At 49.1% G+C, this 288,358-nt stretch overlaps 3 protein-coding genes across 7 annotated transcripts in view; 2 read left to right on the top strand and 1 right to left on the bottom strand.

Moving 5' to 3' along the window:
• Nucleotides 1-17,353: 17,353 nt before the first annotated feature.
• EFR3B (EFR3 homolog B) lies at nt 17,354-177,845 on the bottom strand. 4 transcript variants are annotated; one of them, XM_083178813.1, is made up of 25 exons: nt 105,821-105,973; nt 104,863-104,954; nt 97,880-97,956; nt 94,949-95,076; nt 79,053-79,203; nt 70,583-70,704; nt 68,460-68,609; nt 67,937-68,089; nt 63,703-63,837; nt 63,021-63,099; nt 58,604-58,739; nt 54,801-54,965; nt 49,282-49,393; nt 46,324-46,375; nt 41,671-41,843; nt 41,225-41,300; nt 39,385-39,546; nt 36,367-36,498; nt 35,839-35,906; nt 24,608-24,735; nt 23,769-23,860; nt 22,749-22,797; nt 21,473-21,579; nt 20,100-20,149; nt 17,354-19,694 (listed from the first exon to the last, which is right to left on the bottom strand). In XM_083178813.1, the coding sequence occupies exons 2-25, from the start codon at nt 104,873-104,875 to the stop codon at nt 19,589-19,591; spliced, it is 2,616 nt and encodes an 871-aa protein (XP_083034939.1). In that variant the 5' UTR covers nt 104,876-104,954; nt 105,821-105,973; the 3' UTR covers nt 17,354-19,588. The 4 variants fall into 4 exon arrangements, with proteins under 4 accessions (XP_083034939.1, XP_083034938.1, XP_083034940.1 ...); XM_083178812.1 differs by lacking the exons at nt 104,863-104,954; nt 105,821-105,973 and adding an exon at nt 177,457-177,845; XM_083178814.1 differs by lacking the exons at nt 104,863-104,954; nt 105,821-105,973 and adding an exon at nt 133,958-134,129.
• A 47,947-nt stretch (nt 177,846-225,792) lies between these two features.
• Nucleotides 225,793-244,653, top strand: DNAJC27 (DnaJ heat shock protein family (Hsp40) member C27). Its single transcript, XM_083178825.1, has 8 exons — nt 225,793-225,963; nt 232,304-232,415; nt 235,750-235,832; nt 236,859-236,928; nt 238,323-238,487; nt 239,038-239,160; nt 239,248-239,408; nt 240,182-244,653. Exons 2-8 carry the CDS (start codon nt 232,329-232,331, stop codon nt 240,312-240,314), a joined length of 822 nt encoding a protein of 273 aa, XP_083034951.1. The 5' UTR covers nt 225,793-225,963; nt 232,304-232,328; the 3' UTR covers nt 240,315-244,653.
• Nucleotides 244,654-274,783: 30,130 nt separating this feature from the next.
• ADCY3 (adenylate cyclase 3) overlaps nt 274,784-288,358 on the top strand; it is a 137,115-nt gene continuing 123,540 nt past the window's right edge. The window contains exon 1 of one of the 2 annotated variants that reach the window (XM_083178817.1): nt 274,784-276,724. In XM_083178817.1, the coding sequence (XP_083034943.1) occupies nt 276,050-276,724 (675 nt within the window). In that variant the 5' untranslated portion in view covers nt 274,784-276,049. The remainder of the gene's footprint in view (nt 276,725-288,358) is intronic. The other variant, XM_083178816.1, reaches the window with a different exon arrangement.

Raw genomic sequence — 288,358 nt, forward strand, 5'->3', positions numbered from 1 at the left:
CTCACGGGTAGTTATATATCACATCCCCACACAGGCCGTAAAATACCCATTAGGTCAGTGGTCACCTGCTCAACCCGCTTCGTGGTTTATGTTCTGTCTTGCCCATGTGGTCTTTACTACGTGGGCAAGACAGAATGTCAATTCAAAGAAAGAATGGCTAACCATCGCCATGCAATACGGCAAGCTATCTCTAGTGGAACTAGTGATCAGCCGGTGGCCCGGCACTGTGTAACCTATGGTCATAGTGTAGCAAGTCTACGCTCTAAAATTGTACACCATGTGCCCCCCCCTTCAAGGGGAGGCAATAGGGGTAAATTATTGTTACAGGCAGAGGCAAGGTGGATCCACGTACTGGACACCATTGCCCCTAGAGGGCTTAATGAGCAGCATGGTTTACAAAGTTTTTTGTAGCACATAAAGGTCTGTATCACAGACACACATATTGGTACGCTAAAAATGTTTTCAGTGCTAGTAACTTACTGCTCACACGGGAAGTCTGCAGTTAAGTAGAGGATGGTCAGCGCAAATTATATAATATTATAATTCATTGTTAAAATTAAATAATTTATCTATATTTAAAAGATAATAATGCGCTAGTCTTTTGACACAGCTGGTATTCCTCTTTTTAACATTTTTTATATTTTTTCTCTTATAGTTTCACATATTTATTCACGTATTATTGATTTTGTAACTTTATGTATCATATGTTTAATTATATGCTAACTTTTATGTATGTATCGTATATACAGGTGTCTCCCAGGTACATATTGGCTGTGCGTGTCATGAGGCGGAAATCTCCTAGTCTCTGAAGTTTCCCTGCGTGTCACAGACCAGATGCGTCATTGATGACGCATCCAGGAAGTGCAGCGGGGGATAGGAGACGGAAGGATGAGACGCTGGAGGCGCCACGCTGATACCTGTGCCAGGTGAGTAACCCTGCTGATTACAATGGGGGGAGTGACCTTTTGGGGTATATAACATGGTGTGTGTGCAGTGAGGGGTTGTACCCTGAGGACGAGCCTGCGGCTCGAAACGCTGGTGTTGGTTATTACCTTGTGCTTAATAAAGCAGTGAAGATTTGAATTCACCTGTCTCCGAGTGACGCCTTGCTTTTCTACCTATATATGTATATATATATATATATATATATATATATGCCACCCTGCATACCCCCTCCCACCCTGCTTCCTCCGCCACCCTGCTTCCCCCTTCCCTACCTGAATCCTCCGCCACCCCACATCCTATGCCACGGTGCGTCCACAGTGGCGAAAATGGGGGAGTGGTCTCGTTGAAATAGGCCACACCCCCATATTGCAAGGCCACGCCCCCCCCAAAAAAACCGGACGCGCCTGCGGCGCGCAGCAGGCCCCCCCCCCCCCCACAGGGCTGCTGTAATAAACTTTCCCGGGCTGCTTTTAATTCCCAATCCGCCCCTGACACTGTGACTGACTATACAGGAGCAGACTCAGCAGAGGCAGGCCCCAGCACAAAGGAGAGACAGAACACAGCACCAGTCATCCTTGCAATGGTGATGTCTTGATCACTGAGCAGAGACACAGTACACAGCAGCACGGGCCCCAGCAGAGACCACACACAGCAGCAGCACACCCTTCCCTACCCTTCTCCGAGATTGGAGTGAAGATGGCGGCGCAAGGTTGCGGAATTTAAGGGTTCCGTGATCTTGCGAGAATCCGACGCCGGGCGATGACGTTTTGCCCGTGCGCCTGGATTCGAGTCAGGCGGTAAGCGCTGAGCGCTGCTCGTATCCGGGCCCGGATTGATGACGTCCGTGTTGGCTCGGATTTAAGGAATCCGAGCCCGCACATCTCTAATGTCCACGGTGACACCAGAGGGCTCTACTACTTCAGGAGTGGCCTCTGGGGAGGTGCTGTCCATGTAATGTGGATCATCACTGACATTGGTTGCAGCTGTGGTAGAAACTGGTGAGTCAGGCTGTGTAGAGCTTTCTTCAGGTACACTCACATGTATTCCGTGTCCCCTCGCGAGGTTTGCTGCACTCGCCGTGCTTAGGGCTCGGTGGTTCGCTGCGCTCGCCACACTATATAAAATCAACTCCACGCCGACGTGGATAGTGGGGGTATGAAAAGGTCGGAGGACGCGTACCGCCGCCCCTCGCGGGCTCGCTGCGCTTGCCCTGCTTCGGGTTGGCGTCAATAGTGGGGTGGCGTTAACAATGGGGGGGCCATTTCACCCATGAGGGGGGGTTAGCAATTAAAATTGGGGTTTTGGGGGCTTTTTACATTGATTCCAATGTAAAAAATCTCGTCGATCGCGTCGATTGCATCATCTCATGCATCTTATGCCGCACAAACACATAAGATGCATGAGATGCTTGAGATATCAGCCCCACACATACAATCTAGATCGTGGGGGCCGTGCTAGGAAAGCAGTACACAGGAATGTCATGGAGCAGCATGGGCACAAAGCAAAACAGCACGGTCAATGTCACCATATATGGAGGGCCAGAACGCGGTCTCATGGGCCCTACGCTTGGTGGCCTCCAGGCCGGCATGGCCCTGGTGCATCTGCTGGGTGTAGGACGTTTGAAGGGCAGCCAGGATCACAAAGTGGTGACCCGCAGGATGATACCATAAGACACAGTGAGCTCATCTCTCATCCAGAAGGGGAGAAGTTCCTTAGAAGAGGATGGACAGCCATTGAGGATCACAGCAGAGAGACGCTGGGAAACATCATCCGCAAGCAGCTCTTCCAGCCACTTGGTAGCGAGCACCTCCACAGCCATGACCTCATAGTCATCCTCTGCATTGTCCATGTCACTAGTCGAAAGGAAGGCTCTAGATAGAGCATCAGCAACGTACATTTCCTTGTGTCACGACCACCATGGCTGCTACCCATGCCTCCCATACTATGGTTACCTCTGGGGTCCCTAATAGGGCAGTACATGCTCTGGTGCTTACCTCCGCTGGCAGTCCCCAGGTTGCTGGGCTGTGTACTGTCGCGCTGTCACCTGCTGGTGACATGCGGGTACTGCGCGGCGTGGGGCCTGAGGCTCCATGATGCTCTGTGCCTCTGTTTGGGCCTTGCTGGACACACAGCCTGGAGTGTGCTGCACATGCTTCCTGCAGGCTGGGAACTGTTGCCGCCCCTAGGCGGCGGCCATCTGCTTTCTCCAATGGGACTGCACTGCCAATCAGCTCCAACCAATTGCAGTGCAGCCCTCCTGATAAATACTGACTGACTAGGTCTAGGAGTCAGTCAGTACAATGATGTCCTTCCCTAGACATCTGACTCCCTTCTGCTGACAGCGCTGCTGCCTGCCAGGTATCTCCAAGATGAATCCTTCTGCTTGCCTGCTGTACTCGAGCATCCATCTGCAGGACCCTGCTGCCGCCTCTACGGTCCAGACAAGGTTAGCCCCCCAAAGGGGATCACCCTTTTCCTCACCTGACGGTCACTTCACCTGCAACCCTCCTGGTCACAGCCATTCAGGCCTGCTATTATTCCTTCCGGATTCCAATCGTCCAATCGTCCAATCTTTCATTCAATTCTTCAATCATCAATCCAATCATCTTTCCAAGTATATTCTTCAGTTCGATTATTCAAGTTTACGTTTATTATCCAATCTACACTTCAAGCCATCTTCAGATATCAACCTCCTTATCCATCCACTACGAACTTTACAATTACTTTTATATATCATTGACTTTGGTTATCGCATATCGTCAGTATTACCTTTGTGCCACTATTCATCTCCTGTATTACAGTATCTTTATTAAAACTGGTTTTCTTTTATCCAATTGCATCACTCCCTTCTGTCGTCTATGCAAAAACCTTACATCAAGGCACCTAGCCTCCATTACACTCCAGCTGGTGCCACTGGTGACATCCAGGTTGTATTGCTGCAGCTTCAGCATCATGCCCTGAATACGGGAGGAGGTGTAGTGGATGGGCATCTTCAGTATAGTGATGAGGGGCTGATGGTCAGTTTCCACTGTGACAGGACGACCATAGATGAAGTCATGGAAACGGATGCAGGCGAACACCAGTGCCAACAATCCTTTCTCAATTTGTGCATACCTGGTTTGAGTATCGGTGAGGGCCCTGGAAGCAAAAGCCACTGGCCTGTGGTGTTGGAGGCACGCGGCCCCTAGACCACTCTGTGAAGCGTTAGCGGAGAGGACAACCGGGTCACACATGTTGAAGTATTGCAGGACCGGTGAATTTGTCAGCATGGTCTTCAATTGATCAACAGCAGCCGTGTGTGTGTCCAGCCAACACCATTCTGGGTCCTGGTGGAGCAGCTGGCGCAGAGGCGCAGTGGTTTCACTGTATTGTGGTACATTCCTGGACAAGTAGTTGGTCATCCCCAGGAAGCGCTGTAGTGCCTGTTGGTCAGCTGGAAGCAGCATTTGCAGGATGGCAGTGACCTTATTCGGGTCTGGCTTGACGCCTTGACTGGTGAGCACATGGCCTACGTACACCACTTCTGTAACTCTGAACTTACATTTGTCTGGGTTGAGCTTGAGGTTCAAAGCACTGGCCCATTCCAGAACCTGGCGCAGTTGCTGGTCGTGTTCTTCCATAGTACGGCCCCGTATCAGGATGTCGTCGACGTTGATGTCACAGGGATAGCCTGCTAACAGTTGCTCCATACAACGCTGGAAGACCTCACTGCCCGTAGTGATTCCATAGGGCATGCGGAGGAAGACGTGCCACCCTATCGGGGTCATGAAAGTAGTGAGCAGGGACAAAGCTCTGTCCAAAGGGATTTGCGAGAAGCCGCACTTTGCATCCAGAGTGCTGAAGACTGTGGCACCTGGCATGTCAGCAATCACTTGCTCGATGGTGCAGAGAGGGTGATATGGACGCAGAAGTGCTTTGTTCAAGTGTACTGGATCAATGCAAAGACGTACAGTCCCATCTTTTTTTGATGCGGCCACCATGGCGGACGCCTACTGTGTTGCTTCCTCTATGGGGCAATGACACCCAATTGAGTTATTCTATGGATCTCTTGGATAATTTTGTCTTTCATTGCAATAGGGACCCTTCGGGGGCACAGACAGTAGGTACAATGGAGTCATCCAGCCTCATATTGTACATGACAGGAAGCTTGCCAAGTGTGCTACAATCAAATAAGTCCTGAAAGTCTTTCATTTCCGGAACGGTCACCTGTATTGCATGTACATCAGGTCCCAATTTGAGAAGGCCTAGCTTCATACTGTCAGGGAGGCCCAACAGTGATTTAACCTGCTGATCCACAATGTGAAATAGCAAATCAGCACAGATAAACTGTATCTGTGCGGTGCCCAGTGTGGTGATGATCTGCCACCATATGCTATCAAGTTGATCTTTGTCTTGTGGGTTTATCTGTGCAGTTGGATCTATTTCACGCAGTTGTTTGTAGGACATGACATTGCACTTTGCCTGTTTTGACTGTGGCCACCTTGTTTGTATGCTTTGCTTTTAGCTTAATAAATATTTCGCCCTTCTCATCCAAGTAGTCCACACTGTCACAGACTGTCATACGAGTCATGTCACACCCTGGCTCCGCTCCAACCTGGTTAATCGGCTGGGATGGGCGGCTATAGCGTGACTCAGACTGTCGCTTTATGGAAGTTTGATCTTTGGAGCGGCAGCACCTTGCAAAATGATTCCACTTGCCACATGCATTACACCGTTTATCATATGCGGGGCAGCTTTACCTGCCAGGAGGGTGCTGTGCTGCGCAGTTCCCACATGTGGAGGATCGGTGTGGAATGGCCGCCATGACACAAGCCTCAGCATCCTTTTTTAGTTCCCCTGTGCCCTTCTCAGACTGTTCATGTAGCATACAGATGCTTATGGCAGTTTCTAATGTGAGGCCCTTCTCCTGCAGCAGCTGTGAGTGTACCTTGTCGCTGCGTATGCCGCATACGATTCTGTCACGGATGAGCTCGTCTGTGAGGATACCGAAATTGCACTTCTTTGCCAGCAGCTTTAGCGGGGAAACGCAGGACTGTATAGTGTCATCACCCTTTTGGGTGTGCCATGTCAATCCCTCTTCTGACACCATGTAGATGTGTATGGTAACTGAATCATGAGCACACCTGAGGCATAGATGTGACACAGGTCTTTACTCACCATGAGGCAGACACTAAGTGAAAGTAAATGAGACTAACCAGGAAGTAAGTCCCCTCCGCATGACATCATCTCCCAGGATGCACAGCATGCATTTACAACATTCATCAGTGGGAGGGAGAAGCTCAGGGAGGCGGAGTTACAAGCTGCAACACAGACTGAACAGCAGGCGCTGTATCTTAGCAATGGCTGCCACTTATATGTGTCTAAAAATGTAGTGGCCCAGGGGGCAGGTGGTACCCTTCCCCCCCAGTCCAGTCTGCCTTTGTGTATGTCTGACCCTTTCCATATCCGGTATGACCCCCTTATGTAGCAATAACGGCATCTACATGTTTACGGTAATTGCTGATTAGTCCTCAGTGTCGTCTTCGAATAATTTGACCCCATTCCTCTGTACAAAGCAGCTTCAGGACTTTAGTTGGGGTGTGGTATAGGGGTCCGACAGTCGTGATGTGTACAGTCATTAGCCCGACATCGGGATTCCGACTGTCAGGACTCAGCCAGCATGGTGAACGCAACTAAGTTCCTTGCGGGCTCGCTGCGCTCGCCATGCTGTGGGCACATTGTATTCTATTCTCTCTCTATGGGGGTCGTGGACACCCACAAGGGAAAATAGCAGGTGCCCATCGGGAACCCAGCTGTCGGTATTTTGACAGTTGGGATCTCGACGTCGGGTAAATGCCTGTAGGGATCCCAACTGTTGGGACACCGTCCGGCACCCCTTTAGTTGGGACATTCCATTTATTCTTCTTGAAGCATTCTTTGTATGGAATGACTTGTGTGATTCCCGAGATGCAGCTCATTGACAGATGTCCTGACATTTTCCTTTAGAATATTCTGGTATAATTCAGAATTCATTGTCCCATCAATGACCGCGAGTCATCATCATGGGCCAGATGCAGCAACACAGGCCCAAACCATGCTACCACCACCACCACCACCACCACTTCCCAGATAGTATGTGTTAGATAGCTATGGGTCATTGGGTTGACACTACAGATGGATTGCCTCTCAGCCAGGGCCGGGGCTCGCCAGAATGGGAGACATGCAAGCGTCTCCCATGCACGCGCGTCCCAGTATCCGGGCGGCGGGGAACGTGAATCCTGCCTGTCTCTGCTTCAAGGAGATGGGCAGGGTTATGGGGGGTTGTGGGGGTGATCATAAGAGATCGGTGGAGACATGGCAGAGACCGGCGGGGACCTCCGTTGGAAGGGGACACGCATCCCCTGCTGGCGGTTGGCGGTTCATAGTGTCTACCTTTGACCGTATACCGTGTTCGATATTGGAATGTCAGATTCACATTGCTGTACATTTCTCTTTCATGTTTGCTTTATGTTCGCATGTGGTTCAGTAAAGTTGAAAGCAGCTGATCTCAGCTCCTGGTCCCCATGTCTGTTTGTGCCAATGAGCTTCTACACAGACACTACAGTATGAGGGTTCAATGCATACTTGCCTGCCTCTCCGGGAGAAGCCTTCCAAGGGGTGGGGCTTGCCGTCAATAATTACTGTACATGCTGTGATTTGCAGCTCTTCGGGGAAGGGGTGGTTTTGAATGATGCCATTTGTGTCATTTTAGCCCCTCCCCCTCCCCAAATCATACCTCCCAACATGACCCTCTCCAGGAGGACACACTGCTCTGTTTCTGTGCTTCCCTGGTAATGTATGATTACCACCTTTGGTGAAACAGAAACACCCTTCTTATCAATCAACCTGTCTAAAACAGGCGATGGCAATCATACATTAAGATGGAAGTCCAGAAATCCTGGAATGGGTCATGTTGGGAGGTATGCCCAGGGGCGGATGGGTCCGCCGGGAATTCGGGCCAGTTCACGGTGTGATGGCCCAAAACTCATTAAAAACTAGCCGGCCGCGCACCCCCCTGGGCTGGCTGGGCCGCGGCCACAGCACTTTGCCCAAATCCAAAATGGCATGCGCGCACCGCACCTCCCAGGGCCTTCAAGAGGGCTCCCAGCTCCCGGTCCCCCTCCGCCTGGCCAGCAGAGGGGCATGGACACCGAAACGTACCACTGTGTCTCCTCGCATGGCTCACTGCGCTTGCCATGCTTCGGGCACGGTGGCTCGCTATGCTCGGCACCTTATTTTATTCTCCCACCATGCCCTAGTAGATGGTAGAGCATGAAAGACCGCCTGTCGGCACATGTCGACTAAAAAAATGTGAAAAACCCCATGTTGACCTTTTGACTGTCGACCTTCCCCATGTCAACCTAACACATGTTGACCTACAGTCATGTCGACCTTCCTGTTCCTATTTAACAAATAGCAGGTGGGCAGAAATGTTCTTTTTTAAGAAGAACAGCAGCTGTCTCCTTGAAATCCTGCCATGCACACCATGGTTGTTCAGTGTCCTCCTGATGGTGGACTCATGAATATTAACATTAGCTTATGTGAAAAAGACCTGCCATTTCTTAGAGATCACCTTGGGATCCTTTGTGACTTTGCAAACTACCCATGGGCCAGTCATTCAAATAACGGGGATGACCGACGCTTGGTGAAACCGTAGACAGTCATTCATTACATCATTTGCAATCATCAATGGCCATTTGTCATTTCACCGCTAATGGTAACCATCAATGGTGAACTCAACGATGGCCAATACTACGGTAGCATTTGACCCTCTACTGCCGGAATGGTCCCAGTAGGACTGGCATGAATGTACCATGCGGTTATGATTAATATTCCCGGCCTTCGTACGGATTTATGTTTTGTGAATCATCCACAATTATGATTAAAATTCCTCTAAAACATTTTACGCTATCATTTCCTTACAAAATACATGATTGCTGTATCATAGCCAAGTACAACTGCCTGCGGACCTCTTACCTCTGGCTGCCGCTGGTTAGATTTAATGGCATCGTCAGTGGTATAATTTGTCAGCAATTCACAGAAGTGGGTCAAGTTATACTTCCAGGGATTATCTAGATTTTATTATGAAAGTTTCTCGGTTCATAAGCGAGGTTGCGCCATGGTTACAGGCTGACGGCATTGTGTGATCTTCTCCCGAGCAGCGATACAGCATGCTGGGAAGTTTTACAACAGAACAGTATTCTGTGCACAGTTGTGCCGAAAGGACGGGGGGTACCTACCTGCTCCTATCTCCAATTTCTGTCTTCTCAGCTCCTTCTCTCCATATCCAGTTATTTGAAAACAGATCAGTGTCCCTGCAAATATTGCTTTGACTTTCTGTTATGACAGCTGTTAGCACACAATGGGTCCATCGAGCAGTCACAGGGGGTACTTCACTGCATACAGGTGAGGAGTAGCTCGTAAGATTTCACAGGTCGGCGACAGAAGATAAAGAAGTTGAGGACAAGTTGTGGGTTAACGTTTCGGGCACATAGCCCTTTATCAAGACAGAAGTTGAGGACACAAGAAGTTGTGGGTCAACGTTTCGGGCGCATAGCCTTTTATCAAGACATGTCTTGATAAAGGGCTATGCGCCTGAAATGTTGACCCACCACTTCTTGTGTCCTCAACTTCTTTATCTTCTGCCGCCGTGCAGACCTGCGAAATCTTACAAGTGCCCTCACTTTGGGTGACATTTATTAGAGATCGATGTTGGGTTTTTGGCGATTTTTATCTGGTCTCCCTTCTGCAGAGCCCGTTACCCCTGCACTGACAGCGGGGACAACCGGCTTTCTCCGATGGAGCTAACAGCTTCTGTCGCGCTGTCCCAGCGTGACACAGGCTGAGAGCGTGATTGGGCGAGGCGTCTCCATGGAGACGCATAGCTGAGCCCTGATTGGCTGCGCTATGCGTCTCCATGGAGATGCATCGCCCAATCACGCTCTCAGCCTGTGTCACGCTGGGACAGCGCAACAGAAGCTGTTAGCTCCACCGGAGAAAGCCGGTTCAGCCCGCTGACAGTGCGGGGGGAGCCGGCTCTGCTGCAGAAGGGAGACCAGCGCTGGATCCTGGATCGGTAAGTATGTGGGTTTAAAAGTGAGGTGTGTGGGTATGTGTATGTAATAAAGTTATACTTCTCTGTGTGTGTGTTTTCTTTTAACATTCTTTTTACAGGTGGACTACCAGTCCCAGCGGGCCCATTAATACCCCGCATGCTGGGACTTGTGGTTTGCCAAGTCCCAGCCTGCACGGGAGGACTGCTGGTACTTGTAGTTCTCCTGTATAAAGCAATGTTAGGATCAATAGATTTAACCCTATCAGGCCGGCGTCCACTGGCCAGGGACGCCAGTGACAGCCCCGGGCTTCAGCCCTGGAGGGGTAAAGTCTGGGGGGGACCCCTTTATTGGGGGGGGGTCCCCACTCCTCCAGGTACCCCATCCAAGGCTGACCAGCCACGGTGCTCATGGTACAGCCCGGGGGACCCTATGTAAAAAGTGTCCCCCGGCTGTGGCATGACACTGGGGGCTGTTGGAGCCCAGTGCTGGTTTCAAAATACGGGGGACCCCCAGATTTTTTGTTCCCCGTATTTTTGGAACCAGGTCCGGCCCAATGAGCCTGGGGCTGGTTATCTACAGGAGGGGGGACCTCACGCCTTTTTTTTTTTTAATCAAATCGCCCTATAGCGCACTTTTCATGCCGGAATACACACCTCATTAAATATGCAAATTTGTGGCAAAAATGCGATTTAAAAAAAACGGCGATATAGGGCGATTTGAGAAAAAAATCTCATTTTCTCAAAAACGGTCAACCCACTAAATCTCGCCCTTTGTGTTATATATATTGATCCTATCCTGGATTGTGCGGCACCAAAGTGATTACTTATAGTGAGTGCTGGGAATACCTCTCTCTCTCCCTCGTGGCAGGGAGAAACCTCCACCTGAGGGTAATGTGGAAGATCCAGTCCAGGTTTTAGAGCAGCAGCAAGGAAATTAGATCAAGGAAATTAGATCCAGTCCAGGTTTCCTAAACTGATGTGATCAAGGTTTGGCTGATTGCAGCACCTGTGGCTTCCTGTTATATGTGTGTGTACAGGGCAGGAGGTCATTGCTCCCAATGCTGGAAAGCAGCTCGGTGATAGGCCGGTTCTGTACTATTACGTTAGGTGATTTGGAGTGTACTCTGACTGTGGGAAAACCTTGTTTGCCGAGCTGTTAACCTGGTATGCTGTTTACCTGCTGCAAGATAAAGAGCCAGACTTCATCTATATCCAGTGTATGTGATTCCTTGTCACTATATATATATATATATATATATATATATATATCGCATATAAGCCATATGTCATTTTTCATGGTGCAGAGAAGAGATGGAATGGAGCATTATTACAGGTGCCCTGCGCGGTCGGAAGGCGTGCTAATAACGTATGGGCGGCAGGGAGACAGCGGGGTTATGTTAAGAAATAAGGTCATAAATAAATCACCCAGAATTTATGAACACAATAAACAGCCCAAGTACCTGCCTGACAGGTAAATGTTAAACAGGCGCAGGCGGCCTTAACCTGCGTTGTAAAGCAGCGCAATTTGCATTAAACACGAATCAAACCACATGTGACAACTTTAACATTTACAATGAAAAGGGCACTTTCCGGCACAAGCCATTTATAAGGAAACAGACGCCGGACCTTTCCGCCACGCCGGGTGTCTCTGATTTAATGAGACTTGCACAGATATCCGCTCTGTAATGAGGACAGGAGATATGGCGGAACGCGGGCTGCTGCGGCACCTCGCTAAATGTTTCCAACAAGGCGATGGGAACAGAAATCAGAGGAATTTTCTGAGCATTTATTTCATGTCTCTCAATAGTAACAGCAGGAGGATGACTTCTATGAGTGACATATTTCTGTGACGTCACAGGGCACGCCATATACCGAACAGGGCCATCTTAACAGCGTTATGGGCCCCGGGCAAGGCAGTGCAGTGGGGTCCCTACCTACACAACATTGTGAGTGCCGCTTTCCTCTGCTATAGTGTATTTTCTTTCTGTGTGCTGGGCAGCGGTGACCACCTGCAGCACTCTCTCAGACGTTGCGCCAACCTCCAGCTGTGCTCCGCGTTACGTGGCATGGGTGGTCCTTAGCCGGACTGTGGGCAGCCACGGGAGAGGAGCCAAGCGCACAAGCGGAGTCTAATGCGTGGATGGTTCGAGAACGGGGGTGCGGAGAGATCTAAGGGGAAGACTGAGAGACGAGGGAAACGAGAGAGAAAAAGCAGAGGGACCGAATGGAGTGCAGACATTGAGTCCTACTGATGCTACCTGGCAGGAGGGGTAGTGCAGGGTTCTGGTCAACAGTAATAGGCACTTGGTACTGTGGGTTATTGATAGGCAGTGCTGGACACTGAATACTGCACGGTATTGGTAAGCAGTACTGGTCACTAGGTACAACAGGGTATTGGTAGGCAGTGCTGGTCACTGGGTACTGTACAGTATTGGTAAGCAGTACTGGTGACTAGGTAATAGAGTATTAGTAGGCAGTGCTGGTCACTGTAATCTGCTGAGAGTTGGTAGTACTGGTCACTGCAGGCTGTTGCTAGGCAGCGCTGGACACTGGGTACTGCAGTGTGTTGGCAGGCAGCGCTGGACACTGGGTACTGCAGTGTGTTGGTAGGCAGCGCTGGACACTGGGTACTGCAGGCTGTTGGCAGGCAGCGCTGGACACTGGGTATGGCAGGGTGTTGGTAGGCAGCGCTGGACACTGGGTGCTGCAGGATGTTGGCAGGCAGCGCTGGACACTGGGTGCTGCAGGGTGTTGGTAGGCAGCGCTGGACACTGGGTGCTGCAGGGTGTTGGCAGGCAGCGCTGGACACTGGGTGCTGCAGGGTGTTGGTAGGCAGAGCTGGACACTGGGTGCTGCAGGATGTTGGCAGGCAGCGCTGGACACTGGGTGCTGCAGGGTGTTGGTAGGCAGCGCTGGACACTGGGTGCTGCAGGGTGTTAGCAGGCAGTATTACTGTACCTGTGACTTGTGTACTAAAGCTACTTTTCCGTCTCTGTCTTTGTGGCGACTTAGGGGCCTGTGACGCAGGTATAGGAAACATCATTGCTGTAGTTTTATACTCCAGCAGCAGCTGGACAACATGAAATAAACTGGATGATTTTGCTGAAACGGCCGTCGCTATATAACATGACACAGCACAAGGCCAGACTTCCGCCAGGAGGCCGAAACAAGAGTTTATTCATCACTACATACAGACAATGTACAGTCGTGTGCTAGGTACATCAGCCTGTGCTCCTGTGACAGAGGACATGGCAATAAGAATGATAAACAGCGTACACTGGACTGTATCTACATCACAAGGACACAATGTGCGTTATCTGCGTCACACAGCGGGAACATTGTGTGTTGAAGACACACCGATAATGGATATGTGGTATTCCCTAACAGGCGGAGTCAGCTGACCGTTTCCACAGAAAGGGGCGGAGCTGACAACCACACCATGGAGACAGTTGTCATTGGAAGTAATGCCCACAAGTACGGGACATCAGCAGCAGGTTGGCTGTCTCTTTGAGACACCTGTCTTTGGATAAACTCTTGATAGCTTTTATAGAGAAATTTGTTTGATCATTTACGCTTCCAAAATATCTTTATATTGCCACAGTATATGAGTACAGTATACATATAATATCCGCTTAATATATGCTGTAAAGGTAACTCTGTCATTGACATCACATCCCTTCGCAACCCCAGCTTTGGTTTGCTCTGAGCTGCCGTACCGGCACTGTGCTGTGTATACTGCATACACTCAGTGTTCTAGAAAGCATTACGTGTATACATGATAAAGGTGGTGTACAACATACACTACTGCTATAAGGGCTTTCACTATGGTCCCGGGATAGACACTCACAGTAATATGGTAACAAACAGCAAATAACATACAACCGATTTTATGAGCAAACATTGTACTTTTTGAATTTCATGGGAAAGAGTGAACAGTTTACCCTGTATGAGAACATGGGCTTACCCCCAGGCTCAGACACTGAGTCCTGCCCATCAGCTGAGTACCGGGGGTATTATATAAGGGGTTTACAATAAACACATAACAGGCCGTCAAGCTGTTGGATTCTCCGGACATCATTGGCCAATGGTCTTTTGTCTGAAACAATGGACAAAGAAACACTTTTACAGACCTCAGGGTTCTAAGGGGTAAATTCACTAATGCGGGACTTCTATTGAAGATGGGATGTTGCCCGTAGCAACTGATCAGACTCTATTTCTTATCTTGTAGAAGGTAAATAAATTAGAAGCAGAATCTGATTGGTTATAAATTTACCCCTTAAAAGCCCTCATAGGATTTGTCCCGAAATATGCAGTTGAAGACTCTGACATGGCCGTTCCTGATATTTGTGACTGTAACATATTGCTCTGCAAAGTAGCCATAGAATAATGTCAATGCAGTCCACGTGCTATAAGATGTAGCTCAGGAGTGTTGGATATACACAATATGGGAGGCAATTGTCAGTCACGTCTGGGTCTTTCAACTGCTGATTTCAGGCAGAAGCCATATTGCAAGTATCAGGAACAGACAGCTGGGAAATTTCTAACTTTTGATAGTTATTCGGATTTCAGCAGCTCAATAACTGCAACCCTGTTCGCCCACTGATCCCGATCCAAGCACAAATGCATGTCCAAACAGATATTTCTATTTGAAACACAATTGAGATAATAGCTTTCAATGGTAATAACAGGCTTGACCATGGTTATCTGTCTAGAATTTAGCACATTTTTTCTTAGCATTGCATCGAAATTCTATGAATTGATTTGAGAAACGAAATGTGGACAATCCCAGCATTGCTAATGAAAACTTTTCCCTGGAAAATGTGTATACTGCCTTCACTATTTTTATTAGGCAAAATATATTTTTTTATTATTTTTAACGCGCATACTTTTTTTTTTTTTAATAGAAAGTTAGGTAGTTTTTAGCATGCACCTCTATGTCCTTTCCTCAACGGTTCTCCTGCAAATCATTATCTCTATTTCAAAATCTCTCTGGCGGGTTGCCATATATGGCTGTCATACTTCCAGACCATCAGCACCACAGATAGTTCCTAACATTTAACGAACTGTCCTATTCAGAGAAATCATGAAATATTCCGATTCTTTACACCTTTATTCAGTCACGTTCACTTTTTAAACATAACCTTATATACCTATAATTGGAAAGTAGACTATGGCGGATTTTTTCTCTTCGATTTGATAGCTGCCGTCTGCCCTAGTTAGTTTTAGCAGTTAATATCTAAAAATAATTTTAAAAATGCCATCATAATAATGCTTACAGATGGGGGTTGTCGTGTGTCCTCTTCCTAGACTACTTTCCCAGTGGTGGTCTTAGATGCATGGGCCTAGCAGAAAGGTGTAACTGAAAGTGGTCTTTAACCCTTTGAGGGATCCTCAAAATATCTTCAAAAATGCCGGCACCATTTACAGCGACTGTTCTTTTAGTATCAATAACTACAAATGCAGCCGAGTCAACGAGTTGACGTTTAGTTAAATATTGCACCCCAAAAAAAAGAACAGTCGCTGTGATTGGTGCCGGCATTTTATTTTGAGGATCTCTTACAGCAACGTTGGCCCTCAAAGGGTTAAAATGTTGGCAACAATGTGTATAAACAGCACCTTTTTATATATATCTATATGTTCTATTTTATATGTATATTTTATCTAATATGTAAGATTTTCACCCGGCATCCAAAGAATTTGGCCCCTGGGACGTGCAGCCCTGCCCAGTGGCGTAAGTTCGTCCCAGTTGCCCGGAGGCAAGATAAATATTGGTCCCCCCCCCCCAACACACACACCATCTTATATAAATATATGTATGCGCAGGGCTATTTTTGTGCAGGCTCCAGCAGGAACTGTGGCCCTTATTCTAGTTCACTCTTTCTGACAAAATATTTCTTAGATGGACAAAACCATGTGCACTGCAGGTGAGGCAGGTGTTACTTGTGCAGAGATAATTAGATTTGGGTGGGGTTTTACACCTGCCTCACCTGCAGTGCACATGGTTTTGTCCATCTAAGAAATATTTTGTCAGAAAGAGTGAACTAGAATAAGGGCCACAGTTCCTGCTGGAGCCTGCACAAAAATAGCCCTGTGTATGCGTGTATGTATGTTATGGATATTATGTTTAGAATAAAGAGTGTGACATCTATGGTCCTTCTAGGAGAAGTCAGCCACAGAAGCCATATCAACGGCTTTCAATTAGCTAATTCAAACTCACAGGGGAGGAGAGGTGCCCCCTTGGTAGCAGGAGCCCGGCGGCAGATGACTCCATTGCCTCCCAGAGTTCTGCCTCTGGCCCTGCCACTGAAACCTTGGCGCTCTATAAAGAAGCCTGATAGGTTAGGATCCATAGGTATGAATCATTGGGTGGACAATTTAAGGTTGACATGTCTTGGGTCGAACACTGAAAGTTGACACCTGAAATAGGTCGACACTGTTGGAAGGTGGACACAAGCATTAGGTCGGCAATTTCCAAGGTTGATAGTCAAAAGGTCAACATGAGTTTTCTCTGTGCTTTATCCCCGAATGTCGACAGGTTCGACATGGACACGTCTAAGTGTTCTGCTGCTCTCACCACGCTGTGCTTGGCGCGCTATTATATTCTCCCTCCATGCCATGGCTGGTAGGGTATGAAATACCGCCTGTCGGCACGTGTCGGCTCAAAAAAAGTGAAAAACTGAAATCGACCTTTTGACTGTCGACCTTGCCATTGTCAACCTGATGCTTGTGTCAACCTTCCAACCCTTTTGACCTTCAGTAGTCGACCCAATACATGTTGACATTAATAGGACTGTAATCCAGATCCATTATACTGGCACAAACATTAGTACAAGGATCGGCATAATCCTCACTGCTGGGTTTATACGGACATAGGGGGTTATTCTGGTTCACTCCTTCTGGCAAACTCCTTCTCAAATGGACAAAACCATGTGCACTGCAGGTGGGGAAGATGTAACATGTGCAGAGAGAATTAGATTTGGGTGGGGTTTTTCTTCAAAGTGAGATCTATATTGCAGTGTAGAAATAAAGCAGTCAGTATTTTCCCTGCACAGAAACAAAATAACTCACCCAAATCTAATTCTCTCTGCACATGTTACATCTGCCCCACCTGCAGTACAGCATGGTTTTGTCCACCTAAGAAGGAATTTGTCAGAAGGAGTGAACCAGAATAACCCCCTTAGTGTACTCGATTGCGCCATTTCCGCACACTTGCAGCTGGTACTGATGTGGGCCAAGGTATATCTTTGTTAAAAGGTGGTTAATGGATGAACGAAAGCCAATACCTCGACACTAAACAGTCAACATTCACCAGGTGGGCGTGGCAATGGTCGACACAATATTTTTTCCGCTTACTCAGGTGTCAATGCTGACACACAAACCCAATCCCCCACCCGGAAAAACCCATGTCGAACCTGTGTCCACATTTTGCCAGTGTCGAGCTTGTGCGTGTTGACATTTTGGTGCCAACATATTGACTCTTGACCTAGACCCTGCCGATCCTATGATGCATGCCGAGGGAAATGTTCGGCCTTCTTACGTCGGGAATCCCGGCTTTATTTTCATTGGCTGAAATCTCTGCCATATTACTGGTTTCTGACTGGTAAACCCACCAATAGTTAATGATTCCATTTAATGAACCCATAGGTCTGTGTACGGGATCTCTGTGACCCTGTATCAGCAGAATGAGGGTAAAATAATGAACGTTGGTATATTTCATGGTATCGTACAGGGGGCCTGTTACTGTCCATCTCGCTAAGAGTGAGCACCGGGCGATTGTGAAGAAATGTTTTCCCATTCATACACTACTTTGGATTGAGTAGATCAGAGCAGCCGTGTCATGGATTACATATCTGCATTACACATTTGCTGCAAACTACATAACACAAAGTCTTCCCTGTAATACAGTCTCCACGGATATTAATCCCTATCAGTATCCTTTATGTTAGTTCATCATAAACCCCCTAACTCTGCGATTCCATCACTAATCCCCTCCCAAAATGTGTGTGTGTTATATCATACACAACATTCTTCCTGCATCGCTGTGACAGGGGATTCACATCACTACTCCGTGCTATTGGGAAGCCTGCACTACCTATTATATATCTCTGAGTCAGTGATACATCACTCACCTCCTGATATACTCTGTGCTGCTGGAGACCCTGCTCCTCCCACTATATAACCCTCAGTCTGTGGCTTCCTGCTGCCTCACATCACTCATCTCCTGATATACTCTGTGCTGCTGGGATCCCTGCTCCTCCCACTACATAACTCTTAGTCTGTGGATTTCTGCTGCCCCCATTCCCCTCCTCACATCATGTCACTGCCCCTGTCACATGCAGCCCTGTCCTCACTGACACATCACTCATCTCCTGAAATACTCTGTGCTGCTGGGGACCCTGCTCCTCCCACTATATAACTCTCAGTCTGTGGCTTCCTGCTTCCCCCATTCCCCTCCTCACATCATGTCACTGCCCCTGTCACATGCAGTCCTGTCCTCACTGACACATCACTCATCTCCTGATATACTCTGTGCTGCTGGGGACCCTGCTCCTCCCACTATATAACTCTCAGTCTGTGGCTTCCTGCTGCCCCCATTCCCCTCCTCACATCATGTCACTTCTCCTGTCACATGCAGCCCTGTCCTCACTGACACATCACTCATCTCCTGATATACTCTGTGCTGCTGGGGACCCTGCTCCTTCCACTATATAACTCTCAGTCTGTGGCTTCCTGCTGCCTCCATTCCCCTCCTCACATCATGTCACTGCCCCTGTCACATGCAGCCCTGTCCTCACTGACGCTCTGTGCTGCTGGGGACCCTGCTCCTCCCACTATATAACTCTCAGTCTGTGGCTTCCTGCTGCCTCCATCCCCCTCCTCACATCATGTCACTTCCCCTGTCACATGCAGCCCTGTCCTCACTTACACATCACTCATCTCCTGATATACTCTGTGCTGCTGGGGATCCTGCTCCTCCCACTATATAACTCTCAGTCTGTGGCTTCCTGCTACCCCATTCCCCTCCTCACATTATGTCGCTGCAGCCCTGTCCTTGCAGGATATATGACATCATGGAATCCTCTGCTTCCTCAGGATACAGACATTGATGATGGCACAGACACTGGCACCGCGTCCTGGTGAACATGGCACAGTAGTGACCTCACACTCACATGCTGCGTATTTGGCATCCTATAGATATCTAGGTTTTGCACTATTGTTGTAAAGGGCCCATGGGAAGCCTGGCACCAAGTCCTAAGAACACATATAAATATACAGTGCAGGTTTGACTGGACTCTCATTAATAAATATATATATCTCTTTCTGGCTGTACAATCTCACTTGCAAGAACAGTGCAGCATAATGCATGGAGGTGACACCCATAGGTTTTAGTGCAAACAGAACAAGGTCTGGGCCTCATAGACAGTGAGCTGGCACAAGGTACTGCTGGAAGATAAAGGGAGGGTACCCTGCCCCCAGTGGAGAGTCTCAGTAGTGCAGGTCTCTCGGACAGAGGAGCGTGCGGACAAGAGGGTAGTATGTGGCTGTGCATTGCCAGGGTTTGCTCTTCCATCAGTACACACACAGATCAGGAAACTTCATCTCGTATACGGGGATGGAGTGGTTCTGCGGCTGGCCGTACGCAGCAGTGATAGTGCCGGAGGGGCTCGGAGGTGGCCTGGAAAACAGCAATATACAATATATGCGTTACAGTTCCCGTCTCAGCAGTGGGCCAGCTTGCGGCATTACCCCGGTTATTCCGATTCGCCGGTAAGCCACTGTCAGTGAGAAGCTGTTGCCAGTTCCCTTTAATAACCAGCCTGTGTGCTGTCAGTGCTGGATTTACCAATAAGCAGGTGTCTAGGGTCTCCACAAGCTGCAGCTATTTGTACATGCTGGTCATACACCCCCCCACCCCCCAACACACACACACACATATACATACTGTACACTCTGGTCATTCCCACCCCCAATCGTATACTCTGGCCCGACACCCCCTGACCGTTTCCTCTGGTCCTCCATGACTCATCCTCTGCATTTACCTTATAAAGGGAGGGGTGTAAATATTGGAGCGATCACTCACCGTATCGTCAGCTCAAAGATTTGGTTCAGTTTGCTCTGTAACAACGATGCCTTGATAAAGAGACAGAGAGAGGTGTATAAGAGCAGGAGATGGGGGATAATGTATCAGCACATTCAGCAGTAACAGACTCAGGTCATATGACCAATAGAGATGTTTGCTGGGCAATGTTCACACCTCTTCCGACAGATTCACTTGGCACTCAAAGGGTTAAGCATAGGATGAGAGAATGCAAGCGGTAACGCCAAACATAGTCATAATCTAACCGTGGCCTGTGTTCTCTCACCAGATCGCTCAGCACACATCGCGGGTGCATAGCTGTGTGCTGAGCGATCTGTGCTGAGCGCTCTGTGCTAAACAGTATCGCTCAGCACGGAGGCTCAGTCGCCCTGTGTGTATGGGCCTTTACATTGCAATTCAGATTTCAGTTTTAACACCCCCCCCCCCTACCCAAATATAACTGTCTCTGCACATGTTCCATCTGCCCCACCTGCAGCGCAGCATGTTTTTGACCAGGTGCACAGTTACTTGATTTAATGTTTTGCTTTACTTCTAAAGCCCACTGCTGAAACGTTACCATGTCGACAGTAATATATTATATATGATATTTTTAAAAGGATTCAGTATGAAATACCCATGGTCAAAATCCCGACAAGGTTAAAATCCCAACATTTAAAATCCCGACAAGGTCAAAATACCGACATTTAAAATCAAGACAAGGTCAAAATACCGACATGTAGACAGTAGACAGGTGAAAAAGTCAACATGACTTTCGGTCGACATGGGGTTTTTTTACTGTTTTTTTTACCCGAATGTCGACACAGTCGACATGGACACAGTTGGAAGTCAACCGCAGCCCCTCGCTATGCTTCGGGCACGGTGCCTCACTGCGCTCGGCACACTATTTTATTCTCCCACCATGCCCTAGTGGATGGTAGGGCATGAAATACCACCTGTCGGCACATGTCGGCTCAAAAAACAGTGAAAAAAACCATGTCAACCTTGCGATCTGTCGACCGAAAGTCATGTTGACTTTTTCACCTGTCTAAATTCTATATATCGGTATTTTGACCTTTCTCAGGATTTTAAATGTCAGTATTTTGACCTTGTTGGTATTTTAAATGTCGGTACTTCGACTATGTTGGTATTTAGACCATCGTGATTATGACTACATAGATCTGGGGCCTGGGTAATCACTGGCCACATCTCGCCACCCCAAGGTTAAAGGTTAGCTATGGGGCCCAGAGATGCCCGGTTATGTAAGAATAACACAGGCCACGTCTCGTGGATCGTTTATGTGTGTTCCCTGGCAGAGTACTAAAGCAAAACATGTCAGGATATCATCAAAGGCATTTATTTAACACCCTGATTCTCACCCTGGCGCCACAATGAGCCGCGATCTCCTCAAATGGAGCCTTCTGGAACTTCTCCACCACCTGCCGCCTTCGCTCCCGCTCTTGTTCCTCCACCGCCACACTGTCCACTGCGCAAAATAACCGCAGGAAAAAAAATGCTGAATGCTTGTGTATAACCCGCAGTGTAATGCTCCCCGACATTTACACTAATGCACCCCGTATTTACTAATAAGTGTCTGGCTTAAGGGAGGATACTGCAAAGGTGGAAGATGTAAACACATCTTGGAGAGAGATAAAGCTTCAACCAGCCAGCTCCCAACTGTACTTTTTTATTCAAAATCTGAAGTGACAGTTAGGGGCTGATTTGCTGGTTCTTCATCTCTCTTTGGGCTTTTGATGTCGCACATGCGCACAGCACTGGACATCGGGTACCCTGCACTATGTGCAGCACCTCCAAACATACCTGAATCAGACCCCTTGTGTGTTTTTGCACTGCGCAAATTGTATAGCCGTGCCTATGCGTGTAATACCCCTTTCTCGTTGCACCTTGGACCCGGGTTTCTGGGTTGGTGACTTATGGACCCGGGTCGAGGTGTGGTGTGAAAGCATCACAGCTTATAACCCGGGTCCACCAACTCAGCAGTTCGACCCGGGCTATAAAAAAGTTTAAACCTGGGTCACTTTCTGACTACCCCGGTTTAATGTGAAAGTGCCGCACCCAGGTCGGATCCGGCTATGTGATGTTAAAGGAGTATAAGGGTGATGAGGCACATATAATCTCCACCGGCAACGAGGAGGGGGTAACACTTGGGGTGTCTAGGGGTTACACTTGGGGTGCAGATCTACTAAAGCGTCTAAACATGAACATTGATTTTTAGCTGACTTCAGCTCTCGTTTCTCTATTGCATCCTATAAAATGATAGACAGCATCTTATTGGTTGGTGTTGGCATCGCCGCCACTTCTCATGTTTAAAGCTTTATTAAATCTATTCCCTGAACACTACCAATACCAATAGACAATGCATGATTGTCATAGACAGTGACAGCACAGTAAGGAGATCCTTGCAATAACACAGGTATTGGCATTGGGGTGGCCAATCCCGGGATCGTGATCATTCTCGGGATTTCGGGAAGGTTTAGTGCATGGTATGGGGGAGAGGCATAGATAAGTACTGTGCCTGCCACTGCCACCATTAGGAGTAGAAGGAATGGCCCAGGTTGGAATGACCTTAGGAGACGGGTGAGATGGTAAGTAGTCCACACCCATGAACATGTGGACTGGTAACTGATCACTTACCTATTGCTTTCTTCAGAGTTTCAAACGTTATTTCCTCTGCTGGGGCTTTCTGGTAACAGAGAGAGACAAAAACCATTAAGATTTTATTCTGGGTTCCCCAACTGTGCTTTTGTACTGAACCCCCAACTGTCAGTGTGCTTTTGTACTGAACCCCCAACTGTCAGTGTGCTTTTGTACTGAACCCCCAACTGTCAGTGTGCTTTTGTATTGGGACCCCCCCAACTGTCAGTGTGCTTTTGTACTGGGACCCCCCAACTGTCAGTGTGCTCTGGGATTTTAATTTTTGGGACCTTTAACAGCTACTTATATAGCGCCAACATATTCTGTTGCGCTGTACAATTGTGAACAAACCAGCAGTAAAAGAGGACTGAGTAATAAGAGACAGACAGAGAGGTAGCAGGGTCCCATGTCACTGATTAAGCGCCTGTGTACTTTCAACTACGGGTGCCGGATGGGGTCCTGACAGTTGGGATCCCGACTGGCATTCACCCGACGTCGGGATCCCGACTGTCAAAACACAGACAGCTGGGTTCCCGACGGCCGTCGGCTATTTTCCCTCGTGGGGGTCCACGACCCCCATAGAGGGAGAATAGAATAGGTGACTCGTGTAGCGAGCCACCGTGCCCCCAGCGAGCCCGAAGGGGGCTTTGTTGCGCTCGCCATGCTGTCTGGGTCCGTCCAGTCGGGATCCCGACGTCGGGATAATGACTGTCGGGATCCCGACTGTCAGACCCCTATACCACACCCCTCAACTACACCTAACATCTCCTTAGCGTGCGACTGTGAACCAGATCCTGGAGCAGATGCACTCAGCCTTGAAGATACATCTCCCCCCTCCCTGTATGTTTAGAACATCTTACAATTGCTCAGTTGTAGGTCTATATGATACATTCACGTCTCCTGCGCTGTGTACCCTCCCGTCCTCTATTCATCATGTCCCCTAGAACAGCACTTCAAACCAGCTTCTATGGATCTGGGATGACAATGCGTTACGTCAATCGCTCAGCGCCAACACATCACCTCCTCCTTCTCCGGGCTGTTCCTGGACTCCACCTCCACCTGCAGAGATATTGTCTCCCCGATACTCTTCCTCTTAGACAAGCGGTCTTCATCTGCAAGACAAAGGAGCGCTGGTAACTGGTGTCCTTGGTTCTAGCACAAAGGGAGCGGGATTCAATGTGAGCACAGTGTATTCAGCCCTTCAGCTCAGCCTCCGCCTGCCAGTGATTACCGGGGATCAAGCAGGGGATAGAGATGATGCGGATAATGGACCGACTCACCCACATGACAGGAGAGGAGAGGTTCATTCTTACATAGCTGTGACCGTGATCCCCTGTATACATAAGGCAAGACGCCGGGACTGCGCACAAGTAAATGGGTGTTTATCTGGATTTCCAATAAAGGCCACTGTAATGTTCATCGTCATAATGTTGCTCCTATTGATCTGTTACCCTAAGTCCAATGTTATCATGTATGTGATATTTGTGCTTGATCAATCCCCCGGGGATTGCATTGCACGCCAGGGAATCAGCATAAACCATTTCACACTGTTAGGCCCGCCCCACCAAAATCCAGGGTCATACAAAGGATCTTTGACCTGAAATTTTGGCTGCGAAACTAGCCAATAGGAGTACGCGGCGGGCCATGTGATCAGGTGTCGACATTGCGAGCAGTGTAATAAAATGCAATATGTGAAGGATATGTGTTTCAATTTTTATTTAAGACCGAGAATACATTTCGGGTACGGGTACACTCTGACTTCCAGCTTGGCTATACCACATGCTTGCTGGTCATCTCAGCGCCCATCACCAGTCATGGCTCCCTGGCACGTAAGAGGAGATGGCAGCGCTGTTACCCACCTGTGAGCTGGGGAACGTACGGCGTGCTCAGCCTGTCCGAATTATACCCGCTGCCCCCGAGCACTTCGCTGACCTTGCTCTGCAGGAACAGCACCTCCGTCTCTATCTGATCCACATTCTTTGACCACCTGCGTGAAAATAGAAAGCAGCCATTACTCTACAATGCAGGACACGAAGGTAAATGTGCACTGGGTCCACACCTAAAAATGACTCCCATTGGGAAGGGTAACCTGGCCCAAAGTATGGCGGGGGTGAGTGTACTCTGTACACTAATTAGGGGTCGACGTGCTCAGGTGTTGACCATAACACAAAAAACCCCTGAAAAACTCATGTCAACCTTTTCATGGTAGCCTGAATACGTCCCATCTTATTACTGTACTCAGACTCGGGGCTGTAGATCGTAGTGGGAGACAGACAGAGCATCGGAGTTCAGCGGACGGGTCAAGCAGAAGACTGCAATGGTGTCCGCTTTCTACAATGCAGTACTTAGTATTGATTTGATATAGGGAACACAAGATCGCTCAGTCCTAAGTTATGGGCAAAAATAATGATACAACATTAGAAGAAGAGGAGGAGGAGGAGGAGGACGGAGCCATCTCTGCTCTTAAGATTTCGAAACTAAGTGGCGCAATGGTATACAAAGAGGGCGAGTGGGAAGGAGCCTAAGTGCATTTAGACATTAGTGCGGAGGAGTAGGATGAATGGATGAGTCAGTGTTTATCAGGTTCCCAAACCGACCATTGCCCGTCACTGACATGTACGCTCTGTCCTAGTACACCGCCATTGTCCATCACTGACATGTACGCTCTCTCCTAGTACACCGCCATTGTCCATCACTGACATGTACGCTCTGTCCTAGTACACCGCCATTGTCCATCACTGACATGTACGCTCTCTCCTAGTACACCGCCATTGTCCGTCACTGACATGTACGCTCTCTCCTAGTACACCGCCATTGTCCATCACTGACCTGTACGCTCTGTCCTAGTACACCGCCATTGTCCATCACTGACACGTACGCTCTCTCCTAGTACACGGCCATTGTCCATCACTGACATGTACGCTCTCTCCTAGTACACCGCCATTGTCCATCACTGACATCTACGCTCTGTCCTAGTACACCGCCATTGTCCATCACTGACATGTACGCTCTCTCCTAGTACACCGCCATTGTCCATTACTGACATGTACGCTCTCTCCTAGTACACCGCCATTGTCCATTACTGACATGTACGCTCTCTCCTAGTACACCGCCATTGTCCATCACTGACATCTACGCTCTCTCCTAGTACACCGCCATTGTCCATCACTGACACGTACGCTCTGTCCTAGTACACCGCCATTGTCCATCACTGACACGTACGCTCTCTCCTAGTACACCGCCACTGTCCGTCACTGACACGTACGCTCTCTCCTAGTACACCGCCATTGTCCATCACTGACATCTACGCTCTGTCCTAGTACACCGCCATTGTCCATCACTGACACGTACGCTCTCTCCTAGTACACCGCCATTGTCCATCACTGACATGTACACTCTCTCTCTCCTAGTACACCGCCATTGTCCGTCACTGACATGTACGCTCTCTCCTAGTACACCGCCATTGTCCATCACTGACCTGTACGCTCTCTCCTAGTACACCGCCATTGTCCATCACTGACATCTACGCTCTCTCCTAGTACACCGCCATTGTCCATCACTGACCTGTACGCTCTCTCCTAGTACACCGCCATTGTCCATCACTGACACGTACGCTCTCTCCTAGTACACCGCCATTGTCCATCACTGACATCTACGCTCTGTCCTAGTACACGGCCATTGTCCGTCACTGACATGCACGCTCTCTCCTAGTACACCGCCATTGTCCGTCACTAACATGTACGCTCTCTCCTAGTACACCGCCATTGTCCATCACTGACATGTACGCTCTCTCCTAGTACACCGCCATTGTCCATCACTGACATGTACGCTCTGTCCTAGTACACCACCATTTTCCATCACTGACATCTACGATATCTCCTAGTACACCGCCATTGTCCATCACTGACATGTACGCTCTCTCCTAGTACACCGCCATTGTCCATCACTGACATGTACGCTCTGTCCTAGTACACCACCATTGTCCATCACTGACATGTACGCTCTCTCCTAGTACACCGCCATTGTCCATCACTGACATCTACGCTCTCTCCTAGTACACTGCCATTGTCCGTCACTGACACGTACGCTCTGTCCTAGTACACCGCCATTGTCCATCACTGACATGTACACTCTCTCCTAGTACACCGCCATTGTCCATCACTGACATGTACTCTCTGTCCTAGTACACGGCCATTGTCCATCACTGACATCTACGCTCTGTCCTAGTACACCGCCATTGTCCATCACTGACATGTACGCTCTGTCCTAGTACACCGCCATTGTCCATCACTGACATCTACAATATCTCCTAGTACACCACCATTGTCCATCACTGACATGTACGCTCTGTCCTAGTACACCGCCATTGTCCATCACTGACATCTACGCTCTCTCCTAGTACACCGCCATTGTCCATCACTGACATGTACGCTCTGTCCTAGTACACCACCATTTTCCATCACTGACATCTACGATATCTCCTAGTACACTGCCATTGTCCATCACTGACATGTACGCTCTCTCCTAGTACACCGCCATTGTCCATCACTGACATGTACGCTCTGTCCTAGTACACCACCATTGTCCATCACTGACATGTACGCTCTCTCCTAGTACACCGCCATTGTCCATCACTGACATGTACGCTCTGTCCTAGTACACCGCCATTGTCCATCACTGACATCTACAATATCTCCTAGTACACCACCATTGTCCATCACTGACATGTACGCTCTGTCCTAGTACACCGCCATTGTCCATCACTGACATCTACGCTCTCTCCTAGTACACCACCATTGTCCATCACTGACATCTACACTCTCTCCTAGTACACCACCATTGTCCATCACTGACATGTACGCTCTCTCCTAGTACACCGCCATTGTCCATCACTGACATGTACGCTCTCTCCTAGTACACGGCCATTGTCCATCACGGACATGTACGCTCTCTCCTAGTACACCGCCATTGTCCATCACTGACATGTACGCTCTCTCCTAGTACACCGCCATTGTCCATCACTGACATGTACGCTCTGTCCTAGTACACCACCATTGTCCATCACTGACATCTACGATATCTCCTAGTACACCGCCATTGTCCATCACTGACATGTACGCTCTCTCCTAGTACACCGCCATTGTCCATCACTGACATGTACGCTCTGTCCTAGTACACCACCATTGTCCATCACTGACATGTACGCTCTCTCCTAGTACACCGCCATTGTCCATCACTGACATGTACGCTCTGTCCTAGTACACGGCCATTATCCGTCACTGACATGTACGCTCTCTCCTAGTACACCGCCATTGTCCATCACTGACATGTACGCTCTCTCCTAGTACACCGCCATTGTCCATCACTGATATGTACGCTCTGTCCTAGTACACCGCCATTGTCCATCACTGACATCTACGCTCTCTCCTAGTACACCACCATTGTCCATCACTGACATCTACGATATCTCCTAGTACACCACCATTGTCCATCACTGATATGTACGCTCTGTCCTAGTACACCGCCATTGTCCATCACTGACATCTACGCTCTCTCCTAGTACACCACCATTGTCCATCACTGACATCTACGATATCTCCTAGTACACCACCATTGTCCATCACTGACATGTACTCTCTGTCCTAGTACACCGCCATTGTCCATCACTGACAACTACGCTCTCTCCTAGTACACCACCATTGTCCATCACTGACATGTACGCTCTCTCCTAGTACACTGCCATTGTCCATCACTGACATGTACGCTCTCTCCTAGTACACCGCCATTGTCCATCACTGACATGTACGCTCTCTCCTAGTACACCGCCATTGTCCGTCACTGACATGTACGCTCTCTCCTAGTACACCGCCATTGTCCATCACTGACATGTACGCTCTGTCCTAGTACATTGCCATTGTCCATCACTGACATGCACGCTCTCTCCTAGTACACCGCCATTGTCCATCACTGACATGTACGCTCTCTCCTAGTACACCGCCATTGTCCATCACTGACATGTACGCTCTGTCCTAGTACATTGCCATTGTCCATCACTGACATGTACGCTCTGTCCTAGTACACCGCCATTGTCCATCACTGACATGTACGCTCTCTCCTAGTACACCGCCATTGTCCATCACTGACATGTACACTCTCTCCTAGTACACCGCCATTGTCCATCACTGACATGTACGCTCTGTCCTAGTACACCGCCATTGTCCATCACTGACATCTACGCTCTCTCCTAGTACACCGCCATTGTCCATCACTGACATGTACGCTCTCTCCTAGTACACCGCCATTGTCCATCACTGACATGTACGCTCTCTCCTAGTACACCGCCATTGTCCATCACTGACATGTACACTCTCTCCTAGTACACCGCCATTGTCCATCACTGACATGTACGCTCTGTCCTAGTACATTGCCATTGTCCATCACTGACATGCACGCTCTCTCCTAGTACACCGCCATTGTCCATCACTGACATGTACACTCTCTCCTAGTACACCGCCATTGTCCATCACTGACATGTACGCTCTGTCCTAGTACATCGCCATTGTCCATCACTGACATGTCTGCTCTCTCCTAGTACATCGCCATTGTCCATCACTGACACGTACGCTCTCTCCTAGTACACCGTCATTGTCCATCACTGACATGTACGCTCTCTCCTAGTACACCGCCATTGTCCGTCACTGACATCTACGCTCTGTCCTAGTACACCGCCATTGTCCATCACTGACATGTACACTCTCTCCTAGTACACCGTCATTGTCCATCACTGACATGTACACTCTCTCCTAGTACACCGCCATTGTCCGTCACTGACATGTACGCTCTCTCCTAGTACACGGCCATTGTCCATCACTGACATGTACTCTCTCTCCTAGTACACGGCCATTGTCCATCACTGACATGTACGCTCTCTCCTAGTACACCGCCATTGTCCGTCACTGACATGTACGCTCTCTCCTAGTACACCGCCATTGTCCATCACTGACATGCACGCTCTCTCCTAGTACACCGCCATTGTCCGTCACTGACATGTACGCTCTCTCCTAGTACACCGCCATTGTCCATCACTGACATGTACGCTCTCTCCTAGTACACCGCCATTGTCCGTCACTGACATGTACGCTCTCTCCTAGTACACCACCATTGTCCATCACTGACATGTACGCTCTCTCCTAGTACACGGCCATTGTCCATCACTGACATGTACTCTCTCTCCTAGTACACCGCCATTGTCCATCACTGACATGTACGCTCTCTCCTAGTACACCGCCATTGTCCGTCACTGACATGTACGCTCTCTCCTAGTACACCACCATTGTCCATCACTGACATGTACGCTCTCTCCTAGTACACCGCCATTGTCCGTCACTGACATGTACGCTCTCTCCTAGTACACGGCCATTGTCCATCACTGACATGTACGCTCTCTCCTAGTACACCACCATTGTCCATCACTGACATGTACGCTCTGTCCTAGTACACCGCCATTGTCCATCACTGACATCTACAATATCTCCTAGTACACCACCATTGTCCATCACTGACATGTACGCTCTGTCCTAGTACACCGCCATTGTCCATCACTGACATCTACGCTCTCTCCTAGTACACCGCCATTGTCCATCACTGACATCTCCGCTCTCTCCTAGTACACCGCCATTGTCCATCACTGACATCTCCGCTCTCTCCTAGTACACCGCCATTGTCCATCACACATGTATGCTCTCTCCTAGTACACCGCCATTGTCCATCACTGGCATCTACGCTCTCTCCTAGTACACCGCCATTGTCCGTCACTGACATGTACGCTCTCTCCTAGTACACCGCCATTGTCCGTCACTGACATGTACGCTCTGTCCTAGTACACGGCCATTGTCCGTCACTGACATGTACGCTCTCTCCTAGTACACCGCCATTGTCCGTCACTGACATGTACGCTCTGTCCTAGTACACCGCCATTGTCCGTCACTGACATGTACGCTCTCTCCTAGTACACCGCCATTGTCCATCACTGACATCTCCGCTCTCTCCTAGTACACCGCCATTGTCCATCACTGACATGTACGCTCTCTCCTAGTACACCGCCATTGTCCATCACTGACATGTACGCTCTGTCCTAGTACACGGCCATTATCCGTCACTGACATGTACGCTCTCTCCTAGTACACCGCCATTGTCCATCACTGACATGTACGCTCTCTCCTAGTACACCGCCATTGTCCATCACTGATATGTACGCTCTGTCCTAGTACACCGCCATTGTCCATCACTGACATCTACGCTCTCTCCTAGTACACCACCATTGTCCATCACTGACATCTACGATATCTCCTAGTACACCACCATTGTCCATCACTGATATGTACGCTCTGTCCTAGTACACCGCCATTGTCCATCACTGACATCTACGCTCTCTCCTAGTACACCACCATTGTCCATCACTGACATCTACGATATCTCCTAGTACACCACCATTGTCCATCACTGACATGTACTCTCTGTCCTAGTACACCGCCATTGTCCATCACTGACAACTACGCTCTCTCCTAGTACACCACCATTGTCCATCACTGACATGTACGCTCTCTCCTAGTACACTGCCATTGTCCATCACTGACATGTACGCTCTCTCCTAGTACACCGCCATTGTCCATCACTGACATGTACGCTCTCTCCTAGTACACCGCCATTGTCCGTCACTGACATGTACGCTCTCTCCTAGTACACCGCCATTGTCCATCACTGACATGTACGCTCTGTCCTAGTACATTGCCATTGTCCATCACTGACATGCACGCTCTCTCCTAGTACACCGCCATTGTCCATCACTGACATGTACGCTCTCTCCTAGTACACCGCCATTGTCCATCACTGACATGTACGCTCTGTCCTAGTACATTGCCATTGTCCATCACTGACATGTACGCTCTGTCCTAGTACACCGCCATTGTCCATCACTGACATGTACGCTCTCTCCTAGTACACCGCCATTGTCCATCACTGACATGTACACTCTCTCCTAGTACACCGCCATTGTCCATCACTGACATGTACGCTCTGTCCTAGTACACCGCCATTGTCCATCACTGACATCTACGCTCTCTCCTAGTACACCGCCATTGTCCATCACTGACATGTACGCTCTCTCCTAGTACACCGCCATTGTCCATCACTGACATGTACGCTCTCTCCTAGTACACCGCCATTGTCCATCACTGACATGTACACTCTCTCCTAGTACACCGCCATTGTCCATCACTGACATGTACGCTCTGTCCTAGTACATTGCCATTGTCCATCACTGACATGCACGCTCTCTCCTAGTACACCGCCATTGTCCATCACTGACATGTACACTCTCTCCTAGTACACCGCCATTGTCCATCACTGACATGTACGCTCTGTCCTAGTACATCGCCATTGTCCATCACTGACATGTCTGCTCTCTCCTAGTACATCGCCATTGTCCATCACTGACACGTACGCTCTCTCCTAGTACACCGTCATTGTCCATCACTGACATGTACGCTCTCTCCTAGTACACCGCCATTGTCCGTCACTGACATCTACGCTCTGTCCTAGTACACCGCCATTGTCCATCACTGACATGTACACTCTCTCCTAGTACACCGTCATTGTCCATCACTGACATGTACACTCTCTCCTAGTACACCGCCATTGTCCGTCACTGACATGTACGCTCTCTCCTAGTACACGGCCATTGTCCATCACTGACATGTACTCTCTCTCCTAGTACACGGCCATTGTCCATCACTGACATGTACGCTCTCTCCTAGTACACCGCCATTGTCCGTCACTGACATGTACGCTCTCTCCTAGTACACCGCCATTGTCCATCACTGACATGCACGCTCTCTCCTAGTACACCGCCATTGTCCGTCACTGACATGTACGCTCTCTCCTAGTACACCGCCATTGTCCATCACTGACATGTACGCTCTCTCCTAGTACACCGCCATTGTCCGTCACTGACATGTACGCTCTCTCCTAGTACACCACCATTGTCCATCACTGACATGTACGCTCTCTCCTAGTACACGGCCATTGTCCATCACTGACATGTACTCTCTCTCCTAGTACACCGCCATTGTCCATCACTGACATGTACGCTCTCTCCTAGTACACCGCCATTGTCCGTCACTGACATGTACGCTCTCTCCTAGTACACCACCATTGTCCATCACTGACATGTACGCTCTCTCCTAGTACACCGCCATTGTCCGTCACTGACATGTACGCTCTCTCCTAGTACACGGCCATTGTCCATCACTGACATGTACGCTCTCTCCTAGTACACCACCATTGTCCATCACTGACATGTACGCTCTGTCCTAGTACACCGCCATTGTCCATCACTGACATCTACAATATCTCCTAGTACACCACCATTGTCCATCACTGACATGTACGCTCTGTCCTAGTACACCGCCATTGTCCATCACTGACATCTACGCTCTCTCCTAGTACACCGCCATTGTCCATCACTGACATCTCCGCTCTCTCCTAGTACACCGCCATTGTCCATCACTGACATCTCCGCTCTCTCCTAGTACACCGCCATTGTCCATCACACATGTATGCTCTCTCCTAGTACACCGCCATTGTCCATCACTGGCATCTACGCTCTCTCCTAGTACACCGCCATTGTCCGTCACTGACATGTACGCTCTCTCCTAGTACACCGCCATTGTCCGTCACTGACATGTACGCTCTGTCCTAGTACACCGCCATTGTCCGTCACTGACATGTACGCTCTCTCCTAGTACACCGCCATTGTCCGTCACTGACATGTACGCTCTGTCCTAGTACACCGCCATTGTCCGTCACTGACATGTACGCTCTCTCCTAGTACACCGCCATTGTCCATCACTGACATCTCCGCTCTCTCCTAGTACACCGCCATTGTCCATCACTGACATGTACGCTCTCTCCTAGTACACCGCCATTGTCCATCACTGACATGTACGCTCTCTCCTAGTACACCGCCATTGTCCATCACTGACATGTACGCTCTGTCCTAGTACACCGCCATTGTCCGTCACTGACATGTACGCTCTGTCCTAGTACACCGCCATTGTCCGTCACTGACCTGTACGCTCTATCCTAGTAAACCGCCATTGTCCATCACTGACATGTACGCTCTCTCCTAGTACACCGCCATTGTCCATCACTGACATGTACGCTCTGTCCTAGTACACCGCCATTGTCCGTCACTGACATGTACACTCTCTCCTAGTACACCGCCATTGTCCATCACTGACATGTACACTCTCTCCTAGTACACCGCCATTGTCCATCACTGACCTGTACGCTCTATCCTAGTACACCGCCATTGTCCATCACTGACATGTACGCTCTCTCCTAATACACCGCCATTGTCCATCACTGACATGTACGCTCTCTCCTAGTACACCGCCATTGTCCATCACTGACATGTACGCTCTCTCTTAGTACACGGCCATTGTCCATCACTGACCTGTACGCTCTATCCTAGTACACCGCCATTGTCCATCACTGACATGTACGCTCTCTCCTAATACACCGCCATTGTCCATCACTGACATGTACGCTCTCTCCTAGTACACCGCCATTGTCCATCACTGACATGTACGCTCTGTCCTAGTACACGGCCATTGTCCGTCACTGACATGTACGCTCTCTCCTAGTACACCGCCATTGTCCATCACTGACATGTACACTCTCTCCTAGTACACCACCATTGCCCATCACTGACATGTACGCTCTCTCCTAGTACACCGCCATTGTCCATCACTGACATGTACGCTCTCTCTTAGTACACCGCCATTGTCCATCACTGACATGTACGCTCTGTCCTAGTACACGGCCATTGTCCGTCACTGACATGTACGCTCTCTCCTAATACACCGCCATTGTCCGTCACTGACATGTACGCTCTACCTAGTACACCGCCATTGTCCATCACTGACATGTACGCTCTCTCCTAGTACACGGCCATTGTCCATCACTGACATGTACGCTCTCTCCTAGTACACCGCCATTGTCCATCACTGACATGTACGCTCTCTCCTAGTACACCGCCATTGTCCGTCACTGACATGTACGCTCTACCTAGTACACCGCCATTGTCCATCACTGACATGTACGCTCTCTCCTAGTACACCGCCATTGTCCATCACTGACATGTACGCTCTCTCCTAGTACACCGCCATTGTCCGTCACTGACATGTACGCTCTACCTAGTACACCGCCATTGTCCATCACTGACATGTACGCTCTCTCCTAGTACACCACCATTGTCCATCACTGACATCTACGCTCTCTCCTAGTACACCACCATTGTCCATCACTGACATGTACGCTCTGTCCTAGTACACCGCCATTGTCCATCACTGACATGTACGCTCTCTCCTAGTACACCGCCATTGTCCGTCACTGACATCTACGCTCTCTCCTAGTACACCGCCATTGTCCATCACTGACATCTACGCTCTCTCCTAGTACACCGCCATTGTCCATCACTGACATCTCCGCTCTCTCCTAGTACACCGCCATTGTCCATCACTGACATGTACGCTCTCTCCTAGTACACCGCCATTGTCCATCACTGACACGTACGCTCTCTCCTAGTACACCGCCATTGTCCATCACTGACATGTACACTCTCTCCTAGTACACCGCCATTGTCCGTCACTGACATGTACGCTTTGTCCTAGTACACCGCCATTGTCCATCACTGACATCTCCGCTCTCTCCTAGTACACCGCCATTGTTCTGACTCTTGAATGTGAGCTTACAGTATAGTAAAACAAAGTACAGATGGAAACAATAAAAAAGGCAGCGATACTAAGCTGAGATACAGCAATCGAATAACAATCTAAAACCCTTGTCTCTACCCGGCGGCCACAATATGGCCGACACCCCTGTGTATGGCAGACTTTAGTCGTCTCCGTGGAGACGGGCTCATTGAGGAACAGTAAACGTGATCTTTAGTGACTGCTGACTGATGTCACATTGGGGAAAGTCTTTACAGTGTAAAGGTAAACGTGCAGTAATTATTAGGTCTTCTCACCTGGGCTTTTCCTGGAAGACGTCCTCTGGAAGTAAATAAGAGGCCTCCTTCTTCCTCATATCTATCACCTAACATGGAAGAGACAGAGCCGAGAGTCACACACCGCTCATCAGTAATCGTATACCTTCCCCTGGACAGACAAAAGTAGCTAATACAGAGTCTGTGAATTCCATTTCTACCCCTGAAACCACATTCTATTACATTTTGCGAATTGGGCAAAAAAAATGCGATTTTCAAACATGTGATTTAGTGCGATTTTGGAACCTTACCAAAAATCTCATCCTATCACATGTCACCCCAAGGGGGAGATTTATCACTGCTTGGACAGAGATAAACTGGAGAAACATAAAGTACCGGCCAATCAGCTTGTAACACGGCAGTTAGGAGCTGATTGGTTGGTACTTTTTGGGTCCTCAGATTGGGTCCCAGGCTGATGTACAGAGAAGTCACATAGTGGCATTTATAAGTGAACAGACAGGCAGCACCACATCATAGTAACTGTAAGGATGGCACCAGCTCAAGTCTGACCTCGTGGATGTGTTGGCAGAAGGCGGGCACCGTGGTGAGCTGGCTGATCAGGTTCAGGTAGGCTGCGCAGAGCGCGTGCAGGGCACAGCGGCTGTATGCCGGAAGGTTGTCCTCGTTATTCAGCGCCATGTCCTGGAAATAAAAGCATCTGTGAAACACAATCAGGGATGTACTAAACTGCCCTGACCAAAGTCACTAACGATTTACTATCGGCTAAATCCAAAGGCCTCTTCTCTATCCTCATCCAGCTTGATCTGTCGGCTGCCTTTGACACTGTTGACCACCCTCTCCTGCTCAACACCCTCCGCTCCTTTGGTATCTCCTGGTTCACCTCATACCTCTCCGATCGCTCCTTCTCCGTCTCCACTCCGAGCTCCTCCTCTCCTACTACCCCGCAGCCAGTCGGTGTTCCCCAAGGGTCAGTCCTTGGCCCTCTTCTCCCTCTACACCACCTCTCTGGGCACCCTCATCAGCTCCTATGGCTTCCATTACCACCTTTATGCTGATGATACCCTAATCTATCTCTCCTCCCCCGACCTATCCCCATCACTCCTGTATAAGGTCTCCGAATGCCTCACGGCCATCTCAGCCTGGATGACCCAACGCTTCCTGAAACTAAACATGGCTAAAACTGAACTTCTAATCTTCCATCCCCCGAACATCCCCTCTTCTCCCACTATCTCCATCAGCATTGGTGAAACCGAGATCACCTCCACCGACCAAACACGCTGCCTCTGTGTCATCATGACTCCTCCCTCTCTTTCACCCCCCACATTCGTGCTCTCTCACAGTCTTGCCGCTTTCACCTACGCAACATCTCACGCATCAGACCATTCCTCTCCACTGACGTGACCAAAATTCTCATTCACTCTCTTGTCATCTTCCGCCTTGACTACTGCAACATCCTTCTCTCTGGCTTACCTCTCACCCGCCTCGCACCTCTCCAAACCATTCTTAACGCTGCTGCTAGGCTCATCTTCCTCTCCCGCCACTCTACCTCCGCCTCCCCCCTCTGTCTATCTCTTCACTGGCTCCCCATTCCTTTCCGAGTTCTCTTTAAACTACTTACCACCACCTACAAGTCTCTCTCCTCCTCCACCGCTCCTTACCTCTCTTCACTGATCTCTATCCACACTCCCTCCCGCCCTCTTCGCTCCATCGCTGAACGCCGACTGACCTCTCACCTAATCAACTCCTCCCACTCCCGCGTCCAAGACTTCTCTCGCGCTGCCCCCCTGCACTGGAACAACCTCCCGCCACCCATCAGGCTTTCTGATTCCCTTACCTCCTTCAAGCGCTCCTTCAAAACCCACTTTTTTCAACTAGCCTATCCGTCCTCCTAACCTCTTTTGATCCTCCTATCCTGCCTCCGTTCCTACTTATCCTATTGTTTTTCGTTCGTCCACCCACCTATTTTTAGTATGTTAACTCTTATGAGTAGGGTCCTCCTGCCTCACGTACTCACCCCACCTCTTTACCTCACCTGTCCTCCTGTCCTGTTCTTCCCTTCCTCTACTTCATCTTCAGTCTCCTCGACAATTTTGACACCTACTTCTGAACTGATGCTGATTTTAGTTCTACCAGCTATTCCCCTATTTCTACTGTATTTTTCAACACACCCTGTACGTTACCTTGTAACTAGTTTTTTGTTTGCTATGTACGGCGCTGCGGACACCTTGTGGCGCCTTATAAATAAACGTACTACTACTACTAAGCAGCAGGCCATCAAATATTGTGTTATTTATTACAGAGAGCCAGGTATAGTCGCAATCATTAATATGACTATACGTAGGTTCCAGCATGCCATTAATGCCTGGGCTTGCTGACCCTTGTGGTTCTATAAGCACCTAGAATCATTCAGCCTTGCTGGTACATGTAGTGCCACTGTAACGGACAATATTAATTTTATTTTTCATCAAATCAGTACCCTCCTACCAGGGGTGCATAAGATAGCCCCAAGCTTCAGCCATGGCCTTGGGATACTGGAGAGAGGACCCCTTTAATTAGGGGCAATCCCAGCCGTTGCTGACTAGTTGAGGGGTTAATGCTTTGGCTGGGGTGACCCTGTCCAGTGTGTCCCTTGGCTGTTTCCCCTGCTAGAGAAGGCTGGAACTGGTATTTATATACGGGGGGACCCAGGGGTGCAAGTGTGGTGGTACAGGGTAGTACGGCGTATCACTATAAGATATTGCGCAGGTACCCCAACAAGAACCCAGATAGTGATGTCACTGCGCATGCGTCCCTATTGAGCGTGCCATGGCGGTGCTCAGTTTTTCAGAGGAGGAGGCACGGACAGCGGGAGTCAGGACACACAGCGCAGCCTGGTGACTGAGGCGAGGAGCCTGTCGCACTGCACTCTTTATTTTCTTAATTGGAACTCCTACGTTACTCACTGCTTTGTACCTGCACCAATCCTACTATTACACTGCTGTTGTCTAGCTCCTTCATTTATCCGACATGTCAGGGAGATATCGGAGGTCCCTCCTTTGATTGGCCCACTAGCTCATATTTACATGTATTTGGGAATAGGAAATGTTTTACCATTGAACAACAAAGAACATACTGAACTGAGTAGTGGGCTTTAATAGTATTTTCACGGAAGTGATTAGTTGCTTAGGTGGTCTCTCTAATTACAATGGGTAGAAGTAGAAGTACACCGCCATTGTGGCTGACTAGTCAGATCGTCCTATTACCAGGGCGCAGACTCACTGATGCCCTTGGCCCCTAAAATCCATTTACGTCCCTGCAGTACAGCTGCGGTCTATGGGACCACGCTGCATTACCCCATTTCTTAGGGTAAAGGTAAATCCGCAGGGATGGTAAATGGCAAAGTACATAAAATACCAGAGTGCAGAGAAAAGGGGCTGTAAATTGGTTATCCCCCCTTTTGTCATGTAGCCACTCCCCCTCGTGTCATATGGCCACGCCCTAACCACGCCCCATTTTTCCTCTAGAACTGAGTTGAGCAGAGTTTGCAACACATTACCTGCACACCTGCCGTAGGGTTACCATTCTTACCTGCACTGCTAGTACCAGGCGGATAAGGTCCACCACCACCTCCTCATTGGCCAGCTCGATGCTAATCATCACCAGTAGGGCGTAGACGGCTTCATAGTGAGCCTGCACATTGCCGGGATCGTTACAGCTCAGGTAAATGTGCCGGTACAGCTGCTGGGAATGCTGGGAATATAACAGCAAAGCATTGTGGGATGGGTGATCCAGAATAGCACAACACACAGTTATTAGAATTATTATACACAGTGAGACCAACCAATTAGAACTTTCCTTCCATCTGTCTATTGCAAGTCAGATGTTGAAAACCAACGTCTGACTGGATGCAGGTCTGCACCGATATTCAATGTTAATAAATAGCTCTGACTGCCGTCCCTTCAGTCCATGGAGGGATGTTGGCCAGCTACTTTTTATAACACACATTAACAAGGCGCCACCTGCTGGATTGGAGAAGTAGTACATTCCATGCACAACCTTGCAGCTACACAAGAGTAAAACCACCCAGCTGTTGATTACAATGCAGCCAATATTGTAATACTGTACTATTACAGTACAGTAACTCACCATACGTATAACACAGTACAGTAACTTACCATATGCATAATACAGTACAGTAACTCACTATACGTTCAAAACAGCAATGCGCCATACATATAACACAGTACTGTAACTCACCATACCTGCAATACAGTAACTCACCATACGTACAATACAGTAACTCACCATACATATAACACAGTACAGTAACCTACCATATGTATAATACAGTACAGTAACTTACCATACACATAACACAGTACAGTAACTCACCATACCTGCAATACAGTAACTCACCATACTTACAATACAGTAACTCACTATACATATAACACAGTACAGTAACCTACCATATGTATAATACAGTACAGTAACTCACCATACACATAACACAGTACAGTAACTCACCATTCCTGCAATACTGTAACTCACCATACGTACAATACAGTAACTCACCATACATATAACACAGTACAGTAACTTACCATATGCATAATACAGTACTGTAACTCACCATACCTGCAATACAGTAACTCACCATACGTACAATACAGTAACTCACCATACATATAACACAGTATAGTAACTCATAATACATATAACACAGTACAGTAACTCACCATGCGTATAACACAGTACAGTACCTTGCCATATGTATAATACAGTACAGTAACTCACCATACGTACAATACAGTAACTCACCATACATATAACACAGTACAGTAACCTACCATATGTATAATACAGTACAGTAACTCACCATACACATAACACAGTACAGTAACTCACCATTCCTGCAATACAGTAACTCACCATACGTACAATACAGTAACTCACCATACATATAACACAGTACAGTAACTTACCATATGTATAATACAGTACTGTAACTCACCATACCTGCAATACAGTAACTCACCATACGTACAATACAGTAACTCACCATACATATAACACAGTACAGTAACCTACCATATGTATAATACAGTACAGTAACTCACCATACACATAACACAGTACAGTAACTCACCATACCTGCAATACAGTAACTCACCATACGTACAATACAGTAACTCACCATACATATAACACAGTACAGTAACTCACCATACATATAACACAGTACAGTAACTCACCATACGTATAACACAGTACAGTAACTCGCCATACGTATAACACAGTACAGTAACTTGCCATATGTATGATACAGTACGGTAACTAACCATACGTACAATACAGTAACTCCCCATACATACATACTGTACATACAGTACAGTAACTCTCAATACATACAATACAGCATGCGTACCTTCTTCATGAACAGTGTGTCCGGTCTTGAACACTTGTCCACTTTGAGCCTCAGGACAGCGATATCAGGAACAGTACTAGGATGACAGAAGAATACAATGGTGGCGCTCAGTATTCTGTACGCACAGCGCAATCTCCGCGCAGTATCCCTCTGTGTGGCGATAGCTCAGACATGAATGTCAGGGCAGGAGGCGAGTGCACCGCCCTGTAGACCAAACATGTCAGATACTTCTATATACAGAAACGGCTGCATTTATACAGAGGGGTCTGGCTGCCCCCAGGGGGCAGCTCCAAAATAATAATAATTTATCGGCTGCCATTTGTATACGATCGGAACCTAGTGCTACAACTCCCGCTCCTGGGAGTATCACTGTTTCTCTCTTTGTTAATTACTTCTAAAATCTGATTGGCCAGTAGACGATAGGGCGGGCTAGCCCCGTCACGTACCTTATAGGAGAGAACTTGTGTCTGTTCCCATGGCGATCGATCAATGAGACGAGAATCTCCAGGACAAACAGACGGATCTCTGTATCTTCCATCAGGATGGGGGAGAGCAGCGGATCAAGGAAGGAGCTAGGTAAAGCCGTCAGCATATTGGTGCACTGAAACCCCAGGGACACCTACCAATGCCAAATAAGGAGGTGACATTACAGTATGTGCTCTTATGGATGACCCGCACAGGCAATATAAACTTAGAGGACGCTAGACAATGTAAAACAGACTATGCTGGGGGTTATCTGCTACTATGTGTAGTAACCCATAGCAACCATTCATCTCTCATTATTTAACAATAGCATAGAAATTTGTACCACGATAACGAATAAAAAAACAATCCCCAAATAAGTGTAATAAATAATAATAAAGGCCAAATGACTGCACCTGAAAAAGTGACAAGTGTAAGAACAAATATATGATAACTAAGTGATTCATTGCGCCCTGCGGGCGTTCTTCACACCGGCGTAAGGGCCTGCGATTCACATAATTTGCAAACGTTTGTATTGTGAGAAATATGGTTAGAATTGTATGTAAGATGCCTGTATTGCAACTTGAGTTATAGGTGAAATGTGTTAAATAGAGAGCATATGATGTGGAAGGGGGTGTGTATTGTTTTGTTTAATTTAAAAGCGGTAGTTTAGGTGTGTGTGTGTGTGCAATAGTATAGTAGTGTGTTTTTGGGTCAGCGGCTCCCCACTGGCGGAGGTCAGGGGTGTATGGGCATACGGGGGACCAAAGAGGAGGGTGGGGGACACTGTGCAGCTTCTGCCAGTGGGTGAGGGTCCAGCGTGGCAGCACAGGAGTACAGGACGGTCGCCCTGAGTCAGTGTCTCCTCCTACTGGGTGGGAGTTAGGGTGCATGAGAGCAGGAGGCTGGGATATGAGGCATGATAGGGGTATGTGGGCAACACAGCGTCAGCGACTCCCCAGTGGTGGAAGTTACGGTTCAGGAGAGCAGGAAGCTGGGTAGTGATAGGGGTGTTTGGGCATACGGGGGGGGGGGGGGGTGTGTGCTGCGAATTGCGGGAGGGGGGGCACGGTGGGTTGCCGCGAATCGTGGGAGGGGGTGCCGCACGGGGGGGTGGCTACCGCGAATCGCAGGGTCGCGGGTGCCGCGAATCGCCGGAGGGGGGGCGTGGGGGTTGCCGCGAATCGTGGGAGGAGGGGTGCTGCGAATCACGGGAGGTCACAGGGGACAGGTCGCGGGGGTGGGGGTGCCACAAACTGCGGGAGGGGGGCGGCGGGGGTGCTCACCTGGTGGCTGTGGAGTAGGTTCCTGGGCAACATGGGGAGGCAGAGGGTGTCTAGCACTGTGGGCTCACTGGGCTGGTTCTCTGTCATGTGAGTCAGAGACTCCACCCAGCGTTACAGACACACTCACACACTTTGAGTGACAGATGTAGCCAAATATATAAGAGATATAAAGTCCATTCATAAAACAGTAGGAATACGCACCTTCTGGGCATGTATACATAGCTGTGTGTACGCTCATATAAAATGATTTCATTATGCATTTGGATGCTTATATAAGTCAGGAAACCATTATCTAAAATTACGGAATGTAATACCCCTTTTACACCAAAAACCCTGGTCGGACCCTGGTCTTTGAATGCTGGAGTATCCAGGGTCTGACCCTGCTTTATACCCCATTTACACAGCACTTTGACCTGGGTCTGCACCATTTACACTGAACCTGGGTCAGCCCTGCCTTAAATAATATATATTATATTTATATAAATATATATATATATATTATATATATAAATATATGGGCATCGTTAGGGAAAAAAAATTGCGTCGGTCGCATCGGATGCGACCAAAAAATCGCATGCGATGCGACCGACGCGATGACCGCGATTTCCCAGAGGGAACAATGTTAAATGTCCCACAGAGGCCAAATAGCCACCCTGAAGTGTGAAATGGGCCCCCCAATTGTTAACGCCACCCCACGATCAACGTCAACCCGAAGCGTGGCGAGCGCAGCGGTACGCGTCCTACGACCTTTTCATACCCCCACTATCCACGTCGGCGTGGAGTTGGGAATAGAAAGTGTGGCGAGCGCAGCGAGCCACCGAGCCCGAAGCGTGGCGAGCGCAGCGAGCCCCGCGGACAGCTGTGAAGCCCGCGAGGGGACGTGTATACCTGTGAAGGTGTCCGCGTCCGCTCGCCACACTTTCTATTCTCAACTCCACGCCGACGTGGATAGTGGGGGTATGAAAAGGTCGTAGGACGCGTACCGTCGCCCCTCGCGGGCTCGCTGCGCTCGCCACGCTTCGGGTTGACGTTGATCGTGGGGTGGCGTTAACAATTGGGGGGGCCATTTCACACTTCAGGATGCCTATTTGCCCTCTGTGGGCCATTTAACATTGTTCCCTATGGAAAATCGGGTCAATTGGGACATTGAACAGGAAAATCGGGTCAATTGGGACATTTAACATTGTTCCCTATGGGAAATCGCGGGCATCGCGTCGGTCGCATCGCATGCGATTTTTTAGTACATGCGATGCCCGCGATGGGCACCCTTCTAGGTAAAGAGTACCATATATATATATATATGGTACTTGTTTCCTAGCACGGCCACACCGATTTCCATATTTATATATATATATATTTATAGAAATATATAATATATATATTTATAGAAATATATAATATATATATTTATAAATAATATATATATATATATATATATATATATATATATTTAGGTACGCGACCGACCCGATTTTTTAATTGAATCAAATGTGAATAGGGTCCCTGGAACCCGATTTTACATTGGATTCAATATAAAATATTCCCTAGACCCCCAATTTTACACCGTAAACCCCACCCCATGATTGACGCCAACCCGAAGCGTGGCGAGCGTAGCAAAGCCCGCGAGGGGCGGCGGTGCGCGTCCTCCGACCTTTTCATTCCCCTACTATCCATATAAAGTGTGGCGAGCGCAGCGAGCCACCGAGCCCGAAGTAGGGGAATGAAAAGGTCGGAGGACGCGCACCGCTGCGCTTGCCACGCTTCGGGTTCACGTCAATTGTGGGGTGACGACGGGACATATATAATGTGAAATGGGTAATATTGGCCCTTTTCACATTTTCTACTATGTGAGATGGACTTAATCAAGTCCATCTCATCTTGAGCCATTATAATGGCACAAGACTGACGCGATGCTCCCGATTTCAATGTTAAAAAATATTTTAACATTGAAGCCTATGGCAAAATCGCGGGCATCGCGTCGGTCGCGTCGGGGCCAATGTTAATGGCCCCGACCGACGCGATGCCCGCGATTTTCCCTTTGCCGGCAAAATGGACCTGATTTCAAAGGAAATCGGGTCCATCGCGGGCATCGTGTACCTTAACTTAAAGGTACACGATGCCCGCGATTGTGGCCGTGCTAGGAAACCTATATTTATATATATTTATATATATTTAAGGCAGGTTCAGTGTTTTTTAGGGGGTAGATGGGGAGTGCTGTCCCCGGGTGCTGGGAGGAGGGGGGGTCCCTGCAGCTGCTGAGGGGAGGGGGGTACCTGTCCTGTCAGCCTGAGGTCGGAGCTCACTCAGCGGAGGAGATGATGTGCGCCGCTGCTGTACCACTCCCCGCAGCCGCGAAGTTCCCGCGGCGAATGTACAGTCAGTGGCGGGGGTCCCTCTGGCGCATGGGAACTAGTACTAGTTCCTATGCGCTGGAGGGACCGCCGAGACTGACTGTCCATTCGCCACAGGGACCGGCTGCCGGGGGATACAGCAGCGGCGCACATCATCCCCTCCGCTGAGCTCTGACCGCAGGCTGACAGGACAGGTACCCCCCTCCCCTCAGCAGCCGCAGGGACCCCCTTCCTCCCACAGCAGCTGGGCACATCTTCCCCAGCGCTGCATGCTGTGGACCCGCTGCGGGACCATTTACACCGCCATTTACACGGGTCCTATCTGGGTTCTACCCAGGTCAGGACCTGGGTAGAGGACCCGTGTAAATGGACACGGATATACCCCATTTACACCGCCGATGATCCGGGTCTGACCCGCAGCTGACCCGGATTTTTCGGCGGTGTAAAAGGGGTATAACTGTGATAAAGAACCAACCAATCAGTTCCTAGCTGACATTTTTCCAACAGTCTGTAACATAGCAGTTAGGAGCTGATTGGCTGTACTCTTGGGTAGATGTTCTAAACCATAGAAAGAGATAATGTAAGAGAGAGATAAAATTACGACCAATTAGCTCCTGTCGTGTTTTCAAATACAGCTTGTAACATTACAGAAGTTAGTACTTTATCTCTCCCCAAGTTTTGATAAATCTCGCCCATAGATTTCAGGGTTATCCAGTTCTCCTGTATATACTGTAGGGGCGCAGAATTGGATTCTGTTTGCTTGTACGTTAGACAGACAGCAGTACTGGGTATACAATAATCCTAGGTGCTGTTTACACTACATGGTGTTATCTAAATGAATGTGGGATCGCCATTGATAAGTGCACAATCCCCCATCCTACCACATTAGGGGCTCAAGTATATAACACAATTCTTTCCCCATCCTTTTCCCAGATATTGTTATCTGTATTATTGTTCCAATTAGAATATAATCTATGTAAGAAATAGCGAAACGCGTTACCTGAAGCAGAGACTTCAGCAGCATGACCTGAATCAGACGGTTTCTGTGTTCCCTGAAACACAGAACACAAAGGCCTCGGTTACTGACAAATGCCAGAAGAAAGGGGCAGTGGTGACAACATCTGCAGGACCTCCGGACTTAAAGTACAAGGTGATCACGCATTTTACAAAATGACAATACATGGATGTAAAGTATCCAAACAATATCACAGGAGTAATGATATTTGGCGTTAAGAGATTCTTTCATGGAAGGAGTTAAATAGAACAGTTATAAATTGATTTTAATTGTTCTATTATTGCCTGCAAAATTCCCTATAATCAAAGGTTATTGTTTCCCATGCGTAAAATATTCGGATAAAAAGAGATAGACGCCGGGACTTAAAGTGGAAAATGACGACATATTAGGGTTATATAACAATAGTCCAATAAGATTTATGGAATTGGATATAAAGGAAAAATATTCTACAGAAAGTCTTTGTAGTCAAGAGATGAGTTGCCGCTGGGCATCTCCGCAATGCTCAGCTGTGCACCTATCAGATGCTTAGGTTACAGGCGCACCTCTATCAGGTGTGGGGATGATTCCGGCTATGATGAGTAATGGAAAAAAGGGGGTAGGTTAGCGCTAAGGATATCTATGCACGAAGGGGCTGCAGGACCTGAGTGGTCCAGGCTCTGGAGTAATACAGTAGAATACAGGAGTGGTACTGCGCTCACCTTCTTGGTACCTTGATATGATGTTGTTATCAAGATCAAGGGGCCCGTGGTATGTATGAGTAGGGTGCGTGCCTGTGCACCAATGTGTGGTGAACACTGATGTAACTTAATGCTCACACTCTGAAAAAAGGAGACTGTTAAATTAATGACCCGGTATGAAAGTACAAGATACAATTGGTATAGTGCAATATACAGAGAGTTTTTTTGGTGAGAATAAACCTGCACTGAATTTGTCTCAGATAGATGGTAAGTCCGAGTGGCCCAGTCTGGGCTGGTGCTAATGGCAACAAGCACGTACTGGGACTGGGTCTGGGTGACCTGGACAGCACAGTGGGTGGTGGCGATGGGGGATGTGGCGTTACTCTGTGATGGGGAAAATACACAGGTAAAAGTGAAAAACAGACAGTCTGGTGCAGGGATGGAACACAAGTCTCTGCGGTCGTAGTAAGTGTGTATGTCACCGGTGGCTGGCGTCCCTAACCGCCCGGTGGTGCATCCCAACACTTACCCGATACCAGTCCTTCTGTGATGCGGTCAGACGTCCCTCGTTCCCGGGTCTCTGAAGATCTTCACCGGCGCTGACACAGCGTGCCGCCGGCCGCTGTGAGAACACTGCTCTGACGGCTGGCGCCGTCACTTCCGGGTTCAGATGGCGATCGTGCGCCCGGAGTTCAGGTGCTGCCGGAGCTGTGTTTGCTCGACTCCCGTGGCAAGGGAGGAGGCTTGTGGGTAGATGAGGGTGGATGAAAATGCAGTCAGTTGTCCAACGCGTTTCAGCCGAATACAGCCTTTTTCAAGGATGTGAGACTGTCACAACAGTCTCACATCCTTGAAAAAGGCCGTATTCGGCTGAAACGCGTTGGACAACTGACTGCACTTTCATCCACCCTCATCTACCCACAAGCCTCCTCCCTTGCCACGGGAGTCGAGCAAACACAGCTCCGGCAGCACCTGAACTCCGGGCGCACGATCGCCATCTGAACCCGGAAGTGACGGCGCCAGCCGTCAGAGCAGTGTTCTCACAGCGGCCGGCGGCACGCTGTGTCAGCGCCGGTGAAGATCTTCAGAGACCCGGGAACGAGGGACGTCTGACCGCATCACAGAAGGACTGGTATCGGGTAAGTGTTGGGATGCACCACCGGGCGGTTAGGGACGCCAGCCACCGGTGACATACACACTTACTACGACCGCAGAGACTTGTGTTCCATCCCTGCACCAGACTGTCTGTTTTTCACTTTTACCTGTGTATTTTCCCCATCACAGAGTAACGCCACATCCCCCATCGCCACCACCCACTGTGCTGTCCAGGTCACCCAGACCCAGTCCCAGTACGTGCTTGTTGCCATTAGCACCAGCCCAGACTGGGCCACTCGGACTTACCATCTATCTGAGACAAATTCAGTGCAGGTTTATTCTCACCAATAAACTCTCTGTATATTGCACTATACCAATTGTATCTTGTACTTTCATACCGGGTCATTAATTTAACAGTCTCCTTTTTTCAGAGTGTGAGCATTAAGTTACATCAGTGTTCACCACACATTGGTGCACAGGCACGCACCCTACTCATACATACCACGGGCCCCTTGATCTTGATAACAACATCATATCAAGGTACCAAGAAGGTGAGCGCAGTACCACTCCTGTATTCTACCGGCTATGATGAGACCACCAGGAAAGGCTCCTAACAGCCATTTATACCAAACTACAAAATGCAGCCATTTAAGCTTAAACAGGTAACATTATATAATTATTTCAACATTTTTGAATGTGCACCCCTCATGTGCGCACCAGGGGCCTGATTCAGACCTATTAGCAGGCTGCAATTTTTGCAAATGGACAACTTGATGCTGCAATGCAGGTGGGGCAGATGTAACAGGTGCAGGGAGAGAGTTAGATTTGGGTGGGGTGTGTTCATATTGAAATCTAAATTGCAATGAAAAAATAAAGCAGCCGGTATTTACCCTGCACAGAAACAAAATAACTCACCCAAATCTAACTCTCTCTGCACATGTTACATCTGCCCCACCTGCAGTGAAGCATGGTTTTGTCCTTCTGCACAAATCTATTAAATCTGACTTATTTGTAACTTGGAACTGGATCAATGGTTTGAACACGGTCAGGCTTGTAGAGGAGGCTCTTTACTCTTCCGGTACGCCTGCGGTGATGGACAGCAGATATAAGGCCTCTGGACATGTGGACCCGCGCTTGGATGCGGATGTGTGAAAGTGGAGGTATGCCTTACCCTGACTTCCCAGGATCCACAGGGTGATGCATGGAAGGAAGAGGCACCTTTCCCATTATAAACAGCATAACCTCAGCCCTCTGATACGTCGGCAGCGTGCTGGCAAAGGATCCTAGAAAACAAGGCATGATTACAGTTCAGTGCAAAGGACAGAGCTACATTATTATACACTAGTAAGAAAATGCTTCGAAAGCTAGTCTGCTACCTTGTGATTGCCTCTGTGTCTGTGCATGTGCGAGAGAGAAAGAGATGTCGTTTCACTCGCAGCCAACAGATGGCAGTGTTTTGGAGAAACACAAACGGACACTAGGGGCGAAATGTAATAGGGTGCGATTTTTTAGACTAAAAAAAAATCACACCAAATCGCACCTTTAAAAAAATCGCATTTTTTGCCGCAAATTCGCATATGTAATGAGATGCGAATTTGCGGCAAAAAAATGTGATTTGCCGCGATTTCGGGCGATTTTTAGTCATGAAAATGTGCGCATTTTCATAAATGCGATTTTGTGCAAAAAAAAATGTTTAAAAAAAAACGGCGTGGGGTCCCCCCTCCTAAGCATAACCAGCCCCGGGCTCATTGATCCGGACCTTGTTCCAAAAATACGGGGGACAAAAAGCATAGGGGTCCCCCGTATTTCTGAAACCAGCCCCGGACTCCAACAGCCCGCGTGTCATGCCACAGCCGGGGGACACTTTTTATACAAGGTCCCCCGGCCAAAACATGAGCACCGTGGCTGGTCAGCCTTGGACGGGGTACCTGGAGGAGTGGGGACCCCCCCAATAAAGGGGTCCCCCCCCCCCAGGCTTCACCCGTCCAGGGCTGAAGCCTGGGGCTGTCACCGGCGTCCGTGGCCAGTGGACGCCGGCCTGATAGGGTTAAATCGATCATACGTTACATTGCTTTATACCGGAGAACTACAAGTGCCAGCAGACCTCCCCCGCATGCTGGGACTTGAAGAACCACAAGTCCCAGCATGCGGGGCATTAATGGGCCCGCTGGGACTTGTAGTCCACCTGTAAAAAGAATGTTTATAAAAAACACACACAGAGAAGTAAAAGTTTATTACACACACCTCACTTTTACACCAGCGTTACTTACCATTCCTGGATCCAGCGCTGGTCTGGCTGCTTCACAGCCGGCTCCCCCCTGCACTGACAGGCAGCGGGGAGAACCGGCTTTCTCCGTTGCCTCTAACAGCTTCTGTAGCGCTGTCCCAGTGCTACAGAGGCTGAGAGCGCGATTGGCTGAGCTATGCGTCTCCATGGAGACGCATAGCTCAGCCAATCAGGACTGAGCTATGCATCTCCATGGAGACGTATCGGCCAATCGCGCTCTCAGACTCTGTAGCGCTGGAACAGCGCTACAGAAGCTGTTAGAGGCAACGGAGAAAGCCGGTTCTCCCCGCTGCCTGTCAGTGCTGGGGGAGCCGGCTGTGAAGCAGCCAGACCAGCGCTGGATCCAGGAATGGTAAGTAACGCTGGTGTAAAAGTGAGGTTTGTGTGTAATAAACTTTTACTTCTCTGTGTGTGTGTTTTTTATAAACATTCTTTTTACAGGTGGACTACAAGTCCCAGCGGGCCCATTAATGCCCCGCATGCTGGGACTTGTGGTTCTCCAAGTCCCAGCATGCGGGGGAGGTCTGCTGGCACTTGTAGTTCTCCGGTATAAAGCAATGTAACGTATGATCGATTTAACCCTATCAGGCCGGCGTCCACTGGCCACGGACGCCGGTGACAGCCCCGGGCTTCAGCCCTGGACGGGTGAAGCCTGGGGGGGGGGGGGCCTTTATTGGGGGGGTCCCCACTCCTCCAGGTACCCCGTCCAAGGCTGACCAGCCACGGTGCTCATGTTTTGGCCGGGGGACCTTGTATAAAAAGTGTCCCCCGGCTGTGGCATGACACCGCGGGCTGTTGGAGCCCGGTGCTGGTTTCAAAATACGGGGGACCCCCAGATTTTTTGTCACCCGTATTTTTGGAACCAGGACCGGTCCAAGAGTCCGGGGCTGGTTTCAGAAATACGGGGGACCCCTATGCTTTTTGTCCCCCCCGTATTTTTGGAACCAGGTCCGGCTCAATGAGCCCGGGGCTGGTTATGCTTAGGAGGGGGGACCCCATGCCGTTTTTTTTTTATAAAAACACTTTTACACATTTTTATTAACAGGACCATGCACAGATCTCAATGATCTGTGCATGGTTCTGTCAAATTCGCCTGTCAGAACCTGGTCTATTTTTTTTGCGATTTTTGGTAACATTTACCAAAAATCACACCCTATTACATTTGCGAGTTGTATACTTTATAATGGGAAAACATCTGGATGCGATTTGAAATGTGACTAAAAATCGCACTTCTAAAAGTGCGATTTCGCGGTAAAAAGTGCGATTTTTTACCGCGATTTTCAACCTATTAAATGTGCGATTTTCGGAAAATGTGCGATTTCGGCCGTTTTTGACCAAAAATCGCACATGTCTAAAAAATCGCACCCTATTACATTTCGCCCTAGGTAGTCATTTAGATTGTAAGCTCTTTGTAGCAGGAACATTGTAGTCTGATACTGGCTCTAGGTCCTAGGGATAGCAATCACCTTCAATGTGTGTAATGTAAGAGCTTTGCTGTGACCTTAGTATATAGCTGCAAGGATGAGGTCCTGTGCTGCCCCCTGCAGGTCATATTGTATATCTTTTGTCAGGTACATTATTACAGTAAGGGACTCGGGTATTGTGTTACAATCAGGGAAGAGCTGATTACTATGAGATTTGGGGAAGCTCTGTGCCATCATGTGTGCTGGTGGGGGACAGGGCTGTCACATGATATTTTGGAACATTGGGGCAGATGTATTAAGCTTTAACAAGAGATAAATCCAAGGGTGATAAGGAGAGATAAACACCCAGCCAATCACCTGCTAACTGCCATGTTACAGGCTGTGTTTGAAAAAAGTCAGAAAGGAGCTGATTGGCTGGACGGTTATCTCTCCTTATCACTCTTGCATTTATCTCTTGTTAAGGCTTAATACATCTGCCCCATTGTGGGTTATCGCATTTATTATTGTGACATGACACAGGTGTACAGTATATTATACATCTACTATAGCAGAGGTCTGTGCTGTCGTGTACTGGTAGAGCAGAGGCCTGTGCTCTGATGTACTGGTAGAGCAGAGGTCCATGCTGTGATGTACTGGTAGAGCAGATATCTGTGCTGTGGTGTACTGGTGGAGCAGAGATCTGTGCTGTGATGTACTGGTAGAGCAGAGAGCTGTGCTGTGGTGTACTGGTGGAGCAGAGATCTGTGCTGTGGTGTACTGGCGGAGCAGAGATCTGTGCTGTGGTGTACTGGTGGAGCAGAGATCTGTGCTGTGATGTACTGGTAGAGCAGAGGTCTGTGCTGTGATGTACTGGTAGAGCAGAGATTTGTGCTGTGGTGTACTGGTAGAGCAGAGATCTGTGCTGTGATGTACTGGAAGAGCAGAGATCTATGCTGTGATGTACTGGTAGAGCAGAGGTCTGTGCTGTGATGTACTGGTAGAGCAGAGATTTGTGCTGTGGTGTACTGGTAGAGCAGATATATGTGCTGTGATGTACTGGTAGAGCAGAGGCCTGTGCTGTGATGTACTGGTAGAGCAGAGGCCTGTGCTGTGATGTACTGGTAGAGCAGAGGCCTGTGCTGTGATGTACTGGTAGAGCAGGAGTCTGTGCTGTGATGTACTGGTAGAGCAGGAGTCGGTGCTGTGATGTACTGGCAGAGCAGAGGTCTCTGCTGTGATGTACTGGTAGAGCAGGAGTCGGTGCTGTGATGTACTGGTAGAGCAGAGGTCTGTGATGTACTGGTAGAGCAGAGGCCTGTTCTGTGATGTACTGGTAGAGCAGAGGTCTGTGCTTTGATGAACTGGTAGAGCAGAGGCCTGTGCTGTGATGTACTGGTAGAGCAGAGGTCTGTGCTTTGAAGAACTGGTAGAGCAGAGGCCTGTGCTGTGATGTACTGGTAGAGCAGAGGCCTGTGCTGTGATGTACTGGTAGAGCAGAGGTCTGTGCTGTGATGTACTGGTAGAGCAGGAGTCTGTGCTGTGATGTACTGGTAGAGCAGATATATGTGCTGTGATGTACTGGTAGAGCAGAGGCCTGTGCTGTGATGTACTAATAGAGCAGAGATCTGTGCTGTGATGTACTGGTAGAGCAGAGGTCTGTGCTGTGATGTACTGGTAGAGCAGAGACCTGTGCTGTGATGTACTGGTAGAGCAGAGACCTGTGCTGTGATGTACTGGTAGAGCAGGAGTATGTGCTGTGATGTACTGGTATAGAAGAGGTCTGTGCTGTGATGTACTGGTAGAGCAGAGGCCTGTACTGTGTTGTACTGGTAGAGCAGAGGCCTTTACTGTGATGTACTGGTAGTGGTAGAGCAGAGGTATGTGCTGTGATGTACTGGTAGAGCAGGAGCATGTGCTGTGATGTACTGGTAGAGAAGAGGTCTGTGCTGTGATGTACTGGTAGAGCAGAGGTTTGTGCTGTGATGTACTGATAGAGCAGAGGTCTGTGCTGTGATGTACTGTTAGAGCAGATATATGTGCTGTGATGTACTGTTAGAGCAGAAGTCTGTGCTGTGATGTACTGGTAGAGCAGAGGTCCGTGCTGTGATGTACTGGTAGAGCAGAGGTCCGTGCTGTGATGTACTGGTAGAGCAGAGGTCCGTGCTGTGTTGTACTGGTAGATCAGAGGTCTGAGCTGTGATGTACTGGTAAAGCAGAGGTCTGAGCTGTGCTGTATTGGTAGAGCAGAGGTCTGAGCGGTGATGTACTGCTAGAGCAGAGGTCCGTGCTGTGAAGTACTGGTAGAGCAGAGGTCCGTGCTGTGTTGTACTGGTAGATCAGAGGTCTGAGCTGTGATGTACTGGTAAAGCAGATATATGTGATGTGATGTACTGGTAGAGCAGGAGCATGTGCTGTGATGTACTGGTAGAGAAGAGGTCTGTGCTGTGATGTACTGGTAGAGCAGAAGTCTGTGCTGTGATGTGATTTACTGATAGAGCAGAGGTCTGTGCTGTGATATACTGCTAGAGCAGGGGTCTGTGCTGTGATGTACTGTTAGAGCAGATATATGTGCTGTGATATACTGCTAGAGCAGAGGTCCGTGCTGTGATGTACTGGTAGAGCAGAGGTCCGTGCTGTGATGTACTGGTAGAGCAGAGGTCCGTGCTGTGATGTACTGGTAGAGCAGAGGTCCGTGCTGTGTTGTACTGGTAGATCAGAGGTCTGAGCTGTGCTGTACTGGTAGAGCAGAGGTCTGAGCTGTGATGTACTGGTAGAGCAGAGGTCTGAGCTGTGATGTACTGGTAGAGCAGATATATGTGATGTAATGTATTGGTAGAGCAGATATATGTGATTTGATGTACTGGTAGAGCAGATATATGTGATGTGATGTACTGGTAGATCAGAGGTCTGAGCTGTGATGTACTGGTAGAGCAGAAGTCTGTGCTGTGATGTACTGGTACAGCAGAGGTCTGTGCTGTGGGCTAATTTCTGCAGTATTACCAATTGTCTTGATGACCGCCTCCTGGAACATCCTCTCTTCGTGTTCCTTGATAATCTTGGTTCCGATGTTTAGATTGTCAGAGTCGTAGCTGCCGGTAAGCTCATAGTCGATGCTCAGCCGCAGCTGCCGAAGTAACGTGTTAAACACTTCCAGCACGGTGGGGCCTGCACAGAACATACACCATTATATACACCCCTCTCATGCTGCAGGGATCACAGGGAACTGAGACACTGAGGCATGTAACACGCCCCAAGCACAATGCAGTGTATGTAATACAGTGTATCAGACATCGGCAGGTCCAGTGACCACAGTGCAGTGTATGTAATACAGTGTATCAGACATCGGCAGGTCCAGTGACCACAGTGCAGTGTATGTAATACAGTGTATCAGACATCCGCAGGTCCAGTGACCACAGTGCGGTGTATATAATACAGTGTGTCAGACATCCACAGGTCCAGTGACCACAGTGCGGTGTATATAATACAGTGTATCAGACATCCGCAGGTCCGGTGACCACAGTGCAGTGTATGTAATACAGTGTAACAGACGTCCGCAGGTCCAGTGACCACAGTGCAGTGTATGTAATACAGTGTATCAGACATCCGCAGATCCAGTGATCACAGTGCAGTGTATGTAATACAGTGTATCAGACATCCGCAGGTCCGGTGACCACAGTGCAGTGTATGTAATACAGTGTATCAGACATCCGCAGGTTCAGTGATCACAGTGCGGTGTATGTAATACAGTGTATCAGACATCCGCAGGTCCGGTGACCACAGTGCAGTGTATGTAATACAGTGTATCAGACATCTGCAGGTCCGGTGACCACAGTGCAGTGTATGTAATACAGTGTACCAGACATCCGCAGGTCCAGTGACCACAGTGCGGTGTATGTAATACAGTGTACCAGACATCCGCAGGTCCGGTGACCACAGTGCAGTGTATGTAATACCGTGTATCAGACATCCGCAGGTCCGGTGACCACAGTGCAGTGTATGTAATACAGTGTATCAGACATCCGCAGGTCCAGTGACCACAGTGCAGTGTATGTAATACAGTGTATCAGACATCCGCAGGTCCGGTGACCACAGTGCAGTGTATGTAATACAGTGTATCAGACATCCGCAGGTTCAGTGATCACAGTGCAGTGTATGTAATACAGTGTATCAGACATCCGCAGGTCCGGTGACCACAGTGCAGTGTATGTAATACAGTGTATCAGACATCCGCAGGTCCGGTGACCACAGTGCAGTGTATGTAATACATTGTATCAGACATCCGCAGGTCCGGTGACCACAGTGCAGTGTATGTAATACATTGTATCAGACATCTGCAGGTCCGGTGACCACAGTGCAGTGTATGTAATACCGTGTATCAGACATCCGCAGGTCCAGTGACCACAGTGCAGTGTATGTAATACAGTGTACCAGACATCCGCAGGTCCAGTGACCACAGTGCGGTGTATGTAATACAGTGTACCAGACATCCGCAGGTCCGGTGACCACAGTGCAGTGTATGTAATACATTGTATCAGACATCCGCAGGTCCAGTGATCACAGTGCAGTGTACATAATACAGTGTGTCAGACATCTGCAGGTCCAGTGACCACAGTGCGGTGTATGTAATACAGTGTATCAGACATCCGCAGGTCCAGTGACCACAGTGCGGTGTATGTAATACAGTGTACCAGACATCCGCAGGTCCGGTGACCACAGTGCAGTGTATGTAATACATTGTATCAGACATCCGCAGGTCCAGTGATCACAGTGCAGTGTACATAATACAGTGTGTCAGACATCTGCAGGTCCAGTGATCACAGTGCAGTGTATGTAATACAGTGTGTCAGACATCCGTAGGTCCAGTGATCACAGTGCGGTGTATGTAATACAGTGTATCAGACATCCGCAGGTCCAGTGATCACAGTGCGGTGTATGTAATACAGTGTATCAGACATCCGCAGGTCCAGTGACCACAGTGCAGTGTATGTAATACAGTGTATCAGACATCCGCAGGTCCGGTGACCACAGTGCAGTGTATGTAATACAGTGTATCAGACATCTGCAGGTCCGGTGACCACAGTGCAGTGTATGTAATACCGTGTATCAGACATCCGCAGGTCCAGTGACCACAGTGCAGTGTATGTAATACAGTGTAACAGACATCCGCAGGTCCAGTGACCACAGTGCGGTGTATGTAATACAGTGTATCCGACATCCGCAGGTCCGGTGACCACAGTGCAGTGTATGTAATACAGTGTATCAGACATCCGCAGGTCCGGTGACCACAGTGCAGTGTATGTAATACAGTGTATCAGACATCCGCAGGTTCAGTGATCACAGTGCAGTGTATGTAATACAGTGTGTCAGACATCCGCAGGTCCAGTGACCACAGTGCAGTGTATGTAATACAGTGTATCAGACATCCGCAGGTCCAGTGACCACAGTGCAGTGTATGTAATACAGTGTATCAGACATCCGCAGGTCCGGTGACCACAGTGCAGTGTATGTAATACATTGTATCAGACATCTGCAGGTCCGGTGACCACAGTGCAGTGCATGTAATACAGTGTATCAGACATCCGCAGGTCCAGTGATCACAGTGCAGTGTATGTAATACAGTGTATCAGACATCCGCAGGTCCGGTGACCACAGTGCAGTGTATGTAATACAGTGTACCAGACATCCGCAGGTCCGGTGATCACAGTGCAGTGTATGTAATACAGTGTATCAGACATCCGCAGGTCCAGTGATCACAGTGCAGTGTATGTAATACAGTGTATCAGACATCCGCAGGTCCAGTGACCACAGTGCGGTGTATGTAATACAGTGTATCAGACATCTGCAGGTCCGGTGACCACAGTGCAGTGTATGTAATACAGTGTACCAGACATCCGCAGGTCCAGTGATCACAGTGCAGTGTATGTAATACATTGTATCAGACATCTGCAGGTCCGGTGACCACAGTGCAGTGTATGTAATACAGTGTACCAGACATCCGCAGGTCCAGTGATCACAGTGCAGTGTATGTAATACAGTGTATCAGACATCCGCAGGTCCAGTGACCACAGTGCAGTGTATGTAATACAGTGTACCAGACATCCGCAGGTCCAGTGATCACAGTGCAGTGTATGTAATACATTGTATCAGACATCTGCAGGTCCGGTGACCACAGTGCAGTGTATGTAATACAGTGTACCAGACATCCGCAGGTCCAGTGATCACAGTGCAGTGTATGTAATACAGTGTATCAGACATCCGCAGGTCCAGTGACCACAGTGCAGTGTATGTAATACAGTGTATCAGACATCCGCAGGTCCAGTGATCACAGTGCAGTGTATGTAATACAGTGTATCAGACATCCGCAGGTCCAGTGATCACAGTGCAGTGTATGTAATACAGTGTACCAGACATCCGCAGGTCCAGTGACCACAGTGCAGTGTATGTAATACAGTGTATCAGACATCCGCAGGTCCAGTGATCACAGTGCAGTGTATGTAATACAGTGTATCAGACATCCACAGGTCCAGTGACCACAGTGCAGTGTATGTAATACAGTGTATCAGACATCCGCAGGTCCAGTGATCACAGTGCAGTGTATGTAATACAGTGTATCAGACATCTGCAGGTCCAGTGACCACAGTGCGGTGTATGTAATACAGTGCATCAGACATCCGCAGGTCCAGTGACCACAGTGCAGTGTATGTAATACAGTGCATCAGACATAAAGTATCAGGTTTTATGCACGTACAATACATCCCTTCATGCACAGAACAGACAGGACACGCATGTGCTTACATACATACCCACAGATCCCGTGGCTGCGATAACGGCCGACTCGGACAGAACCTCCACAATCCCGGCTCGCACTGTGGCCGCGCTCTTACTGTTGGCGTCCAGGTGGCTCAGAAGCTGCTGTATGACCAGATGGGAGTGCTGGGGCTGCGGAATATCACATTATACAACACATTATAATCCCGCTGCCAGGTCCGGTGACTGAGACTACAAGCGCGGCTTCTGTATAACAGAGCACATATGCTTTATCACAACCTCAGATATAGGATATCCATCGGCATTATTTTATCTTTGCTCTTGTTTATTGCACATCATTTTATTTCATATCAGCAATCCTCGGCTACTTCGCACGGGTTCATGGCCGAGCGCCGTATTCCTCCTCGCTTTGTACACTGTTGCGCCGGCTGAGCCGCAAGCGCGTGCTGCATGCGTCAATGATCAACTTGGTTCCCTAAAACCGTTAGTTATTGCTCAGCTCCCAGGCGTGATAGGCTGATGATTAATCTAACGTCCTAAACCTTCAGGGAGAACTGCGCCACGTAATAGTGAACACTGCACAAAAATCCGGCCAGCGGTTATCGAGATTGGCGCGGCGGTCAGACAGACAGACAGACGCACTTCAGGGACTTCCTTTTATGCTATGTAAGGATTCCCAGTGAGACGAAAGTGATAAGGGAACGAGGTCGGATGTAGGGCCGATTCAGAACTGCTCGCTAAGCTGCGTATATTCGGAGGCTAGCGAGCAGGTTAACATCGCCCCGGCGAACACACAATCGCCCAGCACCACCCAAATCCCTGTGCTGCGAATTGAGGACAGGTGCTGACGTCATGCGCAGGCCGGGGTGCGTCTACGTTCGCAGGGGTTCGCTTCATCTTTTTTATGGGCGTGGCCACCGTTTTTGTGAGCACGCCCATGAAATGCCGGGTGTCCATCTGGCAGCACCCCCCTGCCCATCAATCAGGCAGCGAGTGCCACGGCGGATGGGAATTTCGCGGGGGGAGGGTGCACATGCGCATTTACGCCTATAAGCATGTGCAATCCCCCAGCATTGGGGACGGGGCTGATTCGGACCCATAAGATGTCTTACTCATTAATAAATTATCAATGTATAAAGACTAAAACACAATTTACCCTCCACATGGAACAAGAAGTGACAATAATTCCAAAACCAACTACACCTGACAGTAATTGCTGTTTAGATGCACTCTCATCCAGGGCGTATCTGACAGACACATGGCGCACACATGGCAGCAATGAAGAAGTACATTAATGCCCTTCATGCGTGGCTCTTACCTGTCGCAGGTAGGAGACAGCTGAGAACCTTCATTCTGAGGAGGAGCTTATTTTACTTTTTTGCTAGTGTAATATCACTTCCTTCATCCTGACATCCACCCATGCATGTCAGTCCCCCCACATACAGACAGGGCTATAAATACAGATCAGACACACCCGCGTACAGACAGGGCTATACATACAGATCAGACACTACCGCTCCCGCATACAGACAGGGCTATACATACAGATCAGACACTCCCACTCCCCCGTACAGACATGGCTATACATACAGATCAAACACACCCACTCCCGCATACAGACAGGGCTATACATACAGATCAGACACACCCACTCCCACGTACAGACAGGGCTATACATACAGATCAGACACACCCACTCCTGCATACAGACAGGACTATACATCCAGATCAGACACTCCCACGTCCAGACAGGGTTATACATACAGATCAGACACTACCGCTCCCGCATACAGACAGGGCTATACATACAGATCAGACACTCCCGCGTACAGACAGGGCTATACATACAGATCAGACACACCCACTCCCGCATACAGACAGGGCTATACATCCAGATCAGACACTCCCACTCCCGCATACAGACAGGGTTATACATACAGATCAGACACTCCCACTCCCGCATACAGACAGGGCTATACATACAGATCAGACACTACCGCTCCCGCATACAGACAGGGCTATACATACAGATCAGACACTCCCGCGTACAGACAGGGCTATACATACAGATCAGACACTCCCACTCCCGCATACAGACAGGGCTATACATACAGATCAGACACTCCCGCATACAGGCAGGGCTATACATACAGATCAGACACTCCCCCGTAGAGACAGGGCTATACATACAGATCAGACACTCCCACTCACCCGTACAGACAGGGCTATATATACAGATCAGACACTCCCGCTCCCACATACAGACAGGGCTATACATACAGATCAGACACTACCGCTCCCGAATACAGACAGGGCTACAAATACAGATCAGACACTCCCGCTCCCGCATACAGACAGGGCTATACATACAGATCAGACACTCCCGCATACAGACAGGGCTATACATACAGATCAGACACTCCCCCGTAGAGACAGGGCTATACATACAGATCAGACACTCCCACTCCCCCGTACAGACAGGGCTATATATACAGATCAGACCCTCCCGCTCCCGCATACAGACAGGGCTATACATACAGATCAGACACTACCGCTCCCGCATACAGACAGGGCTATACATACAGATCAGACACTCCCCCGTACAGACAGGGCTATACATACAGATCAGACACTCCCCCGTACAGACAGGGCTATACATACAGATCAGACACACCCACTCCCGCATACAGACAGGGCTATACATACAGATCAGACACACCCACTGCTGCGTACAGACATGGCTATACATACAGATCAGACACTCCCACTGCTGCGTACAGACATGGCTATACATACAGATCAGACACTCCCGCTCCTGCGTACAGACATGGCTATACATACAGATCAGACACTCCCACTGCTGCGTACAGACATGGCTATACATACAGATCAGACACTCCCACTGCTGCGTACAGACAGGGCTATATACACAGATCAGACACTCCCGCATACAGACAGGGCTATATATACAGATCAGACACTCCCACTGCTGTGTACAGACATGGCTATACATACAGATCAGACACTCCAGCTCCCGTGTACAGACAGGGCTATACATACAGATCAGACACTCCCACTGCTGCGTACAGACATGGCTATACATACAGATCAGACACTCCCACTGCTGTGTACAGACATGGCTATACATACAGATCAGACACTCCCACTGCTGCGTACAGACATGGCTATACATACAGATCAGACACTCCCGCTCCTGCGTACAGACATGGCTATACATACAGATCAGACACTCCTGCTCCCGCGTACAGACAGGGCTATACATACAGATCAGACACTCCCACTGCTGTGTACAGACAGGGCTATATATACAGATCAGACACTCCCGCGTACAGACAGGGCTATACATACAGATCAGACACTCCTGCTCCCACATACAGACAGGGCTATACATACAGATCAGACACTCCCACTGCTGTGTACAGACAGGGCTATATATACAGATCAGACACTCCCGCGTACAGACAGGGCTATACATACAGATCAGACACTCCCACTGCTGCGTACAGACAGGGCTATACATACAGATCAGACACTCCCGCGTACAGACAGGGCTATATATACAGATCAGACACTCCCACTGCTGTGTACAGACATGGCTATACATACAGATCAGACACTCCAGCTCCCGCGTACAGACAGGGCTATACATACAGATCAGACACTCCCACTCCCCCGTACAGACATGGCTATACATACAGATCAGACACTCCCACTGCTGTGTACAGACATGGCTATACATACAGATCAGACACTCCCGCTCCTGCGTACAGACATGGCTATACATACAAATCAGACACTCCCGCGTACAGACAGGGCTATATATACAGATCAGACACTCCCACTGCTGTGTACAGACATGGCTATACATACAGATCAGACACTCCAGCTCCCGCGTACAGACAGGGCTATACATACAGATCAGACACTCCCACTGCTGTGTACAGACATGGCTATACATACAGATCAGACACTCCAACTGCTGTGTACAGACATGGCTATACATACAGATCAGACACTCCCACTCCCCCGTACAGACATGGCTATACATACAGATCAGACACTCCCGCTCCTGCGTACAGACAGGGCTATACATACAGATCAGACACTCCCACTGCTGTATACAGACTGGGCTATACATACAGATCAGACACTCCCGCGTACAGACAGGGCTATACATACAGATCAGACACTCCCACTCCCCCGTACAGACATGGCTATACATACAGATCAGACACTCCCGTTCCTGCGTACAGACAGGGCTATACATACAGATCAGACACTCCCACTGCTGTGTACAGACTGGGCTATACATACAGATCAGACACTCCCGCGTACAGACAGGGCTATATATACTGTGTATACAGTATACAGATCAGACACTCCCACTGCTGTGTACAGACATGGCTATACATACAGATCAGACACTCCTACCTGTATTGAGTACATGATGATCTTGAAGCATCGCACAGCGAAGATCTTGGGCTCCCACAGAGAATGGTTATCCAGGTGCCTGAAGACACAGAATATACTGGGGTGAGAGGCATGCTGGGTAATAATACCAACCACAGATACTTGTGTAGTGATATTAATCTGGCCACCATATTGCGGCTGGCCCATCGCCCATGACAATACAACGTTTAAATTCAACGTTTAATCAGCAACATCCCGGAAGCAACAGCATAACAAAAAAAGTCAGCATCATACGATTCTGTATTACATTTTTGCCTTTTAATTTATCTATAAATCCCTTTTTGTCTATGATGTTCAATTAGAAAACACAGTTATTATGTCTGCTTGTAAGTTAGATAACTTTGACATATTCAGCAAATCCACCAATCAGCATGCTGACCGTTAGTCACTGTCTGGCTGGAGGATGGGAGGCAGCTAAAGAATACTGCACTCTGATTGGTGGATAGCTGCAGTCAACCACCAATTAGCATGCTGACCGTTAGTCACTGTCTGGCTGCAGGATGGGAGGCAGCTAAAGAATGCTGCACTCTGATTAGTGGATAGCTGCAGCCAACCACCGATCAGCATGCTGACCACAGGGGAAATGCTGAGCCTGTACACCGGATTGGAGGAGTTTCTGATATGCGTCTGACAGGTTACTTACATGAGGACCGGCTTTACGGCGTTCTTGATGTTCCCATAGGCCGCCCTCCCCAGCAGCTCTCTCAGACACCTCTCGGCGAGCTCCGCTGGGTTCTCCTTTTCTTTCTCTGTGCTTTGCAGGGGAGATGGCGATCGGCTGAAAGTGACAAGAAACATGTCATGCAGTGACTCACCCTCACCCCTAGAGGGCACTTTAACATCCAGCCCTATAGCAATGGGATTTATTTTGTATTGTTCTTTCATTTGGACCGCAGATGGGGGCGGGCTGACAAATAGCGCAATGTTGCACGCCGGCGCGTAGAACAATGTGACGCGCTGTGCTGTAATATTTTTGCCTACTGCATGAACTAGTCTTACGTAAACCTCCTGTACCGTCATGTGTGTCAGTGTAGGCCACATTCATGGTAATCTTGGCAAACGCAACCTTTACAAACCGCGGGAGACACGGTAAACGCATAAATCAGCAGCAGTATTATAATACTGTAGACAAATTTGCTGCAAGAACGACTTAGGTTGATTGGTTTACACTGGAGAGATGTGGCACCAAAGCTATGATTACTGGGGGGATTCATCAAACCTTCCAGTGTGGATATATGGAGGTGGTGCCTGTAGCGACCAATCAGAGCCGAGCATGCACAGATATGGATGTCTATCCTGCCTTGGAGGGGTCCCAGGGCCCTATATGTGGTTATTGTTATGAGTGGTCACATGGTGCCGGCAGGGAGTTGGTAGCTAAGGATGATGCTTCTGTTATTAGGTTAAGCGGAATTGTTACGTTAGATTTGTTAATAGCTTATTCTATAGGCTGCATAAGCAGTTAGACATCTGTACCAAGGCCGCAGAAATGTAGCAGGGGACTCAAACAGTACAGGAAGGCAGAGGTCACACAGTCATTCATTCATTCACCTGATAAGAAACAGGCACATACAGTACAGTATATATATATATTCAAAGTCACTTGCACAGTTGGTCTTTTGCTTTTCTTTTGTTCTGATTTATAAAAGGTATTCTACTCTGTCACTTACAGCAGGATGGAGAGCTGTGCTGGGACAGATAGGGGTGGGATGGTAAGACGTATATAACTGTGCTGGAGGGGAGAGGGACAGATAGGGGTGGGATGGTAAGACGTATTTAACTGTGCTGGAGAGGAGAGGGACAGATAGGGGTGGAATGGTAAGACGTATAGACCTGTGCTGGAGAGCTGTGCTGGGACAGATAGGGGTGGGATGATAAGACGTATAGACCCGTGCTGGAGAGGAGAGGGACAGATAGGGGTGGGATGGTAAGACGTATAGAACTGTGCTGGAGAGGAGAGGGACAGATAGGGGTGGGATGGTAAGACGTATAGAACTGTGCTGGAGAGGAGAGGGACAGATAGGGGTGGGATGGTAAGACGTATAGAACTGTGCTGGAGAGGAGAGGGATAGATAGGGGTGGGATGGTAAGACGTATAGAACCGTGCTGGAGAGGAGAGGGACAGATAGGGGTGGGATGGTAAGACGTATAGACCCGTGCTGGAGAGGAGAGGGACAGATAGGGGTGGGATGGTAAGACATATAGAACTGTGCTGGAGAGGAGAGGGATAGATAGGGGTGGGATGGTAAGACGTATAGAACCGTGCTGGAGAGGAGAGGGACAGATAGGGGTGGGATGGTAAGACGTATAGAACCGTGCTGGAGAGGAGAGGGACAGATAGGGGTGGGATGGTAAGACGTATAGAACTGTGCTGGAGAGGAGAGGGACAGATAGGGGTGGGATGGTAAGACGTATAGACCTGTGCTGGAGAGGAGAGGGACAGATAGGGGTGGGATGGTAAGACGTATAGAACCGTGCTGGAGAGGAGAGGGACAGATAGGGGTGGGATGGTAAGACGTATAGAACTGTGCTGGAGAGGAGAGGGACAGATAGGGGTGGGATGGTAAGACGTATAGACCTGTGCTGGAGGGGAGAGGGACAGATAGGGGTGGGATGGTAAGACGTATATAACTGTGCTGGAGGGGAGAGGGACAGATAGGGGTGGGATGGTGAGACGTATAGACCCGTGCTGGAGAGGAGAGGGACAGATAGGGGTGGGATGGTAAGACGTATAGACCCGTGCTGGAGAGGAGAGGGACAGATAGGGGTGGGATGGTAAGACATATATAACTGTGCTGGAGGGGAGAGGGACAGATAGGGGTGGGATGGTAAGACGTATAGACCCGTGCTGGAGGGGAGAGGGACAGATAGGGGTGGGATGGTAAGACATATATAACTGTGCTGGAGGGGAGAGGGACAGATAGGGGTTGGATGGTAAGACATATATAACTGTGCTGGAGGGGAGAGGGACAGATAGGGGTGGGATGGTAAGACGTATATAACTGTGCTGGAGAGGAGAGGGACAGATAGGGGTGGGATGGTAAGACATATATAACTGTGCTGGAGAGCTGTGCTGGGACAGATAGGGGTGGGATGATAAGATGTATAGATCTGTGCTGGAGAGCTGTGCTGGGACAGATAGGGGTGGGATGGTAAGACGTATATAACTGTGCTGGAGAGCTGTGCTGGGACAGATAGGGGTGGGATGGCAAGATGTATAGATCTGCGCTGGAGGGGGAGAGGGATGGATAGGGGTGGAATGGTAAGACGTATATAACTGTGCTGGAGAGCTGTGCTGGGACAGATAGGGGTGGGATGATAAGATGTATAGATCTGTGCTGGAGAGCTGTGCTGAGACAGATAGGGGTGGGATGATAAGATGTATAGATCTGTGCTGGAGAGCTGTGCTGGGACAGATAGGGGTGGGATGGTAAGACATATATAACTGTGCTGGAGAGCTGTGCTGGGACAGATAGGGGTGGGATGGTAAGACATATATAACTGTGCTGGAGAGCTGTGCTGGGACAGATAGGGGTGGGATGATAAGATGTATAGATCTGTGCTGGAGGGGGAGAGGGATGGATAGGGGTGGAAATGTACAAAGCTGAGCCAGAAGGACTAGGATAAGGTAAGGATAGATAGGTAAAACATTAAAGATTGGGACAAGTAGCAATTGGAAGATAATACAGTATGTACAGGTCATAGAGGTACAGGTAATGGAGGTACAGGTCATAGACATACAGGTCAAAGATGTACAAGTACATGGAGGTACAGTTAATAGGAGTAGAGGTAATGGAGGTACAGGTCATAGAGGTACATGTAGGAAAGGTACAAGTCATGGAGGTTTAGGTCATGGAGGTTCAGGTCATAGAGGTACAGGTCATAGAGGTACAGGTAGGAGAGATACAGGTCATAGAGGTACAGGTCATAGAGGTACAGGTCATAGAGGTACAGGTCATAGAGGTACAAGAAGGACTAGGATAAGGTAAGGATAGGTAAAACATTAAAGATTGGGACAAGTAGCAATTGGAAGATAATACAGTATGTACAGGTCATGGAGGTACAGGTCATAGAGGTACAGGTCATAGAGGTACAGGTCAAAGATGTACATGTACATGGAGGTACAGTTAATAGGAGTAGAGGTAATGGAGGTACAGGTAATGGAGGTACAGGTAGGAAAGGTACAGGTCATGGAGGTACAGGTAATGGAGGTACAGGTAAAGGAGGTACAGGTCATAGACATACAGGTCAAAGATGTACAAGTACATGGAGGTACAGTTAATAGGAGTAGAGGTTGTGGAGGTACAGGTAGGAAAGGTACAGGTCATGGCGGTACAGGTCATGGCGGTACAGGTCATGGCGGTACAGGTCATGGAGGTACAGGTCATGGAGGTACAGGTAATGGAGGTACAGGTCATGCAGGTACAGGTCATAGAGGTACATGTAATGGAGGTACAGGTCATAGAGGTACATGTAATGGAGGTTCAGGTCATGGAGGTACAGGTCATGGAGGTACAGGTCATGGAGGTACAGGTCATGGAGGTACAGGTAAAGGAGGTACAGGTAAAGGAGGTACAGGTAAAGGAGGTGCAGGTCATAGAGGTGCAGGTCATGGAGGTACAGGTCATGGAGGTGCAGGTCGTGGAGGTGCAGGTCGTGGATCTACAGGTCAGAGAGGTACAGGTCATAGAGGTCATGGATCTACAGGTCAGAGAGGTACAGGTTATAGAGGTACAGGTATTAAAGTAATCGGCAAGATCTGTACCGGCAATAACAGGCGAGGACCAGAACCAGGACAACAAGTATAATGGGCCACGGCCTACACAGTGTTAACAGACAGATATAACAGGCTGTACTGCTCCGGGGACCTGAGGACATACCTCAAGGGTCTTCCACCTACGGCAGCCCCTTTCCCCATCAGGATAAGCCCTCCAGTGCTCTGTGGCTGCCAGGTCATAGCTGCACCCAGGACAATGGAGAAGGACGAGACAGGCAAGGCAGACAGGTGCAAAAACACAGGCGAACCGACAGAGCTAGGGATGCAAGAAACAAACAGGTACAGAGATAGTAGCCAATGCTGGACGAGCACAGGACAGAAGGCTGAGCCGCAGGCAGGAACACAGGCACAGTTAGCACAGGCTGGGGGGTGTGAGGAGTTACAATCAGGCAGAACCTGGGTGGCTGGGACCAGAGCCTGGGCAGCAGAGGAAATCAGTGTATGAGGGCACTAAGATGGGCCGGTGGGAGGAACTGGGCACAGGTCACACCCGGAGGTCAGTGCCAGTAAGGAGATCCATAATGCCAGCAAGATTGGCATCAGAAATGGGGCATAAACATAATAAGGCCCATCTGTGGGTGGAGCATAGCTATGCCACGCCTATCTACTCCCCCACCATGCGTTACCTCTCCGTATCTTCCATGTGCTGGAGGTTATACAGCAGCGAGGGCACTATCTTATCCATGTGCTGCGGGTCCCAGATGTTGGCCTGAAGTTCGTCGTTCACCGTCTTTCTGACCACGCCCTGCAGCCCTTTGATGCCCGCCATTCGGATCCTTATAGACACAGAAAAGAGAAGGGTATGTAAGGGGATGGTAAGCAGACGGGTGACCAGCACAACGGGACAGTGTGAGGTACAATATAGACCAGTGGTAGCCAGCCCTAGCCCTCGAGAGCTACCAAAAGTTCACATTTTCCAGACAACCTAGCTGCTGCACAGCTGCAATCATTAATCACTGACACATTTTAAAAGATACACAGATGGAGCTAATTAGCTCACTTGTGATTCTGTGAGGAGACCTGGAAAACATGCACTGTTGGTAGCTGTCAAGGACTAGGGTTGGCTACCCCAGATATAGACCATAGGCATATATAGGATAATGTACGGGGCACTACGGCTAGTCTGCAAACACTCAGACAACGGATGAACACACGTGTGCTAATCATACGCCTCACCTCTATGAGGTGAGGTACCGCCACTGACCACTAGAGACACTCGACGGACCAAATAACTTCTTTATGTGCTAAATAACAGAAAGTGAAAGCACTTTTTGCAGGGACACTGATCTGTTTCAGACTTGCTGGCTATGGAGAGAGGGAGCTATGAAGACAGAGATTGGAGGTAGGAGCAGATAGGGACCGGGGGTGGAGAGTTTGTGTTCTAAAAACTGTCACCGCTCAAAGTGAGCGTAAAAACGATCACAGCTCGAATTGAAAATAAATTGAGGAACCTGTCATTTTGACAGGCTTTTAACTAAACTTTAATTATTTTTTCCATGTAAGCAAACACATCTAAATCAGGCACTGTATATCATGTACTAGAATGTTCAGCACTGTATATCAGGTACTAGAATGTACTGCACTTTGTATCAGGTACTAGAATGTACTGCATTGTATATCAGGCCCTAGAATGTACTGCACTGTATATCAGGTACTAGAATGTACAGCACTGTATATCAGGTACTAGAATGTACTGCACTGTATATCAGGCACTAGAATGTACTGCACTGTATATCAGGCCTTAGAATGTACTGCACTGTATATCAGGCCTTAGAATGTACTGCATTGTATATCAAGCCCTAGAATGTACTGCACTGTATATCAGGCCCTAGAATGTACTGCACTGTATATCAGGCCCTAGAATGTACTGCACTGTATATCAGGCCCTAGAATGTACTGCACTGTATATCAGGTACTAGAATGTACTGCACTGTATATCAGGTACTAGAATGTACTGCATTGTATATCAGGCCATAGAATGTACTGCACTGTATATCAGGCCCTAGAATGTACTGCACTGTATATCAGGCCCTAGAATGTACTGCACTGTATATCAGGTACTAGAATGTACTGCACTGTATATCAGGTACTAGAATGTACTGCATTGTATATCAGGCCATAGAATGTACTGCACTGTATATCAGGCACTAGAATGTACTGCACTGTATATCGGGCCCTAGAATGCACTGCATTGTATATCGGGCCCTAGAATGCACTGCATTGTATATCGGGCCCTAGAATGCACTGCATTGTATATCGGGCCCTAGAATGCACTGCATTGTATATCGGGCCCTAGAATGCACTGCATTGTATATCGGGCCCTAGAATGCACTGCATTGTATATCGGGCCCTAGAATGCACTGCACTGTATATCGGGCCCTAGAATGTACTGCACTGTATATCGGGCCCTAGAATGTACTGCACTGTATATCGGGCCCTAGAATGTACTGCACTGTATATCGGGCCCTAGAATGTACTGCACTGTGTATCGGGCACTAGAATGTACTGCACTGTATATCAGGCACTAGAATGTACTGCACTGTATATCAGGCACTAGAATGTACTGCATTGTATCCATTCCTACCTGACCCCAGTCGGGATTCCCTCCTTCGGGATGCCAGCACCGGTATTATGACCAGCGGCGTCCCCACCCACCAGTATGTATCCCGTATGAGGACAAATGTCTCCCATCCATACCCCCTGCCACAGCCCATGCCAGGGTAGCGCAGGACATGACGTTGGCACTCACTTAGACCTGATCTCCACATCCTCACAGCTGGAGTGGCACATCTCACTGAAGCGGGACACGAAGAAGTCGTAGCTGCGGTGGTAGGATGGCGTGTCTTCCTCGATGTTGGAGAATTTCACAAACTGCAAGACAACAAAGGCGCAGTCAGTCTGCGACTCGCTCATACGTAGCGTGCGGACCTGCTATATTTATTCTATAGGAACTGTGCACAATCCACGCTGCAATATAAGAGGTGCAAACATGTTTAGCTATGACTTCCCTAATCTAAATCCCCCCAACACACACACACACACACACACACACACACACACACGCACACACACACACACACAGTGCAACATGTGCTTATCGAAGGTCAGTGTTAGAAATGTATTCAGACCAGATTGCAGGGCTGTGAATTTGTAGGCTGGCCGATTATCGCTAGATTGTGCATTCGTAAGGCCCGTAGAACGCATATGTGAGGCCGCCCTGCGCTAAAATTCTGCTACTTCATTTTAGCGCTGGCCATACACAAGTTTATTGACTGGAAGCCGGTGTTCGCGTGTGGTAACCGGATGTTTCCTGGGAGTGTCAGGTAATACGCAGGCGTGGCCAGTGTTATAGGGGAAGTCATGTGATGTCAGCTCCACCCCCGATCAGCCTGATTCTATCACAGCCGCTGAGTAAGTCCTGAGCTACGCACACACTGCACACACTGGGGAATCATTACATGGTGAGCGGCTGTTATCAGGGACTGTCCGGGAATACGCAGGCGTGGCCAGGTGTGTGAGGGGAAGTCATGTGACATCAGCTCCGCCCCCGATCACCCTGATTCTATCACAGCCGCTGAGTAAGTCCTGGGCTACACACACACTGCACACACTGGGGAATCATTACATGGTGAGCGACTTGTGAATGGATTTGCTTCTATTCGCAATGCTGTCTTGCGCAGGGCGGGATTTCACTCTGGTTGGGTGGTGATTACCCAGCTGCAGTGCTCTGCAAAGTACCAGCCCAGCGGTCAGATCTGAATAACCCCCTACGTACTAAGCACTGAAGAGATAAAGTGGACAGAGATAAAGTGCCAGCCAATCAGCTCCTCGTTTTCATTTTTCAAGCAGTCTATAGCATGGCAGTTAGGAGCTTTAGTTTTAAATCCAACAGAAAGGGAGCTTCGGAAAGATGTGGGAACATGGGATATGTAATGATTTTGAGGCCGATTCAGGCCTGTTCAGGTGGGCTGCAAATTTGCATGTGCGCGCCGTCCGCCTGAAGACAGCGAGTGAAGGCTACAGTAGCTTTCGCTCGCTGCTCGCAGGGTGATCGACACCCAGAGGGCATTTGTGGTGTGGATGTCATCAATAGTGAATGACTGTCCCCCTGTGCGCACGGTTCAGTGCTACTGTATGTCACAGGATGATGTCATCCTGAATGACACCACTAAGCTATCCAGGAAATGTTCTTTATTGCGCAGTTCTGTGTTTATGACAAGTGTGTAATACTTAGTGACAAGTTCACAACTCGGCAGTCAGCAATGACATCTGTAATTATCCCATTTGCTGTCATGCAAACTACAGAAGATCCGGGCCTGGCGTACAGGCGATGGGACCCAACTCCTCTCCTCCTGTCACATAGCAACTCGCAATTGTGGTGACAGATCGACTTCTGCAGTCACACTGGGAGATGATGTGATAATTACACAGCTGTGTCAGGATCTCACAACATCCGCGCTGCTCTGCCTTGTGTGGTGCTTTTGTGTCAGTCCGTCGCACACAATCGGCCCTCCATGGGAGCAGGAAACAGCGTATTGTTAGGATGATACATTGTTATACAGAGGAAGGCACAAAGGAGAGGGGATAGGTAAAAGTCACGCACAGTGCTGCCCCCTGCTGGGACGCTGATATGCTGAGTGCACTGTGTATAATGCAGGAAAACATTTCCTCCTCGTATTCCTGTATTCAGACACAAGCGACAATGAATCTCCTCTGTATATTTATGAATATTTTTATATTACTCAGTATTCACTCATACAGCAACACTTGAGACCAGTGAAAGTTACAGAGTATAGATGGGACTATGAAGCCATAGAGCAGGGGTGTCAAACACAAGGCCCGCGGGCCAAATCCGGCCCGCCAGACCTCTTCATGTGGCCCGCGCAGCCGCCGCCAGCCTTCACCTTTTATTCTCGATTTTTTTTTTTTAAACAAGAAAGCCGCCTCTTCAGCGCAGGCGCGGCAGCCTACAAGCCAGAGAACGTCTGCCCTCTAGCGCAGTGCCGCCGGTCGTCAACCCCTCCTCCGCTCCCACCTGCTGTATAGGAGCCAGAGAGAGGAAAGAGCAGGTCCGTCATGGTGAATGGTGCTGCTGCTGCTGTGTGCTCCAGGTCACTTACTGCTGAGTGTGCACTGCACAATGACCGGGAGCGCGCTGCCCCCCATTCCTGGATAGCTAGTGCGAGGAGCGCTACTCACAGGAGGGAGGGGGAAATGCGCCTGTGTGAGAGCGCAGCTGTGTCCTTGGTGGTGGAGCAGCTCAGACTGGAGTGGACGCATCAGAGCGGGTAAGTGTCAAACTCTCTGCCTATGTGTGTGTGTGTGCACTGGCACATTGCAGCCCATCATTAATTGCTGTGTCCCATGATAATAAGCAGGACATATGCCCTAAGACTGAGTGCTGCCCCCCTGTGCAGGCAGCGTGTGCCCTAATGCACTGCAGTTCACAGCAATAGCAGGAGGGAAACGCTACTGCTGAGTATACAATAATTGAATGCAGTGACAATAATTTATGATAATAAAGAGTGGACACATAGTCCTACAGAAACAACCGGCCCTTTGAGGGTGACCAAACTGCTGATGCGGCCCCTGATGAATTTGAGTTTGACACCCCTGCCATAGAGGGACGTCAAAGGAGCTTACTTGCTAAATGAATTCCGGACATACAAATACTGGAAAACACTGTAATGTTCCACTTCTTCTGCAGCTACAACCCCAGTCACACAATGAATATAGGCATGCTGCATATCATCATTTTAATCAGCAGAAGCTGTTTGTGTGCACTGTTCACTCAGGTGGTACAAATAAGACACATTTTAATGGAAAAAGATGCAAAAAAAGACACGTCGCGTATGAACACATTTGTACATTTTCAGCACCAGGGAGGATTTTTAGGGACAAGGAACCCCCTCTATGGGCACCCTTGGTCAGTGTGGAGCAACACTTACAATATGATGCCCCATTTTTTTATGTCAAAATGTTTGGGGGGTACGTAGGTATACTTGTATGATGGGATTTCATATAGAGACCAGTGAACACATATCCCGAGGTCCGAGCAGTGGTACACATGGGTACACAGGAGCTGGCAGCTGGTGCGTAAGGGGACCTCTGCTTCCTAATACCAAATGCTTCATGGGAGAATTGAGCTTTATTGGAGAAAGGGTGCAAAGGAGAAGCTATTTTGTTGTTGCAGTTCACAACTATACCCAGTAGATGGCACTATCAGTCTCCTATTACCAGGAACCACAGGGTGGGAATGTCAGAGTGTTTAAGCAGCAGCACCAAGATTTCTTTTGCAAATATAGTTTCTGACACTTACGACCAATCATGCTTAGATAATAAAAGATGTGCAGAGGCCAGGCGGCATTAAGCAGTGCCACTAGCAGCAACCAACTGCTGCTTAGCGAGCGGTTTTGAATCAGCCCCTTGTGTGTTCTAGCTTGGTTAGCATTTGTATGACCTGAATCACCTGAACGCTTGCTGTCTGATTATACGGTATTTGGCTGTTATAAGGGGTGTGGTATAGGGTTCCGACAGTCAGGATCCCGACAGTCATTAGCCTGATGTCGGGATCCCACCTGCCCGGACACAGACAGCATGGCGAGGGCAACAAAGACCCTTGCGGGCTCGCTACGCTCGCCAGGCTCACCACCTATTCTATTCTCCCTCTATGGGGGTCTTGGACTGTCGGGACCGTGTCCGGCACCCGTTATAAGACACTGGCTCAGCAAGATGCATTAATCTCTATGATTGCTATGAGATGACATCACACTACTGTTATGACCTAATGAAAGATGGACAATGGGCGGAGTCATAACCCGGGGGAAACAGATATCTCCAAACCTCTTCCATGTCTGGTATCTGTCTGTCTGGTATGTATTCGGACACTGTTGGACCTACACGAGTTGGCTTTGTGGGGTCCAGTTTAGGTTCACAACCACTAAGACCCCAAATCCTGAACCCGTGGGGGTCCCAGGGGCCCAAAAAGGGGGTTGGCCACTACAAAGTGGGTCAGGGGAGCAAGATATGGCAAAGTTGCATAACAGAGGCGGCAGAGGACATGGTGTCTAAGAAAAAAAGTGGTCAGATCCAGGAGAGGTGTAAGCTGGGCACAGTGTGGGCACGAGGAGCATGTTCAGGGCCTTCTGCTGGAAGGATTTGGATGAGAACTTCCGATGACACCAGGCAGTCACCTCCTAGGTCAAGCTTAAAATCGCTCAGTGACGTCACTCGGACCCCCACCATACCTGCAGCTGCTGTCGATAGTGTAAGATGTGATGCATGTTCAGGAGACAGCACGTACCGTTAACGATATAGTGGGTACACGCTGAACCATATACAAGATGACATTGTTAATTGTATCCTTATTGTGCGTATCCACTGTGACAAACTGACAACTGTTCCGGCCACGATTAGCGATTCTGTCTGTCCCCCTGCGTTCCTGCCCTTTCTGGTGCTGAGAGGTGATTTACATGACAATAGGGAGGAATGTGGGAACTGCAGGAGGAGAACAATAGGATAACCCATGGTGTAATCCTGCTTTCCCTGCACTATTGGTAATCAGCCGCAGTGCTGCAGCCGCCGCCGAGCCGGTGCTAGATCCATCCTCTGTCTCCTGGCATCTCAGCACCAGTGACTCATCTCTTCTAACTCAAATAGCCTGTGCCAGGTTAGCGTCCCAGCTGGCTGAATACCAGGCACAGATCCAAACGAGCCTCCTCCTGGCGATGAGCACAAGCTGGCTGTTGTGCCGTATTGCTGGTGGGCATCCAGCGTACGTACTGTAACTACAAGGCATGGAGAACAGGCCCTGGCTGATCACGGAGCGCTGTGAAATAATGTCAGCGATCAGACGCTGTTTGTACACAGTTACGGCCCGGACTGCGCTGCGGTGACAGAGTGCCGGGGGGACACGAATCCCTGATCGCACACATAATCACACCAGTAAATAAAGGTTTCAGCGAAGGCCGGAGCATAGATGGATTCTGCTGTTTGTCTTTAATGCAGCGCTCGCAGGCGTCCGTCAGCGATTTCGTGTCGGAAGATTCATCAATATAATGAAGTGCGGTGTAAGAGGGAGAAGAGGGAGAGGGAGCAGGTCGCTGGCGACTGATACGGAACGTGTTTTACCCAGAGATGGTGTTAGTGTCATGTACCTCTCGCAGTAAGGAGTGCCTGCGATTAACGGACGGTTAATACTTTAGGTGACCAAAAATTGCTCATTTTACTTGGGAGCAATTTTCAAAGGAAGACCAGAAATCGATTGCATTTTCCGGTAAAATTTTTAGTAACAGGAATGTGCGATTTTTTGGGGACTATGTTAAACATAAAAATGGCGTGGGGTCCCCCCTTCTAAGTGTACCCAGCGCCAGGCTCTTGGACCAGTCCTGGTTGTAAACTACAGGGGGGAAAAGAGGATGAGGTTCCCCTGTACTTTAACAACCCCCACCGGGCTCTTGGACCAGTCCTGGTTGTAAACTGCAGGGGGGGAAAAGAGGATGAGGTTCCCCTATATTTTAACAACCCTCACCGGGCTCTTGAACCAGTCCTGGTTCCAAAAACACAGGGAACAAAAGATGTAGGAGTCCCGCATATTGTTATAACCAGCACCGGGCTCCACCAGTCAGTAAGGTCATGCCACAGCCAGGGGTCACTTTTACGGGATGCAGTTAATTTGCCGGCGGTCGGAATCCCGACCGCCGAAATCCCGAAACTTTCTCCCACGACACCCATAGAGGGAGAATAAAATAGCGTGCCGAGCGCAGCGAGGCACCGGGCCCGCTGCATGGCGAGCGCAGCGAGCCCGCAAGGGGGGGCGATCCATGTCCCCCCCTTGTCGGGATTTCGGCGGTCGGGATGCCAGTGTCGGGATTCCGACCGCCGGGATCCCGACCGCCAGCAAATCGTATCGGATCCCACTTTTACACAAGTGCCCATGGCCGTACCATTACTCCACAACTGGTCAACCCTGGCTGGGGTTCCTGGGGGAGAGGGGGCCCCATCAATAAAGAGTCCCCACCCCAGACCAACCAAGAGCCATGGCTGAAGCAAAGTCTCAGCAAGCCTCCCCCGCATGCTGGTACTTGGAAAATCACAAGTACCAGCAGACGGAGCATTAAAGGGCCCGCTGGGACTTGCAGTTCCCCAGGCATGAAAAACCTCTGGATGTGCGATTTGACAAAACGTGCAAATTTTACCTAAATCCCACCCTATCGTATGGGTGATATGCGGTAACCGAGCAATTTTCTTTTTAGTTTTTGACAAAAAAATTGCACATTACACAAAATCGCACCCCATTTCATGAGGCCCTGGGAATGCCCACAGTGTCAGTTCCTGAAGATGGAGCTTGCGGGAGGGGGATCGTAAGATCCCTCTCCTGCAAGAATGCATCCAATAATTTAACAACACATTTTTAAAAAAGTATCAGTGTCTGTGTAGCGGGTATAGGAGCTGTCATGCGGCAGCGAACACTGTTGCGCAGGTTCAGGCAGCCATAAAGTGTGCCGGCTTTTGCGATGACTCGCACCCGCGGGATTGTTGTCACGTACAATAGTATCGAGCCCTTTGTCACACTAAAAGAGACAATAACGGCCATACTGCATTTTGTTTTCTTCCTTTGTGTTAATAGGACGACACTGTCTGTACTGTTCCTTCTATTTTCGGATACATTTATTTCTGTGGGAGACAGTAGATTGTTTACACAACCTCAGAGTTCCCATCTGTTCTTCCCTCCCCGCAGCACCAACATATCATACAACATAAAGCTAATCTGCTGCAGTCGGGTGCAGGGGTGCAGATAAATGTGGGGGCGATGTTCAGCTCTCACATGTTATGAGCAAAATTGGGGATTTTGTATTTTGTTTGTGAAGGATAACAAGGACAGATGTGGTGCTTCCTTGAGTTTATCGGATGTCATTTTCTGTGTTTCATCATATGTCACCGCCCCTTGCAGCCTCGTTGCGCTCGTGAGGCATTGGGAAAGGTTACTATTCCCAAGCGTTGACTAAATATATATGTGAAAATATTTGAAAAAATACATATAAAAACGACATACAGAAAAAAAAAAATTCCCAAGCGTAGCCCACATGGATGGTAAAGCAAGCAATGGTTGAAAATCTGTGAAAACCCCTTAGAAACGAGCCAATCATAATGTAGCACAGAGCCGTCCCTAGGCAGAGGCAAACTATTCCAAGCATAGGGACAGCTCCCATTGACAGTGGGCAGCAACTGACTGAGACAGGTATAATGTGTATAAGGTAAAGAGGTACTGTGTGGCATAGCATGAATAAGGAACACTATCATGTGATGTAATGTGAATATGGGGCACTACTGTGTGGCATAGCATGAATAAGGAACACTATCATGTGATGTAATGTGAATATGGGGCACTACTGTGTGGTGTAACATGAATAAGGAACACTCTCATGTGATGTAATGTGAATATGGGGCACTACTGTGTAGTGTAGCATGAATAAGGAAAACTCTCATGTGATGTAATGTGAATATGGGGCACTACTGTGTGGTGTAACATGAATAAGGAACACTATCCTGTGATGTACTGTGAATACGGGACACTACTGTGTGGTGTAACATGAATAAAGATCACTATTGTGATGTAATGTGAATACGGGACACTACTGTGTGGTGTAGCATGAATAAGGAAAACTATCATGTGATGTAATGTGAATACGGGACACTACTGTGTGGTGTAACATGAATAAGGAACACTATCCTGTGATGTTATGTGAATATGGGGCACTACTGTGTGGTGTAACATAAAAAAAGGAACACTATCATGTGATGTAAGGTGAATATGGGGCACTACTGTGTGATGTAACATAAAAAAGGAACACTATTGTGATGTAATGTGAATACAGGACACTACTTTGTGGTGTAACATGAATAAGGAACACTATCATATGATGTAATGAAATGTAATGTATGGCGATGAAAGGGCTTTTCGAAGATAGTATAGCCAGGTCATGTAAGGTCGTGTTAAGAGGCTAGATGGGTCATGTGGTCAGCAGAGATGCCAGAGGTCAGCAAATCTCCCTCTCTAGATGCAGCGCAGGCAGCAGAACAAACTCTTAGCAGATGGAGTAAGGAAAACAGCAGGAAAACATTGAAACATGCCCAAAATTCAATGTACCTTACAGCACCAGACACAGGGTCAGACAAACCCTGACACATTCTGCAGTATCTCCCCCACAGTCACTCACCGAGTTCGTGCCCAGGATCTGGAGGTTTGGCTTGTCCGATTCCAGCAGTTTTGCCACCATCTTCAGGAAGCTCTCCACGAACAGGTTGATGCTCTGGCAGTGGCACGCCATCAGCAACTGGTCCAGAGCCTCCATGGCAATACAGACATAGCTGCGGGGGAGGAACCAGAGAGACAGTGTATGAGATACTGGACTGGAGACACAGAGGGACCGGTACAGAAGGATCCAGAAAACAGAATCATGCAGCACTAGGAGGGTGCTATACGCTGGGACCAACATGGAGAATAACTGTCATGAAGGACGGCCAGGGTGTGACAGATATATTACACAGGGACGGAGGCCGGGTGTGACAGATATATTACATAGGGGCGGAGGCCGGGTGTGACAGATATATTACACAGGGACGGAGGCCGGGTGTGACAGATATATTACATAGGGACGGAGGCCGGGTGTGACAGGTATATTACATAGGGACGGAGGCCGGGTGTGACAGATATATTACACAGGGACGGAGGCCGGGTGTGACAGATATATTACACAGGGACGGAGGCCGGGTGTGACAGGTATATTACATAGGGACGGAGGCCGGGTGTGACAGATATATTACACAGGGACGGAGGCCGGGTGTGACAGATATATTACACAGGGACGGAGGCCGGGTGTGACAGATATATTACACAGGGACGGAGGCCGGGTGTGACAGGTATATTACATAGGGACGGAGGCCGGGTGTGACAGATATATTACACAGGGACGGAGGCCGGGTGTGACAGATATATTACACAGGGACGGAGGCCGGGTGTGACAGATATATTACATAGGGACGGAGGCCGGGTGTGACAGGTATATTACATAGGGACGGAGGCCGGGTGTGACAGATATATTACACAGGGACGGAGGCCGGGTGTGACAGATATATTACACAGGGACGGAGGCCGGGTGTGACAGGTATATTACATAGGGCCGGAGGCCGGGTGTAACAGATATATTACACAGGGACGGAGGCCGGGTGTGACAGATATATTACATAGGGACGGAGGCCGGGTGTGACAGGTATATTACATAGGGACGGAGGCCGAGTGTGACGGATATATTACATAGGGACGGAGGCCGGGTGTGACAGATATATTACACAGGGACGGAGGCCGGGTGTGACAGATATATTACATAGGGATGAGGCCGGGTGTGACAGATATATTACATAGGGACGGAGGCCGGGTGTGACAGGTATATCACATAGGGACGGAGGCCGGGTGTGACAGATATATTACATAGGGACGGAGGCCGGGTGTGACAGATATATTACATAGGGACGGAGGCCGGGTGTGACAGATATAATACATAGGGACGGAGGCCGGGTGTGACAGATATATTACATAGGGACGGAGGCCGGGTGTGACAGATATATTACACAGGGACGGAGGCCGGGTGTGACAGATATATTACACAGGGACGGAGGCCGGGTGTGACAGGTATATTACATAGGGACGGAGGCCGGGTGTGACAGATATATTACACAGGGACGGAGGCCGGGTGTGACAGATATATTACACAGGGACGGAGGCCGGGTGTGACAGGTATATTACATAGGGACGGAGGCCGGGTGTGACAGATATATTACACAGGGACGGAGGCCGGGTGTGACAGATATATTACATAGGGACGGAGGCCGGGTGTGACAGGTATATTACACAGGGACGGAGGCCGGGTGTGACAGATATATTACACAGGGACGGAGGCCGGGTGTGACAGATATATTACACAGGGACGGAGGCCGGGTGTGACAGGTATATTACATAGGGACGGAGGCCGGGTGTGACAGATATATTACACAGGGACGGAGGCCGGGTGTGACAGATATATTACATAGGGACGGAGGCCGGGTGTGACAGGTATATTACATAGGGACGGAGGCCGAGTGTGACGGATATATTACATAGGGACGGAGGCCGGGTGTGACAGATATATTACATAGGGACGGAGGCCGGGTGTGACAGATATATTACACAGGGACGGAGGCCGGGTGTGACAGATATATTACATAGGGATGAGGCCGGGTGTGACAGATATATTACACAGGGACGGAGGCCGGGTGTGACAGATATATTACATAGGGATGAGGCCGGGTGTGACAGGTATATTACATAGGAACGGAGGCCGGGTGTGACAGGTATATTACATAGGAACGGAGGCCGGGTGTGACAGATATATCACATAGGGACGGAGGCCGGGTGTGACAGATATATCACATAGGGACGGAGGCCGGGTGTGACAGGTATATCACATAGGGACGGAGGCCGGGTGTGACAGATATATCACATAGGGACGGAGGCCGGGTGTGACAGATATATCACATAGGGACGGAGGCCGGGTGTGACGGATATATCATACAGGGACGGAGGCCGGGTGTGACAGGTATATTACATAGGGACGGAGGCCGGGTGTGACAGATATATTACACAGGGACGGAGGCCGGGTGTGACAGATATATTACACAGGGACGGAGGCCGGGTGTGACAGGTATATTACATAGGGACGGAGGCCGGGTGTGACAGATATATTACACAGGGACGGAGGCCGGGTGTGACAGATATATTACATAGGGACGGAGGCCGGGTGTGACAGGTATATTACATAGGGACGGAGGCCGGGTGTGACAGATATATTACACAGGGACGGAGGCCGGGTGTGACAGATATATTACACAGGGACGGAGGCCGGGTGTGACAGGTATATTACATAGGGACGGAGGCCGGGTGTGACAGATATATTACACAGGGACGGAGGCCGGGTGTGACAGATATATTACACAGGGACGGAGGCCGGGTGTGACAGGTATATTACATAGGGACGGAGGCCGGGTGTGACAGATATATTACACAGGGACGGAGGCCGGGTGTGACAGATATATTACACAGGGACGGAGGCCGGGTGTGACAGGTATATTACATAGGGACGGAGGCCGGGTGTGACAGATATATTACACAGGGACGGAGGCCGGGTGTGACAGATATATTACACAGGGACGGAGGCCGGGTGTGACAGGTATATTACATAGGGACGGAGGCCGGGTGTGACAGATATATTACACAGGGACGGAGGCCGGGTGTGACAGATATATTACATAGGGACGGAGGCCGGGTGTGACAGGTATATTACATAGGGACGGAGGCCGGGTGTGACAGATATATTACACAGGGACGGAGGCCGGGTGTGACAGATATATTACATAGGGACGGAGGCCGGGTGTGACAGGTATATTACATAGGGACGGAGGCCGAGTGTGACGGATATATTACATAGGGACGGAGGCCGGGTGTGACAGATATATTACATAGGGACGGAGGCCGGGTGTGACAGATATATTACACAGGGACGGAGGCCGGGTGTGACAGATATATTACATAGGGATGAGGCCGGGTGTGACAGGTATATTACATAGGAACGGAGGCCGGGTGTGACAGGTATATTACATAGGAACGGAGGCCGGGTGTGACAGATATATCACATAGGGACGGAGGCCGGGTGTGACAGATATATCACATAGGGACGGAGGCCGGGTGTGACAGGTATATCACATAGGGACGGAGGCCGGGTGTGACAGATATATCACATAGGGACGGAGGCCGGGTGTGACAGATATATCACATAGGGACGGAGGCCGGGTGTGACGGATATATCACATAGGGACGGAGGCCGGGTGTGACAGATATATCACATAGGGACGGAGGCCGGGTGTGACAGGTATATTACATAGGGACGGAGGCCGGGTGTGACAGATATATTACACAGGGACGGAGGCCGGGTGTGACAGGTATATTACACAGGGACGGAGGCCGGGTGTGACAGGTATATTACATAGGGACGGAGGCCGGGTGTGACAGATATATTACACAGGGACGGAGGCCGGGTGTGACAGATATATTACATAGGGATGAGGCCGGGTGTGACAGGTACATTACATAGGAACGGAGGCCGGGTGTGACAGGTATATTACATAGGAACGGAGGCCGGGTGTGACAGATATATCACATAGGGACGGAGGCCGGGTGTGACAGATATATCACATAGGGACGGAGGCCGGGTGTGACAGGTATATCACATAGGGACGGAGGCCGGGTGTGACAGATATATCACATAGGGACGGAGGCCGGGTGTGACGGATATATCACATAGGGACGGAGGCCGGGTGTGACGGATATATCACATAGGGACGGAGGCCGGGTGTGACGGACATATTACATAGGGACGGAGGCCGGGTGTGACAGATATATCACATAGGGACGGAGGCCGGGTGTGACAGATATATCACATAGGAACGGAGGGCGGGTGTGACAGATATATCACATAGGGACGGAGCCCGGGTGTGACAGGTATATCACATAGGGACGGAGGCCGGGTGTGACGGATATATCACATAGGGACGGAGGCCGGGTGTGACAGGTATATCACATAGGGACGGAGGCCGGGTGTGACAGGTATATCACATAGGTAAGGAGGCCGGGTGTGACAGGTATATCACATAGGGCCGGAGGCCGGGTGTGACAGATATATCACATAGGGCCGGAGGCCGGGTGTGACAGATATATCACATAGGGACGGAGGCCGGGTGTGACAGATATATCACATAGGGATGAGGCCGGAAGTGACAGATATATTACATAGGGACGAGGCCGGATGTGACAGATATATTACATAGGGACGGAGGCCGGGTGTGACAGATATATTACACAGGGACGGAGGCTGGGTGTGACAGATATATTATATAGGGACGGAGGCCGGGTGTGACAGGTATATTACAAAGGAACGGAGGCCGGGTGTGACAGGTATATCACATAGGGACGGAGGCCGGGTGTGACAGGTATATTACATAGGGACGGAGGCCGAGTGTGACGGATATATTACATAGGGACGGAGGCCGGGTGTGACAGATATATTACACAGGGACGGAGGCCGGGTGTGACAGATATATTACATAGGGATGAGGCCGGGTGTGACAGGTATATTACATAGGAACGGAGGCCGGGTGTGACAGGTATATCACATAAGGACGGAGGCCGGGTGTGACAGGTATATCACATAGGGACGGAGGCCGGGTGTGACGGATATATCACATAGGGACGGAGGCCGGGTGTGACAGGTATATCACATAGGGACGGAGGCCGGGTGTGACGGATATATCACATAGGGACGGAGGCCGGGTGTGACAGATATATCACATAGGGACGGAGGCCGGGTGTGACGGATATATCACATAGGGACGGAGGCCGGGTGTGACGGATATATCACATAGGGACGGAGGCCGGGTGTGACGGATATATCACACAGGGACAGAGGCCGGGTGTGACAGATATATCACATAGGGACGGAGGCCGGGTGTGACAGGTATATCACATAGGGACGGAGGCCGGGTGTGACAGATATATCACATAGGGACGGAGGCCGGGTGTGACAGATATATCACATAGGGACGGAGGCCGGGTGTGACAGATATATCACATAGGGACGGAGGCCGGGTGTGACAGGTATATCACATAGGGACGGAGGCCGGGTGTGACAGATATATCACATAGGGACGGAGGCCGGGTGTGACAGGTATATCACATAGGGACGGAGGCCGGGTGTGACAGATATATTACACAGGGACGGAGGCCGGGTGTGACTGATATACCACATAGGGACGGAGGCCGGGTGTGATGGATATATCACATAGGGATGAGGCCGGGTGTGACAGGTATATTACATAGGGACGGAGGCCGGGTGTGACAGATATATTACATAGGGACGGAGGACGGGTGTGACAGATATATTACATAGGGACGGCGACCGGGTGTGACAGATATATCACATAGGGACGGAGGCCGGGTGTGACAGATATATCACATAGGGACGGAGGCCGGGTGTGACAGATATATCACATAGGGACGGAGGCCGGGTGTGACAGACATATCACATAGGGACGGAGGCCGGGTGTGACAGATATATTACATAGGGACTGAGGACGGGTGTGACAGATATATTACATAGGAACGGAGGCCGGGCGTGACAGGTATATTACATAGGGATGAGCCTGGGTATGACAGATATATCAAATAATACAGAGGTATTGGGAAGGACACATTACAGATGAGTCACAGTGAGGAAAGGTGACAGTGGCTGGGAAGGGTAAGTGACAGATTCCCCCCCCCCCCCCCCCCCCCCCCCCCCCCCCCCGTATATGCGCTGTTACAGAACACAGCCAGGTAACAGGACGCACATCCCGTGTGCAGCGGAGCAGAGCATCTCCAGCTGCAGAGATGCTGCCAGTTACAGTGAGGGGCTGGAAGAGGCAGTAAATGGGTCAGCAATACATTACTGCCGGAGTCAGAGCCGGCAAGGGTGAGATGTAACGTGTGACGTAGGAGGACAGATCCCACAGTGAGACCCTTCCCTGGCTGGTGACAAGCTGTCCCTGTGTTTACACAGGAATGACTGCTACCTCTGCAGTCTCGGACTGACATCATTATATAGCCAATCACACTCACAGCACTCTATCTGCTTCTGTCTGTAGGGTAAAAGATCTATGCTGTCCCTATACATATGTATGTGTACAAAGAGCAACCCCCACCCTCACCTACACAGAGGTGGAACTCCTACACCATATATTTACCATTTTATTATACCTGATAATGGTATACCACTCAAATCAGGATTGGGAAACTGCAGCACCTTGGGGGAGTGGCCAGCTCAGTGAGGGTGTGAAACCACGCCTGTTGGGCATGGCCACACCCCCGAGGAACCTTTTTGAAGGTGAAACACCACAAGGAAGATGCCTTCCTCTGTTGTGGGCAGCAACGGAATAACTATATACCGCCTTCATATCAGGATTACGGAGAAAGCGGGTCAGTGACCGTCCATCAAAATCAGGACTGGATTATCATGATGCTACTAAGCCTTGTAGAGAATTAAAGAGGAGAGAGATAAACTACCAACCACCCAGTTCCTAACTGCCATGTTCCAGACTGGGTTTAAAAAATATGACAGTTAGAGCTGACTGGCGGATACTTTATCTCTCTCCATTGCATCACTCTCCAAGCGATGATGCACAGTACCATGTAACATGGCAGTTAGGAGCTCTCTCCAAGGCTTAGTCCACCCCCACCCCAATTTAGAACAGATTCCCATGAATATTTTACCCAATTAGGCTGTTGTGAGGGGACATAACTCCCTAGGGTTCAGTTTTAGGAAAAACGGACTCGGAGACATCTCTGTTGCCTGCTTCTTATAAATAGCCCTGTTACTAAAATACGCTTAAAGCAAGCTTTTTCCACATAGTTTTGGGAGAGAACGCAGACCCCCCCCCCCCCTTCTCTGCTGGAGGTCTTTTTCAGCTCAATAACAAAAGCTGAACTGTGTATAAAAAAAATCGGAGTTTACGAAAAAGTTATTGCCGCGGCAACCGAGCGCTACCGGCCAGGAACATTAACGGTTCACTTAGCGCCCGTAGCTATTTGAAAATGTTTTCCAACTGTTATTATCGTGATAAGATGGTGACACCAGAACAGATATCGCGACATAACAAGCAACAAGAGATAAAGTACCCGCCAATCAGCTCCTAACTGCCTCGTTACAGGCCATGTTTCAAAAATTACAGGAGCAGATTGGTGGGTACTGTATCTCTCTACACTTTGTGAGAAATGAAAGAAGTGATGTTGCCCGTGGCAACCAATCAGACGATATCTATAATTTCTCTAATGCACCCTAGAAAATGATAGATAGAGGTTTCTTTACTAAGCTGGGATGTTGCTCTGGGCAACCAATCAGAATCTACTTTTTATTATTTAGCACCTTCTAGGAGATAATAGATAGAATCTGATTGGTTGCCCGTAGCAACATCCCATTTTTAATAGAACTCCCACCTTAGTAAATAAACCCCACATAATGTAATTGGTTGCTATGGGCAACACCACCTTCTATGGGTATGGATCATTGGGTCAACCAAATTAAGGTCGACATGCATTTGTGTCAAAAGTTTGACACAAGTATTATGTCAACAGTCAAAAGGTCGACATAGTTTTTTCACTTTTTTTACTCTAATGTCAACATGGTCGACACGAACACCATATCGGTGCACAGCTCGCTGTGCTCGGCACACTGTTCTATTCTCCCTCCACGCCCTAGTGGATGGTAGGGCGTGAAATACCGCCTGTCGGCACATGTCGGCTCGGAAAAAAAGTGAAAAACTCGTGTAGACATTTTGGTCAACCGAATGCATGTCGACATTAATAGTGCCGACGCAACAACCGTACACGTATCTATACAGACAATTACCCAGCCCGAATCAGGAGGAAAAGAAAGTTGAACACCCTGGGGGAGATGCATCAAATCGTGGAGAAAGAGACAGACTATAAAATGACAGTTTGGAACTGATGCTAGCGGCAACTACAACACTCTATCCCCCTGCCCACCCCACCTCTCTAACTCCGAGCGCCTGTACTTGGTGGTTACCTGCCAGCAAATGTCTAGCAATTATCAGCCAGAAAAACCCGTCTCTCGGCAGGAATATAAAGCGAGAGGGCAGGAATTCTGCCAAGTGCACATAATATAAATCACCCCCCTCTTCCCCAGGAGCCACGGATGCTAGGGAGTTATATAAAGCCACGTAACAGCCAACCACGAGGGTACCTGCACCAGCAAGTCATCTTTTGGCTCTGCGCGGAGTCTTCACACAGGCAGGAGAGGGTGCTTCCAATGACCCGCTGTACCGTCACCGAGTACCCGCAGAGCATCTGTACGGTGCACCAGGCAGGAGGGCGATGGGAGAGCCAGAGAGAAGGTCAGCGCCTGCTGCTGTGCGCTCTCACTGTGAACAGATGTCTGCCCGGGACCAATGACTCTAGCACTAATCCCGAATCTCAGGGCATTATTGGTACAAATAGAGGACGCAGCTGGCAGCAGCGGTGTTCTGGGGGAAATGTTTGCAGAGAGCACTAAAGCTGTGGACGCAGGATTAGCCCTGCATAGGATAATGCTGGCTATATGGCGTGCGCAGGGGGCTCGGGAAACCGAAAGATAACCACAATCTGCGCTGCCATCAGGACCAGGCGGGAAATGGCGGCTGTATGGCGGCTGCAGGGGGATTACTGGGGGGGATTGTCTTGCTTTGCCTAAACAGGAGTTAAACAAAAATGGGACTATATGAACGCTGCGGAAAATACGCCAATTAATAGATGTTAATGCGCTCTTGGACATCATCTATATACATGTCCAGTGTCTGATCACATGGTAGCAGACTACCTTTCGAAGCATTTGCTTCAAGCGGGTTTAACAGTTATAGATATTGAATTGTTGTAGAATCCCAATCATTATCCTCACAGCTGTCTTTACGATGCTCCCATCTGTGCCCTTCCCCAAAGTCTGTACATCATCCAGGCCGGGGATAGGCTGGGAGCCAGCGCTACAGCTGCTGTGGAATCACATAGGACTCTCACTGACTCACTTATTACTCTCACTAATACTCTAAATGCTCTCACTAAATACTTTCACTAATTCTCTTCCATACGTTTCTATTGGGAGCTGCTAATTGGGTGCGATTTACCAAGCCCTAGCATACAAACTGTCTTTTAAAAAAAAAAAATCTGAGAGGGATCTTCCTGATCCCTCCCGGCCTCTACTAATATACAAGTACGTGCTGTGTCGGAGACCGGCTTCTAGCCAGCATATATTCGGAAGCCCGGTCCTGCGCCCCAACATTGATCATACACATTACCACACTACAAGTTGGGGTGCAATAATCACGTCCCTAAATACTCTCCAGACTTCTCTCACTAATACTCTCAGTAAGTACTCTGATACTCTCAGCAATGGGACACACACACCATCCTGCCCAATGTCACAGCAGCACTACGGCCTCATCTGCCCCCTCGTATCACGTGTATCACAGAGGTCATTAAGTGGGTGCTTCAACACCCCCGATATTTGTGCTGCCGCGACCGCTGACTTTAAAGTTGTTTCATTAAAGCCTCTTTTCACTCAACTAAATAGCACAGTCAGAGCAATACAAATGATTTTCTTATTGTATATCGCCATTGTGTTCCTCAATTGTCTCCTTTATTAATACCTCTTACACATTACTCCCACAGGCGGAGAGGTTAGCAGTGATTTCTGTACACGTGCGTCTGACTCCTGCATTATGTGAGCGGCACTCTGTGCTGGGAATATACAGAGAGTAGCAGCGCGGTGTGATTGGATGATGATGTCACAGGGTGAGTACAGTCACCTATGTAGCAGGTTAGTGTGTGATTGGATGTGATGTCACAGAGTGAGCGCAGTCACACAGTCTATGTAGCAGGTTAGTGTGTGACTGGTGATGTCACAGGGTGAGCGCAGTCACACAGTCTATGTAGCAGGTTAGTGTGTGATTGTGTGGTGATGTCACAGAGTGAGCGCAGTCACACAGTCTATGTAGCAGGTTAGCTTAGCGTGTAATTGCACAGTGATGTCACTGAGTGCAGCGCAGTCACACAGTCTAAGTAGCAGGTTAGCGTGTAATTGCACAGTGATGTCACTGAGTGCAGCGCAGTCACACAGTCTAAGTAGCAGGTTAGAGTGTGATTGGATGGTGATGTCAGAGTGAGCGCAGTCACACAGTCTATGTAGCAGGTTAGCGTGTGATTGCACAGTGATGTCACTGAGTGCAGCGCAGTCACACAGTCTATGTAGCAGGTTAGTGTGTGATTGGATGGTGATGTCACAGAGTGAGGGCAGTCACACGGTCTATGTAGAAGGTTAGTGTGTGATTAGATGGTGATGTCACAGAGTGACCACTGTCACACAGTCTATGTAGCAGGTTAGTGTGTGATTGGATGGTGATGTCACAGAGTGAGCGCAGTCACACAGTCTATGTAGAAGGTTAGTGTGTGATTAGATGGTGATGTCACAGGGTGAGCGCAGTCACACAGTCTATGTAGCAGGTTAGTGTGTGATTGGTGATGTCACAGGGTGAGCGCAGTCACACAGTCTATGTAGCAGGTTAGTGTGTGATTAGATGGTGATGTCACAGAGTGAGCGCAGCCACACAGTCTATGTAGCAGGTTAGTGTGTGACTGGTGATGTCACAGGGTGAGCGCAGTCACACAGTCTATGTAGCAGGTGAGTGTGTGACTGGATGGTGATGTCACAGAGTGAGCGCAGTCACACAGTCTATGTAGCAGGTTAGTGTGTGATTAGATGGTGATGTCACAGAGTGAGTGCAGACACACAGTCTATGTAGCAGGTTAGTGTGTGATTGGTGATGTCACAGAGTGATCGCAGTCACACAGTCTATGTAGCAGGTTAGTGTGTGATTAGATGGTGATGTCACAGAGTGAGCGCAGTCACACAGTCTATGTAGCAGGTTAGTGTGTGATTGGTGATGTCACAGAGTGAGTGCAGTCACATAGTCTATGTAGCAGGTTAGTGTGTGATTGGATGGTGATGTCACAGAGTGAGCGCAGTCACACAGTCTATGTAGCAGGTTAGTGTGTGATTGGACAGTGATGTCACAGAGTGAGCGCAGTCACACAGTCTATGTAGCAGGTTAGTGTGTGATTGGATGTGATGTCACAGAGTGAGCGCAGTCACACAGTCTATGTAGCAGGTTAGTGTGTGATTGTGTAGTGATGTCACAGTGAGTGCAGTCACACAGTCTATGTAGCAGGTTAGTTTGTGATTGTGTAGTGATGTCACAGAGTGAGTGCAGTCACACAGTCTATGTAGCAGGTTAGTGTGTGATTGTGTAGTGATGTCACAGAGTGACCACTGTCACACAGTCTATGTAGCAGGTTAGTGTGTGATTGGATGATGATGTCACAGAGTGAGTGCAGTCACACAGTCTATGTAGCAGGTTAGTGTGTGATTGGATGGTGATGTCACAGAGTGAGCACAGTCATACAGTCTATGTAGCAGGTTAGTGTGTGATTGCACAGTGATGTCACTGAGTGCAGCGCAGTCACACAGTCTATGTAGCAGGTTAGTGTATGATTGTGTAGTGATGTCACAGTGAGTGCAGTCACACAGTCTATGTAGCAGGTTAGTTTGTGATTGTGTAGTGATGTCACAGAGTGAGTGCAGTCACACAGTCTATGTAGCAGGTTAGTGTGTGATTGTGTAGTGATGTCACAGAGTGACCACTGTCACACAGTCTATGTAGCAGGTTAGTGTGTGATTGGATGATGATGTCACAGAGTGAGTGCAGTCACACAGTCTATGTAGCAGGTTAGTGTGTGATTGGATGATGATGTCACAGAGTCAGTGTAGTCACACAGTCTTTGTAGCAGGTTAGTGTGTGATTGCACAGTGATGTCACAGAGTGAGCGCAGCCACATAGTCTATGTAGAAGGTTAGTGTGTGATTGTATGATGATGTCACAGAGTGAGTGCAGTCACACAGTCTATGTAGCAGGTTAGTGTGTGATTGTGTAGTGATGTCACAGAGTGAGTGCAGTCACACAGTCTATGTAGCAGGTTAGTGTGTGATTGGGTGGTGATGTCACAGAGTGAGCGCAGTCACACAGTCTATGTAGCAGGTTAGTGTGTGATTGGGTGGTGATGTCACAGAGTGAGCGCAGTCACACAGTCTATGTAGCAGGTTAGTGTGTGATTGGATGATGATGTCACAGAGTGAGCGCAGTCACACAGTCTATGTAGCAGGTTAGTGTGTGATTGTGTGGTGATGTCACAGAGTGAGCGCAGTCACACAGGCTATGTAGCAGGTTAGTGTGTGATTGTGTGGTGATGTCACAGAGTGAGCGCAGTCACACAGGCTATGTAGCAGGTTAGTGTGTGATTGCATGGTGATGTCACAGTGAGTGCAGCGAATTCACAAAGTGAGGGCAGCGCAGTCACACAGCCTATGTAGCAGGTTAGTGTGTGATTCGACGGTGATGTCATCTCTACTACCAGTTATACTCAACACACAGGGGAAACAATATTTCCCTGTGTGTAATATTATTTAGTGGGAGATTATCAAATCTTGCAGAGATAAAGTAGAGATGTTGCTTGTCATAACCAATCAGCTTTGTTTGACAGTTACAGTATAACCGGTGGGTGTGGGCATATTCTCCTCTTTATCTCTCTCCGAGATTTGATAACTCTCCCCCTTTGTAAGAGTGATCACTTACAATCCATTGCCTACTAGATGCAAAGTGCGCGCATCCCATGTGACCTAGTGACAGCGTTCCAGGATCCAGCGCAGTGATAATAAGCGCTACAGTCTCTCCTGGGCACCTGGGAACACGCGGCAGATTGCATTTATGTTTGTAGCTGATTTGTGGCCATTTCCAGTATTATTTATATGGATGGGCTGAGTAACCGGTGCGGACAAAGTAACTAGTGCTGCCGCTTCTTGCTCGGTCTCCTCTCTCCCAATCCTGGGCCATGAGGCATGGCGTTATAATGAACGCAGACACTATATACGCTACCTATTATCTGTCTCAGTAAAAAAGGGAAAAGGGGAATTGGGAAGTCTGCACTGGTTGGTGCTATAGCACCCAATGGGGCCCCAAACGAGACAATGTTATACAATTTATGTTTGATCTCTGTGGGGGTGCAGCCAAAGACAATAAGATTATGAGCAAAAAAGAAAAAAGAGAAAATATTGTCTTCTTTTTTTGGCGCACAGAAGAAAAAGATAGAGTATTTTAATTGTTTGTTATAATGTTATTAAAATTTAACTTTTAATTTTTCTGTTTTAAAACTGCTTTTTCTGTGAAATATTAATGCAGTAAACAAAATTAATAAAATCGGTGTCAGTGTGTCTTTCTTTTTTAATTTAATTCTTATTCAGAGACGTGTGTTGAGATTATTTAATTTATATTTTTTATTTGGATATCTAGAAATAATCTCAACACACGTCTCTGAATGACACCGATTTTATTAATTTTGTTTACTGCATTAATATTTCACAGAAAAAGCAGTTTTAAAACAGAAAAATTAAAAGTTAAATTTTAATAACATTATAACAAACAATTAAAATACTCTATCTTTTTCTTCTGTGCGCCAAAAAAAGAAGACAATCTTTTCTCTTTTTTCTTTTTTGCTATTATCTGTCTCGCCAGCAGCCAGGAACCTGCACAGGCTACGAGAGAAGCTGGGTCTCTCAGCCATAGTCAGTCGGTGCCAGAGAACTGGTATGTTCCAGCGGGGAGGCGGTGTAATAAAACGAGATCTCATATTGCTCAGCATCTATGAACTGACAAAACCTTTCAAATCCATTTGACATTTTTGATTACTTTTTTCCACGCGCCGAAAATCCTGCAAAAAAAAGTAATTAAAAACAGAAAAACTCAGACAACTGGATTAGGGGCTTAATTCAGGTTCATTATCAAAGCAAAAAAAACAAAAAAACACAGAACTGAGCACAATCATGCTGCACTGCAGGTGGGGCAGATGTAACATGTGCAGAGAGAGTTAGATTTGATTGAGCAATTTTGTTTCTGTGCAGGGTACATTTATTTTTAACTCTGCAATAAAGATGTCCGTTTGAACACAACCCACCCAAATCTAACACTCTTTGCACACTTTACATCTGCCCCATCTGCTGGGCAGCATGATTTGGGCCAGATGTGTGCCTTTTTTTGGCTTTGCTAACACTATATTGTTAATGTAAGTGCCCAGCTGCGTGTGACCTCTGAGAGCGGTCTCTGAAGTGGCTGATTCCTGATTTACTACTGCCTGTGCCCATTTACCTGATACGGGGGTTTGTGCATGTGGGTGCGGGAACCTGTGATGCCCGTGGACACCACATACATACCAGAATTCGTATCTGCACATGCAACAGCCCCATGCTAGGTGGCAGAAATCTGACAGACACAGACGCCCCTTCCTCACCACTCTCCCTGTGTGGTTCCGTTTGAACCCTTTGCCCAGTTCTTTCCTATGAGCTGGAGGTATCTGGGTGCATCTGCCCCCTCTGGCCCTGCGACCCCTTTGGCTGTGAATTCAGTTATTGCTCGGTCAAGCCTGGCAGCGTAAACTTGGACTGCTAGTACTTAGCAGGCAGAGGTGTCAGCGATGGGGCTAGCGAGGAGCGAGGCTTGGGATCTATACTGAATTGCTGCAGAAGTTATAATTCTATAGCCCATTACCTCTCCTGCATTTAGTGTCTCGTTCAGCAAATAGATGATTGGGTGCATTAGACATGTGATCAGCTAAACCTCTGTGATGTCATAGAAGCAATGGTTCTATTATAGAAGAATCTGAAGACCAGTATTTTCTGTAGGAGGGTCACCCCCTGTGAAACACGCAGTGTTTGCGATAACTCCGGAGGGGACACGATAAGTACTATTGGGGTCATTCAGGCCTGAATTGGGAAAGGGGGGGGAGCAGGCATGGGCACACCTGTGTTCGCAGGGGTATGTCCAGCATTTCTACGTTTTTGTCTGAACGCCCATAAAACTCTGAATGGACCCCTGCGACCGCCCCCCTTGCCTGTCCATCATTATATGAACGCCCCATCCAGTGTATAACTCGCTGAAGGCCTTTGCTCTGGGGGTGTGCACATAATGCGCGTGCGCATAACCCCACCATCAGGGACAGGGCTGAATCAGCCCCTATATACACAGCACGGTATTTGCGTGCCAATATCCTGCTTGCTAGGCTGCAGAGCTAAAAACTGCTGTGCGGCAGACGTACCGATAGCAGCGCTCGCTGCAGCTCATCGTATAATTGATGGTGGGAGCTGAAAGCTTTTACCAGTAATTATACATCATTACTCACGCTGCTTACCAGGGTAACATTCCTCCTGCGCTGATGTTCTGTGGAAGGATCTGATATTACAGGCTGCATTTACATATCCCCCCCGACCACACCCCCTGCATCAGAGGAGGCGTGTCACGCAGTACCCCAGCGATGACAGGTGATGCTCTCTCCTGTCCTTACCCGTAGCGGTGTCTGGCCACATCCCTGCTGAGGCGCTCCGAGAGGTAGGATCCGATGCGGTCCAGCTTCTCCGGGGCAGAAAGGGCATAGAAGGTCAGCTTCTCCATGTTTGCCTTGACGAGGCCATCCTGCAAAATGCACGGGGGCAGAAGACGTAGTAATATAATAATAACATATAAACATTGCACAGTAACAAATAATACATAGCAGCAGAACGTTTGAGCCGTCATTCACTGGCTCGGATATAACCTCCTCCTAAGGCCCTTATTCTGGTTCACTCGCAGAGGCAAATTCCTTCTCAAATGGGCAGAACCATGTGCACTGCAGGGGGGGGGGGGGCAGATGTAACATGTGCAGAGGGCGTTAGATTTGGGAGACTTATTTTGTTTCTGTGCAGGGTAAATACTGGCTGCTTTATTTCTACAATGCAATATATCCCCCAACCAAATCTAATTCTCTCTGCACAAGTTACATCTGCCCCACCTGTAGTGCACATGGTTTTGTCCATTTCAGAAGGAATTTGCATCTGCGAGTGAACCAAAATAAGGCCCAATGTGTCTCACCAGCCTTCTTCAGCCTAATGCTCCCCTGTATGTCCAGCAACAATACCCTCGTGTGCTTCACCAAGATCCCCCCCATGTCTCCAGCCTCATGCTCCCCTGTGTCTCCAGCCTCATGCCCTCCTTTATTTCTCCAGCAGCCCCACCTGTGTTTCTCCAGCCTTATACTTCCACTGTGTCTCACCAGAGTCTCCCTCAATGTTCTTTCCAGCCTCACATGCCCTGTGTGTCTCCAGCCTCATGCCCCTCCTGTGTTTCCCCAGCCCCCGGTGTCTCTAGGCTCGTGCCCACCTTTGCTTCTCTCAACCCCCCCCCCAATCCCATGTGTCTCTCTAGTCTGTCGCCTGCCTATCCAGCCTATCACCCCCCCGGTGTCTCTCATGCCTCATGAGGGGGGGGGGGGGGGGGGGGGGGGGGGGCTGGCAAATTAGCTTTTTCCTGCTGTATAACAAGCTACGCAGCATTAGACCAGAATGAGGTTGTGTTTTGCAAATTGCAAGTAAATGAAGTCTGTATTAATTTGTACTCAAAAATTTAGATGTCCAGCAAATAGACACAGATATGATACAACATTACAATGTTCACTAAGCGGCATCTTCGCGTTTATAGTACAGGAGCAATTGGGAAAACATAGTTTTGATATTTTTAAAGTCAATTTTCCTGTGTACTCCCCTCATCCTGCGTTTGGGAAGAGTTGATGTACTGATATTACAGCCACTTAGCATTGTCGTCGATCAGAGGTTGTCAAGTACACCCTACAGTTCATGTTTTCTGGATATTTTAAAAATCATGCACAGAAATCTTGATTTATATACTGCGTCAGTAAATATCCCACCAGCTTGCATAGACAGAAATCCAGAAAACATGACCGGTTGGGGGTCGGTACTTCAGGTCTACTATCCTAGCTGCCTAAGAGCTAAGCGAGGTGTAAGGAGACACTGGGGGAAGACGTTGCGATTTCTATACTGTTCCGGTCTCGTTCTCCTGCATTATATCACATTTCCCCCCCCTTCGGAGTAATGCATTCCCCTGTGTCCACAGGAAATCTGTCTGTTGTGTGTGCTCAGCACCTTTGTGCGTTACTGCGGCTGTGTCTCATCTCCGCAATGTCACCGGTTAGCAGAACCTGTGATAACAAATCTCCGAGCCTCTGTCTCTGTGCCAGCAGCTCACAGCACCGACCTATCAGAATTTCAGGGATATTTATGTTACTTTCATTTTTTATGTAATCCACAAACGGCAGTGGGTGGAATTCAGTGGGGCAGAGGGGCAGCAGAGCAGAAAGCTACACGACTGACCCTTAATGCCAAGTTAGCAAAAGGGGCATTGGTCAAAGGCCCGTCACAGACATAAGGATTCCTAGAAACTGATTGCTAGGGCCTTGGTTAGCAAAGTATCAAAGCATACAACTGGGCAAACCCATGCTGCACTGCAGGTGGGGCTGATGTAATGTGTGCAGAGATTTATAGATTTGTGACAGTTATATTTTTTCTGTGCAGGGTAAATACTGGCTGCTTTTGCATGTACAGATAGAGCCAGCCTCAGCCAGCCTGCTAGCGTAACATATCCATAACGCTGGTGGGTGGGGGGGGGCATGGCAAGAGGACAGAGATGCACGAGCAGCTCACTCGCTCGTCCCACTCAGCGAGGCCTCTCCACTTTAGGGAGTGGGCAGCGAGCGGGGGCAGACGGGCAGCGAGCGGGAGACAGCTGCAAGGCTTCTCACAGAATGGGGCGAGCGAGCGTCTTGTGTGCGCGCGCCCCATTCTGGCGGACTCTGGCACACGGGCGGGGGATGGCGCATGCCGATAGAATCACCAGGAGCCGCTATAATAACCGCAACTCCATTCGTAGGAAGATTTATTTTTACGCTACACTTTAGATCTCAGTTTGAAATGACCCCACCTGAATCTAACTCTCTCTGCACATGTTACATCTGCCCCAACTGCAGCGCAGCCTGGTTTTGTCCACTGGTGTGCTTTTTAGCTTTGCTAACGAAGCTGAATCAGGCCGGATAGGGACATTGAAATAGTCTCTGCCATCATTAGTATTTTATTAAGCCACAAGACCGTAAGAAACATGAATGTGACGGCAGAGAAGACCCACTTGGCCCATCTACTCTGTTCCTTATTCATCCTTTGGTGACCTCACACCTATGTGATCATTCATTCATTCACACTGTTCCGTGTTCCAGATCAGTAATCCTGCGTCAGACAAATACCCGCCTGTCATGTACATTTACCATAATTATACATTTCCTCCAGAGAGTCAGAATCTACTGAAAATATATATTCTGCACCTTCTAGAAGAGAATAGGTAGTATCTCATATAGAACACCCATCTTAGTACATTTCCCCCATAGATTCCTCACCTCTGAATCCTCTGGAAAGATATTATCCACCAGTCTCTTGTAGCGAGGACGTAGCGCACCACAGCAACAACAGATACCTGGGAGAAGGACATAGGTAGGGTTACTTATACCAGCATGCAATACACAGCTGCCTACTATTCATGCCTGTCCAATAGGAGATGTAGGGGGCAGGAGATGTGGGGAGCAGGACATGTGGGGGAAGATGTGGGGCAGGATGGGAGGAGATATGGGGGCAGGATGGCAGGAGACGTGGGGAGCAGGACATGTGGGGGCAGCAGATGTGGGGCAGGGTGGGAGGAGATATGGGGACAGGATGGCAGGAGACGTGGGGAGCAGGACATGTGGGGGCAGCAGATGTGGGGCAGGGTGGGAGGAGATATGGGGACAGGATGGCAGGAGACGTGGGGAGCAGGAGATGTGGAGGGCTGAAGATGTGGTGAAGATGTGGGTGCAGGATATGTGGAGGGCTGTAGATTGCATGTAGCAGGACTGGTGGAGGGCTCGATATGTGAACAGTAAGAGAAGTAGATGGTTGGCTTTATTGAGTGTAGGAGAGATGGAGGACTAAATGTGTGGAGGACAAGAAAAGTGAAGGGCTGGATAAGAGGTAGAGGTGAAGAACAGGAAATGTGGAGGGCAGTAGAAGAGGTGGAGGGCAGTAGAGATGGAGGACAGTAGAGGTAGAGAAGGTGGAGGGTAGTAGAAATGGAGGGCAGTAGAGGAGGCAGAGGGCAGTAGAGGTGGAGGTCAGTAGAGGAGGTGGAGGGCAGTAGAGGTGGAGGGCAGTAGAGGAGGTGGAGGGCAGTAGAGGTGGAGGACAGTAGAGGAGGTGGAGGGCAGTAGAGGTGGAGGACAGAAGAGGAGGTGGAGGGCAGTAGAGGTGGAGGACAGTAGAGGAGGTGGAGGGCAGTAGAGGTGGAGGGCAGTAGAGGTGGAGGTCAGTAGAGGAGGTGGAGGGCAGTAGAGGAGGTGGAGGGCAGTAGAGGTGGAGGACAGTAGAGGAGGTGGAGGGCAGTAGAGGTGGAGGACAGAAGAGGAGGTGGAGGGCAGTAGAGGTGGAGGACAGTAGAGGAGGTGGAGGGCAGTAGTGGTGTAGAACAGGAGGGCAGGTGTGAACGGAATATCTGGGCAATTCGTCCCTGATCCTCACCATGCCCTTGACCATTTTGCATTCCCTTGGGTTGGGCATGGCGCCATGGTACCATTTGCATCATCACATCCCTCAATGATACATTTTCCAAGCAAAATAGAACCAGACAAATAACAGCTATTCCTATATTTGGAGAGCAGCAATATCACTGCCGCTGCTGTAATATGGGGAAGAGTGAAACACATCAAGAAATGGGGATCACAGAACCCAAATACCTTCATCTGTATCATATAAAGGGATTCAGTACTGAATCCCGGCGGTCGGGATCCCGGCGTTCAGAATCCCGACAGCCGAAATGCCGACAAGGGGGGGACGTGGATCGCCCCCCCTTGCGGGCTCGCTGCGCTCGCACACTAATTTATTCTCCCTCCAGGGGTGTCGTGGACACCGACGGGGGGAGAAAGTGTCGGGATCCCGACCGCTGGGATTTTAACTGCATCCCATATAAAGACCTGTGTATTATAAACAGAGATGTAAAGTAGCGTTACATAACTTCACTTTATCTCTCTCCAAGCATTGATGCCCCCGTGTAGCCATACTGTAATATAGCCATCAGAGTTCCGTGTACTCCGCCTGCATTACTACCACCGAACAGAGGAACGTGGGACGGGCGGAGAGGGAGCAATAGACCGTTAATGACACTCATTATTTGTGGCTGGGCTGCAGGAGCATAAAACAGCTAAAATTACCTCATTACTTCGTTCAGTGCAGATAAAAAAATACTTAATGCAATAAAACCAAAAATAAGACAAAGCCGGACTGTCAGCGATCTGTCACTAATTGGGTAAAATAACAATCCAGCCAAGTGAGTTGTGAGCAAAGAAAAAAAACAAGCAATTTTGCAACCTTGGCAAGACCATGCTGTGCTGCAGGTGGGGCAGATGTAACACATGCAGAGAGAGTTAGATTAGGGTGTTATTTTGTTTCTGTGCAGGGTAAATAGTTTGCTTTATTGTTAAACTGCAATATAGATTTCAGCTTGAAGTACAAACTCCACCAAAATCTAACTGTCTCTGCACATGTTACATCTGCCCCACCTGCAGTGCACATGGTTTTGTCCATTAGAGAGAAAATTTGCTTTTGCGAGTGAACCAGAATCAGGCCTTACTGTGTATTGTAGCTGCAAAGCTAATGCATCTGGCATCCTCAGCTGGATGGGTCAGTGCACAAACAGCCAATCCGAAGCCGCCAGACAGTGTGGGCCTTATTCTAGTTCACTCTTTCTGTCAAAATCCTTCTTAGATGGACAAAACCATGTGCACTGCAGGGGGGCAGATGTAAAATGTGCAGAGAGAATTAGATTTGGGTGAGTTATTTTGTTTCTGTGCAGGGTAAATACTGGCTGCTTTATTTTTACACTGCAATATAGATCTCACTTTGAAGTAAAACCCCACCTAAATCTAATTATATCTGCACAAGTAACATCTGCCCCACCTGCAGTGCACATGGTTTTGTCCATCTAAGAAGGATTTTGTCAGAAAGAGTGAACTAGAATAAGGCCCTGTGAGTAGTATAGGTGGGAGTAGTGCGTGTGTACACTGTACAACAATGGTCATGGGATCATGGTCATAGAGTGCATTAGGATGCAGAGTGATTGACAGACAGTGACCACTCCCCAGCAGATGTACATTTTGATCAGCCCTAGAATTGCTCAGCGGGCCGATGTGTGTCCAATGGTAATCCTTGTACCATGCGGCTGATCTGAGACGCGTTTCAGGACAGTTGCCGCGGCTGCTGCGTTTTATATCTCCCCAAATCCACTGCGAACAAAAACACAGCAGCGACGGGCAACATGCCCACCTGTGAATGAGGCCCATAGGGTGGTATGAGAGCGGTCAAATCACGCAGCCCAGCCCCCCACCCCCTCCCAGCTAACGGGTGGGTGGGGTGTGTATGGTATTGTACACAGCTATAAATGGCAGCAAGCGCTTTCTGCAGAGCGTTTGTCACTGTCCTGTTTTCCCTCTCTGGCTCCATAATGGCGGCAGCTCGGACAAAGCCATTAATCTGTAAGAGAGAGAGCGGCGTATTTCTCGCTGACACTGGAGAACGCGCAGATAACGCTTCATAATGATACATTATTCTCAGTGCCGCTACTGCTATAATTCATAGCAGATTAATAGCTCGGAGTCGGTAGGCCAAAACCTGATCATATTCACGTGGGAACATTACTCCCAAATCCTAGACACTGTATATTCAGACATTTATATAGCGCACACATATTCCGCAGCGCTGTACAGAGATTATTATTACCAGTTATTATATAGAGCACACATATTCCGCAGCGCTGTACAGAGAATATTATTACCAGTTATTTATATAGCGCACACATATTCCGCAGCGCTGTACAGAGATTATTATTACCAGTTATTTATATAGCGCACACATATTCCACAGCGCTGTACAGAGAATATTATTACCAGTTATTATTTAGCGCACACATATTCCACAGCGCTGTACAGAGAATATTATTACCAGTTATTATATAGCGCACACATATTCCACAGGGCTGTACAGAGAATATTATTACCAGTTATTATATAGCGCACACATATTCTGCAGCGCTGTACAGAGATTATTATTACCAGCTATTTATATAGTGCACACATATTCCACAGCGCTGTACAGAGAATATTATTACCAGTTATTTATATAGCGCACACATATTTCGCAGCGCTGTACAGAGAATATTATTACCAGTTATTATATAGCGCACACATATTCCACAGCGCTGTACAGAGACTATTATTACCAGTTATTTATATAGCGCACACATATTCCGCAGCGCTGTACAGAGACTATTATCACCAGTTATTATATAGCGCACACATATTCTACAGCGCTCTACAGAGACTATTATTACCAGTTATTTATATAGCGCACACATATTACGCAGCGCTGTACAGATAATATAATTACCAGTTATTTATATAGCGCACACATATTCCGCAGCGTTGTACAGAGACTATTATTATCAGTTATTTATATAGCGCACACATATTCCGCAGCGCTGTACAGAGAATATTATTACCAGTTATTATATAGCGCACACATATTCCTCAGCGCTGTACAAAGACTATTATTACCAGTTATTATATAGTGCACACATATTCCACAGCACTGTACAGACTATTATTACCAGATATTATATAGTGCACACATATTCCGCAGGGCTGTACAGAGAATATTATTACCAGTTATAATATAGCGCACACATATTCCACAGCACTGTACAGAGAATATTATTACCAGTTATTATATAGCGCACACATATTCCGCAGCGCTGTACAGAGATTATTATTACCAGTTATTATATAGCGCACACATATTCCGCAGCGCTGTACAGAGAATATTATTACCAGTTATTATATAGCACACACATATTCCACAGCACTGTACAGAGACTATTATTACCAGTTATTATATAGTGCACACATATTCCGCAGCACTGTACAGAGAATATTATTACCAGTTATTATATAGCGAACACATATTCCGCAGTGCTGTACAGAGAATATTATTACCAGTTATTATATAGTGCACACATATTCCGCAGCGCTGTACAGAGACTATTATTACCAGTTATTATATAGTGCACACATATTCCGCAGCGCTGTACAGAGAATATTATTACCAGTTATTATATAGTGCACACATATTCCGCAGCGCTGTACAGAGACTATTATTACCAGTTATTTCTATAGCGCACACATATTCCGCAGCGCTGTACAGAGAATATTATTACCAGTTATTATATAGTGCACACATATTCCGCAGCGCTGTACAGAGACTATTATTACCAGTTATTTCTATAGCGCACACATATTCTGCAGCACTGTACAAAAAATATTTGGTCATTTGCATCATTCCCTGCCCCAGTGGAGTTTACAATTTATATTCCCTACCACATGTACACACAGACACACACACATATACGCTAGGTAGACACTTTTTGTTTGATGTTATATATCGCAGGCATGTCGAAACTATGGCCCTTCCAGTGAAACTACAAGTCCCATCATGCATTGCCACAGTTTTGCTATTAGGGAATGCTAAAACTGTGGCAAGGCATGCTGGGATGTGTAATTTCACAACAGCTGGAGGGCCACAGTTTGGGAATGCCTGATTTAAAGCAACCACTATGGTTTGTGGCTTGTGGGGTGGATTCTTTGACACCCAGAGGAAACCCTTGATAACACAGGGCCTTATTCTGATCGGTGCGGATATTCCCGCATGCGGACGGACCGCCGATGTTGATCGTCTGCGCATGTGCAGAGGTCACTCTGCGCATGTGCAGGCGATTTCGCCGCACGGATTCTTTATACGCCGCACAGGGGGCGTAGAGGGGCGTGAGGGGCTACTTAGCCTCATTACCCTATGCATACGCCCCGCGTTTCATGGGCGTTCCCATGCAAACGCGGGGCGTATGCATGGTAATGAGGCCGTGACGCGTGGGTACGGGGCGGGCATCTGACATTGCCGGATGTCAGCTGCCCGCCCCCATACATGATTTCATACGGACAAGTGTCCGTGTGGTCTAGGGTGGCGGGAGCTGGTGGAGCGTGCGGCCCTGCATTTGATGGTCGGCGACCATCGAATGCAGGGGCTGCTCCCAAGACGGAGGAGGCGTATCCCCGTCCAATTTCATGCGGATCGCCACATATCCGCGTACGGACGGCAGGTGGCGATCCGTATGGAAGGCGGGGATTCGCCTGCACGGTTGCGGCCGCATATTCTGATCGGGCCGCACCGATCAGAATAAGGCCCACAGAGAGAACACCCAAACACCACACAGATTTTGGAAATCAAATCGGAGGCCTCAGTGTTATGAAGCAATGCTAACCACTTCATCAACTGTGCTGTTCTATATTAAAGGGTTGGGATCGTTTGGTCAACAAGCATTAGGTCGACACCGTTAGGTTGACATGGGTCAAGGTCGACATGGGTCTAGGTCAACATTGGTTTAGGTCGAGAGGTCATTAGGTCAACACAAGCTTTAGGTCGACAGTCATAAGGTCGACATGGGGTTTTTCACTGTTTTTTTTTACCCGAATGTCGACACAGTTGGACCCAGTTTCCAGTGCACCGCATCCCCTCGCATCGCTGCGCTCGGCACACTATTTTATTCTCCCACCACGCCCTAGTGGATGGTCGGCACATGTCGGCTCAAAAAACAGTGAAAAACCCCATGTCAACCTTTTGACTTTCGACCTAGACACTGTTGGCCTAATGCTCGTGTCGACCTAATGACATGTGGGCCTAAACCCATGTCGACATTGACCCATGTCGATCTAGAACCATGTTGACCTATCCCCATGTCGACCTAACGGTGTCGACCCAACTTGCTGTAGACCCAATGACCATATCCCATATTATAGGGGTTATCTTCTCCAGGCAAACACAGCACCCGGTTACGGTGCTTCCACATTTTATCCAGAGCCCAACCTGGCAACACCACCGGAGCACGCCATGCTGCTGATAGATGCATAGAGGGCAATTTACTAAGGAGTTCTATTGAAGATGAGATGTTGCTATGGGCAACCAATGAGACTGTGGGCCAAATGCAATAAACTTCAAAAGTGATCAAATGGAGAGTGATAGACAGCTCCTACCTGCCATGTCACAGACTGTGCTTGTAAAATGTCAGACAGGAGCTGATTGGTGGGTTGCTTATCACTCTCCATTTGATCACTTTTGAAGCTTAGTGCATCTGGGCCTCTGTCTATTATCTTCTAGAAGGTGCTAAATAAAACTCCATCTTAGTAAATTTACCTCATAGAGGGGCTAGTGGCCGAGGCGACGGCATTATACAAACTGGAGGTGCTGCTGGTACCTGATTTTCCCATGGGCAAATCCAATCAGGAGGCTGCGCTGGAAATCTAGGTAGAGGGGCACTGACTGCACTGAAGGTCTACACTGGAGGTGCTACACAAGTGGGGGGACAAAAGGAATATTAGTGTTAATTGAGACGTCAAATTCAATCCATTATGATTGTAAAATACAAGGAAATATTTATATTTGCACTACACTAAGGGGGTGATTCAGGTTGATTTGCAAAAGCAAACTCCTTCATGTGTAGAGAGAGTTAAGGTCCATACACATTGGGCGACTATACCCAGCGTGTATGGACAGCAATGATTGCTATCATCGCTGGAGGTAAAGCCGCTCAGGGCATATGCACTGAGCGGCTTTACCCCTGCCTGGCGCTGTCAGCGAGGAGAGGACGGCTTTGCATAGTGCAGCGATATGCAAAGCCGTCCTGAAAGCCGCTCATCTGCTGGTATTACCAGCTGACCTGCTACATGCCGCTGGCCATGCACACACGTTGCTGGTGTACACCCATCCTGCCAAAGGTGCAAGTGCTGACCCGCCCGCTGTCAGAGTTTGCGCACCTGGTACATATTTAGGCGCCAACCATCAGTCACCCCCTCTGACCACGGCCTGCTATGCGTGCAGCTGTACATCTAGGAACACACGTGACACCTGCATGCAGTGACACACCCACGACATGCACACACAGCACGCCCACTGCATGCACCATGTTTGTGCAGCCGTCGTTGTTGCATGGAAGTCGGTTGCGACAACGACATATCTTGCAATCGCACAACCGGTGACATGCAGTAACGCCTTATTTGTAAACGGTTTTGTTTTAGAAGACAACATGTGTTGTAGTCTATTAATACACAGTGTCGCTACAATCTCTTGTCCCCAGTGTCACTCCGACCAGATAGCGCGTGCCAGCGTCCTTTCTATTTATGTCGGGGTATTTATGGTTCAAACTACTGACGTACCTGGAAATATAGCTTCAGACGTATGGTGTGTGTGCAGGACGTGGCGCCAGTCTGGCTGCTTTACGGCAGGATGCCCCAGCTCACGAGACCCTCTCCCCCTCTCTGAGCTCTCCCTGGCTTTCCCCCGCTTCTTCTCCCACTCACCAACTGCTCTCTCTCTCCAACTGTCACCTCATGTCTTATGCCCACTATCACCGCCTGCCTCTAGGCATATGATATCCTGCTTAAAAAAAAGCCTAACGCTGCTCCTCACCTATAAGGGGGGAATTCAAGAGCATTGACCGCAGACAGAGCAAATCAAGTGTTGATATTACAGTGCTGTTGTTTAATAAATTATAACTAATTTGTTAAATCTGTCCCATAACTGGATCCCCATGACAGTTACGGTAATGGTGCATATGGTGTCTAGGCACTAGCATACCTCCCAACATGACCCGTTCCAGGAGGGCCACAATGCTCTGCTCCTGGACTTCCTTACCAGTGGCAGTTGCAGAGTTGGGACTGCACCACTGTCCAAAATTCAAACAGGGGAGCCCCGCCTACCAGGGAGTCCCGCACTGTGCAGTTTGGGGTGGCAGCTGGTGGAGCACCCATATCTGCATTTTGGACTGTGCTGCAGCTTCACTCCTGTAACTGCCACTGGCATGGAAGTCCTGGAGCATCTTGTCCCTTATGGAATGGGCCATGTTGGGAGGTATGCCGTACATCGACCACTGCCAGTCGACAGTGATTAGGTTGACTGATGATAGTTTAGGCGTTGGTATAGTGAACACCAGCATCCCGACCTCTGGGATTCCGAACCCATGTATGTATGTGACTTACATGTAGTGCTGAGATATCATGTAACACATGACTCCAAGTCAGCACCTTGGACAGTTCTCTCTTATCTCTGTGCCAGCCTTATGATCCAAGCACATGGTGCAGTCACACAGCACAACCAGGGCACGTGTCCCCGCTATCTGCAGTAATCCACATAATCTGCTGTACCGCGCACTGCCCAGGCAGGCCTGGATAATATCAGCATCACCCGGCTAATGTGTAATAGAGATAACCCTGCAAATGTCATCCTACAATCAGAGAGATCATGTGTGTAACCGCTTCCTCCCGCTCACATCCACTACCCGCTGCCATAACTGCGCTGCATGCAAGCACACACACAGCTGCCATGCGGGGAATTCCTGCAAACTGCTCTGTGCCGCACAAATAAAAATAAAATGTTTTCTTTAAAACAGAAAAACAAAACCACAAAGGCTTATTTCTCACATAATAGATTACAGCGAACAAAAGGCCATCTGTTCCCCCGGAATAACAAAGCCTCTTAATAATAATAATTGCAAATTCGGCAGAAGAATGTGACACAGGCTGGCAGTACCAGGAGGGAGATGTTGCGTCTACTCAACAGCATAATACGTAACGTCAGCCGATGTACAGTACAGCACCACGCTGACTGGGGGCTGCGCATAAAGTACATCACCTCCCGGTTACCCTGCTGCGTCTTTTATATCGCCCCAATGGCTTCCACCAGGCATGTCCAAACTGTGGCCCTCCGGCTGTTGTGAAGCTACGCATCCCAGCATGCCTTGCCATAGTTTTAGCATTCCCTAACAGCAAAACTGTGGCAAGGCGTGATGGGACTTGTAGTTTCACAACAGCTGTAGGGCCTCAGACCGTTCTCCTCGCGTATGTCGCCATTTTATATTGCATGTATACAGTAATATCTAAAGGGAAAAAAGGAGAGACGGTAAAATTCAGGCCCAAAACTATCATCGCGTTATACGCAATGAGCCGCAAGCGATGCAGCTGTTGACGTAACAGAGCGATTATTTGAAACTGCGCTTGCACAATCAATTCTGTAAGCCCCTGCGATGCTAGCGTTACAGAGTGTAGGCGCTGGTGCAGAGGCGTGGTGGGAAAGTAATAGTGCGGGGAATATGGCCGTTCAGTGGGCGTGTCATCACAAGCGGCTGCCTTCTCAGGCGCTAGTATCGGAGGCCATGGTGGTCAGGAGGAGAAACGGCACCTGCTGAGGGGCTGCGGCAAGTGCCCATACTGACTGACAGAAATATTGGGCCATACATCTCTGCTGCGGTCACGCCAAACAGCCCCTCTCGGCGCACCAGATCGGGTGAGAATCTTCAAGCATCGGGTGTTCTTTTTGACGAATATGCGTCTTAGTCGCAATGCAATGTGAATAAAATGCACAAGGAGTCTGCTCTGCATAATGTGATATCCGGTACAACACTTGTATATCTGGGTGCGACTGATTCTCTGATCTGTACACGAATCACTACGATGCAGAGTCTGCCGCTTTTCTCCGATACAGTTACACGCATATATACATGCAAGTGCCGTATATCAATTAATTAGTCTCCTTGTGCGTCCTAGTCACGTTGAGTTGCGACTAAGACACATTTTCTGCAAAAAAATTGGCGCCAGACGTTAGCAAAACTGCGCAGGACTTGGCGGCTCACATACGCCCTACACTTTTGCGTTGCATGGCGTATTGAGGCTGGATGTATGAGGATGTAACATAAGCCCACAGCTTCTCCGCTATCTGTTATGAGGTTTTTATTCCACAAGTGTTTGCGGGAAGGCGGCCTGGAGCCGCGCATGCGACAAGAATAATCCTGTGTTCCTGCCAGACAGGCAGGATAATATGACATTTAATTTCCTGCCGTTCCTGTAGCCATGTCCTGCAGAACACAAGGGACATTTATACGCTGACTCCGAGCGGGAAACCATGGCAGGACGGAAAACCAGAACATGGGACGTGCGGCTGGGACTCACACACCAAACATGGCTCCTGCTGAGGAGGAAATTGGTAATCGGAGGTGCTAATGGAGAACGGCACACCTCCGCATGGTCACGTCAACGGATGGCACACGTCACACACTGCGCAGGCTGTGTACGGATCACACTGCAGATAAATGTCATTATTTCCAGCCTCTCTCAGTCAAAGGGCACCTGGTAACTTTAGGGCTTATTCTGCATCCTATAGCAAGTTACGCTCCGGTGTAATGCATACAGTAGATTATCGACAGATTGTGCTGCGATCACGTGGCGCATGTGCCAAGGTACCTGTGCGATCTGAGATTCTTATTGCAGAGTGATTGACAGGAAGGGACTGTTTGGGGGAGGTACAGTATCGGGATGTTTCAGCCAAAAGCCAAAAGACGGGCGTGTCACTGCAACATATGCCGTCAGCATCGTCGCGAGTCAACCAGATCCTGTCTTGCGAATGGTGATACGCCGGCCTTACAACATCTGCCTATACGCCGCCACGCCCGCCACTGAGTCAAGCCAAGTGTTACAGCCTAGATATCCCCAGGCACATCTAGACCGGCAGTAGCGCCGACATCGCGGGTCTACCCTCGGACATCTATTCGCCTGCCCCTGGGTCCACGTAGCAGACCGCCGGCCTGTGTCTTTAAATATATACGTTTCCACGCGGCATAAAAGTAGGAAATGTGCGATTAGTTTGTGTGAGCGGCATTATTGGATTTAAGCGCTGTAAATTCCGCGATTCCAGAGAGTAAATGTCTGCAGACGGCAGGAGCTCAACAACAATTTATTTATCGGTGGGTCAGGCCGCCTTCCCCGCTGTGTAAATGCTATGGAGGCGCCCGTGTAAAGGTCACCTGTTCAGCGCTGTAGCTGTTATACGCTCAGTGACCTTGTGGATACCAACGCTGCCATGTTACTGGTACATTTCCGATAATGGATATGGGATATGTATAATTATTATTGTGCAGGGTATTAGTTACTGCGCTAGATGTCATTATATACAGTAAGGCAGAACAGTAACACGAAGAACCCAGTGCAGCCTGTAATTCACGCTCCATAATATACCGTCAATGTTGTGAGATGGGCTACGGTAAATCCATAGGAAATGGAGATGGCTGGTTTGTGAATGAGGCCAGGAGGAGAAAGACATCCCGAGGCACGAGGCACTAATAAAGGAGCCATTATTTTGGGCTGAAGCCGCTGAACTAATGTAAATGTATTCAGTGAGATCCCAGAGGCGGGAAGAATGAAGGGCCTGATTCTGGTTCACTTGCAAAATCAAATTCTCTCTCCAATGGACAAAACCCTGCTCTCTGCACATGCGGGTGGCGGCTGATGGACTTGCAAGGCGAATTTTGCAGCCTTGCGAGTCAATCAGAACAAGGCCCTTAGTGCACAAGGAGTACTGTGCCTCATTGGTGTTTTCTAGTAAATGCATCTGCTGCTTTCTGCAAGCGGAGTGCCAAAAGTGCATAGGGACAGGGAATGAGACACACACACAGAATTTACCCACAGCCAGGTAAGTGTCACAGTGAAGAAAGATGAAACTTATGTTCCCCCCATCCCCTGGATGGCCACAGAGGAATCATTCACAGACAGAACATGTTTATAATGATTGGTTCCTTTTTTTTCTTTCCCAAGAGCAATTGTCTAATATTACTTCCCATTTCTGAGAATGGCTTTATAGAACTTACCCACCCCCCTGGCGCGGTAACAGTTCCCCTCCGTGCATACTGCCAACATGAATCACCAATGTCTATACCAAGATGGGTGCCACCAGTGAATCACCAATGATTGGCTAGTCTCTACCGATGCCATGCTGCAGCACTGTCATCACTAGAATGCAGAAGTGGAAGTTTCCTAATCAATGTCTACGGGCACAGCAGATGCTGGAAATGGTGAGGCAATGAGAGAAGGAGAGACGCAGGCTGGAAAATCCCCGGCTGCACACTGCTGCTTTTTATTCTGGTTCACAGCAGTGTGCTGGGGGAATGTGTGTGTCTGGTGCGCTAATAGCCTAATTCTGTCATGCACCAGACTGGTATAGTATTATTAAATAACATATTTCAATATACTGCCATAGTCAGGATTCAAGCTCATAACCTGTTGTATTCCAGTCAAAAACCCTACTCCTTGAGCTATAGTATCCAACATAAGAGCGCTTAAAAGGATTTTCCACTCTTTATTGGGCTGTAGCTGGAGTTTCTTTATCATGTATGTCTGTGCCCTATAAAGCCAAGAACTCCCTGTTGATAACTCGGAATTACTTTTGAAGAAGTGGTTGTCCTGGGTGATGACTGTCGATCCGCCATTTTCGTTTAGCTTGACCACATATCGCCAGGCAGGATTCAATGTCCCGCCTGCCGAACTACGCTTGCCACAGGTTTTATTCTACCTCTATGGGGGTCGTGGACCCCCACAAGTGAGAAAAGCCCCTGTGTGTCGGGATCCCCCTGTCAGAGCCTCATCTGGCACCTGGGGAGCTGGCGCAGAGACACCAGGCAGACCCTCAGGGCCCACCAGGGCGGGGAGCTGACGCGGAGACCCCAGGCAGATGCTCTGGCCACCAGGATGGGGAGCTCATGCAGAGACACCAGGCAGACGCTCCGGCCACTGTGGCGGGGAGCTGGTGCAGAGACACCAGGCATACACTCCGGCCACTGGGGCGGGGAGCTGGTGCAGAGACACCAGGCATACGCTCCGGCCACTGGGGCGGGGAGCTGGCGCAGAGACACCAGGCAGATGTTCCGGCCACTGTGGCGGGGAGCTGGTGCAGAGACACCAGGCAGACGCTCCAGCCACTGGGGCGGGGAGCTGGTGCAATGACACCAGGCATACGCTCCGGCCCCTGGGGCGGGGAGCTGGTGCAGAGACACCAGGCAGACGCTCCGGCCACTGGGGCGGGGAGCTGGCGCAGAGACACCAGTCATGCGCTCCGGCCACTGGGGCGGGGAGCTGGTGCAGAGACACCAGGCAGACGTTCCAGCCACTGTGGCGGGGAGCTGGTGCAGAGATACCAGGCAGACGCTCCGGCCACTGGGGCAGGGAGCTGGTGCAGAGACACCAGGCAGACGCTCCGGCCACTGTGGCGGAGAGCTGGCGCAGAGACACCAGGCAGACATTCCGGCCACTGTGGCGGGGAGCTGGCGCAGAGACTCCAGGCAGACGCTCCGGCCACTGTGGCGGGGAGCTGGTGCAGAGACACCAGGCAGACGCTCCAGCCACTGGGGCGGGGAGCTGGTGCAATGACACCAGGCATACGCTCCGGCCCCTGGGGCGGGGAGCTGGTGCAGAGACACCAGGCAGACGCTCCGGCCACTGGGGCGGGGAGCTGGCGCAGAGACACCAGTCATGCGCTCCGGCCACTGGGACGGGGAGCTGGTGCAGAGACGCCAGGCAGACGTTCCAGCCACTGTGGCGGGGAGCTGGTGCAGAGATACCAGGCAGACGCTCCGGCCACTGGGGCGGGGAGCTGGTGCAGAGACACCAGGCAGACGCTCCGGCCACTGTGGCGGAGAGCTGGCGCAGAGACACCAGGCAGACATTCCGGCCACTGTGGCGGGGAGCTGGCGCAGAGACTCCAGGCAGACGCTCCGGCCACTGTGGCGGGGAGCTGGTGCAGAGACACCAGGCAGACGTTCCGGCCACTGGGGCGGGGAGCTGGTGCAGAGACACCAGGCAGACGTTCCGGCCACTGGGGCGGGGAGCTGGTGCAGAGACACCAGGCAGACGTTCCGGCCACTGAGGCGGGGAGCTGGTGCAGAGACACCAGGCAGACGTTCCAGCCACTGGGGCGGGGAGCTGGTGCAGAGACACCAGGCAGACGTTCCGGCCACTGTGGCGGGGAGCTGGCGCAGAGACTCCAGGCAGACGCTCTTGATTAGATCACCCTCAGAGAGGTCTGAAGGTTTCAAATTAAATCAGAGAACGGGATGTTCACAAATAAGGAAGCCGTCTGGCCCTCCGTGACAAATGCTAATTCAGATTTTCTCCTCGGACGAAGAGAAGCTGGAAATGTGTTTGAAGACTGGAGACGCCGATGAGTGAATTTACATCTCTGTGCTGTGGGCTATTTATAGCTTCGGCAAAACAGATTCACGGAGGAAATGAAGTCATTATAAAACGGAGGTGAGTCTTACAGTATACCGTATATACTGTATATAGAGAGAGTTAGATTTGGGTGGGGTGTGTTCAAACTGAAATGTAAACTGCAGTGTACGAATAAAGCAGCCGGTATTTACCCTGCACAGAAACAAAATAACTCACCCAAATGTGACTCTCCCTGCACCTGTTACATCTGCCCCACCTGCTGTGCAGCATGGTTTTGTCCATCTGAAAAAATTGCAGCCTTGCTAACAGGCCTGAATGAGGCCTTTATAGTGTTAGCGGTCACAGGAGAAAAAAAAAACGCTTTGTTGTCTCAATAAAGCAGCTTTTATCCGATTTTAAGTCATTTTTACTTTGTTGTAACGGTACTTATGTATTATCTGGGCGCCCGATTTTTTGATTGTATGCCTTAACTTAAGGCATACAATCAGATGCGATGGATCCGATTTTTCGGAAAAATCGGGTCGATCGCATCGCATGCAACCAAATCGCATGCGATGCGATCAACGCGATTTTTACATTGGATTCAATGTTAAATGTCCCCCAGACCCCATTTTTTATTGTATACCCACCCTGTTCATACCCCCACTATCCCAGTGGGCATGGAGTTGATTTTATATAGTGTGGCGAGCGCAGCGAGCCCCGCGAGGGGACGCAGATTACTTAACATGTATTCCGCGTGTGCTCGCCACGCTTGGGGCTCGCCACACTATATAAAATCAACTCCACGCCCACTTGGATAGTGGGGGTAAGAACATCGCATTGCATGAGATTTGGTTGCATGCGATGCGCTCGACCCGATTTTTCCGACCCGATCAAAAATTCGGGCGCCCAGATAATACATAACTTTTTTCAATTTTATTTTAAAATCTTGCCTGGGATTTCGGTTCCACTGGGTATTTGCTAATCAGTGACAAATAGATTTGTAGTGGGGAAAATCCCAGGTTAACAAATGAATAAATAGTCCCCTTAGTGTGACAGGGAGCAGTCCTGTTATACCCACACGTAACACGTCTACGCAACACATTGCATAAAATGCAGAGCAAATTGTTCCGCCACCAAGTAGCAGCAAATGATATAATGAGAGTGTTGAAGCCCACACACTTCTTCTGAGCCTTATATCATACACAGAAGAGGAGGGAGCCCGGTCTGTGTATGTAACAGAACAAATAACATACTTTCCTAACCTCCCTGAATGGCCGGAAGGGTCTCAAAAATTGGATCCCCCTCCTGGCCCCCCGAAAGGGTGGGCAAGCCTCCTGCATTTAGTGGGGGGTCTTGCACCCTCTTCCTCTGCAGGTCAAATACCGGCATTCGCTGCCCTTTGGGGAGGGGGCGGGGCTAAAATGCTGCAGAGCACGTCAATTAGTACCGCCCCCTCCCCGAAGAGCCGCAAATGATGGTATTTACAGGAATGGGGGCAGGGCTTAATGACGGCAAGCCCCACCCCCCCTCACAGACAGTGTCTAGGAAGACAACCAATAGGTCGACACGCAGTCGGTCAACATTGACAAAATGTTGACATGCACTGGGTCACCTCTGACAGAAGGTCGACGCAAGCAGAAAGTCTACATGAAAATGGTCAACACAAATTTTTTTACCTTTAATTATCTTGGCCTAGTGCACGTCGACTTTTGTCAATGCCAACCTAATGTTGACCTTTTGGTGTCGACCCATGGAATAAAAGTCAGTTCAGACTGACAGGGATAGCATGCGGCAATATGATTCTTGCTTCAAGCGTGTCCCTTCTGCTTTTCAAGTAGGGACGGTCAGAATGTCAAAAATGGTTTGTTTCCAGACAGAGATGAAAAAACAGAATCATAAATGGCTCATGCGGCTCCAATGAAATCATCAGTCACCCTTTGGAAATGATGATCAAAATCCAACTGAGTTCAATCAGGATGTCATTGGACGGGATCGAAGACAGAACGATGCCGAGTAAAATAGCGAGTGCACATTTACCTGGGAAGTTCATGGATGGTTGGACTGTTAAAACTTACAGATGTAGCGCCGCTCATTCAGTGCTGGGGCTCGCCCGATCGCCCCCACTGGCAAACCGGCGCTACATCTGACTGGGACGCGTGAGGGTCCCACACATACGTGCGTCCCAGTTTCCTGGTGGCGTGCGACAGGAATCCGATTCTGGGAGACAGGCAGGATTAGGGGGGGGGAGCGGGGAGGTGTAATCGTGCGGCAGAGACCGGCGGCGAAGCGGTGGGGACCGGCGGGGAGATCCGTAGTAAGGGGACGCACGCGTGATTCATGCGCACACATCCCCTTCCGGCGGCTGGCGGGGGCTGCCGAATCTACCGCCAGCCCCTGCAAGGAAGAGGGACGCTCCATCTGTATTTGTTTTCAGACAGATGAAAAACAGGACCATAAAGGGTCCATGCGGCTCCAATGAAATCGTCAGACAGTCATGTTTTGGGAGTGCAATTGATTGTAATCAGGATGTAATTGGACTGGACGGCTGTGTACAGATCTCATACAGATGATGGCAGGTAACATTGCTAAACAAATTTACGTCTTTCAGTAACACCTAGGGTGGCCAATCCCGGGATCGGCGGGATCCTGGGATTTGGCCCCCAAAATGCCGGGATTTCAATCCCGGGATTGGAGATTCCAATCCCGGGATTTCGGGATTAGACTGCGCATGCGCAGTCTAATTCCGGACAGCGTCTGAGCACTCGCTCAGACGCTGCCCGGCTTCTCCCATACCCGGCGTGCGGCCTGCGCAGCGTGATGAGGTCAGCTGTCACGCTGCGCAGGCCACACAGCCGCCCACACGCCCAGCAACCTGGATCAAAACACCTTATCAGTCCAGCACAGTGCACGCCCGCCCAACTACCCAGCTACCCGCCTGGCCGCCCAGCTACCCGCCCGCCCAGCTACCCATCCAAGCTACCCGACCGCCTGCCCAGCTACCCGACTGCCCACCCAGCTTCCCGACCACCCGTCCGCCCCCCTGCCCAGCTACCCGACCTCTGGACATACACGGCTCCCAGCAACCCGGCTAGCAGACATACCTGCAGCTCACCTGGCTCCCAGCAATATCTGCACGCTCGCCCAACCACCCAGCACCCGCAAATGTAAGTACTATGAATGTGCAGGGTGGCCGGGGCGTTTTTTTCAAATTAGGGAAGCCAATCCCGGGATTGAAAAAATGCCCCGGGATTGGCTTCCCTAGTAACACCGAATTTATGAATGTGTCCACATCATTGTGTCGACAGCATAAATATACCACAGGGTCGGGGGAAGTGTTCTGAACAGTTATGCGGCACTGCAGAAGCTTCCCACTATGACTCACATAAAGTCACTGTATGCCACCCTGCACCAGTACCAGCAGCACGCACAGCTATCTCCCATTGTGTCTTCCAGGTAATGAAGAGCAAGGTGAGGGTCTCTGATGCATCGCATTCCCTTATTATACAGGAACAGACGCAGTGACGGAGGAGGAATCCTGTCACTGGCTAACCTGTAATCTGCACATTACACACCACGCTGAGTAATAGCGCCGGCTGCTCTATCACGACTGCAGTCATTAAAACCAATGCCGAATCCCACAGGTTCTCATCTGGAATATGAAACAAACTGCATGCGTTAACCTGTTCACGCCCGTCTTCCTTCATAGACACTGTGTAATCACGCTACCGGCTCAAAGCTGACACGTTCCTGATGCTCACATGGAATGGCGGGATGCTGGACACATGGAAGACTAAGGAAACATTAAAGGGCTGATATATACAGTATATAGTATTAATATACACGCAGTAATAAAGATGCGGCAACCGCTGTCATCACCTCTACCACTCAGTCACTGTTCTTGTAGGTGCAAAAGGGATGTCATGTAGATAGTGTGGGCGAGATGAATTAGGGTGCGATTTTTAGACATGTGCGATTTTTTGTGGGACAAAACACGTTTTTCAAAAATCACACAAGTAATAACATGCAAATTGCGGTAAAATTTGCACGTTTGCACCAAAATTTGCACCCTATTACATTTTGCCCCGTACAGTGGCGCACGCAGGGGGGGTTTCTGATTACCCAGAAACCCCCACCCCCGACACACCAGATTTTTTTTTTTCATTAAAAGGCAACTTCCGCCGTGGCCCGCGTTTACCACCGCCCCTTGGAAATTGGCTCTGCCCCCTTTTTAAACACCCGCGATGAAAAAACAAGTACAGCATCCATGTTTCATAGCTGTGTCTACACAGCTGCTGCTGCTGCTGCTGCTGCTGTGTTCTGCCTGGCTCTGTCCCTCCTCCTCTCTCCAACTACTTAACACTGATGCTGCCTGTGCACCGGCTAATGCTTTTCAATGAGCCGGGGGTGCAATTTCGATGCACGATCGTGGTGGTTGGTGCGTGTCTTTCAGCACGCATGTCACACGTGCAATGTGCCGGACGCTAGATGAGTGTGGCTATATCTGTAATAGATGTGTTCCCCCGGTACTTGTGTAATATCTGGGTGCCCGATTATTTGATTGTATGCCTTAACTTAAGGCATACAATCAGATGCGATGCGAGGCGATTTTCGGCAAAATCGCATCGCGACCAAATCGCATGCAATGCGATCGACGCGATTTTCCATAGGATTGTATATAGCGTGGCGAGCCACCGAGCCCGAAGCGTGGCGAGCGCAGCGAGCCCCGCGAGGGGACGTGGATTACTTAAAATGTATTCCGCGTCCCCTTGCCACGCTTCGGGCTCGGTGGCTCGCTGCACTCGCCACGCTATATAAAATCGACTCTATGCTAATTCGCCCAGCTGGTCTGAATCAAAACGGACCAGGTACTGTATATACCAGTAGTCTCAACTCCCATGCTCCGCTCCAACCCTCCCTGGAAACCCCCCCCCCCCCCCCCCCTGCCAAATTCTGCATTTGCCCCTGCCATAGGTCAGTGAAAACAAACTTTATTTACACCTTTGGGATTGATGGGTGGTATCCATCTGGAACTCACCAAAATACCTCTCTTACATAAGTTCCAGAAAAAGAAAAGATTATAGTTCCCCAATTGCCTTAATCAACCCCAAAGTGCCTGTGTAACACCACCCTATAACAGGAAGCTGTACAAAGCCTTCCTTAACGAGCGCCAGTTTGTCACAAGCAACCTCTAAAGCACAGGTTCGCAAAGTCGGTCCTCAGGACCCCATACAGTGCATGATGTGCAGGTAAGAGTCAAGTGAAATTATTAACTCCACCTGCGGATCTTTTAAAATGGGTCCGTGAGTAATGAGTGCACCTGTGCACCTGCCAAATGTGAACTGTGCGAGGACCGAGTTTGAGAACCCTTGGTGTAAAGTGTATTTTTTTCATTCCCAGCACCCTCTGTGGGGGGTAACACCCTTGAAAATGACACCTCCAAGGCCTTCATCACGGTAAAGCAACCGTGAAGCAAAAAAAGATCTAAACACATTGGCCACAAAGATCTGTTGTGCTGGGCCTTGTAGTTCTACAGCAGCCAGAAAGCCTGCCTTCCCTGGCCCTACTGCTGGACCGGTCTACGCCGCGCAGCAGATTTCCATGACGAATCCGTATGGTTCCTCTGGGAATTTCGCTCACCAGGCACAGCAAGGTACTCTCATTACCTCACAGCGGTCGCCCACAGCTCAGCAGCACACATTAACCCTTCACCGCACATCAGACGGCGCCGTTCCTCTCTGCCACGGCCATAAAACTTCATCTTTTTTCCATATTACGAAACTAGGCATGTAGACGCTGCAAACGCCTAATCCTGAGCAATACAGAGCTCTCCCCGGAGGCAGGAAGCCCATTATCGCAGACGTAGAACTGTACATCAAACGCTGGTACAGGGGAGACAGTAAATAAGAACATTGCAGTAACCTTAATGTGCTCCGCAATGTGCCCGTGCTGGCAGAACCTAAAGCTCTGCTATCCCTCACAGCCTGTTAATACGCTCCACCTGTCATCCTGAAAGGGTTCTATGCAGAGAATATGGCATTAGCCTCAGAGGAGCGGGCCCTTGTGCAGGCTCTGATTGGGCCCCCTCCTGCCCGGCTGTTCGCGACCCGGCATGTGGCTCTGCGCAGCGTGACGTGATGTCAGAAGTCACGATGCCGTACGCGTCTGCTGCGGCCCACTCAGTGCAGCACCCCTGCACCGCCTGCTCCGCTCTCAGGCTGCACCGTCTGCCCCGCTCCCCGAGCGCACTGGGTTGGGGGGGCATTTTTTGTTTTATTAGGGTTGCCAATCCTGTGATCCCGGAATTGAGCATTTTTCAATCTTGAATCTTGAGATAGAAGAAAAATTGCGCATGTACGAATCGCCAGAAAATGTCAGTGGCGGACATTTTCCCAGTGATTTTTTTGGAGCTGGGCAGCCAGTGCCGGGACCTACGGAGAGGTAAGTTTATTTAAATAGATGAAGGGTGCCCCGTGGGCACTCAGTCATAATGTAAGTCTCTTTTAAGCCACCTGGTACTGTACGCCCAGCAGTGACGCCTTGGCACGCCGCCACCTTACTTATTCCTGTAGCGTGGTACCAGGCTTAGTGCGTCAGCCGTGAAGCCTTCAGCACATCAGAGGCAGAGGCATCTTTTAACAGACCACATGGATTAAAGCCCCGGTGTTGTGTAATCTCACAAATCTCTTTAAATTAAGCATGTTACTGGCTAATCCAAGAGGAGCCGCTATCTTGTAATGACAGCTGTAATCTCCTGTCACTGAGTACATCAGAGTCTGCCGCATACAGTATGGCTTCCATACAGTATGGCTTCTCCGGGGACGGGAAGAGGGGAGAGATGGGATCCACCAGCACGTTTGTGCGTTGCTTAGATACGCACGGTGGGCGTTACACGGTTTGCGATGTCCGTCGCACGGTAGTGTGCGAGGGGAACGCTTACACTAGCATTTGCATGATCTCGCATATGAGAATCCGCTGACCACCTCCGATTCTATCTATCGTTAATTAGTACTTCAGTCAGCCACCATATATGAGCCATAATGTAGCCATCTGTGCTCAAGCATGGATATCCATACAACCTGGACTGTTTGTATGCGTAGAAGGAAATGGGTAAAACAGATATGTAGGACGCCGTTGAGACATACGGACTCACATCGCAGATTGATTACACTAAGCCAGTGGGAAGTTGGACACGGGGAACTATTTGCTGTAATAAGTGCATCTGAGTGGTCAGTGCGGCTGTCAATCTAACCAGAAACATGGCCGAAGGCTTCTTACACTCCATCGCCATGGCAGCCTAACAGTCCAGGTCTTAAAGATATCCATGCTTAAGCACAGATGATTTAATTAATACTTCAGCCTGATTATACCATCTGTGCACAAGCATGGGTATCTTAAGAAATAACACCCCTATTATCTCATCCCATAAAAACCTCACTTAAATGGAGGATAAAGGACACGAGCAGATGCGGTGGGACAATTGACTTTTCCTCAGAGGAGACGTGCTGGAGTCTGACCTCACATATGGACGATTGGAGATGAGAAAACCTGATGTAGAAGGCTAACGGCCCCCATACACGTGTCCTATTTGATCCCGATTTCACCCAATTCCGACGGATCTGGTCCTAATCGGATGTGTCTGGCATCCGATCCGATGCTCGGGCCCTTGTACATCACCGGGCCCGTCTGGTGGTTGCTATGTAAACCACACCCACAATTACCACAAAGTAAACTCTCCCCAACTCCTCCCACCACAACCATATCTGACCAACCAGGTGCGGGTTGGGATCGTTTGGTCTACAGCAAGTTGGTCGCCAGTCATTAGGGCAACACCATTAGGTCGACATGGGGAAAGGTCGACATGGGGAAAGGTCAACATTGGACAAGGTCGACATGGGTTTAGGTCAATAGGTCAATAGTGTCTAGGTCGACAGTCAAACGGTCGACATGGGGTTTTTCACTGTCTTTTTTACCCGAATGTCGACACACATTTCCAGTGCACCGCATCCCATCGCATCATTCGCTTCTCTCGCATCGCTGCGCTCGGCACACTATTTTATTCTCCCACCACGCCCTAGTGGATGGTAGGGCATGAAATACCGCCTGTCGGCACATGTCGGCTCAAAAAACAGTGAAAAAAACCCATGTCCACCTTTTGACTGTTGACCTAATGCTTGTGTCGACCTAATGACCTGTCGACCTAACCCCATGTCGACCTTGACCAATGTCGACCTATCCCCATGTCAACCTAATGATTGTTGAACAACTATCTGATTGGCCGGTGATAAAAACCAGACACTTCATCACTTCACCGAGCTTTAATAAATCTACCCCTTAATGTCTTACAACAAGAACAGGGTGTAAAACATCTGGGCCATAATAATAAATATAATAATATATGTATGTGCCAATAAATGTAACCTCAGTCCTGTTGGGCCTATCACTGCACCAGACGCCCCATGTCCAGAGGCAGTCTGACTCATTATAATTCCGCTAACGAGGTCCCCCGTGTAACACAAACATATGAAGCCGTAGATCTGACGTTTTCACACCTGCTCGCCCCATTACCCACAGGGCACAGAGGGCAGATATAGTGCCACTTGGCACGGGCCTTGGAACTATCCAGTGCTCTGTAAGCAATGCTAGCAGTCTACCTAGTTGCAAGGGGCCTGTGATACATCCTGCTGAGCGTCCCCGAGGAAATGTTTAAATACAATATTTAAATGCAAAACAAAATAGCACAATATAACGATGCCAGGATGGAGTATGCAGTACTCCACACTCAGCCCAGATGCCACTGCGTGTGCCATGCTGAAGTGGCACAGATTCCACGCAGCCCTAATGACAGCTGCACTATCACCACAATGTACACTGATTACGGCTGATTATGACACGTGACAGGTACTAGTTCTATATTGGGGCTTTGGATGTACGATGCCCGGGAACAATCTCTGCAGCCGCCCTGCACATGTGCCCGCAGTCAGACGCTAATAGCAAATCCAGAAGTGCTTCCGTGGGCACAATTAGTGCCATTCTGCCCGCACTAAGCTGATGAAGGATAATCAGGAGAGTACACATTGGGGCGGAAGCCAAGAGCGGAGTGCAGTCTCCAATAACAGCTGGAGGCGTAATAAGAGTATTGGGGATTGGGGTATATCAGGTGAAATGTCAGATGTCGCACAATTATCATGCCCACTGTATGAGAGGCAGCGGGAGAGCACCAGCCTGATCCGCTCCCCAGAGGCTGACATCCGGGCAGAGGTGGGGGCACAGCACTACTGCTATAATGAATTCCTTCCCAGCAGTGAATTATTTATCTGCAGGCAATGTTAGCAACCAGTGCCTGACTGCAGATAGCCCGACCGATCCCCCCCCCCCCCCCCCCCACGCAGCGCCCCACACACTGCATACATGCTGGGATTCTATTAGGTTTGGGCACATACTGACCAGGGCATTTTATCAGTCTAAAGGTGGCCATACACACGCAGATTTATCTTCAGATCTGGCTGGTTGGAACAAAAACCTGGTTATGGATGAGGGCAAATGACAGTTGACCATTTGCTTGGAAATGCTGGAAACCTGACAAACTGTCACTCATCCATAACCAGGTTTTTGTTCCAACCAGCCAAATCTGAAGATAAATCTTAGTAGTGTATGGGCACCTTAAGGGGGAGGTGTATCAAATCTTGGAGTGAGATAAAGTACTGGCCAAACATCTCTGGTCATTTTTCAAACACAGCCTGTAACATGACAGTTAGGAGCTGGTGCTCGATCTCTCTCCACTGTGGGGCTTATTCAGACCAGTTAGTAAGGCTGCATTTTTTTGCAGATGTACAAAACCATGTGCACTGCAGGTGGGGCAGATGTAACATGTGCAGAGAGAGTTAGATTTGGGTGGGGTGTGTTTAAACTGAAATCTAAAGTTTGGTTTCGCCGCTGGGCCCAGGAGGAAGACGCCACTGTCGCCACCGGGACAAGGCTAGACCATCACCGAATGTTTGTCCACAACCGTGCCGACAGACCAGGAGAGAAGGACGGACAGATGTACTAAGCCTTGAAAAGTTTTAAAGTGAAGAGTCATAAACTGCCAACAAATCAGCTCCTGACTGTCACTTTTCAAGGCTTAGTACATCTGGTCCTGTGACAGCCTGTAAAATGGCAGTTGTGAGTTCATTGTCTGGTACTGCACTTATATTTCTCTCTACTTTATCGATCGCCCAAGCTTCGTGCATACAGTATGGCCCAGAGATAAAGTGGAGAGGGATAAAGTTCCAGCCAATCAGCTCCTAACTGCCAGTGTTGAAAAATGTCAGGAGCTGGTTGTGTCCTTGGCCTTACAGGTTGAAGGTACCAGGACCTCAGCCTATACCAGACCAGTACCATCGGTGGCTGCGTAGATCCTTTGAAACTAAAACCCCCATAATGCTTTGCCAGGTTTCTGATAGCTGAGACTTGTAGGGGCAAATTTACTAAGATGGGAGTTCTATTGAAGATGGGCTGTTGCGCATAGCAACCGGCCCGATTCTACGTCTTACTTATGTAGCACTTTCTAGAATTTAATAGACAGTATTTGATTGGTTGCCCACAGCAACATCCCATCTGAAATAGAATTCACACGCTATGTACATTACCAGCCCGGACTGTACACTGTGTACATTACCAGCCCGGACCGTACGCTGTGTACATTACCAGCCCGGACCGTACGCTGTGTACATTACCAGCCCGGACTGTACGCTGTGTACGTTACCAGCCCGGACTGTACGCTGTGTACGTTACCAGCCCGGACTGTACGCTATGTACGTTACCAGCCCGGACTGTACGCTGTGAACGTTACCAGCCCGGACTGTATGTTATGTACGTTACCAGCCCGGACCGTACGCTGTGTACGTTACCAGCCCGGACCGTACGCTGTGTACATTACCAGCCCGGACAGTACGCTGTGTACATTACCAGCCCGGACTGTACGCTGTGTACATTACCAGCCCGGACCGTACACTGTGTACATTACCAGCCCGGACCGTACGCTGTGTACATTACCAGCCCGGACCGTACGCTGTGTACATTACCAGCCCAGACTGTACGCTGTGTACGTTACCAGCCCGGACCGTACGCTGTGTACATTACCAGCCCGGACCGTACGCTGTGTACATTACCAGCCCAGACTGTACGCTGTGTACATTACCAGCCCGGACCGTACGCTATGTACATTACCAGCCCGGACCGTACGCTGTGTACGTTACCAGCCCGGACCGTACGCTGTGTACGTTACCAGCGCGGACCGTACGCTGTGTACGTTACCAGCCCGGACCGTACGCTGTGTACAATACCAGCCCGGACCGTACGCTGTGTACGTTACCAGCCCGGACCGTACGCTGTGTACATTACCAGCCCGGACCGTACGCTGTGTACAATACCAGCCCGGACCGTACGCTGTGTACGTTACCAGCCCGGACCGTACGCTGTGTACGTTACCAGCCCGGACCGTACGCTATGTACATTACCAGCCCGGACCGTACGCTGGGTACATTACCAGCCCGGACCGTACCCTGTGTACATTACCAGCCCGGACCGTACGCTGTGTACATTACCACCCGGACCGTACCCTGTGTACATTACCAGCCCGGACCGTACACTGTGTACATTACCAGCCCGGACCGTACGCTGTGTACATTACCAGCCCGGACCGTACGCTGTGTACATTACCAGCCTGGACTGTACGCTATGTACATTACCAGCCCGGACCGTACGCTATGTACATTACCAGCCCGGACCGTACGCTGTGTACATTACCAGCCCGGACCGTACGCTATGTACATTACCAGCCCGGACCGTACGCTATGTACATTACCAGCCCGGACCGTACGCTATGTACATTACCAGCCCGGACCGTACGCTATGTACATTACCAGCCCGGACCGTACGCTATGTACATTACCAGCCCGGACCGTACGCTGTGTCCATTACCAGCCCGGACCGTACGCTATGTACATTACCAGCCCGGACCGTACGCTATGTACATTACCAGCCTGGACTGTACGCTATGTACATTACCAGCCCGGACCGTACCCTGTGTACATTACCAGCCCGGACCGTACGCTGTGTACATTACCAGCCCGGACCGTACCCTGTGTACATTACCAGCCCGGACCGTACGCTGTGTACATTACCAGCCCGGACCGTACGCTGTGTACATTACCAGCCCGGACCGTACGCTGTGTACATTACCAGCCTGGACCGTACGCTGTGTACATTACCAGCCCGGACCGTACGCTGTGTACATTACCAGCCCGGACCGTACGCTGTGTACATTACCAGCCTGGACTGTACGCTGTGTACATTACCAGCCCGGACTGTACGCTATGTACATTACCAGCCCGGACCGTACTCTGTGTACAATACCAGCCCGGACCGTACGCTGTGTACATTACCAGCCCGGACCGTACGCTGTGTACAATACCAGCCCGGACCGTACGCTGTGTACATTACCAGCCCGGACCGTACGCTGTGTACATTACCAGCCCGGACTGTACGCTGTGTACATTACCAGCCCGGACCGTACGCTATGTACATTACCAGGAGAGTAAGGAGAGTATACAGTAACAGCCCGGACTGTATGCTATGTACATTACCAGGAGAGTAAGGAGAGTATACAGTAACAGCCCAGGCCGCCCCAGTGCAGGAACCCGTGGTGACAATCTGTCCTTCCACGCGTGGAGACGCACTGACCCCCAGTCCAGCCACCCGTTTGTCCTATGATTGCAGACACCAGGGAAGCGGGAGCAGAGAGCATTTCCGCTGGACTCCAGATTACATGCACCAGAGACGACGCACCGGCCGACTCCTGTCCTCAGGCAGGGAATGAAAACGTAATGCTAAACTGAATCACAACAAGAAAACCCAGTCATCCCTATTATAGCAGTGTTACTTACTGCTGAGGGGGGAATGGGGGGATCCCTGAGAGACAGAGGGGTACAGGGGGCATTGCTGAGGGAGGCAGGGTGCCAACATCACTGTGAGAGGTCCTGACAGCGACTGTTCTTGTTTTGGGTGCAATAAATAACTAAACTTCAACATTCAACATTTTTTGGCGGATATTTTGAGGAGCGCTCACAGCAACGTTGGGGCTCAAAGGGTTAAGGGCTTAATGGGCCTGGAGCTTAAAATGCCCCAGAAGAGAAGTGGAGGAGGTGAGGCCATGTTGGCAGGCAGCCCCAGTGTCGCCCTCATTATATACAAGTACAAAGATGACATACATTGGTAAAACAGGAATTGAATTGTACGACTTATGATTTATGGGCGATCGTGTGGCCGGCTGGTGTCTGTCTGGTGGTCATCATGTTGTCATGGTGATGGGCCTTATTGTTATGTGGGGGCCTGGAGCTGCAGCTCCATCCACCCCATTGTTATTGGAATGTGGGGGAGGGGGGGGGGTGGTCACTGAGCGGCAGTGGTGAATATGGGGGGCCCTGAGCGACAGTGGGGAATATCGGGGGTCACTGGGCAACAGAGGGGAATATGGGGCATCACTGAGCAACATTGGGGGTCAGAGACAGCAACAGAGGGTAATGTGGGGGGTCACTGAGCGACAGAGGGGAATGTGGGGGGTCACTGAGCAACAGAGGGGAATGTGGGGGGTCACTGAGCGACAGAGGGGAATGTGGGGGGTCTCTGAGCAACAGAGGGGAATGTGGGAGGTCACTGAGCGACAGAGGGGAATGTGGGGGGTCACTGAGCGGCAGTGGTGAATATGGGGGGCCCTGAGCGACAGTGGGGAATATCGGGGGTCACTGGGCAACAGAGGGGAATATGGGGCATCACTGAGCAACATTGGGGGTCAGAGACAGCAACAGAGGGTAATGTGGGGGGTCACTGAGCGACAGAGGGTAATGTGGGGGGTCACTGAGCGACAGAGGGGAATGTGGGGGGTCACTGAGCAACAGAGGGGAATGTGGGGGGTCACTGAGCGACAGAGGGTAATGTGGGGGGTCACTGAGCGACAGAGGGGAATGTGGGAGGTCACTGAGCGACAGAGGGTAATGTGGGGGGTCACTGAGCGACAGAGGGGAATGTGGGAGGTCACTGAGCTACAGAGGGTAATGTGGGGGGGCACTGAGCAACAGAGGGGAATGTGGGGGGTCACTGAGCAACAGAGGGTAATGTGGGGGGGCACTGAGCAACAGAGGGTAATGTGGGGGGTCACTGAGCAACAGAGGGTAATGTGGGGGGTCACTGAGCGACAGAGGGGAATGTGGGAGGTCACTGAGCGACAGAGGGTAATGTGGGGGGTCACTGAGCGACAGAGGGTAATGTGGGGGGTCACTGAGCAACAGAGGGTAATGTGGGGGGTCACTGAGCAACAGAGGGTAATGTGGGGGTCACTGAGCAACAGAGGGTAATGTGGGGGGGCACTGAGCAACAGAGGGGAATGTGGGGGATCACTGAGCGACAGTGGGCAATGTGGGGGGTCACTTAGTGACAGGGGGGGTCACTGAGTGGAGAGTGGGGGTGTGTGTGAATGGGGGGGGGGGGGGCTGTCTATTTTGCTAGTCCCAGCCCCACAATTTGTGATGGCAGCCCTGCAGTTACACATAGTGACAGTGAGCTCCCAGACAGAGCACTCCGCATGCCATAACATAACGTAGCACAACCCCAGTAACGCAGATAGGCAATGATTTGTAGCTGATGACCAGGTAATGTTACAGCCAGCACATGGGAATGTCTCTGCACACAGAGCCTCTCACTGCTGTACGCATTACAGACGGACTCTGACCCCAATATATATATATATATATATATATATATACAGTATATACAGAGACTGAGAATGGCCGCCGGCGTACCAGAGAGCGCGTGTGAGCATCACATACATCATACACCACAGTACAGAGCAAGCAGAGAAGTACTATGCAGTGTCCCATACATACATACATACATACATACATACATACATACATACATCTGCACACAGGTACTGAGAGGTAACAGCCAGCATGCAGAGCAATGGAAGTGGTACTATGCAGTGTCCCATACATACATACATACATACATCTGCACACAGGTACTGAGAGGTAACAGCCAGCATGCAGAGCAATGGGAGTGGTACTATGCAGTGTCCCATACATACATACATACAGTACATCTGCACACAGGTACTGGGCGGGATGTACTAACGGGAAAATGCGGTAAAACCCCCGTTTTACCGCATTTTCCTATGTATCATCACCAGTTCGCCCCGTCTTCGCAGGCCAGGGTATCGCCACCCAGAGTACGCCGTCCGCGCGCCCACCCCCTCCCGTCCTCCTGTGATCATCTCCTCCCCCTGGTGTCACAGCCGGCAGGACATCCGGCTTCAGGGGGGAGGAGGAGACACAGGGGGACGCTGGCAGCCGCCGGGAGGTGACGGAGACCCCCGCAGCCAACATCACAGGTATCGCGGGGGTCTCCGTTACCGCAGCCCGATGCTGGCCGCATATGTTAGTACATATGCGGTAGCATCGGAATGGGATCATTCGTCAGACTGCATTTAGGTCTACAGTCATTAGGTCGACCCCACTAGGTCGACTGGCAGGAAGGTCGACCTGACTTAAGGTCGACATGGGCCAAGGTCGACATGACTTAAGGTCGAATTTGCATAAAGGTCGACATGAGGAAGGTCGACTGGTCATAAGGTCGACATGGGTTTTTCACTGTTTTTTGATCCGAATGTCGACACAGTCGACATGGACACAGTTGGCAATGAGAATCGGACGCTCGCAATGCTTCGGGCACGGTGCCTCGCTGCGCTCGGCACACTATTTTATTCTCCCACCACGCCCTAGTGGATGGTAGGGCATGAAATACCGCCTGTCGGCACATGTCGGCTCAAAAAACAGTGAAAAACCCATGTCGACCTTATGACCAGTCGACCTTCCTCATGTCGACCTTTATGCAAATTCGACCTTAAGTCATGTCGACCTTGGCCCATGTCGACCTTAAGTCAGGTCGACCTTCCTGCCAGTCAACCTAGTGGGGTCGACCTAATGACTGTAGACCTAAGTTCATTCTAATAGATGACCGCATCCCGTAGCATCGCGGCGGCTGCCGTGCGAAGGGCGGGGATGTATGTTGATACATCCCGCCCACTGAGAGGTAACACCCAGCATGCAGAGCAATGGAAGTGGTACTATGCAGTGTCCCATACATACATACATACATACATACATACATACATCTGCACACAGGTACTGAGAAGTAACACCCAGCATGCAGAGCAATGGAAGAAGTACTATGTGGCCATCGTTATATTCAAAAGAACAAAAAATAAGGATTGCATATATACTGAGAATTGCACTCTGCAAACAGAACATATGTAGTGGTACTGTGCACCTGCCTGCACACACAGGGTTGTATATACTGAGAATAACATTCTGCAAACAGAACATAAGCAGCGGTACTGTGCAGCTGCCCATACACAGAGAATATGTGTATACACTGAGAATTGCACCCGGCAATCAGGACATGGGAAGTGGTACTGTGCAGCTGCCCATACACAGAGAATATGTGTATACACTGAGAATTGCACCCAGCAGTCAGGACATAGGAAGTAGTACTGTGCAGCTGTCCATACACACAGGGTAAATGTATATACTGAGAATTGCACCCGGCAATCAGGACATGGGAAGTGGTACTGTGCAGCTGTCCATACACACAGAATACATGTATACACTGAGAATTGCACCCAGCAGTCAGGACATAGGAAGTGGTACTGTGCAGCTGTCCATACACACAGGGTAAATGTATATACTGAGAATTGCACCCGGCAATCAGGACATGGGAAGTGGTACTGTGCAGCTGTCCATACACACAGAATACATGTATACACTGAGAATTGCACCCGGCAATCAGGACATGGGAAGTGGTACTATGCAGCTGTCCATACACACAGAATACACGTATACACTGAGAATTGCACCCGGCAGTCAGGACATAGGAAGTAGGACTGTGCAGCTGTCCATACACACAGAATACATGTATACACTGAGAATTGCACTCGGCAGTCAGGACATAGGAAGTGGTACTATGCAGATGTCCATACACACAGAATACATGTATACACTGAGAATTGCACCTGGCAGTCAGGACATAGGAAGTGGTACTGTGCAGATGTCCATACACACAGAATACATGTATACACTGAGAATTGCACCCGGCAGTCAGGACATAGGAAGTGGTACTATGCAGATGTCCATACACACAGAATACATGTATACACTGAGAATTGCACCCGGCAATCAGGACATAGGAAGTAGTACTGTGCAGCTGTCCATACACACAGGGTAAATGTATATACTGAGAATTGCACCTGGCAGTCAAGACATAGGAAGTGGTACTGTGCAGCTGGTTAACATTACTTAAAAAAAAAAGGTGACAAAAACTTCTTGGGACAAATATTTGAAGTTTAGGTCATGTTAAAGTCATTTTCCCCAGTGTTGGCCACAATCTGCCAGCAGCCAGGGTGACCTCGGAATCACTTCCCCATTTCCCACCAGTCTAGAATACACAGTAACAAGCAGAAGTATTGTTCTAGTCACATAACAATGACGCTGGGATGGGAAGGGGGGGGGGGGGGGTCTGACACAATGACCCTGGCTGAGGAAGTCGCTGTGTTCCCCTCATGTACTGCAGCAATCACACCACTGACATCATTACACAGCACTGACACTTGGATGGAATTGTGTAGACACTGCCAGGCGTTGGCTCTCCTCACTTAAGGTTTAATCAGCCTGTGAGCAAATCCCGTACCACCGTCTGTGGATTATGTCCATGTAATCAAAGATTAATCCACGCAAACCTCCAAATGCAGGAATATAATGAATTTATGCTCATTTGCAGCAGTAAGAAATCAGTACTAACCCAATAAAAGCAGGGACTGTCCCCCTGTCAGACATGACCCCGCTGCTCAGGTTCCAAGTGCAGCAGTGACAGGCCACCCGATACCCTCCAGGGGCCAAACTGGGCCGCCCTCTGGCCTCCGGAGCGGGCGCACAATACCCTTTATCTCAGTGATAAGGTTATACAACACAGGGGCCCAGACTATAGGTCAACGCACAAAATAAGGTCAAAATACCTTAGGTCGACACAAGCAATAGTTCGACACAAGCAATAAGTCGACATGGAATACTGTAGATCACTCTTTTTGGTGTCTATGTCGACACAGGTCGCCATATAAGTTTACAGCATCCCCTCACATGTTTTGAGCACACTATTATAATCTAACTCTATGTCCACTTGGATAGGGTCTGGGCCGACCCAAAAACGTTCGACATGCACAAGGAAAGAGTCAATACAGAAGTCAATGACACATGTAAAGGTCAACATCTTTTACAAGGTTCTTTTTGGTGTTTATTTGTACATTCCAGATAAGGCCGCCGCTATCTGTGTGAGTTGTTGATTAATACCGGCCTCGTAACATACCCTCCCGTAGCTGCGTGCTGTTTTATTATACTTATTTTATAACAATGACACAAAAACACTTACTAGAGCCCACCCCCCCCCCCCCCCCACCCGCTCTGGGGGGTTTGGACCACGCTGTCAACCCTTTGCAGAATTGGTCTGTATCCCAGGTACCCAGAATTAGATTACAGGCATCTCTGGGCAGGGAACCAGGGCCTCTGCCTTCGCCGCCGCACTCATTGCAACCGCCACACGACAAAAACGACAAAACACAACAAGAAAGTTTTTCCAGCTCCGAAAAATATTCAGGAATCAATTGAAATGTAAATTCCACAGACAAGCAGCCCAAGGCCGTCTCTAAACATGCAAATGTTCCCATGGTTTTCTGTCCTATTTATATTAATCGCGTTTTATTGTAACGTTTTGTGGTAATGTGAATTTATAGGATTAACTTCCACTATAAAAGTTCACATTCGTCACCCATTCTCTCGGGGCAGCCAGGCCGGAACGCAGACATCTGCAGGGGATACCAGGGACAACTTGGGAAGAGGAGATGGAAATTGGGGTTCATGGTGACAATGCGGCCTGGAGCTCACAAGACCCACGTCGTCCTCACCGGTAACATGCTACGTCGGAGAAACGACTGCCGGAATCCGACGGTCGGTAAGTTATACCATACCCAAGTTATATGTACCATAGGGTCCGAAGTGCACGCAATACAAATGCAGAGGCCCTGCAGAAAGAGGCTATGGACACACTGCCGACAGCCACTTGCGTCCACCCCTCAGTCAGCTCCATAGGAAGCAGATACGCAGGGGATCGGGTTATAAAGTAATAGGCAATGTCAGTCACAGCCGTTATTAATCAATAATACCCCAGATATTTGTCTGATGCTGTAACAGGAGAGGGGGATCTGTGTCAGGCAGGAGCTGGCTGTAGGGTAATTACATTGTATAGGACCTGAGGGACGTGTGTGCATCGCAAGAAATGCAGAATAAGACACAATAACAGTACTACAACATGAAGTACACAACAGGACACAATAACAGTACTACTACATGAAGTACACAACAGGACACAATAACGGTACTACATGAAGTACACAACAGGACACAATAACGGTACTACTACATGAAGTACACAACAGGACACAATAACAGTACTACTACATGAAGTACACAACAGGACACAATAACGGTACTACATGAAGTACACAACAGGACACAATAACGGTACTACTACATGAAGTACACAACAGGACACAATAACGGTACTACTACATGAAGTACACAACAGGACACAATAACAGTACTACTACATGAAGTACACAACAGGACACAATAACGGTACTACTACATGAAGTACACAACAGGACACAATAACAGTACTACTACATGAAGTACACAACAGGACACAATAACAGTACTACTACATGAAGTACACAACAGGACACAATAACGGTACTACATGAAGTACACAACAGGACACAATAACAGTACTACTACATGAAGTACACAACAGGACACAATAACGGTACTACATGAAGTACACAACAGGACACAATAACAGTACTACTACATGAAGTACACACACAGCCAGCTGCAGGTACACACAGGGTACAGGTACACATAGTATATACATATACAGGGGGCACTATATACCAGGCACTGTGCCAGCTGCAGGTACACACAGGGTACAGGTATACATAGTATATACATATACAGGGGGCTCTATATACCAGGCACAGTGCCAGCTGCAGGTACACACTGGGTACAGGTACACATAGTATATACAAATACATAGGACTCTATATACCAGGCACTGCGCCAGCTGCAGGTACACACAGGGTACAGGTACACATAGTATATACTTATACAGGGGACTCTATACACCAGGCACTGCGCCAGCTGCAGGTACACACAGGGTACAGGTACACATAGTATATACATATACAGGGGACTCTATATACCAGGCACTGTGCCAGCTGCAGGTACACACAGGGTACAGGTACACATAGTATATACATATACAGGGGATGCTATATACCAGGCACTGCGCCAGCTGCAGGTACACACAGGATACAGGTACACATAGTATATACATATACAGGGGACTCTATATACCAGGCACAGTGCCAGCTGCAGGTACACACAGGATACAGGTACACATAGTATATACATATACAGGGGGCTCTGTATACCAGGCACTGCGCCAGCTGCAGGTACACACAGGGTACAGGTACACATAGTATATACATATACAGGGGACTCTATATACCAGGCACTGCGCCAGCTGCAGGTACACACAGGATACAGGTACACATAGTATATAAATATACAGGGGACTCTATATACCTGGCACTGTGCCAGCTGCAGGTACACACAGGATACAGGTACACATAGTATATACATATACAGGGGGCACTATATACCAGGCACTGTGCCAGCTGCAGGTACACACAGGATACAGGTACACATAGTATATACATATACAGAGGACTCTATATACCAGGCACTGTGCCAGCTGCAGGTACACACAGGATACAGGTACACACGGTATATACATATACAGAGGACTCTATATACCAGGCACTGTGCCAGCTGCATGTACATACAGGATACAGGTACACATAGTATATACATATACAGGGGACTCTATATACCAGGCACTGTGCCAGCTGCAGGTACACACAGGGTACACAGGTACAGGTACACATAGTATATACATATACAGGGGACTCTATACCAGGCACTGCGCCAGCTGCAGGTACAAACAGGATACAGATATATAGTACATACATACAGTATACAGGTAACACACAGACACAGTGCCAGGGTGAGGGTTCCTGTGCCCCTGGCAGTGCCCTGTGAGCAGGGAGAGGCAGCTCCTTACCGTACATCGCTGCTCTGCTCTCCCCGGCTGTAGCATCAGAGAGGGGGCTGGGGATGAATGGAGAAGCTGGGGAGGCTCATTCAGCTTGTGGAAGCCGGGGAATAGGGAGGACTCTGTGCTGTGTCCCCTCCCAGCCTCTGCCACTACCCTCCCCTACACTACACTACATCACACACTGTCTCTGCTACATCCCCTCACTCTGCCACTACCCTCCCTCCCCTACACACTACATCACATCACACACTGTCCCTGCTACATCCCCTCACTCTGCCACTACCCTCCCTCCCCAACACTACATCACATCACACACTGTCCCTGCTACATCCCCTCACTCTGCTACTACACTCCCTCCCCTACACTACATCATATCACACACTGTCCCTGCTACATCCCCTCACTCTGCCACTACCCTCCCTCCCCTACACTACATCATATCACACACTGCCTCTGCTACATCCCCTCACTCTGCCACTACCCTCCCCTACACTACACTACATCACACACTGTCTCTGCTACATCCCCTCACTCTGCCACTACCCTCCCTCCCCTACACTACATCATATCACACACTGCCCCTGCTACATCCCCTCACTCTGCCACTACCCTCCCTCCCCTACACTACATCACATCACACAGTACCTCTGCTACATCCCTTCACTCTGCCACTACCCTCCCTCCCCTACACTACATCACACACTGTCCCTGCTACATCCCCTCACTCTGCCACTACCCTCCCTCCCCTACACTACATCATATCACACACTGTCCCTACTACATCCCCTCACTCTGCCACTACCCTCCCTCCCCTACACTACACTACATCACATACTGTCCCTACTACATCCCCTCACTCTGCCACTACCCTCCCTCCCCTACACACTACATCACATCACACACTGTCTCTGCTACATCCCCTCCCAGCCTCTGCCACTACCCTCCCTCCCCAACACTACATCACATTACACAGTACCTCTGCTACATCCCCTCACTCTGCCACTACCCTCCCTCCCCTACACTACACTACATCACACACTGTCCCTGCTACATCCCCACACACTGTACCTGCTACATCCCCTCACTCTGCCACCACCCTCCCTCCCCAACACTACATCATATCACACACTGTCCCTACTACATCCCCTCACTCTCTGCCCCTCCCCTCCCTCCCCTACACTACATCACATCACACACTGTACCCGCTACATCCCCTCACTCTGCCACTACCCTCCCTCTCCTACACTACATCATATCACACAGTACCTCTGCTATATCCCCTCACTCTGCCACTACCCTCCCTCCCCTACACTACACTACATCACACAGTACCTCTGATACATCCCTTCACTCTGCCTCTAACCTCCCTCCCCTACACTACATCACATCACACAGTGCCACTACTACATCTACATCCCCTCACTCTGCCTCTACCCTCCCCTACACATCATCACACACTACCCCTGCTCTGCTACATCCCCTCACTCTGCCACTATCCTCCCCACACACTACATCACACACTTCCTTTGCTACATCCCCTCACTCTGCTACTAATACCCATCTCCCCACACACTACATCACACACTGCCTCTGCTGCATCCCCTCACTCTGCTACTACCGTCACTGCCCTACACTACACCACACACTGCCTCTGCTACATCCCCTCATTCTGCCACTACTCTCCCCTACACTACATCACACACTGCCTCTGCTACATCCTCTCTCTGCCACTACCCTCCCTCCCTTACACTACATCACACACTAGCTCTGCTACATCCCCTCACTCTGCCACTACCCTCCCTCCCCTACATCACACACTACCCCTGCTATATCCCCTCACTCTGCCACTACCCTCCCTCCCCTACATCACACACTACCCCTGCTATATCCCCTCACTCTGCCACTACCCTCCCTCCCCTACATCACACACTACCCCTGCTATATCCCCTCACTCTGCCACTACCCTCTCTCCCCTACATCACACACTACCCCTGCTATATACCCTCACTCTGCCACTACCCTCCCTCCCCTACATCACACACTACCCCTGCTATATCCCCTCACTCTGCCACTACCCTCCCTCCCCTACATCACACACTACCCCTGCTATATCCCCTCACTCTGCCACTACCCTCCCTCCCCTACATCACACACTACCCCTGCTATATCCCCTCACTCTGCCACTACCCTCCCTCCCCTACATCACACACTACCCCTGCTATATCCCCTCACTCTGCCACTACCCTCCCTCCCCTACATCACACACTACCCCTGCTATATCCCCTCACTCTGCCATTACCCTCCCTCCCCTACATCACACACTAGCCCTGCTATATCCCCTCACTCTGCCACTACCCTCCCTCCCCTACATCACACACTACCCCTGCTATATCCCCTCACTCTGCCACTATCCTCCCTCCCCACACACTTGGGCCTGATTCTGGTTCACTCGCAAAAGCAATTTCTCTCTCTAATGGACAAAACCATGCTGCACTGCAGGTGGGGCAGATGTAACATGTGCAGAGAGAGTTAGATTTTGGTGGGTTGTGTACTTCAAACTGATATCGATATTGCAGTGCAAAAATGAAGCAGCCAGTATTTACTCTGCACAGAAACTAAATATCTCACCCAAATGTAACTCTCTCTGCACATGTTACATCTGCCCCACCTGTAGTGCAGCATGGTTTTGTCCATTAGAGAGAGCTTTTGCAAGTGTACCAGAATCAGGCTCTATATTACACACTCACCCTTCTACATTCACCCTCACTCTGCTACTACCCTTCTTCCTCACACACACTACATCGCACACTCACACTACTACATCCACTGTCATTCTGCCCTTCACACACACTACATCACACACTCACACTACTACATCCCCCCTCACTCTCCTATTACCCTCTCTCCCCATACACCATGGATGGGTACCTTCGGCTCTCCAGCTGTTGTTGAACTACCCATCCCAGCATGCCCTGCAACAGTGTCAGCATGGCCAAATAGCAAAACTGTTGCAGGGCTTGCTGTGATGTGTAGTTCAACAATAGCTGGAGGGCCGAAGGTTTCCCATCCCTGCCATACACTATATTACACATTCGCTCTGTTCCTCCTGTGAGGTGAGTGCGTGGGAGGCCGGTGAGGAGAATGTTGCGTTGGTTGACCCGTGAGAGGACCAGAGTGTGGATAAAAAGTTTAGTCGCGTTCTGGGAGAGGAACGGCCTGATACGAGCGATGTTGCGTAGCTAGAACTGACAGGATTGAAACAGAGATTGTATGCGGACAGCGGAGAAGGAGGAGTCAAGAGTGGCGTCCAAGCAGATGATGGTTTTGTCGATACTGATAGAGATATTGATCGCGGGTGGATAAAGAATCTGGATGGAAGAAAGATGATGAGTTCAGCTTTAAATAACATACAGACGGTGGGTTAAAGCGCAATCTCAAGGCGCAATTTAGAAATGTTGTACAAAGTATTAAATGCCATACAGTACGTCCCTCGATCTTAATGCGTTGCTGTGTCCTTTTTCTGGATCGTAGGATATTCCTGATTAAATCTCAGATTATGATGAAAAAAAAGATCTGAGATTTCACTTTGTGAATATCCTACAATCTGGAAAATGGACACACCATCGCCTTCAAAGCTCTCCCACCAGGAACAAAGGACATATAATAGAAAATGATAGAATTTGTACCACTTTTGTATATTGCGCAATGAGATTACGCTTCATTTATTTACAGTTTAACCCACCTTCTGTATGTTATTTGTTGTTGCTTGAGATATACGGCCTTATTCTAGTTCACTCTTTCTGACAAAATCCTTCTTAGATGGACAAAACCATGTGCACTGCAGGGGGGCAGATGTAACATGTGCAGAGAGAATTAGATTTGGATGAGTTATTTTGTTTCTGTGCAGGGTAAATACTGACTGCTTTATTTTTACACTGCAATATAGATCTCACTTTGAAGTAAAACCCCACCCAAATCTAACTCTCTCTGCACAAGTTACATCTGCCCCACCTGCAGTGCACATGGTTTTGTCCATCTAAGAAGGATTTTGTCAGAAAGAGTGAACTAGAATAAGGCCCTATGTGTGTAAGTGGCACTACAAGGGGACATTATGTTTAAGTGGCACTATAATTACGGCAATGTGTATATAGCGTTACCCCAGGGTTGCCGACTTTATTATTCTCCTCTCCGGGAGAAGCCTGGAGAGGAGAGTTTCAGCAGCCGCTCAGGGGGCGGGGCTTAAGAGTGACACCACTAAGCCCCGCCCCCATAATGTTAAACCAGCGAATTCACGGATCTCCATGGAGGGGGCGAGGCTAAAATGGCGTGAGTGTGCCGTTTTAGCTCCGCCCCCTCCTCTGAGACCCGAGGATTGCGGCATTTTAATCCGGGGGACAGCGATCCGGGGGACAGTGGGGATCCCCCCTGAATCCGGGAGGATTGCCCACCCTTCCGGGGGGGCGGGAGGGGGACCCGATTTTCGGGAGACTCCCGGAAATTCCAGGAGGGTCGGCAACCCTGCGTTAACCTGAAGTGCCGGGAAAAGATGTAGGTAGCTGCATATTTTGCCATGAAACCACTGGGCATGACTAATTAGAAGCCTTACTGTGGGGCAAAATATGTAATAGGCATTACGGTATGGCATAATGTGTAAGAGGCATTATTGTGTGTGGCATAATGTAGTGTGTTGCATATGTAAGGAGCATTACTATAAGAAGGAAAACTCATGGGGGGGAGGATATATAGGATATGCTAGCCTGGGCACACTGTCACCGAGCTACACCTCTGTGTACAGACTAAGCACATATATATATATATATATATTAAAAACAAATGCACAATTAAAGTTAGCATTGGGGGGAGAGTGCTGAGGACGGGGAACACAGGTGCTCCATATGTTGTGTGAGTGTGACGGCCAGAGCAGAAACATCTAGAAGCCTGGGGACCATCCCAGCTCTCAGGCACTGAGCTTATTTTCAGCCATCTTGCCATCAGCAGATGTTCTACTGCAAGAGCTGCTGGTGGGATGATTCTAGCAGATGCTTGGTGGGATGGCGATAGCAGGCCCATGCTAAAATCTACAGTCCAGTGATGAAAATGGGAGGAGGGGGGGGGGACAATCCTGCTATCTCCCACTGGGGTGACCCATTACCCCTCCTGGGCTACTAGGGTGGGGGGACACGATGATGACATAATCAGGCAGGGGGGTGGGGTGGAGCAGTGTCACGATGGCACAATTTGTATAATGAGGCCCCAACAACTGCTATGGTGATACGGAGTGCAGCAGACAGGGGGGCCAGGAACCCGAATCGGTCTCTGCTGTATCTGTTATAATTGCACTAATGTCAGACTCTGATTTCCCAGATGGTTCCCTAAGCGCAGCACAAATGCGACAGGCCTCAGCCAGAGACTGATTCATAGTCCCACGCTCGCCAGATATAAGACATGACGATAGCGCCTGGCCAGCCGCCCTGCAGTGCCGGTGGGGGGCCGTGTCCTGCGCAGGGGAATGGGAAGTCAGAAGTAACAATTACAGAAACATAACACTCCCATGTGACAGCAGGCAAAGGGATACATTGCTCTATACCAAGTCTTGGAGAGAGATAAAGTGGAGAGGATGCCCAACAGCAGCCAATCAGGTTGCATTTCTCATTTATTAGCAGCGATTGCCCCTATGTGATAGCTGCTAACTTGCGGCTTTTTGTGCACGGCCCCATAGGTAACCAGCAGGATGCATCCGTGGTGACTCTTGGCCCTGGCACAATGACAGAGTCCTGCTTGCCGGAGAGGAGGGGGGGGGGCAATCGGTGCCTGCACACTAACAAGTGCAGAGAGAGTTAGATTTGGTTGAGTTATATTGTTTCTGTGCAGTGTAAATACTGGCTGCTTTATTTTTACACTTCAATATACTGTAGATATCAGTGTAAACACAGCCCACCCAAATCTAACTCTCATGTGGTGTAAGCGGGAGTGTGGCAGGCAGATAATATTATTCATCCCACACAACAGGTAGTGACAATGGAAGCTGCAGTTGTGTGGATGGATATATAACCCCCTACATATCAAATCCATATTCTGTAGAAGAAATCTAACCGCTGCATAAATCATTATTCTGTACTGAGGAGGGAATTGCGCAGACGGGGGGCTCTGTCAGTGTCGTGCACCCCCATTTGTATAAGTGCACAGAGGTTCTGCTGAAGAACCTTGGATTAGGAATGAAGGTGTCGGAATTTGCGGAGGAACAGAGGTGAGTATTAGTGGCGTCAACAGCTTCTGACCTGTGGGGGAGCGAGCGCGGGAAACAGCCTGCCCACAAGCTAACACATTCATTGGCCTCAGTACTGAAATTCATTATATCATCTATAGTACATTATTCTCTAAGTGGCATATGTATTAAACACTTGGGAGAATCAAAGTGGTAAGAGACACAGGCGGTGTATGTGCTAATGCCAGGCATGTCCAAACTATGGCCCTCCAGCTGTTGTGGAACTACACATCCCAGCATGCCTTGCCATAGTTTAAGCATTCCCTCAAATGCATGTGGCAAGGCATCATTCCTGTGGAAAGGCATGATGGGACTTGTAGTTTCACAACATCTGGAGGGCCATAGTTTGGACATGCTAATCCACGGAAAGATATGAAACGGAGAGATGAAGTACCAGCCAATCAGCTCCTAACTGCCTTGGTACAGACCGTGGGGCAGATGCATTAACCCTTTGCGTGCCGACGTTGCTGTGGTGATCCTCAAAATATCTGCTAAAATATGCTCACCGCGACCGTGCTTTTAGTATAAATGCAAATTCTCTCCGAAGATTAGTACATTGATCCTACAGTTTGTTAAATTGACAGTTAGGAGCTGAGGGTTGGAACTTTATCTGTCGCCATGTTATCTCTCTCCAAGCGTTGAGGCATATACCCCTAAGGATGAGAGTGGAATGATGGAATATCAGAACCATCGATGTTTTGGTTCTAACGCGTAATGGGGTTTTACCATCAATGGGGATTTCCCGATGTTTTGTGAGTGATGTTACAGATCCCTGCAGCCATCTATACTGTATTGGACCATTTGTAGCCATGTCGGTGGATGCAGCGAGAAGACGAGGCTATTACACTCTGTCATGGTGATAGCGGAACAGGACGTCAATAACCGCCGTGTGGGTAATAACATCATCGCGGACAGTGTTGCCGGTGAGCAGCGATTGCCTGTGTCTAATCTGCGGATATTTCTTCATTAAGCTTTGTACAGCTCCTGCATCTAATGGGAGTCACTGTCTGCAGCATCCTGTAACCGTGATCGCTGTGAGCTCTGATGGCTTATAGTCTCTGTGACAGCCCCTGCTACTAACTGGCTATCCCTCTAATTATAGGGTCATTATACTATTCCCTGACAAACTACTCGGCCATTCTCCCTGCTCTGCAGTCGGTGGGAAGTGTTTTCTGTACGCCAAGGATGTGCTACAGGAGAAGCAGACTTTTGTTTCTATTCTGCCGCGTGCTGCAAATCTCGCACATTTTTACAGCCATGGCCTGTTTATTTGACCTTCTGGCAATGTCAACCTATGATATGTAGACCATTTTCTGGTGTCGCCATCGTCCATTAGTGGTTGACCTAGACATTGTCTACCCACTATAGTGCTATACCGTACCCAGTAAGAAACGGGAGCAATCCTACAAGATCAGACGGTTCCCCTCGTCTTCCATATGAGAACCATCCGCTGTTAGTGGTAGAGGGGTAAGTGGCTGGTTTATCCCCGGCCAATCAGCTCGTAATTGTCAAGTTGCAGGCTAGGTTTGAAAAATGGCATTTAGGAGCTGATTGATAAAGTACCAGCCACATTATCACTTTCCGGGCTTAATAAACCTTCCCCTTAATCCCCAATGTGATCGCTGGATGTTGGGCCGCTCCGGAGGGATCTCGTCCTGTCTCAGCCATGTTGGATCTACAGGGAGAATTCAAACGCCTTCCAGTGGCAGATGTGGTCGGAGCAGAGAGGAACGCGGAGCCCTAGGATGGATGAGTGGGAATCATTAGGGCGACATTATGTCGACCACTATTGGTCAACGGTCAACATGCACTAGGTGGACATGGTCAAAAGATCAAGACGGGAAAAGATCAACGTGAGTTTTTCACTTGTTGTCTATGTCGACACGGGCACCATATCAGTGTACGGTGCCCCCCCCCCCGCATGGCGCGCTGCGCCCCAACACACTATCATAGTCTCCCTCTGTGCCCGCTGGGATTGTAATGTATGAACAAGTAATGAAAAACTTATGTCAACCTTTTTCCATGTCAACATTTTGACCTTTTTCATGTCACTGTCGACCTAATGGGTGCATACTGATTGGCCACTGATTGTGCCACTCGCCCCACCCCAGGCTGATCAGAGGACCTTCGAGCTTTCTACCAATCAGAGTGCTGACAGATTTTGCAGGGTTGCAGGAGGGGCGTGTTATAACAGTATGTATTATGTATGACAGTCATGATCCCACGGTTATGGTATGCTCGGTGGACCATGTCCAGGTTGACAATCACTAGGTCGACAACCAATGGTCAACAGTCAGTAGGTCGACACCACTGAATTGTCGACATACTCATGGTCGACAGGGTATATATGTCGACACAAGCTTTAGGTTGACCATGGGATGGTCGACAGTGAAAAGTTTCGGTCCAGATACCGATCCTACGAGGCTGCGCTCTAAGGGCCACATTTAGTACAGCTTCTACAATTTAAAAGGGGTGATTGATGTCGCCCATAGCAACCACCAGATTGTGTCTATCATTTCTCTTTCGCATCCTAGGAAATGATAGACAGAATGTGATTGGTTGCTATGGGCAACATCAATCGCCCCTTTTAAATTGTAGAAGCTGTACTGAATGTGGCCCTTAGAGCGTAGGATCGGTATCTGGACCGAAACTTTTCACTGTCGACCATCCCATGGTCAACCTAAAGCTTGTGTCGACACATATACCCTGTCAACCATGAGTATGTCGAGAATTCAGTGGTGTCGACCTACTGACTGTTGACCATAGGTTGTCAACCTAGTGATTGTCGACCTGGACATGGTCCACCGAGCATACCATAACCGTGGGATCATGACTGTCATACATAATACATACTGTTATAACACGCCCCTCCTACAACCCTGCAACATCTGTCAGCACTATGATTGGTAGAAAGCTCCAGCCATCTACCAATCAGCATGCTGACAGTCATTCACTGTCCGGCTGCAGGCTGGGAAGCAGGAAGAGAATGCTGCCCTCTGATTGGTGAATAGCACCGACCATCTACCAATCAGCAGCTGACTGCCATTCACTGTCCGGCTGCAGGCTGGGAAGCAGGAAGAGAATGCTGCCCTCTGATTGGTGAATAGCACCAGCCATCTACCAATCAGCATGCTGACAGCCATTCACTGTCCGGCTGCAGGCTGGGAAGCAGGAAGAGAATGCTGCCCTCTGATTGGTGAATAGCACCAGCCATCTACCAATCAGCATGCTGACAGCCATTCACTGTCCGGCTACAGGCTGGGAAACAGGAATAGAATGCTGCCCTCTGATTGGTGAATAGCACCAGCCATCTACCAATCAGCATGCTGACAGCCATTCACTGTCCGGCTGCAGGCTGAGAAAACAGGAATAGAATGCTGCTCTCTGATTGCTGAATAGCACCAGCCATCCACCAATCAGCATGCTGACAGCCATTCACTGTCCGGCTGCAGGCTGGGAAGCAGGAAGAGAATGCTGCCCTCTGATTGCTGAATAGCACCAGCCATCCACCAATCAGCATGCTGACAGCCATTCACTGTCCGGCTGCAGGCTGAGAAGCAGGAAGAGAATGCTGCCCTCTGATTGGTGAATAGCACCAGCCATCTACCAATCAGCAGCTGACTGCCATTCACTGTCCGGCTGCAGGCTGGGAAGCAGGAAGAGAATGCTGCCCTTTGATTGCTGAATAGCACCAGCCATCCACCAATCAGCAGCTGACTGCCATTCACTGTCCGGCTGCAGGCTGGAAACAGGAATAGAATGCTGCCCTCTGATTGCTGAATAGAACCAACCATCTACCAATCAGCATGCTGACAGCCATTCACTGTCCGGCTGCAGGCTGGGAAGCAGGAAGAGAATGCTGCCCTCTGATTGCTGAATAGAACCAGCCATCTACCAATCAGCATGCTGACAGCCATTCACTGTCCGGCTGCAGGCTGGGAAGCAGGAAGAGAATGCTGCCCTCTGATTGCTGAATAGAACCAGCCATCTACCAATCAGCAGCTGACTGCCATTCACTGTCCGGCTGCAGGCTGGGAAGCAGGAAGAGAATGCTGCCCTTTGATTGCTGAATAGCACCAGCCATCCACCAATCAGCAGCTGACTGCCATTCACTGTCCGGCTGCAGGCTGGAAAGCAAGAAGAGAATGTTCCCCTCTGTTTGGTGAATAGCACCAGCCATCTACCAATCAGCAGCTGACTGCCATTCACTGTCCGGCTGCAGGCTGGAAACAGGAATAGAATGCTGCCCTCTGATTGGTGAATAGCACCAGCCATCCACCAATCAGCATGCTGACAGCCATTCACTGTCCGGCTGCAGGACGGGAAGCAGGAATAGAATGCTGCCCTCTGATTGCTGAATAGCACCTGCCATCTACCAATCAGCATGCTGACAGCCATTCACTGTCCGGCTGCAGGACGGGAAGCAGGAAGAGAATGCTGCCCTCTGATTGGTGAATAGCACCAGCCATATACCAATCAGCATGCTGACAGCCATTCACTGTCTGGCTGCAGGCTGGGAAGCAGGAATAGAATGCTGCCCTCTGATTGGTGAATAGCACCAGCCATCTACCAATCAGCATGCTGACAGCCATTCACTGTCCGGCTGCAGGCTGGGAAGCAGGAAGAGAATGCTGCCCTCTGATTGGTGAATAGCACCAGCCATCCACCAATCAGCAGCTGACTGCCATTCACTGTCCGGCTGCAGGCTGGGAAGCAGGAAGAGAATGCTGCCCTCTGATTGCTGAATAGAACCAGCCATCTACCAATCAGCAGCTGACTGCCATTCACTGTCCAGCTGCAGGCTGGAAAGCAGGAAGAGAATGCTGCCCTCTGATTGCTGAATAGAACCAGCCATCTACCAATCAGCATGCTGACTGCCATTCACTGTCCGGCTACAGGCTGGGAAACAGGATTAGAATGCTGCCCTTTGATTGCTGAATAGCACCAGCCATCCACCAATCAGCAGCTGACTGCCATTCACTGTCCGGCTGCAGGCTGGAAACAGGAATAGAATGCTGCCCTCTGATTGCTGAATAGAACCAACCATCTACCAATCAGCATGCTGACTGCTATTCACTGTCCGGCTGCAGGCTGGAAACAGGAATAGAATGCTGCCCTCTGATTGCTGAATAGAACCAACCATCTACCAATCAGCATGCTGACAGCCATTCACTGTCAGGCTACAGGCTGGGAAACAGGAATAGAATGCTGCCCTCTGATTGCTGAATAGAACCAACCATCTACCAATCAGCATGCTGACTGCCATTCACTGTCCGGCTGCAGGCTGGAAACAGGAATAGAATGCTGCCCTCTGATTGCTGAATAGAACCAACCATCTACCAATCAGCATGCTGACCAGTGGCGTAACTATAGTAGGTGCAGGGGATGCAGCTGCTATGGGGCCCGGCGGCTCGGGGGGGCCCCAAGGCAATCCCCTGCACCCGCTAAAAAAAAGTTTACATTTTTATATACTTATCCCTGCTACTGCAGGCCAGGTAACGACGGTGGGTGGAGGGGAAGCAGTGTCGTCGGATTCAGAATCCGGAAGCAGCGATGGTGGTGCGCGGCTGACTGATTGTAATTATACAGTCTGTCAGCCGCACACCCCCAGCGCCGCTAGAGTAGGCACCTGACAGCGGGCGAGGCTGCTGCTGAAGCAGGAGGGGACGGGGCTATAGAGTCTCCAACTCGGGTTAACAAGTGGAGCAGGGAGAGAATCTCCTGCGGCTGCGGGGGAAGAGAGGTTGCGCTGCAGGGGGAAGGCGGTGCCGAAGGAGTGGAGACTGGAGAGAGGCGAGGCTGCTGCCGGAGAAGCCAAAGCATGGGAGCGGAAGAAGCTTCTGCAAGGGAGGGGGTGCTGAAGTAATGGTGCTGAAGTAATGATACGTAGCTGCTGGGTCCTGCTCCTCCAGCAGCTCTATCCACATCATGGACAAAGCCCTGCTACAGCCTGGAGCCTCTGCGCAAACTACCTGGTAAATTGCTGTTTAAAGTATAGTGCCCTGTCTCTGTCCGGCTGTGCCCCCTCCTGCCCTTCCACCACCCACAATGTGTCACCACCGACCCATCTATGCCCCTCCCATCCATCTGTATATGCTCTATATGTCTGTCTTTCTATGCCCCCTTCTGCCCCATCCACCTTTCTAAGTCCCCTATAATGTATCCATCTATGCTCCCTCCCATCCTTCTATGCTCCTTCCTTCCTTCCATCCATCTGTCTGTCTATGCCACCTCCTCTCTGTCTATCTGTCTATGCCCCTCCAGTCTGTCCGTCTATGCCGCATATGGTACTCTGTCCATCTATATAGCCATCCATGCCCCCCCCTTATCTATCTGTCCATCTATGCCTCTACCCCTACTCGCTCTTGTGCCTCTATTTCTCTCTCCCTAACACTTTATTTTTCTCATACCCGCTTTTTCCATGAAAACCGTCTGTCTTTTACTCTTTATCTCTCTTACCCACTCCTCTCTCTCTCTCTCTTGTAATGATAAAGGTTGGGGGGCCCCTTTTAAAAATTTGCTATGGGGCCCGCAAAGTTCTAGTTACGCCTCTGATGCTGACAGCCATTCACTGTCAGGCTACAGGCTGGGAAACAGGAATAGAATGCTGCCCTTTGGTTGCTGAATAGCACCAGCCATCCACCAATCAGCAGCTGACTGCCATTCACTGTCAGGCTACAGGCTGGGAAACAGGATTAGAATGCTGCCCTTTGATTGCTGAATAGCACCAGCCATCCACCAATCAGCAGCTGACTGCCATTCACTGTCCGGCTGCAGGCTGGAAAGCAAGAAGAGAATGTTCCCCTCTGTTTGGTGAATAGCACCAACCATCTACCAATCAGCAGCTGACTGCCATTCACTGTCCGGCTGCAGGCTGGAAACAGGAATAGAATGTTCCCCTCTGTTTGGTGAATAGCACCAGCCATCCACCAATCAGCAGCTGACTGCCATTCACTGTCCGGCTGCAGGCTGGGAAGCAAGAAGAGAATGTTCCCCTCTGTTTGGTGAATAGCACCAACCATCTACCAATCAGCATGCTGACTGCCATTCACTGTCCGGCTGCAGGCTGGAAACAGGAATAGAATGCTGCCCTCTGATTGGTGAATAGCACCAGCCATCCACCAATCAGCATGCTGACAGCCATTCACTGTCCGGCTGCAGGACGGGAAGCAGGAATAGAATGCTGCCCTCTGATTGCTGAATAGAACCAGCCATCCACCAATCAGCAGCTGACTGCCATTCACTGTCAGGCTACAGGCTGGGAAACAGGATTAGAATGCTGCCCTTTGATTGCTGAATAGCACCAGCCATCCACCAATCAGCAGCTGACTGCCATTCACTGTCCGGCTGCAGGCTGGAAACAGGAATAGAATGCTGCCCTCTGATTGGTGAATAGCACCAGCCATCCACCAATCAGCATGCTGACAGCCATTCACTGTCCGGCTGCAGGACGGGAAGCAGGAATAGAATGCTGCCCTCTGATTGCTGAATAGAACCAGCCATCCACCTATCAGCAGCTGACTGCCATTCACTGTCAGGCTACAGGCTGGGAAACAGGATTAGAATGCTGCCCTTTGATTGCTGAATAGCACCAGCCATCCACCAATCAGCAGCTGACTGCCATTCACTGTCAGGCTACAGGCTGGGAAACAGGATTAGAATGCTGCCCTTTGATTGCTGAATAGCACTAGCCATCCACCAATCAGCAGCTGACTGCCATTCACTGTCCGGCTGCAGGCTGGGAAGCAAGAAGAGAATGTTCCCCTCTGTTTGGTGAATAGCACCAGCCATCTACCAATCAGCAGCTGACTGCCATTCACTGTCCGGCTGCAGGCTGGAAACAGGAATAGAATGCTGCCCTCTGATTGGTTAATAGCACCAGCCATCCACCAATCAGCATGCTGACAGCCATTCACTGTCCGGCTGCAGGACGGGAAGCAGGAATAGAATGCTGCCCTCTGATTGCTGAATAGCACCAGCCATCCACCAATCAGCATGCTGACAGCCATTCACTGTCCGGCAGCAGGACGGGAAGCAGGAATAGAATGCTGCCCTCTGATTGGTGAATAGCACCAGCCATCTACCAATCAGCAGCTGACAGCCATTCACTGTCCGGCTGCAGGACGGGAAGCAGGAAGAGAATGCTGCCCTCTGATTGGTGAATAGCACCAGCCATCTACCAATCAGCATGCTGACAGCCATTCACTGTCTGGCTGCAGGCTGGGAAGCAGGAATAGAATGCTGCCCTCTGATTGGTGAATAGCACCAGCCATCTACCAATCAGCATGCTGACAGCCATTCACTGTCCGGCTGCAGGCTGGGAAACAGGAAGAGAATGCTGCCCTCTGATTGCTGAATAGAACCAGCCATCTACCAATCAGCATGCTGACTGCCATTCACTGTCCGGCTACAGGCTGGGAAACAGGATTAGAATGCTGCCCTTTGATTGCTGGATAGCACCAGCCATCCACCAATCAGCAGCTGACTGCCATTCACTGTCCGGCTGCAGGCTGGGAAGCAAGAAGAGAATGTTCCCCTCTGTTTGGTGAATAGCACCAGCCATCTACCAATCAGCAGCTGACTGCCATTCACTGTCCGGCTGCAGGCTGGAAACAGGAATAGAATGCTGCCCTCTGATTGCTGAATAGAACCAACCATCTACCAATCAGCATGCTGACTGCCATTCACTGTCCGGCTGCTGGCTGGAAACAGGAATAGAATGCTGCCCTCTGATTGCTGAATAGAACCAACCATCTACCAATCAGCATGCTGACAGCCATTCACTGTCAGGCTACAGGCTGGGAAACAGGAATAGAATGCTGGCCTCTGATTGCTGAATAGAACCAACCATCTACCAATCAGCATGCTGACTGCCATTCACTGTCCGGCTGCAGGCTGGAAACAGGAATAGAATGCTGCCCTCTGATTGCTGAATAGAACCAACCATCTACCAATCAGCATGCTGACAGCCATTCACTGTCAGGCTACAGGCTGGGAAACAGGAATAGAATGCTGCCCTTTGGTTGCTGAATAGCACCAGCCATCCACCAATCAGCAGCTGACTGCCATTCACTGTCCGGCTGCAGGCTGGGAAGCAAGAAGAGAATGTTCCCCTCTGTTTGGTGAATAGCACCAACCATCTACCAATCAGCAGCTGACTGCCATTCACTGTCCGGCTGCAGGCTGGAAACAGGAATAGAATGCTGCCCTCTGATTGCTGAATAGCACCAGCCATCTACCAATCAGCATGCTGACAGCCATTCACTGTCCGGCTGCAGGACGGGAAGCAGGAATAGAATGCTGCCCTCTGATTGCTGAATAGAACCAGCCATCTACCAATCAGCATGCTGACTGCCATTCACTGTCAGGCTACAGGCTGGGAAACAGGATTAGAATGCTGCCCTTTGATTGCTGAATAGCACTAGCCATCCACCAATCAGCAGCTGACTGCCATTCACTGTCCGGCTGCAGGCTGGGAAGCAAGAAGAGAATGTTCCCCTCTGTTTGGTGAATAGCACCAGCCATCTACCAATCAGCAGCTGACTGCCATTCACTGTCCGGCTGCAGGCTGGAAACAGGAATAGAATGCTGCCCTCTGATTGGTTAATAGCACCAGCCATCCACCAATCAGCATGCTGACAGCCATTCACTGTCCGGCTGCAGGACGGGAAGCAGGAATAGAATGCTGCCCTCTGATTGCTGAATAGCACCAGCCATCCACCAATCAGCATGCTGACAGCCATTCACTGTCCGGCTGCAGGACGGGAAGCAGGAATAGAATGCTGCCCTCTGATTGCTGAATAGCACCTGCCATCTACCAATCAGCATGCTGACAGCCATTCACTGTCCGGCTGCAGGACGGGAAGCAGGAAGAGAATGCTGCCCTCTGATTGGTGAATAGCACCAGCCATCTACCAATCAGCATGCTGACAGCCATTCACTGTCTGGCTGCAGGCTGGGAAGCAGGAATAGAATGCTGCCCTCTGATTGGTGAATAGCACCAGCCATCTACCAATCAGCATGCTGACAGCCATTCACTGTCCGGCTGCAGGCTGGGAAGCAGGAAGAGAATGCTGCCCTCTGATTGGTGAATAGCACCAGCCATCCACCAATCAGCAGCTGACTGCCATTCACTGTCCGGCTGCAGGCTGGGAAGCAGGAAGAGAATGCTGCCCTCTGATTGCTGAATAGAACCAGCCATCTACCAATCAGCAGCTGACTGCAATTCACTGTCCGGCTGCAGGCTGGGAAGCAGGAAGAGAATGCTGCCCTCTGATTGCTGAATAGAACCAGCCATCTACCAATCAGCATGCTGACTGCCATTCACTGTCCGGCTACAGGCTGGGAAACAGGATTAGAATGCTGCCCTTTGATTGCTGAATAGCACCAGCCATCCACCAATCAGCAGCTGACTGCCATTCACTGTCCGGCTGCAGGCTGGGAAGCAAGAAGAGAATGTTCCCCTCTGTTTGGCGAATAGCACCAGCCATCTACCAATCAGCAGCTGACTTCCATTCACTGTCCGGCTGCAGGCTGGAAACAGGAATAGAATGCTGCCCTCTGATTGGTGAATAGCACCAACCATCTACCAATCAGCATGCTGACTGCCATTCACTGTCCAGCTGTAGGCTGGGAAGCAGGAATAGAATGCTGCCCTCTGATTGCTGAATAGAACCAACCATCTACCAATCAGCATGCTGACTGCCATTCACTGTCCGGCTACAGGCTGGGAAACAGGATTAGAATGCTGCCCTTTGATTGCTGAATAGCACCAGCCATCCACCAATCAGCAGCTGACTGCCATTCACTGTCCGGCTGCAGGCTGGGAAGCAAGAAGAGAATGTTCCCCTCTGTTTGGTGAATAGCACCAGCCATCCACCAATCAGCATGCTGACAGCCATTCACTGTCCGGCTGCAGGACGGGAAGCAGGAATAGAATGCTGCCCTCTGATTGCTGAATAGAACCAGCCATCTACCAATCAGCATGCTGACTGCCATTCACTGTCAGGCTACAGGCTGGGAAACAGGATTAGAATGCTGCCCTTTGATTGCTGAATAGCACTAGCCATCCACCAATCAGCAGCTGACTGCCATTCACTGTCCGGCTACAGGCTGGGAAGCAAGAAGAGAATGTTCCCCTCTGTTTGGTGAATAGCACCAGCCATCTACCAATCAGCATGCTGACTGCCATTCACTGTCCGGCTGCAGGCTGGAAACAGGAATAGAATGCTGCCCTCTGATTGGTGAATAGCACCAACCATCTACCAATCAGCAGCTGACTGCCATTCACTGTCCGGCTGCAGGCTGGAAACAGGAATAGAATGCTGCCCTCTGATTGGTGAATAGCACCAGCCATCCACCAATCAGCATGCTGACAGCCATTCACTGTCCGGCTGCAGGACGGGAAGCAGGAATAGAATGCTGCCCTCTGATTGCTGAATAGAACCAGCCATCTACCAATCAGCATGCTGACTGCCATTCACTGTCAGGCTACAGGCTGGGAAACAGGATTAGAATGCTGCCCTTTGATTGCTGAATAGCACTAGCCATCCACCAATCAGCAGCTGACTGCCATTCACTGTCCGGCTACAGGCTGGGAAGCAAGAAGAGAATGTTCCCCTCTGTTTGGTGAATAGCACCAGCCATCTACCAATCAGCAGCTGACTGCCATTCACTGTCCGGCTGCAGGCTGGAAACAGGAATAGAATGCTGCCCTCTGATTGGTTAATAGCACCAGCCATCCACCAATCAGCATGCTGACAGCCATTCACTGTCCGGCTGCAGGACGGGAAGCAGGAATAGAATGCTGCCCTCTGATTGCTGAATAGCACCAGCCATCCACCAATCAGCATGCTGACAGCCATTCACTGTCCGGCTGCAGGACGGGAAGCAGGAATAGAATGCTGCCCTCTGATTGCTGAATAGCACCTGCCATCTACCAATCAGCATGCTGACAGCCATTCACTGTCCGGCTGCAGGACGGGAAGCAGGAAGAGAATGCTGCCCTCTGATTGGTGAATAGCACCAGCCATCTACCAATCAGCATGCTGACAGCCATTCACTGTCTGGCTGCAGGCTGGGAAGCAGGAATAGAATGCTGCCCTCTGATTGGTGAATAGCACCAGCCATCTACCAATCAGCATGCTGACAGCCATTCACTGTCCGGCTGCAGGCTGGGAAGCAGGAAGAGAATGCTGCCCTCTGATTGGTGAATAGCACCAGCCATCCACCAATCAGCAGCTGACTGCCATTCACTGTCCGGCTGCAGGCTGGGAAGCAGGAAGAGAATGCTGCCCTCTGATTGGTGAATAGAACCAGCCATCTACCAATCAGCATGCTGACAGCCATTCACTGTCTGGCTGCAGGCTGGGAAACAGGAATATAATGCTGCCCTCTGATTTCTGAATAGAACCAGCCATCTACCAATCAGCATGCTGACTGCCATTCACTGTCAGGCTACAGGCTGGGAAACAGGATTAGAATGCTGCCCTTTGATTGCTGAATAGCACCAGCCATCCACCAATCAGCAGCTGACTGCCATTCACTGTCCGGCTGCAGGCTGGGAAGCAAGAAGAGAATGTTCCCCTCTGTTTGGTGAATAGCACCAGCCATCTACCAATCAGCAGCTGACTGCCATTCACTGTCCGGCTGCAGGCTGGAAACAGGAATAGAATGCTGCCCTCTGATTGCTGAATAGAACCAACCATCTACCAATCAGCATGCTGACTGCCATTCACTGTCCGGCTGCAGGCTGGAAACAGGAATAGAATGCTGCCCTCTGATTGCAGAATAGAACCAACCATCTACCAATCAGCATGCTGACAGCCATTCACTGTCAGGCTACAGGCTGGGAAACAGGAATAGAATGCTGCCCTCTGATTGCTGAATAGAACCAACCATCTACCAATCAGCATGCTGACTGCCATTCACTGTCCGGCTGCAGGCTGGAAACAGGAATAGAATTCTGCCCTCTGATTGCTGAATAGAACCAACCATCTACCAATCAGCATGCTGACAGCCATTCACTGTCAGGCTACAGGCTGGGAAACAGGAATAGAATGCTGCCCTTTGATTGCTGAATAGCACCAGCCATCCACCAATCAGCAGCTGACTGCCATTCACTGTCCGGCTGCAGGCTGGGAAGCAAGAAGAGAATGTTCCCCTCTGTTTGGTGAATAGCACCAACCATCTACCAATCAGCAGCTGACTGCCATTCACTGTCCGGCTACAGGCTGGAAACAGGAATAGAATGCTGCCCTCTGATTGCTGAATAGCACCAGCCATCTACCAATCAGCATGCTGACAGCCATTCACTGTCCGGCTGCAGGACGGGAAGCAGGAATAGAATGCTGCCCTCTGATTGCTGAATAGAACCAGCCATCTACCAATCAGCATGCTGACTGCCATTCACTGTCAGGCTACAGGCTGGGAAACAGGATTAGAATGCTGCCCTTTGATTGCTGAATAGCACTAGCCATCCACCAATCAGCAGCTGACTGCCATTCACTGTCCGGCTGCAGGCTGGGAAGCAAGAAGAGAATGTTCCCCTCTGTTTGGTGAATAGCACCAGCCATCTACCAATCAGCAGCTGACTGCCATTCACTGTCCGGCTGCAGGCTGGAAACAGGAATAGAATGCTGCCCTCTGATTGGTTAATAGCACCAGCCATCCACCAATCAGCATGCTGACAGCCATTCACTGTCCGGCTGCAGGCTGGGAAACAGGAATAGAATGCTGCCCTCTGATTGCTGAATAGCACCAACCATCTACCAATCAGCATGCTGACAGCCATTCACTGTCCCGCTGCAGGCTGGGAAGCAGGAAGAGAATGCTGCCCTCTGATTGCTGAATAGCACCAGCCATCCACCAATCAGCAGCTGACTGCCATTCACTGTCTGGCTGCAGGCTGGGAAACAGGAATAGAATGCTGCCCTCTGATTGGTGAATAGCACCAGCCATCCACCAATCAGCAGCTGACAGCCATTCACTGTCCGGCTACAGGCTGGGAAGCAGGAATAGAATGCTGCCCTCTGAATGGTGAATAGCACCAGCCATCTACCAATCAGCATGCTGACAGCCATTCACTGTCCAGCTGCAGGCTGGGAAGCAAGAAGAGAATGCTGTCCTCTGATTGGTGAATAGCACCAGCCATCTACCAATCAGCATGCTGACTGCCATTCACTGTCCGGCTGCAGGCTGGGAAGCAAGAAGAGAATGCTGCCCTCTGATTGCTGAATAGCACCAGCCATCTACCAATCAGCATGCTGACTGCCATTCACTGTCCGGCTGCAGGCTGGGAAACAGGAATAGAATGCTGCCCTCTGATTGGTGAATAGCACCAGCCATCTACCAATCAGCATGCTGACTGCCATTCACTGTCCGGCTGCAGGCTGGGAAGCAGGAATAGAATGCTGCCCTCTGATTGGTGAATAGCACCAACCATCTACCAATCAGCATGCTGACAGCCATTCACTGTCCGGCTGCAGGCTGGGAAGCAGGAATAGAATGCTGCCCTTTGATTGCTGAATAGCACCAGCCATCCACCAATCAGCAGCTGACTGCCATTCACTGTCTGGCTGCAGGCTGGGAAGCAGGAATAGAATGCTGCCCTTTGATTGCTGAATAGCACCAGCCATCCACCAATCAGCAGCTGACAGCCATTCACTGTCCGGCTGCAGGCTGGGAAACAGGAATAGAATGCTGCCCTCTGATTGGTGAATAGCACCAGCCATCTACCAATCAGCATGCTGACAGCCATTCACTGTCCGGCTGCAGGCTGGGAAGCAAGAAGAGAATGTTCCCCTCTGTTTGGTGAATAGCACCAGCCATCTACCAATCAGCAGCTGACTGCCATTCACTGTCCGGCTGCAGGCTGGGAAGCAAGAAGAGAATGTTCCCCTCTGTTTGGTGAATAGAACCAACCATCTACCAATCAGCATGCTGACTGCCATTCACTGTCCGTCTGCAGGCTGGGAAACAGGAATAGAATGCTGCCCTCTGATTGGTGAATAGCACCAGCCATCCACCAATCAGCAGCTGACAGCCATTCACTGTCCGGCTACAGGCTGGGAAGCAGGAATAGAATGCTGCCCTTTGATTGCTGAATAGCACCAGCCATCCACCAATCAGCAGCTGACTGCCATTCACTGTCCGGCTGCAGGCTGGAAACAGGAATAGAATGCTGCCCTCTGATTGGTGAATAGCACCAGCCATCCACCAATCAGCATGCTGACAGCCATTCACTGTCCGGCTGCAGGCTGGGAAGCAAGAAGAGAATGTTCCCCTCTGTTTGGTGAATAGCACCAACCATCTACCAATCAGCAGCTGACTGCCATTCACTGTCCGGCTGCAGGCTGGAAACAGGAATAGAATGCTGCCCTCTGATTGCTGAATAGCACCAGCCATCCACCAATCAGCATGCTGACTGCCATTCACTGTCCGGCTGCAGGCTGGAAACAGGAATAGAATGCTGCCCTCTGATTGCTGAATAGCACCAGCCATCTACCAATCAGCATGCTGACAGCCATTCACTGTCCGGCTGCAGGACGGGAAGCAGGAATAGAATGCTGCCCTCTGATTGCTGAATAGAACCAGCCATCTACCAATCAGCATGCTGACTGCCATTCACTGTCAGGCTACAGGCTGGGAAACAGGATTAGAATGCTGCCCTTTGATTGCTGAATAGCACTAGCCATCCACCAATCAGCAGCTGACTGCCATTCACTGTCCGGCTGCAGGCTGGGAAGCAAGAAGAGAATGTTCCCCTCTGTTTGGTGAATAGCACCAACCATCTACCAATCAGCATGCTGACAGCCATTCACTGTCCGGCTGCAGGCTGGGAAGCAGGAATAGAATGCTGCCCTCTGATTGCTGAATAGAACCAGCCATCTACCAATCAGCATGCTGACTGCCATTCACTGTCAGGCTACAGGCTGGGAAACAGGAATAGACTGCTGCCCTCTGATTGGTGAATAGCACCAGCCATCTACCAATCAGCATGCTGACTGCCATTCACTGTCAGGCTACATGCTGGGAAACAGGAATAGAATGCTGCCTGGCCGCTCTGATATTCTCTCCTGCCTCCCAAGAAGCTCAGGAGACAAATTCTCACAGACCAATCTGCCCCAGCTTGAAGACCCCTAGAATTGGGTGTCCCTGGGGCAACTGCCCATTAAGCCCATACATTAATATGGCCTCAGTCAGCACTGAAAGTCATGGAGCCAGCAGTAGCTGCATCTCTGCCAAGCCCTCGCCTGCACTGCTGCACCACTGGTACTCCCCCCGTGCATTCCATGCCAGCCAGTGAAGCTCACACTACGGGGGTAATTCAGGTTCATACATACCTTTCCGAATACGGTCCTGGGGCCGATGGTGCGGGACCGCACATGTGTATCGGTGAGAATTTGCACTGTGCGAACGGCATCAGCGAGTATCACAGTCGCCCAGGCGTTGGCACAGAGCGGGGCGGGCAGGGGGCTGTCGAGGCCTGCATGGCATGGGCGGGTGACAACACATGTCAGTGCCCACCCAGAATACGGCCACGTCCAAGACAAATAAAAGTCAGTCTACATTGACCTTTAGTTGCGAATGGGTAAAAAATAATGAATGATCTTTTCGCCCTTTCGCCCGCATGCTATAAGCGTGGACATCTATTCATGTACAGGCGCAGACATTCGTGCAACAGCAAAAGAACGCTGCTTAACGAGCGAGTCTGAATCAGGCCCTGCTCTACTGTTATATACTGTAGTATGGGTTCATGGTCCAGAACGGTAAGTGCTCTGTGCAGGACTGATTGTGTAAGAGCACAGTAACGTTTGCAGCTTATAGGCCCGGGAACCAGAGGGTTAAACCCTTTTGCTTTGCTGTATCTGTGACTGACGCAGTAACCTGCTATCGCTGTGACATCTTCCCAGGGACTCTGCCGTTTGAAGAGAGATCATTTGCATTCCCGACACAGCCTGGGTACATTACAAAGGACTTTGGTCTGAGGAATTTAATGTAATCCTCAAACAACCCCACTGTGTGCATCCTCCTGTCTGTGCACGGAGTCTGTACTGATATGTGACATCCTCGATACCTGAGAAGTAATATACACTGTATAGTCTCCCTCATCATTATAGCAGACCTCTCTATATATACACACATGACGCAAAGCACGGTCGCCATGTACACTAGACAGGTCGCCCTGATCCCACCAATAGTGGATATTCCTGGTACCGTAGCTGGATTCCAGATCCCTTGTAGTCTTGCCTGTATCCAAAATCCAAATTAGAAGGCAGGTGCACAGAGAGTGGATGGGGACACTAATTTAAGGGTTAAGGACCGTTTGGTGAGCCTGGGCCAGCTGCTGTGGGGAACATCCATTGCCCCCTACAGCAGTGACGTGTGGTGAGGTCAATGGCTCACACACACACACACAAACACACATATGACCCTAATGGCTCATGGAAGTATTTTATAAAGCAGATGTGCCAATTTTAGATTTTGTCTGGTGGGTGCCGTGGGGCAGCCGGGTTCCCCGGCTTGGGGATGGTTGTTAGGTGAAAGAGGGTCGCAGCCTTCCTGCCTCTGCAGCCGTGCCAGTGGTCCCTCCCTGCTGTGTGTGGCTGATGGGCTGCTGGGGCTGGCTGGTGTGGCTCCGGAGGTCCATCCTTGGTTACGATGTCATAGGTAGTCCTCTGAGTGGGGATGCAGTCAATTTGCCGGCGGTCTGGATCCCGGCGTTCAGAATCCCGACACTGGAATCCCGACCGCCGAAATCCCGAAACTTTCTCCCTCCGTGGGTGTCCACGACACCCATAGAGGGAGAATAAAATAGTGTGCCGAGCGTAGCGAGGCACCGGGCCCGCTGCGTGGCGAGCGCAGCGAGCCCGCAAGGGGGGGCGATCCACGTCCCCCCCATGTCGGGATTTCGGCGGTCGGGATTCCAGTGTCGGGATTTCGACCGCCGGCATTACGTATCGGATCCTCTGAGTGTGGGTGGTTCATGACAAGATGCATGACAGACCCACAATTAGGGTTGCCACCTCAGGCATCTTCGATTCCTGGAGATTCCCCCACACACATCTTCATGTGCTGGTGCGCTCCCGGAAAGTGGGCGTGGCTTTGTAAACCAGGCACGACCTCTTCAGGAAAGTGGGTGTGGCTTCAAATACAGACATGTATTGAAGTCCCTATTGTTACATTTAATAACACATTTCCCCTACTGACAACTCCTACACAGAGATACCTCATACATCCTCCCCTCACCCTGACACCACTGACAACAACTTAACAGTAACCTCCCCACCCCCTCACTTCTCTAACATGCATATCTGCCCCAAACACTGACCGTCCACACACACAAATCCCCCTCTCAACACTGGCCTCACCATTTCCTTAGCTGACAGCACAGTCGTATCTCTCTCCTCATCTCTCCTCTGAGGCTCAGTTTGGGAGGAAGCGCTGCTTCAGCATCCTAAGCTGTTGGCTGCACAGTGCTCCTCCGTCCTCTCCCGAGGCCCAGTTTAAATATTTCTGGAGGTAGAGGGAGCTGGGGGGGGGGGGGGGGGGGGGGGGCCGCAACTCGCAAGTGCTGGAGACACACTGTGCATGCCCTGTGGCCTTTCTGCCACCCGGAGCTCATGCTCCACTGGAACCACCCTCCCTATGCCACTGACAGTGTGCACACTCAGTTGGGAGGCTGCGGAGGCTTTAAAAGTCACCCGGATTCCAGGAGAATCCCAGAATCCGGGAGACTGCAAAAACGTCCTGGAGGGTTGCCACCAATTCAGGGAGAATCCAGGAAATCCTGGAGAGGTGGCAACCCTACCCACAATGCACCTCTGGGAACGTGTCCGCCATGTGTGAGGGCCAGGGACGGCATGAACAAACAAACAGCTGCAATAAAGGTGGCTACTAGTGAATCACGGGACGCCACATAGGGCAATATTGCCCCTAACAAGCCTCACTTTCAAACCTTTTGCCCTGCATTTACGTGGGAATTCTCCTATTGAGGACCGCTAGAAATTCTCGTTATCATCAAAGGTAATATGATATACATACTAAAACCATTTACCTACCCAGTCTCTTATAAAGAGACATTACTAAGAGACATTATATTTCTAAATAGAGCACACTATATTTATCTAGAAGGGTCCTTCATAAATTAGTAGTTCTTGTGGATTTGGCAGTAATGAGCGTGCATTGTTAATTGGATATTTTAAATCATGTATGTATGTATGTATGTATGCATGCATGTATGTATGTATGTATGTTTTTGTGGTATTAATACATTTTCATTTGGTGTGCACCTTTGAGCGACCCACGCTTCATCTCTTTCCCTTGTTGTTTTAATTGGAGGTTGGCATTCCTCCAGCGTGGTGGCAGCAGGGTACCGCAATACACCCCTACATTCCCATAGCGCCGAGACACTTTCTCTGTAGTCATTTTAATTATGGTAGCTGAGCTTTCAAAAGTTAGAGAGGATGAGGGGTGATATGAATTGTGACCCACTGTCACCCTGTGTATGCCCCTCTGTCACCCCATATATGTCACCATGTGTGTGTCCCTCTGCCACACCCAGTGGCGTAGCTACGTTTTGGGCTCCCCTCCACCGTTAGGGGGGGGGGGGGCACCCCCCCTGTCGCCGCCCTGCCAAGCACCCCTACCCCGCCGCCCCGCTGCCCATGCAAACCCCCCCTCAATCCCCCACAGCCTTACCTATCGCGCTAGTCCCGGCGGCTCCGTTCTTCTGCTGAGGACCACCAGAAAATGGCCGCCCCCATACAGCAGACAGTTTCAGAGAACTGTGTGCTATATGGGGGCGGCCATTTTGTGGTGGTCCTCAGCAGAAGAACGGAGCCGCCAGGACCAGCGCGATAGGTAAGTCTGCGGGGGATTGAGGGGGGTTTAACTGTAGCACCGCAGCCCCCGGCGCCCCCACATGCGGTGCTATAGTTACGCTGCTGGCCACACCCCTTTTAGTGAGACCACGCCCTTTTCCTATAAGCATGTGTGCCTTATGCATGCGCAACTGTACCCCATATCTATACACCCAACCCCCTTTTCCGCAATGATGGTCCCCTCCCTGTCATTTTCTTCTGGATCTGCCTCTGTATAGACCTATATACTTAGGAGGGCGCACGGGGTGTCCCCAGGCACACCCTAATTTCCGGAGCCACACTCACCAGGGCTTTATCGCGTTTTGAAGCTGGGTACATCTGGCCCAATGAGAGGCCAGGAAAGTCTGATTGGCGGGGCTAGTTATAATAATACCGTCAGCCATTCCTTGCAGCAAGGAACGAGCAGGAAAACCTGCAGCGTTCCTATTTGCCGGCTGCGGCCGTCCTCCCCCTGTAGCCTCCATCGCACTGTGATTTCTGTGTGTTATACAGCAAGCGGATACTGTGGTTATCATTATCTCCAGCAGAAATCCCTTTTTTATTAACAGTTTAAATAGCATCCGTTCCTGCCCCCAGACACATTCCCCGGGGCTCTGTAACCGCGATTATAGAGGACATCCAGCGCGGTCCGTGTCTCCCATCTTACCACATTACGCTACAGAGACGGGGATTACTCGTACATCTCCTCTCGCCCATTCAGCGGCAGATTTATTAAGCTCGGTGAAGTGATAAAGTGTCTGGTTTTTATCACCGGCCAATCAGCTCCTACCTGTGAAGTTACAGGCTTGGTTTGAAAAAATGACAGGTAGGAGCTGATTGGCCGGTGATAAAAAACAGACACTTTATCACTTCTTGAAGCTTAATAAATCTACCCCAGTTTGCCATTGTATTATGTTTTGTGCTTTGATCCGAGTCTTGTTTCTTACATATGTGTTCCGTGCATTGGATGTAGCATCAGAAGGTTACATCGTGGTGCGACCCTCCGATGGCGCAGATTGTGATGGCGGCTTTGTGTGACAGACACGGGCACTGATCTCCTGGAGATGTTTCAGGAGACAAACTGTTGTACGGAATACGGTCATAGGGTCGACACATATAAGGTCAACGTGCATTGTGTCGACCACTGAAGGTCGACGAGGCTTATGTTCGACACATGAAATAGGTCAACTTGACTAAGGTCGGCATGGAATGTCGACCCAAGCATTAGGTTGATAGTGTCTAGGTCGACAGTCAAAATGTCGACATGGGGTTTTTCACTGTTTTTTTTAGCCGACATGTTCCGACAGGCGGTATTTCATGCCCTACCATCCACTATGGCGTGGTGGCAGAATATAACAGCGCGCCATGCACCAAGTGTGGCGAGTGCAGTGACCCATGCGAGGGGGCGCGGTACACGATATGGTGTCCATGCCATCCATTTCGACATTCGGGACAAAAAAGTGAAACCCCCTCCCTGCTAATGGGTCTGCCATGCATGGGCGCCGGAACGGGGGGGGGGGGCGAGGGGGCAGCCTGCCCCCCCCAAAATTACTGAGGCGCTAAAGTACCGTGGGCCCGTCTGTGTCTTGATGTATGTGTGAGGTCTTTTCTACACTCACATATCCTGCAGTGCTATGCGTGCTGCGCCGGGTCTCTCCATCCGTCCTCCCTGTCAGACTCAGTCCCCTCCCTGCCCAGCGGTGTTTGATTGACACTTACAGTGTCCGACGCCGCGGCCGCCCGCCCGCCCCCTGCTGCTTCAGCGACGAGCGTCGCATGGGCATGGCATCCAGCATCCAGGTCCCCAGCGCGCTCCAACCCCATCCTGCTGCGGCCAGCGTGTCTGCCCTGCTGTGTATGGGAGGGATCCAGGCAGCAAAACAAAAAAAGTAAGTTGAGGAGATCTCTAAACTTGCTCACAATTTGAGTTAATGTACATTGGGGATGTATTAAGTTATGGGGAGTGTGTGAACAATTGATGTTCTGAGCATATGAGTGGTGTGGGGACATGTTCTGGGCAAATGAGGGTTATAGGGACATGTGCTAAAAATATGAGTGATGTGGGGACATGTGCTGGACATATGAGGGATGTAGGGGCATGTGCTGGACATATGAGGGATGTAGGGGCATGTGCTGGGCATATGAGGGATGTGGGGGCATGTGCTGGACATATGAGTGGTGTGGGGACATGTGCTGGACATATGAGGGATGTAGGGGCATGTGCTGGGCATATGAGGGATGTAGGGGCATGTGCTGGGCATATGAGGGATGTGGGGACATGTGCTGGACATATGAGGGATGTAGGGACATGTGCTGGGCATATGAGGGATGTGGGGGCATGTGCTGGACATATGAGGGATGTGGGGGCATGTGCTGGACATATGAGGGATGTGGGGGCATGTGCTGGACATATGAGGGATGTGGGGGCATGTGCTGGACATATGAGGGATGTGGGGACATGTGCTGGACATATGAGGGATGTAGGGGCATGTGCTGGACATATGAGGGATGTGGGGGCATGTGCTGGACATATGAGGGATGTAGGGGCATGTGCTGGGCATATGAGGGATGTGGGGGCATGTGCTGGACATATGAGGGTTATAGGGACATGTGCTGGACATATGAGGGATGTGGGGGCATGTGCTGGACATATGAGGGATGTGGGGGCATGTGCTGGACATATGAGGGATGTGGGGGCATGTGCTTGACATATGAGGGATGTGGGGGCATGTGCTGGGCATATGAGGGATGTGAGGGCATGTGCTGGACATATGAGGGATGTGGGGGCATGTGCTGGACATATGAGGGATGTGGGGGCATGTGCTGGAGCTATGAGGGATGTGGGGGCATGTGCTGGACATATTAGGGATGTGGGGACATGTGCTGGACATATGAGGGATGTGGGGACATGTGCTGGACATATGAGGGATGTGGGGACATGTGCTGGACATATGAGGGTTATAGGGACATGTGCTGGACATATGAGGGATGTGGGGGCATGTGCTGGACATATGAGGGATGTGGGGGCATGTGCTGGGCATATGAGGGATGTGGGGGCATGTGCTGGGCATATGAGGGATGTGGGGGCATGTGCTGGACATATGAGGGATGTGGGGGCATGTGCTGGACATATGAGGGATGTGGGGACATGTGCTGGACATATGAGGGATGTGGGGGCATGTGCTGGACATATGAGGGATGTGGGGACATGTGCTGGACAAATGTTATTTTGTTACTAATAAAACTATAGTGTTTTTCTGTTACTCTATTACTATTGATGAAAACATATTTCATTAACTATCAGGGGGTAACATAAAGCAATTTAGGGGGCGCCAAAATGAGATTATATCTTGCCCCCCCCAACCTTAAAACGTTCCAGCGCCACTGCTGCCATGAATGCATAGACAAGTAATGCACCAGCTCCCCTCACATTGCAGCACGGACTCTCAGTCCTGTTTCCTCCTCTCTCTGTATAAAAGCCCCATACAGCCCTTCAGATGTGATTGTCCTGTAGCACAAAACCCCAAGTCATACGTAGGCCCGGAGGAATGGCGTGACGGTGCCGGAGCACAAAGGGAGCGTTCCAGAGCATTCTGTATCCGTGGTGTCAGAACAATGAGCAGCCAGGCATAGGAGACGGGGGAGATAATCCGAGCTGGGTTACCCACCGTCATTCCATTTACTGACAGAGAGTTCTAGTCCCATCCGTCAGTAAGGATGAAAATTAGCAAAAGTAAATAGAGTAGTAAGTAAAAACATTTTTTGATGATTGGCAACAATGATCCTGAGCTCTGCAGCTGGCGTGAAACTACAAGTCCCAGCATTCCTTCAAGAATGTCCTAGTATCCCCAGAGGATAGAGGGGTGTGACAAAGCCGACCAATAGGAAGTGACGACCTCCCATATGAATTTCCGTGCAGCCCCTCACCCCCAATCTGTGGCCAACCAGTAATTACGTGGGAACCCCTCGGATAGCGCCCTTGTTCTTCTCCACCAATAATCAGACAACGCCTGGCCCCAAAGCAGACGCATGCCCTGATACTTTGTACTGGGGTGTAGGTAGTCAAAATGTCGCCATCACTACAACCAACAATATAATGTGCCTGCTTCTGCAATTAACAGTTGTTTTAAGGGTCAGAGCAAACCTCCCAAATTCCGTTTATAGAAAAGCGTGGCCTGCCGCACCTGTCCCAAAAAGAGGGTGGGGCTACAACCTAAAAAGGCGTGGTATTGAGTGAAGGGGTGGAGCTAGTGGCGTAACACGCCGTTCTCACCTCTTGGTGGGGCGTGCCTAGCAAGCCCCGACCAACTGGGCAGCCCCCGGCTCAGTACCCAGAGGTAGAACTACCCTTGATGCTGCAGGTGCATTGCTCCGGGGCCCCTGAGAACTTGCAACGTGCATGAATTACTGAGCAGGAATCCCCTGACAACAAGCATGACACCCTGAGCATGAAACCCCTGGCAACGTGCAGGAATCACTGAGCAGGAATTCCCTGACAACGAGCATGAAATCCCTGGCAATGAGCATGAAACCTTGAGTAGGAAACCATTGGCAACGAGCAGGCAACCCCTGAGCAGGAAATCCCTGACAACGAGCATGAAAGCCCTGGCAACAAGCATGAAACCCTGAGCAGAAAACCCCTGACAATGAGCATGGAACCCCTGGCAACGAGTAAGCAGGTAAAAATTAAAATTAATGTGTGGGGGAGGGGAGTGCAACATGTCTAGTTTTGCCACTGGAGAGGGGGAGAGGTACAGTTAAGGAGGGCTTCTCAGTTTAGGAACAGCATGGAAGTGGAGTGTCTGGCTAACACTGAGCAATGTTATACCATGGTCCATAGGTATATATAGGTAACTTTGTTGGTCACTGATTGTGAAATATTGATGGTGTCTGATAAATCTGCAAGAGCAGCAATCCAATGACTACTATACAATGCAGGGTATCTTTTTAGTCGTTACAATACAGAGAGCTTCTTAGTCAGCATATACAGTACAGAGAGCATACATTCTAGTGGGATGCAGTTAGTATCCCGGCGGTCGGAATCCCGGCGGGCGAAATCCTGGCACTTTGTCCCTCTATGGGTGTCCACGACACCCATAGAGGGAGAATAAATTAGTGTGCCGAGCGTAGCGATGCACCGGGCCCGCTGCTTGGCATGTTCTCTGTCCTTACTTACAATCCTCTGATGCCAGACCAATGCTACTACAGAGCCCTGCTATCAGGTATACACTGCCCCACCAGAGTGAAATCCCGCCCCGTGCAGGCCTGCAAATAGCTGGATCGTTGATTAGCTGCAGGGGCGGATTGGCCCGCCGGGAAACCGGGCCATTTCCCAGTGGGCCGGTCCAGATTTGGCCACTTTTCCCCCCTGGCCGGGCTGCCGTTTTCCCCCCTGGGCTGCCTGGCTGTGCAGCCCACAGTAAATATGGCCTCGGCTTTGACCAGTTGGAAGACGGGCGCGGGCAGCCGCTGGTCGCTCTTGGTTGAAGTCATCAGCGACAGCTTCCAGCATGGTGTGCAGTTAGCATGGCTCTGGAGCCCAGTAAGCGGCGGTAGCACCCCCCTCCCCCCAGTCAGTAGCGCTACTAGCACCAGTCCACCACCGGTTGCTAGCGTTACTATCACCCCGCAACCCCCGGCCCCCTCCACTCCACACATCCCCCACCAAGGGTCCTCTAGCATTACATTTGACACTCCCAGATAACAGCCGCTCACCATGTAATGATTCCCCAGTGTGTGCAGTGTGTGCGTAGCCCAGGACTTACTCAGCGGCTGTGATAGAATCAGGCTGATCGGGGGCGGAGCTGACGTCACATGACTTCCCCTCACACACCTGCACACGCCTGCGTATTACCTGACACTCCCAGATGACATCCGCTCACCATGTAATGATTCCCCACTGTGTGTGCAGTCTGTGCGTAGCCCAGGACTTACTCAGCAGCTGTGATAGATTCAGGCTGATCGGGGGCGGAGCTGACATCACATGACTTCCCCTCACACACCTGGCCACGCCTGCGTATTACCTGACACTCCCAGATAACAGCCGCTCACCATGTAATGATTCCCCAGTGTGTGCAGTCTGTGCGTAGCCCAGGACTTACTCAGCGGCTGTGATAGAATCAGGCTGATCGGGGGCGGAGCTGACATCACATGACTTCCTCTCACACACTTGGCCACGCCTGTGTATTACCTGACACTCCCAGATACCAGCCGCTCACCATGTAATGGTTCCCCAGTGTGTGCAGTCTGTGCGTAGCCCAGGACTTACTCAGCGGCTGTGATAGAATCAGGCTGATCGGGGGCGGAGCTGATGTCACATGACTTCCCCTCACACACCTGGCCAAGCCTGCATTATCCCTGACACTCCCAGATAACAGCAGCTCACCATGTAATGATTCCCCAGTGTGTGCAGTGTGTACGTAGCCCAGGACTTACTCAGCGGCTGTGATAGAATCAGGCTGATCGGGGGCGGAGCTGATGTCACATGACTTCCCCTCACACACCTGGCCACGCCTGCGTATTCCCTGACACTCCCAGATAACAGCCGCTCACCATGTAATGATTCCCCAGTGTGTGCAGTGTGTGTGTAGCCCAGGACTTACTCAGCGGCTGTGATAGAATCAGGCTGATCGGGGGCGAAGCTGACATCACATGACTTCCCCTCACACACCTGGCCACGCCTGCATATTACCTGACACTCCCAGATAACAGCCGCTCACCATGTAATGATTCCCCAGTGTGTGCAGTCTGTGCATAGCCCAGGACTTACTCAGCGGCTGTGATAGAATCAGGCTGATCGGGGGCGAAGCTGACATCACATGACTTCCCCTCACACACCTGGCCACGCCTGCGTATTACCTGACACTCCCAGATAACAGCCGCTCCCCATGTAATGATTCCCCAGTGTGTGCAGTGTGTGTGTAGCTCAGGACTTACTCAGCGGCTGTGATAGAATCAGGCTGATCGGGGGCGGAGCTGACATCACATGACTTCCCCTCACACACATGGCCATGCCTGCATTATCCCTGACACTCCCAGATAACAGCCGCTCACCATGTAATGATTCCCCAGTGTGTGCGTGGCCCAGGACCTGCTCAGCGGCTGCGATGTTGGCAGAGCTAGCTGATGTCACATGACTTCCCCTCAAATGCCTGGCCACTCCCTGCATTTTCCCTGACACTCCCATAAACGTCCGGTTACCACCCACAAACGCCGGCTTCCTGCCAATCACCTTGCGTAGGGCCAGCGATAAGAGGAAAAGGATTTTATAGCAGGGCAATCTCTCACGTGTGCTATGATCTGTACACATGTGCAATCTGAAGATAATTGCCCACCCCACAAATTCGCAACTGTGTTATCAGGTCTGAATAACCCCCATAGTCCACAATGCATAGTCCTACATCTGCCGACACCAGTGCATTATGTGGCAGTGATCCTCAGGTATCCAACTCATAATGTCCCTAACATTGTCAGATTGGGAGCAGGACCCTCCTACCTCTCTGTTTGGGCTGAATTCAAGATCACAGGGCCTGTCTGTAATTTATTCCACAGTCTCGGTTCATTACTTTGTTCCCAACTGCACAGCGCTACGGAATATGCTGGCGCTATAAATACATGTAAAGATCGTAAATTGCTCATTTAAATATCAATCTTCCACCAATTCTCGCTTAGTATAAGGCACCTGTGAAAAACCCGCTATACGTAACTCGCGCACATCGCGCCGCCTGAGAACCGTTGTCTCATTCGCACCTTGCGCTGCCGGCAGGCGCCGGCTGAGGACTCTCTGTGACTGTAAACGCCGTGATCTCAGACACCTCCGGGGTTTCCCTTCATTCATTACACATTAAGAGAAGGTTGTTGAACGCTCGCTAGGAGCTGCCCGTTGAGATGTGTTTTATTAAACTCGTCAGTGTAATATAATTAGGCAGCTGCTAATATATTCTCATCTGCAATTACACAAGCCGGGGAGAACGAGTTCTCCCGGAGACAGATATATGCGCTACTAATTGTACTGATACACAGCCTGTCGCCGGAGCCGCCACAGAGGGCGGGGGCGTGGCCATAACATGGGCTACTTACCGATACACAGTGATGGCCAGAGAGAGGGGGCGTGGCCATAACATGGGCTACTTACCTATACACAGTGATGGCCAGAGAGGGGGCGTGGCCATAACATGGGCTACTTACCTATACACAGTGATGGCCAGAGAGGGGGCATGGGTATAACATGGGCTACTTACCTATACACAGTGATGGCCAGAGAGAGGGGGCGTGGGTATAACATGGGCTACTTACCGATACACAGTGATGGCCAGAGGGGGGGGGGGCGTGGCTATAACATGGGCTACTTACCTATACACAGTGATGGCCAGAGAGAGGGGGCGTGGCCATAACATGGGCTACTTACCTATACGCAGTGATGGCCAGAGAGGGGGGGCATGGCTATAACATGGGCTACTTACCGATACACAGTGATGGCCAGAGAGGGGGGCGTGGCTATAACATGGGCTACTTACCTATACACAGTGATGGCCAGAGAGAGGGGGCGTGGGTATAACATGGGCTACTTACCTATACGCAGTGATGGCCAGAGAGGGGCGTGGCGATAACATGGGCTACTTACCTATACACAGTGATGGCCAGAGAGGGGGGGCGTGGGTATAACATGGGCTACTTACCTATACACAGTGTTGGCCAGAGAGAGGGGGCGTGGCTATAACATGGGCTACTTACCTATACACAGTGATGGCCAGAGAGAGGGGGCGTGGCTATAACATGGGCTACTTACCTATACACAGTGATGGCCAGAGAGAGGGGGCGTGGATATAATATGGGCAACTTACCTATACACAGTGATGGCCAGAGAGAGGGGGCGTGGCGATAACATGGGCTACTTACCTATACACAGTGATGGCCAGAGAGAGGGGGCGTGACCATAACATGGGCTACTTACCTATACACAGTGATGGCCAGAGAGGGGGCGTGGTGATAACATGGGCTACTTACCTATACACAGTGATGGCCAGAGAGAGGGGGCGTGGGTATAACATGGGCTACTTACCGATACACAGTGATGGCCAGAGAGGGGGGCGTGGCTATAACATGGGCTACTTACCTATACACAGTGATGGCCAGAGAGAGGGGGCGTGGGTATAACATGGGCTACTTACCTATACGCAGTGATGGCCAGAGAGGGGGGGCGTGGCTATAACATGGGCTACTTACCTATACACAGTGATGGCCAGAGAGGGGGGGCGTGGCTATAACATGGGCTACTTACCTATACACAGTGATGGCCAGAGAGAGGGGGCGTGGATATAACATGGGCTACTTACCTATACACAGTGATGGCCAGAGAGAGGGGGCGTGGATATAACATGGGCTACTTACCTATACGCAGTGATGGCCAGAGAGAGGGGGCGTGGCTATAACATGGGCTACTTACCGATACACAGTGATGGCCAGAGAGAGGGGGCGTGGCCATAACATGGGCTACTTACCTATACACAGTGATGGCCAGAGAGAGGGGGCGTGTTGATAACATGGGCTACTTACCTATACACAGTGATGGCCAGAGAGAGGGGGCGTGGCGATAACATGGGCTACTTACGATACATAGTGATGGCCAGAGAGAGGGGGCGTGGCGATAACATGGGCTACTTACCTATACACAGTGATGGCCAGAGAGGGGGCGTGGCTATAACATGGGCTACTTACCTATATACAGTGATGGCCAGAGAGGGGGGGTGGCCATAACATGGGCTACTTACCTATACACAGTGATGGCCAGAGAGGGGGGGTGGCCATAACATGGGCTACTTACCGATACACAGTGATGGCCAGAGAGGGGGCGTGGCCATAACATAGGCTACTTATGATACACAGTGATGGCCAGAGAGAGGGGGCGTGGCGATAACATGGGCTACTTACCTATACACAGTGATGGCCAGAGAGGGGGCGTGGCAATAACATGGGCTACTTACCTATATACAGTGATGGCCAGAGAGGGGGCGTGGCCATAACATGGGCTACTTACCTATACACAGTGATGGCCAGAGAGAGGGCGTGGCCATAACATGGGCTACTTACCGATACACAGTGATGGCCAGAGAGGGGGTGTGGCGATAACATGGGCTACTTACCTATACACAGTGATGGCCAGAGAGAGGGGGCGTGGACATAACATGGGCTACTTACCTATACACAGTGATGGGCAGAGAGGGGGCGTGGCCATAACATGGGCTACTTACCGATACACAGTGATGGCCAGAGAGGGGGTGTGGCAATAACATGGGCTACTTACCTATACACAGTGATGGCCAGAGAGAGGGGGCGTGGCCATAACATGGGCTATTTACCTATTCACAGGGATGGCCAACGAGAGAGGGCAAGGATATAACATGGGCTACTTACCGATACACAGGGATGGCCAGAGAGAGGGGGTGTGGATATAACATGGGTTACTTACCGATACACAGTGATGGCCAGAGAGAGGGGGTGTGGATATAACATGGGTTACTTACCGATACACAGTGATGGCCAGAGAGAGGGGGTGTGGATATAACATGGGCTACTTACCTATACACAGTGATGGCCAGAGAGAGGGGGTGTGGATATAACATGGGCTACTTACCTATACACAGTGATGGCCAGAGAGAGGGGGCGTGGCGATAACATGGGCTACTTACCGATACACAGTGATGGTCAGAGAGAGGGGACGTGGCCATAAGATGGGCTACTTACCTATACACAGTGATGGCCAGAGAGAGGGGAGCGTGGCCATAACATGGGCTACTTACCTATACACAGTGATGGCCAGAGAAAGGGGGCGTGGCCATAACATGGGCTACTTACCGATACACAGTGATGGCCAGAGAGGGGGCGTGGCTATAACATGGGCTACTTACCTATACACAGTGATGGCCAGAAAGAGGGGGCATGGCCATAACATGGGCTACTTACCTATACACAGTGATGGCCAGAGAGGGGGCGTGGCGATAACATGGGCTACTTACCTATACACAGTGATGGCCAGAGAGGGGGCGTGGCCATAACATGGGCTACTTACCTATACACAGTGATGGCCAGAGAGAGGGGGCGTGGCAATAACATGGGCTACTTACCTATGCGCAGTGATGGCCAGAGAGGGGGCGTGGCGATAACATGGGCTACTTACCTATACACAGTGATGGCCAGAGAGGGGGCGTGGCTATAACATGGGCTACTTACCTATACACAGTGATGGCCAGAGATAGGAGGCGTGGCGATAATATGGGCTACTTACCTACACACAGTGATGGCCAGAGAGAGGGGGCGTGGCGATAACATGGGCTTCTTACCTATACACAGTGATGGCCAGAGAGAGGGGGCGTGGCGATAACATGGGCTACTTACCTATAGACAGTGATGGCCAGAGAGAGGGGGCGTGGCGATAACATGGGCTACTTACCTATACACAGTGATGGCCAGAGAGAGGGGGCGTGGCGATAACATGGGCTACTTACCTATACACAGTGATGGCCAGAGAGAGGGGGAGTGGCGATAACATGGGCTACTTACCTATACACAGTGATGGCCAGAGAGGGGGGGTGGCCATAACATGGGCTACTTACCGATACACAGTGATGGCCAGAGAGGGGGCGTGGCCATAACATAGGCTACTTATGATACACAGTGATGGCCAGAGAGAGGGGGCGTGGCGATAACATGGGCTACTTACCTATACACAGTGATGGCCAGAGAGGGGGTGTGGCAATAACATGGGCTACTTACCTATATACAGTGATGGCCAGAGAGGGGGCGTGGCCATAACATGGGCTACTTACCTATACACAGTGATGGCCAGAGAGGGGGCGTGGCCATAACATGGGCTACTTACCGATACACAGTGATGGCCAGAGAGGGGGTGTGGCGATAACATGGGCTACTTACCTATACACAGTGATGGCCAGAGAGAGGGGGCGTGGACATAACATGGGCTACTTACCTATACACAGTGATGGGCAGAGAGGGGGCGTGGCCATAACATGGGCTACTTACCGATACACAGTGATGGCCAGAGAGGGGGTGTGGCAATAACATGGGCTACTTACCTATACACAGTGATGGCCAGAGAGAGGGGGCGTGGCCATAACATGGGCTATTTACCTATACACAGGGATGGCCAACGAGAGAGGGCGTGGATATAACATGGGCTACTTACCGATACACAGGGATGGCCACAGAGGGAGGGGGCGTGGATATAACATGGGTTACTTACCGATACACAGTGATGGCCAGAGAGAGGGGGCGTGGATATAACATGGGCTACTTACCGATACACAGTGATGGTCAGAGAGAGGGGACGTGGCCATAAGATGGGCTACTTACCTATACACAGTGATGGCCAGAGAGAGGGGAGCGTGGCCATAACATGGGCTACTTACCTATACACAGTGATGGCCAGAGAAAGGGGGCGTGGCCATAACATGGGCTACTTACCGATACACAGTGATGGCCAGAGAGGGGGCGTGGCTATAACATGGGCTACTTACCTATACACAGTGATGGCCAGAAAGAGGGGGCATGGCCATAACATGGGCTACTTACCTATACACAGTGATGGCCAGAGAGGGGGCGTGGCGATAACATGGGCTACTTACCTATACACAGTGATGGCCAGAGAGGGGGCGTGGCCATAACATGGGCTACTTACCTATACACAGTGATGGCCAGAGAGAGGGGGCGTGGTCATAACATGGGCTACTTACCTATGCGCAGTGATGGCCAGAGAGGGGCGTGGCGATAACATGGGCTACTTACCTATACACAGTGATGGCCAGAGAGGGGGCGTGGCTATAACATGGGCTACTTACCTATACACAGTGATGGCCAGAGATAGGAGGCGTGGCGATAATATGGGCTACTTACCTACACACAGTGATGGCCAGAGAGAGGGGGCGTGGCGATAACATGGGCTACTTACCTATACACAGTGATGGCCAGAGAGAGGGGGCGTGGCGATAACATGGGCTACTTACCTATAGACAGTGATGGCCAGAGAGAGGGGGCGTGGCGATAACATGGGCTACTTACCTATACACAGTGATGGCCAGAGAGAGGGGGCGTGGCGATAACATGGGCTACTTACCTATACACAGTGATGGCCAGAGAGAGGGGGAGTGGCGATAACATGGGCTACTTACCTATACACAGTGATGGCCAGAGAGAGGGGGTGTGGCGATAACATGGGCTACTTACCTATAGACAGTGATGGCCAGAGAGAGGGGGCGTGGCGATAACATGGGCTACTTACCTATACACAGTGATGGCCAGAGAGAGGGGGCGTGGCGATAACATGGGCTACTTACCTATACACAGTGATGGCCAGAGAGAGGGGGCGTGGCGATAACATGGGCTACTTACCTATACACAGTGATGGCCAGAGAGAGGGGGTGTGGCGATAACATGGGCTACTTACCGATACACAGTGATGGCCAGAGAGAGGGGGCGTGGCTATAACATGGGCTACTTACCTATACACAGTGATGGCCAGAGATAGGAGGCGTGGCGATAACATGGGCTACTTACCTATATACAGTGATGGCCAGAGAGAGGGGGCGTGGCGATAACATGGGCTACTTACCTATACACAGTGATGGCCAGAGAGAGAGGGCGTGGCCATAACATGGGCTACTTACCTATACACAGTGATGGCCAGAGAGAGGGGGCGTGGCGATAACATGGGCTACTTACCTATACACAGTGATGGCCAGAGAGGGGGCGTGGTGATAACATGGGCTACTTACCTATACACAGTGATGGCCAGAGAGAGGGGGTGTGGCGATAACATGGGCTACTTACCTATACACAGTGATGGCCAGAGAGAGGGGGCGTGGCGATAACATGGGCTACTTACCTATACACAGTGAGAGGCAGAGGGAGTGGGCGTGTCTATAACATGGGCTACTTACCTATACACAGTGATGGCCAGAGAGAGAGAGGGCGTGGCCATAACATGGGCTACTTACCTATACACAGTGATGGCCAGAGAGAGGGGGCATGGCCATAACATGGGCTACTTACCTATACACAGTGATGGCCAGAGAGGGGGCGTGGCGATAACATGGACTACTTACCTATACACAGTGATGGCCAGAGAGAGGGGGCGTGGCGATAACATGGACTAATAACCTATACACAGTGATGGCTAGAGAGAGGGGGCTTGGCGATAACATGGCCTACTTACCTATACACAGTGATGGCCAGAGAGAGGGGGCGTGGCCATAACATGGGCTACTTACCTATACACAGTGATGGCCAGAGAGAGGGGGCATGGCCATAACATGGGCTACTTACCTATACACAGTGATGGCCAGAGAGAGGGGGCGTGGCGATAACATGGACTACTTACCTATACACAGTGATGGCCAGAGAGAGGGGGCGTGGCGATAACATGGACTACTTACCTATACACAGTGATGGCCAGAGAGAGGGGGCATGGCCATAACATGGACTACTTACCTATACACAGTGTTGGCCAGAGAGAGGGGGCGTGCCGATAACATGGGCTACTTAACTATACACAGTGATGGCCAGAGATAGGGGGCGTGGCGATAACATGGGCTACTTACCTATACACAGTGATGGCCAGAGAGAGGGGGCGTGGCGATAACATGGGCTACTTACCTATACACAGTGATGGCCAGAGAGAGGGGGCGTGGCCATAACATGGACTACTTACCTATACACAGTGTTGGCCAGAGAGAGGGGGCGTGCCGATAACATGGGCTACTTAACTATACACAGTGATGGCCAGAGATAGGGGGCGTGGCGATAACATGGGCTACTTACCTATACACAGTGATGGCCAGAGAGAGGGGGCGTGGCGATAACATGGGCTACTTATCTATACACAGTGATGGCCAGAGAGAGGGGACGTGGCCATAACATGGGCTACTTACCTATACACAGTGATGGCCAGAGAGAGGGGGCGTGGCGATAACATGGGCTACTTACCTATACAGGAGGTGCCGGACGGGACTGTTAATTACATGCTGGAACTTGGGACCTGAATGTGGAGCACGGGGTGATCCAGTACACATCACAAGGTAAGCAATTGTTCAGGCCTCAGGCTTGGGGCTGGACTTCCTTTTAAAGCACAGAAGACAGGCAGGGAGTGGCTTGAGGACTGCATGCTGAGATCATGTGACTCTAGGCAAGATGTAATGGATATGACTAGTTCCCCTTCGCCGTAAGGCCCTGGGGAGGAGAGGGGATGGGGAGATTTGGAACAAGGGACTTAAACGGACCCTCGCGGGCTCGCTTTGCTCACCACACTCCGTGCCCGAAGCGTGTCGAGTGAAGCATGCCTGCAAGATCCATTTGGTTCACTTGTTCAGACCTTGCTCCTTTTCTCCCCGCCCCCTCTCCTCCCAAGGTCCTTACCTCGAAGGTGAACTAGCCACTACCATGGTTAATAGTTACCGCCCTGGTGGTGTCGGCTTTTGGGTACAAAGTCCATCTGGTCGGCCCAGATGTTGGCACAAATTACAGAGAAAGGGTTGTAAGCCTGGATCCTGAGACATTGCCTTGCAATAAAGGCACCTTCTGTGTGTGATGTCTGCTCAGGGCTGGCACCTTACATCACATAATGTCACCGCCCATCCCCAATTCGGTTTTCTGGGGGCATCCGAGAAGTAAGTATGGACTCACTTTTCAGAGCGAAGACTGAAGAAAACATTCAATGGTCCACGATGCTTGCCATGACCATAAATAAAGCGCAAGGTCAAACGTTTAATGTATTTGAAGTTGACCCATGGCCAACTTTATGTGGCCCTTTTGTGTGTTAGATTAGCCCAGCGGGTGATCCTGTGAAGTTTGGCAGCGACTGGATCAACAGAAATTGATTTTCATTTTTTTTGTCAATTTTCACCAAAGTTGTGCAACGGAACCAAATTGACCTTTAAAAATTGCCACCAAATTTTATCGAGGCAACAATCATCAGTGGCAAATTCAAAGGCGGAGACGTACTGACGTACTGATTCCACGCATACCGATGATTTTCAACGATTTACCATTTGAATTTAAGCGGCTCCAGTTCCCTTTGCGTCTTGCCTTCGCTATTACCATCAACAAAGCACAAGGCCAGTCGTTGACTATTGCTGGCTTCAATTTTGAAAATTCATGTTTTTCACACGGCCAGTGGTTTGTGGCTTGCTCCCGAGTTGGCACACCGAAAAATGTATACGTTTTTACTCCAAATGCAAAAAACATTGTCTATCCGCTGGCCTTAAGATGAATTAATAAAAGAAATATAATTTCCCATTTGCCTTAAATACATGTGTTGTTTTTTTCTTGGGCGTAGCAAGGCGCTGTACCTATAGATATCTTCTAAAACTTTGTCACATGACCGCCCCCATCCATCCACCAGAAGTCATCTGGCTATAGATAATTAGTGCTTCCTGTGCGAAGCCGGGGCAGGTTGCTAGTTAATTAATAAAGCCTCCTTAATCCCAACAAAAACTGTTCAATTCTTGAAAAGGTCAATAAGGTTGACCTTAATTGGTTGGCAAAAAGGTTGACACAAGCAATATGTCAGCATGTGTTTCTTGGGTTTTTGGGTTTCAATTTTTATCTTGTAGCCCATAGACCCACATGGCTCCACACAGCAACAAATGCCTTTGCCTAATGCGGCAGCACCAAACGCCCCTCTTGATGTGACCATGAAAGTCTGTGGACCTGTAAGGATCTAGCTCTGCTGTTCGTGGACCCACCAGGTCAGGCATGTCCAAACTGTGGCCCTCCAGCTGTTGTGAAACTACACATCCCAGCATGCCTTGCCATAGTTTTAGCATTCCCTAATAGAGAAACTGTGGCAAGGCATGATGGGACTTGTAGTTTCACAACAGCTGGAGGGTCATAGTTTGGACATGCCTGCGCTAAATACTCCCTGTATTGACATTCAGGGCAGCCGACAGGGAGGTGCTGTGGTCCCAGGTTGTCCCTGGCCCTGGCCTCTGGTGGGGCCTGGGCAGCTGCCCACAGCGACAAGGTGCCACACACCCGCAGCCGCACACTGCCTTCTCCAGCCAGGCACACACAATACACAGTGCAACCTGCAGAGCGCCGAGCCTAGGACAGAGAGGGGCTCGGCGTTCTGCAGGCTGCACTGTGCAGTGTGCGCTCCCGTGGAGATGTGCCACCAAGGAGATGCGCCGCCGTAGCTAGTAATGGCAAGTAATAGTACTCGAGAGGGGGGCGGCCGTAATGGTACTGGGGGGGGGGTGTGATGGGGGGCGGCACCATAATGGTACTGGGGGGGATAACCCAGACTGAGGTCAGTCCCGGGCCCTGCGATTCCTAGTGTCGGCCCTGTTGACATTCAACACGTTCCTTACCATTACAGAGGTGATGATAGAACAGAGGCGTGCAGTCCATGCCACCAGCCCATAGGACAGTCCTGGCCTCCGTCACACAGAGATGGGTGTCCCAGCTGTAATGCTACGTGCACACACAGCTCCGCTCGCTGTTCCCCCGCTGTGACTCTGTAATCACGGCTGGTGACTCACAATCCTCTCTCCCTCTGTTCAGCTTCTTTTTTAAATATAATTGTCTCTTTCCGCCAGAAGCCTGGCCGAACAATGTCCATTCATCCCCGGCTTGATCATTACTCGCCCCGCCACCCACCACTCCTGGCACACAAAGACAGATGACACTTTATAACAAGATCATTCCTATGCTGTCACTATAATATAAGTGCACGGTGCAATCTCTTCCGTACTCCCCCTCCTATGTCCCCCCGTGTGGCGGTCATGTCATCAGTTACATATCCATCCTCCATTCATGCAGACTCCCAGAGCTTGGATGAATGAACACCGAATCTCATTGGCTGTTGCAGTATACGAGGAATCATACTAGCACTACCTGGTGGTTCAGGTTCTGAGCGCAGGGAAATGGTAGATATACAGCAGACCACATGTGTAACGGCTAATGTCCTGTGACGCAGTCTGTGGTACACAGGGCCGTAACACAGCAGCACTCTCATGGGGGCAGTTATGGTGTAGCGGTTCCACGCTGTCTACATCAAACATGTTACGGTCGACCACCCATAGTGGAACCCGTCTAGTTAGGCGTCTAAAGATAGTCGACCGCGTCTAGATCTACAGTGACGGTCACATGGTCGATATGAATTCTTCATGGGTTTTTGGTGGCTATGTTGACATAAGTCGACATGGACAATATATACGCGGCTGACGTCAGCTGCCCGCCAAGTTCTTGGAGCAGGACGCCGTAGGTCTAAGTCAGCAGAGACTGACATAGATATGTGAGCAGTATAGAAATCATTCGATGGTTGATGACCATCGAATGATTTCGAGCCCGCGCGCAACAATGCGCATAGATGTTTATGCAAAACATCCACTGGCAGTGCGGCGGGTATACTCGCTGTATGGCAGGGGGTCGGCATTCGCACACCTGGTGGGCAGCGTTACAAGGCTCACTAAGCAGCAAACTACCAATGCCTAGCGAGCCAACCAGAATCAGGCACACAGATGCAGCCATTGGCTGTGGCACACCCACCAGGTGCTCGCAACACGTTTGACTTGTCAATCACCCCTCCCCGTTCCCTCCCATAAACACTCGCCGACTGACAGTCACTCTGCGTCCTCGCTGCGGCCACCATCTGGGATCAGCTGCAGCGCATGCATACGTGTTACATATATATTTACAGTCATTTATTGTTATACGCCTGCAGGAATTTGGCGTTTCTCTATTACAGGACAGGCCAACCTGTGGCTCTCCGGATGTTGTCAAACTACAAATCCCAGCATGCCTTGCCACAGTTTTGCTATAAGGGAGTGTTAAAACTGTGGAAAGGCATGCTGGGATTTGTAGTTTCACAACATCTGGAGAGCCACAGGTTGGCCTGTCCTGCTCTATTACATAATCTGCATACCATCTACGGGTTTAATTTTATTAGTTTCAATTTCAAATTGATGTAAATCAATCTAAATTAGGGCTACATCACTAATTTACTAACTTTAAACAATGAATGTTAAAAAATCATCTGTTACTGATTGTGTGTTCCAGTCCCCAGAACCCAACCGCAATCAATATTGATTTTCATTCACTTGAAACCGATGAAAATCAACATTTAATTATTAAAAAAAAAAAAATAAACCCTAGCTGTCATTCTGAGAAGTGTGGGGGGGCAGAGGGTAGAGGTGGGGGGGGGGGGGGGGGGGGGGGGTGCAGAGGTGGTGGCAGCAGTTTCTCTAGGAGATGATTAGAGCATGAGCGATATTTTACTTGTATCCTGAGTGAGAAAGGACGGATGTGGGACAACGGGTAGACAACAAAAAGTTTGACAACCATTAGGTCGACACCATTAGGTCAACAAACAAGAAGGTCGACATGCAAAAAGGTCGACACAGAAAAAGGTTGGGGTGCAAAAAGGTCGACATTCTAAAGGTCACCCTACAAAAAGGTTGACTCAAGCATTACGTCGACATGGGGAAGGTCCACAGTCAAAAGGTCGACATGGGGTTTTTAACATCTTTTTGTTCAAAATGTCAACACAGTCAACATGGACACTTAAATGTAGCACTGCGTCCCCTCGCATCGCTCGCTACGCTCGCCATGCTTCGGCACGGCGCCTCGCTACGCTCATCACATTATTTTATTCTCCCACCACGCCCTAGTGGATGTTAGGGCATGTTGGCGCCAAAAAAAGTGAAAAACCCCATGTCGACCTTTCAACTGTCGATCTTCCCCATGTCGACCTAATGCTTGTGTCGTCATTTTTGCATGTCGACCTTTTGCATGTCAACATTTTTGCATGTCGACCTTCTTGTTTGTCGACCTAATGGTTGTCGACTTTTTTGGTGTCTACCCGTTGTCCGGATACCGAAAGGACAGATACAAACGATGTTGTTACGATGAACATACAGTGGGGTGTAATTTACTAAGAATACGAATACGAAGATTCGTATTCATATTCTTAAATACGAATGAATACGACTGGCATCGCCGTCGTATTGCATTTACGAATTTGTCGTATTCGTAATCAGTCGTATTTGTATGATCTGTATTTTTCCTTTGGGCGAGTAATCGCCAGCAGTGTCTGGTCGGTGGTTCTCTCAAAAGATGTTCAGCACTAAAACTGAAAGAATAGGTCACAGAAATGACCAAAGGGGAACACGCAAAGGTTTTTGGGGAACACTTTAAAGATATTGGAAAAGTAAATTCAGTAAAACCTAACTTTTAATTAGGATACTAAGCTAAAATATGAGAGCGTTTACCTGATACAAATATTTGCTATAAAGAAAATAACATACATACTGTATATAACACAATTGGTAAGAATACTTCAGTCACCTAAATATGGCGTATTCGTATAACAAAATACGCTTATTTTATGCGTTTTCGTATTTTCGGGATTTACTATGCCCAAAAAACAAATAGGAATGTATACGCCACTGAAAGAATACGAGTAGGAATCACCATCCATTCGAACGGTGATTCCTAATTTACTAAGCGGCCATATGCAATATACGGCCGGTAATTAGTGGGATACGGGATAATTGCTGGTAAAATATGCCTGGAAAATACACATTTTCTAGGCGGATTTGGTATTATCAAGATCTCTGTATTTTCTGATTAATATGTAGTTATTTTCTCACTCAGTGTGCAATTGGGATACAACATGGTTTTTTCCTAGACAGAATTACCCCTCCCTTTTGGCACCTGAGTGACACACCTCTGATTGAGCAGCTTACCAACAAAAGTGTTGTGCAGTTGAGAGAGGCATAGATGGGTCAGCATTAGGAGGGATTGCTGACACCTGAGTGCCATTGAAGAAGCCAGGGGTATCTCCAAGTAAGCTGGATCTCAGATGTTATACGCCATTATCATGTGGCCTTACACTGGGCTATTAAGCCCAGACATATATGTTATTGCTTATGGGATGGGTTTGGGAGTGTGGTGCACCCTGTGTTGGTAGGGCTGGTCTGCTCCAGGTTAGCACACCCTAACACTTTATTAACACTTATTTTTCCTATCACATTGTATATATTTTGTATTTTAATCCCACCTTCACTTCCCTACATAGCACTTTGTGCTTCTTATTAACCCTTACTAATTTTCATTTGTGTGCTGCCCTGGAGTACTCAGCCTGTGTCGGCATGTTGGGGGCCCACACCCCAGACCCATACCCAGTATTAGGGACCCCCAGTGACAGAGAGGCCTTGACGTACGGCCTGGGGGCTTAGCCCTATATCTGCAGATATATGCAACCAAGATCTCTGTATTATCTGATTATTATGTAGTTATTTTCTCACTCAGTGTGCAATTGGGATACAACATGTTTTTTTCCTAGACAGATTTACCCCTCCCTTTTGGCACCTGAGTGACACACCTCTGATTGAGCAGCTTACCAACAAAAGTGTTGTGCAGTTGAGAGAGGCATAGATGGGTCAGCATTAGGAGGGATTGCTGACACCTGAGTGCCATTGGAGAAGCCAGGGGTATCTCCAGGTAAGCTGGCTCTCAGATGTTATAAGCCATTATCATGTGGCCTTACACTGGGCTATTAAGCCCAGACATATATGTTATTACTTATGGGATGGGTTTGGGAGTAAGGTGCCCCCTGTGTTGGTAGGGCTGGTCTGCTCCAGGTTAGCACACCCTAACACTTTATTAATTCTTATTTTTCCTATCACATTGTATATATTTTGTATTTTAATCCCACCTTCACTTCCCTACATAGCACTTTGTGCTTCTTATTAACCCTTACTAATTTTCATTTGTGTGCTGCCCTGGAGTACTCAGCCTGTGTCGGCATGTTGGGGGCCCACACCCCAGACCCATACCCAGTATTAGGGACCCCCAGGGCCGGCGCCACCACTAGGCAAACCTAGGCATTTGCCTAGGGCGCCGGCCACTGGAGGGCGGAAAATGCCGCCCGGGTACCTGTCCTACCGGCGCTGTCTATTTCAATCTGGCGGCGGAGGCAGCGGGGGTCCCTGCAGTCTATTAAAAATCACGAGCGCTATCCGCCGGGCTATGCGGAAGCGCTTCTAGTGTGAAAACTCTGGCAGCACGGTGCACGCTGATCTCAGCCAATCAGCGTGCTGCCAGAGTTTTCACACTAGAAGCGCTTCCGCATAGCCCGGCGGATAGCGCTAGTGATTTTTAATAGACTGCAGGGACCCCCGCTGCCTCCGCCGCCAGATTGAAATAGACAGCGCCGGTAGGACAGGTACCACCCCACACCTCACACACACCACCCCCCCCCCCCCCCGGCACCGGGGCGCCCCCAGCCCGACTCGCCTGGGGCGCTCCGGTGCCTTGCACCGGCCCTGGGGACCCCCAGTGACAGAGAGGCCTTGACGTACGGCCTGGGGGCTTAGCCCTATATCTGCAGATATATGCAACCAAGATCTCTGTATTATCTGATTATTATGTAGTTATTTTCTCACTCAGTGTGCAATTGGGATACAACATGGTTTTTTCCTAGACAGAATTACCCCTCCCTTTTGGCACCTGAGTGACACACCTCTGATTGAGCAGCTTACCAACAAAAGTGTTGTGCAGTTGAGAGAGGCATAGATGGGTCAGCATTAGGAGGGATTGCTGACACCTGAGTGCCATTGGAGAAGCCAGGGGTATCTCCAGGTAAGCTGGCTCTCAGACGTTATAAGCCATTATCATGTGGCCTTACACTGGGCTATTAAGCCCAGACATATATGTTACTGCTAATGGGATGGGTTTGGGAGTAAGGTGCCCCCTGTGTTGGTAGGGCTGGTCTGCTCCATGTTGGCACACCCTAACACTTTATTAACTCTTATTTTTCCTATCACATTGTATATATTTTGTATTTTAATCCCACCTTCACTTCCCTACATAGCACTTTGTGCTTCTTATTAACCCTTACTAATTTTTATTTGTGTGCTGCCCTGGGGTACTCAGCCTGTGCCGGCATGTTGGGGGCCCACACCCCAGACCCATAACCAGTATTAGGGACCCCCAGTGACAGAGAGGTCTTGACGTATGGCCTGGGGGCTTAGCCCTATATCTGCAGCTATATGCAACCAAAATCTCTGTATTATCTGATTAATATGTAGTTATTTTCTCACTCAGTGTGCAATTGGGATACAAAATGTTTTTTTTCCTAGACAGAATTACCCCTCCCTTTTGGCACCTGAATGACACACCTCTGATTGAGCAGCTTACCAACAAAAGTGTTGAGAAGCCTGCATGGGTCAGTCAGATCTGTGCACATGACAGTTGGGAGCTGAACACATGACAGTTGGGAGCTGCTTGGCTGGAGCACCATTTATCCTTCACAGTGACTTTTATCACTCACTGATAAATGAGCCGCTACATGTAATATCTTTGCTTGTGCAGCCCGCATTGTACCCCCCTCCCCTCTTGTGTCTGACTTATATTTGATCAATAACCAGCAGCAATCGGCGACAGCAGACATTTATTCTCTATCATTTCTGAGGACTCCGCACCAGTAACATCACCCAGCGATCTGTCACACAGACACATAGATGTCACGTCTGTGTGACTGGGCTGCTGTGTACTGGATTGTGTTCTGCTGGCAATGTGTTACTTCTATACAGCGAGGGAGAGGGCGCTGAGTGAGGGCGCAGGCCTGCAGCCAGACATGATGTGATTCTCTGCTAACCAACCCTGGCACTCAGACGGCTGCTTGTGCTGTACATGACAGTCCGGTGCCCGGCGGGTCTGGCACTGCCCACAGCAAGGTTCAGCAGTTCCTTTCAAAGTTACACACTACAGTGGCTGCAGAATGCCAGCGACGTGTAGAGATAGAGTGCGGGTTTTATTTATTCAGTATTTAGAAATATCTTCTGATAGAGGCTGGTTGGCCGGGTTCCCGGGGACTCTCTGTATGTCCCCCAGTGAGTGTACCATGTTCATTATATTCTGACACTAAGCATGGAGAAGGCACAGCAGACTGGGGGTGTAGGTGGCTGTTCTGGGGATCATCACCCCGGGCTGTGCTGCTTACTGCTACTGGGAAACTGCAACATCTCTGTAATGTTACTTATTATAATGTAACCCCCTGCCCTGCTGCCACCTGTGTAGCTGTGGCATAGGGTAGTGGTTCCCAACCCTGGTCCTCAAGGATCCCCAACAGTGCACGTTTTCCAGGTCACCCAGCAGGTGCACTCATTATTCAGAGACATTTTAATAGATCCACAGGTGGAGCTAATTATGTCACTTGTGATTCTGTGTGAAGACCTGGAAATGCACTGTTGGAGGTCCCTGAGGACCAGGGTTGGGAACCACTGGCATAGGGGATTATTGGCAGGTATATATCTCTGGGCAGTCCCAGCCACAGATAAAAATCTACTTAGAACAGCATGCGCCTTTTCTTCCTTCCGTCTGGACCACAGAGATGAGATAGGTAACAGGAGAGACGGCTGGGCAGCACCACAAGGCCCAGCCTTATAGTATGTGCAATGATCCAAAGAAGCCAGCATAGGGAGAACGGACTGCTATAATCAGCTTTTGAGTGGTCCAGACATAACCCTCTAAGGCAAATGTAACAAAGATATATGCCACGGACAGTCCCTCCATTTCCAACAAGATTCTATAGGGGCTGCTAGCTGGGCTCCCCCAGCAAGTGCTATCTTAAGATGACGTTAGCCGCTGTAGCTTATTGACTACACTGTGCAGAAATTATGGGCAATGACTGATGCACATTTGCAGTCAGGAGGCCTTTCATGTGCAGGTCCTGAAGGAGAATTAGAGGTCCCAGGTTTCCTGATCGATTCTACATGAAGTTGACCAGTATTTGAGAAGAAGCCCGTATTGTCCTGTATGGTACAAGATTGGGGGAAGAGAGGGATAAGATGAAGCGGAGTTGCTCAGCCATATTTGTTAAGGTCTGGGCTTCCAGTACCATGGCTATGTGTGACCTCTGGCCAGTCTATAGCCCCTGTGCACACGCATGAATCGAAGGCGAGGAAAGAATGTGCGACCTGGGCTGGCCGGTGCGTGGCAGGTGTTCCATGAAAACGATGGCTTTTGTTAATATTTTTCAGAAAAAGGGTATACAATAAGTTGGGCGTGCATATTATCATAATAGGGGTCAGCAAACACAGAAATAACAATAGTAGGGTGCACAGAAGGTAAATAACACAATAATACGAACACAAACAGGAAAACCCACAACAGATACAAAGAATCAGAAGCATCTGTAGATAAGTGCCCATTAGAAATGTACAAACAAGGGGATCACACCTGGGGGAAATAAGGTAATAAACGTAACGAGTCATCGAAACGGCTTACAAAAGAAAGACAGAACATAAGAGAACATCAGAAATTGTAGGGTCCGGGACTGACAGAATAGCAGGGTTGCCTACCCTCCCGGAATGGCCGGGTGGGTCCCCCTCCCGACCCCCAGAAAGGGGGGAAGCCTCCCTGAATGTGCCGGCACAAATGATGCGAAGCGCGTCTTTGTAGCCCTGCCTCCTGCTGTGCATTGCCTGAAATACCGGCATTGCCTGGGGGGGGGGGGGGGGGCACGAGGATGCGATCATGTTGCCCACGCCCCCACTCTGGATGATCTGCTGGTCGCCCCTCCCCGTCTAATGCTTGTTCACCTACTTGGTGGTGACCCAATGACCATTTCGCGTGGTAAGAGGCTGGAAGTGAGCAGCGAGTTTGAAGGCCACCAACTGATGTTGAAGGAAACTGACCGTTACACAGGCCTAAACCTGCCCATCGGTATCTCCTGCCAAAAAAGGCCACATAACCACCATAACCTGGGGAAATAAAGAATGTTCAAGACAGCGGACAGAGCAGAGGGGTGCGGACATAGCAGAGGGGTGCACGGCCAAATCTTGGGATATACAGAGTCTGTCCCACACTTTGAGAGTGAACCGTACTGTCATGATCGCACAAGACAAGGCCGTACAATCCCATCTACCCCTCACTCCTGCAGCTTAGCATTTTCCAGATCCCCCCATCTCCTACATCGGGGTTTGGAATGCCACGACATGATATGGTTCTGCTGAGCTGCATGGTAAAAGGAATGAAGAATGTGGAGACCAAGGTCCCCTTCAGACAGCGACATAGCTAAGATTGATCTAGGGATATGAGGTCTACCATGAGCCCACATGAAGTGGTTACAAAGGGTCTGGATGGAGACCAGAGCAGGAACGGGAACCGGCAAAGTTCTTAAACAGATACAAAAGCGTAGAAGGAGATTCATTTTTAATGGTATTGATCCTGCCAAACAAGGAACTGTATAGGGGCATGCCATTGCTGTTTTGCTAAAGTTTGGAGCATTTGGCAGATATTAGCCTGGTATAAGACAGTAATGGGCCCCATACATCTACAGATCGATTGTCAGATCTGGCTGGTTGGAACAAAGTCCTGGTAATGGATGAGACCAAATGACAGTTGACCATTTGCTTTGAAATGCTGGAAAACTGCCAAAAACTTTCAGTCATCCATTATCAGGTTTTTGTTCCAATCAGCCCAATCTGACAATCAATCTGTAGATGTATGGCCACCTTTAGACTTATGGGCCCCATTCATCAGCAATCACAATTTATGGATTTCCAGATACAGGGATTATTTGGCCAGATAAATGGATTTTACAATCTATCTGACTTTGCCCACACATTATAGATTTATTTCAGTGATCGGCAGATTTTTCCATCTAAAGATTGCATCTTCATATCTGGAAATTGCCCAATCGATTGCTGTTCATAATGTAAACAGATGAAGAAGACGAATTGGGAATGCCCACACATATAAAAAAAGATCTGCAGATAATACCAGATTATTAAACATGTTTAAAAATCTGATTAAGCAATCAATTGGCGATCCCTATTAATTTTTGATTGGGATTGCCAAAAGGGGGAGCCCACACATCTAAAATTAATTGTGGCAATCATCTCCATATCTCAGGATTGTCACATTAATTGCTGATGTATGGGGACCATTAGAGTGTAGACGCGGCACCTACTGTCTCATCCCAATTCCCAGAGCAAAACATGAGGAATGCCAACCATTCATCACAATAGGTGAGGTTGGACAAGAGTGAAGAACTTTAACCCCTTCCCGACATTTGACGTATATATACGTCATGGCCGGGAAGTACTTCCCGACACATGACGTATATATACGTCATGACTTCAAACTGTCACCCCGTCTCGAGACGAGGTGGCAGAGGGACAATGTCTGCTGTCCCTGACAGCAGACATCCTCCCTCATTGCCCAGGGGGGGCAGCGATGCCTCCCGTCTTGGGCGATCGCTGCTATTGGCTGTTAAAAAGTGAATAGCCAAAAGTAGCGTTGAAATGCATTGAGTGTAAAATTTAGACTATGCTGCCCCCTAGCGTCCAAAAAAATAAAGGCGGTTTAAATAATGATTTAAAAATAAAGAATAGATATGGTCTTTGTTAGTTATTAACTATTTTGAGTGATATGATTATTTGTCTCACAAGCAGAAAATGGAACATTTTGCAAATAGCAAAATGTTCCATTTTTTCACGACACTTTTCCCCCCCCAAAAAAAACTGTATCGACCAAATTTCACCACTAATTTAAAGTACAATGTGTCACGGGAAAACAATCTCAAAATCACTGGGATAAGTAAAAGCAAAAAAAAGTTATACCCACTTAAGTGATACATGTCAGATTTGAAAAAAATGGGTCTGTCAGGAAGGCAAAAACTGGCTGCGTCAGGAAGGGGTTAATGGCCTGGAAAAAACTTGCCATGCCGTGCGACTGAAGAAAAAGTTGCAAGGCCTGATGGGTAGGAATAAAGCCCTCTATTTCCGGGTGTAGTAAAGATGGCAGCACTCCGTTCAGTCTAGTGGCTAATATCTTGACGAACAATTTGAGATTAGTGTTGATCGGGGGAATGGGAGGATAAATATAACCCACACTAATTCTTGATGTGGTGGAAAACAAATGGAATGGAACTCATTAAATAAACAAATCAGCTGAGGGCAGAGATGATGTGAAAATCCGCCCCCAGGGTACGGGTCGAGGAAATAGTCCGGGTATTGATAGATTCCCTGAGCGTGGGTGGAGGCGTCAGACGGAACTTCCAGACTATCCAGGGCTTCATAATAATGAGCGAATAGACCATTGAATTGTTTGGGATTATAAACCGTATTCCCCGAAGAATCCCTAATGGAAGGAATAACCTCTGAAGCCTTCTTAGATCCGACTCTACGTGCCAGTAGATAATTATATCTATTGTTCTTTTCATAAAATTTCCAAAGGCTGTGAATACTTATGTACATGTGATTTCTTATTTTATTTTTTAATCAATTTGCAAAAATCTCCCCAAAACTTTTTTGGTATTATGGACTATTGCGTGTAGAATTTTGAGGGAAATTTGAATTTATTTCATTTTGGAATAAGGCTGCAACATAACAAAATGTGGAAAAATGTAAGCGCTGTGAATACTTTCCAGATGCACTGTATAAAATCCTCCATACATCACAGAATGTTCGCCATCCGTAGACGAGCGCGTTTATTCAAAGACACAGAATAGCGCACAGACGGATCAATGCATCACTTGCGCTGTTCTCAACATAACTGTACATAAGTTATTATAATGTCCCTTTAATAATGATTAACTCCCCACCCACAATTCCCAGCGGGAGCTGCTGCGCTTCACGGGGCAACAGGCAGCGGGAATAACAATCACTTTAATCTGCTCTAATTGAGAAAATGTTACTGTTTAACCTGCAAATAAGTGTAGTACCTTATGGACGTCTGTGCCAGATGGGCCCGGCGATCGCTGGAGAGCTATGCAACGCTAATCATATTAATAACACGCCAAGAACAGCCACAGGCGTGTACCGAGGAAATCACATTGCTTAGTAGAAAAACACTGTTCAGCTGTTCCTGTGCTGCTTCCAGGCCATTTCCATAAGAGAAATCTGTTATTCCGGCAGAATTAGGGATTTACTCATTAGTCATTTATTTACGGGTTTAGCAAACGAAGATCGGGTTCCTTGTAAAGTTAATATCGCAGACAACGTATGTGCACAGACCTCATTATAGCGGGATGCGGTCATTTGGTCTACAGCATGATGGAAGACAGTCGACACCATTAGGTCGACATGGGAAAAGGTGTACATGTGTCTAGGTCGACATAGGAAAAGGTCGACATGGTTCTAGGTCGAAAGGTCATTAGTTCTGTAGGTCGTTTGTTCGACGGGTCATTAGTTCGACAGTGTCTAGGTCGACAGTCAAAAGGTCGACATGGGGTTTTTCACTGTTTTTTGAGCCGACATGTGTCGACAGGCGGTATTTCATGCCCTACCATCCACTAGGGCATGGTGGGAGAATGAAATAGTGTGCCTAACACATTTCGAGCGCAGCGAGGCACCGTGCCCGACGCATTGCGAGCGCAGCGAGCGATGCGAGGGGATGCGGTGCACTTTAAACTGTGTCCATGTTGACTGTGTTGACATTCAGGTAAAAAAACAGTGAAAAACCCCATGTCGACCTTTTCACTGTCGACCTAGACATTGTCGAACTAATGACCTGTCGAACTAATGACCTGTCGAACTAACAACCTGTCAAATTAATGACCTTTCGACCTAGAACCATGTCGACCTTTTCCCATGTCGACCTAGACCCATGTCGACCTAATGGTGTCGACCTAATGACTGTCGACTACCATGCTGTAGACGAAATGATTCCACCCCGTTATAGCCTGCCCATCTCTTATATATTTAGCCAGATCTGTCACTCATCCCCTGTGTGTATAACGCTGGGCGGGGTTACAAGAGTGATTGACAGCATTATACACACATAGTTTCTGCCTTGGGACACCCCCCACCCCGCCCAGCGTTATACACAAACCCGCCCCCCCTAGGTATAGACCAGCATTATACACATCTCCACCTCCTTAGAAAACACCTACCCCCACCCACAGCCAGGGCTACAGCACACGCCCACCACCCTCCATTACTAGGTGATTCATGGTGCCCTCCAGCCAACTGGTGTAGGTGAGTGGTCTACCCGCACCCCCACCTTCCCCCCAGCATCTCCGGCCGCACTCCCACCCACCCTCCCGCCAGCATCTCCCTCTGCACCCCCCCCCCCCCCACCACCCAAGCACCTACTCACCCGCTCCATAGCACCCTACCCTCCCCCTACATTCACAGGTCAAGGGGGCGCAGCCCCTTACGCCGATGTGAGGAGCGCCCGTAGGGCGCGATGAATTACCTAGTTACAGATATACAGCATCTATATACAGACACAAATTAGTGTAGATTCCAGGAATTACCAGAATTTGGTTTATCTGGGTGTGTAGATCAGTGGCATAAATTTGTCCCAGTTGTCCGGAGATAAATATTGGTGCCCCCTCTCAGACATACCCAGGATTAGAAAACAAAACAAAAGGAAAGCAGCGCTTCAATGATAGAATTAGGTGAATCAATTATAGTTAAAATATCATTTGAATATGACATATTAATTGTCAGTAATATGCCCAATTTATTTGTGCACATAAAGAAAATAATAAAATAAATTAAGAACAACAGCAGAAATCTTCCAGATCGCAAAAGTAAGTAAACTGACACAAAGTTGGGTTGGCATATAACTTGCACTGTCCACAATAACAGCAGTCACACGGCATTAATCCTGGGGGCTGTATGAGGGAGTGGCTGGGGATGACTTCAGCCCAACTGCAACCTCTCAGCAAATTGTATCCATTAGTACCAGGTGGAATTAGGCCAAAGACATCCAAACCTGGGGACCAGGTGGTCAGAAGAATCAGCAGGTAAGTCCAACGCTACTGGTGGGTCCAACAATACTGGATCTGGGAAGGCACCAACGCGTTTTACTGGACTCAACAACAGCTTTATCAAGGTGACATTCCAATACCCAGGATTAGAACCTGTTGCCTGTCTCACTGGAGGCACACACCTTACTGATAAAGCTATTTGCTCCTGCACAGTAAGTATGGAGATTCTGACTATGTATAATAGTTCAAAACCATTACAGGTTTATTTATTTATTACCAGGTTCTTATATAGCGCACACATATTCCGCCGTTGCTGAGAATATTTGAACACTCACATCAGTCCCTGCCCCAGTGGAGCTTACAATCTATATTCCCTACCACATGTACACGCACACACAGACATTCTAGGGTTAATTTTGCTGGGAGCCAGTTAGCCTACCAGCAGAGCCGGATTTCTCACTAGGCCCATGAGGCACGGGCCTAGGGGCGGCACCAATTATGGGCGGCCCGCTGCCTGTGACCAGGGTCATGCAGCCCGGTTCCCTATGCCCAACTCCCCAGTCTCTACTCCCCTTGACCTGCTGCTGCCATGCCAATGGAGACCCAGCCGATTTTGATGAGTAGACACTAGGGAACAGTGGCTCCCCTCTGCCCGCCCCTCTGTTCACCAAGTGTGAGCCCAGCGGCAGTGCGGGAGGCCGCGGTTTGGCAGCGCAGGTTATGCTGCATGTCTTTGCATGCACATGGTGCGCTTGGCACTTAAGCCAGGGTACATGATGGATGGCAAAGTTTCCGAGGGAGCTGGGGGGGAACGGCGGTGACACCTTCTCCTCTGTCCTCGTACAGTACAACAGAGGAGAGAGATGAGGAGGAGGTGTCACCGCCGTTCCCTCCAGCTCCCTCGGAAACTTACGAGTCGTACTCTCAGACTGTTGGTCTGAGGGAAGGGACGCATCAGCAGCACCGACTGCAACTCGGAGGGGGCTGGAGGTATAAAGCAGCACCGACTGCGACTCGGAGGGGGCTGGAGGTATAAAGCAGCACCGACTGCGACTCGGAGGGGGCTGGAGGTATAAAGCAGCACCGACTGCGACTCGGAGGGGGCTGGAGGGATAAAGTAGCACCGACTGCGACTCAGAGGGGGCTGGAGGGATAAAGTAGCACCGACTGCGACTCGGAGGGGGCTGGAGGGATGCGCCAAGGGAGGGAGCAGGGGAGAGGACAGTGGTGCAGAGGGAGGCAGGACGAGGAAGAAGACCGATGAAGAGGTGAGGCAAGTACCTTTTTTAATACCTGTGACCTCAGTCATACAGTGTATTGTTGGGAAAACAGACACATGTGCAAATGGGGGGGCAGCAAAAATGTTGTGCCTAGGGGCGGCCTGACCTCTAAATCCGGCCCTGCCTACCAGTATATTTTTGGATTGTGGGAGGAAACCGGAGTACCCGGAGGAAACCCACGCAAGTACAGGGAGAATATACAAACTCCGCACAGTTAGAGTCATGAATGGAATAGAACCCATGACCTCAGCGCTGTGAGGCAGTAATGCTAACTGGTACGCCATCCGTACTGATATTTGGATAAAGTTGAGTATCCCTTATCCAAATTATTCCGAAAACCATAGTCTCCAAAATGTACTTTTATTTTTAATTTTTTGCTAGAAACCTACTGGCTACATCTGTAACTGGCACTACTGGGTACATCTGTAACTGGCACTACTGGGTACATCTGTAACTGGCACTACTGGGTACATCTGTAACTGGCACTACTGGGGGGAAAACACGTAACTGTCACTAAATAAGTGCAATGACATGATTGCTTGGCATTCACATTCAGTGCCTGAGGTAGGGCAAAAACTTTGTTGCATGTTTTAAAACCTTGTTTCACGCACAAATAACATATATGTGTGTGTGTATGTCATGTGTTTGATGTGCTTATACAACATAAATGCAAGATACCTCAAAATATCTACATCAAATATAAAAACATTCCAAAATACGGAATAATCTGTTATCCAAAATTCTTCTGGTCCCGACCATTTTGGATAAGGGATACTCAACCTGTGCTATTAGGCAGAACTATGTAGTGTAGTAACTTCATATAGTTACAATTCTCATGCTTCCTCCGCATGCGCAAATATCTCCATCAGTAAGGTAATGCAGGGGTGGAGAGGTGCCCCTTTGAGAGCAGGAGCCCAGTAGCAGATTACTGTATTGCCTCCCAGAATTACACCTCTGGTGTAGATATTATATTGACTGAAGCTCAAAGATCCAGCATTTGTTATCGCCAACCTCTGGATAAGACCTTGCCAACCACAGATGACTTCACTCAGCGCCCAACGCATTTCACGCTTGTGTTTTTCATCAAGGCAGTGTTCCTACATTTGCAGACATACGGTAAGCCACCGAGGGCCGGCGCTTTAGAAAGCTGCTTATGGGTTCCAGAACTTGAAGGGTTGCGCTGAGTGAAAAAACTAATTGAAGGCTGTGACAGGATGGGAGGAGTACACTCCCTGCACATTCGGTGTCCTACAGTATCTGCTGGGCCGGTGCCTGTCCCCACACCTGCATTGTTCCCCTCTCCACCAAGATTACAAGCAGGGTTGAAGCTGCTGCAGTCTGAGAAGGAGCGGCACCACTTCACCAGGGGCGGCAAGTCCAACCACACACCAGTTGAGGGAGAGGATGTGCTATTGGTGGTAGTGGGGTTTGGGGAGAGTGCTATTGGCAGTAGCAGTGTTCCCAAGAAGCATTATTGGCAGTAGCAGTGTGGGGGGGAAGGGAGCACTATCAGCGGTAGAGGTGTTTGGGGGATTCTATTGGTGGTATCGGTGTTTGGAGAGGAGCATTATTGGTGGTAGCGATGTTTGGGGAGAAGCGCTAAGCAAGATTTGCTTGCATGGGCCCGGAAGCTACTGGCTACGACAAGGCCTCTGTGCTCTGGTGGTCATACACTACAAGATACAAGCACCTTGTTTGGTTTCGACATGGTGCTGCCCAGGGGTTATATTGGGGCAGGAACCTTCACCATGGCCCTGCAGAGAAGCCTGCCTCACCACATCAAACATAATGCCACCAGCGCTCGTGTCAATGACGACCTGTATCCACCTCCTCTTTCTACTGGTTCTTCCGCACATATTTTTATATTGGCGCAGTATCATTTGTTGATTGTGGTTCTTCAGCAGCAATGACATTAGAGTGACAGAGGAAGGACATATCTCATGGGTTTAAGGGGCACTACTCCTGTGACCATTATTTGTATAAGGCGCACTACTATTGAGTGCATTTTGTATGACAGGCACTACCACTGTGGGTATTATGTGTAAAATGCACTAATACAATGACAATTGTGTATACTACTGTACTACTGTGTAGCGTAACATAAGGGGCACTACTGATTGACGTAACATGAATAAGGTTCACTACTGTGTGTTGTCATTTGAGTAAGGAGCACTACTAATTTGCGTAACATGAATAAGGGCCACTACTGTATGTTGTAATGTGAATAAGGGGTGCTACTATGGGGTGTAATATGAATTAGGGGCTTTACATGTGGTGTAATATGAATGATTGTGCCATTGTGTGGTGTAATTGGTATTGAAGGTACTCTTGTGTGACCACGCCCCTTCCTTGTGAGACAACTGTCACACAAATTTAGAGTTTGCAGGGGGCTTGGTGAAAACCATAGCACTGACTCTAGCTCAAACTAATAGGGGGGGGGGGTATTGTCTGGCGTAGAAAGTGAGTCCACCACCGCTCCAGAAGCACTTTATGCCCCGGTGCTGCCACATGTAAATAGTTCATCTTAGTAGTACATTAAATTTGGAATCCAAAGGTTGTAGACTGCGCATGTTTTGATTTACTGCAAATCTAAAATCAGGAACTTTTTTCTTAGCAGCTTACAATGAAGTACAGTAAATATACACAAAAATATTCATTAGAAAAGCATTGTAATTATGCTTTGTAAATCACATATTTTTGCATCACTGACAGCATTTAAATATTCACTGCATCTCTGCATGTTTAAGGCTGTGTTGTTAATTATATAATCACCGATATTAATGTCTGCTATGATTCTCATCACTGTCTGCTGAATCTGCAATCTGCATGAATGAACGTGACGGGGCTTCACTGACTGTTAGCTGCAAGGGATGCTGGGTAATTCAGCTGAACGATAAACTTGTAAAAAATATCATTTTATTTCACTTTGTTCAATTATAAACTCCATTTATAAACTTCTACTGCTTATTTGTGGGTGAAACGCGTCATTCTCCCGATCATTTTTAATAATTTTCCTAAAAAAAACAGTAGGGTGTAGTAAATTCCTCTATGAAAGCAGATTCACACAAATTTATGTAAAATGTTCTAAATTTATGTTTGGTACTTGTGTGTTATCACGGCGCCCCCATTTCCATCGCATGGCATTGTACAACCAAAAAAATTGCGTTGCATCGCATGCCATGCCATATGATCAGATGCGATGCGATGAGACGTGATTACACCCGATTTTAAATTGTACACGCACCCAGACCCGACTTTACATTGTACACACACGCTGATGGGTACTGACAATGTTAAATGCCCCCTCATTGTTAACGCCACCCCAATATCAACGCCAACCCGAAGCGTGGCGAGCGGCGGTGGTACGTGTCCTCCGACCACCACCACCGCACCCGAAGCATGGCGAGCGGACGCGCATTACTTCACAGAGGCGGTACGCTTCCTCCGACCACCACCACCGAGCCCGAAGCGTGGCGAGCGGCGGTGGTACGTGTCCTCCGACCACCACCACCGCACCCGAAGCATGGCGAGCGGACGCGCATTACTTCACAGAGGCGGTACGCTTCCTCCGACCACCACCACCGAGCCCGAAGCGTGGCGAGCGGCGGTGGTACGCTTCCTCCGACCACCACCACCGAGCCCGAAGCGTGGCGATCGCAGCAAGCCCCGCGAGGGGATGCGCATTACTTCACAAGTATTAAACGTCCCCTCGCGGGGCTCGCTGCGCTCGGCACGCTTCGGGCTCGGTGGCTCGCTGCACTCACCACACTATGGGCCTTATTCTGGTTGGAGCGGCCGGGCCGTACGCGTACGTCCCGGGGTTTTTCATGATCTGCGCATGTGCAGATACGCTAATGCGCCGGCGCAAACACTCCACAACGCTTACGGCCGGGCTCTCAACGTGCGAAAAAACCTGTACGCGAGTGTACGGGTAATGGGGCGGCATAGGGGCGTGTTGATGGGAGCGGCCGAAATAATGAGGGAAAATGGGCGTAAATATGGGCGTACACGGGGGTGTGCACCAAAAATGAGCGGTGCTACTACCGCACGATCGACTAAGGCACCGTTCATTTCGGACACCAAACAGGCGGCCGCCAACCGCCAGCTCAAACCACCCCTACAGATACCGCATGCCAGCGTGCGCCTGAGTTGGCTAATTAACGCTGATTACTACTCAAACACATACACCTGAATGTAATAAGCAATGCTGCAGTCTATTAAGTCCAAAGCATGATTTCACTACCTGCAAGCCACACACACAGCACGCAAACACATTGGAAGCTTATGTTTCTATACTTCTGCACATTTAAAGGTTTGTTTAATTTAAGGTAAGAATCTTTTTATACGCTAAGGTAGGTATTTGCTAAACAGTTAGACACATTCACTACGTGCTTTCATAGACTTTACGCAGTAGCACACTCAATCTACACAAGTCGACATGTGTCAACGTGTTCACTCTAATACTAACATAGGTTTTGTATTTAGGATACAATAACATAAACCACATCTAACACCTACAAAGGATGTTTCAGCAATGTTTGAAGCCCATGACCACTATTTTCCACACAATCTTTGTATAGTACCCAAAATAATGACCTGTACCACTATCTCATCTGCTATGATTTGGATTTGACTACACTCTGGATGTAAGATGCCACCAATCACATTATTGCACTCTCATCTCTCTAACAAAGGATTCCTACATCTGATTATGACACTGTAAAATCATATATATTTAAAAAGTTATGCATGTTTGTTCACAAGCTAATTTATCATGTTTGGCCCATTCACACATCTTTTTTTTAGGGAGGACACATATGCATTCCTACACAAATGTACCTTTTCACCCTTGTTTGTCTGCCTCACCCACTCCATGAGGAAAGCATTGTTCTGGACCTGCTTTTACCTACTACTGTAGGAGCTACCTCACCTGCACACAAACTGCTTTCTCACCTATTAAGTTGCTCTGCACATGTGCTGACACAAACTAATTAGCAGGGAAAAGTTGGATAGGAACCTGGGAATGGCCATGGAGAGGGTTACACATGGGAAACTTCGACCACACTTCAACAAATGTTCAAAAATACCCTGGTCAGTAAGTACACATAAATCTAGTATTTGTTTCACACAAGAAATTACACATACCACAATTTAGATTTAATTTGTAAAATAAATTTATTTGCTGTTCAGCATCACAGCTTGACACTTTAATGTGAGAAATCAAATAAACAAATAAAATAGACACACAAATAATAAAACAGCCAGAACAAGAGGTTGCATATCTCCAAACATGTGTTACCCTGCAAATGCAATGGTGAAAGAAATGGGGACACCAGAATACGTACTGCAACAACCAGGGTGAATACTAAGCAAGATACACACCACCAAAAAAAAATATCCTGCATTTGTAGAGGTCAAAATACGAACTTTCATGCCCATGGCACGCAAATGGATCGATGGCCAACTCAGGAAGCGGATGTCCAGTGCAATTTAAACCTTTGGCCTCCAACCACAGAGGAAGTGAACCAGGTCTCATTTGGGCCCTTTTTTGCCCCTTTTAGATGGGGCCTTGGGGACAGGGGCCTTTGGCTCAGCTGGCTTTCGGCGTCTTCCCCTAGTCGACACAGGAGGGTCAGCCGAGGTGGAAGGTTGGGGAGCAGCTTGGGGTGGGGCAGCAGATGGGGGATTGTCCCTTAGGGACCTGGCGGTGGACAGCTGCTCCGCAAGAAGTTCATTCTGGCGGCTGAGGTGTTGGCCAATGCTTAGCATGCCAGCCGCCAGAGTTTCAATAATGCGGTTCAAGGCCTCAACCTGCAGCTGGTTTGTGGCCTTCCACTCCGCCAGAAAATCCGCCACCTGCTGCTGACGGATCGCAGCATCCACCCCTTGCTGCTCGATCCTGTCCAGCGTCACCAACAGGCTCTCATTCCATGTCTCCTGTGGCTGGGGCTGGGGGCGACGTGTTGGTAGAGGCTGGACCACTTGCTCCACCTGTGGCTCTGCAGAGGAAGATGCTGCCGGTACATCCTGGCTTTCTGCTTCTGCTAGGATAAGAATTGAAAACAATGTCACCATCACATACGCAATAAAAAATATCTTTCTAAATACAATGCATTACTGTGACTTACCATCAAAAGCAGCAGCAAAGACCTCCGCCGGGAGCTCACTGTCCATATTGGAGATCCCCCTGATCTCCCCCACATCAATCACGTCACAGGAGTCCAGCTCCAGGGGGGTATACTCCAAATGGTCAGGCATAGGACCTCTCCCGGTGGACATGCTGTGGTTGTACCGGTCAGTCATCTTCCTCTTCAGTGTACTTTTGAAGTCAGTCCACCTACAAGTTTAAAAATACAAATATCACCATGAGATATGTGCACCACTGTGCTACGTGTAGGGTTACCACCTAGTCCCTTTAATTCCGGACACATGTTACTTACACAGGTTCTGTGGCAGTTTAAAATTAGGTGAAGTGGAGTCTTGAAGTCAGCCAGCCACAGAACCTGTGTAATTAATATGTGTCCGCAATTAAAGGGACTATGTGGTACCCCTAGCTACGTGACATTTCCTAGTGTGGGTGATCTTATGTTTTTTTGCCATATGTGTCCCACACACACATTCATGTCTCAATTAGGAGGCATTTCAGTGTCTCATCTCATTCATTAGGCCACTAAATGCACATACATACATCACTATGCAGAAATGACATCATCCATGGCCAAATTAGGCACCTCCACCTGGTGTGAAACTACACATTTCACCATAGCTTGACAATGTGGTTATTATGGAGTAATTTAACTATGGAATGGCATACTGGGATGTGTAGTTTCTCACCAGCTACATGTGCACAGTTTGCTCATTCTTGTTTCAGTAGCATCATATGGAACATGTTACAACAACTCTTTCAAAAACACACTTTCTCTTGTCCCATCACATACTTCACATGAGCAGAACTGTGCCCATAACCTCACATCACACCAATGGTGCATGTTTCATATATCAATGTGGGTTATTAGACATGGTTGTGTTCACATGTGACATTGAAGTGTAGCACTATCTACAAACACACCTTTCTATTAGTCTCAAAACATACATGTAACATATGTACACACATATGACATCAGGGGGACAAAGACCAGGGCAATTTTTCAGCAGTCTCCAGCAGGAACTGAGGCCCTTATTCTAGTTCACTCTTTCTGCCCAAATATTTCTTTGATGGACAAAACCATGTGCACTGCAGGTGAGGCAGGTGTAAAACCCCACCCAAATCTGATTATCTCTGCACAAGTAACACCTGCCTCACCTGCAGTGCACATGGTTTTGTCCATCTAAGAAATATTTGGGCAGAAAGAGTGAACTAGAATAAGGGCCTCAGTTCCTGCTGGAGACTGCTGAAAAATTGCCCTGACAAACACACTAACCTTTTCTTCACCGCGTCCCAAGTTCTGACCACTGGTGCCACCTGGTTCACTTCCTCTGTGATCTTGTCCCAAAGGTTTCTCCTTGCACTGGCACCCGGCTTCCTGGTTGCCAATTCAATCCATTCGCGTGCCCTGGGCACTAGAATTCGAATTTTGGCCTCTACAAATGCAGGGTTTCTCTTTCTGGTGGTGGTATCCTGCTCAGTCATCACCCTAGATGTTGCAGCACGTTTTCTGGTGGCCCCAGTTCTCTCACCATGCACCTGCTGGGTCACACCTGTTTGGAGAGATGCAACCTCTTGTTCTGGCTGGTTGCTTGGCCCTTGTGGAGCTGGTGGAGGTTCACCAGGGCCTGTTACTGAGGGGCCCGCTTGATCTTGCAGGCTACTCCTCTCTTGGGCCCTCCTTCTCCGCTCCTGTTCCCTCTTGTTCAGTGCATCAAGCAGGGATTGTGCTGTAGCTCTCTGCAGAGCGTCCTCTGCTGCTGAATTGTCAGAGTCAGACATGTTTGCAGCAATTGTGGCCTGCATCTGACTGAATATTTATATGTTAATTTCCCGCCATGAACAAGGGGGCGTATATTTTTCCACGCAATATAGATGCAAATTTACGCCGATATTTCCCGCCGATAATTCCCGCTTAAATTACGCAGGTCTCAACGCACCTGATCAAACACCTGTATATGCACATACACAGGTTGTGGAGCATTGTGCTACATCGTGAAATGTGGGCACCTGTCATTCCAATGACGAGTGTTGTCAGCTGGTATCTGTTGGAGTTCGTGTATGCTTTGTGAGTCACATTTCAAAACATCACGTTATAATGCTTTCCTTACATATGTAATGTGTATGAAATTGTCAAACAGCAACATGTTGCATTGTGGCCCTTTAGGCAGCGTAGTTATAAGTAGAGGGTTGCGTGTATTATTTTCCGCCTACTGTATATACAGTACTCCTCTCCATGCATATCGGTGTATCGTGCCCCCTTTAAGCAGCGTAGTTAAAAGTAGAGGGTTGCGTGTATTATTTTCCGCCTACTGTATATACAGTACTCCTCTCCATGCATATCGGTGTATCGTGCCCCCTTTAAGCAGCGTAGTTAAAAGTAGAGGGTTGCGTGTATTATTTTCCGCCTACTGTATATACAGTACTCCTCTCCATGCATATCGGTGCATCGTGCCCCCTTTAAGCAGCGTAGTTATAAGTAGAGGGTTGCGTGTATTATTTTCCGCCTACTGTATATACAGTACTCCTCTCCATGCATATCGGTGCATCGTGCCCCCTTTAAGCAGCGTAGTTATAAGTAGAGGGTTGCGTGTATTATTTTCCGCACACTGTAAATACAGTACTTCTCTCTTCATTGAATGCATGCTGTTGGTTGTGGTGTGTGTATATCGGAATGGTCCGCGTAAGTTTCTATTCGCATCCAGTTTGTTAATGTAAGAGGGATTAATAAAGTTAATACCAAACAAACAATTTTTTCGACCAATCAGCAAGCACCAAAAGTGATATATGTACCTGCAATTAATAACTGCGCCATTGCCACTATGACGTCTACTCGAGCTAGGCCCTTTTCCACCCCTGAGCTGTTGGCCCTGGTCGACGTTATGGACCGTCACCTGGGGCCCAGGGGCCCATATGTAAGGAATGTGGACAAGCGGCGGGCGTATACTGCTGCCCGCCGCCTAATCTTCTCGACGACCGGCGTCCGCAGAAGCCTGGGGCAGGTTGAGCGGCGCTGGTCAGACCTGCGCCGGCGGCAGCCAGTTTTGCTGAGCAGCCTTCGCCGCCATATTGGCCGATGTAAGTTTTGATTACTAGTATGTCAGCGTTTTTTAGCAATGTTTTGTGTACTTTTTATAAATATGTTGCTGAGTATGGGGATGTATATGGGGGTGTATATGGGTGTATATGGGGGGTATATGGGTGTATATGGGGGTGTATATGGGGGGTATATGGGTGTATATGGGGGGTATATGGGTGTATATGGGGGGTATATGGGTGTATATGGGGGTGTATGGGGGTGTATATGGGTGTATATGGGGGGTATATGGGTGTATATGGGGGGTATATGGGTGTATATGGGGGTGTATATGGGGGGTATATGGGTGTATATGGGGGGTATATGGGTGTATATGGGGTGTATATGGGTGTATATGGGGGGTATATGGGTGTATATGGGGGTGTATGGGGGTGTATATGGGTGTATATGGGGGGTATATGGGTGTATATGGGGGGTATATGGGTGTATATGGGGGTGTATATGGGGGGTATATGGGGTGTATATGGGGGGTACATGGGTGTATATGGGGGGTATATGGGTGTATATGGGGGTGTATATGGGGGGTATATGGGTGTATATGGGGGGTATATGGGTGTATATGGGGGGTATATGGGTGTATATGGGGGGTATATGGGTGTATATGGGTGTATAGGGGGTGTATAGGGGGGGGTTTAAGTAGTTGATCAGTTTTTGGGTGTAGGATATCAAATAGTTTGCATGATAAATGTCTGAAATATCACAGCAATGATAATTTTGAAGGTTATGAGCATGACTAATGTGAATTTTTCTTTCCCCCTTTTTTATGAAACCCAATCTTCGATTTCTATGCCATCAACATGAACATTTTAGCACGGGCAAGGGCACGCATGGAAGCCCGGGAGCAGGCAGCCCGGGAGCAGGCAGCCCGGGACCAGGCAGCCCTGGAGGAGGAAGAGGAGGAGGAGGAAGAAGAGGAGGAGGAAGAGGAGAAGGAGGAAGAAGAGGAGGAGGAAGAGGAGGAGGAGGAAGAGGAGAAGGAGGAAGAAGAGGAGGAGGAAGAGGAGGAGGAGGAGGAGAAGAAAGAGGAGGAGGAAGAGGAGGAGGAGGAAGAAGAGGAGGAGGAAGAAGAGGAGGAGGAAGAAGAGGAGACACTGGGTGCAGCTTGGACCCACACAATTTCCCCATCCCCTTCCCCCTCCACAACCCCCACCCCCTCCACAACCCCCACCCCCTCCACAACCCCCACCCCCTCCACAACCCCCTCCCCAACCCCCACCCCCTCCCCCTCCCCAACACTGGAGACACTGGGTGCAGCTTGGACCCACACAATTTCCCCATCCCCTTCCCCCTCCACAACCCCCACCACCTCCACAACCCCCACCCCCTCCACAACCCCCACCCCCCCCTCCCCACCCCATTTCCTACCCCCCTACACCTCTCCACCACCCACCCCCAAACCTCTCCACTCCCCACTCACACCCACTACCTCGGTCCAAACTCCAGGACCATCCCCCTTGCTCCTGACCCCCCCAACCACTGCACAGCCAACCAGCGGCAACCAGGATGGCTCAAGTAGCCGTAAGTAAATAATGTGTCTAATGTTGACCTACACATTTCTACACATAAACAATCACAACAACCACATATGTGTATCCAACATCAACATTAGTTGCAACATATCACTGCAGGCCGACCATGAGGTGTGTACTGTCCTTCTCCAGGAACAAGGCTCCCCTTGGTGGTTTTTTTGAGTGTGGCCATGCCTCACCCCTTGAATAATTGACATAACAGTACATCCAATGAGATATCCGACATTAGTGGTGTGGTAGTTATGTGGCTCCAGGTGTTGGGTAACTCCAGTTCCCAGCATGATGTGCAACACAGGGCCGGATTATAATGGAGGCGCAAGGGGTCAGTGCCCCTGGGCCCCCCTCTAGCTAGGGGCCCCCTGTGGTTGTCATGTATTTTTTAAAAATAAAATGTTTAAGTTATGTTTTTTTTTTTTTAGCTAAATGTTTTGTGCATGGGTGGGGTAGTGCTGCAGCTTCACCTATCTGCCAATGTGACAATGATTTATGGTGCTGAGCATCGGGAGCCAAGGCACACTGATTGCACAAGTGTGCAGTGCATTTCTGGGAGTTGACTAAGTCCCATGACACTTTGCACCAGAGGACAGAGGCTGAGAAGTTTGTGCTGAGCTCTGATTGGTGGAGCTCATTACATGCTTCTCAGGTCCATGGAGAACAGCAGCAGCAGCTTAGTCATAGGAGGGTTTTTAATCAGAGGCAGCACTAGGACTGTGAGGTCTCCTCCAGAGTAAGGGGCAGAGGGACAAACACAGGCTTTTCATGTGGTGTGTGTATATATATATATATATATATATATATATATATATATCCCCTGCAGGTAACCATTGACCAAGTTTATTCTGCCTTTACTCTGTGTTTTGACAGTATAATATTCGCCCATGCAGTGTGCGGCCAGTAATGACAAGTGCAAAGGGGGCCCCCCGCTCTAAAGTACCCCGGGCCCCCCAAAGGCTTAATCTGCCACTGGTGCAACTTAAATGTGGAGATTGTTTTGGTAATAGTGTGTGAGGCCATGCGGATGCATGCTTTACAAACATAGCTGTAGGCCTATAATTTGTACAGCAATGTCCTAAATTTAAAATACTAAGGAGTGCTTAAGCCACAACAATGTCATAACCCTTAAATAGCACAGGCTAATTGTGAGGTTAGAGGACAGTCCCCCAAAACCAAAGTACCAATTGGGATACAGCATACATTCATTGATGAAGGAGTAATTGAATTAATGTTATTTACTATGTACAGTATGTGTGTGTTAACATATTTTTTTTTAGTACTGTGTTTACAGCAGACCCATCTTCAATGTAGTTTCTAAATGTATGTGGCCTTCACACATAACTCTGAACTTTTTATTATGTACAAATACAACAAACATTTGTGTATGTTATATATTAATTTTTTGTTTTATCCCTTCATTACAGACACTGAACAGCACCAGGAGGAGGTGGCAGTCCTCATGCGGGAGATCATGATCACCCTCGTGTACCTCCAGCTCCTTTTTGGCCTTCTGGAGGCCCGCCTTTAATTTTTTTTTTATCCCCCCCCTTATTATTTTTGTAGAAAATAAAAGTTGCATTACAGTTCGAAATTGCCTGTGTTTTTACTAATAAATATGTTAGAGGGCTTGTAAGGGTAGGTACATACAGATGTGTACTGTAAGTTATACTTGTAATTTGAGGTGAGGGGTAATGATTGATGTGTGAATGTGTGTGTTTTTGAGTAAAATAACACATAGTGAAAATGCATGAATGTTTAATGTTGTTCAATTAAAACATCACACATAACATCAGGGTAGGTATACATGTTACACATTTTGGACAAAGTAATTACGGACATAATTTAGTACATATACAGAAACACCAACATAACTTGATTTAAAAGTAACAGCAATATGGGGACACATAGATAGTGATTAAAATGCCACATTAGAACATAACAAATATACATGTAATGTGGGTTCAAATGTAGTTTTATTAGGTCTTTATTAAGGTAGACAATTGAGTTAATAGAAAACAATAATTGAATAACAAATAGATTAATTAATCAATTGTCAGATTAGTAGTTGAGAGGCAAGATTTGCAGGTCCATATATGTGAAGGGTATGCCAGCGTGCACGGACGTACGCTCACTCTCACGAGCGGTGACATAAGCTGAGTTTTCCATTGAAAACAATAGGGACCCGTCCGTGCAAGCTGGCGTACGCTCAGATATCCGCAAGAAGTCGTTGGGAAGACGGACGAAAGACGTCCGTAAACGGCGCCGTACGCTCAGTTGTACGCCTGTTGTCGGAGTGCAAGGGCTGGGCCGTCCGCGTACGTTGCCGTACGCTCATTTGTACGCCACTCCCCTTCTACGGTATTTCTGCCCGTACGTAAGCGGCTGATTTGTGGGTGGACCTAACCCTAACGGCCGCGTACGGCTAGCGTGCGGTAATGGCGAACGTACGCACGTTTGGCCGCTCCGATCAGAATAACCTCCTATATAAGATCAACTCCACGCCGACGTGGATAGTGGGGGTATGAAAAGGTCGGAGGATGCTCGCCACGCTTCGGGTTGGCGTTGATAGTGGGGTGGCGTTAACAATGGGGGGGCATTTAACATTGTAATTACCCATCAATGTGGGGATACAATTAAAAATCGGGTCTGGGTGGGCATTTAACATAGAAATCGCGTTGCGTCGCGTCGCATCGCATGACATTATAATGGCATGCGATGCGACGCGATATTAAAATTTCACACTCTTCCTGGGAAAAGCCTAAAATCGGGTCCATCACATGCCATGGCATACCATCGCATACCTTAATTAGTGGTATGCGATGCGACGGGCGCCGTGATACTACACAAGTACCTTATGTTTTACTTGTTTTGTTATAATGAAGAGATCCTCTTCTGGGTAAAAGCAACTTACTCAGCAGCCAAACTTTTCCTAAATGGGGGCAACTGTGAAACACAGAATCACCCTTTACCCTGCATTTAATTCACAATAATTCACTGTGATGTTTCATCACATTATACATGATTAATGTAATGTCTATGCAATTAACTCCAAAGGCAATTTGACCTTATGTGAATTAATCCCTAAACATATAAGTGTAATTTTATTAACAACACTGGACTGTCTGCATTGTGTAGGCACTACCTATATTTGCACTACCTATATTTATTGGCTGTGCTGTTTTCCATACCTATATAGCATTAGCCAAATCATTATGGACACCAGATACTAAAGGTGTTAAACTAAAGAAAGATTACTATATGAATGTCTCACCCTAAGCCACTCACTAGCAGCAGCATGCTATGGATGAGTGCACACCAGCATAGATTAGCAGACCCTGCGTGTACGTGTGCTTCTGTCTCTCTCTCCTGTCAGGGGTTCCCACAAGGGTAGATTATGAGAGTCTTCAGCAGGGACTCCTATGTAGCTACAGAAAATCACTGTCCTTACAAAGAACCCCATGGCACCCCGTGGCAGAAGCTGAAGAATCCAGCAGTTTAGGATTGCAATGCAGAGTAACAGGAGATTTATAAATGAAATGGGAGCCTCCTACAGGATACAGGAGGGAAGGCAACTATGAGCAACAGCCTAGGTTACACTAATAGTAGCGCCGGCCCGCCCAAGGCTCACAGTACGGAACCCATTTCCAATGTCAGCCACCTCACAATTTAAATTATTACCCTGTACAATCCTGTATACGCATTAGGCCCTAGATGCTCAGCAGAAGAGAAGCAGTAGTACAAACTGGGCACGTTGTCAGTGGTGATAGCGGAGTCTGACAGCCTAATGGAGGCACTCAGGGAAACAACCGCACCATGAAATGCAATTTGTTCTCACATGAAAATGCTAATCAGTTCTGTAACTGTGAAATTACTTCCAGCAGCTGCGCGCGATTGGTAAAGCATTTCCTTTGGAGATCTCCCGTTTCTGTCTGCACCAGGATTAAGGCTGTTGTTACACACCTTCATAAGTTTCTTTAAAGATAATTAATGTACATTATGTGCAGTGATTTCATTCTGCGGAATGCTCGGGACACGGATACTACATGTACGGATATTACTGTACTAGATTTCCAAACGATGGCGGTACGGCCTGCCAGTCATGGGTGTAACTACAGTATAGTGACACTGCTATGGGGCCCAGAGGCGTAGTGGGCCTGGACCAAGGTTATTTAGTTGCATACCAATTTCCTAGATTTGCCCGCTGCCATTGGTTCCACTCTGATCCATTGCCAGCCTGAATTGCGTGACATTACATTGTCAGTGAGAAGAGTTTACAGTGAATGATATAATGGTAAGGGGGCACTGTAATGTGGCATAATATGAGCTGGAGGGTATTACCATGTGTCTCACTCTGATCTGCTCAGTGTAATGTGGATGGCACTATAATGATAATAATAAGTGGGCACTTTGATGTGGTAAAATATGAAAGAAAGGCACTATGGTGTGGTATAATACAACTGGGACACTGTAACGTGGCGAATTAATGTGGCACAGTATGAACACGGGGAACTGTAATGTTGCCTAATATAAACTGGGTACCCTGTGGGGTTCAATCTAACTCCATGTGATGAATTTGCAGTTGCCCCACTGGACCCTGGACACTTTAAGCCCCTGATGGGCGTGAATTCAGGTGCTGTTGCTGGCGCTAAACTATGATGGTTAATAAAAATAAACTGTGGCATAATATTAACTAGGGCACTACTGTGGTTCAGAAAATGAACTAGGGTACTGCTGTGCGGCATACACATTAATAACTGCTACAGAGAGGTGTCTCAAGAAGCACCAGGACAGGGGCACCTTAAATATGTTGTTATAGGGCCCAGAAAGTGCTGGTTATGCCACTGCTGGCAGCAGTACATTCTCCATATCCGTGGGTTGTGACCCGGAAGCTGTGACCTCACTAGTAGTAGTAGTAGTAGTAGTAGTAATAGTAGTTTCATTTATAAGGCGCCACAAAGTGTCCGCAGCGCCGTACATAGCAACCAAAAAACAAATGACAAGTTAACGTACAGGGTGTGTTGATAAACTACAGCATAAATAGGGGTATAGCTGGTAGAACTAAAATCAGCTTCAGTTCTGAAGTAGGTGTGTAAATTGTCGAGGAGACTAAAGATGAAGTAGAGGAAGGGAAGAACAGGACAGGAGCACAGGTGAGGTAATGAGGTAGGGTGAGTACGTGAGGAACGAGGGCCCTACTCATAAGAGTTAACATACTAAAAGGAGGTGGGTGGACGAACGAAAAACAATAGGATAAGTAGGAACGGATGGGAACGGAGGCAGGATAGGAGGATCAAAACAGGTTAGGAGGAGGGATAGGCTAGTCGGAAGAAGTGGGTTTTGAGGGCGTGCTTGAAGGAGGTAAGGGAATCAGAAAGCCTGATGGGTGGCGGGAGGTTGTTCCAGTGCAGGGGGGCAGCGCGAGAGAAGTCTTGGACACGAGAGTGGGAGGAGGGGATTAGGTGAGAGGTCAGTCGGCGGTCGGCGGTGGAGCGAAGAGGACTGGAGGGTGTGTTTCCATTTGTCCACTAGGAAGTAATGTTGTCGTGAAGAATGTCTCGCTCTGAGATTACAGACATTGTGTAAATCATTAGGAAAATGTGCATAATATAGAAACATAAGGCTGCGCACAAGAGCATAATTCCATCCACAGTCAGTGTTATACTGTATGCCGCTCCTTACCCCAGGAACATATAACAGATACATCCCACTTTTACTCATCATGTAAATTATGTATTTTTTTTTTAATGTGAAACAGACTCACTGCCTTTTGGGCATCAATTAAACTACAATAACCTTCCAAAAATAGCATCTCCCCATCACACATACACAAAAGAAAGAAATGCTTAAACAATATCACAAAAGCGTAACCCAGGGCTGTAATTAGGACTACAGTATATGACTGCTGCTGCCTGTAGATGTATTCTGTATGTGGATGGTAAAAGTTGCATCACTGCACATCTACTTGTTATACAGGAAGTCTTTGTCATACCGCGGCCATTGTTTTTGCATGACTGCAGCTACTAAAGACACACTTCTGTAGGTCTCCAAAATCCTGTGCTGAATTCCTCTGCTTACATATACTGTTACCGCTGTTACCAATGACAACCGCAGTTCTGCTGAAGACACCTACATACCTGTACACAGTTGTAGGTTTATTGTCTGGCGTTGTCATAATAATAATAATACTGCGATCAGATCTGAATAAGGGCCATAATGCATACCTCCCAACTTCCAATGCAGTGCCGGCGTGACCCAGAATTTGGGGGCGCGGTCTAGCAGCAAGGGGGCGTGGGCTTCAAATTACATCACTCTCAGGCTTCAAATTACATCACTCTCAAATTACATCACTCTGTGGGAATAGATATCTTGGAGAGTTTTGCAAGTAATGATACTAATGTTGCTGTCTGCAATATGAGGTTTTTGTTTGCAACTATATATTTGTATATGTATAATCTGATTGGCTGTACACATTTGCCCCCCCCCCCCCCCCTGTTGCCATCTCTCCCCGGCCTCCCCCTTACTGTGCTGTTATCCAACCTCATAAACTCTGTAGACTTCACTCATTGCGGTGATTAAAATGTAGCCGTATCCACATAACTATGCTGGAAATCCGCCCATGGAGAAGCAAAATAAATAATGCAATAATCATTCAGAGGATTGTGCAAAATAAACTGAATAATTCAGTGCTGCAGAATCTGAGCGCAGGAAACACGGCCGGATTTATGTGCAGCGCCTCCGATTGGTTATGCGTTACGGCGACCTTAACGCCGTGTGTCCGGGGAGAGCTAACGCCATCACTCAGCTCCTGGATTTCCTCCCCAGTAATGGGTGTAATATATGGTTTGCTTATCGCATTGCTGATGTGAGTTAGGATGACATCTTCTGTGGTTTGGACGACGTAAGGAATTATTAATGTGAGTTTTATTGGAGCGGGTAATTAGAATACAACGAAGAAGCCGGAGATGTCGCTAGAAGACGCAGCATTGCCCTGGTAGCACAGAAATCACATAACGGGGACTATTACTCAGACTCAATTATATTATACATAACTGTTATTACTGTATATAGCGCACACATGTTCCACTATACAGTCCTTCACGTCAGTCCCTGCTCCAGGGGAGCTTACAATCTACAGAACATTACCTATCACACGCACGCACTTGATTGTGGGTAGAAACTGGAGTCCCCGGAGCGAACCCACACAAACAATGGGAGAACGTACAAACTCCACAGAGATGTATCGCACCTATTACCTCAGTGCTGTGAGTCAGTAATGCTAACTGCTACACCAACCGTGCAGTTGTGTCTGCATGTACATACCTCATTTTACTAAGTTGGGACTGCACATGCTGTAATCGCATGCCCAACATTTGTGGGTGTGGCCTACATTCGGGGGCATGGGCTATCATTTAGGGGCATGGTCTCCTGCCCGGGAGGCCACACCCCCGGTTTAGCCTCACTGCTTTTCATTTTTAGAAGCTTTAGTAAATGTACCCCTATGTGTTCCTTGATGTGACCTTATTCTTAGAACACCAGGTAAGAGAGAGAGTGAGAGAGAGAGAGTGCAATTCTTAACAGAGAGCTGGTGATGAAGCCCAGCAACCAATCAGATTGTAAATGATAAGCTACTCTAGCACATACAGATTGAGCCCCTCTCTTCTTTGCGCAGCTCTCGCCAGACCGTCCTCTCTGATGAGCGCCGGAGAGGGACTACATCAGACTGGGCCGCACGTGCATCTCACGTGCACGTGCGTTCCAGGCTCTCGGCGGCCGGGCAGCAGGGCCCTGCCTGTCTCCGCTTCAGGGAGATGGGCAGGGTTAAGGGGGGGGGGGGGTTGGGGCGGCGATGGGGACCGTCGATGGCGGCAGGGAAGGAGGTGGACGGCAGGGGCAGTCGGTGGCGGGGAGCTCCGTCGCCACCGGGTGCGCAAGCGTCTCCTGCCCGCACGCCCCCTGGTGATGGCTGGCGATAGAATCGCCAGCCCCTGCAAAGATGGAACTCGCTCCATCTGTACCTCCCAACTGTCCCGCCCGCGGCCGACAGTGTCCTGCAGTGGGGGCGGGGGGCAGATGGGAGTCCTCCCTCCCTGGCGCTGGAAATAGACGCTGTGCACATGCACACAGCATCTAGTCAGAGAGGCAAAGGGGCTGGGGGCATGGCCAGTAGGTTACATAGTGCTGACCATGCCCCCCCCCCCGTAGTGATGAAAATTGGAGACATCCCTATGAGGCCACACCCAAAGGACATGCCCCTTTTCCGAGCGGATTGTGGAAATGAAAATGTTGGGAGATATGCAGCAGCAGGATAGTCCAGGCGGGGGCAGCTGGAGATCACCTCTGCTCGCTGATGTTGTGCTCAATGCAGGGAGGGAGCCCGTGGCTGGCCAGCTGCTAGGGCAGTGGTGGGCGTGCCCCCTAAAATGAGGATACTGGCAATTTCCAGCATGTTCTGCCACCGATTGTAGCAGGGCATGCTGGGAAGTGTAGTTCACAACAGCTGGAAAGCCAGTGGTTAGCCAGGCCTGTTTTAGTAAGTAGCCCTTTAAAATCTGTGGGGTAAATTTACTAAGATTAGAGTTCTAGTTCACACGGGATGCTGCTTTGGGACACCAATCAGAACCTGTCTATTATTTCAGAGGGTGCTAAATAAATAGATTCTGATTGGTTGCCCATAGCAACAGCCCATGTTAAATAGAATTCCCATTTTAGTAAATTTCCGCCTGTGACGTGAGTTTACGACCCTCAAATAATCGTTTTATTTAGAGATGTGCGGTGGCCACTTTTTCGGGTTTTGGTTTTGGATCTGGATCTCCCTTCGTGTTTTGGATCTGGATTGGTTTTGTCAAAACCACTCTTGCGGGCTTTGGTTTTGGATCTGGATTTTTATGAAAAAATGCTAAAAAATGGCTAAAATAACAGAATTTGGGCCTGTTTTTGTATTATTATTAAGCTCAATAACATTAGTTTCCACCCATTTCTAGTCAATTTTGATCACTTCACAGCTCACAAAATTGTTTTCATTGACTGCAGTTGGGCCAAAAGGGTATACTGAGGTAGCTGGATGACTGAGCTAAGCGACAGCAGTGGGCATCACATACTGTACATGTGGACCTTACACTTCCAACCTGGCACATCTTGGAAGCAGAGCGGCACTGCAGGGGCAGACAGGGTGGCAGTTTAATAAACTACCCCAAAAAAAGAGAAATGCTCCAAAGCGCAAAAAATACAAAGAGGTGCAAGATGAAATTGTGCTTGGGCCCTCCCACCCACCCGTTTGTTGTATACAGGACATGCACAGTTTAACAAACCAATCATTGTCATGACTGGTGGTAGCAGCTTCAGCACTTCTATCAGGTTGCTGATCTCCCACTATTTCCTCCTCCATCATCCTCCAAAAATGTGTTTTTATTTTATTTATTACTTTTATTTATTTTTCTTACTTTACACTGCACACAGCCTGTCACACTGGACACAGCCCCTGGACACTGCCCCTGGACACAGCCCATCAGCCTGGACACAGCCCCTGGACACTGCCCCTGGACACAGCACGTCACCCTGGACACAGCCCCTGGACAATGGACACAGCCTCTGGATACAGCTCCTGTACACTGGACACTGCCCCTGGACACAGGCCGTCACACTGGACACTGGATACAGCCCGTTACTCTGGACACAGCCCCTGGACAATGGACACAGCCCCTGGACACAGCTCCTGTACACTGGACACAGCCGTCACACTGGACACTGGATATAGCCCGTTTCCCTGGACACAGCCCCTGGACAATGGACACAGCCCCTGGGCACAGCTCCTGTACACTGGACACAGTCGTCACACTGGACACTGCCCCTGGACACAGGCCGTCACACTGGACACTGGATACAGCCTGTCACCCTGGACACAGACCCTGGACAATGGACACAGCCCCTGGGCACAGCTCCTGTACACTGGACACAGCCGTCTGACTGGACACTGCACCTGGACACAGGCCGTCACACCGATCCCAACCACCCTCTTCCCTCTCCTATAATGGAGTGAAGATGGCGGGGCGCGTGTGCGTCTTATATAGAATCCAGATCCCGCGAGAATCTGACAGAGCGATTATGACGTTTTGCCTCGTTTTCGGTCCGGAATTTAGGCGGGAACTCCCGAGTCGGCTCGGATCCCGCCACGGATCGCGATGTTCGGGTGGGTACGGATCTCAAAGATCCGGACCCCCTCATCTCTAGTTTTAGTCTTACTTAATGACGACTTGTGGCTATTTTATATAACAATATCTCCCTGACAGATAGGACGTCACGCGCCACTTCTGTTCGTACTGTATCCATTTGTCTGGCATAATTTAATAAATGAGCGTCAGTGTAATCTGCAGCCCACTGAGGGGTGCGTAACACATGATTACCTTTCCTGTCTAATTAATGTTACAATTATCCGCCAACCTAAAAAAACCTAAATGATTTTTACTCGATGCAAATTGTCACAAATTCACATTAAGGCGATCTAGGCCCTTATTCTGGTTCACTCACAAAGGCAAATTCCTTCTCAAATGGACAGAACCATGTGCACTGGAGGTGGGGGCAGATGTAACATGTGCAGAGAGATTTAGATTTGGGTGAGTTATTTTGTTTCTGTGCAGGGTAAATACTGTCTGCTTTATTTTTACACTGCAATATAGATCTCACTTTGAAGTAAAACAAACACCACCCAAATCGAACTCTCTCTGCACAAGTTACATCTGCCCCAACTGCAGTGCACATGGTTTTGTCCATTTGAGAAGGAATTTGCCTTGCGAGTGAACCAGAATAAGGGCCCTACGGTGGAAGCTTCAGTCATACGGAACTCGACAACAGTTATATGCAGTAAGTGAGAACATTGGTTGTTTTTGCGGGATATGGTCATTGGGTCGACATGCGGAAAAGTCAACATGGGTCTAGGTCAACATGGGTGTAGGTCGACATGTCATTAGGTCGACACAAGCATTAGGTCGACATGGGCAAGGTCAACAGTCAAAAGGTCGACATGGGGTTTTTCCACTCTTTTTTGAGCCGACATGTGCCGACAATAAGCCAGTACCGGGCTAATCAGGATGCCGACACAGGAATTGGGAGGTATGTAACTGTCCCCCCCCCCTTACCCGCAGGACACTTCTACTATAGTTGCCTACCCTCCCGCTAAGCGGGAGTCTCCCGCATTTGGAATCTTTCTCCCGGTCCCTCCGAAGTTCCCCGGATCCTCACGGTTTTTCAGCCTTCTTGACGAAAAATTAGACTGCGCATGCGCAAAGTGCCGGGCGCAGGTGCCAGCAGCGACCGGCGCGATGTCATGATGTGCCCGGCATCGCTGTCCGCTTGATGACAGCCACCGCAGAGACTGGCAGCAGGGAGAGGAGAGGGAGCGGCTGGAGCGGCAGCGGTGAGCACCGCTTGCAATCTTATTAGGTTAGTCACCCCCACGGATCCACCCCCTTTTGTGTCATGCCTGCCGGGCCCGCCCCCTACTTGATTGAGCTGGCTGCCCTCTCCCAGAGAGGGCAGCCCAGGCAGCTGAAAAGTTGTCAACCCTGCTTCTACCTGCGGGTGGGACAGCAGGACAGTGTCCAAATAGCGGGACAGTGTCCAATTACTGCGGTTGTCCCGTTGGGAGGTAAGGATTACCAGGTATACAGTAAACCCAGGTGTACTAGAACAACATGTGCTGCAGGGACCATTTAGCTGGATCCAGCATTTGGTAAATGAGGTTCTGTGCGTGTCTCCCTCTTCTATACCTATGTCACTTGCCTACCATGCTCTAGAATGCCATTGCTTAAGCTATACTGCCCTCTAGTGGCAGAACAAGGGGAAACACATTTTTCCTAAACCATGAATTAGAGGTAAATGTAGAAAATGTCCATAGCAACCAATCAGCTTCTACCTAAAATTTACAGAATGCCTTGGTAAATGCTAGCCTATGGCAACTTCACCCATTCTCCGCTCTGTAGACGGCTCTAAACATTTGTCCCATAGCTAGTGTCACCGTAACGTATAGGCACACTAGGCAGCTGTCCAGAGGCCGGCCGGGCTGATTGTCATCTGACACCAGGGGAGATAGAAAATGCTGCCTGGCCACACTGATTGTGAATTACACCCAAACAGGGAACCAGGCAATATTCTACACCTGCCACCACGTCCCCACCCCCAAACGGCATCAGTGTCAATCACTGACAGTCTGATGCCTGCCGGCATCCCGTGTTGCAATGCTGAACAGGTTCTGCGCATGTGCAAAGTGAAAATCATCGATACTTTGCACAGGAAGGTGCAGACCGCCATAGAGGGAGAGCAGAACCTGTGGCGAGTGCTCCCCTGTCGGAGTACCGGTGGTCGGGATTCCCATGTTGGTATACTGACCGTCAGAATCCTGACTGTTGGGCCGTCATACCACACCCTATATATATATATATATATATATATATATATATATATATATATATATATATATATATATATATATATATATATCTATATATATATATATAGGTTCACTGTGGGGAACTCCTGCTGTATGCAACTGCTCCCAAATACATTATTGTGGGGATATCATCCAGCAAACCCTCGAAATAATTTTACTCAATTTGAGGAAGAATCTTTTGTTGTTCCGAATTATTTGGATTGTCCCAGACTGTTTTTGAAATACTCATCTCTGGATACCCTTGTATAGGACACACATAGTTATTATCGGTTGCATTCTTGCCCCTGATGAAGGCATGCCCATGACGAAACGCGTTGGCCTCCTTCGACTGAACTGACCAACTAACCAGAGTTGTACTTACTTCTGTGATTGTTCACCACTTGTATATTTATGATACCCCAGTATGGGTTTTTATATGTTTGTACATTTTATTAAATATTTTATTAAATATCAATTGTCAATTTAAAATTGGTTTTCTATCTGAAGCGCCCTCTGAAAGAAACCTTATCTCTCTCTCTCTATATATATATATATAGATGAAAGGAGACGCAGACAGCGGCACTCTGAGGATTTTCAAAAGGTGTATTCAGCAAAACATATCAACGTTTCGGGGTATCAGTCACCCCTTTGTCAAGGTGTAAGTGCAATAACACCTTGACAAAGTTATTGCACTTACACCTTGACAAAGGGGTGACTGACACCCTGAAACATTGGTATGTGTTGCTGAATACACCTTTTGAAAATCCTCAGAGTACCGCTGTCTGCGTCTCCTTCCATCCTTATCCATCTGTTCCGGAGGGCACTGGGGTAACGTGTACCACGCTGAGGGAGTGCCAGGCCGACAAAAGAACTCTCTCTCTATATATAAATATAAAATCATTGCGCGCATTATACTGTAATTTATAATTCTGCACTTGCATCAAAACATAGAACAACAAATGCTGGGGTGCTGAATCTCATGCAGAGAACCATAGACATAGAACAATGCATCCAGTAGAAATGGAGTGCACTCACCACGGTCCTTTAACAAATCACAACAGGTCTGCAAATGTTCAGCAAGTCAACGTTTACGCTCCCAAAAGCCATTAGCCAGACAAAGAACAGCAGGTAATATTGGCATCAGGTATAACATGTAGCAGGCAGCTGTGTGTCTACATTTGCAGGGCTGGTCCTGGTTTTCAAAATACGGGGGACAAAATGAGTAGGGGGTCCCCCATATTTTGAAAACCAGCACCGCCCAACCAGTGAGCAGGGTAGTGCCACAGCAGGAGGAAACTATTTATACAAGTTCCTCCGGCCAAAGCATTCAGCTGTTTAGCCCGGGCTGGGACCCTGGGGGAGTGGGGTCTCCCCAATAAAGGGGTCCCCCCTCCCCCCCGGAATTAACCCTGCCTGGGCTGAAGCCTGGGACTGTCCCCGGTACCCCAGGGTGGTAAAATAAAGAGTTAAACTATTGTGGTATGTTGTGGAACTACAGTTCCCAGCAAGCCTGCACCACATGCAGGGACTTGGAGAACCACTAGTCCCAGCATGTGGGGCATTAATGGACCCACTGGGTCTTGTAGTTCTACAACATAACAAATAGTTAAATAACACACACATAAGAAAAGTAAAAGTCTATTATACACTGCAATCATTGGTACTTGCGCCAGATTTAATGTAAATCGCATATGATTTAGCCATACCTCCCAACAGTCCCGATTTTAGCGGGACAGTCCCGATTCTCAGGGCCTGTCCCGCTGTCCCACCCGCGCGCGGCAGTGTCCCGCGGTGTGGGGGGGCTATTGGGAGTCCTCCCTGTCAGCTGCTAAGCAGCGGGGAATAAACGCTGTGCGCATGCGCACAGCATCTATTCCCGCAGCCAGGGGGCTGGGGGCATGGCTAGAGGCTCACAGAGCCTCTGGGTCATGCCCCCATAGCGGCAAAATGGGGGCGTGGCCTCGCGGAAGAGCTGCGAGTATAGGCCACGCCCCCAAATTAGGTCACGCCCCCGAAAATGTCAACAGCAGCATCCTAAACTGACAAAGTTGGGAGTAGGGAGGCCAATCCCGGGATCGGGATCGGCGGGATCCCGGGATTTAGGCCTAAAATCACCGGGATTTCAATCCCGGGATTGGCTCATCCAATCCCGGGATTTCGGGATTGCTTACCGCACGACATTTGTGTTTGTATTTCTTTAAACGCCGGGCAGCGCTGAGTAGCAGACATTGCCCGGCTGCCCCTCTTCTGTGCGCAGCGTGACGCTGCGCAGCCCAACATCCATGTGCACCCGCTGGGTCTCCGGCAGACGTTGCCCGGCTGCCCCTCTTCTGTGCGTAGCGTGACCTCTGAGGTCACGCTGCGCAGCCCAACATCCGTGTCCACCCGCCGGGTCTCCTTCAGACTTTGCCCATCTGCTCTTTGTGCGCAGCGTGACATCAGAGGTCACGCTACGCAGCCCGACAGCCGCGTCTACCCGCTAGGTCTCCTGCGAGCCGCACCAAGTCTATCCAGCCAGGAAGAAGCCAGCCCAAGACAACTGGCTAGGCAACAGCCAGCTGCACCCGCTCGCCTGATCACCATGCCAGGTCTCCAGCCAGCAGCTAGACACCTACCAGCAAGCAGAGGTTGGTAGGCGGGAGGAGGGAGACAGGAGACCGATAGAGAGAGGTTGGTAGGTGGGAGGAGGGAGAGAGGAGACAAATATAGAGAGAGGAGTGACAGGGGAGAGAGATAGAAGGACTGAGGGACAGGGGGTAGAGCTAAGGAGGAAGATGCAGTGCAGCTAAAGAGCCCTGCTACTACCTGCTTTTTCACCATTAAGTCAATCCCGGGATCACGGGATTCCCGGGATTGACCATTTTTCAATCCCGAATCCCGGGATTGAAAAAATGGCCCGGGATTGGCATCCCTAGTTGGGAGGTATGATTTAGCGACCGATTTGCAGCTGATTCGATCCGCAATGCGATTTAGCGTCCGATTTTCATTGATTTCCTATCCAAGTCAGCCCAAAGCGTGGCGAGTGGACACGGTTGGGATCCTCGGCCACTGCTGTTAATTAACACCCCCCCCCTGCCAGTTGCATGTGCCTTCGGGGTGCTCACACAGTGATTGGCAGCCAGGCGGCGTTCCGAGGTGAACGCCCGGTGTTTCATGGTTACGCCCACAAAAAACGGTGGCCTCGCCCATAGATATGCAGTCGTTCCCCTGCCTGCTCGTGATGGTGTCAGTGCCCTCCCCCGATTCAGACAAGACCGTGCTGCCGAAAAGGAAGTCATGGGCTACAGAGCAGAGAACAAGTCATTCAATGGTGAGTAACATCCAATGATTTTTCCTCTGTGCGGGAACATGCGAGCGGGTGTGTATGTGAAGAGAGGGGATTAATGCGAGGGGGGTGGGGGGTTCAGCGAGGCAGTGTTAACCTGCTTCCGAGGCTCCAAATAAACGCAGCCTAAAGAGCAGGTGTGAATTACCCCCATGCTTCCTAAGGAATCAGTCCAAAATTCAAATAGGGGAGCAGCACCGACTATCACCCCAATCACTGTCAAACATCACGGGCCGGGACTCACTGGCAGTGGATGGGGCTCCCCTACTGTGCGGAAGCCCCACCTCTGGAGTCGCCTCTGGTAACAAGATTTAAAGAATGTTGCTGACTGGATAGCTAACTGCTTTGTATACCTGAGGCAGACTGGTATCGCCATCTGCTGATCACAGTTGTGTACTACTGTACATCGCTAAACTGTTCAGTCAGCTTTACATAAGGCGCCTATTCAATTATCATGATTGACATTTACCTTAACTTAACTCTAAATTACCCCTAGAAATGAATCACACGGACAACAACTGTATTAGTTAAAAGGTCAACAATATTTATTAAGTGGTATGACCCTATTGAAAGGGATGGCCAGGAAAGTGCTTGGAGACCAGCTCAGGTCAAAATATTGTAATAATGGCGCCCCAACTTATAACCAGGGTGATGAACCGCCCCCATTGAATTTAAGGCACAGCCAGCACTGTGACGGTCTTACAGCCCCTCCTATGGCATGGCGAGGACACTTCAAGGAAGTGGCCAACATCCCCCTGCGGGGGCAGGACTCACCAGCTATCCTGGCAGAGGGGGGCAATACCGCACAGCGACCACCTGTACCTCAAAATTGACCGCTGGTCGAGAGTGCCTTCCCGCCAATTATTAATTAACTAGGTGATTCATCGCGCCCTACGGGCGCTCTTCACACCAGCGTAAGGGGCTGCACTCCCTTAATTTGTGCATACCTCCCAACTGTCACGATTACAGCGGGACAGTCCCGATTTTCGGGTCCTGTCCCGCTGTCCCACCCACGGCAGGCATTGTCCCGCTGCGGGGGGTGGCAGTTGGGAGACTCCCAATCTAGCACAGCGTCTATTCTCGTATGAAAATGAGGTTGCGGATAATTAGCATAAGCCGCACCCTCATTTGCATACGCCCCACCCCCTTTTCGGGCGCTCGTCCCTATTTCATCCGGACAGAAGTTGGGAGGTATGATTTGTGTACTTTTGTATTGTGAGAAATATGGTTAGAATTGTATGTAAGATGCCTGTATTGCAACTTGAGCTATAGGTGAAATGTGATAAAAAGTGAGCATATGATGTGGAAGGGGGTGTGTATTGTTTTGTTTAATTAAAAAGCAGTTACAGAGTAAGATGTACATTGATAGTGTGGATGGTACAGTGACATTTGTGGGTGTGGGGGGGGGGCTGTGTGTGCATGTTGTTTAGGTGTGTGTGTGCAATAGTATAGTAGGGTGTTTTTGAGTCAGCGGCTCCCTACTGGCAGAGGTCACAACACAGGAAAACAGGAGGCTGGGTAGTGATAGGGGTGTGTGGGCATACGGGGGACTAAAGAGGAGGGTGGGGGACACTGTGCAGCTTCTGCCAGTGGGTGAGGGTCCAGCGTGGCAGCACAGGAGTACAGGATGGTGGCCCTGAGTCAGTGTCTCCTACTACTGGGTGGGAGTTGGGGTGCATGAGAGCAGGAGGCTGTATAATAGTGGTATGTGGGCAAGTGGGGGAACCTGCAGCGCGGCAGCCAGGGCCGGATTTCCCACCTAGGGGCGGTACCTGCTTGTGGCGGTACAGGATCCCCCATTCTCACGGGGGTATGTGATATGCGGGAGCGGGGACGCGGGGGTCTGCTGGGGGGGGGGAATTGCAGGAAGGGGGTCAGGGGGGTCTGCAAATTGCGGGAGGGGCGCGGGGGTCCGCGATTCGGGGAAGGGGGGCGGGGGTCCGCGAATCTCGGTAGGGAGGGTCCGGGGGGCGGTGCCACTCACCTATACCATGGTGGATGGTGGACGTGTACTGTAGCCCTGGCTGGGCGGGGGGGAGGTGATGTCAAGGGGGTGGTAGTGTGTATAACACTGGTCTTTTCCCTAGGGAGGGCGGGTTTGTGTATAATGCTGGGCGGGAACGTTATACACACAGGGGATGAGTGACAGATCTGGCTAAATATACGAGAGTAGGTGATTCATCGCGCCCTACAGGCGCTCTTCACACCGGCGTAAGGGGCTGCGCCCCCTTAATTTGTGAACGTTTGTATTGTGTGAAATATGGTTACAGAGTAAGATGTACATTGATAGTGTGGAGGGTACAGTGACATTTGTGGGCTATAAGGCATGATAGGGGCATGTGGGCAACACAGCGTCAGCGACTCCCCAGTGGTGGAAGTTACGGTTCAGGAAAGCAGGAGGCTGGGTAGTGATAGGGGTGTGTGGGCATAAGGGGGACTAAAGAGGAGGGTGGGGGACACTGTGCAGCTTCTGCCAGTGGGTGAGGGTCCAGCGTGGCAGCACAGGAGTACAGGACGGTGCCCCTGAGTCAGTGTCTCCTCCTACTGGGTGGGAGTTAGGGTGCATGAGAGCAGGAGGCTGGGTGGTAAAGCATGATAGGGGAATGTGGGCAACACAGAGTGAGCGGGTTCCCACTGGCGGAAGTTACTGGGCAGGAGAACAGGAGGCAGGGCAGTGATAGAGGTGTGTGGGCATGAGGGGTAGTAAAGGTTTTTGGCTGTTGCTGAGTAGGGATAGGCATTGGTGCAGATGCCATCGATGGTTGGCATTGATGGCGATTTTGCACCCTGCCATCGATAGTAGTAACATATTACTTGGATAACCATTGATGATCTAACTATCCATCACCTGCACTTCTATGTGTAATGAAATATTCACACAACTTTATTAGGACAACCACAAAATTCACAGGCTCTTAAATGCTCTCATGCCTATACATCCCTCGCTTAATCTTATCATGGGTGCTGTATACCTAGTTATGTCAGCAGTCATCAGGACGAGCTCCTGAGATTCCACATGATAAACTGTTCTGTTGACAACTAACCCTCCTCACAGCCTAGCTGTAACCCCACCACACACACTTCAACACACAGCCTAACCCTAGACCCCAACACGCGCATCATAGACGGGCACATTTATCATGATCGCATTTACAATGCGATCTGGGCGGAATATTACCGCCCAGGATCGCATTGTAAAATGCGATCATATCGGGGGAATGTATCAATTTTAAGGGCACAGGGACAGGGCTCCGAAAAGAGCCCGTCCCTGCGAAGCCCTAACCCTGGAAGCCGGGGCGTCAGTGTATGCGCGGTTATGTGCTGACCCCCGCCGACTCCTCTTACTGCACTGCCCCACTCGGCAGTGCGATCCCGCAGCCATAGGCTACAATGGGCTATCGCCATATCACAATTCCTATGATACATTTAGGGGTCACTTAATATTTGCGGCTAAACCCCGAAAACGTGTGTTTTCTGGGATTTAGCCGCAGATATGGTTTGATAAATGGGCCCTTAGATTCAAGCTTCCCCCTGCAGTATAACCTTACCCCCCCCTCCCCCTGCAGTATAACCCTAACCCCCCCCCCCCCTCCCCCCCCGCAGTATAACCCTAACCTCTCCCCTTAAACACAATGCTCCCAGCACACATAATGTCCACAGGAGGGGAGAGAGGGCAGGGTGCAGTACATACACTGGAAGAGATGCCGCTTCATTCTGCCTGTAGTACTGTCACATGTGCAGCTGGGAGGAGGAAGGACACTGGTAGCCACACTTCATGTTGTGGGCACCGCTGCCTGTCATTCAGTGTGACAGGTGCAGCGGCAGTGACACCAGGGAGGCACAGTGGTGAGATCAGCTACTCAGCACAGCGCCTCCCTGCTTTGCACACCCTTGAGGAGCGGGAAGCTTCGGCTCTGTGTCATTACATCTATAGTTTCTATGTCAACAGTCAAAAGGTCAAACACTAATGGTCGACAGGCAGGTCAACATGCATTAGGTCAACATGGTCGAAACCGTGGGGTGGATGAGGCCCTTGGGAGTCCCCCCCCTGTCACCCATGAATAGACGCACTTGCGCACAGCGTCTATTCTTGCAGCCAGAAGGCTGGGGGCATAGCCAGCAGCTAACGGAGCTGCTGGGCATGCCCCCACAGCAGGGAAAATGGGGGCAGGACCGCGCCTCTTCCCTCTAGGCCACGCCTTAAAAATATGTCGCACTGTCCCTCTTTCATGGCATCAGATGTTGGGAGGTATGACCTATGTTTACACCAAAAAAGTGAAAAATGCATGTAAACCTTTTTTTATGTCGATCGTTTGACCATGTTGACCTAATGCACATGGATGGAGGCCCACGCTGTATATAAGGGAAGCGGTACATCTGTCAGAATGAACTTAGGTCTACAGTCATTAGGTCGACCCCACTAGGTCGACTGGCAGGAAGGTCGACCTGACTTAAGGTCGACATGGGCCAAGGTCGACATGACTTAAGGTCGAATTTGCATAAAGGTCGACATGAGGAAGGTTGACTGGTCATAAGGTCGACATGGGTTTTTCACTGTTTTTTTGATCCGAATGTCGACACAGTCGACATGGACACAGTTGGCAATGAGCATCGGACCCTCGCAACGCTCGCTTCGCTCGCAATGCTGCGCTCGGCACACTATTTTATTCTCCCACCACGCCCTAGTGGATGGTAGGGCATGAAATACCGCCTGTCGGCACATGTCGGCTCAAAAAACAGTGAAAAACCCATGTCGACCTTATGACCAGTCGACCTTCCTCATGTTGACCTTTATGCATATTCGACCTTAAGTCATGTCGACCTTGGCCCATGTCGACCTTAAGTCAGGTCGACCTTCCTGCCAGTCGACCTAGTGGGGTCGACCTAATGACTGTAGACTAGGGTTACCACCCGTCCGGGATTACTCCGGACAGTCCGGTAATTGAAACCGGCGTCCGGAGTCCGGAAGGGTGGCTGCCCCGGACTATATATTGTCCGGGAATTGATCCACGGCCGGCCGGCACCGCCGATATTACTGATGCGGGCGGCCATCTGATCCCCACACAACAGGATGACAGACACTGCACATACCCTGGAAGCCGGCGCCGGGGAGGGGTGGGAGGGCCGCGGGGTGGTGACACACGTCGGACCATCCTATTACTCCTCCTTCAGACAGTGTCTGTGATGTAAGTCGCTGCGGCACTTGCTGGGAGGAGGAGGGAGGCGGGACACAGTCTGAGTGTCATGTCCTCCTCCTCGTATGTCCTCCAGCTCCTCCTGCGGGCTGCGCAGCGCTACGCCGCTACGTGACGTGACTGACACACCTGACCTGACACTTGAGTGCGGCGTGCCTGTGTCGGGTCACGGACGGCGCGGTGAGTTGTGTGGTGCATACTGTCATGTCCCCCACATTGCCGCTGGTCTACCCCTCCTCCACGGTGGGTCTGTGGGGATCAAATGGCGCAGTGAGTTGTGTGGCGCAGACTGTCATGTCTGTCATGTCCCTGTCAAAGTTCAACTTCAGCAGTTGCACCGTGGCTGCCTGCCTGCTGTGTGTGTCCCCTCCTGCACAGACTGTCACACTGTCCCCAGACGGGCAGTCCTCTTCTGCGCACTATGCCAGTCACCACCTGCTGGGCGATGTGCCCGCTGGCCTCAGGCCCCCAGCCAACCTCCCAGGCCTAGCCAGCACAGCAGCAGCTACTCTAAATTTACTACTGTGGCCACTGGCCACGCTGGCCCAATACAATATTATGTTGATCATCACTATGGCCCCAGGCCCCCAGCCAACCTCCCAGGCCCAGCCAGCCCCAGCACAGCAGCTACTCTAAATGTACTACTGTGACCACTGGCTTTTGGCATTTGCCGTCCCCCTTGGCAACGAGCATTTGCCCTCCACTGTGGCAACAGGCATTTGCCCTCACCCTTGTCAACGAGCATTTGCCCTCCACCTTGGCAACAGGCATTTGCACTCCTCCGTGGCATCAAGCATGAAGGTCCTGGCATCGAGCATGAAGGCTCTGGCATCGAGCAAGAAACCCCAAGCAATTAACATGGAGGTAGGCGGTATTTATATGGCATAATATGTAATAGCCATTACAGTGTATGGTATACCTGTATGTAAAGGGCATTAGGTTGTGTTTGGGATAACGTGTAATGGGCATTAGAGTGTGTGGCATAATGTGTAATGGGCATGTAGTATACTTATGTAATAGTTGTGTGGGACGTATGATAGGTATTCTGGTGTGTTTTTGGCTTGAGCACTGTCCCTGTTGTCCTTAGTTTAAAAAAATTGTTGAGCCCTGGCATAACTCGTAATGAGCATTATGGCCTCTGGTGCGCACTGTCTCTTTTATCCTTCTTTTAAGAAAATTGTTGAGCCCTGGCAAAACGTGTAATAGGCACTATGGCATGTGGTATAATATGGATGTTTGACGTGTAATAGGCATTATGGTGTAAATTTTTGGGCGCGCCTCCGGCGCGCGCTGTCCATTTTGCCCCTATTTTTCTTTTTTAAATTGTCCACTCATGGCAAAACGTGTAATGGGCATCACGGTGTGTGCCATAATGTATAATGGGCATCAGTATGTGGCATAGCGTATAATGGGCATTACAGTGTGTGACATGACGTGACGTAACGTGTATGTGGCATTACCATGTGCAAAAAGAATAGATTTGAAGCAAATGTAAATAAACAACAACCATAAGGGGAGTCAAGGGGCGGTGCTGGGGGCGGGTCAATGGGTGGGCTGTGGGTGTGTCAAGGGGCGGGTCACTGTCCGGGAATCGCTCAACACAAAGGTGGTAACCCTACTGTAGACCTAAGTTCATTCTAATAGATGACCGCTTCCCGTATATAAGTACTACCACTACTATCAGAATGATAATAAACTACAACACTGACTAAATTGAGTGTATGGCATAATGTTGGCCAAAAATAGATGCCCACCCCCTTTGGAAATCACCGGCCTTCCTCACATGTACTATGAGGCCTCCAATACATCTGCCAGAAACCAGCATGGCGTCCTCTGCAAAGAGTAACATGGGATGGCCGTTGCTAGGTTACAAAGTGAAGTCATCGCAAGATCCTGGAGCGTGTCGGGAATTGTAGTTCTAATGTACAATGTGGGCGCGGGCTGCAGCGGGCAGGGGCGTGGCAGAGAGAATGAGACGCCTCCGCACCGTTACCAGGGTGTTTGGTGCTGGGCGGTGACGTCAGGTGTCCCCGCCCCCTGGTTTACGGAGCTGCCGCTGTGTAGGAGAATGACAGAGGGACGCGGGCGGCCCGGGGGGTGACCGACCTGTCACCGGGAACCGGCAGCTGTGACGCGAATATACCGCCCCCTACCGGAGAGGTGAGAGCGGCCGCCATATAGAGATATATTACACGTCTGTACCCATATACAGCGCAGCTACTACAGTATATACGGCTTATATCTGTATATACTACTGTATGTCATGTGCAGGTTATACCTCCTATGCCTGGTACCCGTATACAGCGCAGCTACTACAGTATATGCGGCTTATATCTGTATATACTACTGTATGTCATATGCAGGTTATACCTCCTATGCCTGGTACCTATATACAGCGCAGCTACTACAGTATATACGGCTTATAGCTGTATACCTCCTACACCTGCTACCCATATAGAGTGCAGCTACTACAGTATATACGGCTTATATCTGTATACCTCCTACACCTGCTACCCATATAGAGTGTAGCTACTACAGTATATGCGACTTATATCTGTATATACTACTGTATGTCTATGCCTGGTACCCATATACAGCGCAGCTACTACAGTATATACGGCTTATATGTACTGTCATTATATACAGGTTATACCTCCTATGCCTGGTACCCGTATACAGCACAGCTACTACAGTATATACGGCTTATATGTACTGTCATTATATACAGGTTATACCTCCTATGCACAGCTTATATGTAATGTCCTATTATACCGTCTACACCTGTTACCCATATACATCGTAGATAATGTACTATATACATCTTATATGTAATATTTACAGGTCATACCTCCTACACCTGGTCCCCATATACAGCACAGCTAGTGTACTATATACAGCTTATATGTAATGTCATATACAGGTTATACCTCCTACACCTGGTCACCATATACAGCGCAGCTAGTGTACTATATACAGCTTATATGTAATATATTCAGGTTATACCTCCTACACCTGGTCACCATATACAGCGCAGCTAGTGTACTATATACAGCTTATGTAATATATACAGGTTATACCTCCTACACCTGGTCCCCATATACAGCACAGCTAGTGTACTATATACAGCTTATATGTAATGTCATATACAGGTTATACCTCCTACACCTGGTCCCCATATACAGCACAGCTAGTGTACTATATACAGCTTATATGTAATGTCATATACAGGTTATACCTCCTACACCTGGTCACCATATACAGCGCAGCTAGTGTACTATATACAGCTTATATGTAATATATTCAGGTTATACCTCCTACACCTGGTCACCATATACAGCGCAGCTAGTGTACTATATACAGCTTATGTAATATATACAGGTTATACCTCCTACACCTGGTCACCATATACAGCGCAGCTAGTGTACTATATACAGCTTATATGTAATGTCATATACAGGTTATACCTCCTACACCTGGTCACCATATACAGCACAGCTAGTGTACTATATACAGCTTATATGTAATGTCATATACAGGTTATACCTCCTACACCTGGTCACCATATACAGCGCAGCTAGTGTACTATATACAGCTTATATGTAATGTCATATACAGGTTATACCTCCTACACCTGGTCACCATATACAGCGCAGCTAGTGTACTATATACAGCTTATATGTAATGTCATATACAGGTTATACCTCCTACACCTGGTACCCGTATACAGCGCAGCTACTACAGTATATACGGCTTATATCTGTATACCTCCTACACCTGCTACCCATATAGAGTGCAGCTACTACAGTATATACGGCTTATATCTGTATATACTACTGTATGTCTATGCCTGGTACCCATATACAGCGCAGCTACTACAGTATATACGGCTTATATGTACTGTCATTATATACAGGTTATACCTCCTATGCCTGGTACCCGTATACATCGCAGCTACTACAGTATATACGGCTTATATGCACTGTCATTATATACAGGTTATACCTCCTATGCACAGCTTATATGTAATGTCCTATTATACCGTCTACACCTGCTACCCATATACATCGTAGATAATGTACTATATACATCTTATATGTAATATTTACAGGTCATACCTCCTACACCTGGTCCCCATATACAGCACAGCTAGTGTACTATATACAGCTTATATGTAATGTCATATACAGGTTATACCTCCTACACCTGGTCACCATATACAGCGCAGCTAGTGTACTATATACAGCTTATATGTAATATATTCAGGTTATACCTCCTACACCTGGTCACCATATACAGCGCAGCTAGTGTACTATATACAGCTTATGTAATATATACAGGTTATACCTCCTACAACTGGTCACCATATACAGCGCAGCTAGTGTACTATATACAGCTTATATGTAATGTCATATACAGGTTATACCTCCTACACCTGGTCACCATATACAGCACAGCTAGTGTACTATATACAGCTTATATGTAATGTCATATACAGGTTATACCTCCTACACCTGGTCACCATATACAGCACAGCTAGTGTACTATATACAGCTTATATGTAATGTCATATACAGGTTATACCTCCTACACCTGGTCACCATATACAGCGCAGCTAGTGTACTATATACAGCTTATATGTAATGTCATATACAGGTTATACCTCCTACACCTGCTACCCATATACAGCTTATATGTAATGTCATATACAGGTTATACCTCCTACACCTGGTCACCATATACAGCGCAGCTAGTGTACTATATACAGCTTATATGTAATGTCATATACAGGTTATACCTCCTACACCTGGTCACCATATACAGCGCAGCTAGTGTACTATATACAGCTTATATGTAATATATTCAGGTAATACCTCCTACACCTGCTACCCATATACAGCGCAGCTAGTGTACTATATACATCTTATATGTAATGTCATATACAGGTTATACCTCCTACACCTGCTACCCATATACAGCGCAGCTAGTGTACTATATACATCTTATATGCAATATATGCAGGTTATACCTCCTAAGCTGGTACCCATATACATCGCAGCTAGTGTAGTATATACAGGTTATACCTCCTACACCTGCTACCCATATACAGCGCAGGTAGTGTACTTTATACAGCTTATATGTAATATATGCAGGTTATACCTCCTAAGCCTGGTACCCATATTATACAGCGCAGCTAGTGTACTATATACAGGTTATACCTCCTACACCTGCTACCCATATACAGCTTATATGTAATGTCATATACAGGTTATACTTCCTACACCTGCTACCCATAAACGGCTTATATGTAATGTCATATACAGGTGTATACACCTGGTCCCCCATATACAGCGCAGCTAGTGTACTATATACAACTTATATGTAATAAATGCAGGTTATACCTCCTAAGCCTAGTACCCATATACAGCGCAGCTAGTGTACTATATACAGGTTATACCTCCTACACCTGCTACCCATATTCAGTGCAGCTACTACAGTATATACGGCTTATGTGTGTGTGTGTGTGTGTGTGTGTGTGTGTGTGTATATACTGTTTGTCATATGCAGGTTATATCTCCTATGCCTGTTACCCATATACAGTGCAGCTACTACAATATATATGGCTTATATGTAATGTCATATACAGGTTATACCTCCTACACCTGGTACCCATATACAGTGCAGCTACTACAGTATATACAGCTTATATGTAATGTAATATACAGGTTATACCTCCTACGCCTGGTACCCATATACAGCGCAGCTACTACAGTATATACGGCTTATGTGTGTGTGTTTATACTGTTTGTCATATGCAGGTTATACCTCCTATGCCTGGTACCCATATACAGTGCAGCTACTACAGTATATACGGCTTATATGTAATGTCATATACAGGTTATACCTCCTACCTTTTGGTTCTGGGCAATGTAGAGTGTGCTTTTGGTTCTGGATATTGTAGAGAGCCCACCTGGTTCTGGGCAATGTAGAGCGCCCTCTTGGTTCTGGGCAATGTAGAGCGCCCTCTTGGTTCTGGGCAATGTAGAGCGCCCTCTTGGTTCTGGGCAATGTAGAGCGCCCTCTTGGTTCTGGGCAATGTAGAGCGCCCTCTTGGTTCTGGGCAATGTAGAGCGCCCTCTTGGTTCTGGGCAATGTAGAGCGCCCTCTTGGTTCTGGGCAATGTAGAGCGCCCTCTTGGTTCTGGGCAATGTAGAGCGCCCTCTTGGTTCTGGGCAATGTAGAGCGCCCTCTTGGTTCTGGGCAATGTAGAGCGCCCTCTTGGTTCTGGGCAATGTAGAGCGCCCTCTTGGTTCTGGGCAATGTAGAGCGCCCTCTTGGTTCTGGGCAATGTAGAGCACCCTTCTGGTTCTGGGCAATGTACAGCGAGCTATTGATGCTTCATGTCCCCGTTTCCCATGTCCCTTTTATTGTGTCGGCATCTGTTGTTCCATAGCGCACATTGCTTCTCTATCTCTTGTACAGTGGGCTCCTATAGCCTCTCCTCACACCCCATACATAGGAAGTACAATACAGAACCAGACTGATCCGTGTCGTTCAGTCAACAAATACTGACCATGTCACTTGAATAGAGTGCGCTTTTGGTTCTTGGCAATGTAGCATGCGCATTTGGTTCTGGGCACTGTAGAGCGCACTTTTTGGTTCTGGGCAACTAGAGCGCACTTTTGGTTCTGGATATTGTAGAGCGCTCACCTGGTTCTGGGCAATGTGGAGTGTGCTTTTGGTTCTGGGCAATGTATGGCATGCTTTTGGTTCTGGATATTGTAGAGCGCCTACCTGGTTCTGGGCAATGTAGGGCATGCTTTTGGTTCTGGATATTGTAGAGCGCCCAACTGGTTCTGGGCAATGTAGGGCATGCTTTTGGTTCTGGATATTGTAGAGCGCCCACCTGGTTCTGGGCAATGTGGAGTGTGCTTTTGGTTCTGGGCAATGTATGGCATGCTTTTGGTTCTGGATATTGTAGAGCGCCTACCTGGTTCTGGGCAATGTAGGGCATGCTTTTGGTTCTGGATATTGTAGAGCGCCCAACTGGTTCTGGGCAATGTAGGGCATGCTTTTGGTTCTGGATATTGTAGAGCGCCCACCTGGTTCTGGGCAATGTGGAGCATGCTTTTGGTTCTGGCCAATGTGGAGCATGCTTTTGGTTCTGGCCAATGTGGAGCGCCCTCTTGGTTCTGGCCAATGTGGAGCGCCCTCTTGGTTCTGGCCAATGTGGAGCGCCCTCTTGGTTCTGGCCAATGTGGAGCGCCCTCTTGGTTCTGGCCAATGTGGAGCGCCCTCTTGGTTCTGGCCAATGTGGAGCGCCCTCTTGGTTCTGGCCAATGTGGAGCGCCCTCTTGGTTCTGGCCAATGTGGAGCGCCCTCTTGGTTCTGGCCAATGTGGAGCGCCCTCTTGGTTCTGGCCAATGTGGAGCGCCCTCTTGGTTCTGGCCAATGTGGAGCGCCCTCTTGGTTCTGGCCAATGTGGAGCGCCCTCTTGGTTCTGGCCAATGTGGAGCGCCCTCTTGGTTCTGGCCAATGTGGAGCGCCCTCTTGGTTCTGGCCAATGTGGAGCGTCCTCTTGGTTCTGGCCATGGTGGAGCGTCCTCTTGGTTCTGGGCAATGTGGAGCGCCCCCTTGGTTCTGGGCAATGTGGAGCGCCACCTTGGTTCTGGGCAATGTGGAGCGCCCTCCTGGTTCTGGGCAATGTGGAGCGCCCTTCTGGTTCTGGCCAATGTGGAGCGCCCTCTTGGTTCTGGGCAATGTAGAGCGCCCACCTGGTTCTGGGCAATGTAGAGCGCCCTCCTGGTTCTGGGCAATGTAGAGCGCCCTCCTGGTTCTGGGCAATGTAGAGCGCCCTCCTGGTTCTGGGCAATGTAGAGCGCCCTCCTGGTTCTGGGCAATGTAGAGCGCCCTCCTGGTTCTGGGCAATGTGGAGCGCCCTCCTGGTTCTGGGCAATGTGGAGCGCCCTCTTGGTTCTGGCCAATGTGGAGCGCCCTCTTGGTTCTGGCCAATGTGGAGCGCCCTCTTGGTTCTGGCCAATGTGGAGCGCCCACCTGGTTCTGGGCAATGTAGAGCGCCCTCTTGGTTCTGGGCAATGTAGAGCGAGCTATTGATGATTCATGTCCCCGTTTCCCATGTCCGTATTATTGTGCCGGCATCTGTTATCCCATAGCGCACATTGCTTCTCTATCTCTCATACAGTGGGCTTCTATAGCCTCTCCTCACACCCCATACATAGGAAGTACAATACAGAACCAGCCTGATCTGTGTCGTTCTGTCCACAAATACTGACCATGTCCCTTTCTCCTTACGTATAAATAAGTCATTACTAAGTATTTTTTATTTATTTTTGTGAACGTCACCTGTTTGTTATTGGTAATTAACAGGAGCTGTGTTCATTTTGGTGAGAACCGATCATCCTGCTATCTGCCTGACCATACCCATCGTTTAGTAATGTCTGTCCTTGCCCAGGCTCTTATCCATATATTGTGTGCCCCTCAGGCTGCTGTATCTCCCGTCGCTGAACATGGAGACCAACTTGCAGAAGAGGAAGGAGACCCGCAAGGCGCTCCGCATCAAAGTGATCAGTATGGGCAACGCTGAAGTGGGGAAGGTAAGGGTAACATACCGCTGCTCCCTGATATAATGGTGCACTCATGCATCAGCAGGCTGGCAGCAATCCCACTCACCGACAACACGAAGACAAGACCCCTGAGAGCGAGGAGAGATGCGCCAGTCAAGTCTGTCTCAGAAATGGGTGGGTTGGGACGGGGATAAACCATAGAGCATTGGTTGCAGTGGTTCCAGACACAGGTTCTCAAACTCGGTCCTCCACACTGCTCGTGTGGATTTTTAATAAAGTTTCAGTTGGTAATAGACAGCGCATCTGCCAGTTGATCTGGAAAACATGGACTGTGTGGGATCCTGAGGGTATACTATCTTTTAGAAAGGACAAATACAAGTAATGTCCTTAGGATGAAGTCTGGGGACATTTGCAAGCAGGGAGCGATGGGAGTCAGAAATGCCCTCTGTATAAGAAGCTGGGGTGGGGGGAGTGGAGATGCTGGCATTGTAATGACAGTCAGGGGGACAGATGTAGAAGAGAGACAATTACAAATTTAATCTGTGTTCCGATTGATGCAGCAAGATTATATGACAGCAGAGGCCTGTACATAGGAGCAGAGAGGAAGAGCAGATGTCCTCAGAACAGAAGTAAGACCTGACCAGGGCCACAGCTGGGATCCGTGAGTTCATTGTGCCAGAGGACCGGGAGAGTGGATCCTAATGCTGGGAATATACTACAGTTATGGGGCAGATCAGGCAGTATTTATGTTGCTGTCCCGATCATGGTACAGTGTGCGTGCCGGAGCGTTATCCGATACACCGATCGGATTTGATAGGAGAAGGTTCATGCGGGTGTGACAGCTTGGGCTCCTGAAGAGGGCAGAGCAAGGTGTAGCATGGCGTGATGCAAGGTGTAGCATGGCGTGATGAAACGAAAGCTAGATCTCCGGTAGAGAAGATGGGTAGCAGCGATCAAGCGGCATCATTGCATGTGGCTGGCATTAGCCTATTGGAATTATTACAAACATGAGCTGTATTCTAATAGTGATGGTATCCATAGTATCCATAGTGCAGTGTAATAGAACACGTCCTTCTGTCCTCCCTCTGCCATAAATGGTGATGGGACCAGTGACATCACAAACTGCGTTTATCTGTTCGATCCCGATGTCTGGTGAAGTCACGCTGTACTAACGTCCCACATTCCTGGTGTGTTCATGAACCGGGGACTTGTTTCCTGCTCCTGTGTACACTGGCCTGTACAGACGTGTTCTCTTCCGTTACCCCCAGCATTACTGCATTCCAATAGCCGTACGCACAGCGCACATTGCAGCTCAGGACGGCTGTGTGCAGCACTGTTATGCTGTTGGCCTGTCCAGTCACTAGGTGCTAGTGACACCAATGAGGCATGAGGTGTACGGCGGCGTCACTAGTGCCTCATGATGCAGTACATATTGGTTCATCTCCGTACAGGGTTGCAGCACAGGAGGGATTAGCGGGATGACACCACTGTGCAGACCAAGCAGGTGCAAGTGTCCAGCAGACACTGCTATTATTGGAGGACAGGTGATGTGGTTATTGCGCCTTCTGTTGCTTCGGGCACACTATTATATTGTCCCTCTTTGTCCACGTGGATAGTTAAGTTTGAAAAAACACCTGTTCTGGAAAAAATATGATTTTTTTTCGACATTTTCTATGTTGACCAATTGCTTGTGTCGACCTAAGCCATGTTGATCTTCTTAAGGTGACGACTTATGGCCTTTTGACCAATAGTGGTCGTCCATTTAATGATATGACCATTAAATGACAGAAGTCTGATTGTAGATCTCACTGGTGTCTGTCCTAATTGATGATTGATATTCCAACGTCACGGCTGCTCCCAGGTGATGAAGTCCAAGATGGCTGAACTTGTGCTCCTGGGAGTTAGCCTAGCACAGTGGTTCCCAACCCTGGTCCTCAAGTACCCCAAACAGTGCACGTTTTCCAGGTCACCCGGCAGGTGCACTCATTATTCAGACACATTTGAAAAGATCACAGGTGGAGCTAATTATAGCACTTGTGATTCTGTGTGGAGACCTGCAAAACATGCCCTGTTGGGGGTACTTGAGGACCAGGGTTGGGAACCACTGGCCTAGCAGATAACATGACACTAGAATAGCATCTCCAGCTAAGTCTATCTGATCATTATTTACATGTTTACTATTTATTGTTTCTGTTTTTTTAAACCTTGAAATGGGAGTTTCAAATAAAGTTTAGATTGATGAAAAGACGATGGGGTGCTGGGCGAGGGTGCTGGGCGAGGGTGCTGGGCGAGGGTGCTGGGCGAGGGTGCTGGGCGAGGGTGCTGGGTGAGGGTGCTGGGTGAGGGTGCTGGGCGAGGGTGCTAGGGGAGGGTGCTGGGCGAGGGTGCTAGGCGAGGGTGCTAGGCGAGGGTGCTAGGCGAGGGTGCTGGGCGAGGGTGCTGGGCGAGGGTGCTGGGCGAGGGTGCTGGGCGAGGGTGCTGGGCGAGGGTGCTGGGCGAGGGTGCTGGGCGAGGGTGCTGGGCGAGGGTGCTGGGCGAGGGTGCTGGGCGAGGGTGCTAGGCGAGGGTGCTAGGCGAGGGTGCTAGGGGAGGGTGCTGGGCGAGGGTGCTGGGCGAGGGTGCTGGGCGAGGGTGCTGGGCGAGGGTGCTGGGCGAGGGTGCTGGGCGAGGGTGCTGGGCGAGGGTGCTAGGCGAGGGTGGTTGTAGACTGTGTTCTGTGGATCCTCTTGCTCCCACTACATATGATCAGTAATGTATTCGCTGGAGTGTTCCATCCATGTTCTAGTTACACAGATGCGGTAGTGGCAGCAATGGTCAGCGTTTACCACTTGGTGCCTGGCCCTTTTTTAGGTAGATTGACAGGCAGACTGCACAGGAATGACTGCCCATGCCCAAAGATTTCCCCCATTGTCACCCATACTGTGGCCAGTGAATTCACCCACAGCCATCCACACAGGGCCTAGAGGTTTCATATTGCCCGGAGATTTGTCACACTGTCATCCATATAGTGCCCAGAGGTTCCGCCCATTGCCGTCCACACTATGCCCAGAGGTTCCGCTCATTGCCTTCCACACTGTGCCCAGAGGTTCCGCTCATTGTCGTCCACGCTGTGCCCAGAGGTTCCTCCCATTGCTGTACACACTGTGCCCAGAGGTTCCTCCCATTGCCATCCGCACTGTGCCCAGAGGTTCCTCCCATTGCCGTCCACGCTGTGCCCAGAGGTTCCTCCCATTGCCGTCCACGCTGTGCCCAGAGGTTCCGCCCATTGCCTTCCACACTGTGCCCAGAGGTTCCTCCCATTTCGGCTATATATCCAAAGCTGATGGCATCTCATAGATAACTCGTTTCCTTGTCTCCTCCTCAGAGCTGCATCATAAAACGTTACTGCGAGAAAAGATTTGTCCCCAAGTACCAGACCACCATAGGAATCGACTACGGTGTGACAAAGTAAGTAGCTAGGCCTGCCACCCCGTTATATGTGTCTGTACAAGCTGCACCCAGGTGTTGTCAGTGGCACATACTGGTTACAGCGGGCACAATATATTAGGGCTCTCCCCTTTCCTTCCCTATTGTAACGTAAAATCCCCGACCGGACCGGACCCTGGAACGCCTGAGCAGACATCACACTCTGCATTCCCGACCTTGTGCTGTCTGATCTGGGGGGTGTCCTGTCCGGGGGGGGGGGGGGGGGGTGCCTGTGATAGCTTTCACCAGGAACATGGGGAAGTGGAGATTAAAGCCTCCATGTACGGCCTAAACCATTCCGGCTTTTCAACACCCCCGGACCATACAGGGAGGCTTTATTATCTCCCTCCACCTCTCCCTGGTGACGACTGCCACAGGCAGCCCCACCGGACAGGACAACCCCCGTACAACCACCCTCGGACACTACAAGCTCAGGAATGAAGGCGATTCCAGGGTTCGGTCCGGCGTTCCAGGGTTCTGGTTTTTATCCATACCCCCAATACTGCCCCCTTAGCCTCTTCCGGGGTATTACTGACACCTGGTAGCCCCATCTGACTCCTGCGCTGTGTGTGGGTGATACATGTTTCTTTTCCACACAAGGTGGATTTATATTGCAGGTGGCTTAGATACTGTGGCAGTAGGACAGGAAAATGCCCATTTTTTATTACGTTTTTCCCCCCACTTCCGTTTTATTTGAATCTGGACCGGTGTTGCATGTAATAGTTTTGATTCCACCAAAGTAAAGAAAGGGGGTGATGTATCAAGTGGTGAAAAGAGTTGAGAAGTTGGCAACCAATCAGATTTGAGGCAGCATGTACCCAGTAACCCAGTATACTCTGATACAGTCCCAATCCTCCACTCATTACACTGCCTTATACATCACCCCCCCAAGTTACATTGATGGGACTGGTGCACAGTGGAAAAGGGTCTGTAACTGATAAGCGAGTGCAGCAGCGTCCTACACTTCTAGTTACTGTAACATAATCCGCATTCCTTTTCTCTTCTCAGGGTACAAATAAGAGAGCGAGAAATCAAAGTGAATATATTTGACATGGCGGGCCATCCGTTCTTCTATGAGGTACAGAAAAGATGTTCACTGGATTACATCCTATGACGTGTCTTCCTACTGGAGGAATTATACTATTATAATACTAATGACTAGCATTTTGCTGGTTCACCTCAGTGTGTGCCCTCCCTTTCCCCGCCCCCCTCTATGCCCTGCTTTTCCCCGCCCCCTTCTATATGCCCTGCCTTTCCCCGCCCCCTCTGTATGCCCTGCCTTTCCCCGCCCCCTCTGTATGCCCTGTCTTTCCCCACCCCCTCTCTATATGCTGCTTTGCCCCGTCCCCTCTCTATGTGCTGCTTTTCCCCGCCCCCTCTGTATGCCCTGCCTTGCCCCACCCCCTCTCTATGCCCTGCCTTTTCCCGCCCCCTCTCTATGCCCTGCCTTTCCCCACCCCCTCTCTATGCGCTGCTTTGCCCCGTCCCCTCTGTATGCCCTGCCTTTCCCCGCCCCCTCTATGCCCTGCCTTTCCCCACCTCCTCTCTATGCGCTGCTTTGCCCCGTCCCCTCTCTATGTGCTGCTTTTCCCCGCCCCCTCTGTATGCCCTGCCTTGCCCCACCCCCTCTCTATGCCCTGCCTTTCCCCACCCCCTCTCTATGCCCTGCCTTTCCCCGCCCCCTCTCTATGCCCTGCCTTTCCCCACCCCCTCTCTATGCCCTGCCTTTCCCCACCCCCTCTCTATGCCCTGCCTTTCCCCACCCCCTCTCTATGCCCTGCCTTTCCCCGCCCCCTCTCTATGCGCTGCTTTGCCCCGTCCCCTCTATGCCCTGCCTTTCCCCACCTCCTCTCTATGCGCTGCTTTGCCCCTTGCCCTCTCTATGTGCTGCTTTTCCCCGCCCCCTTTGTATGCCCTGCCTTTCCCCGCCCTCTCTGTATGCCCTGCCTTTCCCCACCCCCTCTCTATACGCTGCTTTTCCCCGCCCCCTCTCTATGCCCTGCCTTTCCCCGCCCCCTCTCTATGCCCTGCCTTTCCCCACCCCCTCTCTATGCGCTGCTTTGCCCCTTGCCCTCTCTATGCGCTGCTTTGCCACGCCCCCTCTCTCTGTATGCTACCATGCACCCACTCTTTATCCACTGCTGTTGTTGTCCCCGCCCCCTGTCACTGGCACCTCCCACCCACCCACACACACACACTTACTATGTCTACACACACACAACCTAAAAATTCCCCATATCTATGACTTTACACAAAATGTATCTCAGGCCACCACCACCTGGAGAATCGGTGCCCATCTGCTGTTAAATCAATAGCACCCTGCCTAAAAGCTTGGAGAAAGCTACAGCCAATCAGCTCCTGGCTTTCTGCAATCTTTGCGTACATTTCCCCTATTGCCTTACCGAGCCACAGTAATGCATTTCAGATCACAGCCAATTGTTTCTGATGCTGTCCTACATCCCACTCTCCCAGGTCCGCAACGAGTTCTATAAGGACACACAGGGGGTCATACTGGTGTACGACGTCGGCCAGAAGGAGTCCTTTGACAGCCTCGACGCCTGGCTAGCAGAGATGAAACAGGAGCTCGGTCCACAGGGGAACATCGAGAACATGGTTTTTGCAGTCTGCGCAAACAAGGTGTGCGGAGCTTGGTTGGGTGGTCGGAAATGAGAGAAGCCCCTAGTTACTGCTCGGCCCAATTGCTGACCGTAGCGGTGCGCTGTCCAAACAAGGCAAACGCTTGGTATGGTGACAATTGAAGAGTTCTGATGATGCGTTTCACTGATCCTAGTAGTGGTATCATCAGACAAAGAAAGGAATAATCCCATTCCCTTAGAACGATTTATATGGCTCTACACCAATCATGGCCGTGTTCATGTAATTGAGAACCACCGGTTCATGGTGTTAAGAGGTTCCGAGATGAGTCATTATATTGCAGTACGGTATTCCCCTGTATAATAGATGGGTGCCAATGAACTAAATTGATGCAAGTAAGTTCTCTAGAAGCCCGCTTAGAAAGTAGCCAATCAGAGCAGCATTCTGCCAATCCATCCAGTGTTTGCACTCTGGGGTCATGTGACAGGATTGGCTCATGCGACCATCACAGAACTAGCAGAGTACAGATAGGATTATCATGGATTTGCCCTGGTAGAACATGGCGTATACATAGTCCTCTGTCCTCTTACAGATTGACTGCACGAAGCACCGCTGCGTGGATGAGAGCGAAGGGCGCCTCTGGGCAGAGAGCCGGGGATTCCTGTATTTTGAGACCTCGGCGCAGAGTGGAGAAGGAATTAATGAGATGTTCCAGGTAAGGATCCCTGCCGGCCCACCCCCGACGTAGGTGTGAGATCTGCTTCCTCCTAAGAAGGTCCGTTAATATAACTTTCGTTCCAAGGCCTTTTACTCCGCCATTGTGGATTTGTGTGACAACGGGGGGAAGAGGCCGATGTCGTCCATTAATATTGGCTTCACCAAAGAACAAGCGGATACTATACGCCGGATCCGCAGCAGCAAGGACAGCTGGGACATGCTGGGGGTGAAGCCGGGGGCCACCAGGTACAATCTATTACAGTATTCCCTATAGTCTGAGAGGTGGAGGCGGTAAACTGTTCAAATTGTCAAATCTTGGAGACGGATAAAGTGGCGATGTTGCCCATAGCAACTAATCCGCTTCCAACGGTCATTTTTCCCAGCACAGTCTGTAAAATGACGGAAGCTGATTGGTTAATATGGGGACTTCTCCACCTTCTTTCTCTCCAAGGAGTGGTAAATCAAACCTTTTGACATCCGTGTTCCTCCGCACATCGTGCCTGTAAATATAAGTCAGAGCTGCCATCTTGTCTGCCCAGCCAGGATACAAATTATCTCTATTCCGTAGACTTCAATTGATCAGCGGGTACGGATCATTAGGTCACCACAATGTTGGTTGAGATGAGTCTAGGTCGACATGCAGGTCGACGTGGGGTTTTTCACATGGTTTTTGTCCCGAATGTTGACACAGTAATGTTGCACCATGTCCCCTCGCACGGCTCGCTACACACGGCGCACTATTTTATTCTCCCACCACGCCCTAATGGATGGTAGGGCATGAAATACCGCCTGTCGGCACATGTCGGCTCAAAAAAACAAACATGTTGACCTTTTGACTGTTGACCTAGCCCATGTCGACCTAATGATCCTTTTGACTTGACCTAGCCCATGTCGACCTAATGACCCATGTTGACCTAGACTCATGTCAACCTATGTTTCCCTAGTGAGAACTGATATATATTGACCTGGACAAAAAAAATATAATAAACCAAAAAATAAAACATTTTTGTTTTTCTCAGGGAAGAAGTGAACAAAGCCTACCGCAAGCTGGCGGTGCTCCTTCACCCCGACAAATGCGTGGCGCCCGGGAGCGAGGACGCTTTCAAAGCGGTGGTGAACGCCCGCACGGCCCTGCTGAAAAACATAAAGTAGCGGGTACAGGTTCCGTCTTCCACGTCCACCACCGGCGATGCCATCGAGGTCCTCCAACCGAACCTTTCCAGCACCAGAAGATTGTAACGGGGGTGGGGTTACTTCTCTTGTGGACAAAATCCACACGGTCTGCCCTCTCGCTGACACCGGTGGTCCTGCACTGGGGGTAGCTGGCTCCTGTATGTACTTAGTTATTGTGTTATAAGCACGAACATCAGGTCAGGGGATTACGTTACTACTCCTTGTCTTGGATGGTCCGATGTCTGTGAGCGATGGTGGTGGCTGCAGGATACGATAACCGCTGGACACCATTCCCTACTTCACTAGAAATCTGATATAATACTGTACGTTTATTTCTCTTTTTCACCACAACTTTAAAGCCAGCGGTGATTTTAAAAGGAAACTGATCTTAATAAGGTAGCATGCTGACAGTGGGCGCGCCAGATTGTGCCGATGGCCTGTGTCGGCCACGGATGCCGTCATTAAATAATGTGCGGTTTTCCTTCTTTCTCTGGCTCTCCCAACATGGGTTGTGTATTCTATAATGGTGACCGCACAATATAACACATGTAACATGATCTTATGCAACAGAGCAGGCGGAACCCTATAATAGGATACAAAACAGGAAGGGGCGTGACTGTCGTCTCGGATGGCTGTCAGCCAATCATAGTGATCCTAACTCGGAGTCTAACAAACACCATGGTTGGAGGTACTTACAAAAGTTATATGTTGTAAAAATATATATATATACAGTATATCTTAAATTATTTATTAAATAAAAAATCACGTCACCGAATATTTAGTGATTTAATAAGAAAAGCGAGAAAGTTCTTTCATGTTCTTCCTAGGGGTTATATGCAACCAGCTCATGTTCAGAGGTGCGGAATTACATTAAATGCCATTTACATTGGCTTCGCTTTAATCACTGGGGCTTTAGGGTTACTTTAGTAATTTTTTTTACTCTTCATTTAAATCCGAAATGTAGTTTCTTATCTCATAGCGCATCAATCGAACCCGCCCTTCGGGCAATTGCTGCAGTAGCGAATGAAATTCAGAGATTCTACCTCCACCGGCACCTTGAAACTGCAGCATTTAAAAGGCAGCTAAACCACATGACGTGAAATCGTTTTCTATGAAACTTCTTCGCTGTTACCTAGGAGACTGCAATCCTACTGACACATTGTTTACATTTATATTATATTTCCTCATTAATCAAGGCAGCAAAGCTCAATTTACTTGTATTAAATGTTAAGTCATTTGATTGGCCAGTTATATTATCACACTGCAGATTGTCTCTTCTACTGGGGTCACATGACGTCAGCCGCAAATATAAATCAATCTCCACTGACATATTTGCGAGCCCTGGAGAAATCATTTGATGGTCCGTGGGGGGGAGGTGCAGGTGCCGGTTTGGGAGGTCAGGCCTGTGGGGCGGGGGGTCTGGCCTGTAGCTGCTGGTGGAGAGCACAGCGCCGGGTGGAGAGCCGGCATCATCCCACTCTACATGTGTCCCGCTGCTTGTCTCCTCACACCAAAAAATGCAGGGACTAGGCTGGTGTGAAGGGGCCAACCCAGGATTTTCCCTGCATGATCCAGGGACCATATTCCCGGGTAAGTCCCTGCATTTTCTAGTGTGAAAGGGGTATTTGTATCCCTGGGTGCTAAAAAGGCGACTGCAGGGAAGTTGGTGTAATGCTGTGTACACACAGTGAGATCCCCTTGCTATTCGGCTTTAGATTCAAGTGCTATGCAATCTTTGCTAACTCTGTACTATTTACGTACAATTCATATAATCTGCATTAGATTTGCACTATATAGTCATTGCTGCCCTGTCTATCTAGGTTTCGATTTGAGCTGTCACGGGAGCGCAAGGTAAAAAACCTGTGCAATCTGCTTGCGATTTTGACTATATAGTCAGTATCTAATGTCACGTCTCACCGTGTGTACACAGCGTAAAGAGAGGGGAGAATTCTACCTAGGTTGGGATTGATTGCACCAGTAGGGAACTGTCAGGGTTATGATGGATACAGTGGTCCCTGTAGTGAGAGAAATAATTTTTATTTTAAATGCCTATTAATGTACATACTATATGATCACATAGTCACTAGGAAGGAAGAGCAACCGTTGGGTTTAATTAAGAAAGTGTTGGAGGTTATTTGGCAGAAAGTAGGGGCCGTTCTATGTATTCTGGCACGTTACGTAGCAAACTATGTACAAAAGAAATAAAGTCGGCGAAGACTGAAGCTGAGAAATAGATTTACGAGAAATACATAAACACCAACAAAAATAACGCTGTAATTAGCCACTAAATAAGAAAGTTGGAAGTTAGTTTTAGATAAGGTGGATTACACGACTGCAGCTGCAGCATTTCCCAGGGGCAGTCCGGACCTCTGTAGTGACGGGGTTCAGTGTGTCAAGCCACTCCCCTCAATGGAGCCACTCCCCTCCTCTGGGAAGTGCTGCATCGGGTGTCGTTGAGGAAAGTGACGCCTCTGCTTTAACCGCTTTCACACAAATGTCCATAAATACCTGCTTTAACTGGCAATTTGAGTCCCGGGTTGTTTTTCCGGTCCCAGCCTGACCCCCTTTTCACACAAAAATTACCAGGTCATGCATTACTACCCAATAATTTGCTGATCAGCCCCGGAAATTCTGTATGAAGGGGTCAACAAAGGGTCAAAATTGCCAGGTCTTTGGCCTTGGTAAAACCCAGGGTCAGGAATTTTGACCTGGGTTTAACCTTTCACACAGAAAACTGACCCGTGCTGATCCTCTGAGTACCGGGTTATGTGTGTATAGGGTATTGCATGACTATAGGCTGAAAGCCCAAATAGACTGCCATCTACATACCCTGTTCTAGTCTCTTTTACACTCTATCATATGTTAGGGTTGTGGCTTAGGGGCAGATTTATCAATGAGTGAGATTCTTGTTATCACTCCTTAAAAATGATAAATGAGGCTCCAGCCAATTGGCTTCTGTCATATGTTTGAAAAAAATGACATGAGCTGATTGGCTGGAGCACCATTTATTGACTTTTAACGAATGATAACAAGAATATCACCCATAGTGTGTAACGGAGTATACGTTTTGGTGCAGCATTATGTCACCGGTTCTGCTGTATGTGAGTGTAAGCCGAGTGACACAGACCGGGCAGCGCGTGTTTCCAGGAGGAAGGGATAGAGGGAAGTTTTGCATGACTTTCTCATTGATCGGCTTTTGCATTGTTTTATACTATTGTGATACTACGGTCGTGTACACTTGGGTTTTCCTGCAGAAAACTCTTTTTACCGCACAAGTTTGTGTGATGTCCTAAGCTCGTCATTAATAGATCATTTGTTATTCTACAATTTAGTTTTTCTAGGGTTATGTTTTTTTTGTGGGTTTTTGTTTTTTTCTTGTAATCACAATTTTATGTATGTGTACAATTTAGTTCTGACAAACTTGCTTCTTTGCCATATATACGGTGGGGGGATGCAGTTTAAATCCCGGCGGTCGGAATCCCGACCGCCGAAATCCCGACACTTTCTCCCTCCGTGGGTGTCCACGACACCCCGGGAGGGAGAATAAATTAGCGTAGCGAGGCACCAGGTCCGCTGCGTGGCGAGCGCAGCGAGCCCGCAAAGGGGGCGAACCACGTCCCCCCCCTTTTCGGGATTTCGGCGGTCAGGATTTTGAACGCCGGGATCCCGACCGCCGGGATTTCATACTGAATCCACGGTGGGATGTAACCGTTCAAATTGACCTGAGATGTGTGCTGCCGACCCAATTCGGATGCTTTTAAAGGGTATAGATCATTAGGTCACCACAATGTTGACAATCATTAGGTCGACATGCATTTAGGTCGACATTGGGTTTTTCACAAAAAAATTGTCCTGAATGTAGCACCGGGTCTGAGTTTGGCCGCATCCGACACCCCTGACGTACTCTGACTATATTACAGCGATGGCTGTTTTTGTGATTTCCCCTGGAACCAGTAATCTTACTGGTGCCCTCTATTGGTGCAGCTGCAGAATGACAGCCTTGTGAGATAAGATATAATGCAATATTGTTGTACTGTGATGAGATTGGCCGGTTTGTCGATGTCATTTCGAATATGTGTGTTCTTGGTTACAGTGACCTCACACACACACACACACACACACACACAGGCCAAATCACGCTACAATTCTAGTGTGCATGAGCGACCGTTTTATGACAGTTTAATGTTATTTCTGATTGCATGTAATATGAGTTCTCTAATGCATAAACCAATGTAAGAGGAACACCAGCCAGTTTCTATGCAATCTTTTATTTGGACTTGATTTTTGCAAGTAAAAGCAATCAATTATTGTATAATCACATCACTGGTCACTCTCTGTTCATTGCAATGCCTACTTGGAGGGCCTGATTCAGAGATGTATGCGGTGCCGATATTTATGCATTTCAGCGATTATCTGCTGACTGCGCACGTGTCCTAATCGCACTGCGAACGCGCCGAGGTGTCCTAATAATTCCTCGCATGGTCAGATCTATTCACAGGCGTGCTGCAACTGTTGGGGGGGCATGACTGTACGCAGAAAACATGGCGCCGGAGTCTCTATATTTATAATAATATTTATACCCCGTTGCTTGAAGCTCTGAGGTCGCCCCAGTATATTCCCTGCGAATGCATTACTGTACGTCTCTGAGATAGGAGTACTCAAGTACATAATGTAATATTGTTGTAAAAGAATTTGATTTCAATTAAGACCCATCTTCGCAATAACGATTAAACTTCCAATGCATTCGATCCTCATCCATCATCTGTACAAAGGGAACTTTATTCTACAAAGTAAAAGCTAAACAACATAGGGGTTGATTCTATGAGCTGCGAATAATTTGCGAGTGCGAATCATCACTGCACCGAATGCACTCTACGGAGGATGGAATTTGCCAAAAAGCGCTCACTGCTCCATAGGGTTGTGAGCAATTTTTAGCAAATTCCAGCCTGCAAAGGGTCTGAGATCAGGTTAAATTGAGTGCCGCTGATGGCGTGACATCATCGATAGCAACACAAGTATGAGGTCACTGCTAGAGGAGATGTCAATGATGTAAGCTTCCAGGTCTAAAGTTACTATAGGGCAGTTTCGGCCACTGGATTTGAAGGGGCGATTCTATTCGCAACAAATCCAGATTCAATTTGTATTGCATTTAATTGACCCTTTAAATCCATCAAGCCAGAGCCGCAGCAGCTGCGTAATGCGCTGCATAGTAAATGTCACACCAAGAGTCCAAACTCCAGGCGTTTTCATAGGCGCCTTATACATTTTTTGAGGAATGGGGCGGATTCTTTTCAAACTGCGTAGAAGTTCAACAGCTATCCCACCACGTCAATGGAGGCGTATGTTCCAAAATCTAGAATAATTATGCACTTCTCCCGGCTGCGCCCATTGCTGTTTCTGGATGATTGATCTCGTCTGTACATTTTTATAAAGTTATTTATATAGCGCACTTGTATTAAGCAGCATTACACTGCGAGTATTCCGTTCACATCGACTGTATACATTTGGGTTTGTATTTTATTTTGTATCTCTTTGCTTTGTGTTTAAAAGTCTGTGAAACCATGTTGCCAGCAAAGTGCATTTAAATACAGCATCTCCTGTAAGTGTATTTTCCACTTTTTGCAATCTGTGTTCAGCTAAAAAAATAAATTGTAAAGTAATAAAATACAGCGATGGAAACCACTGGCCCAGAAGTGATATTTCTCCAGTTATCCGCCGACCCCTGACCTGTTGTTTGCGAGATGTTTTATCTCCGGAAGCTGCAGTTTATTCCTTTTGTAAGCGGCCATCTGGGAGCCAAACGCTGGATTACTGGCGCTTAGATTTACAGCTCTTCCAGATAACTTGCATGGGAAGGACTCTGCGATGCTGCGGAGGGTTTCTCTCACGCAGAATGGGAAAATGAAATATGGAGATAGAATAGAACGAGACGAGTGGAGAGAGTGAATTATTAGGAGCGTTACGGAAAGAGAGAGGGCGCATTTTACTGGCGTCGCCTGCAGTGCGGCAATTTCCACTGCAACAGCTCTTACTGGTCATTCAGACGCCATATGCAGTTAGCATTGTTGCAATTCCTCCTTTATACATTTTCTATTTTATGATCGTTCCCCTTTTTCTCACCCGGAGCCGATGACCTGTCTGGATCCTATGGGAGCGACTCAACTCCTCGTACTTCTAGGTTGTGATGTGCGAATACGCCTGTATCTGGTATAACTCTGTAACATGACTTTGCCCACATTTCCGGTGACCCAAAATTGGCAGTTTGCGGTGGTTAAACAGAATTGAGACGCCCCCAGTGAATATTGGACCTGTCGTGTATTTAAAAGTATACCTGTGGCGGTGGCAGCGGGTTCTCCAGCTCGTCCTCCCGAGTCCTCTTGCTTGCTGGCCGCCCGCACTGTAAGCCACACGATGACATCACACCACGCGCGGCTTACAGTGTGGGCGCCCAGCATTACTGCTGCCCGCTGTGCTGCCTGTGTATGTTCCCGGGCAGCAGGAGGATCCGGCCGGGCCTTGGGACTGCTGTGTATGTGCAGCGAGCTGTGGAGCACCTGCAGTGAAGTGGGGGGCGGCAGCCTCCTGAGCCTTGGGTGAGGGGAGGCTGTAGTGAATGGGGGTGCTGGCGGGCTGCTGCCCGGGCCCTACCCTCTGTCAGAGGGGCCGAGCCCGGGACAGTTGTACCCATAGCACCCCCAGTCAGCGGCCCTGTCAAAAGGGGAGAGAGGTTGCCGACCATCGAATGATTAAATTCGAATAAATCCCCAAATCTAACTTTCTCTACACATGTTACATTTGCCCCACCTGCAGTCCACATGGTTTTGTCCATTAACAAACCAAATGTGCTGTGCGAGTGAACCCCCATTGTAAGGATGTGTCAACAGACATCTAGCCTCCTTTCAGCCCTTCTCGCCATGGGGGGCACTAATGTGGTACAGTATGAATAGGGGGCACTGTAATGTGGTACAGTATGAATAGGGGGCACTTTAATGTTCCGTCTGATCTGCTCACTGGATGGCATTGCAAGGCTCAGTATAAGCAGAGTGCACTGTAATGTGGCATAATATGAACTGGGAATAATTTATGGCATAATGTGTACTTACAGCCCTACAATGTGACATCATGTGAACTAAGGTACTCTGTGCTCTGATGCTCTAATTCCTGGGCATCATTCTGTGGTCACATGGCGCCTAATTCTGACGCAGGACTGGGCAAAACCTGTGGTGAACATGAATTATGATTGGGAGCCACTAACACTGGTTGTTCTATCACATAGATTATTTTATTGAACCATCAACCCGTGGCACCCCTGCAATTGCCCCATGGATTCCCAGCGTGGTAACCACAGCTGTAGAGAATGTGGACCACAGTAGCAAGATGGCATCACACTGGTGCAGCATATTCATGCTGCCAATCTCATATCGTTATATAAGAGTGACCAATGTGGTCTGAATCTTGATGTTTAATATGATGGCAGCAGGTCCAGATGAAGAGAGGGACGGGCGTCCCTTCACTAGTGGGGGTGGAGGCAGTGGCGTAACTATAAAATCTGCTCCCCCAAGCCAAAAAAGTTTCCTGCGCCCCCCCCAATAGCATTCTAGTGAAACAAACAGGGCTGTTTTTAGATAATATATCACCCATCTTAATTTCCCTTAAACATTATGCAACACACAGTAATGTCCATTACACATTATGCCACTTATCACAATGACCATTACATAATATTTGACACACCGCAATGCCACATACCGCAATGCCCATTACACAATATGCCCATTACACAATATGCCACACACCACAATGACCATTACATATGCCACCCACTGCAATGCCTATTACACAATATGTGACACTCCGTAATGCCCATTACACATGGGACACAAACCGTAACGCCACTTAAACGTTACGCCACACACTGTAATGTCCCTTACACTAAACGCCGGACACCGTAATGCCCCTGACTCTATGTGCCACACACCATAATGCCACTAGTTTTATAGCGTCACTCCTGGGGACTTGTATTAGTTTTTAGTGGTGATACAAAAACAGAACAGCAGGTAACATGAACTACGCTGCTTTATTACGTCTATTTAATAACCATTGAAGGCACCCGGGGCGCTTATCATCTGAGATAGTGAGTGCCGGATCTTTTCCATTGTGTGTGTTGTGTGTGTGTGTGTGTGTGTGTGTATATATATATATATAGATAGATAGATAGATACCCACACACTATATAGTGTTCATTCTAGCACCCGCCATATTTGAAAACCCATGCAGTTCCTCTTCCCTGCCTGGGGTGACGCTGTCTGCTATGGTGCTTCTAGCACAGGTCTGGTTTGCATTTCAGTGCTGATATACAGACCACACTGTGCTAGAAGCACTACAGCAGACAGCGACACCCCAGGCAGGGAAGAGGAACTGCATGGGTTTTCAAATATGGAGGGTGCTAGAATGAACACTACTATAGATATACATATAACATCTCCATAATTAAAGCAAGTGAAGGGCGGGGGGACAGGCTGTAAAACTTTTAACTTACTGTACATTGATTGTCCAAGTCACGGCACTGCACAGTGCACTGCTGTACCGCACGCCCCAAACCAACCCTCAGGACAGCTGCGGTCCTGCCTGCTAGGGAGTCGAGGACCAGGGAGGAGGACAGACGGAGCCCTGAGCCATGGGAGGAGCTGCCCGCTGCGCGACAGCCCACCCGCGGCCATCTTGTTTTCTGGCAAAATGCCAGTTCGCCGCATTTGACAGCTGCCCGCAGCCCACCAGCTGACAGGCGCCCACCACAGCGCTGCTCCTCCAAGCCACCGCAGGGGCTGCCTCATGGTGGCTACGGAGGGTCAGGGCCCGCACCAAGTTGTCACCCTTTAATTGGGTGACACGATGCCATGCACAGATACCATCATTACTAACTCACATTGCCCAGACCATCTAGCTGGTGCACAGCTGTATTCATTTAAACGGTCACCAGACCACTTAGCTGGTGCACAGGTGCAGTCATTACTGTCACATTTCCCAGACCATCTAGCCGATGCACAGGTGCAGTCATTACTGTCACATTCCCCAGACCACCTAGCTGGTGCACAGGTGCAGTCATTACTAACTGTCACATTTCCCAGACCACCTAGCTGGTGCACAGGTGCAGTCATTACTAACTGTCAAGTTTTCCAGACCACCTAGCTGGTGCACAGATGCAGTTATTACTGTCACCAGACCACCCAGCTGGTGCACAGGTGCAGTTATTACTAACTGTCACCAGACCACCTAGCTGGTGCACAGGTGGAGTCATTACTAACTGTCAAGTTTCTCAGACCATATAGCCACTGCACAGGTGTAGTCATTACTAACAGTCACGTTTCTCACATCACCTCACATTTCCAAGACCACCTAGCTGGTGAAAAGGTGTAGTCATTACTAACTGTCACCAGACCACATAGCTGGGGCACAGGTTTAGTCCTTACTAACGGTCCTATTTCCCAATTTACCTAGCTTGTGCGCATGTGTACTCACTGTTACATTTCCCAGACAACCTAGCTGGAGCAGTCATTACTAACTGTAACTGTCACATTTCCCAGACCACGTAGCTGGTGCACAGGTGTAGTCCTTACTAACTGTGATGTGTCCGTGACCCCTAGCTAATGTACAGGTGCAGTCCTTACTAACTCACTTTTCCAAGACCACCTAGCTGGAGGACTGGTGACGTTATTACTAACCAAGATCTCTGTATTATCTGATTATTATATGTATATTTCTCATTCAGTGTGCAATTGTGCAATTGGGATACAAACTGTTTTTTTCCCTAACCAGATTTACCCGTCCCTGTTGGCACCTGAATGACATTACCTCTGATTGAGCCAATAAAAGTGTTGTGCAGTTGAGAGAGGCATAGATGGGTCAGCATTAGGAGGGATTGCTGACACCTGAGTGCCATTGGAGAAGCCAGGGGTATCTCCAGGTAAGCTGGCTCTCAGATGTTGTAAGCCATTATCATGTGGCCTTACACTGGGCTATTAGGCCCATAAATTTGTTATTGTGCATGGGATGGGTTTGGGAGTGTGATTCCCTCTTTGTTGGTATGGCTGGTCTGCTCCAGGTTGACACACCCTAACACTTTATTAACATTTATGTTTTTCCCTATCACATTGTATGTATTATTTTAACCACACCTTCACCTCCTTACATAGCACTTATGTGCTTCTTATTTAACACCTACTAACTTTCATTTGTGTGCTGCCCTGGAGTAGTCAGCCTGTGCCGGCATATTGGGGGCCCACACCCCAGACCCATACCCAGTGTTAGGGACCCCCAGTGACAGAGATGCCTTGACGTACGGCCTGGGGGCTTAGCCCTATATCTGCAGATATATGCAACCAAGATCTCTGTATTATCTGATTATTATATGTATATTTCTCATTCAGTGTGCAATTGGGATACAAACTGTTTTTTTTCCTAACCAGATTTACCCCTCCCTGTTATTACCTCTGATTGAGCAGCTTGCCAATAAAAGTGTTGTGACGTTATTACTAACTCAACTTTCCCAGACCACCTAGCTGCTGCACAGGTGTATTCATTACTGTCGCATTTTTCAGACCCCCTAGCTGCTGCACAGGTGCAGTCATTACTAACTCACATTTTCCAGGCCCCCTAGCTGGAGCACAGGTGCAGTCATTAGTAACTCACATCTCCAAGACCCCCTAGCTGGAGCACAGGTGCAGTCATTACTAACTCACATCTCCAAGACCCCCTAGCTGGTGCACAGGTGCAGTCATTACTAACTGTCACATTTTCCAGACCCCCTAGCTGGAGCACAGGTGCAGTCATTAGTAACTCACATCTCCAAGACCCCCTAGCTGGAGCACAGGTGCAGTCATTACTAACTCACATCTCCAAGACCCCCTAGCTGGAGCACAAGTGCAGTCATTACTAACTCACATCTCCAAGACCCCCTAGCTGGAGCACAGGTGCAGTCATTACTAACTCACATCTCCAAGACCCCCTAGCTGGTGCACAAGTGCAGTCATTACTAACTCACATTTCCCAACCCACCTAGTTGATGCACAGGTGCAGTGATTACTGTCACGTTTTCAAACCTGTGCTGCATTCATTCTTGGCATTTGGGGCACACTTGACAAATAATGAAAAATTGAGTTATATAAGAATCAACTTTTTCTTTAACTGTTTCTCCTTCTTTCTGAAGGTATAATATGCCAGTATATGCCGAAATCTTCAATTTATCACAGACTGCGATGGTTTAGAGCATGGAGTCAATTTTAGGGGAAATCAGGTTAAATGACACATCCCCACCATCCCCAACGAATGAAAATCTTTTATGTATAAAAATTACAATTAATATATCACAGTCCTCCAAAGTTTAGCGAATATTATAAGACCTCGTGCCAGAGGGTGGCAAAGCAGATTAAAGTACAGTGCCTCTCCAGTCAGACAAGGCCGGCGCCCGCCAGATCCCTTTCACTGGCGAGCGCCGGCGATAGGGACTGGGATGCACGTGCGTCTCACGCGCACGCGCGTCCCAGTAACACGGCGGTTGGGCAGCGTCTCCCTGCCCGTCTCTGCTTCAGGGAAACGCTGCCCAGTTCCGGTTAAACCCTTTGTGTGGTCTGGGCCGGTGGCAGAAGGACACTAACCTGCGGTGGATGGTTTCCTCCCGGCAGGTTTGGAGCATGGGTTCCCGCGTGCTAGGGTTGTAAGGCGTGTTAGCGCAGCCGGCGTCCTCGGAGCTGCAGAGAGAAGGCATCTCTGACAGCTTCCGGCGGCTGTAGAGTGTGCAGTTTGTGTTTCACAGGCCGCGTGCGTTCCACAAACAGGAAATAATTAGCCGGAAGTGCCGGGAGGCTGGCTGTACACGCAGAGGAAGCACAGCGTCAGCATGCGTTCCATCAGATGGAAGTGCCTGTATCTAAGTGCGCCTGGCCGGTGTAAAAGGCGCTGCTGGATATTATGGAGGCAACAGGAATGGAAGTTACCTCTCAGAAAGATATCGCTGCGCTGTCCAGGTATGTCCTCTCATGAGGACTGGTGTTTATTCCTTTCATGTAGTTAGTAATAGGGTTTTTCTTTCTTTATAGTGGGCCCTCTGTGTCTAAGAAGAAAGCTTGTAAGAAGAAGAAGAATATAGCCAAAAGCTGCCCTGCCTGTGATAAGTCTTTTGTGGGAGATGAGGCTCTGTGTCAAGACTGTGCTAAAAAATCTACCTGTCCCAGTGCATCCTCCCTGTCACGACCACCATGTCTTCCACCCATGCCTTCCACACTGAGGCGCCATGATGCTGTGAACTCTGCCTGGGCCTTGCTGGACACGCTGCCTGGAGTGTACTGCACACACTTCCTGGTCCTCAAACCTGTCGCCTTCCCTGGCGGCGGCCATCTTGTTGGTTTCTCCAACCAGGCTGCTGTGAAGAACATCCACCTGCAGAACCCTGCTGCCGCCTCTACGGTCCGGACAAGGTTAGCCCCCCAAAGGGGATCCCTTTCCTCACCTGACGGTTACTTCCACTGCAACTCTCCCTGGTCACAGCTACTCAGGCCTGCTGCAATACTTCCCGGATTCATCCTATCAACCATCCAATCGTCCAACCATCCAATCGTCCAATCATCCAACCATTCAATCATCCAATCTTTCAATCTTCAATTCAATCATCTCTTCAAGTAAATCCTTCAAATCAACTATTCAAGTTTACATTTATTCTTCAAATCTACACTTCAAGTCATCTTCAGTTTTCAACCTCGTTATCCATCCACTACGAACTTTACAATAAGTTTTATATATCATTGACTCTGGTTATTTCATATCTTCAGTATTACCTTTGTGCCACAGTTCATCTTCTGTATCGCAGTATCTTTATTAAAACTGGTTTTCTTTTATCCAATTGCATCCCTCCCTTCTGTCGTCTATGCAAAAACCTTACATCAAGGCACCTAGCCTCTGTTACACTCCAGCTGGTGCTACTGCTAGCGTGACAGTTTGTACTGACTGCATGGATCCAGCATCAGGTCAGGAGCGAGAAACTGCCCCTGTTCAACAACTTGCTGCCCATCTGGATCACCAGGAAGCTGCCCAGGAGCTGGTCTTTCATGCCCTCCAGGACATGTCTAAAAGACTGGACAATATACAGACCACTTTGAATCAAGGGTCAACTCCTACTCCAGCGCCATCGCCCAGACCCATAGTTTCAACGACAGGAGTCACAGCTTATCTCCAGTTATCTACTCCAACCAAATTCGACGGCAATCCCAAAAACTGTAGGGGTTTCATAAATCAATGCGAAATTCATTTTTAACTCCAATCCTCGTATTTCCCTACAGACCGGACCAAGGTTGCCTACGTGATATCTCTACTTACCGGCCCAGCCCTCAATTGGGCATCTCCCTTATGGGAAAAAGCAGATCCACTGCTGTCAGACTATGCTCGATTTATCAGTACTTTTAAAATTATCTTCGATGAGCCAGGTCGAATTAGTTCTGCTGCCACTGAGATACTACACCTATGTCAAGGTTCCAGGACAGTGGGTCAATACCTTATCCAGTTTAAAATCCTGGCAGCTGAGCTAGCATGGAACGTGGAGGCTTTCCTTGCAGCCTTCCTGAATGGCCTCGCTGACAAAATTAAAGACGAACTAGCGGCTAGAGACCTATCTTCCAAGTTGGAGGATCTAATCTCCTTATGAACTAAGATCGAGACTCAGAGAGAGACATCAAGAGAAAAGTCGAGCATCTCCTAGTCGGCATCTACCTATACCCAAAACGCCGCCACTACCGACGGAAGAACCTATGCAGGTTAACCGTTTCAAGTTGTCCTCAGCCGAACGAAGACGTCGGCATAATGAACACCTCTGTCTCTATTGCGCTGATCCTCAGCATTCCATGGATTCTTGTCCCAAGGGACCGGGAAACGCCAGAACCTAACCTGTAAGAGAGAGGGCAGGTTAGGAGTTGTTACTACCTCTCCAAATACTAAAGACTGTATTTTTTCAAGTATCACTACAAGTCAAACAACAGGTCCGACATTTACCAGCACTCCTGGACTCCGGAGCAGCGGAAAGTTTCATCACGGCTGATGTCGTCAAACGTTGGCAATTACCTACTGTTCCCCTTCAGCGTCCAGTATATCTAACAGCTGTGGATGGGAGTCGTATATTAGGTGAGACTGTTACTTTGCAAATTGGTCTGTTGCATGTAGAAAAAATACAGTTTCTTGTCATACCCAAGTCAACATACCCAATTGTTTTGGGCCTCCCCTGGTTATGTGCCCATAACCCTAGTATCGATTGGGCCTCGCCCCAGGTCTTGGCGTGCATCCTGCACCAAGTCCTGCCTTAAAATGGTGACACCATCTCGTCAAGTCACCCTCCAAATCCCAGAAGGATTACCTACCTCATATAGAGACTTCGCTGACGTATTCTGGAAGAAAGCTACTGACCAATTACCTCCTCATCGTCCATGGGACTGTCCCATCGAATTTCTACCAGGCAAAAATCCTCCACGAGGCCGTACGTACCCATTGTCCGTGCCAGAGACACAAGCAATGTCAGAGTACATAAAAGAAAACCTCGCCAAAGGGTTTCATTCGTCCTTCATCCTCTCCTGCTGGGGCTGGGTTTTTCTTCATTAAGAAAAAGGATGGAGGGTTGCGGCCTTGTATCGATTACCGTGGCCTGAATGAAATCGTTACCCACTGCCACTTATTACAGATCTACGCGGAGCCTACAATCTTATCCGCATCCGGGAAGGAGATGAATGGAAAACTGCCTTCAATACTAGAGATGGACATTATGAGTATCTCGTTATGCCTTTTGGGTTGAGTAATGCTCCCGCAGTTTTCCAGTCCTGTATAAATGAGCTATTTAGAGACCTTCTGTATAAACATGTTGTGGTTTATCTCAACGATATTCTTATATTTTCCAACAGTCATCAGGAGCATCAAGAACTCGTCAGAGAGGTACTGTCACGCCTTAGAAAAAATCTTCTCTTCTGTAAGTTGGAGAAATGCATTTTCGAGGTGCCTTCTATACCCTTCCTGGGATATATCGTGACAGGTTCTGGTCTAGAAATGGATCCAGCCAAAGTAGAGGCAATTCAGTCATGGCCTCAGCCTCATACTCTCCGAGGGGTCAAAAGGTTCCTCGGATTTGCAAACAATTACAGAAAATTTATCAAAGGATTTTCTACAATTGTTGCCCCCATCACTGCGCTCACTCGCAAAGGTGCCAAACCCTCTAAATGGAATCCTGAAGCTTCCAAGGCTTTTATCACTCTCAAGAGAAAATTCATCACAGCACCAGTGCTGGCCCAACCAGACGTCACTTTGCCTTTTACATTGGAGGTTGACGCCTCTTCCATCGTTGTAGGAGCTGTACTTTCCCAGGCAAAGAGTGATAAACAGTTACACCCCTGTGGGTTTTTCTCAAAAAGATTCTCATCGGCTGAACAAAATTATGCCATAGGGGATCAGAAATTATTGGCCATGATGATGGCACTAGAAGAATGGCGTTATTTATTGGAGGGGGCAGTTCATATTATTAATGTTACCGATCATAAAAATTAGCTTTATCTAAAAAATGCACAATGTCTTAATCCCCGGCAGGCCAGATGGGCATTATTCTTTGCCAGATTTAATTCTGTAAGTTGTCTTTCTCTCCAGGAGTAAAGAACCGCAAAGCAGATGCTCTTTCTAGGTCATGGGAAACAGAGGAGAAGTCCAGATCCTTTGAAGGAAGTCCAATTTTGGATCCAAGTGCCTTTGCTGCTACCACAGTGCAAGTGTCGGTGCCTCCAGGTAAAACGTTTGTCAGACCTAATTCAAGGAGTCAAGTCTTGCGGTGGGCCCACGATTCAAAATTCTCCGGGCACCCAGGGGTTCAAAAGACCTATGAATTATTGTCCCGAAAATATTGGTGGCCTGCTTTAAAAAAGGATGTGCAAGAGTATATTGCATCCTGTCCTGATTGTGCCCAACATAAGTCATCTAATCTAGCGCCAATAGGTCCATTGAGGCCACTCTCGATCCCACGGGGACCGTGGACTCATTTGTTGATGGACTTCATCACAGATCTACCATCCTCAGATGGTTTTAGTACCATATGGGTGGTTATCGGTCGATTCTTGAAAATGGCGCATTTCATACCTCTGAAGGGGTTACCTTCAGCTCCCAAGCTTGCTGATTTGTTTATAAAAGAGATCTTCAGAGTCCAAAGACTACCTGAAGAGATTGTGTCCGATCGAGGGGTTCAGTTTGTGGCCAAATTCTGGAGAGCATTGTGTAAAGTCCTCAAGATTCAACTCAACTTTAGTACAGCCTATCATCCACAATCTAATGGCCAAACGGAAAGAGTCAATCAGGATGTAGAAACATTTTTACGTTTACATGTGTCCTCTTCTCAAGATGATTGGGTTGAGGTATTGCCATGGGCCGAGTTTGGCCATAACAATCAGTATCACTCGTCTGCTTCTTCTACTCCTTTCTTTATTAACTATGGCTTCCATCCCAAGGTTCCTGATTTCCAGCGGCTTCCTTCGACATCTGTGCCAGCGGTAACCTTGACTCTCCAGCAACTGCGTCACCATTGGAGAAAGGTCAGGAAATCCTTGGTCAGTGCCTCTCAAAGGTACAAAAAATTTGCCGATAGAAGAGGTACTTGTTTCCTATCACGGCCACAATCGCGGGCATCGTGTACCTTAAAGTTAAGGTACACGATGCCCGCGATGGACCCGATTTCCATTGAAATCAGGTCCATTTTGCCGGCAAAGGAAAAATCGCGGGCATCGCGTCGGTCGCGGCCATTAACATTGCCCCCAACGCGACCGTCGCGATGCCCGCGATTTTGCCATAGGCTTCAATGTTAAAATAATTTTTAACATTGAAATCGGGAGCATCGCGTCGGTCTGAGATGGGATGGACTTGATTAAGTCCATCTCACATAGGAAACCCGAAGCATGGCGAGCGGCGGCGGTGCGCGTCCTCCGACCTTTTTATTCCCCTACTATCCACATCGGCGTGGAGTTGAGAATATAAAGTGTGGCGAGCGCAGCGAGCCACCGAGCCCGAAGCGTGGCGAGCGCAGCGAGCCCCGCAAGGGGATGCGTATACCTGTGAAGTAATACGCGCCCCCTCGTGGGGCTCGCCACGCTTCGGGCTCGGTGGCTCGCTGCGCTCACCACACTTTATATTCTCAACTCCACGCCGACGTGGATAGTAGGGGAATGAAAAGGTCGCTGCCTGAAGTGTACTGCACACACTTCCTGGTTCTGAAACCTGTCGCCTTCCCTGGCGGTGGCCATCTTGTTGGTTTCTCCAACCAGGCTGCACTACCAATTACCTTCAGCCAATTACAGTGCAGCTCTTCTTTTAAATACTGACCAGCTGGGCCAAACAGTCAGTCAGTACAATGATGTCCTTTCCCTAGGCATCTGACTCCCACTCCTGCTGAAAGCGCTGCTGCCTGTCAGCTATCTCCAGACTGAATCCACTCCTGCTCGCCTGCTGTGAAGACCATCCACCTGCAGAACCCTGCTGCCGCCTCTATGGTCCGGACAAGGTTAGCCCCCCAAAGGGGATCACCTTTTCCTCACCTGACGGTTACTTCCACTGCAACTCTCCCTGGTCACAGCTACTCAGGCCTGCTGCAATACTTCCCGGATTCATCCTATCAACCATCCAATCTTCCAAATCATCCAACCGTCCAATCATCCAATCATCCAACCATTCAATCTTTCATTCAATCATTCAATCATCTCTTCAAGTAAATCCTTCAAATCAACTATTCAAGTTTACGTCTATTCTTCAAATCTACACTTCAAGTCATCTTCAGTTTTCAACCTCCTTATCCATCCACTACGAACTTTACAATAAGTTTTATATATCATTGACTCTGGTTATTTCATATCTTCAGTATTACCTTTGTGCCACAGTTCATCTTCTGTATCGCAGTATCTTTATTAAAACTGGTTTTCTTTTATCCAATTGCATCCCTCCCTTCTGTCGTCTATGCAAAAACCTTATATAAAGGCACCTAGCTTCCGTTACACTCCAGCTGGTGCTACTGCTAGCGTGACACTCCCAGCTTGCGGAGCTTATGTCTTGGATGAAAAATAACTTTGTTACAAAGGATGAATTCCTAGTTAGTAAGAGATCCATGTCTCAAACCAGTCTGGATCGAGATGTAGCGTTTGATTCCGTGGATATTACTTCTGATAAAAATGATTCTGATGGGTCTACAACAGAGTCTGGAGAAGTGGTTGAAGATGAGCGTATGTTTAATCTGGAGTTGGTACAGGTGGTTCTGAAGGATCTGTACAAAACACTTAATTATAAACACTCAGCTACAGTAAGTCAGATTATGACACTTTATTTGAAGACAGGTCCAGGAAAGGCAGGTGCTTTCCGGTGCATAAAGTGGTAAAATATATATTGACCAAGGAATGGCTCAATTTAGATAAAAGAGTTGGATCGTTTAAAAGAGTGGACCGTATGTACCCTATTGAAGATGAGGAATTTTTAAAATGGTGCGGTATTCCTAAAATTGATGCAGCTGTGGCTGAAGTGACAACTCGGACGACCATTCCCTTAGAAGAGGGTGCGTCTTCAAAGGACTCTATGGAAAAGAGAATGGAAAGTGCCCTCAAAAGGCTACATATTTCCAGTTCAGTGTCATTGAGATCAGGTGTGGCAGTGGCTTCACTGGCTAGAGCATTGAGGATATGGTGTGCTTCGCTTCAAGAAGATCTGCAAGATAAGTGGCCCGTGATCAAATTAGTAAAAATCTGGCACAGGTGCAACTGGCGGTAGATTACATTTGCGAGGCATCTCTGAATGTTCTAGATTTCTCAGCTAAATCGGTTTCATCTGGCGTGGTGCCCAGGAGAGCCTTGTGGCTAAGATCTTGGGCGGCAGATTCCCATTTGAAAAATAAGCTCGCCCTTATGAAGGTGCTTTTTTGTTTGGGAGTAAATTGGATCAAATGATCCAGAGAATGACTGGTGGAAAGTTGGTCAGATTGGCACAAGACAAGAGGGGGAGATATCCTAACTACCCCTATAGACCGTAATTTAGGCAAGCTAGAGCATACAGGCCGGGAAGACCCTTTAGAGACCGATATACATCTGGGACATCCAGAGCATTTTTTCGGCAGTCCCTCAGAAGAGGGGACAGAAACAGTGACGGCATGCCTCCCGGGGTAAAAGTCAGTGTGGCAGGAAGACTACTAAAATTTTCACAAGTGTGGGAAAGAACCATTTGGGACAAATAGGTTCTAGAAGTAGAGAGATTGTGATAACAAGTTATCGGTATGGGCGCAAAAAGATGGGTTGCTTTGTCAAGCTGCGGTGTACTTGTATAGGGTTGTCACCCTGATGATCTAATATACAATTTTGACACTAATTCAATATGGAGTGTGCAACTGAGGTGTCACAAATATTAGAATTTAAATGAAAGTACATTTAATGACATATAATATGAAAAATATAAAACACATAATAGACAATTTTCTTTTTGAAAAAGCCACTGTATAGGCGAAACGCGTTGGTGGAATGAGAGGGGATACTGATGCCCAGCACTAACTCTACCAGCACACTGGAAGCTGCCTTGGAGACCGGACCAGCCTTATACTACTTGCATTTGTACTGCCACTTTTCCACTTGCTCCCCCCCAAGAACCAGAGGAAGAACTTCCATTGGATCTTCTTTACAAAACAGCCAGGGAGTGCTATCCCTCAAGTAAGAAGACCACATACAGACCAATGGAATGAAGCTGTCAGCGGTGTAGCTAGGCGACATGGTGCCCGGAGCAAGGGCATATTTTGCGCCCCCCTTACATTTTTTATAAAAAAACACAGTAACGGAATCTGCTGCCCTATATAAGAGGCTATAACGGAATCTGCTGCACTATATAAGACACTGTAACGGAATCTGCTGCGCTATATAAGACACTGTAACGGAATCTGCTGCGCTGTATAAGACGCTGTAACGGAATCTGCTGCGCTATATAATTCGCTGTAACGGAATCTGCTGCGCTATATAAGACACTGGGTACTTGTGTATTTTGGCGGCGCCCATCGCATCGCATACCATAACACATACGATGGTATGCGATGCGACGCGATATCGTACGATAGTGCACGATGGCATACAATTTTGAAATTGTATGCCATTGTACATGGCATACGATGCCATAGGATGCGATACAATGCGATTAAACATTGTATAAGCACCCTAATGGGTGCTTATACTATGTTAAGCACCCAAATGGGTGCTTACAATGTTAAATGCACCCCCACGCCACCCCCCCCACTATAAACGTGAACCCAAAGCGTGGCGAGCGTAGCGAGCCCGCGAGGGGCGGCGGTACGCGTCCTACGACCTTTTCATACCCCCACTATCCACGTCGGCGTGGAGTTGAGAATAGAATAGTGTGGCGAGCGCAGCGAGCCACCGAGCCCGAAGCGGGGCGAGCGGACGCGGATACCTTCACAGGTAAACGCGTCCCCTCGTGGGCTTCACAGGTGTCCGAGTCGCCACGGACACCTGTGAAGCCCGCGAGGGGACGCATATAACTGTGAAGGTATCCGCGTCCCCTCGCGGGGCTCGCTGCGCTCGCCACGCTTCGGGCTCGGTGGCTCGCTGCGCTCGCCACACTATTCTATTCTCAACTCCACGCCGACGTGGATAGTGGGGGTATCAAAAGGTCGTAGGACGCGTACCGCCGCCGCTCGCCACGCTTCGGGTACACGTTTATAGTGGGGGATGGCGTGGGGGTGCATTTAACATTGTTAGCACCCATTTGGGTGCTCAAAAGCACCCTTTAGGGTGCTTATACGATTTTTGGTCGTATAGGGGGTCAAAATCGCGTCGCATCGCATGCCATCGACTCATGGCATGCGATGCGATCTGTTCGTCGTACGACGGACATCGGGGGCGCCGCCAAAATACACAAGTACCAGACACTGTAACGGAATCTGCTGCGCTATATAAGTCGCTGTAACGGAATCTGCTGCGCTATATAAGACGCTGTAACGGAATATGCTGCGCTATATAAGACGCTGTAACGGAATCTGCTGCGCTATATAAGACGCTGTAACGGAATCTGCTGCGCTATATAAGTCGCTGTAACGGAATCTGCTGCGCTATATAAGACGCTGTAACGGAATCTGCTGCGCTATATAAGACGCTGTAACGGAATCTGCTGCGCTATATAAGACGCTGTAACGGAATCTGCTGCGCTGTATAAGACGCTGTAATGGAATCTGCTGCGCTGTATAAGACACTGTAACGGAATCTGCTGCGCTAAGACACTGTAAAGGAAGCTGCTGCGCTATATATAACATGCTGACAGCTGTAAATAAAGATAAATTAATAAAGATAGATAATATATATATACAGCAGAAATAAAGATATATACAGCACAGCAGGCCAGGGCAGCAGCAGAAGCCAGAGATTCACTAACCCACCCCCCCACCCCCCCCCCCCGAAGCGTGGCGCGGCGGTACGCGTCCTACAACCTTTTCATACCCCCACTATCCACGTCGGCGTGGAGTTGAGAAAAGAATAGTGTGGCGAGCGCAGCGAGCCACCGAGCCCGAAGCGTGGCGAGCGGACGCGGATACCTTCACAGGTAAACGGGTCGCCTCGTGGGCTTCACAAGGGGTCCGCGTCGCCACGGACACCTGTGAAGCCCGCGAGGGGACGCGTATAACTGTGAAGGTATCCGCGGCCCCTCGCGGGGCTCGCTGCGCTCGCCACGCTTCGGGCTCGCTGGCTCGCTGCGCTCGCCACACTATTCTATTCTCAACTCCACGCCGACGTGGATAGTGGGGGTATGAAAAGGTCGTAGGACGCGTACCGCCGCCCCTCACGGGCTCGCTGCGCTCGCCACGCTTCGGGTTCACGTTTATAGTGGGGGGTGGCGTGAGGGTGCATTTAACATTGTTAGCACCCATTTGGGTGCTCAAAAGCACCCTTTAGGGTGCTTATACGATTTTTGGTCGTATAGGGGGTCAAAATCGCGTCGCATCGCATGCCATCGGGTGCATGGCATGCAATGCGATCTGTTCGTCGTACGACGGACATCGGGGGCGCCGCCAAAATACACAAGTACCAGACACTGTAACAGAATCTGCTGCGCTATATAAGACGCTGTAACGGAATCTGCTGCGCTATATAAGTCGCTGTAACGGAATCTGCTGCGCTATATAAGACGCTGTAATATGCTGCGCTATATAAGACGCTGTAACGGAATCTGCTGCGCTATATAAGACGCTGTAACGGAATCTGCTGCGCTATATAAGACGTTGTAACGGAATCTGCTGCGCTATATAAGACGCTGTAACGGAATCTGCTGCGCTATATAAGACGCTGTAACGGAATCTGCTGCGCTATATAAGACGCTGTAACGGAATCTGCTGCGCTGTATAAGACGCTGTAATGGAATCTGCTGCGCTGTATAAGACACTGTAACGGAATCTGCTGCGCTATATAAGACGCTGTAACGGAATCTGCTGCGCTGTATAAGACGCTGTAATGGAATCTGCTGCGCTGTATAAGACACTGTAACGGAATCTGCTGCGCTAAGACACTGTAAAGGAACAGCAGGCCAGGGCAGCAGCAGGAGCCAGAGATTCACTAACCCCCCCCCCCCTCCCCCCCCGGGCTCCACAAAACCAACAAAAAAACAAGCTTACTATGTTTATTTTAAGAACGTTTAGCTGTAAAAAAAAAAAATCTATCCACCTTGAATAACTGAATATCGCACGGGCGGCAGCCAGCAACAGACCTTCTCCTCCAGGCTACAGCCAGCGCTTGGGAAGGCTGGTGATGACGCTGCTGTAGCCAGGGAGGAGGGAGGGGGTCAGAGTCGCTGGGAGGAGTGTGACATTGTTGTCACTCACACACACTAGTGCTGCTGCTACGCTGGCTGCCTGCGCTGCCCGGAAGCCAGACCGAGCAGCAGCAGCAATTCACAGGCAGCCGTGGTGACTGTCAGCCCGCCGCCCGGCCTCACCGCCCGTGACGCTTGGCGGCGGGGACCGGGCGAGCAGCCTGGGCATGAGGGGAGGCAGGCGCCGGGCAGGGCAGCCGCCGGCGCTGCCGGCCCCGGGCGTACCCGCCACACTAGTAGCAGGGACCATTTGCGGAGGGGGGGCGGGCCGGCGGCGCCAGCCAACCAATCGGCGCCCGGAGCAGGAGCTCCGGTGGCTCCGCCCTCCCTACGCCTCTGGAAGCAGTGTGTGTAAACTTTGGACCCCCATCATATGAGATTTATCCAGGACACAACCAAATAGGCATCATAGGAACGGACACCATTCCCACACCAAAGACCAATACGGTACCATACTAGCTAGCTTATTCCCTCTCCAACATTTTTCTAGCAGCATTTTTATATATTTTTTTTATTATTATATATTTTAATAATATTGTCTTGATCGATCATTGTTCGATAGTCTATTATGGGGCAGATGTATTAAGCTTGGAGAAGAGATAAACTGGAGGTAAACTGGAGATAACATGGAAGAGATAACGCACCAGCCAATCAGCTGTGTTTGAAATATGACAGTTGGGATCTGATTGGCTGGTGCGTTATCTCCTTCCACTGTATCTCCAGTTTATCTCTTCACCAGGCTTAATACATCTGCCCCACTATTTTTTATGTTTTTCATATTATATGTCATTAAATGTACTTTTCATTTAAATTCTAATATTTGTGACACCTCAGTTGCACACTCCATATTGAATTAGTGTCAAAATTGTATATTAGATCATAGCGCAGTGTACGCTCCACTTTGTTTGTTTATCGGGTTCTAGAAGTAGTCACCACGGGATACCGTCTAGAATTTTTTGCAAAGCCAAGACTGGTAAACTTTCTGAGTTCAAAGCTTCCTCCTCCAGGAGAAGAGAGAGAATCTCTTTAAGTTTAATGGATCTTATAGGTTCAGGTGCGGTAGAGATGGTCCCAGAAGCAGAAAGAGAACGGGGGTTTTATTCCCGCATCTTCATTATAAGCAAAGCGTCCAGTGGATTCAGGACCATATTAGACTGAAGATGGTTAAACGACCGAATAAGAAAAATAAAATTTCCAATGGACACTACCAAGTCAATCCTTCTGGGTCTAAGAAGAGGAGATTACTTAGTATCAATAGACCTCAGAGATGCTTACTTTCACGTTCCCATTGCTGGGCAGGACAGAAAGTTCCTAAGGTTCTGCATCGGGGCAGATCACTTCCATTTTACATGTCTGCCATTCGGCCTTACATCTTCACCAAGGGTTTTTACAAAGATACTCATGGTTTTAATCAAATGTCTCAACAAAAGAAAGATCATGGTCTGGACTTACCTGGATGATATATTGATTGCGGCTCAGTCAAAAGAAGAAGCCTTGGAAGTAGTAGTATTAGTAATAGTATGTTTATTTATAAGGCGCCACAAAGTGTCCGCAGCACCATACATAGCAAACAAAAACAAATGACAAGGTAACGTACAGGGTGTGTTGATAAAATACACCATAAATAGGGTTATAGCTGGTAGAACTAAAATCAGTTCTGAAGTAGGTGTGGAAATTGTCAAGGAGACTGAAGATGAAGTAGAGGTAGGGAAGAACCGGGCAGGAGCACAGGTGAGGTACAGAGGTAGGGTGAGTACGTGAGGAAGGAGGGCCCTACTCATAAGAGATAACAGACTAAAAGGAGGTGGGTGGAAAAACGAAAAACAATAGGATAAGTAGGAACGGATGGGAACGGAGGCAGGATAGGAGGATCAAAAGAGGTTAGGAGGAGGGTGTCACAAACTAAAGTCCTGTTACTACCAACTCGGGAATTGGCTCGACCTGACACAGGGGCGCGGAGTCTAACTGTGCCGGGGGTTTTCTGCCAGTGACCCCTCCAATTGGTATTTGGGCTTCGGTGGCACCCGACACATCGGTCGCGGCTCCCTGGTCAGGTTTCCCATGTGAGTTGGAAGTAGCTTGTGGAATATGGAGCGTGGTCATCAAGCTGGGTCAATAACAGGTGAGCAGATACGGTACCAAGGGGTGCAGCAACGAATGGTCAGAGTCAGTCCGGGTCATACACAGGAAGGCACAGTTCACAGTACACTGGGATGAGGCTGAAGAAAGGTCACTGGACAAGTTGAGATCAAACACCGGATAACACAGGTCAGGTAAGAAGGATAAAGCAGGAGAATGGTCAGGAACAAGCCGAGGTCAAATACGATAGTCAGGAATCTAGTAATGGACAAGGCACAGGAACGCTGGAGCTGGTGTGAACCTATACTCTGGCAAAGTCTGTCTGCCAGAGGCTGCCTTTTATAGGAAGCACAATTAACTGGATACTCCCAGGTGCCTCAATCAATGAGGGCTGAGCATGGTCAGGTTACACAGAACTTCCTTGCAGCAAAGATTCACCCAGGTGCTGCAATTAATTAGCAGAGCTAAAATCACACAGAACGTTCTTGCAGCATGGAGCAGGGCTGAACTGACAGGAGAAGTCACAAACCAGGTAAGCACCAAACAATAACTGAATGTTGTGACAGAGGGATAGGCTAGTTGAAAAAAGTGGGTTTTGAGGGAGCGCTTGAAGGAGGTAAGGGAATCAGAAAGCCTGATGGGTGGCAGAAGGCTGTTCCAGTGCAAGGGGGCAGCGCGGGAGAAGTCTTGGACACGGGAGTGGGAGGAGGTGATTAGGTGAGAGGTCAGGGGGCGGTCGGCGGCAGAGCGAAGAGGACGGGAGGGAGTGAGGATAGAGATCAGTAAAGAGAGGTAAGGAGCGGTGGAGGAGGAGAGAGCCTTGTAGGTGGTGGTGAGGAGAGCCAGGAAAGGAATGGGGAGCCAGTGAAGAGATAGACAGGGAGGGGGAGGCGGAGGTAGAGCGGCAGGAGAGGAAGATGAGCCTAGCAGCAGCGTTAAGAATGGATTGGAGAGGTGCGAGGCGGGTGAGAGGTAGCCCAGAGAGAAGGATGTTTCAGTAGTCAAGGCGGGAGATGACTGAGAATGGGAGTGAATGAGAATTTTGGTCGCGTCAGTGGAGAGGAATTGTCTGATGCGCGAGATGTTGCGGAGGTGAAAGCGGCAAGAGTGTGAGAGAGCACTAATGTGGGGGGTGAAAGAGAGGGAGGAGTCAATGATGACACCGAGGCAGCGCGTTTGGTCGGTGGAGGAGATCTCGGTTTCACCAATGCTGATGGAGATATTTGGCGAAGAAGGGATGTTCGGGGGATGGAAGATTAGAAGTTCAGTTTTAGCCATGTTTAGTTTCAGGAAGCGTTGGGTCATCCAGGTTAAGATGGCCGTGAGGCATTCGGAGACCTTGGACAGGAGTGATGGGGATAGGTCGGGGGAGGATAGATAGATTAGGGTATCATCAGCATAAAGGTGGTAATTGAAGCCATAGGAGCTGATGAGGGTGCCCAGAGAGGTGGTGTAGAGGGAAAAGAGGACCAAGGACTGACCCTTGGGGAACACTGACTGGCTGTGGGGTAGTAGGAGAGGAGGAGCTCGGAGTGTCGACGGAGTGATCGGAGAGGCATGAGGTGAACCAGGAGAAGACCATGCCAGTGATACCAAAGGAGCGGAAGGTGTTGAGCAGGAGAGGGTGGTCAACAGTGTCAAAGGCAGCCGACAGATCAAGCTGGATAAGGATAGAGAGGAGGCCTTTGGATTTAGCCGATAGTAGATCGTTCATGACTTTGGTCAGGACAGTTTCAGTGGAATGTAAAGGGTGGAACCCGGATTGGAGCAAACAATGTCCTGCTACAGTATTTCTCCAAGAATACGGATGGTTGGTCAACTGGGAAAAAAATCAGCTGGTCCCTTCTCAGAAAATGCAATGTATTTATAAATACGGTTGATTTCAAGATATCGTTGGCAGAAAAGAGATGCGACGAGATACAGCAATTGGTGATGTTGATGAGAGAAAGTACCAGAATATCATTAAGATCCACTCACAGCAGGGAACCGCCCACTAACAGCAGGGAACCGTCCTGTGACCATCACTGACAAGCCCGCATATCAAATCTTCCATGACATTTTCTACTTCTAGTTGCTATTTAATCAGTATAAAACTTAGTCCTGTTAACAGGACTATGAATGTTTTTGCTGTGGTGTAATTGGTTGTCTACCCTCCTGGAATGGCCGGGAGGCTCCCGAAAATCGGGTCCCCCTCCTGGGCAAACCTTTCGGATTCTTCCTAGAGCCCCCAGACTCCGCTACATCTCCCATCGCGGCGATTAAATACTGTGATTTGTGGCTTTTCAGGGTAGGGGGGTGGGAGGAATGATGCATTTGCTTCATTATAGCCCTGCCCCCTCCCCGAAGACCCGCGAATTACGGGTGACGTCTAGATCAGGCACCGCCCCCGAAATGGTGCTGATAGTCTCCTCTCTTGGCTTCTCCTGAAGATGAGACTTTAAAAGTAGGCAACCCTGTAGTCTGTATTTTATGTAAGTGGGCTGCATCCATTTAGGGGAGGGGGTACACTGAGTATGTGACTTGGAAGCGATTCAGACCCTTACACAAGACCGCGATTATCGTAAGACAGCGCTTGTGCATGGTATGCTGTTTTCTGGGACTGCTGCTGAAAAATGCAGAGGGGCCCAGCCGTTGGGAGAGGGGGATTCTGACGTCATCAGAGGCCTTGATTTCCCCATGTCCAGCGATACACGGGAGAATTATTTAGATGATGAGTGAATCTGAATGTGTTTCCCCCTTTTCTCAGCGATGCGCATGGTCAGGATTTGTTTAGGGGAGGCGGCTAACTGACCGAAGATTCAAAAACCCAGCGATCAGGTCTGAATTGGCCTCTTCTTTTTTTTTATAAATAAAACTTTATTGCCGGCAAATTGGCCATCAACGCGAAATGCATCCCTTCACGGACATTGCAGTGGTTATATAGCTCTAGATGCCCCTCACATCTCTGCTGTGTGTAGTGCTGAGGTGTCAGGGGGTGATCCATTCTTATGTTCTTCCTGGTGAGAGTTGGATCCCATTTTAATGCACTATAGCACAGTGGTACACACCTGATGGCACAGCAGAGGCGGATCTCCCACAAGCAACCTAGACATCTGCCTAAGGCCCTGCGAGTCGCTAGAAACCTCACAAAATCCAACCCATTGATGATCCATCACTAAGGCTGGCTAAGTTCAGATGAAGGGGGAAATCTTACTAAGCTAAATACGCATAAAATATGTGTGGTACCCCACTTATGTGGCGCCCCAGTGGTATTGCAACATTTCCGCAGCCAATGCTGCCTAGAAACCCCCGGTGTAAGGCTTCTCAGCACCCTAGGCAAAACTTGAACCAGCTGCCCACCCCTCCCCCCTCATACTGCCACCAATACTCACTTTCCAACCCCTTAGGGCATACCTGCCCAACATTCCGGAATGTCAGGTAGGCTAAAAATTTGTGAGGTCCTCCCAGCCCCCCCCCCCTCCCCCGAGGAAGTGAGCTGCTTTCCCTGGAGGCCCCCCGCACCCTCCCCTTTGCCACCCACAACAGAGTACAAGGAGGAGGGGGCAGCAAAGTAGGAAAGTATGCCTCAAGGGTAATATGGAGGTGAGGACTTAGAAGTTCCACAGCCACCTACCTGCAGTATAACCAGGATCCTCATAGACATTCCAATTTTTTGATAGGCAGACTTGGTGGTGTCCCCCTTGGTTTCCCCAGTTTTTAATGTTTTTAGGGTGTCTATGGACTGTCGGGGGGATACTACGCTGACTACGCTAGGCAGCCGTTGGCCTACGCTGAAAACATAGCATAGCCTTTCGCCGTGAAACTACACAAGTACCAAATTTAGTTTAAAAAAATGCATGTCGAATTTTTTAATGTTGACCTTTTGACCATGTCGTCCTGCTGCATAGGCGTATTCATATTAAAAAATACGCCTATTTTATGCATATTGGTATTTTCGGCATGTATTAAGCCGAAAATACCGCAATTCGTATTCATGGAACATTCCAATTCGTATTTCTGAATACAAATGTATACGCCATCGAAAGAATATGAATAGGAATCACCATTCAGTTAATTTACTAACCGGCCATATGCAAGATACGGCCGGTAATTGCCGTGAAAATATGCCTGGAAAATACAACTCATTTCCCAGGCATATTTGGCTGAAGCCTGCACAGATCAGTCAGATCCGTCAGTATCGTGTACACTTTAGTGTAAAAAAAATAGAAAAGTAAATAATAAAAAAATGTCCCCCACAGCTATTACCAGCCCCGGGCTCAAAGAGCCGGTCCTGGTTCTAGAAATTCATGGAGCAAATCACGTAGGGGTCCCCCCTGAATTTCTACAACCAGCCCCAGGCTCAAGGGCCAGTCCTGGTTCCCAAACAACAGGGGGTGATAAAATGAGTAGGGGTGTCCAGGATTTTGAGAACCAGCACCATGCCCAACCAGCTAGCAGGGTAATGCCACAGCCGGGGGGAGACTTTTTGTACAAAACTTTACCCCCTGACCAGTCAGCACAGGCAGGGACCCTGGGGAAGTGGGGACCCCCCAATAAAAGGGGTCCCCCCCTCCAGGATTAACCCTGCCCATGCTGAAGCCCAGGGCTGTACCCGGTGCCCCTGGGCGGTGGGCACCGGGCTGATGGCAATAGTGTAAAAACAAGAACTATTGGGTTCTGCTGTGGAACAAGTTCCAGCATGTGGGGCATTAATGGCCATGCTGGGACTAAAGGTGCCCATACACTAGTAAGATTTATCTTCAGATCTGGCTGGTTGGAACAAAAACATGGTTATGGATGAGTGACAGTTTGTCAGTTTTCCAGCATTTCCAAGCAAATGGTCAACTGTCATTTGCTCTCATCCATAACCATGTGTTTGTTCCAACCAGCCAGATCTGAAGATAAATCTGCATGTGTATGGTCACCTTTAGTTCCACAGCAGAACCAATAGCCAAATAAACACACAGACACGCAAGAAATGTATAACTTTATTACACTCACACACAGGGCCGTTTCTAGAGGCGGACAAGCCGTGCAGCAGCCCGGGGCGCCGCACGGCTTGTCCGCCTCTGATAAATAGCTGGGGCGCCCGGCAGCTTCTCCAGCGCTGCCGCCACCTCCCCCCTTCCTATCCCTTGCCGGTGCCGCCCGACGCCAAGATCATCACGATCATGGGCCCGGCGGCCGAGGCGGGACATTGCGACTGCGCACTTGCGTCCTGGCTCCAGCAACAAGCTGGCCGCCGGGACTCTGTAGTCTGCACAGGAATCCCCCACCGACGTCACGCCGCGCTCGATAAACGAGGAGCAGCGCAGCAAGACTTGCTGCATGCCATGCTGCTTATCTGGAGAGAGGAGCTGCCTGACAGCCACCCTGACCCCGGGCTTAAGGTAATCAATTAAAAGTGCCCGGAGAGGGGAGGGAATTGAGGGGGGGGGGGTGCGAAGTGTGCCCACTGCCCACCAATGTGTATACATTTATACATCCACTGCCCACCAATGTATATATTTATACATCCACTGCCCACCAATGTATATATTTTAATATGCCCACTGCCCACCAATGTATATATTTTAATATGCCCACTGCCCACCAATGTATATATTTTAATATGCCCACTGCCCACCAATGTATATATTTTTATATGCCCACTATTGTGTATATTTTTATATATCCACTGCCCACCAATGTGTATATTTTTATATGCCCACTGATGTATATATGTTTATATGCCCACTGCTACAAATGTATATTTAAACACCACTGCCCACCAATGCTTATTAACAATAGGTGGTAACATATAAATTAATGGCGCAGGCCAGCAATATATATGTTACTGCCTATTATTAATAAACATTGGTGGGCAGTGGTGTTTAAATAAATATACATTGGTGACAGTGGGCATATAAATATTGGTGGGCAGTGGGCATAAAAATATATACATCAGTGGGCATATAAAAATATACATTGCTGGGCTGTGGGTATATACAAATATATACATTGCTGGGCAGTGGGCATATAAAAATATATACATTGGTGGGCATCGAACATTGGTGGGCTCATCACATTGTGCAGCGTAATGTGTAATTGTCATCACAGTGTGCAGTGTAATGTGTAATTGGCATCACAGTGTGTGGCATAATGTGTAATTGGCATCACAGTGTGCGGCGTAATGTGTAATTGTCATCACAGTGTGCGGCGTAATGTGTAATTGTCATCACGTTGTGCGACAATGTGTAATTGTCATCACGGTGTGCGGCATCATGTGTAATTGGTATAATGATTCAAGTAGCCTGTCATTGTTTGGCCTTGATCTGTGAGGCGTACTAGGTCACTGTGTGGGCCTTTATATTTTTATGTCACTGTGTGGCCTTCAGCCCGCCAACTAAAGTGCGGGAGTACAATGACAATTCCTGCGGTAACCAATGTCTGGACATGCAGGTTGCAAAGGTGAGATGTAAGGTAATTGTTTTCCTGCTAGACCACGCCCTTATAATTAAGCCAATGCCCCTCTAAAAAAGAAACCACACCCCCTATTTCGGCGCGCGCAATTTCTTCTATGTCGTGTTAACTTTTTTTTTTTGGGGGGGGGGGCGCATTTTTGTTCCTTTGCCCTGGGAAATAGAATAGAATAGAATAGAATCAACTTTATTGGCCATGTGTGCTTGCGCACACTAGGAATTTTTTGTGGATATACAGTGCAGCATCAGCAGGGATGAAGGGGGGGGATTACATACATTACATTGAGACGTTACATGCGTGGAACACATACCCGCCAAGCAGCACAGTGCCTAGGCAGCCATCAGCGGCGCCACTGGTCGCTGCACCAGCTCGGGTAGGTAGCAGTAAAAGCAGGTACAGAACAGAATCACACAAGGAACACATACCCGCCGAGCTGCACAGCGCCTAGGCAGCCATCCGTGGCGCCACTGGTCGCTTCAGCAGCCAGGTAGGTTACAATATAAGCAGGGACAGTATACTGGCACATAGAGAACATATACCCGCCAGGCTGCACAGCGCCTGGCGGCCATCAGCGGCGCCACTGGTCGCTGCAGCAGCCTGGAAGGTAACAGCATGAGCAGAGACATTGCAGTTATAGCAAGACAGTACAATTATCACACGGGGGACATGGGATAAGAGGTTACATGTGGCTGAGTGCACAGATCCGAGGCAGCCATTTGCGGCGCCATTTGCGGTGGGGGGCGGGTGGTGGGGGAGGGGAGAGACAGTGAGGCCTGGGGAGAGTCCGTGAGGCCTGGGGCTGGACCCTCCCCGTGCTGAGTTCCATGCTGCTGCCCCGATAGTCTTTTCGAACCTGCTGTTAGCTGCTGGTGAGACATCCAGGGGCAGGGGTCTCATCTCCTAGGTGAGGCAGGGGGCCGGGGGTGCGGGCCTGCAGGGAAGGTAGCATATGCCGGTGTCCACTAGAGCAGAGGCCTCCTCTCCTACCGGCCTGCGAGGGGGTGAGCCAGGGAGCCTGGGGCCATGGCTGGCGCTGCTGGTGTCCAAGCCAGATCCTCCTCACCTCACAGTGGGTCGTGGGGTGGATGGGGGGTTCTCTTCTGCCGCTGCGCCTGTGGTCCACTGGCCGGGGCTGCTTGGTGGATGAGGTCATGTGGGGCCTCTGCTAGGCCCGGACTGCCGCTGCCCGGGGGGGATCCCGGTCCGCTGCTGCCCGGGGGGATCCCGGTCCGCTGCCTGCTCGTAGCTCGCCCGTCTCGTGTGGTAAGGGGAGGGGGGGGGGGGCGCCAGGCGGAGGAGCTCCGAGGAATGGAGCGGGAGCCTGGAACCGACCCCAGCAGCCTCCGGCTGCCCCATCAGTCTGGAGGACGGAGCTAGCGTGCTCTGCCCCTCCAGCTTCCTCGCCTCCTCCGGCTGCTCCGATCGTCTCCTCCATCCTCCATCCGGCCTCCTGTCCTTCCCCCGACGCCTCGTCCGCCTCCACCACTCTTCTCCGGGGGCCGAGGATGGGGGAACTCCTTGGGTGGGAAAAGGGAGCTCTGAGTTCGTGCGACCATCCTCGGCTCCCACCGGATGTGAACAAATTGTCTAGAAACGGCCCTGCTCACACACACCACATACATGGTGCTCTTCTTTTCCACAGTAATCCACCGTATTTGGCAAAAAATTTAAATGAGCAACTGTACCGTCACGGACAGAGAGAAGCACTGAATGTTTCGGAAACTCGGCTACTGATTGGCCGCTGGGCAGCCAATAGCGCCATTCGGAGTGAGAAGCGCTGAATCTAAACATTCAGTGCTTCGCTCTATTCGCAATGGTACGGGTGCTCGTTTTATTTTTTTTGCCAAGTACGGTGGATTACTTCGGAAAAGAAGAGGACCTGATCCACGCCAAAGAGATGTAAGTATCAGTATGTATGTGGTGTGAGTGTAATAATTTATACATTTCTTGCGTGTCTACCAGAATATTTTGGGATTGTGGGAGGAAACCGGAGTACCCGGAAGAAACCCACGCAAGCACGGGGAGAATATACAAACTCCACACAGTTAGGGCCATGGTGGGAATCAAACCTATGACCTCAGTGCTGTGAGGTAACACACACACTTATTATTAAAGACAGAAGTGCCGGCTAAATGAGCATATCCTGTGGAACCTGCCCTGTGCTGCCATCCGGTTCTGCGCTGGATAAATTAATTTGCAAGAGTGTCTGTTTTATAAATGGCCCTCGGTCCTTTTTATCAACTCTGCCGCACTTTAATAAGCATTTGTGCTTTTCAACATTTTAGCCATATATTATAATACTACTAATAATAAAAATAATACTCATTATCATTAACATTTTTATCATTTTATTATTATTCTTAAATCGTGTCATATTATTATTTTTATTATTATTATTTTCCTTTATTTATCTGGCACCACAAGCAGTGTTCCCTCTAAGCTGTGCGCGTGTGCGCGCGCACACAACTCGACGAGCGTGCGCACAGACATTACAACAGAGCGCACAAAGCAGCAGTGGTCCCTTTTTGCAGTTATGGACTCAATTAATGTGTGTTTCACCCATTAACTACATTGTGTGCTGTGTTTTTGAATGTTTAATATCATTTTGAAGTAAAGTTAACACAAATGCTGAATGTCGTTTTCCAGATGTATAAGTGACGCACAAAAATTAAAATTTCCTTCCAAAGTTGCACAGCCAAAATCTTTTGCCGCACACAGCCTTCGTAAAATTAGAGGGAACATTGACCACAAGGGATCCGCAGCCCCCAATTCCAGAGTACATAAACAAATATGCAAAACACTGACTACAGTATATTTCCAAATCTGACGCCTCAATGACACTCTGAAGTCTGAATGTAAGTTCCCTTAAACTCTGCTATGTAACCAATTTACGCCAATGTTAATAAAACGGTAAAACCTATTACTGTATCCATTCCATCCTGTGAGCCGATGGGTCTTCCTTCCGCAGTTCCCAGCAGTTTCCAGCAGGTGGCAGGCTAAGTGTTGCAGAGCATTCCACATCACAAGACACATGAGGCTGGAAGGAACACAGGCAGGGAGAGGAGGGAGGTGGGGGGAGGTGGAAGATGCTCAGTGCACCAGCAGCAAAAAATGGATGTGATGTAAATGTCGTTCCCGGATCCAGGGATCCCTGCAAGGACCTGTGTGACGGACAGCACAGGGGCTGTCACAACGTTGGGGCGTACAGGATAGCACCTCCAGGCCCATTTGTGGTGGTGTCTGTGGATGAAGAACAGGGCTGGCTGGACACATCTGCCTGCTCCTCTCTCCTTTGTGTGATTCCCAGGGGGGAATAAATTCTAGATAACAGCTCTCTTCCTCAGTGTTCTGCCCTACTATGGAGAAAAATCCGTTCCTCTTGCTGTAAATGGAGAAAAACCCAGCATTCGGCATCTCCGGGGGTGAAGACCAGCAGATGTAGGATTTCGGACAACCAACCTGTGCATTGCACATTTGGAATCATCCCCCTATTGCGTCTCCCCATCTCTGATTTTTTTATTTATTAATGTTATCATTCCCATTATTTTCCTACATTGCACGATCACTTCCCATCTTTTCTTGCATTTTTATTTTGTCGCCGAGGGGATGTTTGTGTATCCGTGGGATTTGAACATGCAGATTTTTTTCTTCCCTGGGTTTCTGTCACGAGTCGTGCCTGATTGAGGACACAAGATCCAGGCTTTGGGAGGAATTACATCCTGTTCTTTGATTAAAAACAACAGATTGCACAAGGGGGAACCGAGCGAGGCACAGGAAAGCATATGTCTAACCGATGCTTGAGATGAGAAGGATTGCACCCTTCACCTGGTGAGGCCGAGGAACGCACCTGTCCACCTAGACCCAAGACAGGTTCCAGTCGTTGGTCGTGGGCAGATCTGATTGGCCGGAGATCACTTACTATCAGCTTACACGAATGTCCATGCATCGTTGCGTAGAAAGAAGAAGGCCTACCGGGCCATGGACCTATTAAAGAAACACCACCACCTTCCATTAAATATATTGCTGGATGTTCTCATAGTTACGTAGATGTGGCAAGAAATTGTCCATATTGGGCGAGCTGGTTTTGGGATTCTAACTTCAAGGACGGTGATGAAGGAAAGCGGTGGACAGCCAAGAGAAGATGCCCGGTAGCCATGTATGGTGCCTGACCACTGTGGCTGTTGATCTTGCACAAGCCATACATCTTCAATCCCGTCTCTGCTAGGGTCAAGACATTTTCCATCTTCGGAAACCTCAGAGGGATCTTGGTGGCCTTCGGCTACAATATACTTTCAGCAAAGATGCCTCGAAACCGGGCCTTTTCCGAGCCGGAGTACTCGGCTGAATATTCGGCAGACTATTCGGTCAGCCTGCCCTCAGACCCAGAGCATGGGGTCGGACGGACACATGAAGTCACAGTGCGGAGCTCCGGCTGCTGCCTCTGCTTGCCGCGGTTCATGCGGCTGACTTTTGCACCGGAGTCACTGGAAAACCTCTACCAAACCTATTTCCGCCGGCAACGCCATGAGACGCTGCTCGTGCTGGTGGTCTTCGCCGCCCTCTTCGACTGCTACGTTATAGTCATGTGCGCTGTGGTGTACACCCAGGACAAGCTAGCTTCTACCTTGGTGGCTGCGGTCGGCCTCCTGGCGCACCTCCTGCTCTTTGTCCTATGCAAGTTTGGCTTGTTACCGGACCGCATCTCACGCAAGTTTGTCCCGTACATTTTGTGGATATTGATCGCTGCTCAGATCTTCTCGTACCTGGGCCTCAACTACGCCCACTTCCACGAAGCCAGCGACACCGTTGGCTGGCAGGCCTTTTTCGTGTTTTCTTTTTTCATCACTCTGCCCCTTCGTCTCACCCCAATTGTCCTAATCACCACTGTCTCCTGTGGAATACACACTCTGGTACTCGGGGTGACCATTGCCCAGCAGCAGCAAGGATTAATGGACACCAATGCTCTGTTACGCCAGGTGAGTACCAGAAACACTCGTGGGGGGGGGGGGGGGGGAGTTGTCGCAATGCACAAAAGTTGCAAACAAAAAAACCTTGCAAAGTAGAGATTAAACACTCATTCTATGGGGTTGATCCTATTAGCTGCGATATAGCTGCGATTTCGCGAATAATTGTAGAAGCGGATGCACTTTAAGGCTGCTGGAATTCACACAAAAGTGCTTGCTGAACACCAAGGGTGCGACATCGAGTGCTGATGCTGGTGTTTAAACATCACGACAATGGTACATCGCACCCTGCTCATTTAATAGGATGGACCCCTAAGTGTTTCATATGAAGCTGTGAAAGTAAGTAAGAGTGAGTTAGAAATGTGTCACTTGTGCGTGCGCAGTAGTTTTGCAGCTAATGTTCGGGATCCCAACTGTTCAAATGCCTGTAAATAGAAATAGACAAATATTCAGTATGACATAAATCTCTGATCCGGAGCAGTCAACTGAGTCTTTAAAGGAGAGATCTATTGGGAACTTCCTGATTTCTTGTAGTCATGGTGTAATTTTGGTGTGTTTAGTTCAGTAAGTGGCAAACTATGTATTGCACAGGTTCTCAAACTCGACTCTCAGGACCCCAACACAGTGCATGTTCTGCAGGTCTCCTCACAGAATTACAAGTGAAATAATTGGCTCCACCTGTGGATCTTTTAAAATATGTCAATGAGTAATGAGCGCACCTGCCGGGTGACCTGGAAAATGTGAACTGTGTGTGGTCCGAGTTTGAGAACCCCTGTAATATTGTATTGTGTCCATGTAAATGTTTGTGCCTAGCAAAACCATGCTAAGTAGTGACTTCAAAGTACAACTGCTTATACATATATATATATATATATATATATATATATATATATATATATATATATGTGTGTATACTGTATGTATGTATGTATCTACACAGTACCACTGCTAATATGTATCTACTTTGTATATATATATATATATATTTTTCTAAATCATGCATATTTAGTTGTCAGTTTATTTTACTTTTAATTATGTTCTATTACTTTTAATAGTTTTTTATTTCAACCCTTTGAGTGCCAAGTGAATTTGTCAAAATAGGTGTGAAAATTGCCAAGCAAGGGCGTAACTACCATAGGTGCAGGGGGTGCAGCTGCTATGGGGCCCAGAGCTGAGAGGGGCCCACTATCCTGTCAAAGTATCATGTGCTATATACATTTTTCAGCATTAATTGGGGCCCTTACAAACTTTTGCTATGGGGCCCACATGGATCTAGTTACGCCACTGTCAATGTCAAGCAAACATTTGCATTCATCATAATGACCAAGTAATGTTACCTTACTGTATATAGGAAATATAATCTTTTTTAAACAACATTTTTTTTTACTTGAATTCATATAACAAATGTAAGCGACGCTGGCATTATTAGCGTATATTTTGCACATCTCTCAAACTTTATACATATAATCACATGTTGTGAAAGCAAATTTTTATATTTGAACATATAGACCTCCAATTATTTTACCGCGTCCCATTGCATGTCTTGAATCACCATGCGTCAGGACAGGAGTCTTCATTTATGGTAAAGTATTAAAAAGTAAAAAAAAAATTTAAATATCGTGAAAAACTCATGTTCTCGTAGTGCTTTAAAAACTAACAACCATCTGTAATCAACAGAAGCGGCATTGTGATATATATGTACTACAGATAGAGTGATATCTGGGCTATTAATAACATCGCTGCGATATCTCCGTGGGGATGAATCTTGCAGTAGGTCCTAGGTGCAGGGTTCCGGCAGCAGAGCACCCATGGGGATACTTATATAAGGTACCCAAGCTGATATTGCCTGATATTAATGGGCTGCAATGTCCATAATTCTCATATAGCCTCAGCCAGGAGATATTTACCATGATGAGAGTTGCATTACACTACGGTGCATTCATTCCCACAACTCGTTATTTCCAGTGCACATTACTGCAGTGTTTTATTGGTTGCTCAAGAGCTTGCACTCAAAGAGGAGATGCAGGTGCATGTCTACATTCATTACAGGAAGCAGGGGCGGATTGGCCCACCGGGAAACCTTAAAAAGGGGCCGGCCGCGATCCCCCCTGGGCTGGCTGGGCCGCGGCCGCAGCACTTTGCCCAAATCCAAAATGGCCACGAGAGGCTGGAATAAAGTAAGAGAGAGTATTACCCCTTTCAGATCGCCATGCCAGGTCGGACCCGGTGTATCGATCCCAGGTACGACCTTTGTTGACACATCAGCAACCTGGCAATTACCTGGGTCCGAGGTGCAGTGTGAACGGTGTATAACTAACTCTGGGCAAACTATGTTGCAATGCAATGGTTGCAGATACAATACATATTTTAGATGCAGGGTAAATACGGGTAACGGATGTCTCCCCGACAGTTGGGATCCCGAGGGTCAGTATACCGAAGGCAAAATCCAGACTGCTCAACTGTGCGACAGTCGTGGTACCGACCAACAAGCCTCCCTTTCCGAAAATCACATGGCCCTTCCCGCCCACTAGAAGAACGAGCAAGTAAGATTTTAGCGGCACCCCTCCCCAGCTGGCCACTTAGCGAGTATAGTGGGCCGTCCAGTAATAGCGGCATTGTATAACAGGGTGTGGCTATTATAATGACATCACTGCCACCACGCCCAATTAACTGCTTTTTTTGATTTGTCACGCCTCCACCCCGCCCCCTGTGATGAGTCACAGTCCCAACTGGCCGACATGGAAGCTTTCTCCTGGCTTCTTCCGGAGAGGAGACTTTAAAAGTAGGCAATCCTGATATATTGTTACAACTACTGTACTTGTTGCATGCCCGTCAAAATGACGGCCTCTGCAATGTCAATGTACTTTAACTTTGAGCTTTCATTCTCAGCTGTGACCGTTTTTAGCCCACAAACTCTCCACCCCACCCCCAGTCCCTATCTGCTCCTACCTCCAATCTCTAGTGGCAGTGTCTCATTGCCGCCTGAGGATGTTATCACTTTACCCAGCCATAGCAATGGCCTTCAGTGAATTTTCCTTATACAGATACAGGACATGTAGAGAAAAAAGACTTGCCTGCGTAGAGATTGGGTTACTGATATGTTTAACATTTATTTATAAAGCTAGTAACACCGTCGCTGAATATTAATCCACTATGAAAAAAGACTAACGCTGCTCCTTACCTCTATCGGGGGAAATAAAGTGGAGAGAGATCAAGTCCGGGAGAGGGCAGGGCCACTGAAGGGATAAGAAAGGGCCAGGATGTGGGCGGAGCTACAATGGTACATCATGTTTTGGGGGCGTGGTCAGCACGCTCGCATCTTTTTGTGGCCACGCCCCACCACACAATTCCGGTATGGCAGGGGGGTGGGGCTACAATGACGCAATTTCCAGGAACCTCCTGGCCATTCTGGGAGGGTAGGCAACCCTGCCTTATTCTGAAATGCACCTTGGAAATCAGTGTACGTGCATAAACTATAATCACCCCTTCTAAACGATCTGTCACTTGACACACGAATATCCAGTTATACGGATCACTCTGGGTGCTGCATAGAAGGTGCTGTTTCTGATAGCAACCAGACTGTCATTGTTTTCTAGTACATAAATTATTTTTGTAGCTATGGGTTGCAGCACTTCCTGTGGGCATGTTTGGTAGCTATGGGTTGCAGCACTCCTGAAGGCCAGGGTTGCCTACCCTCCTAGATTGTCCGGGAGGGTCCTGGAAATCGGGTCCCTCGGAAAGGTGGACAATCCTCCCAGATCCCGCCACACCCTCCGCATCTGCCCGGCCGCCTTGTTGAATTACCATGATCTGCGGCTGTTCGCAAGGAGTAGGCGGGGCTAAATATGCAAATAGCTCAAGTTAGCAATATCGGTTGCAGCACTTCCTGTAGGCATGTTTGGTAGCTACGGGTTGCAGCACTTCCTGTAGGCATGTTTGGCAGCTACGGGTTGCAGCACTTCCTGTAGGCATGTTTGGTAGCTATGGGTTGCAGCACTTCCTGTAGGCATGTTTGGTAGCTACGGGTTGCAGCACTTCCTGTAGGCATGTTTGGTTGCTATGGGTTGCAGCACTTCCTGTAGGCATGATTGGTAGCTATGAGTTGCAGCACTCCTGTAGGCATGTTTGGTAGCTACGGGTTGCAGCACTTCCTGTAGGCATATTTGGTTGCTATGGGTTGCAGCACTTCCTGTAGGCATGTTGGTAGCTATGGGTTGCAGCACTTCCTGTAGGCATGTTTGGTTGCTATGGGTTGCAGCACTTCCTGTAGGCATGTTTGGTAGCTATGGGTTGCAGCACTTCCTGTAGGCATGTTTGGTAGCTATGGGTTGCAGCACTTCCTGTAGGCATGTTTGGTAGCTATGGGTTGCAGCACTTCCTGTAGGCATGATTGGTAGCTATGAGTTGCAGCACTTCCTGTAGGCATGTTTGGTAGCTATGGGCTGCAGCACTTCCTGTAGGCATGTTTGGTTACTATGGGTTGCAGCACTTACTGTAGGCATGATTTGTAGCTATGGGTTGCAGCACTTCCTGTAGGCATGATTGGTAGCTGGGAGGGTAGGCAACCCTGCCTTATTCTGAAATGCACCTTGGAAATCAGTGTACGTGCATAAACTATAATCACCCCTTCTAAACGATCTGTCACTTGACACACGAATATCCAGTTATACGGATCACTCTGGGTGCTGCATAGAAGGTGCTGTTTCTGATAGCAACCAGACTGTCATTGTTTTCTAGTACATAAATTATTTTTGTAGCTATGGGTTGCAGCACTTCCTGTGGGCATGTTTGGTAGCTATGGGTTGCAGCACTCCTGAAGGCCAGGGTTGCCTACCCTCCTAGATTGTCCGGGAGGGTCCTGGAAATCGGGTCCCTCGGAAAGGTGGACAATCCTCCCAGATCCCGCCACACCCTCCGCATCTGCCCGGCCGCCTTGTTGAATTACCATGATCTGCGGCTGTTCGCAAGGAGTAGGCGGGGCTAAATATGCAAATAGCTCAAGTTAGCAATATCGGTTGCAGCACTTCCTGTAGGCATGTTTGGTAGCTACGGGTTGCAGCACTTCCTGTAGGCATGTTTGGCAGCTACGGGTTGCAGCACTTCCTGTAGGCATGTTTGGTAGCTATGGGTTGCAGCACTTCCTGTAGGCATGTTTGGTAGCTACGGGTTGCAGCACTTCCTGTAGGCATGTTTGGTTGCTATGGGTTGCAGCACTTCCTGTAGGCATGATTGGTAGCTATGAGTTGCAGCACTCCTGTAGGCATGTTTGGTAGCTACGGGTTGCAGCACTTCCTGTAGGCATATTTGGTTGCTATGGGTTGCAGCACTTCCTGTAGGCATGTTGGTAGCTATGGGTTGCAGCACTTCCTGTAGGCATGTTTGGTTGCTATGGGTTGCAGCACTTCCTGTAGGCATGTTTGGTAGCTATGGGTTGCAGCACTTCCTGTAGGCATGTTTGGTAGCTATGGGTTGCAGCACTTCCTGTAGGCATGTTTGGTAGCTATGGGTTGCAGCACTTCCTGTAGGCATGATTGGTAGCTATGAGTTGCAGCACTTCCTGTAGGCATGTTTGGTAGCTATGGGCTGCAGCACTTCCTGTAGGCATGTTTGGTTACTATGGGTTGCAGCACTTACTGTAGGCATGATTTGTAGCTATGGGTTGCAGCACTTCCTGTAGGCATGATTGGTAGCTATGAGTTGCAGCACTCCTGTAGGCATGTTTGGTAGCTACGGGTTACAGCACTTCCTGTAGGCATGTTTGGTAGCTACGGGTTGCAGCACTTCCTGTAGGCATGATTGGGAGCTACGGGTTGCAGCACTTCCTGTAGGCATGTTTGGCAGCTAAGGGTTGCAGCACTTCCTGTAGGCATGTTTGGTAGCTACGGGTTGCAGCACTTCCTGTAGGCATGTTTGGTAGCTACGGGTTGCAGCACTTCCTGTAGGCATGTTTGGTAGCTACGGGTTGCAGCACTTCCTGTAGGCATGTTTTGTTGCTATGGGTTGCAGCACTTCATGTAGGCATGATTGGTAGCTATGGGTTGCAGCACTTCCTGTAGGCATGATTGGTAGCTATGGGTTGCAGCACTTCCTGTAGGCATGTTTGGTAGCTACGGGTTGCAGCACTTCCTGTAGGCATGTTTGGCAGCTACGGGTTGCAGCACTTCCTGTAGGCATGTTTGGTAGCTATGGGTTGCAGCACTTCCTGTAGGCATGTTTGGTAGCTACGGGTTGCAGCACTTCCTGTAGGCATGTTTGGTTGCTATGGGTTGCAGCACTTCCTGTAGGCATGATTGGTAGCTACGAGTTGCAGCACTCCTGTAGGCATGTTTGGTAGCTACGGGTTGCAGCACTTCCTGTAGGCATATTTGGTTGCTATGGGTTGCAGCACTTCCTGTAGGCATGTTGGTAGCTATGGGTTGCAGCACTTCCTGTAGGCATGTTTGGTTGCTATGGGTTGCAGCACTTCCTGTAGGCATGTTTGGTAGCTATGGGTTGCAGCACTTCCTGTAGGCATGTTTGGTAGCTATGGGTTGCAGCACTTCCTGTAGGCATGTTTGGTAGCTATGGGTTGCAGCACTTCCTGTAGGCATGATTGGTAGCTATGAGTTGCAGCACTTCCTGTAGGCATGTTTGGTAGCTATGGGCTGCAGCACTTCCTGTAGGCATGTTTGGTTACTATGGGTTGCAGCACTTACTGTAGGCATGATTTGTAGCTATGGGTTGCAGCACTTCCTGTAGGCATGATTGGTAGCTATGAGTTGCAGCACTCCTGTAGGCATGTTTGGTAGCTACGGGTTACAGCACTTCCTGTAGGCATGTTTGGTAGCTACGGGTTGCAGCACTTCCTGTAGGCATGATTGGGAGCTACGGGTTGCAGCACTTCCTGTAGGCATGTTTGGCAGCTAAGGGTTGCAGCACTTCCTGTAGGCATGCTTGGTAGCTACGGGTTGCAGCACTTCCTGTAGGCATGTTTGGTAGCTACGGGTTGCAGCACTTCCTGTAGGCATGTTTGGTAGCTACGGGTTGCAGCACTTCCTGTAGGCATGTTTTGTTGCTATGGGTTGCAGCACTTCATGTAGGCATGATTGGTAGCTATGGGTTGCAGCACTTCCTGTAGGCATGATTGGTAGCTATGAGTTGCAGCACTCCTGTAGGCATGTTTGGTAGCTACGGGTTACAGCACTTCCTGTAGGCATGTTTGGTAGCTATGGGTTGCAGCACTTCCTGTAGGCATGATTGGTAGCTATGAGTTGCAGCACTTCCTGTAGGCATGATTGGTAGCTATGGGCTGCAGCACTTCCTGTAGGCATGTTTGGTTACTATGGGTTGCAGCACTTCCTGTAGGCATGATTTGTAGCTATAGGTTGCAGCACTTCCTGTAGGCATGATTGGTAGCTATGAGTTGCAGCACTTCCTGTAGGCATGATTGGTAGCTATGGGCTCCAGCACTTCCTGTAGGCATGTTTGGTTACTATGGGTTGCAGCACTTCCTGTAGGCATGATTTGTAGCTATAGGTTGCAGCACTTCCTGTAGGCATGATTTGTAGCTATGGGTTGCAGCACTTCCTGTAGGCATGATTTGTAGCTATGGGTTGCAGCACTTCCTGTAGCGATGTCTAGGAGTCAGGCTTCATAAAAGGCCCGTTCCGTAATTTTTTTTTTTTTTTCATTTTTATTTTATTATGCAGTGTTTTTTTATGTTTTTCTTTTTTATCTTTTGGCCAAATCTCTGCAGCCGGATGTGCGCCGAGCCGCGGATGATATCACTGTCACTATTCTCTGTATAATTATGTCTGTTGTGTGTGCAGTTTGACTCACAATAACAAGATGTAAATGACTCTGTTTGATAGTACTGTGTAACTAATTAGACTGAAAATACCCTCCAGAGATCACTTAGTTAATCTCCCAGATGGGACGCTAAGCGTACATGTACTGTGCTACGTGTCTCCGCGCTGAGGACGGTGATATCAAGTCCTGACAAGACACTTGTGTAAGGGGTCTGTGTAGAATACGACCCATCCTCCTTCATGAACAGCAACGTTGCAGGTTGTTCCGCACACCACGCAGAGGGGCGCAGGAAGCGCCGCAGCCAATACGACCAAACGGGTGAATATTTAACATCTTAAAGAAGCCTTAAAAATTCCAAAGATGCACCTCTTTCACATGCTACTAATGGGGACTGTGTGCTGAAAATTGGGAATCAGCCAGTTCTCACAGATAAGATTTCAGATAGCCAAAGACAGAAAGGACTATATACAGCGGTGACACAGATTATTATTTTTTTTTAAATATGCAAAAAATATAATAATAAAAACAAAACTAGATAATGTGCCCAGATTTAACCGGGAAAAGGTCTGCTGGGGGGAACATTTTACCAGTTTCCACCCCCTTCTAGTAGTTTCATTTTGCTCAGTGGGTGGCTACAAATAACTGTCACAGTTTTCAGACCATCCAGCAGGTCACACGCTCCAGGTCACCCAGAGAGAGTACACCAACTGTCACATTTTCCAGAGAACAATGGTGATGCATTGTAAAAAGCAGGCAACACCAATATTTATCTGCAAATCTACGAACCAAGAGCTTCAATTTGGTATATGATGTGCCCTGCTCTTAGGGCACATCATAGAAATGAGTGACTCATAAGTTGGCCTAGTAATGTGCTAGTAATATATAGATATCGAACATTACTTCTTAATTTACATTAATTTAACACTTTAAATGAATCCGTGGCGGAAGTTCTGCCACAGCGCCCAGAGATCGAATCTGTAATTCCCCTTCCAACTCTGGACTGTAAGGGACAAGTTTTATGCATCGTGCAAAAGTTTACAGGACACCGATACCAGTATTAGTGGACACACCCGCTCAACACTGACCACACCCACACGTTACTAGCCACACCCACACACCACTAACCACACCCACACAAAACTGGCCACACCCACACAACCCTGGTCTCTCCTTTGCTTCAAGGACTTCGCCCATTTTTCAGCTTCAAGCCTATGAATCCCTTAATCCGTCCCTTTGGCTGCGTCACACATCCAGCCACACCTCCGATGATACAGTTTCCCTTTTTAAATGATATATGATGCACGTTATGTTTAAGTTCAAGTGTAAATATTATATACGTAACATAAAGGAGAGCTTCATATGGAATGTGACGGTTTTCCATTTCAAGAGCAGACGTTTAAACAGTGTATTATAATCTGTACTCAGACTTCACTAAACAGCTGTAAGGTTTATCTTTGTATCATCTGTTACAGTAAGGTAGATTGGCCAGTGCATTTAACGCCTTCAGCTCCCTGCTGTACAGCCTCTTCATGTCAGTCCCACCCTGCCCTTTATTTTCCCCCAGCCCCACCTCTTGCTTTGCCACCAATTGCGATTAAGGTGTTCGGATAATACTCAGAAAACACAGATTTGCGTAAAATGTTAAATAACTTTTGCAGAACTTTTTTCTCCAGTGGTTCGGACGATTTTCCATTTAAAGTCAAATGAATGATCAATCATAATTGCCTAGCATTTAAGAGATGGTAAAAACTACACCTACAGTACGAGCATGGCGTGTCATAGAGTAAAGTCCAAATGTACATGAACCCCTAAGCCGTTATAGTTTCCTTAGCAAATTAAACCCCCCCCCCCCCATGGTGCCCTATAACCAATGAAAATGTATCCCTTTACTTTTTTTTTCAAGTATATAATAGGTACATAATGGGGTGCTAAATAAATAAGATAATTGGTTTCCCATAGCAACATCCCATCTGAAATAAGATGATTAGTTTCCCATAGCAACATCCCATCTGTAATAGATCTCCCTTCTTAATAAATTTACCCCTATGGGTGTAAGGTGCAATCTGGAGATTACCAAACTCTGCAGGGAGTCAGGGAGATTACTGCTATTTCAGGGAGTCTCCCCAACATTAAGGGATATTAGGTTAAGTATGTCCCAGATACATGTAACTGTACTCTGAACAATCACTTTAGGTAAACACATATATATATAATTTATTATTTCAAATTGTTACATGACCATGGAACAGTTGAGATATATATATTTAATTTCTTGCTAATACCTTGCACACCAACTATAATAATCATTTATATGAGGCAATTAAATAACATCTGCCTTTTTGACATCAGGAATGAGTGTAGACTTTGTAACAGATGTCCACTAGACAGAAACCAACCACTCCACTCTAATACGACAGATCCGGTCTCCGTCCAGTCTCCCCAACATTTCCATACTTGGCTTTTGAACTGTTGGAAGTAGTTTCGTTAATCCACCAGGAATTATCTGTAATGAGGCGTAAACCTTCTCACACGTGTTATTCCCACATGAACGTAAGTTTGAGCTCATGGATCAATGGGGCTGTAAGACCTTGTCCTTGTGCGCCAGATGTCCTGAAGCCACTCTAGTGTAACATCGCTGTGCTCCCAGCCTGTCCGTGGTACTAGACCTCCTGGAAAATCGCCTTTGGAAACCGCTTTATGTTTAAATCTCAGTATTGACACATGAAGGACAAACACATACAGTATTGGGGTAATTAGGACCTGATTGCAATTCTCCGAATTCGCACTATTATCGATAGACTTTGCATGCGTATGTCCGTAGTACGCATGAGTGCATGCCATTCAGAAGGTGACCGACAGGAAGTAGGCGTCTGGGGCCGGTAGTTTAGTGGGGGTGCTAAGAAATCGCAGGCGTGGCAAGGAAACCGCTGGGAGTGTCCGGGAAATACTAGACATGCCTGAGTGTTATAGGGGAGGGTGTGTGACGTTAGCTCCAGGCCGGATATACCTGTATTCGGGGAGGGTGTGTGACGTTAGCTCCAGGCCGGATGCGCCTTTCTTCATGCGCCTTTCTTCATCCCAGCCGCTGAGTTAGTCTCTGGCTTCTCTGAGCCTGCGATGACTGGTGCCCAGTGTGATATATCCATTTGAATGGATTTGTAGCCGTGCATATACATCCATACGCACAGTGAGCTCATTCATTCGCATGGCGGGATTTCACTCACGGCCAGCTTAACTGAACGCTAACCGTATGATCAAGTGTGAGTTACCCCCATTGTCTTCTCCTGTGGGGTCATTCAGACCTGTGTGGCAGAGAGTCCACAGAAGTAATTTGTGTGCACAATAACGTCGGCAGCATAGTGTTACATGTGTATAGGGGGTGGAGGGTGTCCTAGTCTGAGCAAAGCTGGCGTTTCACAGTTCTTCTCATACAGACCGGAACCTTTTGTTTTATCTAAAAACCTTTGCATCGGTTCTGCTGAGCTGCACTTACTATTGTCCAGGCTACTTGCCATAGATTGTCAGTTGCTGTAGTTACATTGGATACAGATTGTCTTAGCTACCATTGGTGCTTTATCTACTTCTCATTATTGTGGCTGCTGACCATTCCTCCACTTCATCTGATGGGTGGCCGGAGCATTTCTCCAATTGCTGTATAACTGACTGACCCAACCATCCAGCCAAGTCCCACAGACTCACCCATGAAGTTATTGGTCCCAGTCCCACAGACTCACCCATCCAGTTATTGGTGATCCCAGTCCCATAGACTCACCCATCCAGTTATTGGTGATCCCAGTCCCACAGACTCACCCATCCAGTTATTGGTGATCCCAGTCCCACAGACTCACCCATCCAGTT

Source organism: Crinia signifera, chromosome 3 (assembly GCF_055691185.1).
Source record: "Crinia signifera chromosome 3, ASM5569118v1, whole genome shotgun sequence".
NCBI classification, from domain to species: Eukaryota; Metazoa; Chordata; class Amphibia; order Anura; family Myobatrachidae; genus Crinia; species Crinia signifera.

Bases quoted from the DNA above. Each gene is read 5' to 3' on its own strand.
- DNAJC27 (XM_083178825.1), top strand. From the start codon at position 232,329: ATGGAGACCAACTTGCAGAAGAGGAAGGAGACCCGCAAGGCGCTCCGC. The intron at 235,833-236,858 runs GTAAGTAGCTAG...TTCTCTTCTCAG, and splicing joins ATCGACTACGGTGTGACAAA to GGTACAAATAAGAGAGCGAG. The intron at 238,488-239,037 runs GTGTGCGGAGCT...GTCCTCTTACAG, and splicing joins TTGCAGTCTGCGCAAACAAG to ATTGACTGCACGAAGCACCG.
- EFR3B (XM_083178812.1), bottom strand. From the start codon at position 177,496: ATGGACTGCACGCCTCTGTTCTATCATCACCTCTGTAATG. The intron at 68,090-68,459 runs GTAACGCATGGT...TTGCATCCCTAG, and splicing joins CACATGGAAGATACGGAGAG to CTCTGTCGGTTCGCCTGTGT. The intron at 41,844-46,323 runs GTAACGCGTTTC...TGGCATTGGTAG, and splicing joins TGCTGAAGTCTCTGCTTCAG to GTGTCCCTGGGGTTTCAGTG.